Source organism: Macrobrachium nipponense, chromosome 30 (assembly GCF_015104395.2).
Source record: "Macrobrachium nipponense isolate FS-2020 chromosome 30, ASM1510439v2, whole genome shotgun sequence".
In the NCBI taxonomy this organism is placed as follows: Eukaryota; Metazoa; Arthropoda; class Malacostraca; order Decapoda; family Palaemonidae; genus Macrobrachium; species Macrobrachium nipponense.
This window is the reverse complement of record NC_087218.1, coordinates 55,819,066-56,049,449: the sequence shown is the minus strand read 5'-3', so window position 1 is coordinate 56,049,449 and position 230,384 is coordinate 55,819,066. Positions and strand designations below refer to the sequence as shown.

The 230,384-nt window shown below is 34.6% G+C and overlaps 2 protein-coding genes across 2 annotated transcripts in view; one reads left to right on the top strand and one right to left on the bottom strand.

The window, feature by feature from the left end:
* The window catches only part of LOC135202549 (small ribosomal subunit protein uS3m-like), a gene marked incomplete in the record, with an annotated part of 126,545 nt that extends 108,454 nt beyond the window's left edge, over positions 1–18,091 (top strand). Inside the window, 1 exon segment of the mRNA XM_064232029.1 lies at positions 17,834–18,091. Within this exon segment, the coding sequence (XP_064088099.1) occupies positions 17,834–18,022 (189 nt within the window).
* Positions 18,092–30,691: 12,600 nt separating this feature from the next.
* LOC135202165 (uncharacterized) lies at positions 30,692–224,078 on the bottom strand. The gene is given in 171 exon segments (XM_064231420.1): positions 30,692–31,363; positions 32,437–32,595; positions 33,223–33,436; positions 34,174–34,419; positions 35,999–36,146; positions 37,261–37,433; positions 39,550–39,732; positions 40,717–40,861; positions 41,703–41,879; positions 42,852–42,971; positions 43,514–43,660; positions 44,542–44,708; positions 45,082–45,325; positions 45,536–45,656; positions 46,894–47,050; positions 48,109–48,384; positions 48,535–48,670; positions 50,417–50,565; positions 50,850–51,016; positions 51,859–51,949; positions 53,656–53,792; positions 54,490–54,678; positions 55,442–55,637; positions 57,449–57,647; positions 57,870–65,212; positions 68,811–68,960; positions 69,536–69,685; positions 70,744–70,886; positions 71,573–71,795; positions 72,380–72,491; positions 73,635–73,769; positions 75,737–75,819; positions 76,461–76,589; positions 77,018–77,252; positions 79,090–79,270; positions 79,637–79,739; positions 80,171–80,299; positions 80,468–80,671; positions 80,835–80,987; positions 81,368–81,598; positions 82,868–83,053; positions 83,203–83,337; positions 83,446–83,671; positions 84,117–84,264; positions 84,583–84,741; positions 85,123–85,262; positions 85,264–85,329; positions 85,692–85,842; positions 86,547–86,643; positions 88,924–89,014; positions 89,322–89,432; positions 91,081–91,313; positions 92,890–93,121; positions 93,527–93,709; positions 94,624–94,832; positions 95,272–95,604; positions 97,486–97,647; positions 99,358–99,502; positions 100,234–100,401; positions 101,333–101,428; positions 101,679–101,890; positions 103,548–103,732; positions 104,574–104,793; positions 105,338–105,469; positions 107,529–107,679; positions 107,907–107,996; positions 108,442–108,563; positions 108,756–109,023; positions 111,294–111,427; positions 111,835–111,963; positions 113,251–113,488; positions 114,400–114,577; positions 117,174–117,405; positions 119,640–119,766; positions 120,209–120,322; positions 121,224–121,369; positions 121,721–121,952; positions 122,682–122,874; positions 123,084–123,177; positions 123,931–124,147; positions 124,344–124,603; positions 124,790–124,948; positions 125,200–125,316; positions 126,834–126,987; positions 127,974–128,134; positions 129,581–129,691; positions 129,886–130,066; positions 130,827–130,905; positions 131,867–132,098; positions 132,584–132,773; positions 133,432–133,580; positions 135,904–135,949; positions 136,062–136,286; positions 136,491–136,641; positions 137,433–137,551; positions 138,154–138,426; positions 139,151–139,348; positions 141,301–141,498; positions 141,818–141,994; positions 143,074–143,255; positions 144,462–144,701; positions 146,526–146,634; positions 147,155–147,298; positions 148,587–148,708; positions 149,300–149,510; positions 150,110–150,231; positions 151,249–151,383; positions 152,380–152,523; positions 153,178–153,316; positions 154,196–154,309; positions 155,835–155,923; positions 160,865–161,005; positions 162,509–162,671; positions 163,886–164,054; positions 164,902–165,103; positions 165,213–165,368; positions 165,542–165,724; positions 165,881–165,988; positions 166,685–166,829; positions 167,316–167,466; positions 167,945–168,161; positions 168,411–168,597; positions 168,774–168,997; positions 169,779–169,920; positions 171,121–171,333; positions 172,150–172,343; positions 172,608–172,722; positions 174,112–174,306; positions 175,612–175,812; positions 176,307–176,561; positions 177,878–178,040; positions 178,168–178,279; positions 178,630–178,828; positions 181,247–181,366; positions 181,546–181,691; positions 182,484–182,618; positions 183,071–183,261; positions 184,829–184,997; positions 185,883–185,961; positions 186,456–186,611; positions 187,732–187,884; positions 188,716–188,834; positions 189,175–189,318; positions 189,589–189,750; positions 190,125–190,328; positions 192,315–192,452; positions 192,678–192,795; positions 194,120–194,219; positions 195,671–195,818; positions 196,102–196,342; positions 196,954–197,106; positions 198,417–198,535; positions 198,917–199,066; positions 203,574–203,732; positions 205,347–205,550; positions 206,356–206,493; positions 206,859–206,976; positions 207,141–207,243; positions 207,517–207,661; positions 209,594–209,831; positions 210,152–210,304; positions 211,813–211,919; positions 212,310–212,459; positions 212,983–213,141; positions 213,789–213,992; positions 214,276–214,413; positions 214,739–214,856; positions 216,172–216,279; positions 216,857–217,002; positions 218,331–218,495; positions 223,888–224,078. Coding segments are annotated over 171 exon segments (34,815 nt in total). The 5' UTR covers positions 223,949–224,078; the 3' UTR covers positions 30,692–31,203.
* Positions 224,079–230,384: the final 6,306 nt, after the last annotated feature.

The following is a 230,384-nucleotide window of genomic DNA, read 5'->3' as shown; positions in this document are numbered from 1 at the left end:
CGAATATTGACCCTCAATATTCTCTTCTTGGAATCCGATAAAAGGGATTCAACTTTGAGGACAGTATGATGCTGCTGTCAAAAAGTAGCAATCTTCCTGAGAGAATCGGATATTAGAATAATGACAGTTAATTCAAGCTATATCCTTTTTCAGATCCTTATTTTGAAAAAGGTTTAGCAGCTAGCACGATTACGACAAACAAGTCAGCTTTGAAAAAGATATTTCATTTGGATTCAACATAGACTTGACGGATTCCTACTTCTCGTCTATTCCTAAGGCATGTGCTAGGCTTAGGCCTTCTGTAAGGCCTACGTCAGTTTCATGGTTCTTACGATGTTCAAAACTGGCTTCCGAAACCGATAATGACACATGCTCGTTTATAATGCTCTTAAGAAAAAAACCTATTTTTATTAAGCTTAGCTTCAGGAGCAAGAATTTCAGAACTGTCGGCTCTATCCAGGGACCGGATCATATTCAATTCCTTCCCACGGGGAAGAATCCTACTTTCTCCGGAACGTAGCTTTTTTAGCAAAAGAATGAAGATCCTTTGATGAGGTGGTGGGAACCTTTGGAAGGTACTGCCCCTTCCACAAGATGTATCCCTTTGCCCAGTTTTTAACCTTACGAGCCTTTCTGTCCAGAACCTCCTCATCTTCATCGGGTCCCCTCTTAAGAGGGAAAAAGGTGGAACTTTATCCATTAAAGGCATCAGGCAGCAAATCCTGTACTTTATTAAGCAAGCCAATCCTGGACTCTTTCCCGAAAGCACATGATGTCATGGGCAGTAGCCACCTCAATTAATTATTTCCAACATATGAACTTCGATGAGTTGAAAAAAAGTATACTGGATGGAAATCGCCGACAGTGTTTTTTCAAACGTCACTACCTTAAATCCTTGGAAGCTCTGAAATTCCCAGCAGCAGCAGCGGGGTAACATAGTTTCCCCTGACTCTAGCTAATTTGTAGTAGAAGATTCAGTCCTCCTTTTCTACCTGCCTCACCCAAAAGTTCGTCTATTCCTACCTTGTTCATTTGCATTCACCTTGTGTCTTAGCTGCTTTTATGATAGTGTAATAGGTGCCCCTTATTGTCTGGCTAGGGACACTCAAATGATTATAAACATTGATCTCATGGATGTTTCCCCTTATTTTATGCTAGGGGATACATCATATTATAAGGTTACGGGTTTTGTATATTAAGTCATATACATTCCCTTTATATATTATTATCGTTTATTTATATTAATTGCTATTATACTTTTGATACATGCTGTTACACAGATATCATTTGATACATGTAAGTCATTTTACCTGTATATATGTAAATTACCTTATGTTAACAAACATGATTAGATTTAAGGGTAATTTAAGCATATTTATAATTTTATACCCCTGTGTATATGATCTTTTAGCAATTATATTCTCTTATATATATTTTTATCTTTTATTTGAGACCTATTCTGATTTAATTTTGTTTACAATCTTGTGCTATTTCTCTGGTACGATTTTCGCGCAGCGACACGAGCTGAGCCCAGAAAAGGGATTTTGACGTAAGGAAAAAATCTATTTCTGGGCGATTGGCTCGTGTCGCCAGCGAAATCCCACCCTACCCATCCCTTCGGCCCAAGATTGTTGCTAACTTCAGGATGGCCACCAGAGGCGCAGCAGTCGGCAGCATGGGATGGAGTAGTAGTAGTACGAGCTGCTCACTCTGTGGGTCGGCTCCCCTCTTGGAGGGTTTTTGAGTGGGAGATTTCTATTGGCATTTGGCTCGTGGTAGTGGTCTCACTCGCCTAGTGTTCATACCGACACCCTCCTGGAGGTGAGCGAGTCAGTTATACTGACCTTTTCTTTATTTTATTTATTCTCTGGTATGTGTTAGTACATTTACCTAGAAATAATAGATTAAAGGATATTTCGCTGGCGACACGAGCCATCGCCCAGAAATAGATTTTTCCTTACGTCAAAATCCCTTTTTTATTAAGCTTAGCTTCAGGAGCAAGAATTTCAGAACTGTCGGCTCTATCCAGGGACCCGGATCATATTCAATTCCTTCCCACAGGGGAAGTCCTACTTTCTCCGGAACGTAGCTTTTAGCAAAGAATGAAGATCCTTTGATGAGGTGGGAACCTTGGAAGGTACTCTGCCCTTTCCACAAGATGTATCCCTTTGCCCAGTTTTAACCTTACGAGCCTTTCTGTCCAGGACCTCCTCATCTTCATCGGGTCCCCTCTTTAAGAGGGAAAAAGGTGGAACTTTATCCATTAAAGGCATCAGGCAGCAAAATCCTGCCTGTACGTTTATTAAGCAGCCAAAAAAAAAAACTTTCCCCTGACTCTTTCCCGAAAGCACATGATGTCAGGGCAGTAGCCACCTCAATTAATTTATTTCCAACATATGAACTTCGATGAGTTGAAAAAGTATACTGGATGGAAATAACGCCGACAGTGTTCAAACGTCACTACCTTAAATCCTTGGAAGCTCTGAAATTCCCAGCAGTAGCAGCGGGTAACATAGTTTCCCCTGACTCTAGCTAATTTGTAGTAGAAGATTCAGTCCTCCTTTCTACCTGCCTCACCCAAAGTTCGTCTATTCCTACCTTGTTCATTTGCATTCACCTTGTGTCTTAGCTGCTTTATGATAGTGTATAGGTGCCCTTATTGTCTGGCTAGGGACACTCACAAATGATTATAAACATTGATCTCATGGATGTTTCCCCTTATTTTTATGCTATGGGGATACATCATATTATAATGGTTACGGGTTTTGTATATTAAGTCATATACATTCCTTTATATATTATTATCGTTGTTTATTTATATAATTGCTATTATACTTTGATACATGCTGTTACACAGATATCATTTGATACATGTAAGTCATTTTACCTGTATATATGTAATTACCTTATGTTAACAACATGATTAGATTTAAGGTAATTAAGCATATTTTATAATTTTTATACCCCTGTGTATATGTATCTTTTAGCAATTATATTCTCTTTATATATATCTTTTATTTGAGACCTATTCTGATTTAATTTGTTTACAATCTTGTGCTATTTCTCTGGTACGATTTCGCGCAGCGACACGAGCTGAGCCCAGAAAGGGATTTTGACGTAAGGAAAAATCTATTTCTGGGCGATTGGCTCGTGTCGCCAGCGAAAATACCACCCTTACCCATCCCTTCGCCCAAGATTGTCTGCTAACTTCAGGATGGCCACCAGAGGCGCAGCAGTCGGCAGCATGGGATGGAGTAGTAGTAGTACGAGCTGCTCACTCTGTGGGTCGGCTCCCCTCTTGGAGGGGTTTTTGTAGTGGGAGATTTCTATTGGCATTTGGCTCGTGGTAGTGGTCTCACTCGCCTAATGTTCATACCGACACCCTCCTGGAGGGTTGAGCGAGTCAGTTATACTGACCTTTTTCTTTATTTTATTTATTCTCTGGTATGTGTTAGTACATTTACCCTAGAAATAATAGATTAAAGGATATTTCGCTGGCGACACGAGCCAATCGCCCAGAAATAGGATTTTTCCTTACGTCAAAATTCCTTTTTGTTTTTATGCTAGGGGATACATCGTATTATAATGGTTACGGGTTTTGTATATTAAGTCATATACTTTCCTTTATATATTATCATTGTTGATTAATTTGTTATCTGATTATATTAATTGCTATTATATTTTTGATACATGCCTTTACACAGATATCATTTTGAATACATGTAAGCCATTTTTACCTGATATATTGTAAATTACCTATTTTGTTAAGAAAACATTATTAGAATTAAGCGGGTAATTTTAAGCATATTCCTATTTATATCAATCACTGTGTATATGTTCTTTTTTAGCAATTATATTCACTTTATATTTATTTTATCTTTTATTTGAGACCTATTCTGTTTTATTTTATTACTTTTGTTTACAATCTTGTGCTATTTCTCTGGTAACGATTTCGTGGCAGCGACACGAGCTGAGCCCAGAAAAGGGATTTTGACGTAAGGAAAAATCTATTTCTGGGCGATTGGCTCGTGTCGCCAGCGAAATCCCACCCTACCCATCCCTTCGCCCAAGATTGTCTGCTAACTTCAGGATGGGCCACCAGAGGCGCAGCAGTCGGCAGCATGGGATGGAGTAGTAGTAGTACGAAGCTGCTCATCCTGTGGGTCGGCTCCCCTCTTGGAGGGTTTTGTAGTGGGAGATTTCTATTGGCATTTGGCTCGTGGTAGTGGTCTCACTCGCCTAGTGTTCATACCGACACCCTCCTGGAGGGTGAGCGAGTCAGTTATACTGACCTTTTTCTTTATTTTATTTATTCTCTGGTATGTGTTAGTACATTTACCCTAGAAATAATAGATTAAAGGATATTTCGCTGGCGACACGAGCCAATCGCCCAGAAATAGATTTTTCCTTACGTCAAAATCCCTTTTTTGGGGGGTCGCCCTCCTTGGCTGATGCAATGACTTCTTGGGAACCTGGAACACCAGCTACAGAGGCAGCCACCAAAGACCAGAAAGTTGCTTCCTGTATGGAGGTAGCAATGCCAGTCCCAAAAAGAAAGGAGGCTGAGGGTGACAGGCAGTCTCCCTCTAAGAAAATACAAAGCAGGATTCCCCAAATTCCTGGCAACCTTACAAAGACAAAATATCTTCAAAGAGGCCCTATTATTAAGGCCTCTAAACTCAAGTAAATTCTTAAATTTTCTTCAGTGGAATCGTCAGGGCCTGAGAGCTAAATGGGAGGAGCTCAAAATGCTAATTTTTGAGTTGTCTCCTGTTTGCATAGCTTTGCAGGAGACTATGCTCAGCAGTGATTTTATTCCTTGCCCTAAAGAATATGTTGCTTTCCATTCAGATCTAAATCAAAATAATAAAAAACGGGGTGGAGCAATGTTATATGTTTGCCATGATACTCCACACAAGCATTTTCCTGTTAATTCTTCTTTGCAAGCTGTTGCAGTGCAAGTGTTTCTGGCTCGTAAATATACAATTTGTTCTGTATATCTTCCACCAAATGTAGCTTTCCCTAGTACGTACTGATTTCTGTAATCTCATCAGACAGCTTCCTCTGCCTTTCATCATCCTAGGTGATATGAAAGGAAGAAATCCTTTATGGGGGGATTTAATTACTAATGAGAGAGGAAATTGCCTGTCATCCATTATTGAAAGTGAAAATGTTGGTGTTCTAAACACTGGAGAACCCACCCATTGCCATGTACAGACCGGTACTTTAACAGCCATCGACTTGTCAATATGTAGTGCCAATGCCATTATGGACTTCAATTGGTGAGTGATCGATGATAGGTATAGTAGTGATCACTTTCCAATTGTTGTTAGCACTGGATCAAGTCCTCCATGTTCAAGATTACCCCGTTGGAGTGTAAAAAGAGCTGACTGGGCAAATTTTGAAGAGCATAGTTCATTCGAAGCTACAGCAGAGGAATTTGAATGCATTGAGAATGCTATTGAATTGTTAATAACTACTTTATTTGCAGCTGGACTTCAGTCAATTCCAAGAAATCAGGTCTATTTATGCGCCGACCAGTATCATGTTGGTAAAAAAAATGCCATGAAACCCGTAGAACTATGAGATCTTGTTTTACTAGGTATAAAAGACGGAAATGTAACTATTATCTGGTAGAATTTCATAAGGCTAGGGCAAAGTTTAGGTTTTAAATTAAAAATGCACGAAGAAAATCTTGGATAAACTTCATTTCTTCCATAAATTGCAAAACTCCCATCACATTAGTGTGGAAGAAGATACGGAAAATAGCAGGAAAGTTTGTACCTAGCCAACCACCTGTGTTAAAAATAAATGGCATAAATGTAGGAGATCCAAAAGTAGTGTCAAGTGAGTTTGCCCTACATTTTGCTAAAATATCTAAAAAAGATAATGAGAAACCATATGCAAACAGTAGAAAACAAATGGAACAGTATTATCTTGATTTCACAACAAATAAAGAGGAGTCTTACAATATTCCATTTACTATGAGAGAATTTGAATTGGCTCTCTCAAAGTGTAAAGAATCTGCTCCTGGTCCTGATGAAATTTCATATTCTATGATCAAGCATGCTGCTCAGAATACTAAAAGATTTATCCTCAGTATAATAAACAGAATTTATAAAGAACATTACTACCCTTTATGTTGGGAACTAGCAAGTCCTTCCTTTTGTCAAGCCTGGAAAGGATAGTTCTTTCGTAGGAAATTATCGTCCAATTGCCCTAACATCTTGTTTGTGTAAACTAATGGAGAAAATGGTGAATGCTCGTTTAGTGTGGTATTTAGAGCGAGGAAACTTTTTCTCTCCGGCCCAATGTGGTTTCCGCAGTATGCGATCCACTGTTGATATCTTAGTTAGAATGGAGTCTGTAATATGTGAAGCCTTTGCCTCCAAGCACCACTTTATCACGGTTTTCTTCGACTTGGAAAAAGCGTACGATACTACGTGGCGGTATGGAATTTTGAAAGCAGTCCATGAATATGGTTTAAGGGGAGAATTAGCTATTTTTATTAAGCTATTCTTAAAAAATCATTATTTTCAAGTGCAAGTAGGAGCAGTTCTATCTGAAGTATGTAAACAAGAAGGTGTTCCTCAGGGCAGTGTGTTAAGTGTAGCACTTTTTGCTTTAGCAATTAATGACATAGTAAAGCAAATACCTGCTGATATTATGCACACACTCTTTGTGGATGACTTTTCTTTATCTTTTGCAGCTGCATGTATGTCAGTAGCAGAACGTCATCTACAAATAGTAATAAATAAGATAGTGAAATGGGCTGAAGTGCATGGTTTCAGATTTTCTTCATCAAAGACTGTAGCCATGCATTTCTGTAGAATTAGAGGGATACATGCAGACCCAGATTTATATGTAAATGGCCAGAGAATATCTTGTGTTAACGAAACAAGGTTTTTAGGAATGATCTTTGATACTCGGTTGACATGGCTTCCCCATATCCTAAATCTCAGGGCTAAGTGCAGAAAATCCTTGGATATCTTGAAAGTTTTGTCAAGTACATCTTGGGGAGCAGATAGACTCCAGTTATTGAGATTGTATAAAGCCTTGGTTTTATCAAAATTAACATATGGATGTGAAGTTTACACCTCGGCTACCCCAAGTCGCCCTAAGATTTTAGACTCCATTCACCATACTGGAATTAGGATTGCTACTTGAGCTTTTAGGACTTCCCTTATAGAGAGTATGTTAGTAGATGCTGGGGAAATGCCCCTAGCCCTACATTTACCAGGCTCTTCTGGCTCGAAGGTGGTTCAGATTCCAAAGACTTCCTGGATCCCTAGTATGCTAGTCGCTAAGAAATGGAAGATTTGATAGCTTTTATGAAAGTCATCCAAAGATGCCACGTCCATATGCCTTCAGACTGAAATCAACTCTCCAAGACTTGAACATTCCAGACAAGGCATCTGTATCTCCCCCTTGGAAATTCCCAGCAGTAGAGTTTTGTAACGTACTTTAATCAACCAAAAAAGAATGTCTCTGATAAAATATTACGTTATACCTTTTTAGATATGTCACAGCATGATCATTTTATCCCAGTTTTTACCGATGGATCCAAAACCAGTGTAGGCGCTGGTTTTGGCATAGTTTTTCCGTCCTTTGAGCGGAGTGGAAGGCTCTCAAGTAATGCATCTGTATTTACTGCAGAATTATATGGAATTATAAATACTGTCAAAGAAGTTTTAAAAAGTAGTGTTAAGAATTTTATTGTGTATTGTGACTCTAGAAGCGCTCTAGAGTCCCTGAAAGATTTTTATTCCAAACATCCAGTAGTTTTAAGTACTATTCTAGAATGGTTGTTTTTAGCTAAGCGGAGGGGTTTTAATATTGAATTTTGTTGGGTTCCAGTACATGTTGGAATATCTGGAAATGAACGTGCTGATGCAATTGCCAAAGAGGCTGTTTCTTGTATTGAGCCCAGATCATTTAGGCTGCCGTGCAGAGATTTATATACTCCAATTAGAGAGACGCATAAAAGGATTTTGACGTAGGAAAAATCTATTTCTGGGTGATTGGCTCGTGTCGCCCTATGAAAGGATCCTTAATATCATTCTTTCTAGGCAAAATTAATCTAAAATTACCAGAGAAAAACAAAATTAAGAAAATGTCAGTAAAACTGACTCGCTCACTCTATAAAAAGAAAAAGTGTCGGTATGAGAATAGGGGCGAGTGGGATCACTACCACGAGACATTCACCATTTAGACCTTCCAATCAAAATCCCCACTAGAGAGAGCTGATACTAACGGGTGATGCGGCCGCTACTACTACTACTAGGGACGCCACGGACAGCAGGGCCCCTAGCGGTCATCCTTAATCTATGAACATCTTGTCCTGCGGGGAGGGCAAACAAATACAGGGTGGGTTTCATAGGGCGACACGAGCCAATCACCCAGAAATAGATTTTTCCTACGTCAAAATCCTTTTTCTGGGCTCAGCTCGTGTCGGCCTATGAAAGAGTACCAGAGAAACAGACAAGATGGGAAAAAGGACAAATGAAAATCAGTTGTAAAAAAGAGAGATATAATATAAGTGAATCAGATATATTACAGAATACAAACTAAGTACTTAAAGCTAACTTATTCTAAACAATGACATAAAAAGAAAGCCAATAATATAAAGTACTTAAAATTAACTTATATTAAACATAGTAATATACAATAATGCAATGCAATTAAACAAAATAGATTCACTTAAATAAGGTATTTACATAATACAAAAACACATTGTGTCCTACCCTAGCATAAAAATAAGGGTAGGTACATGAAAGTACATTATAGTACATAGTGTGGATGTCCCTAGCAAAAAATAAGGGACAATCCACCAATATGATCTCAGCGGCTAAGGCTAGAGTATCCGAGTAGCATGGCGATAGGGTGAGGCATGTTGGACGAGGTAGGTAGAAAGGAGACCTGGATCTATACTATGACTACTATGCAGTATCAGGAGAAACAATGTTTCCCGCTGCTACTGCAGAAAATTTTAAAGATTCCAAGGATTTTAGGTAGTGACGTTTAAAGACTGTCGGAGATTTCCATCCAGTATACTTTTTAAGATCCTCGAAGTTCATATGTTGAAAGTAGTTAATTGAGGTGGCTACTCCCCTGATGTCATGTGCTTTTGGAAATGAATCAGGATTGGCTTGTTTAATGAAGTAAAGGATCTGTTGTCTAATTCCTTTTACTGATAAAGTACCACCTTTTTCTCTCATGAAGAGAGAACGTGAGGATCTTGAGGATGTGCGAGATAGAAAGGCTCTTAAAGTTGATACTGGGCAGAGAGAAGGATCTTGTGGAAGTGGGATGACTTTCCAAGGAGCCCACCTTGCAAGAGGATCCTCATTTTTAGCCAAAAAAACTACGATCCGGAGCAAGCAGAACTTCTCCTGAGGGGAGGAATTCCACATGACCCGCATCTCTGGATAGAGCCGACAGTTCTGAAATTCTGGCTCCTGAAGCTAGGCTTAATAAGAATAACGTCTTCCTAAGAAGCATTATGAATGTACAAGACGAGTTGTCAGTATCTGATGCTAGTTTGAGGACATCATTTAAGAACCATGAGACTGCAGTAGGCTTTGAGAAGGTCTAAGTCTAGCACAGGCTTTAGGGATAGACGTAAAGTAAGATTCAGTTAGGTCTATCTGGAAACCCAACTGGAAGATCTTCTTCAAAGCCGATTTATGAGTAGTAATAGTGCTAGCTGCTAAACCTTTTTCAAACAAGGATCTGAAAAAGGATATAGCTAAGTTAACTGTCATGGTTGTAGTGTTTGATTCTTTCAGGAAGGATGCTAATTTTTTAACAGCTGAGTCATATTGTCTAATAGTTGACTCTCTCTTATCTGATTCTAGGAAGAGGATGTTTTGTGGATCAATGTTAGCATCTTTGTTAGCCGCAAACTTCATGAAGTCCATAAAGTTAGGGTCTGAAGAATTCCTGAGGAAGCGAACAAAGTCCTCATTTGTACTGATTGTGACAGCTTGGGATTGGGAATCCGTTGAGGTCGGAGACCCAATTCCAGAAGCAGAGGATACCAGTTGCTCTTGGGCCAGTCTGGAGCAATCAGGGCTACTAGTCCCTTGAAAGTCCTCAGCTTGCTCAAGACTTTCAAGAGAAGATTCACTGGAGGAAAGACATAAATTTTTCTCCACTGATTCCAATCTAACGACAGGGCGTCCGTGGCATAAGCCAGAGGGTCCAGGTTGGGGGCCACATAGCAAGGGAGCTTGTGGTTTGCTTGTGAAGCGAAGAGATCTACTTGGAGATCTGGGACTCTCCGGCATATCCACTGGAATGACCTGTCGTCCAGGGACCATTCTGATTTCCAGAGGGACCGACCGGGACAAAGCGTCTGCTATCACATTTCTTACCCCCGCCAGGTGAGTGGCGGACAGATGCCATTTGTGTTTGTCTGCTAGTGCAAAGATGGCTATCATGACATGGTTCACATGTTTGGATTTGGACCCTCCTCTGTTGATGCAATGAACTACCACTGCACTGTCCAAAACTAGTCTTAGATTTTTCGGGGGAAGAAGTCTCTTCAGGGTAAGAAATACTGCCATTGCCTCCAAGACGTTTATGTGAAGCTGGCGGAACTGAACTGACCAAGTCCCCTGAACTTGTTGAATTGAGAATATCCCCCCCACCCGGACAGGGAGGCATCCGTGAATGGTTAACACTGGAAGGGGATATTGAAGGGGTACTAGTTTGGCCAGGTTCTTCACTTTTGTCCATGGACGGAGCTGATTGCGAAGGATCTGTGGAATTACTGACAACTTGTCTCGAGATTTGGCGTTTGCTTTCGACCGCCAAACTCGGTTTATATCTTTCAGCCTTGCTTTCAGGAGGATGTCTGTCACCGAGGCAAACTGAAGAGAACCTAGGATTCTTTCCTGGCTTCTCCTTGATGTTTGTTTGCATTTGAGAAATTGTTTCACAGACTTGGCTATTTCTTTCCGTTTGACCACTGGAATTGAATCAGATTGTGGAAGACAAATCCCATTGGATTCCTAGCCACTGAAAACGAGACTCTGGAGTAAGTCTGGATTTCGTCTTGTTTATCTGGAACCCCAGATGTTCCAGCAAAATTGAACTACCTTTTTCGTGGCTTTGAGACATTCCTCGACTGTTGGTGCCCAGATCAACCAATCGTCGAGGTATGCTGCTACCATTATCCCCCGAGTTCTCAATTGTTGAACCACCACTTCTGCTATTTTCGTGAATACCCTGGGGGCTACATTCAGACCGAAGGGCATCACTTTGAATGAGAACGTCTGATTTCCTAGTTTGAAGCCTAGGAATGGGCGGAAGTGCCTGGCTATAGGGATATGATAGTATGCGTCTGTAAGATCGATGGAGCATGTGACGGCTCCACGAGGAAGTAAGGTCCTTACCTGCGAGATGGTAAGCATTTTGAACTTGTCGCAACGAATGAAAGAGTTTAGCTTTGACAAGTCTAAGATTACCCTTCTTTTTGTTGAGCCTTTCTTTGGCACGCTGAATAAGCGACCTTGAAATTTTAGATGCTTGACTCTCGCAATAGCTCCTTTCTGAAGGAGTTCGCTCGCATAATCTGTCAATTCCTTTGAAGGTTCCTGATAAAAGGATTTGATTGGAGGGGGATCTTTGATCCAACTCCAACCCAATCCCTTGGACACTATGCTCTGTGCCCAATTGCTGAACCCCCCACCACCTGTGACGGAAGAGGAACAGCCTCCCTCCTACCTGGGGAGCCTCACTGTTGTTGGGCGGGTTGACCTCCACGCCCTCCTCTGAACTGCCTACCCCTTGTCGCTCTTCCTGTGCCACGCTGGCGAAAGTGGCCTCTCGTCGCTCTGCTACCTCTCGACTGCCTATTAAAGGAAGGGTAGCCTGACCTTCATACATAGGGTTGAAGGCCGGCGAGAGTGCGTAGGAGGTCGAGGGTTGCGACTGGGGAGACAACAGGAGGATGGGCTGGGTCTGTTTTGAGGTTGAAGGTTGTCCCTGTTGGGTAACTGGGACGGCCTGAACGAACTGCTGTTGCTGCTGAGTGTGGAAGGCTGGAACCTTTTACCAGACTTCTTTAGTTTCTTACCAGCAGCGGGGGCGGATTCTTGTTTCCTCTTAGAGAGATACCCCACCTAGCTCTAAGGCTCTGGTTGAGCCTAGCAGCCTCATGGTGCACCTCATTCACAGCGGACTCTGGGAAGAGGTCCGCCCCCCACATGCTGGAAGCCAGGAGTCTATTAGGTTCGTGCCTAATAGTGCATTCCTGCAGAACGTGCTTTCGGCAGTTCCTCCTAGCTTGGAAGAAGTCGAAAGCATCCGTCTGAACTGTTTGAAGCTGAGACTTGGCCAGAATCTTAAATAGAGGTTCTGTGCCATACGATAGAGAGCAGCCATCTCAGTGATAATTAGAGAGTTGAGGGATCTTCCAAACCTAGTTCGGGCGTCGAACTCTGCCTGGATCAAGGTATCAGGCAGCCTTGGAAGCTTTTCGCCAAACTGGTCCATTGCACAGTCCGGTTTGAGCTTACCAAGCGTGAATGTGGCAGGCAAGTTCTCCCACAATTCTCCGAAGGCTGGAAAGAGCGGAGAAGTAGAATCCGCTTCCCTCAGCTGTGGCATGGGCTCATCCTTGAGGACTGCTGAAGAGTCGCTTCCACTATTTTGGTAGCGAACGGAAGAGAAGCCTCCTCCTCCGTCGCAAAAATAGTGAAAGGACTCGTTAGAAAGCCTGGAGCTTAGTGTTGGTACACTCCCAGTCCTCAAGGCAGTGAACCCATTCCCGCTGAGCGTGCTCTCTACTATAAAGCACGTTCTCTCTGGAGATCTTGTCCTCCCTAGTGAGGGCCGCCACGGTCAGCCTAGCATATCCAATGAAAGGCTGAGTCAATCCCGGAGGATAAAACTCGAAGTCCTCAATCCTTCGAGTTCCACACTCCGGGACAGAGATATTACCGTCCTTGAATGGAGCGTAAGCGGCCACTCTTCATGGGTTATCCATGGAGAAGGCTGGTAGCGACTCATAAGGAGGTAGCTGGAGAATGCCAGCACCTGCTACTGGGGAGACTGGATGAGGAGCCTGAGCAAGCCCAGCTACTCGGTCCTCATTTTCTCTAACTCTGTTAGAGAGATCTTGGATGGACTGGCCCGACTGACTAAGGGTGCTCGACAGCTGTGCAAACATCTGTTCGAACTTGGTTCCGAGGGCGGAGACCTGCGAGCCTACCATCTCTCCTACCTGTTGCATCACCACTGCTGAGAAGGCAGTGGGATCAAAGGTGCCCGGTCCCGCTACTCCAACCGGCGTTGCCGGAGTGGATGCGGTGGAGGCCGGAGAAGGCATTGGCTCAGCAGGAGCGCGAGCCTTCTCCTTAGAAGCCTTGCTTCTAGAGCTCTTGGAGTATGAAGAGCTCGGCTTAGCCTTCACCGCGTCAGCATAGGAAGTCGAAGACTTCTTAACTGAAGAAGACGACGACGACTTTTTAGAAGTCGTCTTATGGAGGGTCTTCTGTTCTCTCTGTCCCTTCACCTTTGGGGGTACAGAGAGAGCGGGAGAGCGGGCAGGGATCTCAGATCCCGTAAAGCCTTGGAAAGAAGCAGTAGAAGGGACAGGAGAAGATCCAGGAGCGCCCAAGGAAAGACCTTGGGCGCCCGACACACCTACCTCAACCAACAAATCCTCCGCACCTACCGCCATAGGCTCAATATTTAGGTCCAAGGTTGCGACGTCTGGGACCGGCTCTTGCGTGGCCACGGCCCCGAACGACTGCTGCACCTCTTGCTGGATGGAGGCGATGAGAGGGGCTGCAGAGATAGGGTCAACGTATCCTGTTGATTTGCCGCCGGGGAAGATCTGGACGGCCAGCTTCTTATCCAAGATGTATGGCTGGCCCTTGGCGGCGTTCTTCCCGAAGCCGCCCACCCAAGCCTTCAGGGTTGCTAGGGCGACTTCCCTCACGCCGGCAGCCTGAAAGAAAAGGCGAAATGAAGCTTCTAGTGGCGGGGACGGGGTTTAACAAGCTTATGACTAAGTGTTGTTAGCAATACGATAAAGAAGTCTAAAATCGACTTACCCCCCCCACCAGCTGACTGACAAGGTCATAACAGATGGCGCAGGCTTCCGGGTGCCAGACGATCATGGTTTTGTGGGTCGTAGCACACGCGGCGTGAGTCCTGCACTCATCGTGGGCGCAGGGGTCGTACAGAGTCGCATTGCACCCTAGGACCTGACAGTTGGTAGCCTGTAAGTGGAAAGATACATAAGCATCAGGAGAACACTTACAGCCTAACAATTGCTCCGCTGCATGCCGGAGCGAGAAAGTTAGATTAAACCAGAGCCCCGCCATAATACGTGTGGTAACAAGATGGTTGGAGTTTGTCCAAGGCTACGCCGGAGATAAGAGAAAGAATCCAACCAGGTGTGGTGGTGAGAGATGAAACCACGACGGAAAACGACGGAGATGGTATACACACAGTTATATAATACTAAAATTCACCGTAAAATTAGGGTATATCCTTATATATATAACGAAATAAATATCAATCTTTTCCCCGTCTACTAGAAGAGTGCCCGGGTAAGAAGCAAGCTCTCCTCCGGTAGCGGGAAAAAGGGAAGGATATAGTAGGCAAGCAATAGACCACTAGTAGTGACCACCCCGCCTGCTGGCGGAGCCAGACGAACTATAACCAAAGGTGCCCCGGCTGCGGCGGAAGGCTCCGTTCGTTATAGTAGGGGAAAGGTGGGACTGAGCAATGGGGGGGGGTTCCCGGCGTAACGCGGCGGGAGAGAGAGAGGGGGGGGTGGCCTACTCCTCCCCGTCCCAACAACTACCCGCTCGGTGACCCGGTACCCGAAACAAGTGGTCGCCCTATACCCCAGCTGGGAAGAACCCCTGGCCTCCTCAGAGAAGGAGGGAGGAAGGCTACTGAGGTTGTCATGGCAACCAAGGGGTCCCCCAGACCCCTCCCTATACCTGGTAGGGAGGGAAGGGGAAGGGTAAGGTGCGATGGAACACGTGACCGCAAGTGGCCTAAGCCGCGATAGCAACACAACCGTGGGAGGGCCACGTGAACCAGGCTGTACCAAAACATGGGACATGCACCTAGGCTAGCCTAACACCCTAAATAGAACTAAAATTACATTGTAAAAGGTGGAAAAGACACTTTTAGTAAAAGAAAAAGAAGCCCAGGAGGAGGCAAACTGTTCCGAGGAACAGTAGACTACTCGGAGCCAGTGATAGCCGATGAAGAGCAAGAGCCGGGATGCTGGGCCAGAAACACAGAATAGCCCTAAATACCAAACTAAGAGAAATGGTAAACGGGCTAACCTAGCTAAAAAGGCGATGTAAAAAACGATGAACGTGATATAGTAAGCCCATAAGTACAAGAAGTCCCAGTATGGGAGACCGGGAGTTCTTAACATGAGGCAGCATGGCGCCGCCACGAGTCGACCGGGAAACCGTATATGACCTATTAGAAGGAAAATACTGGTCCCTGGAAGACTAAAATACGGTAAAATACTACTTATGAGACACTTAACTTAGCCGATGCGATGGCAGCACGTTCCATGATAGATAAGGAGGTAAATCCAAAGATATACAGCACAAGTGAAAAAATGCGTACAACGCGTACTGTCTAATAATTAAGGATGACCGCTAGGGGCGCTGCTGTCCGTGGCGTCCCTAGTAGTAGTAGTAGCGGCCGCATCACCCGTTAGTATCAGCTCTCTCTAGTGGGGATTTTGATTGGAAGGTCTAAATGGTGAATGTCTCGTGGTAGTGATCCCACTCGCCCCTATTCTCATACCGACACTTCTTTTATAGAGTGAGCGAGTCAGTTTTACTGACATTTTCTTAATTTTGTTTTTCTCTGGTAATTTTAGATTAATTTTGCCTAGAAAGAATGATATTAAGGATCCTTTCATAGGCCGACACGAGCTGAGCCCAGAAAAATACTTTGGCAAAATATTTGGTCAAATTTAACTACTAATGTAAAAATGAGAACAATTGCACCTGCAATCAATCCTTGGCTATACAATTTTATGCCCAGAAGGTTTGAAACGGCTCTGTGCCGCCTGCGTATTGGACATACTAGGCTGACACATTCCTACTTGATGAGTCGTGATCACGAACCATACTGTGAGGATTGCCTGGTTCCACTGACTGTTATGCACTTGCTGGTTGAGTGCCCCAGTTTGGTGGAACAGCGCAATCAATATCTATACTATGGGAAGGAGAATAATGTTTTTAAGTTGTCAAAAATTTTAGGAGCAAATGGGATTTTTAACAAGACTGGCTTGTTTGGATTTCTTTTTAACACTGGTATTTTAGATAAACTGTAATGCTTGTGTGCACCTTGCTTTTATTCTTATTGAAATGGTGTATATGTATATGTATGTGTGCTTTGTACGTATGTGTATGTATGCATGTATGTGTGTGTGTATGTATGTATGTATGTAATAATTTTTTTATTATATAATTCATTTGTATATTATTTTATAATTACCAGTATCTTTTATCATATTTTTAAAATGATTCTGTTTAATTATTATTATTAAAATTTATAGGGTCTTTTTATATATAGTTCGGCATCAATGACCTAGTTGTTGCGATGCTAGATTAATATAGTATCAATCAATCAATCAATCAATCCAATGGGTAAGTCTCCTATCTAAAGACTGAAGGTTTGTATTTGTGCAGGAACAAATTGTAAATTTTAAAGTAACTTGTATTTTTCCTAACGTACAAACCTGAAGATCTTTACATTTATGGCCCACCTTGGCCACCCGTCATCCTGGTACATGAACAAAAGGCAAAGTGGAATACAGACTGACGAGTGGGAGGTGTCCCCGCCCCTACCGTCAGTAGTTAACAGCCTTGTTTGAAAGTTAACAGGCATTCCAGCTCGCATACGCAAGCAAAATCTTATGCGAGTGCCTTCTGGTTTGTATGTTTGAAAAAATACAGATTACTTTGAAATTGTCTAGTTTATTCTGGTTGATGAGCACCATTTATCTGATAATCCTAATCCTGACCCAACCCATGAAATACCTTACAGTAGCATCTTAAGCATTAACAAAAAAGGATATATTGTGAGATATGCAGGGACAGCATATACAATACATATATAAAGTGTCTTCAAGAATAATCTTCATTTACACTGCTGATGATGGGGCTGTAGCCCTCAAAAGCTCCAGAATTTGCTATTGCTAGAAGAATGTACTTATTAACCCTTAAGAGCTAGGCTGAAGATATCATATGCAACACCCCAAACCTGGGAAACTTTGAGGTTGGCCATTATAAAAAAAAGCATATCAATGGAAAGAGGAAGCTATGCATATGCACATGGTGTAAGAAAAAAATTCTAAAAAATTCTCCCTACCTTACATGAGAGGCTGAAAATTACTATTTACAACCCTTTTTGGGGCCTCTTTAACAAGGCAATTGTAAATTTTACCAAGTTATACAGTTTTTTTCTAGTAATTAATTATAGTTTATCTTGTAAAATTATAATTACGGCACACACAATATCATAACAGATAAGAACTAAAATCAGCAACAAATTTTATGAGTGTATTATATAAACTTACTGAAATTACAGATGCTGTAACTTATTTGGATTGTACGTGTTTTTCTAATATTTCTTTGGACTTTTCTTTACAAAATTACAATTATAACTGACATACTATCATAAAAAGTAAGAAGCAAGACCAATAACAACCCCTTGGTATATTAATGAGCAAATATATGAAAAGACATCATGTGAGAGGGGCAGTCATACCCCCTTGAAGTCAAGTACACAACTGAGACATGATTTTTGGTAAATAAATTTAATTTTGCAGGTTATTATCAAAAGGCAGCACAACATGATAAGGATTGCAGGGATTATACAAAAGAAAATCATCCCACGTAAAATGTACTTCCTCGTTGGGTATTCTGAAGAGCTCTTGTCCTACTGGCTGAGATGTCCAGTGAAGCTGGAATTACAGACGGTTGAAGATAAAAAAGATGTTGTTTATAAGTATATTTAAAAAATGTTGCAAGAATTTACTCTGTATATAGTTTTATATCTAAGGAATAATAATACAAAGTAAAATTCAGGTATGGTTTTATTTAAAAATTTTCCTTTAAAAATTTCTTTGAAAGTTCTGTATCATGAGTTTGATTTATTATGAATAAATGTAAAGTAACTAACCCTCAAATCCATATTTTACATGGAGATAAAGCTTAACCCTGTGGTATTGGTTATTTTGTAGTGGCTAGGTGACTAGCCCCTCCCACTTCAGGGGAAAGCGAGGAACAACTAGCAATAGGGCTTCAATTTGTTTCTGCTGACTGATGGTTGTGCTGTAGTTGATAGCAGCAGCTTTGACTTTGGAATTTGTCTTTTCCGGCTGACTTTTCATTGTGTTTGGTGAAGTATTCTTGGATTGTCTAGCCATACAGCATAGTTAGATAGAGTTAGGTGCTATTTATTCCTTATTTTGATGATTTGCTTGATTCAGACTTTTTTCCCTGATGTTGACCCTTTTGGTCTTTTCACCTATGTCAGACTCAAGTTGTTCTAGCTTTAGGTATTGAAGCAAAGGCTGCAATACACAACTGACTAAGGAATTTTACGATTCACACACTTATTTATACAAACTGTAGGGGACAGGTTTGTTCAATAGACTTAAGATGTGGATGTATTGACTGGGACAGTAAAAAATGGAAGACTTTAAAATCACATTTAAGTAAACTGGCAAGAGATAGGCAAAGGAGGTCTTTATCTGGCAAGGAATCTCATAATGTTCTTGTTGATAGTGACCCTGTTCCCAGTACGCACTTTGACTATACCCACTCCTTTTCTAGCTCTCCCTCGCTTCTGAACCCAACACCATCGCCAGTTTCGAGTGCAAGATTGATGAAAGGTTTGAGTTGATAGTTGAAATGCTTGCACAGTTAGCCACTTCTGTGAATGTCCTTATGGACAATGAAAGTGTTTCAGAGTGCCCGATGGTGCCTAGTGATAGTGCTGTCTGTGGAGTGCCTGATAGTGCAAGTGAAGTGTTGGAGGAGATGGCTGCCTAGTCCGCCAATTTTCTTAGCAAAGGTCAATGACATACTCCCCTAAACCTGGGAGGAGTCAAACTGGTAGTCTAAGGGAGCTTGTTGGGGTCTGCCCATGGGTAGTTGGTCCCCTAGGTTGAACCAGTTGCAAATTCCCAGGTTGCACCCAAGCACCACTGGTAAGGTGTGTACAGTGGAACCTCGACATACAAAAGTCCCTACTTACGAGAAATCCAAGTCACGAAAGCAAAGACGGAGTTTTTTTTTTTGCTTTGTATACAAAAAAATTCAGGTTGCAAAAGGGTAAAGTCCGAGATTCTCCCGGACCGCCGAGAACAATTTTAAAACTTGCGCACCGCCAACTCAGTAGACTCGCTACCATCCTCCCACTCTCCCATTTGTTTCTGATGCTAGTCACCGCCGTAAGATCCTGCTCTCCTATTGGTCAGCATCTGTCACATCATGCCTCTATGTAAAGGCGTTCCTTGACCATTTTTTGCGGCAGCGGTATTGTAAACACTGGAATTCGTTCGTTCACATATATTTCGTTTGTTAACATAAATTCGTGTTAGTGATTTCGCTTTCGTTTTACTGTAAGTTACTTTATCGTGTTGTGTGTGAACTTAATTACTTACGTTATTAGCCATGGGTCCCAAGAATGTTGCTGAAGTTCACGGAAAGAAGAACGAAGATGGAGATAATCAAGAAGTGTTAATATTTTCTGCCATTTGTTAATGTGTTTCATAAAGTTTAATGTTAATGTTTTCTGCCATTTTTTAATGTGTTTCGTAATGTTAAGTGTTCATGTTTTCTGCCATTTGTCCTCCTCCTCTGACGCCACTTTCGGAGATCGCCTCACTCAAAAGGTAAGGTTCCACATTTTACTACATATGTACGTACATGTACGTGCAGTATTTCTTGTACCATGTACACTAATACGTACACTTTATTTACAGGTACATACTACAATAAAGGTTATGTTAGATATTGATTGGTCCAAGTTGTTGTATTTCATTGTTTATTGGTCAATTTAGCATTATTATAAAATTTACTGTGGTGTTTTTGTAGGGCTTGGAACAAATTAGGCAATTTACATGTATAACGTAGTTCTAGATACGGAAAAACCAGGTTACGAAGGCCGCTTTGGAATGGATTAATTTTGTACCCTGAGGCACTACTGTACTTGGAAATGCATAGTCTTTCATTGGGTTCAGATGAGCCTTCTCCCAGGTGTCAGTGGCACCTTATGGATAAATCACGTTTGCTGAAAAGACATGCAAGGGATGTGTCCCATTCTCCTCCACTACCGTGTAAGAGATTCAAGGATCTTGTGCTTAATCCTCAACTGTCATGTAGCCATTTGGACAGCTTGGAGCATTTTTCTTCTGGACTCACTTTTGTAGAGAGCCAGAGTGTGACTTCCAAGAGCCCTTCCTCTCATAAGCACTCTCCATCTTACAAAGTGACCTCACTTGAGCACCCTCCGGCGCCTGAGTCTCCTCTGGTGCCTAAGCACCCTTCAGCATCTGAAGCTGGCTTAGGTGGACTTCAAGTTTTTGTCTGAGCACCTGAGTGTGTACGTGCCCATTACCACCCATTTGCCCAGCAGTTTCAGAGCACCCATCATCTCTGGAGTGCCCGTTTATACACAGATGCTCAGTGACTCACAGATCTTCAGCAGATACAGAGCACCCAGTAGTGCCGGAATGCCCTTCCACTCGTCTATCTTCTGATGTTGACTTTTCAGGTATGCCTTCTGTAGTGGAAGCCCACTCAATTGTTAACCCAACTTCTACTTCTGTGCACCATTCTCCCTTGCTTAAGGCTGCTCCTACTTCAAGTAGACAAGCTCCCATTACTGTGGACCCTATTCAGGTCAAACTTGGCAGTATTTTAAGCCTACTCAAGAAGGCTCCATCAGCGGCCTAACCTCCAGAATTAGCTTCGTCCCCGGTTTCCTCAGATGAGGAAGATTATGTTCTTGTTCATGAAGCTCGCCCTTCAGCTCATGCATCACTACTAAAGTTTCTGCCTGTGTCTTTTCTTGGTTTCTTTTTTCCTGCTACTCCTTCATTACCTGAGTCTCCTTTTCTCATGGAGGCACAGTTGGTTGACCCTACAAATCTTCCTAAGCTAATTTTTTCTTCATCTACAAAGAAGTCCTTGAGTGAGTTCAACAGTTAGCTTTCACAGAAGAGGGAGCAGGGCAAAAACCATCCTTTGCTTTCCTCCTTCTAGACTGCCTAAGAGGAGACACCAGTTTTACTGCCAAAGGGGAGCACCCATGGAGACTTCTCCGGGCAAATTGAATCTAATAGGAGATCCACTTGTGCTTCGGCAAAAATTATGTTTATTCTACAGCGTTGGCTCACCTCCTCAAGAGTGTTCATTAAGTTTTTGAGGTGCTTAGTTTCTTTGACTGGGTGGTCGGTGCTCTAGCATGTAAGGTTAAGGACTGCCCTGTTTTCTCCAATTATAGTGCATCTGATTGGTTGGGAGTCCTCTCTTTTGCATTGACAAAGGGATCAGGGATAGCTCTTAAGATTTAGCCTCTCTTTATACAATGGGAGTCCTTAAGAAGAGGGAACTGTTATGTTCCTACACTTCTAAAGGAGTGACTCCCTCTGAGAAGTCGGCTCTTCTTTTTTTGCCACTGAATTGTCAACATTTGTTCCTGCAAGCTACAGTTTTGGGGATTTCTTCAGATCTCCAGAAGAAAGGTACTCAGGATCTTCTGTCCCAATCCTCTAGACCAGTGTTGTCCAAACATTTTTGCCTATTGTACCCTTTATTACCTTCTCCTACTGTTATGTACCTGCCCCTCGCCCACCATGGCTGACCAAACTCAGTTTTATTTAGGATAATCATGCAAATAGTAATTTAATTATGAAAAGACTGCATTATAGGAGTGTTGGTCAATAAATTCAAATTTATTACACAAATAAGAATGATGATTTAATAACAAAATGCTTGAAAATTACTTACACAACTTAATGTGAGATGTGAGGCTGATGTTCACTGATGGGATGTTTCTGTTGTGTGTGTGTGTGTGTTTGTGTGTTCCTTGTTTGTTCACGTACCCTCATGATCTATGTTGCATACCCCCAGGGGTATGCGGACCCCAGTTTGGACAACACTGCTCTAGACGACCGAAAGAGGTTTCCATTTATACTTCCAGGACAGTATCTCCCCTGCAGATGTGGCCCTTTTGTGGCAGCCAACTGAGATTTTTCTCCAGGTCTTGATCTGTTAGCAGATTTGTCATCAGATCCACCAATAAATCCTCGTCCAAATCTTCCTTACACAAGTTAGGTTGTCCCCTGAACTTCGGTAGGGGCCAGGCTCCTCCTCTTCTGGGAGAAATGGAGAGACAGACGGGCGGAACCTTAGATTGTCAATGTCCTGAGGGAGGGTTACACCATCCCCTTCAAAGAAAGGCCTCCTTTATCTAACTTTCCAATGGTATTGACTGCTTACTCCAAAGGCTCAAAGAAGTTTTTGGCCCTCTCAGAAGTGTCGTCTCTCCTAAGGAAGGGGACAATAGAAATTGTAGAGAAAGTGAACACCTCAGGTTTCTACAACTGTCTGTTTATTGTGCCTAAGGTATCAGAAGGCAGGAGGCTAGAATTCAGCACCCTGAATGTCTTCATGGTGAAGACAAAATTTAGAATGAAGACAAACCAAACCATGCTGTCATCCATATACTTGGAAGACTGGACGACATCCATAAATATACAGGACACATATTTCCACGTCCCTATACACCAGGACTCGAGGAAATTCCTAAGGTTTATCTATGGGAACAAAGTTTTCTAGTTCTGCACACTTGTGTTTCAGTCTTTCGATGGCACCACAAGTGTTACCAGAGTTCTCACCTCCTTAGCGAAATGACTCCATCTAGTGGGAGTAAGAATCTCCCTGTCTTGATGATTGGTTCCTTTGAGCCAAGTCAAAGGAAAAATTTTCGGAGGACCTTCAGAGGACCCTTTTTCTAGTACAAGAACTGGGCTTGATAAATGTGCAGAAGTCTCAGTTGAATCCTTCTCAATGAATTCTATACTTGGGGATGGTAAAAGACTCAGAGTTTTTGAGTTTCTCCATCCCCAAAAAGAGTGGAGTCTTGTCCGAGGATGATCAACAAGTTTCCCCTTCTCAGTCAGTGTTTTGCCAACAATTGGATGTGTCTCCTATGGACATTATCAATAGAACAGTTTGTTCACCTAGGGAGGCTTCATATGAGACCGCTTCGATATTTTCTAAGATCAGCTGGGACAGGAAGGTGTACCCAGAAGTCATTTGTGTTCCTCGTGACTCCCGAAATAAAGATGGATCTGCATTGGCAGAGTATAGAAAGAAGACTTTTGGAAAAGAAATTCCTCCTTCCTGTGAGCCCAACCTAAACTTATACTCAGATGCATCAAATCTAGGGTGGGAAGCACTTTTAGGAGGCAAGGAATTCTCGGGGATGTGGTCTCTGGAACAAGATAATTGGCATATAAATGTCAAAGAGCTGAAAGTGGTCCTTCTGGGACTTATGAGTTTCAGGACAGAAGTGTGCAACAAGGTAGTGACGGTCCATTCAGACAACATGACAGCCCTGACTTCCATAAAAAACCAAGGGGGAATGCACTACTCTTTCTCCCTTTACGAGGCAGCAAGAGATCATCTTTGGGCAGATCGGAATTAGATCACACTCCTGACATGCTTCATTCAAGGGAAACTCAATGTGTTGCCAGATGAATTGAGCTGGCAAAAACAAGTCTTGCCCACAGAATGGACACTAGATTCTCATGTTTGTTTGGATCTATGGAAGTTTTAGGGAACGCCAATTTTAGATGTGTTCGCCACTTCCAGAAACCACCGCCTGCCTCTCTGTTCGCCAGAGCCAGATCTGCTACCATGGGCAACAGATGCCATGATTCAGGATTGGTCAGACAAGCACCTCTATGCCCTCCCGCCTCTTGAGTTTGGTGAGGCAGGTAATGAACAAGTTTCAGACCCACCAGAATGTGTCCATAATTCTAGTAGACCGTTTTTGGCAAACAAGAGAGTGGCTTCTGGACCTTATCAAATTCCTTGCAGATTTTCCAAGACTATGTATTGCCTCAAAAGACTCTTCTCAAACAACCACATTTTTGGCAGTTTCATGAGGGGTTGTCTATTCTGGTCCTGACAGGATACTTACTATCAGGAAACTTTTCCATATGAAAGGGTTTTCAAGATCCTTGCACACTCTTGCCAAGTGCAAATGGCAGTCCTCTGATAAAGTATATCAGGCAAAGTGGTCTATCTTTCAAGCATGGTGCAGAAAGCAGTGTTATCTTCTCAAACATCTGTAGCTGAAATAGCGGATTTTCTGCTGTATCTGGAAACTGATAGTGGCCTGTTTACTACGACAATCAAGGGCTATAGGGCTATGCTAAGTTCTGTCTTTCACCGCAGGGGAGTAGATCTCTCTTCTAATATGGATTTGTCAGGTCTAATTAGATCATTTGACCATGATACAGGAGGTAGCAGTAGTACCCTGGAACCTAGATGTGGTTCTCAAGTGGTTATCTAGTCTTTGTTTTGAGCCCTTGCACTCAATATCTCTTGTTGTTTGTGGTTACTTTAGATATTGTATTTTTTTTATGTAGCAAGTATAAGTACTTTGTGATGAATTTTCCTAAGCTTTGCTATTGAGGCCAATGCCGGTAGGTGGCCAAGTAATTATGTTAGGCAGAAGTTTATAAGATTAGTTATGTAGGGAATATACTAGCTAGGAAACTCTACTAGTAGAGTGTTTGGTAGATGAAGGCAAAAGAAAAGTAGAAGAGAAAAGCAAACCAGAATGTTTGCGATACGACACTCGTAAAACACAGAAAAGGGACTGGATGAGACAAAAAAAAATCGATGATGCAAGCTGTTAGAGATAAACTTCGACTGAGAGCGATGAATAACAAGTGCGTGGAACAGACTGCCCACAGCAAGCCCTGATTTGTTAGATGTTGTCGCCGGAAGTAGTAGGCATAAAAGATTACCCAATTATGAAGAATTAGGGTGGTCTCTTGAAGAAGAAAGGGTGGAGCCAGAAATCAGAACTAGGTCCAGAGTTCAGTTGGAAGGAGAGAAAATTTCAATTAACTACTCACTTCTAGACGCATAACTTGTGTCAGTTTATACTCCGTGTACCCTGTGTCAATTAGATTTGTGTGTGATAGGAAAGTGAAATTGTGTGTTACAATAATAAAGAACTAAAACGTAGTGTTTTAACTTGCCCAGAATTCTAATGGAAACCGAACTCACATATTTTCTTTATATAACCAGCCTCCTGAGATTAAATGAGAAGTCCAGAAGAACAGAGAAGTATTCGAAATATATAACCATAAGTTCCTAAGGGTAATAGAAACTCAACTCTGTCTGATAAAGGGTACCCCCATAGAACATATAGAACAAATTAATAACAAATACAACCCAAAACTAAAAAGAGAAGGAAAGACCACAACACACTCGTCAGTTCCAGGATTATGTTTGACTATACTCTTGCTGCAAAAGGTTGAGACTCGAGGGTGATTAGCACTGCTGCCATATTTCCTTAAACTCGTTCAAACTTTTCAGGAAAGAGGTGACAGTTTGGTAGATTTGGCATAATTTTTGAGCCATTTCGTCGTGTATGGATGATTAAGGGAAGTGACTGTCACTTCCTCCATTCGTCGGTAAAAAGCAAAACATGGAGATCAAAACATTATACTACTTGGACCTTGTTGTACATTTTTCGAGTTGCTTGAAGTAAAATTTAATTAGGAGAATATATATATATTAAATAAATATATAAATATATATGTATATATATATGTATTATATAATATTTATTTTAATTAAAATTAATTATTATATATATAATATATATATTATATATTATATATATATATATCTATATATATATATATATATAATATATATATATATAATTATATATATATATATATATATGATATATATATATATATATACACAGTAGACCCCCCTATTCGCGTTCTCCAGATTCGCGGACTCACACATTCGCGGATTTCTCTCGGGAATGTTTCCCTGCATTATTCGCGGAAAATTCGCGCATTCGCAGTATTTTTCTATGATAAATATCCACAAATTCCTGGTTTTTTTGATGAATTTCATCATAAAATCCACTTTTTGTGATAAAACTATTAAAAAAACCATGTAGGAAAATTTTTAGTGGGTTTTTCTTGAGTTTTAACTAACAAAATAGGCTGTTTTTAGCATTTTTATAGGGGTTCCAAACATTCGCGGGTTCTAACTATTCCCGGGGGGGGTCTGGTACGCATCCCCCGCGAATACGGGGGACCACTGTATATATATATATATATATATATCTATAATATATATATATATATATATATATATATATATATATATATATATCTATATATATATATATATATATATATATATAATATATATATATATATATATATATATACAGTAGAGACCCGGTTCACGACTGTATTAGAACTCGACATAATCGGATTTCGCCACTAAATTTCCAATAAACTTTGTATCTGTTTTCAACCAAAAAACCAGTTTCCGACCCACGACCATATGATGTTTGTAAACAAAACTGTTTCCGCCAGCCGCCGCTAGTTGGCGTCATCCAGTGCTACCAAATGTAGCATAATTTCATGTTTTTTAGCATAATTTGACCCAGGAATTGGAGCTTAGCATAATTTCTTTCACACTCAGGGTTCTAGTACAATTTTAGAATGTAATTTCACTAAAATTTTAAATAAAATGCAGAAAATTCCTCAATTTCATACACAGCTATAGTGAATGTATCTTCAAGTGAAATTGCCTCAAAAGCAGCACTAACAAATGAGTTAATTGCTAAGTTTGAACCCAACTAAGGAATGTTAAATTTTGTGAATATAAATAAATACCCACAGTGGCATGACAAACGATCAGTAAAGTGTTAATAATGTTTTTTCTTCATGAGTAAAGAATTACTTTTTTTCCTTCTTTGCTTTATTTTTTTCAGTAGTTATCAAAATTTTAATTATGTCTGAAGTGATTTTCACACAATTTTCAAGTATTTATTCATTGTGTATGTGATCTGTTAAAGAAAAATAGTGTTTCAGTGGCATGATAATGATCAAGTAATAAGTACTATGTATGTTTTTCTTCTTGAGTAGAGACTGGTTTGTTTGTTACCTTTTTTTTTAAGTTTAAATTTTTCAGTAAATATCAGTAAATAACAAAATGCTATATTTGAAGTAATTTTCACACATTTTCAAGTATTTATTAATTGTTTATGTGACCTGTTAAAGAAAAATGGTTCTGAGTGGCATAATAATGATGCAGTAATAAGTAAAATTTGTTGTTTTTCTTCACATTTGTATGTGTGATCACGCATTTGTCAAATAGTATAATAGTGATTGCATATCAAATAGTGTACTAGTGATTGCGTATGTGATCTATTAAAGAAAAATGGTGTTTTATTACGAGTTTCCTAACATGTAAAGATCATCAAATTATTAGTTATAATATTGTCTGTTCGTCACTTTGTATCATTTCACCTAATATATAAATGTTTTAAATTTCCATTACATCGTTGTTTTAGCTCAAATGTATTAGAGAAATGAGATAATGGTAGATTAATAGCATAATTCTGGCATAAAATTGCACCATATTTGGCATAAATTCTTGCTCGGACCGACTAGCATAATTTAGCAAAACTGTTGGTAACACTGGTGACGACACTCAGCATTGTTTAAAGTCCGCAACTAATGTTTACAAAAATTCAAACATGTGTCGTGTCTTGTACACCTTGCGCGCATTTCGTTTGCTTTTTCGGTGGTATCAACTCTATACGCAGTTACCTTTTGATTCATCATGGGTCCCAACATTACTACTGGCTATCTATTAAAACCTTTTGCTATTGTTAATCTCTGAAATAATGGAAAAGTGTTTACATGGCATCTCGCGTTTTCCTTCTTCAAAATGTTTCCATCATTTCCAACTCCAAAATAAACCTGAAGTTTCGTCAATCTCTCCTCTGCATGAAAGTGATGAGTGGAAAAAAGATTTAATCAAGCACCCTTGCTTGATTTTTTTTCAAGCGTAGACATATTCTAAAACCATGCTCACACTTGAGGCGCACGTTTCAGTAGCAAATGCAATGCGTATTTAAGTGTTAGGTTTGAAGTGAAGGCAATGTTACGTACGTAGGTTACATGTGCGGTTCGGTAGCGAATGCAATCTTTAAGCTTTGTTAAGCTTGCCGGTAAAGAAGAAGTTAGTCATAGCTTATATCAGAGAAGCCACTATGCCATATTAAGTGCGTAGTAATTAAGAAATTAAGAAGAATCTTTTATGTTGTACTGTAATACGTCAATGTTTACGTGTAAGATTTGGTAGTGAAACCAGTTACATACGTAACATGTTCGGTTCGGTTGCAACGCAATCTAAGCTTTTTAAGCGTGCCGGTAAAGAAGAGTTAGCCTTAGGTTAACTCAGAATCCGCTACGGTATACATTAATTATAGAAATTAAGTAGATTCTTTTATGTTTACTGTAAAAATACGCCATTGTTTACGTGTGAGATTTGGTAGTGAAACCACTGTCACATGCGTAACGTGTGCCGTTCGGTAGCGAACGCAATCTTAATCTTTGTTAAGCTTGCTGGTAAAGAGGAGGTTAGCCTTAGCTTAATCAGAGAAGCCGCTATGGTATAGAATAATTATAGAAATTAAGACGATTCTTTTATGTCTGCTGTAAAAAGACGTCAATGTTTACGTATGAGGTCTGGCAGTGACACAGTTTACATATGCAACGCGTGCGCGGTAACGAACGCAATCTGTATGCTTCGTTTATAAGCAAAAAAAAAAAAAAAAAAAAAAGAGGTTAGCTTGATATTGAACTCAAGAGATGCTGGTACGTAATGGTATAATAATTAAAGACATTAAGAAAATTCTTTTACTTATACGTACGTATATATGTACCATGCAGTACCATAATAATTGTCAAAGTCTAATAAGCTTGAAACCAGCCCTGATATTGGACAATTTGCTGTAAAAGACGCACCTTTTTTATAAGGACATTTATGAAACAAAATCGTTAGTATCATAACATTACATTTACTGAAAGATAATTTTCAAGCGAATTTGTATACAGTATTGCAGTCGACTCCTTAAAAGATTTACCATAAATTAATATCGAATGTAAACGTTTCTAGGCTTATAGCGACGATATGGTTTGTTTACTACCATAGTCCCAATATAAACCACCAGGGCTGCGCTATGGTTTGTTTCCTTAAATGCCGACTTACTGTAGGCAAATTTTTGCAAGTTTTTGATAAATATAAATTGGGTTTAATTTTAAGTTTATTAATTTACTGTAATAATTAGACTTGCTTTTCAATGTTTTTATTATGTTAGCAACACGTTTTATGCCTACCCACTACACTATGTTCTGCTTACTATTTACCTAGGTAGCCTATGGCGCTTGGTCAACAATCAGTTGGACGGAGGCTAGTTTTCTTTTATACTGTATATTATACATTTAAAATTATAAATACACATTTAACATGATATTTATTTAACTTTTAACTTATTTAATTGTAATTTACATGTAATGTATTGTATAAAAAGGCAAGGTTAAGGTAATAACTGATGGTCAAGAACGGATTAATCCATTTTCAGTTATTTCTTATGGGAAAACTTGATTCAGTTCTCGAAATAATCGAATTTCGACGCTCCTTCTGGAACGAATTATCGTCGAGAACCGAGGCTCTACTGTATATATAATATATATATATATATATATAGATATATATATATATATAATTTATACATATGTAAACCCTAATTAAATTTTGCATTGTATGTGTGCATATATTTGTGTGTGTATATATATATATATATGTGTGTGTGTGTGTGTGTGTGTGTGTAACCATATACGTTAAACATAAGCATACATACACATACCATATATTACTTTAAAACAAATGTCCACTCTCAGGATTAACCTTAACCTCGAGGTTAATCCTGTAAATGTACCTTTTTGGATTAGAATTAAATACCTCCTTTGGCAAGATGGAAAACGTGTCATCGCCGCTAACTGTACGAAAGTCTCAACCTTTCGTAGCTAGAGTATAGTGTAGGAACAAGGAAAAATTTTAAATATATTTGTATTTTGCCCAACATACAAACCGGAGCTCTTTACATACATACTGCCCACCTTTAGCCACCCCTCATTCTGATACCTGGCCAGAAGGTAGGTGAATGTACTGTCAGGCGTAAGGGTGGGTATACACACTGACTGGCCCGTATCCAGCTGCACTGAAAGTATATCCATCATATGTAGAGATTCAGGTTTGTATGTTAGGAAAAATACAAATTACTTTAAAATTTGTTATATAAAAAGGCACTGAATAACTGAGATAGGATCCAATCCTTACCAGGATCATGGCCTAAACCTTACATTAAAATAAAGTCAAATGAAAGACCCTATATATTTTCCAAGGGAGTCTATTATATAATACTTATTACCCTGCAACTGACATTATGATGTTGCTTGGACACTGTATAGATGTTTATATTCTACGAGTATTCGAGGCATGCATATGAGTGAAGAACAAAATCTGATTATTAATTACACTAATATGGTAACATAACTTTATTGTGGTTTTACATGAAATGTTATTGTATTTTGGAACATTTAAACATGCACTAACTGTACACTATAAACTGTAAACTAAGTACATACATAAAAACATAAATGAATGCGAAGTTAGAACTACTAGTTCCATACAGTCCTATAATACACTTAAGCGTCAATGAAAAACACAGTTAAAAGGATATTTACATATAGGCTACACATATTCAGTAACCAGTTGAATATTTCTAACATTTGTCTGCAAAATGACACAATTCCTTTGAGCAATGTTAGTAGTGCTAATGTAGACCATTTGAAATGCTATACTGCAGTGACAATAATACAATCAATACAAAAGACTAAAATCAATACAAATGACAACAAAATATGAGTGTGTTTCTACGGAACAGATATTTACATAAAAATAGTGTTAAAAATGAGATGCTTATGACTATCCTTCAATTATTGCAAAGGGTACACAAAGCCCTTGAACACCATAAACAACTTCCTTCACATTGTTATATACTGGAAATGGGCTTGTCATCAAAAGCAGGATTTGCTACTCCAGTTGGCCCCAAGTCTTCTAAAGGATATGAGTCCGGTTTTGGTAAGTCTGGGCCAGCATACGGTCTAAGCATTGGGTTGTCCCAGTGGCTCTCATCTCTTGGTGGTTCAGCTCTGTTGTAGGAGGAAAGGTTAATCTCAACATTTGGTGGAAACGATAAAGGGTCAACCATACGTTTATGGTATGCTTTTTGATGAAGGCACTGCCAATAACTTTTGAGAATCAACAGAGGAATCTTTTGTCTGTTTAAGAAAATGGCAACTAATGACATTTTCCTGCAATTAGATGCTTCTCAATCAGGCGTTTTGAGAAATGTCAATTTCCTCAGGATAAGTATGGCGAGTGATAACCTGCCTGATGCAATGAGGCGTTTTGAAAGAAGAGATTTTCATCAACCTCAAAAAAACCATGGCCAAAAAAATATGGATACAATATACATGGACATAACTTACTAGAGAGACTACGGATCTATGTATGGTAAGGGCAGAACTATTGACTGAGTTACTTCTTATTCAGTTCCAACTGAGAAATGCAAAAAAAGGGAGTACTCACCAAATATGAAAGGAAGAGGAATAACAGGGAGAACTTAGGCACTATAAATGTTTACTAAGTGGGGTAAAGAAAATCTTACAATATTGGAAAAGAAGAAAAAAAAATTTCAGGCATATTGAAACAATCAAACTATATGGGCTATCAAGACAAGTTGGCAATGAAGTAAATGCCCATAATTTGGATATTGAAATTTTGCTGTATAAATTTGTTAATTTTTAAAAGTAAAATAGCAGAGTAGATAGAGCAAAGGGTTGAAGATAATTAAGAGGCACTGAATTTGACCAGTGTCAGATTTGCTCTAAAGTTCTGAGCTCAAACAAAAGTGCAATTTAATAGCAAATGTGTATAAATGACAACCTACTTATATGATAGGTACTCAAATTAAGTAGCATGTAGTATATCTTTATGCTTTTCCTAAATAATATTTGGAAAAATTCTTATCAGATTATAAATCCTAGGATGTAATCTAATAATCTGATCAACTTCAGACACTAGGGAAAAAGAGTAGAAAAAAGTGAAACTTGAGCCTGAATATTCTACAGACAGCTTCTTGTAGGTTGAAATATTGTAAAATTCAAGGAAAATTGTCAACTTTGAAACGAAATAATCTGGCTTTAGAAAGCACAATACTTACTGTCTCTTTTTTCTAAAGTATGAAACCCCTAATATAATAAGGATGATGACAGCGAGCACTGCAACAACAATGCCTGTGATGGCACCAGCGCCCAAGCCACCACCAGATGGAGGTGCTAAAGATATTTCACATCTGTTCCCTGCATAGTCTGAAGGACATCTGAAATAAATATAGTCAGGTTAAATTACTTTATACTAATGATAACTTAACATACTCCACTCTCATAGTTTGTGGCCATTTACCCATTGGTAAAATTCACTTGGGTGTTGGGAGACATAAAACATTTTACCTTCAAAATATTTTACCTCCAAATTGCTGACAAACATTGACCTACTGGAGGACACAATTCTCTCAACCCTGGTGTACCAAAACTTGGCATTTTTGTTTTAAATCAATCACATGGGTGAATTTTGAAGGACTAAAGTTTATTTATTTAATTATTTACTTTACTCAGGTCCGTTAAAAAATTATGAAGATAAATAAATTTAAGAATATAAATAAAAGAAATTTAAACACCGATGTCACTAAGGAAAATAATAACATAACTATACTTTCCTAACTAGATTTTACCACTGTCATATTGGAACTACATACAAACATTCAACGAAAATTTATGATAATTCCCAATATGAGGTTTATTAATGTTAAGAATCTAACTTTCTTAGTTTTTGAAGTGGTTAGCTCTTTTGAAATTCAATGTACTACAGTAATTTAATTTTTCTAGAGTTAGTCAAACCTGTTACCACAGTGCAGTACAAGGTAGACTATATGCTTCACTTTACTTACATGCAAGAGGGGCGATTTCCACTGGCCCCAGAAGAGCTACAAGTGCCACCATTTTGGCAGTAGTTTGTGGGACAACTGCCATCACACACTGATTCGTCTGCATCATACGCTAAGCAAAATTGGGCACCATTGCAAAGCTCTGACTTGTCCATGCATGGAGGATCCAGTTTAGTATCATTGCAGAAGTAATATCCCGGGTCACATGGAGTATGTTCTGGATATAAAGGATGGTTTTCATTGAAATCAAGAGATACGTACAGTATTACATTTTGTGTTATAAAGAAATACAAATATTATTTTCACAAAGGCAGGATTAGAGGATAATTTGACTCTCGAGAAGAATATTTTTCTAGTTTTCAGCTATTTTAAAATTACATTTTAAAATTAAAATGGAGCTAGATATTGAGAAATATCTCATAAAAATCCGTAGCTTATTATATGATTGGTGGGATGTACTATATGTATAACATTTCAACATATTTTTCCAAAAGTGTAATTATTAGGATAACATTACTTAGGGGTAACCTTTTGGAATATTATCTGAAAGTGCAATTGTAAGAATAACATTCAATACCTTACAGTTCAAATGTTAGGATTATATGTGATAACATTCTATTTTTGGATTATATGTTATAACATTCTATATCTGAAATTGCAGATGTAAGACTCAACATTCCTTAACATTCATTATCATCTTAGTGGAAACTGAAGAATAGAATTTTATAATTTTATGGAAGTGTAAATGTAAGGAAGCATTTCATAATTTCATTATCTGGAATTACAAATGTAAGGATAACATTTTATAACATTAATTAACTGAAAGTGGTAGTGTAACACTAAGTGCAGGTGTAAGGTTAACATTTCTTAACATATAAACTGAAGCAACAGACATGTTAATTTTTGTAACTTTTTTGCTACAAAAATTAACATTTTTGTAACCAAAAGGCTGACCTGGACATTCGCTTTCATCAGCATTGTTAGGACAATCTTGAACAGTATCACAGAGGAGTAGAGCTGGTATGCAAGTCAGTCCATCGCCTTTACAATCAAACTCTGTTTTCAAGCATGAAGGTTTTTCAGTAGTGGTGCTGCCAGTTCCTGGACTGGTTGTGGCGCTGCTGCCAGTTCCTGGAATGGTTGTGGTAGTGCTGGTTCCTGGGGTTGTTGGGCGTGTGTGAACAGTTGAGCAAGTGCCAGCTGATGAAATAATAATGGGCACATTAAAGTATACTGTAATGTCCATGCAAGTCATTTTCTCAAAGCAAAGGCCAATTAGATGGAAACACTAAATCCCCTTTTCTAGCCTTGATCTGAAGACAACAAGAAAAAGGCAAAGGAACATCTTATCCACATGGGAAGCTAAGTAAAAGTTAAGTATATCTTAGTTTTACCAGACCACGGAGCTGAATAACAGCTCACCTTGGGCTGGCCCGAGGGATTTGATATTTTTACGTGGCTAGGAACCAATTGGTCACCTAGCAACAGGACCTACAGCTTATTGTGGGATCCGAACCACATTATATTGAGAATTGAATTTCTATCGTCAGAAATAAATTCCTCTGATTACACATTGGCTGAGCCGAGAATCAAACGAAGGACCACCAGATTGTTAGCCGAGAGCGAAAACCACTCATCCAACGGGGAACTCACATGGGAAGCAATAGAACAACCACTTAAAGAGGGAAAATGACAAGTTATGAAAAACAGATGGGAACTAAATAAGAAATGGAATATACATGGAAATGCAGTTGGCTCTTCATACTCTCTAAACAGAAAACAGGAAATGTAGTAAAGCAATAAAAAAAAAAAACTCCTGCAAACTTCTTCAACAAGCATTTTGTGCCTTACTGACATATTCATGTATATAATAAAAGGGACTCTGAACTTTAAAAAAACAGGGGGCTAGAAACAGTCACCAAATCCATATTTATTGATTTTAAAGCAAGATGTCAAGAATCTGCCCAAGAGAAGAGGTGCTAATGCTGACCAGATATATCTATGGCTGTATCTGTTTACTTACCTGAGGTCAAAACCACTTTTGTTACTCGACAGATAAAGTGCCTCTTCTTTTACCTCTCATTTATTCAATAATTGTTTCTTTGCTATGAATAACACATTCAGTAATCAGCTTTTGTGTATTATTATTATAATATATTTATATTTACAGTATTAAGTACTCTTTATTACCCTTCACTTCTTTGTTTAAATTTTTGCATACGTATATGCATTCTTCCAAGGGAAACTTGCTGTGTAGCTTTTTTCTTCATTGGAATATGTGCTAATTTGAATTTTAACCATTCAAGTAGCTTTAGTCATCACTGCCAACACATTAGTAAGCAAGCTGAATGTGATGAGACTCGCTTCTCAAACGGACAAGAAATGACCCTGAGATAGCCACTTTTCTAGTGTGTGTGTGTGTGTGCGTTTTTTTTTTACAGGAAATAAAAGTACTTCTTACCTAAGATACTGATTCCTTTCTGAGCTAGTCTTGCTAAAAGCTATGACTTGATAACCATATATAGATATAGGTAGTTCTCTCTGAACTAAGTAAGTCTGAGTTTTTGTCAGTGTAAGCCCAACCCTGCTTAGAAAATATGACAAAACTGCAAAAATTCCTAAAAATAAATCTTCATATAATTCCATGATAATGGGTGAATGGAATATATTATAATACAGTGCTACATACTGTGGATTGTATTGTGAATGAACACAATATTACTGGGGTGTGATGGACCTTCTAGTTTAACCAAGAAAAAAAAATTATTTAATTACTTACGACAATTCTTTTCATCAGATCCATCCATGCAGTCATAGAAACAATCACATTGAAAATCAAGTGGTATGCATTCTTCAGTATAACATTTAAATTCATCTTCCTCACAGGTACTATTTGATGGTGATGGGCCAATGCCTGTTTCACATTCCTAGAAGAAAATCAGATGTTTTTAATCAATTACTATATATCAGTTTAAAATGTTTATAGTCAAGGTATCTTGCTATTTAAAATGTTTATAGTCAAGGTATCTTGCCAATATAATCCGTCTTAACCTTGCTATTTTATCTGATGTTTAATAAGAATGTTTTATTAATTAAACAATAGTTATGGTATTCTTTTTTAATTAACATCTTTAGCAGTATGTATGCTTAAACAATTATTATTCTTTTTTAAATTAATATCTTTAGTGTTCTTTCATTACAATGTAGGACTGGATACTTTGAAAGAGTTGTTTCATAAACTTTCCGATGGCAGGAAAAAATAGTGTCCTTACTGTCACGTTTGATTAATTCATCAGCATAACTAGACAAGAGCAAGTTTCGTGGCTATTTCAAGATTCAGTAATAACCAGTATTAGGGTCTGCCCCTGCCTAGGGTCACATCTTGCCAACACAGGATTAGTAGAACACAGAGCCCTAGGTTGGAACACTTTACAACAGATAGGCTAGTGGGTAATTCAAGTTAAATGGTTCATTAAAGGAACTAGTGATCTTGCAAAATTTTTCTTCTTGCATGTGATATAATTGATGTTGTTAGTCTTTTCTATTATTTTTATGGAGTGGAGAGGCTATACAGTATTAATTCTCTTAGAATTAGATCTTAGAACATGCTGGTAAGAATATATTGACCCTCTTTCAGTAATTTCTTACGGACAAGGAATTCATAAGTTAGAATAATTTCTAGCAAATAATTATTTAAACTTCAACAATGATCATGTATTATATTAATGCTGGTGATGTGCTGCTTAGTATATAGAATAATTGTCTATCTTATCATATCTCTACCAAAAAACAGAGAATTCTTCAAATCACATTAAACAGAACAGGTTGTTGAAATTTTCTTTTAGCAGTACCCAACAGTTACCTCTCAGCATGTTCCACAACAATTTCAAATTAAACATCTTTTATTTTATCCATAAAAATCTCGGTATGTATGGTGATATTTTTTTTTTTTTTAATTAGGTTCCTCACACCAAGTCATACTTTCTAATAATATTAAACAATAAACAATAAGCCCTGTACCACCAGTAAAAATTTACTTACCGGTGTTAATGAAACATCATCAAGTGCTATGTAAGTCTTGTCAGAATCCCCTGTTTCAGCTTCAAAGACAATATTAAAGTTGTTGTTTATGTCCACCTGAATGACCTCCTCTTGCCAATAAGCTGGTCCATTACCACTTCGAAGTAACACTAGCTGTCTTTCTCCAGTTATTGCTATAAAAAATGATTTGTGCTGTTTATTTTGAGAACATTAGGTTAGGTAAAAACTATTTTTTTTATCTACAGATAAATTTAACAAATTATAAACCCATTAATCATAAAATAGCCTCAAACTGTGTGGAATACAACTAGGTGCATAACATGAACCATTTCAAAGGAAACAATTCCAGTACATGTGAATTGCCAACTCCTTGATCCTTGTGGATACTCGACTAATAGACATTCTTCTGTCTGCCTTGGTACTGTCATTTGCTCCAGCCCTTACTAGCATTTCCACTATGTTTCACCATGAGCCACTGACAGAATTCCATTTTAAGTTTTGTTCACATTTCGCTTTCTGTTATGTGCTTATAATGTTTTGTGAGTTTTTCCAATGAATTACCCTTTGGCAGACAACCAATGCATTACCCTGCTATTACTGTGAGTAGCGTACTGCTCTTTAGTTTCTTTTTTCCGTGTTCCCCTACTTAACCATTAACTTCTGCCATCATAGCTGTTACGTTAATGGGGCTATTATCAATTTTTTCCGTTGTCTTTAGTTGGGTTCATTGTTTGCATTGTAATGTTTGTTAGTAAATTCTTTCCCTTTTTCCTCTTTCACAGCACAGTGATGGTTACCTTTGGTTGTCTGTTTTTACTTATTATGTGATTTTTCTTCTGTCTACTTCTGAGTGAATTTACCTGTGCTGGCAGGAATGATAAGTCCTGCAGCACCATCATGTAATTGTTAGAGAAGGGCCTCTATTTGCAGTGCCATTCTTATAGCGGCATATGTTAACTTCCACACTTCCATGTGCAGTTTACAAGAATTGGTGTAAAGAAAAATTGTATCATTCGGGGCAGTCATCATATCTAAGTGATGTTCTTTCCTCCTGTTAGTGAGCCATCCAACTGATCATAAACTATGGTTTCCTCCTCCATTCTTATTTCTTTAATTAATGTTGTCATGGGAAGAGAATAGTACTGTATTTGTGGACATCTGCAAAGATCTGAGAGTTGGCTGATAATGTGTTCTGGAATAGTTTTCTTGGAAATGCTTCACGTTTTGCACATGAATGTATTCTGCATAATCTAAGACTATTTGATGATTAAATGGGTTTATATAAACAATTTTTTTTTCGTTTTGTCGTAGCTACAGTAATTTTAAAAATCTAAACAGGCCAAAGGAGTTGAAGCCTTCTGGATTTACATTATGGTAAAACAAAAATGTATGACAATTCATTGGTATAACCCAGCCTGTGAAATACTTTATACAGTAATGAATTAGCAGTAATGGAAAAGTAGTATCTCTGCTTAATATCTTCTGACAAGCATCGGGGAACTTAACTTCACCCAGACCTGGCCCAAAGGATGGTGAAAAAGTCCTCCTAAAGGAAGCATGACACAATTCTTTTAAAAGAATGAAGCTCAAATACAGAGACAATGCAGGATGTGGAAACCAACTGAAAGTTGAAGAAACAAATTTTTCTTCAGCTCAAGTATAACTTTTCAAATGTAAATGCAACATGAAAAGTTTGACATGGGCAATAAAAATGCATTACTTAATGGGTAAAAAAAAAAATTAAAAATGAAAATGAAATATTTAGATGTAAGCTTGGCATTCTCAATTATATGTCCATTTCAAGTTTGAAGCAATCTGTACATCCAGACTATTCATAAAGGAGACAGAGGATTTCATTGTCATCAAATTAAATAACTAGTTGGGAGAATACAGATGTAGGCTGTAAACATTTCTTGGATTAAGTGGTATTGAGTAGATTATGATGAGTTCCAGAGGGGGGACAGACAGGATTTAATTGTCAACAAATTAAATAACTAGTCGGGAGAATACAAATCTAAGCTGTAAACATTTCTTGGATTAAGTGACCTTGAGTAAATTATGATTGCTCTATAAAAAGGAGCATGTTATTACACACTCATCTGATTACGAAATTATTTGATGGAAATACCAATGACCAAACTAACATCATTTCTACAAGAGTGCAGTCTGGGCTAAAAAATCTGGAGAGAAGTATCTTCCAAGGAGTTTTGTTTTCAATTGTTGTGGAATCAATAAACACAGACCAAAGAAAGGAAAAAAATTGATATTTAAAATATAACCAAAACTCACATTCCAAATATACCCTGAGGATGCCAATGTTGAGTTCACCGTTCACAGTAAAAGCATCTGTATGCATGTAATACCAAAGTCTGATAAAGCATACTCCCTTTGATGCTGGGTATTCATGCTTGATAACCAAAGCTCCAATTAATCCTGGAACTTTCTCACTGCTTGCTACATATACATACTGACCTGGAATATAAGAGTACATACAAGTCAAACATGATTACCATTTTCTTTGTTCATATTTTCTTGTAGAGAATGACTGAAAGTTTGATATTTCCTGAAGTAAAAGCATGTAGAAATTCCAGACAACTTTCATTCTAAAGGATTAGCATTATACAAGAACTAATAAGGTAACAAAAAGACTAATCTGTTTTCTAATCTTTTCATGAATGCTCCTATACTTTGGATACTTAGGTCATCATCTTTGTTTTTAAATGCAGTTCTTTCATTCATTAATCTTTGTAACCTCTTTTAAAATCTAGTGGTGGGCAGTATAAAAAGCATAAGAATGATTGCAAATTGATTAGTAAAAAATGTATTGTGGCCATAGAAAACCGATTATTAAAAAGGTTGAGAGAAGTTTTAAAAGAACACAAAAATCCAACTTGTGGATTTGTCCTACCGAGTCCATTAGTAAAGGAGCTAACGCTGCCAATCTCTACCTACAGCAAAATGACAAGGATGCACAACTTGCTGTATCACATTTAAACAAAAACAAGTGAAGATAATTGAAAAGCATCTCTCTTAAAAAGTGAGAGAACTTATGAACTGTATTGAAGTGCCACATCAATACAAATGATCATTTACTATTGTAATACAAGGTATTAATGCTTAATTTACAATGAAAATCAAGAATGAGCTTCATCAAATGTGACAAATATTTTTCAAACTATACTAAACTTTAATTTGCTGCTATTGTTTGTTTAATTTTTTAGCAAATGCCTCCTGTTTTCTTCTCAGTTGCACAAAATGTAATGCAGATTTAGCATATTTCAAATGAAAACTGACAAAGTATTAGAAATATTCAGCTCCACATTACATAAGACATTCAGTGAATAAAAAAAAAATTAAAACTGCAATAAACACAATATTGTTAAGATGATATTTACAGATATTCATTACATTCACAAGTTTCTACACACAGTACACAAAATATTACTCTGAGCATACCAACAGATCCGGGAGTGTGGTCTTGTTGGGGTCCTGTGTGAATGTCAGGAGATCTCAAACTCTGGCCCCAATCTAGATCATCATCTGTTGCTTGGGAGTAGGCACATGAGGTCAACCAAGAAGGTGAATCAAAATTACAGTTGCCCTGAGAAGTTATATAAATTTGTCATTAGTCTCTCATAAAAGAAAAATGTACAGTATTTCTTTACACCAAAAATAGGTGTTATTTTCTAACATGATGGATATGATTGTTCCCTGAAAACATTGTGGATATAAAGCATTGAGATACACCTCGAGGGATATAGATTAATATCTTAATGCATAAACTTTGTATATAGAAGTGTATTTATGTACTTACGGTAAGATGATTTGGAAGGAAGCAATAATTTTGTTTCTAATAGTGAAAGGAAAAATACCATAAAAATAATAAACCATCTTTTGTAACAAACAATAATAACTTAGTGCAAGAAAGGTATTATGATAGTCTACTCATCTCTATTTATAAAATTATCAACAATAGATGTTTATGCAAGATAAGTAAAAAGATTTAAAATGCAGTTTAAGCTTAGGATAATTTTAACATAATCACCAACAAATATATGAAGTGTTATTGTTTGTAAGTCATTTTTTTACTTTTATTCTCATATAATAGAAACCTCAACCTGTCATCCATAATTTTTAAAATACGTAATACTGTAATATAGTTTTAAAATATGTTTATTTCTTAATTACGTGTGCTACATATTTTCCATTTTGAAGAAAACATAAAATACATAATCTGGCTATGGTAACAAGTAAGTAAGCAGCATTTTCAGGTTTCCCATCACGCTATGTACCCTACCTTGTTCATTGAGCGTTGGATGTTACATACCTTAGAAGTGTCAAGTCTTTGATGTACTAGTAATGTAATTTATATGACATATATCATTTTAAAATGATCTAAAACTGAATACATAAAATTATTTATAATCTGGTACATAACTCACCACTACTGCAGGGCACTTGTATTCATCACTGTGATCAGAGCAGTCATACTTGGCATCGCAGGCATATTCCCTGGGAATGCACGGACCATTGTCACACTGAAACTCTATTTCATCTTGACATTCATCAGTTTCTGGTGCGCATGAATAGAAAGTAATATCATCTAGAGCAACATGTACCTGAGGGAGAAGAATGTTATGAATTTTCATATAAAATAAAATGTGAAGTGTGAAGATTCAGAAGTGATTCGAAATGTGTAATACTTTCCCTCGCCAACTTAGGCATTACTGAATTCTTTTTAAAAGATAAAAACAAGCAGCTAAATTTTTTGCATTATGTAGATGAAACTAATTTGGGAATTCATCCTGGTATATCAGAACAATTTAAAAAAAAAAAAGCCCACAAATAAGCTGACACCAATAGCCAAAAGCCAAATAATTCACTGAGGGATTACATATGCACTCCTAAATCGGGTACCTGATGGACAGCACTTTATATTATTGATGCAAGTTACCTAATTGTCTGAACTAATCCAAACCTGGTTTGGATTGAAAGAAAATTGAAATTCTATAATATTACTAGGGAAGAAAAGTCTAGGTTTCACATAAAAAAAAAAATTAAACACTTTTTTTTTGTGGGAGAACTTTTCATTAATTTACAATATTCTGGATAGTACTTTCCAAAAGTAAGTATACTGTACTTTATTCATGACTATCAACAATACGTAATTGTAAATGTTACTTAAAGATGTACCTCATTATCAGTAACTTTACTCATAGGTATTGTTTCACTACTGTTTTAGGTTAAGGTTGTTAACTGGAATACCATACGGAATCATTTTCTTTCCACCTCATAATTTTGTCAGCTGCACACTCCATCAGTTTTTCAATGCTGCAAAGTACCTAATGGGCTGTTGTATGAACACTCCTGGAATTGTCCTGCATCCTTTGAATTGCTTTATGCCACTTAAGAGGTTTCACCCTAAAGACTATATCACTTGAAAAAAGGGATTTTGACGAAGGAAAAATCTATTTCTGGGGAGGACTTGTGTCGCCCGGTGAATAATTATATCCTAAATATACCAGAGAACGTTGTAATTTTTACAGGCAAGTCACATTATATATTTTAAATAAGGTCAGGGTGAAACTTACAGCATCTTCCCCAAAATCTGCTTGGAAAAATAACTTGAAATCTCGTTTTCCAGTGACTTTGACAAAGACAGTTTTCCACTCCGGATTATTTGTTGAATGATCAGTAAACATGTCCTCAATCTGGTAGAGTATGATTTGGAAAAATAACAATAGAATATAAAAAATGATGGTAAGTATTTCCATATACAAATAACTCAACATATTAAGCTACATTTTAGCAAATCTTTATATAAACCATACAAGTTTCATAATTAAAACAATTCTGAATGAATGAATGGCTCAAGTATATTGCATTAATTGTTTCATATTTGAAATAAAATAAATAAAACTTAACCAGACAGTTTTCAGAAATACAGAATAGTAAATAATATGTAATATAAACTAATGGTGCATTGCACTTGAAAAATGTGAACGGATTTGACTACTGTTTACTGATAGTTTAACATAATGATGAACATTTTAATTAACATGCCAATACATAATTTAAAATTTAGTAAACTGTTATTTAGGTATGTGCAGTCTTCTGACTGACAGATAGTGACAAGATGTACAGTAAAGAAGTGTCTACAGAGATGTAAAAGATAAAAGTTAAAACCAAACTCACTCGTGTGAGTTTACAAGATAAGCCTAACCTTGATTACTGTGGCAAGCCAGTATCTTACCTGACCATACTTATCCTTCCTCTTAAGCTTCAGAGTAATAGGATTACTTCCTGTTGTGGCAAGATAATAGAAAAAGTTGATGTGACAATTTTGACCTACAGATGAGAACGTCTTGCTTTCCAGTATTGAAACTTCTGTTCCTTCACTCTGCAACACCGAATCAAAGTAAGTGGTATTTTAATATATTTTAAAAATTAACACCACATTATATGCTAAGAAAGAATTGGTTTCCAAAGAAAACAATACAGATTCTATTAAGGAAAAGCTGCACTACTGCAAAAATATAAAAGCCTCCAACTTTTGTTCCATTTTATTGCATTACTTATTATTTTCTTAGGCATCCTAAACCTTCTAAATTAAAGCATGCTTTCTGAATAACATTTATTGAAAAATAAAAGAATTTACCTGGACACCTCCATGACCTTAATAAAGAGGGCGAGGTAACAAAAGAAATAACAGAAAAATATAGACAAGTTTTCCTTAAAATTCACTGATGTAAGTTATTCAAATGTAAAATGAAAAGATTTACTGAAACCATTAGAATATTACCAGTAATCAATTAGAACTGGTAGTAAAAAAATAATACTGTGGTAGTCAAAAAAATAATACTATACTACAAGTCTGAATATTCCACTCAAATGTCACCAGGATACTCTCTTACATTATTTGCCAGCTAACCATTCAATGTAAACATATTATTTGTTCAGAATTACAAGAGTGAAAATGGAATGTCTAGAAAACCATACAAAGAAAATCCTAGCTAAATAGTTTATTGTTGAGCTGGTTTAAATAAAGCTGAAACTTAAACTAGATCAGTTAAGGGAAATAAATTTAAACTAATGAAATATTAAGTAAAACAAAAGGTTACTTGGAATTCAGGTAGTATAGTAATGTATACAAGACAAAAAATAAAAAATCATGAATTAATCACATTGCAAAAAGATTTGGACAACATAATAGCATAATTTTAATCTATTTTCACGCATCATTTCAAAGGAAATAAAAAAAATCAAATAAAAATCCCAAACCTTCTCCTTTGCTGCAACAAGGTCATGAGTCGTTGACTTATGATTGTGGTCTGCATCTGGTCCTGGTGGATCTGCTGGGAAGCCACTTCTAAGCCAGTGAACAGAACTGCTCAAGTCATCAAACCAGCCACATAAATCACCTTCTGTTTCAAAGTTGCAGCTCTTGGCTAAGGAAGGAAAGGTTAAAATAAATTGCTACAATGGATTTTAATTATTGTTTTCAAGCATTATATTAGCACACTGCCTGCGAGTCTCTTCTGTGGAAACATTATGATCAAGATCAGCACATTTAGTACACACAATAAGAAATGCAGAAAAATATCTATAAAATTATATCTAGCATAAAGGTTAATGGAGATACTACCTTGGATGCTATTTTTCCCTCAGATGACTGATATGACCATCATCCTTTTTTGTCACGACTCTGAAATCACTCCTTGAGAAAAAGTTTGCATAATTGAAAATTATTTGTCACGACTCTAAAGTTACTCCTTGAGAAACAGTTTGCATAATTAGAAATTAATTAATCGTTCAACTTACTGCAACCAATTTCATCTGTGCCATCGCCACAATCATCACGGAAGTTGCAGGCTTCTGTGGGGGTGTAACATTTTCCATTATTACAAGCCAGTTGACCTGGTGGGCAGATGGGGACTGGAGTGGAAATAACATCCTCACCTGGAAGGTGTTGGTTATCAGACAGTTCACAACCAGGGGTCATGGATAAGTCATCAATAGCCAAATATCCACCATCCTCTTGCATTATCCGACCCTCTATAACAATCTGGAAGAGGAAAATCAATATCTTAGACTTACACTATTCAAAGGGTGTAGCAATTATTTACAGTAATAGAATCTTATGGAAGAATACATAAAAGAGACATTAAAAATTTCAGATATAGTGCTAAGTTTAGTATTATAGAAGAAACTTATGAAAATAACACTAACTGCCTACTGAACCATATTACCAACAAAGCAATATCAATATTCTTACCGCATAATCATCATTGACTGTCATGTTTTGAGCATTGCATTCAATTCTGAGCCATATATCCTCAAGTAATGGATCATTGGTGTCTATCAGCTGTAGGCCATCATCGTAATAGGAGAATCGTCTGAATGAAAAATTTTATATCAACAAACAGTTTTAACCATTTAAATAATGAAAGACTTATGGCATCTGCCTTGAAGACTGCACTATTCCTGTTACCTTTTACTATGAAATGACAAATTAGAAGAGGTAGGTATAAGAGAACTTTGTCATATATGAAAGCCTTGTACAGTTGGTAATTTTACTGAAAAAGAAACAACCAAACAAGGGGAAAAGAGCCTCCAAGTGCTAAATTGAAGCAACAAACCAAAAGGTAAATAGAATTGACACTTGACCTATATAACTCTTTTGCCCAAAGGAATGCATTTTCTTCATTTCTGGTAAAAACACAAAGTATTTGGATAAAAATTAAACATTCTATGCATGAACATATGTAGTAATAAACACTCATATTTAGCATAATGATAAAGCTTTCCATATCAGTGTTTCACAACTGATGTAAAATAAGTTCTCTCAACTCTTTTCTGTCTTGTGCTCTTTCTGCCTTAACTCCCATCATGTCCAAGTCTTCATCTATCCCTTTTCTCCATAATGTACTGTGCCTTCCAAATGCCCACAAATATGGGACCAAGTAATGAGATGAGAAAATGTAACTTAAGCTCTCAAGGTATTTAAAACCACAAAGCAAAGGGTTCTGCCTAAACAACTCTTCTGGATGTAAGATGTATATGATAATATAAGATGTATATGATATTAACCACAACTAATTCAAGAGTAAACATATAAGAGTAGCCTGGACTGATACATAATATAAAAATAATATAACACAACATTACAGCTAAGATGTGACTGGGCAAGAAACACTATGGAAAGTAATGCAATTGCACTGAATTAGGAAATTCAGTTGACAAAAGCCTACAACACCAAGGCAACAGAAATATCAACATCAATGAAATTGTTATCAATTATTAAACAAAAGGCAACAAAAATATGTGATCTTGAGACTGTTGTATTTCGGTCGGGTAGGTGTCTCATCAGGTATATTTCATTATGATGAATAAGTTATCTTCTACTGCTTTCCATGTAAGCTGCTACGGACTGAGATATAGGCTGCGCAACTGTTGTAAAATTTGACCCTATGGTCTACTTATGTCATATGTTTTGGTCTCCAGAATGAACATCAAGAGCAAAATATTTCAACAGAGGAGGATGATCTCATGCCTCTGTATAATTAGATACACTCAAATTTTAAAAAAATTAAAAAGGCAAAGTACCCTGAGCTATATTGAATAAAAACAAACCTGTAAATATTGATATCTCCGGGGTTGTTCCCACGTAACTGGTACCACATTCTGAAAGAGCAGTGAGTGGTGGGCTTTCCACTGAAGACCTTTGATCGTAATTGAGCTGTTCGTATCTGATGTCCCGCAAGATCTCCACCAAAAGAAAGATAATGACCTTGAAAAAGAAAAAAAATTCATTCAATCGGACAAATAAATTTAACTTTGACTAGGAAGTCATGGCCTGACCCCAGGAAGGATGAGTTTCTAAGAAGAAAACTGAACAGCATAAGCCACCTCATCCTATACAGTATTTATACAGAAGCTCTTTTGGTAACTACATGATGTGCCATTCTGATGATCTATTTTTCCTACTTTTTCACTTCTTGGATATTATGGCTATTTAATTAACTATGTTGAGTTCCCTTTACTAGCCTTGTAGTACTTATAACTTGTTTCTCTTCTTCTAGTTTTATTTTTCTGTCTCCTTTTGTCTGTTTGCTGTGAGATCTGCATCAAGATCATAAAATTATGAATACAGTAAATCCCCCTGTATTCATGTTCTCAAGATTCATGGACTCACCTATTTTCAGGGTTCTCTATGAAACATATAATAGACATTATTAGCGGAAAATTCGCCTAGTCATGGTGCATATTTTTCACTGAAAAATGTTCATATCATTTTCATGGCTACAAGCACTTTTTGTGATAAAACTATTGAAATACTCAGGTATACTCATTTTTAGTGGGCTTTTGTGTTCGATAAAAATAAGCTTTTTTTAAGAAGGGTTTCAAGTATTCACGGATTTGAGCTATTTGGGGGAGGGGAGGTTTTGGTATACGTATCGCCCGCAAATATGGGGGTGGCTGGGTCACTGTAACATACAAGGTATTTTATTTTCATACATGAGATGGACTTTGTCTATTCACTGAGATCGTTTTAGTAATTTTTACTACTTAGCTAGTCTTAAATTCAACTTTATCCAGCCAAGAAAAGCTAACCATGTATAAATTATACTTAATTTGCATCCCATTCTCAAAAACAAAGCATATTTGTAGATCACAAATGGTGATTATCCATAAAACATTTTTGAAGACTAAGATACTTCGTTGACATTTACAGTATACAGTAAATATACCAAGTATTTATTAAATTATCTTGCAAAATAAGTTTACTTATTTACTGCTACCTGTTCCATTTTATTAGGAACCAGCTATGTAATACTAGTTTTTCACCTTCTTTAGTTCCAAGAGAATGATCCGTTAAGGGCTTCATTCCTGTCATATCTGATGAGGCCCTTGATAGAACCCAGTCACCAGAATCCACATCTGTTTCCTGGATCCATTCATCACAAGCACTTTCAAAGTTGCACCTTTGCACGAATGTTTTGCACCCATAATCACTTTCATCAGACCCATCAAAGCAGTTATTAGCATAATCACAGACTAATGGCTGAGGAATACACTTTCCACTGCTGCACTGGAATAGGTCCTCATCCCTGCATGTTTCACCTGGAAGATCAGAATGAAGTGAGAGTTGAAAGGTTGAATACATATACATTAACTAGTTGAACGCTGCAGAGCTGAAGGTCATTTATCTCCGTTTGTATAAAAGTTCATTTAGTTTCATTTATCGTCAACATGAAACAATTTCGTTCATACCATAAGGTGGTGGGATGGGAGGCTCACAGTCCATAAAGCGGATGTCATCAACTGAGAGGGCGCCTCTGTATGTGAGTCCTCTTCTAACTTCTAGAGACACTTGTTGACTATGAAGATGACCTAATGGCATTTCCACCTAGAAACAAAGTATATTTATGAAAAAATAACATTTATTTCAACAAATGTTTATGTTTGTTTATTTTGTTTGTATGGTGCTTTTACGTTGCATGGAACTAGTGGTTATTCAGCAACGGGACCAACGGCTTTACGTGACTTCCGAACCACGTCGAGAGTGAACTTCTATCACCAGAAATACACATCTCTCACTCCTCAATGGAATGGCCGAGAATCGAACCCGCGACCACCAAGGTGGGACGCTAATACCATACCAACCACGCCACTGAGGCGCTGCACAAGATTGTCTTGATTAAAAGTTATAATAGAGAGACAGAATTGCATTTCATCACCTGTTTGGGTAATTATGTTATTGTAAAGTACTTTACAAACAGAACTCTTCACATTTCTAACTCACAGTGCTTGTCCTAAGGATTTTTCTGATATAATATGAAAACAGTACTTAGGTAAATAAAAAACTGGGACACTTAAGTGGGAAGAGACCAAATGAAATGAATGAAAAGTAAAAGGAAAAACAGTTAGGGAGAAAGTGACATTTCAGTGAATATTTAACACATCTGAAATTTACTGAGCAAGGCACACTGTTAGATCTCCCAACAAATTGTAAAGCAATCTTGGTGGTGACCTCATCATTATCACCATTACCTTCAATAATGTGGCATATTTTACCTCCACAGGGTTAGATGTGAAATGAGTTCTGTCTACTATCTTTTGTCTTGTGTATTTTTCCACTAAATTCCTCTCTGATCTAGGCCTTCATCTACTATACCCAATCAACATGACTGTTTGTTCATTCCTATTTCATGCTAATACTTATCTTACTTTCTGTTCCTCATCCCTTCACATTACATATCCAAATCAATTCTTATCACTCAAATATCGGGCTAGTTTCCAGTTAGTGAACTTCACATCTCTCCTCAACTTCCTAATTTGTAATTTCATTTTCCCAATACTATGGCCATGAAAATCCTCCACTGTCCTTGTCATCCATGTCTATGTGGCATAAAGTAGTAAAGATCTCATACGGATGATTTTATTCTGTTTTCTTTTATTCTTTTAAGATACTTTTATTCACTATTAGACTAGGTTGTAAGTTTTATTCTATGTCAATTGTGCCTCCAAGGTAACAGAGACGTTTAGCCTCATTTAAATCCAGCCGTTCTACAATCAGATGACACCTTGTTTTCCTCTCATCCATACTTGCTCATTTTATATATTTCAGGCATAAAAAAATCTATCTATGCATTTAAACATAATCATCTCTTGTAATACCATAAGTTATATTCAGTATAGTTTAGCACTGCCCTCTTCTCTCATAGCATCAACATAGCCAGTTCCTTGAATATACTTTCTGCTTTGTTTCTTTTCCTGCTATTTTTACTTACTTTAAATTTTCAGTCCTCTCATCTCCGTTTAACTATTTCACATTCTTAAACTTTTCTTAAAGTTTTTCATCTAATTGTGCTATTAACAACAGGTCATCTACTCATGACATCCTTCTTTATTAGGTTAAACAGTGAAGGACTCAGTAGTAATTCTTGATAGACAACAGCATGTATCTCAGATTCATCTAAGACACCGGCCACTGTCTCCACTCTATATCTTGTATTATAGTAACACTACTAGTTTAATGGATGTTCTGGTATCGCCTGCTTTTGTAATGCCTATTCAATTGCTCATCTAGGGACTCTGTAAAATGCCTTCTCATGTTGAAAAACCAAATGTTATGCATTTAAAGAAACCTTACCACATGCCATCCTCTATCTTGGTTCCCCTCTATTTCAAACTGCTCAGTTATTTCACCAGTCAAAGAAATCAGTAGCAAATGAAGTGACCCAGGTTCTGGACCATCCATATAGTACCACATCCTTAGACGACAAGTGATGCCAGCTTCACCTGAAAGCAAGCAGTAATGAGTGACTCTATTCAAGACGATAAACATCATCTTGATTACCCTCATGAAGGACAATATACAAACCACATAGCCATTGAATATCATCACATCAATTGTCTTAATAAAACAGTCGTTGCGTAACTAAATCAACTGGGGAAATGTTAGAATTTCTCTGCTTGTGTGAAGATGACTTCTGAGAGACTGATATACAAACCAGTAAATAATTTTAAAGTAAGCCAGATACAAAGTTCAGTGCTGCTCAAATTATATACAATTAGTATTATACCTATAAACAAGGAAGTCAAGAAGCTGGTTGCTGCCTCAAACTCTCCTTCATCAGAAACAGTGAAGAGCAAATGGCCAGTTTCATCCAGAAGAGTATGATCAAATCGTGGCATGTAATCTTTCTGTAGGGTATTGTTCAGAGGGTCCTTGGGGCGCATCACTTTCCACCTGACCCACGTAAGAAAGCAATGGTAGTAATTAAAACAAAAAGTTTTCCCCAAAAAATAAATTTCACACAAATAGAAAGATATGATTTATGGAAGCTACTGAGAAATATCAACTCCTTTTACTGTCTCATTTTATTACAGTATTTTTGTAATCATCGTAAATACGTACTGACTTCTGATTGAACAATTTCTCACCTTATGTTTAACCAAGACTAACAGAGAAAAGAAACACGTGTTTAAACTACTTTATATCAATAAATGCTGTTGATAAAGGAATGGTAAATAAAAATTGGCAAAACTACAGAAATGATAAAAAAAAGTTTTAAAACTGTTGAAAATTAATTCTAGGAAATTATTCTGTTTTTAAATAATCTTATTCAATGCAACATTAACAAAGAAAAAAATAAGTTTCCCCTTATAATGTAAAGGACCCAAGTTTACTCAAGCAGGGTATTTCCTTACTCTCAGTACGCCTACTGGGAAAGGGTTGACACTAAATGAAAAGAAACGTATTAGTACTTCCTACCACACCCCACTTATATCTGCCAATAAAATATGCCTATTAAAATATGTGCTATCTTCCATTTCTTGCTATTGGTCTTACTGAAAAGTCTCTGGGAGCACTAGAATTGAACTCTTGATTATTTCTGGTTTGGAATAAGGCTAAGGCTACACTTATTAAAAATACAACAAGTAATATATCTCTTACTTCTCAAACATACTATACATATAGTATTTCATAGCAAATAAAGAGTACTGGATACCAAGTGGAATCTTCCCTCCTGCTAAATGCAGTTATCACAGGGAACTAAAGCAGGAGCTAAAAAAAGATGACCCACTTACGTGAATTTTGAAGAGGGATTCGCAAGCTGCTCATTTGAATTAATTTCCCAGTTACAAAGACCTGATCCTTCAAAGGTGCATTCAGATGTTGCTGTTTACGTGAGAATGAAATGAAAGATAAAAGAAACAAATTAGCATAATATCTGTTATCCACATATGGTTTCATTATAGGATTTTATAGTCATCCACACATGGGGTCATTATAAAAGATTTTATTGTATGTATAAAAATGACTGAATTGTTTCAGCTAGGCATAAATTCAAATGCAAATTCAAAAAAACCACTTTTATTTCAGACACCTCATGACAAAGGTGTTGGCAAAGCTTTGCACAAACTTAAAACATTTCGACTTTATAAGTGCTGTTTAAACCAAGCAACCATTGAATAAGTGACCTGCATATAGAACCTGCCAAGTACTAACCATATTTTTTGTATTCTCTACTATGTAATACCTACCAGGTAATTTGCTGAGAATTCTGGTAAAGTATAAGAACAACCAGGTTAAATGCCTATTTCATAACCTGTATAATGGACCATGAGGTCCGCTATGTATGTGAGCGTCAGACTGACCTAAACCAAGTAAGGTAATAAATGTGAGACTGTTGGTTTTGGACTGCAAATTAATTTTCAGAGGTGAGTCAAAGGGAACAACAGACAAATAATTTCATTAGTTTGTCAGCCTTTTTACTTATCGCTTAAGTTTCTACCAGAATAGCTTTTGTTGAGAAAGGTTGAATTTCATGCATTCAAGTACTGTATATAATTAGAGGCTTTGGTGATGCAATGTCATCAATATACAAGCCATAGTTAAATAAAGTAGTGTGTAGGGAGTTTGATGCACTGCAGATGAGCATTCTGTATAAAATGGCTAATGAATTGGAAGCTTACTGCACAGGAGGTTCGGCCAATATTCAGATGTTAAAGTGTGAAAAACGTAGTAACTACTGTGATATTCTATTTGTTTGGTCACCCACAGTAATAGCTGGCTTTTCAGCATAAATATGAGACGCTCTCTGGTTATCAGAGCCAATCTCCAGTTGTTGGCACCGATCCCCACTTAACAGCGGCACAAATAACTTAGGATTGGCACTGATATCACTGATCTTCGGTTATCATTACGCCGTTGGGAACGGAAACTCCACCAGTTTTATGGGGCTTGTCTACCATTGATAATTGAGTTTTTGGCACCGACATGCGCCGATCTTTTTAATTTTGTTTATGTGTGTTGATCTTGCCCTTTCCTCAAGTTATGTTACACTGTTATGTAAACTTTTAAAAGTACTTTAATCTTATATAAAAGACTATACTATATATATATATATATATATATATATATATATATATTTATATATCATACATATAAATATATAACATATACAGAATTATTATTATATTATATATATATATATAGGATTTATATTAATATTATAAACATTATATATAATATATATCGATATATGTATATATATCGATAAATAATATATATACATATATTTATATATATATATTATATAGTTTGTGTATATGTATGCATGCATGAAAAGAGAGAGAGAAATGGAGAGAAGTGTTATTTTTTCAAGATTTTCTCTAACAGGTAACCTCACAAAAAGAACTATAACTCATTCATTTTTCACATAATGGATAAATTCCAAATAGTTCTGTAAAATTGTTGGGCAACTTTAGCTTTTGAAATTTACTAGATTTCTAAATTCTAATCTTTGTGAAGAAGAGATACCTAGTCACCAACCTAATGTAAATGTAATAAAAATGAGAAAGTAGAGAAGATGATATACTTACGGCAACCTGCTTCATCGGCCATGCTTCCATCCGGACATTCAGGAATGAAATTACATTTTTGATCCAAGTACAAGCAAGTTCCATCAGGGCACATGAACTCGGTATCCGTACAGTTATCACCAGGTTTAGCTGTAGGTCTGTAAATATACATATGTTGACAACGATTTGAAAAACGTTTTTCTGCAGCTTTTTTTTTTTATAACAAATTGTTATTTTGATTTGAAGGTAGCTCTGAGTGTTAGGAGGCACAGCCTATTTTTCATCAAGTCTTCTGGAATGCTTCATCAATCATCATTTTGCTAAATAATTTGAATGATAATATTTCTAATGTGTATGTAATTAATGCTGAAGATTCCAAATATATTCTAGAAACAAGTGTTGGTAATGTTTTGATAGAAATAAAAAAAAACTGATTACCTACCATAAAATTTAAACTTTCTTCACTATAAGGCTTTTAACCCAGGTAATGATTCAGGTAACATTCAGAGAAAATATAATTCATACAACTTTGCAATACATAAATATGTTTATGTTACCAAAAACTCAATGATGAATAGATGAATAGATGAATGGTCAACAAAAGTGCTTCACAGATGAGAGAGGATCTCTGCAAAGGCAATGTCACCCGGAAGAAACTAAGAGGTCATAAAAAGGACTAAAAAACAAAACAAACATGAAGATCATACATATAAAATGGATCATTTGCTATGTCCAGAACCTTCAACAGTCAGGCGCCAGCACAGCTCAGGGACAGACATGGAGGGAACTGAAGAGAACTGAAGGAAAACATGACCACATCGATTAACACACGAAAGAACAAGTTACAGAACTTACTTGCAGTCAGGTGAAAAGACGAAATCATCAATTGCAACATCACCGGGTTCTTGTTCTTTAATTCTTCCTTCAATAATGAACTGCAAAGGTGTATGGAGAGGTAGTCTGTCTGCATTTATCATTGTTTTGAGCCAGAAATTACCCATGGACTCTACTGTCTCAGAAACTAATGTGACTTTGTCATCAACTCTGAAATAGCCAAGAAAGATGGGATTATACTAAATCACCAAAATTTGTGTCTCTTACTCATATAGTTTGTTATAATCTCCAATAGATCTGCACTCTCCATTATGGACTGCATCTGCAATTGTTATTATGTTCCTTCCCTAGATTTAATTGCAAAAAGCATAATTCAGTAATGATCGTTTTCATCTTTGCCATAAAAATAAAAGGTAAAGGCAATGTGATGGAGAGTCTATATGTCTCATCAACTACATTATAAAACATTAAAGCACCTTCATTGCAGTTTGTTTTTATAGACTTAGAGATCTGGAATTACTTTCAACTCCATTCAATCGAGAAATGAAGGAGACTAAATAAAATTTTGACTCCTAATAAAAAAACAATCATCAAATTTGAATACGATATTGACCAAGATACTACGTATAATAAGTAGGTCAAATTTTACATATAGAGATAATCATTCCCAGCTGATGCACCAGAGCATTGCTGAAAGTTCACAAATATGCTATACAAAATTATAACTTAGAAATCCAACCGTAAAAAAATTACTTGGAAAACAGTGTGTGGTAAAGAGTACAAGATGATTCTGAACTCTTGACAATTCTTGGTGTTTACTTTAACTCAAAGCTTTTTCTTTTTAGTAACATAAAAATATAATCTTTAAGAAAGAAGCTAATTTTTCCAAAAAGTTAGGCAGTACGTATTCATAAGATTTCATAAATTAGTGAAATGATAATATGAATGTCACAAGTTTCTTATAAATACTTACTTATAATAAATAGCCAAGGCAGCATCCTTCTTTTTGTACATATGAGAATAAAATGTCAAAGTACACTCTGGTCCAGCTTTGATGTAATGGCTCAGTAGCCAAGCCTTGCTGTTTATGCGTTCTGGCTCCTTGGTTTCTAGGTACATGAAATGCCCAACTTTGCTCGAAGTGGTGTGATCAAAGTTTGGTCCAGACCCTGGTGAATATGAGAGTCTACTGAGTAATCTCACCTCTGTTAATTTAACAGCATTAGAAAGAAGGTAGTATTACACATAAAGTTTCTTTTGCTCAACTTCACAATTCTCTACTGATAGTGCAAAAAAGGGTAAAGAAGGAAAGAGTTTTGTGGTTGTGGCTAAACTTAAATATCAATTGCCAAAATGATATCAAAACAAATCTAACACTATTCCCTCAAAAATAAAACAACCATATTATTTATATAAAAAACCAACCATATTATTTATATAAAAAAACAGTATGACCTCATGAGAATACCTGCAGTAGTAATGGAGAACATATGTATATCCTCTTACTCCATATTTTTCCCTGATACTGTATACTTATCATCTCCTATATGAATTATGGTTACATTTCTGGTAGTGATATTAATGTCCACTTAAAGATATAGAAGTTTTACTTAATATGAGACTAATAGTACAAATCTTTTGTTAATGACACTGCTGAGAATCTCTTATCTAACTATTTTGATAACTGAAACTGGGGTTCAAGAAATTTAGAAATAAAAATAAAAGGCTCCTCATTTATATAAAATATAAAAACGGCATGATATGTTGGTGTTAAGGTTGGAAACTTTGCATTTCAATATAATTTGAGCAGTATGAGAGAGCATTGTGGGTTGCTGCAAGATGATCAGACATCTGTTCAAACCAAAGTATTGTTTAACACATGCTAATACTCTTTCCAATCTGAATAGCCATTGGTAATAACTCTTGGGTATCGCACTGCATTCAGTGTATGTACAGACACCATTATAAACTGTACTATATAAAAAACCTAGGTACCATAACCAAATATGCTACTAAATCAATTTAAAAGTTACAAGAATGGTGACGTCAATACGTATTGTGGCAGGAAGTTTGACTGATGTGTTTTATGAAGATTTACAGCCCATAAGCATCACTGGAGCATCAAAATTTTGTACGTGTTTTAGATTACAGTATTAGTTTTGGTATATAAGATGCGTGGCTTGATTATGGTTGTGTGAATGTATAGAACATTTTGGTTCATGACTCATCATAAAATACAACAGACAGGCCTTCTGATAAGAATTCTAAATTTTATTTTGAGAGTGTATTCGACGTAATACATCTTCCTAATAAATAAATGTAATAATTTCAACTCAAGAAAAATTAGACACCGTATTCACATAGTACTTCATGAACCCATGATTTCAGCTCCAAAAACAAATAACAGAACATACATAAAATCTGATAAAAGTTTGTGGACCTAATGAATTATCATTCAAGGGTTTGTAATTTTAACAACTCTTTAATAAACTTTTTTCAGGTCTTATCCATTTCTTGTGATGAAGGATAAGACTTTTAATAGGATATTATTTACATATTAATTCCAGGCTGCCAAACCTTAGAATCAGTTGGTTTTGGAAAGTACTTCTTCATGACAAATATGTACAATACTATTCATCCAGTTTTAAAATCAGATGATTATTTCTAATACTGCAAATTTTGCCAAAATAAATAATGATGGTTTAGTTACTGTATTTGTCTGTTAAATTCTCACTAATATCTTGTGAAAAGATTAATGTTGGTAATTTGCTACTTACAAAGTAATACAGCTCACTCTAAAAGATACACAATGTACCTTGTACCACCTTTTAACTCTTATTCATAACATAGTACTTCAGCAACAGATGGCTTGCTAGTGATAGTGATACTAATCAGATAATGATCACTATACAGTAATAATAAATATCTATAAATAAACTTGAATACCTGTATATTTATCAACAAATTCTCAACAACAAACCTCTTGGTATTTCAGAGCCTGTTGAAAGTGTCCAGTCAAAATCATCATCCAAGCCATCCACACCTTGCTGGAACCATTTTGTCCAATTTTCATCTTCAAAAGTAATGAAATTATAACTTGAGCAGCTTTCAAGAGTCTCATCGTCATCTTTTCCGCAATCATCTTTTCCATCACACATCTCATCCTTCCTGATACACACCTGTTGTCAAAACAAAATCATCATTTATAGCCTTTCACAAATAATTTTACTTTACTGAATTTCTGTTCAAAATCTCAATTCCTATTTAACTCAAAATGGTGATCAAATTAGGCTTGGAAATATATTGTGCCTAATTTAATATACAAGTAAACTCCACAGTTAATAAGTGAAGTTACTTTTTAAACAAAATGTATTATACAAATAACTGCCATAAAAACTTGCCTTAGTAACGGGGCAGTGGAACTGATATGAATCGCAGTCTCCCTCAGTAGGTTCTGGATAATGGCAACTGTCGAAAAATTCTGTTTCATCTAAAGCAAATACTCCAGGGTATTCAGCAGAAGGTTCTTTATAAAGAGACAGCATGAATGGACTCTGCTGCCTTCCTATACCTACTATGCCTTTCTTCCACAAATCTTCATGTTCAATATCCGTTGAAAAGAAGTCCAGATTGGTGAAACCTGATGCATTTGTGTAAAACCGGAGGATTATGTCAGATTCCAGGTTTCCATTCACATAGTACCAGTAACTATAATGACACTCTGGAGCAGCATTCTGATAATAATGTGTGACGGAATGTCCATCCTGTCCTTCTGTACCTTCATCTCCTTCTAAGAACAGGAGCAAGAAATGTCCTGTTGGGTCATCAGTTTGATCTACATATGGTCCATGTACATCAGTTCCAAAGAAACTATCATTAGCTTTAGCAACAACCCAGTTCAGTTTATCTTCTCTGACTTCCCCCCAGCCACAGGAATCGTATTCAAAATTGCAAAATGAAGGACATATCAATTCATCTGTTCCATCATCACAATCGTAACGGAAATCACAAACATTTTCATCAGGGACACACATTCCAGAATTGCACCGATACTGTCCATCTGGACAAACATCTGGACCAAGAGTTGTAGTTGGCAAATGAATAATAGGTTGACATTCAGGGGTGAAAGAAACATCATCTACTGCAATGCCTCCTGAACCTTTGATTCCTAAAGTGCCTGCAATCAAAATCCTGAAAGGTCTTGAATATACGATTTCCTTGCTGACTTTTAGCCATGTATATTCGAAAGTTCCTTGAGTTTGGAAAATAACTTTCGGTAGTAAGTTAACTGATAGTGATGATGCCTCTTCAACATATACAGTCAGAGTAGCACTTTCATTAGATCTCATCATGTACCAGAATCTAAATGAACACTCTCCACTAGACCGCTGGAATGGAGAACTATGCATCCTCCCCACCTTTCCTCTGTCACCTATACCACTCATCAAGTACATGTAATACCCAGTTTCATTGAAATAGGTGTGATCATAATCAGGCCCAACATCCTCTGCTATGTCAATGCCCCTTTTGCGGAACCACTCTGCACTGCTACTCTCTACACTCCATTGACAAAAATCTTCCTCAAAACTGCATCTCCCAGGATAGCTCTTACAAAGGTCTTCCAGTTCATCTGTTCTGTCACCACAGTCATCATTATAATCACATATTTGATCGACATCAGCACATGCACCATTAGTACACTGTAACTGATCTGGTGTGCAGGTGTGGATTTCTGGCACTGAACAGTTTATAAACTCTATGTCATCAACCATCATTAGGCCGTCATCTATATAATTATAAGCATCAAAATGAAGATTCCAACCTGCTTCAAGCTCACCAATGCCTGCAATTTGTTCATACCAGCTATGACCTTTGTCATCAGTAACATACCAGCGAGTATCTGTGAAGCCTTTGTTGGTCGTTACAATTAAATGAAGGCTTGAACCTCCAAATTCTCCACCTTGTTTATAATAATAAAATTTAATAAGACATCCTGAACCAGTTTTTCCAAGATCAACAGTAAACATTTCAGCTGAATTTGAAAGGCTACCAGATCTAGTTTCAACAATCATCATATGTCCTTCTCGCCCAAGGACTTTTGGTTCATCACGTACCCAGTACAAACCACCTACACTACTGTCCTGCCAGCCACACATGTTGTCCTCAAAAGTGCAAGCTGCACATGTCTTTTCATCAGAATTATCTTGGCAATCACTAATAAAGTTACAGACATACTCATATGGAATGCACTCTCCATTCTCACATTCAAATCCTGGGCATGGTGTTTTTGCTGTAGTAACTACTGTCTGTGCTGTTGGTAAAGGATCAAATGACCGGATGCATCCTATATTGAATGACAAATCATCAATTGCAATAACAGATCGTTCACTTCCATCATAGTCCAAGGTTTCACCTTTAATTATGTACTGAACTTGTTTGCCAATGAAAGCATCTGGTGGGATAAAAATTTCACTTTTCTCCCAGTATGGACCAACAGCACCTGATATTGTTAGATGTTCAGTTATTGGACCTCCAATACTATCCCTTGTTAAGACTGTCAGTTTGTCAACACCTGGTCCATCTATATAATAGAAAATTCTTAACAGACACAAATCTCCAGATGACTCTTTCCAGGTAACAATGGGACTATATAAAGTAGCTACTGTAGCATTAACCTGGTAATCAGCACTGTCAATATGAATATAAGATCCTGTGACTGTATTAAGTGTGTGATCTCTATATGGTATGATATCCTCTATACTAGGTGATCCCAACTTCCAATTCATTTCATCTCCTTGAGTCCAGTCACAAAATGAGCCATCTTCAAAACTGCAGCGCCCAGCGTAATATGAACAGTTTGCTAAGACCTCTTTTTCATCTGATGAATCACCACAATCATCCACAAAATCACATAAGTCTTCTCCAGATATACATGCCTTGTTTGCACATAAAAATTCAGAGCACTGTGTTGGATCTACCATGGGAGATGGAAGGAAGCAAAATTCAAATCTGATGTCATCTATTGCTATATAACCATCAACATCTAAATCACGGTTACCAGCAAACAGAAGATGGAATTCTGGTTTTATTCTCCCTAGGTAAGTTATGCCAGGCTTCCATTCATCACCTTGATTACCTTTTGTACTAAATACATCAGTAGTTTTATCACCTGCTTTATACCTAATATTTAAAGATCCTATATTTGCAGATGAAGAAACATTACTTGTTCGGCCATACATAGTGTACCAAAATGACATACGACAGTTAGCTGCAGCATTATGGAGGGCTGGACTTTGAAGAATTGCTGCCTTTTGATCAGCATTTTGCGACCTGTCAATTGGGTATACAACCATTGAATAACCTTCAGGAGTTAGAGATGTATGATCTACTGGAGGAACATATGAGTCATTTGCCTTACCATCCAGCTCAAGCCATGCTAAAACTGCTCCCTCACTGCTTTGATTTTCCCATAGACAATTTTCATGGTCAAAGATATCCCCAAATGTACAATTGTATCCACATGATCTTTCATCTTGTGCATTGTCACAGTTCTGTATAAAATCACAAACTTGATCCTCATGTATACATTTTCCACCATCACAGGTCATTACACAGTCTGGTATAGTAGAATTATCACACTTTCCCTTCAGTATTTTAACATCATCCAGTGCAATAATACCACTATTGCCATGGTCGCTAACAGCAGTGAACATGATAGAATAATGTTTAGATTTTGCGTCAATGGTCACTTGGTCATAAACCCAGTCAACAAATATTGACTTTTTCTGAGACCATAATTTTGTTGGTGTCTCCTGATCAAGCATTTTAATACTAACTATTATAGATGGCTTATGGAAGTAAGTTTCCTTACCTTGAATGTGATACCAGAAACTTAGGCATCGTTCCAATGGCTCTAATACATTTGACTGGAGTACAGCATAACGTTCTAGTTCAAGAACATTACTGGCTATATCTGTATAAGCAAAGCTTCCAACTGGTTCACCTAAAGTGACATCTACTTCTGGAGCATAAATGTTATCTAAATCTGCTGCACTTATTAAAGACCAATCAAAATCATCATTAACAGTATTCTGCCACATGCATAAATCTGTTTCAAAATCACACTCATCAAAAGCCTCACACTCTATTACTGGATTAATATCATCAAGGCCTACTACATAATCCTGATTATCAAGATGGCTCTCAAATCCTAATGAGTAATAAGATTCTTCCCCAACTGGAAGTATATATCTATTCCAGTGAATGCCCAGTGCACTTGTGATCTCCAGTATTGGCTCTGGGTCCACCTCACCATTTCTGCGTACATAAACCTTTAATTCTGCTGGTGGATACGCGGTGTTTCCATCTAAGTGCACCCAGAATTCAACACACTTGTAATCTGGGTGGATACGATCTGTAAAGATGAGAGCTGTACCTGGACTGGAATGTCGAAGATAGTGACCACCAGTTGCCTCCAGTGAATGATCTGCTTGAGGCTTATGTTCTTCTGCTGGAGATGAAGTTGCTTCAACTAAATCCCATTTAGCATCTACCTCTAAAGACTGTTCAAAATTGCACATACCAGTCTCAAAGTCACAAAGAGTACCAACTGAGCATGGTTTCAGATCAAGAGCAATATCATCAATTGCAATATCTCCCTTTCCATTAGCATCTGGAAAAACTTCTATGACCATTTTACTCATTTCTGAATCTTTTATATAAACTTCAGCCTGTAACCATTCTTTTCCTTGGTCATGAGCTCTACGCCACAGCGTTTTTGTCTGGTTGTTGGTCTTTAGTAACTTTGCCTCTAAAGTCCCAATTTGGAAACCATGCATATGGTACCAGAAGGATAGACAATAACCATCCATACTTGGGTAAATGGTTGGGCTGAGGAGACGCGCCCTCTTTTCATGTGCTCCTGTGGTACTAACATAGAGATAATAGCCTTCTTTTGATTCTGTGGTATGATCACTCTTAGGGCCAGTTTCTGGTGATGGAGTTGGACCTTTCCATCGCATCCAATCAAAATCATCTTTTGTATCTTGAATCCAAGAACAAAGTGGATAGTCACTAATATCAAAATCACAGTCATATATGGAAGGATGATGAGTAGGTGGAGGCATGGTTGTTAATGGCGGAAGTGTTGGCTCCTGACAGTCAGTGGTGAAACTCACATCATCAATAGCTACAACAGTATATTCAGAAGTGGCTATATCCTCATCAACTTCAATGCTAATCCTAACATTGTACCTCTGCCCAGTAATTTCACCTGGAATTACTTTGATATTTTCCCACAGGTAATCTAATGTTGAGTTATGGATCTTTACCAAAGGAGTAGGTTCTTGTCCCAAATAGTCAATACTAAGAGTAGCACCGACAATGTGTTGCATAGAGTACCACACTGAAACACACTTTAGGTCAGAAGAAATACTTGCACCATACAATCTGGCACTGTCTCCTTTCTTTTTGCTTTCAAGATTCACTTTCAAGTAATGTCCACTGTCCATTTCTATTGTATGGTCAACAGAAGGACCTGAACCTTCTGAACCAGATGATCGTATCCAATCAAAAGTATCAGATCCATCGACATTAAACCATTCACAGTAATCATACTCAAAAGTACATTCATTTGCAGGTGGACAAATTCCTGGTATGAATTCCACATCATCTATGGCAGCATTGCTATGATCTCCTGATCCAGATTTAACTTTGAACTGCACAGTATACTTCTCATAATTTGGAACATTTACTTTTTCAACACTCCATGTTTCAAAGGATATCGTGGAAGTTTCCCAAAGGACTTTCCTAGATGTGGTTGTCAAGTCAATTACCTCCACTGTTAAGGATCCTAGTTCTCTGTCTCCATCCATATGATACCAAAACTTAAGGCACTGATAACCAACCGATGTGTACTCAGGTGACACAAGGAGTCCATTCATTTCTTTGCCCTGATCTGAATCAATATAAGCATAATAACCACTTCCACTGTGGGTTGTATGATCCACAAGAGGGTGCCCAGCAAGACCTTCATCTCCATAGCCTCTCTTCCAGTCAATATTGTCCTCAGAACTTTGTTGCCACTGGCAGAAATCATTTTCAAAATCACATAAATTTTCATGAAGTTTTGATCCCATCTTTACATCATCAACAGCCAACAATCCAGGACCTATGATATCCCACTCTCCTTCGAGAATAATAGTAAAATCATCTTCAAGTTCTAGTTTTTTTTCAAAGTAGAGCCATCTTTCATCCTGTGAGCCTTTAATTTCAAAGAGATGTTCTTCTTCTTCCTTGTGTACTTCCTTCAGAATAATCCTAAAGGCACCAACATTTTCACCATAGCAGTAATACCAAAGACTAAGGATATTGTCAGAGCCTAATGGCTTAGGCATTACAGTACTTATTAGCCGTGCTCTATCTTCCGTGTGGGTTTCAATAAAATCAAAATTAATGAAGATGTAGTATCCATGTCCTGTTGTGTGATCAGGAAGTCTTGGTGTGAGATCATAACTAGATAGCCACTGTTGTTGATCCATTTCATCTTGACGCCATGTACATATGTGTTCAACTTCATCATCAAAATTGCAATCTAATCCCAGTGTACGTTGATTACAGTCAAAGTAACTTATATCATCAATGGCAACACATGTTTTGGATGAAGCATAATCACTTGGTACATCAAACACTGGTGTAGCTTCCAATATAAAGTAAGATCCAGCTGTTACTGCTGGTGCTGAAGCAAGAATTTCAAACCAATATTCTTCCTGAGGTACTGGGTATGTCATATTATACAAAGAAATCTTTTTCCCATCAAATTTCCTGATATAAGACAGTGCTAAATTTGTATTTGTAGGTTGTCTGACATAGAGCCAAAAGTGTACTTCACAGTAATATGAAGACGAGTGAAGCAATGCTGGGCTCCTTAGCAATGCAGTTTTTCCATCTGTACCATCTGCTCCTACAACATATATAAAGTGGCCATGAGATAAGTCCCCTTCAGTATGATCATAAGATGGGTGATCATACATACTCATTTCTTCAGCAAGTATTCTCTCCCATTTAAAGACACCCTCACTGAAATCACTCCAAGAACACAAGCCATACTCAAAAGTACATGCGCCACAGTCATCTTCATCAGCTCCATTGGAACAATCTGCTATCCAATCACATCTTTTAAAAACTGATATACATTCATCTCTTACTTGGCAGTAGAATTCATCCTGTGAACATGGGTTATAAGGTGGTGCAGGTGTATGTCCACCAGGAAGTGTCTCATTACTGTAAATACAAGTTGTTGTGAAGGAAAGATCATCAATAGCAATATCAGAAAATGCAAGATCCCCCACGATACCTTCAATGACAAATTGGAATGGGGATGTTATTGAACCAGCTGATATGACTGCACGATCCCAAAACTGTCCTTGTTCTCCCTTTCTTGAAAAAGAAAGAATCTTTTCACCATCAAGGTCCACCCTTGTATACACATTAAGTTCTCTAATATCTCTTCCATACATATAATAATGGAATCTCAGTTGACAAGGGAATATGTCTTTTTCATTCTCTAAAACAGGACTCAAAAACCATGCCTTATACAAAGCATTTTCAGTCATATCGCTGCCAGCAGTAGGACTTGTGACATACATATAGTGACCATCAGAGAGCCTTGTGGTATGATCCACAGGTGGTCCTGTCAAGTAAGTTCGTCCTCCAATTGGTGTTTGACTTTGCTGAACATTCCAATCTGGAATAAAATAGGCTATGTAAATGTCCATTTTCATCAACTGTTATAAAATATGCAACAACAAAAATACAAATCTCCAAACAAATTCTTTTTGCAAGCAGAGTATTTAAAGAGATTAAGAAAGTACATAATATAAAGTGAAATAGTAATAAAGTTGCATACAACTTTACATCATTCTCTGGGAAATGTTAAACGAAATGTAGCCAAGCTATTTGGTGGTTTGGCAATGACTGACATCCTTTGGTTTTCTCTTAAGGGCAAGTATAAGCAAATACCATTAAAATGTCTGTCCTGATATATACTGGATTGACAGATCTGATCATGATAATAGAAGATGCTTTTTGATATTGAAAAAAAACTAGGTTATCCACCCAAAATTGTAAACACTGTAAAATCATGACTGAAAAATGTTGGGTGGTTTTCTTGTAAATACTAAAGGCATAAAGTAGGGACTTGTGGCTCCATCCCAATGCAGGTATTTTATTCTTACATTTTACATTATACACTTGATGAGATGATGGTAGTCTTATTGAATCTTAGAATGGATGGATTGTCTAATAAAAGAAACTTTAGGCTTGAACAAAAATCACTAGTTTTACAGTAACAAATTTTCTTTTCACGGATGATGAAGCTATGTAACATAATGTCACAGCCTTACAAAGACTGCTTCAATTATTATTCAAAAGTTATGCAACAGGGTGAAGTTCAGTAAAAAGGAATTTCACCTGTCAGACAAGTTGTTAAAGACGACACAGGGCTTTACGTATTTTGCTATTTTGGTTCTACACTTCTCAAACTCTAGTTTGAATAAAGAAATATACCCACAATAGTAAGGCATCATGAGGTCCTGTTTTTTTGTTGAAGATAAATGGTACAAGAAAGTTTAGTGTCTAAAATGTTTGTGAGTTATTTGACTTGCTTTTTGGTGCCGAAAGATGAGTCACTTATGCACACACACATAGTAGTAGCTCAGTCGCTTTCATTCTCAGAGATTAAGACTCACAGAGTAAATAATGTGAAATCTTCAAAAAGGAAAATTCTGATTTTATGCACACCAAGCTGAGTAGGAAAAGACTAATGGATCTGTCATTTTAAAAGAACAGATGATAATCATAATTAAAATAAAAACACATTATACTATACTATGAGTACTGTGAATAAAATTTTCTGCTGATACAAATGAGAATAAGTAAAGCTTCCTCTGTAAATCTGTTACAATTGTACTAGCAGCATATTAACTCTATTTGGTCATTATGATTTGTGCAAGTATTCATACATCTACTGCAATTCATAGCTCAAAAACTAAAATGTACACCTTTTCTTTTTATTCTGAAGGCTAATAGCTTTGGAAACAATGCCCACCCCCTATCTAGCCCTAGCCTAGTATAAAAAGATAAAGGATGAATGAACAATGATATCTTACCATGAATGAAATGATGAACTGAACTGATATAAAAAGGAAATGGAATCAGATGAAGTTTTAAAACCTACAACTAACTCTTTAACCTGAAAGTGAAAGTTCATAGCTCTGGTATGTACTTTGTTGCAGATTATAGGCTCTGTATAAAGATCTTGTTCATTAACAATATAATCCCAGTACTAAAATCTACCTAATCCAATAAAGTTAATGACACGAACATTCCAATCCTAAAATTCCTTGTGTTTTATTCTATAAAATGAGGATCAGTGTTAGAGAAACTGCTGACGTATGTGGTGACCACTGGCTGGGAAATACCTTCCTTCTCGCATCACTTTCCTCTTCTCTGTACCATTCCTCTGCACCCTGTGCATGCCTTACTTTCAAAAGCATTCAAGAACTGGAAAGTAAGGTATACCTAGGGTGCAGTGGAACGGTACGGAGAAGAGGAAAGAGATGCGAGGAGGGGGTAAGGTATGGCTATTGGAAGGGTGGCAGAGCAGTTGAATGGAAGGCTAGGAACAAGAGAAGGAGAAATGTTTAAATGCTTAAGATCTACTTTAAACCAAGAGGGAGGATGTGAGGCTGCAGTTGACAGTAAGATAAGATTTCGGTAAATTGGGTGTCATCATGGATAGAGATGGAAATATATTGTACAGGGATGAAGACATTAAGAAGAGATGGAGAGAGTATTTTGAACAACTTTTAAATACTGAAAATGAGAGAGGAGATGGGGAAGCACTGAGGGTAGAGGGACCTGTGATGGACATACTACAGAATACAGAAGTTAGAAGAGCTTTACTTAAAACGAAGAATGGTAAAGCACCAGGTCCATCAAAGTTCCAAATTGCAATGATTAAATTACTAGGTACAGAGGGGGAGAAATGGATGCAGGATTTATCAAAAGCTATGTGGGAAGAGGAAGGAATGCCAATGGACTGGCAGGAAAGTCTAATAGTATATACTATATAAAAGCAGAAGGGAGATGTCATGGATTGGGGTAATTACATGGGAATTAAACTAACAGAGCATGGATTAAAAGTTTTAGAGAGATTGTATTGATCAGGAAACAGCAGCATGGATTCATGAGAGGAAGAGGGAACAGTGGATGCCAACTTTATAGTAAGACACCTACAGGAAAAGAGGCTAAAGGGAAACCAGGAGTTGTATTGTGCAATTAAAGACTTGGAGAAAGCATACGATAGAATCCCAGGAGAAGTAATGTTTTGATGTTTGAGGGAGTGGAAAGTCCCAAAAAATGGTTAAGCTACTTGAGATGATATAGTATCAAAGAACGAGCACAAAAGTAATAACGGCAGTTGGGGAAACAGAAAACTTTGAAGTTAGTCTTGGATTACACCGGGGGTCAGCATTAAGCCCATTTTTGTTTGTGGTGGTCATGGATGTGTTAAGTGAAGAGATCAGAAATGGAAAACTGTGGGAGTTGTTGTATGCCAATGACCTGGTGATTACTGCTAAAAATGAGAAAGAAGGGTTGGAGAGTGGCAGAAGTCTTTAGAGAAGGTAGCTTAAAGATGACTGTGAATAAAACAGAGGTTCTGGTGAGCAGTAGGGAAGATAGAGGCAGGATAGAAATGCATGAAAGAAGAGGCTCGATTATAAACTAGTTGGAAAAGTTTAAATACTTAGGATCTACTTTAAGCCAAGAGGGAGGATGTGAAGCTGAAGTTGACAGTAAGATAAAAGCTGCATGGGGGAAGTGGAGAGAGGTAGTTGGAGTAGTATGTGGTGAGAAAATGCCAATCAAGCTAAAGGTCAAGATCATAGCACAGTGATAAGACCAGTGTTAATGTATGGACTGATAACATGGGCTCTAATAAGAAAAGCGGAAGTAAACCTTGAGAGAACAAAGATGAGAATGTTGAGGAGGATTATGGGAGTATCGCTGCTTGAGAGATTGGAAAATGACGAAATAAGAAGGGTAGGCTTAGTAAAGATAACAGAGGTAATAAGCATGTCATGATTGAGTGGTATGGGCATGTGTTGAGTGAAGAGAGCTTAGAAGGAACCACTCCAGTAGACCTTACCTTTTCTTTTACATATACAAAAACTAAACTTATTTCTTAACCAGAGATTACATATAAAATATGGTTGTGAAAAGATCAGAGGTAAACTGGTAAATTACTGTCTAAATGACAATTAAAATTTCCCAAAACTTACCTAAATCATCATCAACTTCTTCTTGTGTCCAGTCACAGGCATCACCATCCTCAAGAGTGCATATATTAAAACCGTCACAATTCTGCTCATCAGTCATGTCTCCACAGTCATTTGTGTTATCGCATATCACTTCAAGGCTGATGCATAATTCTGAAGGAGCACATTTTTATAAATACAGTAGTAATGCATTGGTGTAATGACCTAGGAATCCAAAATCAATTACAAAATATTAATTTATAAGAAAATAAAGATATGCCAATGGTAAAACATTAGCTTTTGATGATTATTCTCCTACATTTAGATATAGCTAAACCCCAATGATACAAAAGTCAGTGATAATGAATACTTGAAAACAGCCAAATATGGCACTGACATTAAAACGTAGCACAACATACAAAGCTTATAATTTTATTGTATATAAAAAATCTAAAAGCCGTGAGCTAATAACATTCACACTGCAGTAGTTCATTTATATTTAAAACCCATTTAAACACATTCCTTTCTTTCATTTTTTGGATAGCCAGAATTTCACATTCTTTTCAAACTTCATACCCCCTCAAGAATGTGTTTATTCATGTAATCTTGAATGGAGACAATTAAGAAATCTCTACACATAAAAAAATTACCTAAGATAAAACATACAAATCAAGCTGACTTGAAAATGACGGTACTATATTATAAGTAACAAATCAAGATATTGGCACAAAATGCTGCAAGCAACTTACTTGTGGATGTGCACTGTAGCATTCCTTCTGGGCAATCATCAGAAGAAACTGGTAATGCGCACTGTACAAATGTGATGTCATCAATAGCCAAATCAGGTGGAGAAGCAAGGTTTTGGCCTTCAATCTGCACCGAAAATTCCCCAAGCCAATCTGAAAATAACTCAAGATAGCACCTCTGGGTTTTACCTCACGTCTCAAACGTACAGTTACTCACTTCGATACAGTACGTACATCAGATGCTTGTAAAATCTAGTAATACTTCATTGAAATGTGAAAGATACTATATGTACTTAACAGTTATTTGTTTCATCACAACCATATTATGTATAGTATACTTATAATTAGCTTTTATGTGCCTGCAAAACATTCTTGGGTGCTTCAGTCCCTCTTAAACAGAGGGAAAGAAAATGGCAGTCAGCCAATAGTATATTAGTACTATGCATGTATGTGCAGTCACTTAGTTTCAAGAATAATTTATGCATATCCAAGAATATTAGGCACTCTCATGAAATCCTTGCATGTTTTACCCGAACGGATCGTGAGTTGGGGGGGTAGTTTAGTTGGTGTTTTCTTAAAGTTAGCTTTCATTTCAAAATATGTACTCAATATGCCAATATGCTGACACAGACATGAATCTTGCCTGCTGAAAAATGTAGAGGCAGCTTAAAGCAAAATATATGTTAACTAAGTAATATTTTTATTTTGTAAAAGTTAATCTGTTATAGAGTAAATTGGCACCACCCAAATACTAAAATGCAGATATATTTTGTTTATATTTGTGATGAATAACTGTAAATAACACCTTTATATGAGAAATTACACTACAGTTTAGTATAACTGACAGCAATGAAAATGTTAACCAAATCATAATCAATTTATTATAAACCTTTACAATACCAAAATATAATATGTAATACTGTACGTAATGCATTTGTCTAGTACTGAAGGTAAATCACCATTGTCTAAGAGAAATTATATGGTCACAGAATGCATCTATCAAATCTTCCACTTGATAATTAATTTGAATTTAATAACTTAAGAACATCTTCAGCAAAGTTAGAAAACTAATGCATTTGTATTGAACATCCACATCAGTCAGAATTACTTATATATATACTTTAATGTAAATAACCATGAAGCAGTAAATGAAAATATTCATAATGAAATTTGTTCTACGTAATTAAGTATACTGTATCCATAACACTCACCTAGTAGCCTGACCTCAGCATACTTCCAATCCTGATTACTCTTGCTCATAAGGTAAAACCAATGACTAACTTCCCCATTTCTCACAATGCTAATTCTAAGTCGAGTAAAAATATGTATAATAGGTGCAGAGTTTTCAATGTACCTGAAAAGTAGTGTGCAATTAGTTACAAAATATCACAGTAACAACTTCATTGAATTAAATGTACTGACCCCACTGAAATGTATATACTTTCTACATTACAGAGAATTTCTTGCCAATTGACAATGGCATTTTGTTTGGCACATATCAGACCAAAGGCTTGTTTTCAAAACTGTTACTCAAAATTCAAGATTCATCAACTCTTGCTATACCCTTTATAAGTGGCTAATGAATTCAACCCTTGCCCGATTCTCCTCAGTCCTCATCTATCTGACAAGACCGGTAAGCCATACCATTGTTCTCCCATTTCTTTCTTTAATGTATGAGAAGACCTTATTCTAAGCACAGAGATGCTGTTAATGACAATGATGAAATGGAAATGCCAGGAAAGGTCAAGTCACGTCGCATGTTTCCTTGATACCCCTAAAACATTCATTTAGTCTTATCAAGCAATCAGACACATATTTCCACTTGAGTAATAATTACAAAAACCATACCTTTACAAAAGATTAGAAGACACCTCACTTACTGGTACATACCTTTTACTTACAGTCAATCATTAACTTTTAAAAGATGTAATACAGAAATAAATAATGTATTCATTACAATGAAATTTTCAAACTAATGCTATAGATATTTGGTCTATAAAACATCTAGAAAATCACAATGACCAAAATTTATATAATTACCAGAACTGCATCACACAATCTATGTGAGCATTATGAAGGGCAGAAGTCTTCATAACGGCAAAACCTGACTCTTCACTCGGGACACTTGTCACATAAACAAAATAGCCAATTTCAGTGCCAAATGTGTGGTCAAATACAGTTTTAGAATGTGTCTCGTCGCTCACATTTCGACCTCGGGTCCATACATAATTTGTTTCATGCAGGATATTCCATCCACATAACCCTGTAATATGAAAATCATGAAAATAAAAAAAAATAAATGCAGTATTAAAACATCATGCATAAACAAAAAATATATTGCATATGACTGACTCATCCCAAGAAGTACGTAGGTATTGAATACATAACTGTTTTCTTAATTCTTTTCATAATTCATCAGTTTATTCAATGAAAAGATGACTTTAAAAAAGGGCAAAATTTTCACTACACACCCACTGTAAGCACCCAGATTAAAAAATTCATACTCCCTTGAAAACAAAATTTACCATTTGGTTTGAAGTGGCTTACAGCATTTGAATTTTGTTTAAAATAAAAAAAAAAAACTTGCAACTGATTGGGTTGGCAGGTTCATTTTTCTTTTTGTTTTTATAAAAGAACTATTATCTTGCCTTACATTCAGTATAAAGTTTCACTTCTGAATTGATGCATCTCTGCCTAACAGTCATGGAGGTCATGGCAAAAGGCAATGATTTGCAGTACCAAAATATAATGTCCATACAGTACAGAATGCTACCATACTTAGTCTAATATTTAATTATTACTATAGCCTTAGCAGAATCTGTAAAAGTGTAAAGTGCTTATTCATACCTAACTCGAAAGCACAATCTCCACAAAGCATTTCATCACCCTGATCTTGGCAGTCGAAAGAAAAATCGCAGACATTCTCAATTGGTATGACTTTGCCATCTGAACACATAAACTGAAAGCAAAAATTATGTTATAACAATATTTTCATATGCATGACAAAAGTGTGCAGTGCTTGACTTTTAATTTACTTAAACCGTTTCACATATAAGATGCATAACAATTTTAGTGCCATTACTCTTTTGTTAAGAAAATGTAGAGAAGCTCTTTTGTCTATTATCATAGCATGTCAGAGTATTGTAAGAAACTCTTTGCAATCATTTAGTTCTTTCCCAAGTCTGGTCATTGGACCCTTAACAAGAGTGAAATTTTGGGACTATTATTTTAAATGAAAGGTAAACCAACACAAATTTAAACACCACTGTACTGTAATTCAAGTTCCGAAATCTTTAAAGTTACTCTCTTTTCAGGATCACATGCCAGGTAACTTTATGCTTGGTTTTGTGTGAGTGACTTGGAAATTATTTAGCATTTTGACAACTCATTACTAAGTAACAATATGTTTAATTTTCTTTGTTAAAATATAAAAGTTCTCATAGTATCTATCTACATATATCTGGCTGTTCTAATTTGCAAGTGGGATCAACTGTATTATTATGATTAGAAAGTCTATTTCATTTTTAAAGAAAAAATTTTGAACAGATTTAAATTTCATGATCGGTAAAGCATAAATGATCAAAGATGAAGAGGAGCAGATTTTGCTTCCTAAAAATATACCAAATCAACTGAAACTGTATTTTGAAGAATGGAAAAGAGCTACAGGGTAAGAAGCAGAATGTCATAAGTTGCTGTCATTCTTATTACTGGTCAGCATTACCAAAGGAAATAGCTTCCCACATAACAATTTGAACCTTGAGTTAATACATGATGCTTCTGAAAGTATCTGAAAGTAATATCTTCTTATACATTAGCAGTCAAATAACTGCTGGGAACAATTCTCAAAATAATACTAGGCAGTGGATGCAAGCTTATGAAATAAGAAATGAAGGTAGCATTAGCACCCTAAGATCACATCAACAGCACCTTCTCAAAATAAACATTCTGGACAACACAAACAAGATACAAGAAGTGCTCATTATTATATTCCTGTACGCCTTATAAGCTGGAAAATATGGTAGATAGAGCAAAGTGTGATATTTTATTTTCAATGTGCAAAGAGTAAACTTTAGTTTAGTAGAGTTTTTCTTTATATTCTTACAGTTGATGGATCATCATGGCACTTCCCCTTTGTTGTCCAAGTGTCATCAACTGCAATGTCTCCTTTGTTTCCATTTCCTCTACGAGCTACAATTTGAATAGCAAAGTCTGTGTCACTGTGAGTTGTCACTTTACCCTGGAAAATAAAAGCAGTGTTTAACAAATGCTTTTAACATGTAAAATTAGCTTCATATTTTTCTGTTCAACTGGTTTAAGGTAATTTCTTTTGGTAAAGCTTAAGCTATACATGGCCATATATTTGTTAAATGCATTTTCTTCAATGAATAGATCTAACTGTGGTGATGTCTTTCTCATGCATTATTCTCAGGTAGATGGAAGGAAGTCAGTAGGTGCCTGTAGTAGTGATTAATAATTTTTCTTGACCAAAACATGTTACGTACTATGAATTAAGGAAATAGAATTACTACATATGATTAACTTGCCCTCGGATTTAGTGGCAACCTTAAAAAACAAGTGTAGTATTTATCATATATATAAAAAAGAATACTACTATTCCGCTGGTATAGTCACTGGTGTCGTGACATGCCGCTCAAATGTTACGAGTTTGCTCCTCCCCCAAGGCAATGGAAAAATCACTGGCTCTGTGTTATGATCAGTTACTGCCACATTGTGGGGTCTGTGGTGGGAGATTGAAACCAACGTTCTTTGGAAGTTTGAATTTCAACTCAATGGCCCCTGTGTGCTTGTTCCATGTTAATAATTTTCATCTACTGAAATAATAATAATAATAATAATAATAATAATAATAATAATAATAATAATAATAATAATAATAATAATAATAATAATAATAATAATAATAATAATAATAATACCTCCACCAAAGACTTTCAACAATGAATATATTAACTGTAATACCAATGAATATACATATCGTAATTATTGTTTTCCTGAGTACAACTACTCTTGTTGTTAAACTTTGTTACTTAAATTATATATTTTTAGAATTGGAATTTAGTAATTTTTCAATTGATAATTAAAATGTAAGTACACTGCTTGTTTGGTAGTGAATCACTAAATCTTCAGTGAATGCAACAAATACTGACTACCTAGTGAGGATCAACCATGAAGTGCATACCTTTTCAAGCGCCATTCCAATACAAACACCACAAACTTGTTTCCATCTGCCTAAATGATATTCAGTTTGGTGGAAAGATCCAGTTTGATTACCTCCTGAAGATTATACTTTTCGATATAAATGAAAATCTGGTTTTGTTTCTTTGACATTAAGTCCTCATCTCCATCAATCTTCACTTTTTACCTACATAGTATTCTCATTAAAATACACCATTCCTCCAGGTTCTATGAACTATGAATATTACTTCTTAGGACAACTGGGGTTTTTCTTAGTTTCATCTTTAGATCAGCATACGTCATCTCCTTTATTCCTGGATCTCTTTATCTTGCTGTATAACCAGTACATCTCTCTCTTTTCACCTTCTTAAGTGCTCAGTAGTTGACAGAAACTGTCTCAGTGCTTTGTTTATAACCTAAATGTTATTATTCTTCCATGCTTTCAAGCTAGTTTGTTAACATAAAAAGGTAGAAAAACCATAACTTTCTCCATGCAGTGATGTAATTGTCATAACTCAGGTTGTCAAAGGCAGGGCTACATAATAATTTTTCTTGTAAATCAGGAAAGCAGCAAACAATAAAATTAAAGCACTAAATGAACTAGCTATCAAACACCTATTTCTGAATACCTGAATAAAATAATGCTGAAATTAAAAAAAAAAAAACAAAAAAAAAAAAAAAAGGGGGGTGGGGGGGGGGCTATGGTCGAGAAGAAATGAGGAAAGATGTGATATTATAAATGATTCATAAATGGTAGATGTGTTCTCATACTTAACTGTCCTAAAACAGAACTGGATTAAATCAACACCATACCTCTAAAGAATAAAATAGGTATTTCACCCATAAGTAATTACCTGTGACTATCAATGTCATGAACAAAACAAATCCATCAGTAACATCTATTAATGAAATGGTACATAAAAATTGAACCAGAATAAAATAAACCCAACAAAACATTACTTATTACCTACTGAAGACACAGTTTGGAGAAAACAAATTATAACTTACCAATTTCCACTCATTCCCTTGATGACCGACCAGTGTGAAAATAGTCTCAAAAGTGCCATTCCCGTTGGTCTGAATACTCAGCGCTGAGAAAAAATTAAAAAGAAAATGAATGGTTCAGAAGTTATGACATATCACACATGCTATAGATTAAACCAAATAATGCAAGCACAGTTCTTGCTCCTAGAGTGGTCATGATACTCTGCCATACAAGTAATTGTTGCTACACTGGCAACAGATTTTGCCAAGGTCAAAATAACCCATTGATTGAAATATAGAATTTGTAGACATCACATGTAATTTATCAATTGTCAATATCTAAGTTACTTGTAAACAGCATTTTCTCACACCAACTGAATACTTTCTGCAAGTGCATTCACAATAGAATTAAATATTATTGATTATCAGTACACATTCCTTGCTCATCATTGCTAAATTATGCATATCACCAACAGTGTGTGGATTAGCAAGCTGTATCAAGAACCAGTTTAACAAGAAAACTGAGTTACACTTCTAGACACTCACTCAGCTTGTTCTTTAACGACAGGTGAAAATATGACTCTATTAGTACATTAAAATTTAAAAAATGAACAGCAATGCGGAAGAGTTCATAGGAAACGTAAGATTTCTGACATGTGAAATTTATACCTACATTAAATCATATTTAATGCAAAGAAGCTTTTCTGAGATCTGTAAATAAGGCAAAGAGTTTATTATCGCTACTAACCTCCAATATCTTTTCCATACATGTAATAGTAGAACTCAAAACAGTAATCTCCTGCTTTTATGTTGGCAGACTCTAGTATAGCAGTGTAGCCATTTTCCCCATCATCTGACTCCAAGTACACATAGTGGCCTGCACAAAGAAAAGAAACTCATAAATATACTGGTCACTTCTACCAGATTAGGTGCATTGGTAGGTAATACCCATGATTACTTCTTAACTCTCAATTTCTTCGCATTTTTGCATACACTTGTCACTATGGAAACTTAAATCCAGATCAAATAAAGAGATCCAAATTAGGGTTTCTTTGTTTCATCTTTACTTTGGATTCAATGCTTTGTAGAGTGAATCATATCCAAAAAAAAAATGTGAAGAAGTCTACATTTTCATGCATAGCAACTACGTTCAACTACTGCCACATACATAACTCATTAACAGTACATTTAGAGAGCTTAAAACTACAAAAATAAACATTTATTATACAACCATGCTTACTCATATTCACAAAAGTCTTATACGTCACACATTCATTATGATATATCAGAAGCCATGAAAAATACCTGAAGATGTCTGTAGAGTGTGATCATAGTTAGGACCAGTTTCATCTGTGGGTGTGTGACCTTGATTCATGACCCAATCCATTAGGTCACCATCTTTAATGTTTTTCCAGCTGCAATATCCGTCCTCAAAAGAGCAAGTTGCACCAGATGGACAAGTCTTGTCAAGCATCACAATATCATCAATAGCTATTACACTTGTAGCACCTTCACTGCCTTCAGTTGCAACCATGACAACCTGCACATTTAAGAATATCGAGAAAGTGATTATGAATTTTTTATATGAATACAGATTGTAAAACTTACAAGCATGCTACAACTAGTGAAAATAGAAATATAAATAAACTTGATTGACTAAGTACACTTCTAGTATTCTAATCTGCACATCAGATTAGAATAATGTTTATTCTACCATGATGGAACATCAAAAATTCTTACAGGGTCTTTCCTAATACATTACTTCATTAAACTAAATCAGACAAAGTCTTAAATAGCTTAGAATTTAAATTTGGTGCTCTGTCTAAACTTTGATAAAAATAACAAGAGACAATAGAAGTATTATTTTTTCAAAGGAAAAAATATCATAAATAATTTCAAAGAGATATATAATACTGACTAATCATTAATGGCTGTAGAGCTAAAACTAATTTACTTTTAATTACTATATGTTTAATGAAGAAGGTTCAATGCTTCGCCTACATATTACCATCTACCTCAGTTTTAATATACAACACACATGTATGAATAGTGGGTGAAAATTTATTCTTGGTATTTTCATACTGAACACCAATATATTAGTCTACCAATATTAAATTCCCTGAATGATCACCCTCCTTTTAAGGCCAATGAAATTGACTGACCTATCACATATGCAGCAGCCTCTCAGGGACTTTCACATTCAAGACATAGCTGCTTAAAATGCTACTTTTCTGTTTTTATCAATGGTAACTATAGGATATAAGGGAACATTCCCTTCCCTATTTCAAATACAAATGTAACTGAAAGAGAAAAGGGAATTTTCCACTCCAAAAGCTGATAAAGTCATTTCCATTACTAGAAGTTTTTGGTGGGCTTCTATTGTAATAGTAATGATGATTTAGCTAAGTATAAGTTAAGTATATCTTAGTTTAACCAGACCACTGAGCTGACGAACAGGTCTCCTAGGACTGGCCCGAGGGATTAAATATATATTTACGTGACTAGGAACCAATTGGTTACCTAGCAACGGGACCTACAGCTTGTTGTGGGATCTGAACCACATTGTATCGAGAAATGAATTTCTATCACCAGAAATAAATTCCTCTGGTTCCGCGTTGGCCGAGCTGAGAATCGAACTTCGGACCACCGAAATGGTAGCCGAGCGCGAAATGCACTCGGCCAACGTGGAACTAATTATAATTTAGACCGTTGTTGGTAAATATTGTGTGCGACCATCTTCTATAAGTTAAAATTCAACAGGGTTTCCAATGTAACCGTGAATTAGAAATTCATGCGAATTATATCAACCATTTTGCAACAGCAACCATATTCTACTAAGTTACTATGATGCCACACTGAAAGACATCTCCATCCTTCAAAAGTCTGGAATAGTCTTTCATTTCATGCAATACATACTGCTTTAAAACGAATTGAATAAACTTTCTCAACATTATCTTTGGATGATTTGTTTTCATCATTGATATTTTAAATCTGCATTTTTTACGAGTACTTTAATGTCTTTCTTTGTTTTATCACAAATATACATTATGTGTTGTTTTGGAAGATTGCCTAGAAGTTTTTGGCATTTTTTGCTTATTTCTTGAGTGAGTACTTATATCAATTAATACTTTCGCTTTTCCTGTGTTTTATTATACATTCATAATCAATTCACTGCATGGAAGACGACACCTTGTAAAGCAAAATCTCAAATGCTGATCACTTTTTCTACTGAAAAAATATAGAAAATAACTTAAAATTTACATTAAGATAGTTAAAATTTAGTGTATGTCCCGAACACAAAAAAATAACAGCTTCATGACAGGTGTTTTGTGTTCCCCCCTCTATTTTCTACGAAAGATACATTTTTCACAACTTACATGATAGTCATTTTCGAAATTAACAGATATGCGAGCAAGATGCCATTTTTCACCTTGGTTGCCCTCTATTCTCTTGTTGGGATCTACACTCTCAATGGCAACAGAAGGATCAACAATATAGACATCTAGGGCTCCTGTCCAATTTCCCACACCAAACAAATAGTAATAGAATGAGAAGCACCTGTAAAAGTTATTCAAGCTTAATTTAACTCATAATTTATAAGAGTAACAGTACATTAAATTCTAATAAAAAAAATATTAGAAGTATGTAGTACTTAAGGAATTTCAATCACCAAGCATATATATTTCAATTTTAATTGGCCATAACCTTACGATAAATATGATAGCAGACTATCCTAAACTATGTTAATCAATGGACAGGCAGCCATGCTGATAATTAATAGGTGCGGTGAGTGGTTCTCTTCAAATATATTAATCCACTTTTTATAATAAATTTTGGTTTCTCCTATGTTTTCTAAATAGGGAAGACATGATTAAGATTGTAATTAAAAAGAATTTCTTCAAAGTACTATAACATTCCACTTACATTTTGCCCGTACTGCTATGAGTTGGACTTGTCAGCTGGGCTTTGTAATCTTTATTGTCATCCTCAGCATGTTTGAAATAAGCATAATGACCATATTCCGTCCCTAAATTGAGAAGAAATTTTGTAAGGTATTTTTCCAAAACAGGAATATTCACACACAATAATTATGATTTATCAAATGAACAGGACACGAAAAAAATATTGCTTACCAAATGAAACATTCTAAAAATAGTACAAAGTAAATTGTCATTCAAAATTTAGTTTCCTATTACTTAATCATTTAAAAAATCGTAGATCTGCACTAAACACAGGTTCCAACAGCCTAATAAAACACTGGCTCAGTTACCATGAAAACGATAAGGCCAAAGAAAGTTCCAAAATCTTGCCAGGTAAACAGAAAAAAAAACCATAATTTGAGCAAGTTACTTTAGTTTACTAACAAGAACATGCCTACAAACCCACAACAATCAGATGTATTATACACTAAAATAATCTAATTTTGAGTTGGACAATTTTTAAGCTTTAAAGACTCACCAAAAGTATGATCAATGGCAGGCTGATTTTCAGGAGCAGTTTGACTACCACTGCCCCATGCCCACATCACTTTATCATTGGTAGTCGTCCATTCACAAAGATCTTTTGTCTCAAAGTCACAAAGACCACCTGGAATCGAAACACATGCTTAGTTACCAAAAGTGAATGTATTCATGATGGTTTGCTTGGTAATATATAAAATAATAAATATTCAAGCAGTATATTTACAACAATCAACTATGGAAGATGATATTGTGAGAATATTCTTAGACAGAGAAATTCCAATAGCTCTCTAACCTGGTTCTGCTTGACATGTCCCAGAGATCAATAAAAAGTCATCAATTGCTGAATGACCCACATCCTCATTACTTTCTTGTGTCTCAGATGTGATATACACATTAAAATCATAGTTGGGATTCATGTATAAGCTGACTTTCTGCCATGTTTCTCCAAGCTCATCAAAGTGCTCCCAGTCAGGCAATGTGGTTGGTTTCTCACCATCTAAAACAGTCAAGATAATTAGATACAATTTCACATCAACAATTCTGTTTTGCAATTATATAACTTCAAAATACTCAACATCTATCTACTGTACTGAAAGTTGTTTAGTTTTATAATTTACACTATTACGTAACAAGGAAAAGAGAAAGCCAATTCGTAGTACCTTTCACAATGTACAGTTTCAGGAATGGTGGAGCTGTTCCATGCATGTAATAGTAGAAAGAGAGGCAATATCCAACATCCTGCTTTGTTAATACCTCGGATATTAATCTTCCTGTTTGTCTGGAACCCACTGACTTAGATATCATGAAATGACCTGAAAAAAATTCAAACAAAAATGGCTACTGTAATTCCTTGAATTGTATTTCTATAAAAGCTGAGAATTTAATCTCTAAGATCTAAATTATGTAATAATACTAATAAGAAAAATTATAATAATAATCTAAAATTATGACTACATCTCATTTCAGATGATATTATTCCTCCAATCTTATTCTTTGCAAACTAGACATCTCTCGACTCATTATGGTCAGACAGAATATTTGGTCTGAGAGAATATCAAAGCTTCCAGTACTCTTTATTTTTTCCAAGATATATTTAATAATGTTTCATTACAGAACGCTATAAATTATGAACAATAATGCATCGTAAAATTTGAAAGTACATATACATATAGTAATTCAAACCAAAGTCTACCTGAGGACAATTTTGTGGTGTCATCAACATAAGGTCCATCTTCAGTTCCTTCTTCATGAGAGCCAGTTTCAAGCTGCCAGATGTTACCAGTGCTCCATCCACAAGCTGTGTCATCTTCAAAGTCACAGGTAAGCTTAGTATCTGGCTTAGGAGTGCCTGTTGGTACTGCAGTAGTTTCTATCTTCCAACATTCTTCAGGGTAGAGTTTGACGTCATCTATGGCAATGAAAGCTGGGAAAAAAATAAACAAAGAGCCATTATTTCTTATTAATGTCGAGCTTATGCTTCCCAAGCCCACACGAACAGGGAAGATTGCAGTTAGGAAGGACATCCATTAGTAAAAAATCTGCCATTCATTGAAGTGTCATAGAAAGCCCAAGAGTCAAGACCATGGCAGTTTGGGTACCTGATGAGGAGGGGAAATGATAAGCAAAATGTTGTACACGAGATCATAGAATTGAAAGTGGTAGGGACAGGGAGATGATGAAGGCCTGTGATAAGATGGATAACCTGCATACAAGAAGACATGAAAGATAAAGGGAATATATAAAGGGAGGAGACACAAAATAGAAACAGCTGGAAATGCTCATAAAAACAGTGATCTAAACTAGGCATTATGCTGAAAAGAAGATTAGAGTTCATGCATTGTTTTGTTTGTTTGTGTGGTTATTTAGCAACAGGACCAACGGATTTATGTGATTTCTGAACCACGTCGAGAGTGAACTTCTATCACCAGAAATACACATTTCTCTCCCCTCAGTGGAATGTCCAAGAATCGAACTCGTGGCCACCGAGGGGGCAAGCCAGCACCATACTGACAACGCCACTGAGGCACTTAAGAGTTCATGCGGTTCTTATTGTATATATCAATAAATCAACTGCTATTTTACCAATCAACAGCCAATAATTACCATATATCAGTTAAAAGCAGAAATTCCCCAAACTCTAGACTTTTAAAAAGGCTTACAAATATAATAAAACCAAATTGTATCAACTGTAAACTGGACCCTAAATTTGCAGTGTGCATTCCACGATCATTTTCCTTTTGCAACTGACCTCTAAAGTCTTTGAATTAATCATAATTGATTAAAAATAAATTTCTGAAGATAAATTTACTCGTGTGAAGACAAAAGGAAAAAGTTATAAATTCAACATTTAAGAAGATAATCCTACAGGTTTTATTAAAATACAAAACAAACATGCAAAGCAAGAAAAATATCATCCAATTTAACAGAAGCTGAACAAATACCAATCAAAATAATACAATGTAAAATCCATAAGTTAGTACCCACAAAATATCAAAAGAGTATGATGAAATCATGAAATAAAACATTCTTACAGTTTCCAAAGACTATATCCTCTAGCAACATTAAAATACAAAAGGCCCCTTAAAAAATCTGCAACAACATTCAAATCACTAGGCTTTTGTAAAATTATGCCAGAAAACTTCATTACCTCATCTTCTTGATATGTATAAGAAATAAAAGTTATATAAATTACCTCCTTCATCTAGGAATTCTGTGATCATTGAAGCTCGGATGCGCAAGTGGAATACTTTATGCATGTATTCTAATGAGTGTTGCTTGTACAGCCAGACATAATCTAGTTCATGAACAAATGATGTTCTTAATTGCGTGATGTTCCTTTCAATATCAACAGTTGCCAGTGTCAACCAGTTCTCATCAACTAAAAAGAGGAGTAAATATTCTTAATAAAAAGTAACACACAAGCACTATATTTGAATTTATATTTCAATAAAAGTTGCATTCAGCAAGTAAAAACTGCTTACTATATATACGTATTATACAGTACGTACTATAAAACAAGACACTTACGTTTACTCTGTTTAGCATTCATATACATTGTAAAGCAGTAATTCTCACTGGCTGGTGCAAAATCAAAACTGATAAGATCTGCAGAGCATTCAGTGCCATAAGCACAATTTGCCAGGTCAAATGAAACGTAGTGCCCTGTGGATGATAAGGAGTGTGATGCATGTCGATATGTAATACATAAATTATGGATATACCAATATAAAACAAAATATACTGATCTATCACTAATATTGATGTCATTACCTGTCCCTGTGCCTGTTGTATGATCAGTAAACACCCCATCACTAGACTCCTCTGCCTTTAGCCATTCCCAACTGTTTTTCTTTGCATCTGGAACATTTGTGTAACCACAAAGGCCACCTTCAAAGTCACAGGTGCCAGGTGGAGTGCATGCACCGCGTCTCACACTCAGATCATCAAAAGCAATGATTCCTGATGTGCCATTCCCACGAATTCCTTGTAAAAGCACCTGTGATATGAAGCAAAATGACCAATTACTTGCTGCCTCATTTATCAAGGTAGAATTTGGCAAAGCTGCCAATATCACCACAAAAAAAGACAAACATAAAAACTAATAATTTGAAAAATGATATTTCACCTTGATAATCTAGACATAACTTTATTGTATTTGAAATACAAATGAGAAATTTATTATTGCATTAAAAGTGAAAAGAAGCTTTTCTTTGCCATGAATATTATACTTACACTTTGTAAAGAGGCACATAAGTAGTTATTTGTATGTTACAACCCTTTGGGAACAGAATTTGGAGAGCTTTATGCAATGTTATTCCTCTTTCACAAGAATACATTCATACAGGCATATGAATTTGATAATGAATTATCAGTAAACAAATTGTAATACTATAGTGAGAGAATAAAGGTACTACAACAAAATAAAAGATATCAAAACTAACTGTAAAATTCTGGTCGTTTGAGATGGTGGTCTCGCCATATTGCCACATGTTTCTACCATTATATGAATGATGCCAAATAACATCACCCATCTCCTCAGGATCAACTTTTCCAAGCCTGACGTTCAGTTCCCCAACAGGAAGCTTGGGACTGGGGAAAAAATAAGTACATTTTAACACCCAAGAGATATCCAAGTACTATAAAAAATAAGAAGAAATATTTATTTATTCAAATATGTATAACTACTGTATTCATGACTGAACCTTTAACATCATTTTAATTTATTCTACAAAGACTATTAACTGACTCTTCAGTATCATTTTATATTCATAATGACTAACAGGTAAGTAATACAAGCACAGAATGACAATTGCATGTAGTATATATGTTAAGTTTCCTACCACTTTTAATTATGCAAATGAATACATTTTGAAAATGCACAACCATGCCAATAAACACCAAACTTACTCGTTACTAAATAGGTAAAACCAAAAGTTGAAGCAATCACCATCTGAAGCTGTCGTTGTGATGAGAGGGCTTGAATACACGCCAAACTGACCTACAGTGTCATCTCTGACAGGAAGGTATACATAGTGTCCACTGTCTGTGCCCCAAGAATGATCCACTCTACAATGGAAGAAAACAGAATATGTACATAAAAACAGTTTTTTTGGGGAAGTATTTGAAATAAGTAGTACTATGAATTAAAACTCTCTTAAAAAATCAACTATTCTCTATTCCGTAAATTACACCTTACATCACCAATCCTTTAACAATAATATATTCTGTGAAACTTATAAAAAAAAAACTCATTAATGTCTCCAGCAAAACAAAACACACTACACATTATCAAAAATCAATGTCAGATAGGGCCAAAAAGTAAAATAACATGTTAACTACTTCAAACCATGGATAACGTAAAATAAAAACTGATGTACAAATAGACAAACACAAACAATGAAAATAAAGAAATACATCAACGTATTTAGAAAAACTGGTAAAACTTACGAGGGGGTGTTTGGCACTCCATCTTTAGCAGCAGCTATGACCCAGTCTAAAGAAGATCCTGAAACCTGAGTATCCTTCCATTCACATTCTGCACTCACTTCATCAAAAGTGCACACTAGGGGTGCTGGGCATTGACCTTGCATTCAGGCTAAAATCATCCAATTTAATCCTCTGAGGTGATGTTATATTGTAAGCTGTCACCCATACCTGTAAGAAAAGGTTCTGTAACTGCCTGATGGAAAATATTACAGCATTTGGTATTCATACATAATAGAAAGTACTGCTTCAGCAAAAGTGCATTCTTTCCTTTGTTGCAAAAGATTTCAAACAGATTTTATAGAATGGTTTGAGGTTCTTTCCATAATGCAAAGAAAAATGATCAAAATAGCCTTAATATTCTTGCCAAAATTTAACAGATAACAAAATCTTTTCTTAAAAACAGGCAAGATATACATATCTACACATGATTATAATAATCTATTGCTAAGATGTTATGTTTTTCATATCAGAAAACTTTCAGGTACAAAGGAACTTTCTTCTCTTTCATATTAAATATCTAGTCACTTTACCTGGTGGTCACAGGTTGCAAAGGCATTAAGGTACTGGGTACGCCAGTCTAGAAATTCCATGCGGTCATCTGCTGTCCAGAGGGTCTCTTCCTCACCTGAGTCTCTGCATTTTAGAGTTACTGTCAGATTGGCTTTCTCCTCAATGAAATACCTGAAGATGTGGAATAAAAAAAAGAACTGATCTTCAGTGAAATTACATGTATGACCTTGAAACATTATGAAGATTACCGAAGTCTTACAGGGTTCAAACAATAATTGCTATGGGAAATCGCAGGTTAATCACAGTCTAAATGAAATGTTAATTTTTTGACAATCCTATGACATCAAATGATGTCATCTGTATAAAATAAACAAGGAACCATAAATATATTGATGTTGGATAACACTGGGATGAGATCTGGAGATTGTTGGGGAATGGTTTAACTATAGTACCTTCCATGCAAGCAAGGACTATTCAAAATTGATTACTGTTAAAACATTCCAAAATAGAACTCACCAAAATTTTTAGCTATTTTTCTTTATTCTTTTTATATATGTAAATTAGCTTTAAACATAAATAATCTACATAATTCAAAAGTAAATCTTTCATAATATTCTAAAGTGCAAAAACTCTATTTATGAAGAATAAAGAAGTTTCTGTTTTTTGCTGACTTCAACACACCACTGACTTTTTTTATATTCTTAATGACACTACAGTCAAGTACAACAATTTGGCTTCAAAATGAGATCCAAAACAGCGCTCTAACAAGAAAAAATAAATTTACAAAATTTATATCTAAGCTCATCAACACTAAACCTGAACAAGTTTTCTTGCTACAAAGTCTTTTAATGGTAGGAAATCAAGAAAAGGCTCACCGGAAAGATACACAGAAGCCAATAGAAGGGGATCTCCACCATGTTTGCAGGACTGCTGTTGCTGGTTCTTGAGAACCAGCTACCATCAAAAAGTTGTCTGGAAAGATTTTAAGAAATCAATGATATATATTCTACACTTGTTCAACTTATGGGATTGCTGTAGTGTTGTAGTAATCTCCTGATGTAGTATATATTTCCAATTTGCCAATACTAGTAATATACACGACACTTTGTATTGACAGATTTCTTAAATAAACCAAATTATTCTGCATTTACTAAGAACTAAAGGAGAAAGGGTAAAAAATAGTTGATAAACACTGTTTCAAAGCTTAAATGTTAAGCTGGGAGGAGGTGGAACCATAGCAAGGGGTAGGTACAATGGGACCCATTACAATTCCAAACGTAAGCATCTGCATATAGCTGGTTCCTCTCCATTTAAGCTTACTGTAGCTAAGTAGATAGAGTTGGCCTGCTGCTTCAGTGGTAAGAATTCAAATCCCCATGGAGGGGGAGGTTATTGTTAGCATCTATTTTTCATTTAGTTTGCTTGATTATATTTCATGTACCAAATTTGAGTATATCTGTGGCATTATTTATACAATTTAGGTTACCTGAGGTTCCACATTTGGTTTTGTTATACACTAGGTGCTACTATTTAATAATAACTTTCAAACCCTGGACTTTATAAGCTTTGAGTTTCCTTGCATGCACATTAACAAAAGCACAGTCTGTAAATATTTTTTATTGATAGTGTTTCCTATGTTATGTTAAATTCTTTCTCTGGACATGACCAAAGCTCCTAGGCACTGCAGAGGACTGTGGCCCTAAACAAAACTCTTAACCCAGCATGAGAATGGTTGCATCATATTTCAAATTTTGTACTATCTTCAATATACTCCAGTCGCAACATTTTCTTTTCCTAAGGTAGTATTTTTTTCTTTACATTCCTGTACTGCTCATAAGCTTTAAAATGAAGTTTCAGTGTAATATTGAGAATGGTCTATATGAATTTACTTGAATGTTTTTCTTAAATATTTTTGTATCTGCTTAGTTCCTTAGCTTTTATCTTAGCCCTCTTGGTACTGACCTATACTTTTACTATCAGCACAATAATCTACATTACTTTGCCACATCTGAGAGCACTCTAATTCCTTGTTAGCTTATAATGATTTGGTATGATGCTATTGCTTACTTAAGTTTTCTTCACAATTTTTCCACATCCAGCTCAGAATGTACATTCCCTTCCTAGTAGGAGCAGTTACTGACAAAAGGAATGCCTTGAGAAGACACGACATTGATTTTAACCTAAAAGCTACTCTTTTTGGATTCATTCGGTCATTACAATGTCAATTCCAGCTTTGTTTCTCATTGCTACATCTTAAAGCTACTGGGCAAATACTTTCCAAGTGTCTTATCATCTTGAAGGTACCCAGACAGATGAAATCTTTTAGGAAATAAAGTATCTAATGACACATCGGTGGACAGCCCAATAATGATTTCATAACCATTAAATCTGAACTATTTCATTCAGCTTTACTTAAGGTATTGCAAGAAAAGTGCTTTGTCCCTTTAATCAGGGGTTTATGAAAATTTCTTCCAAGTATTGCAGATAAAGTACTCTCTCACAACTGGTTTCTACATATGTATACAGCTTGCTATGTTAGCTCTACCTTACTAATTATTTCTTATTGCCCAAGATAAAAATAAAACCATCCACATTATTGTGATTCAATACTGATCTTAACAGATCAACCTTTGATTACTTCTGTGGGGTTCTACCTTATTAGCCTTCTAAGTCCAAACAAGTTAAGGATAAAACTTTTTAATCATGGCCACTGCCAAGACAGATACATTCAAATTTTGGTTAGTTGGCTGTCTATACTGCATTTTGCAGTGTGAACTCAGTTCCATCATTCTTAAAAATTTATCTTTGAAGGGCAGACACTCTTTCTTTCCAACCACTGATATAAAGGACAGTCTTGCATATTTATAAGACAGGCATGAGGATATGGATTAAGTAGGCTATTATCTATAAAGTTCTTTTATGTTCTGCATTATTAAAATAAACAGCACCAGACATTTTATCATGGATGCACTGTCAACACTAAAATGGGTTGTGTGAAATGCTTCATGTCTTCCAAAAAATTATAGCAACACATAAATCATCCTTTAGATGCACTGTTATGTGAACTGTTGTATTGTCCTTACATACAATCCATATCATTATTCTAACTTCTGTAATATCTCCCACAATAAAAAAAAGAAAAAACTATAAGTTACAGACAAGGCAAATCAAAGGAAAACAGATGCAAAGAGAAAATACAATGCTTTCACAGAGAGATACTTCTGTATTAACTAAAGGTGATTCTAAACTTACTGTATAAGTCACCAACATTCTTCCAGTCTCGATCATCATGATGATTTTCATAGAGACTACAAGGCTCATCAAAAGTACACTGAATATCCTCCTGAATTAAAAATGATATAAATTAAAAATATTAGCCTCTTATTTAATTGCTAAACAACAGCTTCTACACAGTAAAATATTCACATGTAAATGAAGAAAAGGAGACAAAAGAATTAAATATGAATTAAAAGATAAAACTAAACAAATAATGATAAAATGTATATGAATGAATAGCAATCAAGAATCATTACAAAATAAGCACCGTGGAAAGAGATTTTACAGGTAGCATTACCGTATATATGTATTTTAAACACCACTACATATATGAAATATACATGGTAAAACTAAGTACTTTAAAGAAAACTCACATCAGCATTGGGTTCTTTTTTGGAGCATCGGTTAAAAAGCACATCATCCACTGCAATGTCATACTGCTTCTCAACATGTGTGTCCGAGAACAACAGACTCTGAAGCTCAGCCTGTACCAAGGAAAGACAGCTTAATATAATTTTCATTCTTTTTCTAAATTTAAAAGTAATGATCAGATTAAAAGAAAGACTTCTAACCATTTCTATCTCAGTAAAAAGGAGACAGATTTTTTTCAGGTAGTTTAAAATAAGAATTTAAATTGTTACATGAATTTGTTCAGCCATTCTATTTGTAGAGACAGTGTGTCTACATAGAGTAATTACAAAATCATATTTTGAAGCCATACAGAATTTGAACTCAATTTTTAATCAGGAAGTTATATTCCATCAAATATTATGTCTGAATATCTCAGCAGTACTTTAGAAATTATCAGAAACATCTGTAAAGGATGTTATAATAGGTCTAAGGGAAATCTCAATTACAATGTCAAGAACACGTCAGTACTTAGTACTTATTATACTATAAACTAGAGGTAAAACTATATATATTGTGTTGACTCAAAATTATATACCGTATATCATTTGCTACATTGCATTTTTTAAAAATTCAATAAAATCATTGAAGAAATATGAAAAAGGTACACACATTCTACGTAAATCTTATCTAAACTTAGAAAATTTCAATTATAAGTCATGAAGTAAACAGCTCCCGAATTAAATGAATGACCTTGACCATGAGATTACTGTAAGACATATAGTACCTACATAACTAAAATACTGTAAACTGCAGAACATAATACATTCTCCAGAGTATCCATGTTTTTTTATGACAATAGTACATAGCTATGAAATAATACAATTATACACTGTAATCTTCTACATGAGAAACATTAATTTTTATTTGCTAAGGAATCTGTGCAAAATTTAAAATTTAAAAGAATAAAAACAAATTTATATGAATTAAAGTAAAAAGTTCAGATAATAGTTTTGTTTGTTTGAATAGTTCTAGCACCATTTTCTGCTGCAGTTCAAGAATAGATAAAGTTTTTAATTTTCTCTTATCTTTGAGATACTTTATAATTTATATTTTCAATTCATGTATAATTTAAGTTTCAAGAAACATTAGTTCATATAACATATTCATGAAATTTGATATATTTTAAGTTGTATTTAGAAGCATGTTAGTTAAGATTTCTTAAGAGGTTTTATAAAATCTGTTTACTCAAGATATTTCTAACCTGCCAGAGGTGACCAGGATTATAAAATGCAGGCATATACAAGAAACATTCTGTAATGTGGTAATGCAGGCATTACATGAATCTTCAAGAGCTGAGAGCAGCTATGTATAATGGACAAGGAGCAAGGGACAGAAAGAAAGAGTAGGCAGACAGAAAACAAGAGAAACCTGACATGTCCAGCAGTCACCTCAAGCAGAAAAAAAGAATGTAATGTTTCAGTTCAAATGAATTTCTTTTAGTATTAGCTGGAAGCACGGAGATATTCTAAGAAAAAGACCTCTACAGTATAAGTTTTACATGTTCAAACATCTGGAGTGAAAACATTGTGTTTAGAGCTGTGAATAACTTTTATTTTGTTTTTTAGCAAATGTTTTAAACACACCATTTGCAAAGCAACAGGCCACTATTACAATATAGCCTCTTTTTAAGTGTGACAGTAAATAGTATGCATATGTAGCACATTAATTAAACACTTTGTCATTCAAAAATAACAACTTTTTAGGCATAAAAGCAGCACTTACAATGACTGTTGTATCTTGATCACCAATATACACATTGGCATATCTCCATTCTTGGTTATAAGAACACTGCAAAAGCCCTTGATAGATCTCCTCATGGGTGTTGTTAGCTGTGTACAATGAAGTACTAAACAAGGGACGAGAGTCTTTACAGTAATACCAAAACTGAAGAGAACACTGCAACCCAGGAGGGCCCACTTCTGGGGAAATCATTGTTGCAACTCCCTCAGGATAATCTGAAAAAAATTATACATATATACCTTCATATACCCTCATGAACATAAAAACCATGATGAAACACAAGTGTAAGCAGTATATTAAAATTTGAAGGCCTTAGGCAGAATATGATCTGATCTGGAACACTAAAAATATCACTTGAATTTAATCAACAAAGAGCCATCTATATACAGTAGTACCTTGATTCACGAACACATTAACCCACGAACAAAATATATATATATATGTATATTATATATATATATCTATATATATATATATATATTATATATATATATATATAAATGCAGTTTGATTTTCAAACTCATTTTTGAAACATGAACATTTGAAAAATGCGGGCAATCGCTTATCCCACGTAGGTGCATTTGAGCCGCTTTGGGGCCGCCATGTTGTTATTGTGTGGTAATGTAATCACATCTCCCACACACTTCCACCCACAATTAGTCTTTTTATTTCGGTATTGAGTAGATGAGCATGAGTTCATTCGCTTCAAACTCATTCTCTTTGTGATTTTCTTTTTGCATGCAGAATTGTGACTTTTTTTCATAATGGCCCTATGAAAGTGAAGAGTGATGGTGACAAGAAAATGCAGAAGATAACCATTGACAAAAGTAAGAAATTATAGAAAATTATGAGCCTGGTATTTGTGTGACCGACCTCGCAACCAACTACAAGATGGCCAAGTGATGATTTCAATTTTGAAATACAAGCCAGCCATTAAACCGCTAATGTTGCAATCTGCGTGACTGTACTTAATATAAGATGAAATCCAAAATGCTCAAAGAGGTAGAAAAATTCCTTTTGAAGTTGATAAACAAGAAACAGATGGCAGGTGAGAGCATCAGTGAGCCAATCATCATCCATCAAGCCAGAAGTCATGTCAGTCAATGTAAGTGTTCACTTTTTAATGTTTTTCTAGTTTTAGTTTACTATTATAAATCATATCGTTAGATATATTAAGGTTTTTCACACTTTGTTTAATATTATCTGTGCAAAATAAAACATAAAATACATAACTTATAATAATTTGAAGGGGGCAAGAACAAATCAATTGCATTCTAATTAAGCCTTATGGGGAAAGTAACTTTGAGTCACGAACATATTGGAACATGAACAAAGTTTAGGAACTATGTAATTGAGCTCTTGAATCAAGGTACAGTAGAATATGACAGCTATTACTAAAAATACATGGCAAATACATAAACATGACATCAGCTTTCTCACAAAAAGATACATATAGTTTGTCATTTTTCTTTGTCTGATGATCATGTAGTTGAGTATAAGTAGTTAAGTATAAAATGTACATTTAAATACAAAACTCTTTAACAAATTTTAACTAGCAACCATGTTAAAACTATCTCCATTAAAGACACTTCTTAAAGGGCTCGTTTGCCAACAGAGAAAGCTGAACTCTGGCTTTTCATCTGTAGGCAAAAATATAATGACATAAAATCGCCACACAAATGCACTCAAGTGAATAAAAGATTATAGTATCTAACGCCTATGAAAAATACTTGAAAATAACTGAGATAACATTACTGGCATATTTCAGAAAACTTTCAAAAGATCAGTTACCTGCTAACTTAGCTGAAGCCCACATGTAGAAGCCTGGTATTTTCCCATCATTAGTGTGGTCATGTGCAGGGGCAACATCATCAGGACCATGTGCTGTACTGGCATTAATTCTTGACCATTTATATTCGCCATCACTCATGTCCTGCCATCCACCCTTGTCTTCTTCAAAGGTTGAAGACCCACAAAGTCTTTCATCTTCTCCATCTTCACAATCTTTACTAAAATCACATACCTTATAAAAAGGGAAGATGAATTTGTGAGGAAACATACCAAATTCTAGTTTTGCATCACTTCATTCTTCTAACTGAATATACAGTATAATTGAAAGCAAAAGGTACTACGAAGAAGTATATACAGAATATGTGCAAGGCTACTCAAGAGGAGGATGGACTCTTCGTCAACTCAATGGACCAATGGCCAAAACAGTATCAACAAAATCATATTGAAAGGAAACTGTAACATCCAGAGAAATTATATATAATTCCACAATAACTAAAATATTAATTTCAACATTTCCATGTAAAATTAGTAAGTATTCTGACATACTGTATTAAAAAATATCTTAGTCAACTGAAACAAAATTTAAAAAATACAAGATAAGAACCCAGCAATCTAAAAACAATTAGTGGCAACATACCAATTGGTCATCAATACAGTTGCCCTTAAGGCTACAGTAGAACTGGCCAGGAGGGCAAGGGCTTGGTTTAGGTGTAACTGTAGGTGGGAATTGAGTTGGATCTCTTATGTTACACTCAGGAGTCAGTGAAATATCATCAAGACCTACATAGCCACTTTCTTCTATATCTGCTTCTAATACCAGCTTTTGAAATAAAAAAAGGAAAAACATCAGATTGAATGTAGCAATCATCTTTTTATGGAAGAAAGATTTCAGGTACCCAAACATAAAAATTTAATAATATATGTATGTATAGTAATTTACAAATGCTAACAACTGGTACTGTAACTGACATTTTCTAGTCAAAAATTTTGGTTACAAAATTTTTTTTAATTATTCAAACTACTAATACTTACATAGTTCTCATTTGACTGGTAAGTCTTTTCGAAGCGTTGCCAATAGTACACTCTTGTTCATGTGCTTTAATTGAATCAACTACAACAGGTAACAAAGTTGAAGCTGAGAGAAGATTATGTAAAAGGTAGTTGTGCTAGCTCCCCCAACTGCATAATATAGACGGATCTGGATGAATAAATGATATATACTCAGATACAGGAAGAATCAAAGGTATTAGCTTAAGAAATCTTGTCAAATAAATCGCAAATGAATGCATCTATGCTAAGTCACTTCTTTGACATGCATATGGGATTAGATCATAATTTTTAGGGGAAATCTTGGGTTCCTATGATCAAATCTTCAGGGGATGAATTCAATGAAATGACCACTATTCATCAAACAGAGACAAAGCTACAATTTTTTTCTGCTTTCACTTGTTCCTATTTAAACTGATATTTTTAATAATGAAAACATGCAAACTCCAAACCTCGTAGAGTCAGTAAACCTGCATAAATAATTAATAATAAGAAACTGCATTAAACAAAATAAAACAACTTAAACTTTCTGCCTTAAAATATAACTGGGCAGCAACATAACTAGATCTAGAACAGAAGTTTCTAAGTACGTAATGAGTAAATTTATAGCAGCTTACATCTAAAATCCTGATAAGGTTACAAAGCCCATGATAAATATGTAAACACATAAGATATTTGGAGGTTTACCATGCAATTGTCTGAGGCACCAATAATGGGGCTGGTGAACACACTCTTCGCTTGAGCAGATGAAGCAAAAATCAGGTGGTGTCCATCTCCAGTGTTGACAGAATGGTCCCGATAAGGAGGCCTGATACTATCCCTCGATTTGGTTTTATTGAAGGTAGTTTCCCAACCACAATAATCACTTTCAAAGTCACATCTTAAATGATATTCATCTGCCAAAGAAAGTCAATCTTTTTATAAATTTCTTGCAATAAGAGTAAAATTACTTGACAAGTAGATTCTTATGTGGTCTTCAAATTGCAATTTTACAGTCAACTATAAGATATATTAATTTAATTTTTTTAGAATAACCAACATTATATGATAATAATGTTCTCAGAAAAAATATTCAAAGTATGCAAGAATAATAATTGTTCACGCTAAGATCTGCAAATCTGTGAAGGTAGACCTTTAGTAATCTTACACCACTTAGAACTGAGGCTTTATAGATTAATCAAAATTCCAAGTTACAAATATGCATTACATCTGAACAATAGTTAATAACCTCAACATGCCTCAAAAATGTCATGCAGTACATTATAAAATCATATATCAAAGTAAATAGTGTACGTATATATAATATTAATAAACCTCAACTGTCATTGTACTCACCACAGTCTTTCTCATCTGAATAGTCACCACAGTCATCTGTAAAGTCACAAACAACCCCTGTAGGAACACATACTTTGTTGTCACACCACACATAATCTGAGGGAAGATCTTCACAAGGGGCAGGCGGCTGGCAATCTATCATGTTGACTTCATCAACAGCACCAACAACTTCTTTGCTAGGATCTTCTGTAGCTTCAATAACAATCTGATAAAGGGATGTGATTCTACCAATAGGTAGCTGAAGTTGCTGCCAGTCTTCTTGGGAGTTCTGCACGTGGAAAATCTTGGTCAAGTCTGAGGAACCATGGTCAAGGTAGATGTTTATTTCAGGACCTGCAATAAAGGGGTACCTTTCTATATAAAAACTCTTCACAATACTAAATATGACATATGAAAGTCACAAAAATGTCATTGCTCTAATTTTACACAAAATTAGTGGTTTATAACATTTATGCACTTCCTCAAGTTATTCCAAAAGGAGCTGTGTATGTCTTAAAAAATTAATAGAAAAAACAAATGTAGTATTTGCGACAAACATCACTCGTACAGAACTAAACAAAACCTTTGTTACACTTAATATACTACTGTATTATTTTTCAGCATCAGAGATACAATCTTCCAAAATCTATCCAGAATTTGTCAGATCAATAAAATAATCATATATGATGTGGAAATCTTTTAATATTCATCTTAATCAATGCAAAATATGTACTATTGTGCATCATGTCGGGCTACGTAGTGCACGCAGAGGCTACACCGGCTTATGCTAACATTTGCAAATCCTTTATCTGCAATTTTGAAAGAAAACACTAAGAAATAAAATATGTAATACAAAAATATTGCACAATTGCCACAATAAACTAGCATAGAGCCATGGATACATGTGTAGCCTACATACATTGTTCCAACTTTATTTCCATTCATCAGTTATTGTAAAATTAAGCAGGCCTCGTAATTTTGCAAGTGATAATTATTTTTAGTCCAAAGGTGCACTGTCAAAATCAATTTTATTTCATGATAAAAATAATGTCTTGGTTAAGTGTGGATCCAAAAATAAATACGTACCAAAATATTTACAAAAAAATTCATGAAGAGAAATCTAGGTATTTATGAAATGGAGTATTGTTATCAAACTTTCAAGTTTTAAAAAACGAAAATAGTAAAAATAAAAACAAAGATAATATTATAAAACAGAGAAATTACACTAAAGAATGAGCTAAACATCAAGAGTCAAAGATTCATTTGCTAAACTATTTTGCAATTAATTTCCAAATTATAAATTATGAATATCTATTATATTTTTACTGTACATATTAGTTTACTCAAAAAATACACATCTAATGAAAAAATGTAGTATAAATTTTACAAAAATATTTACAAATGTGTATACATGCCACTTGTTTAATTTATCAGTGCTCAAAGAAAGTAAAACTGTAGATAAGCTCAAGTCCACGTCAATTTGTGCAGCCAATATTTTCTTGATATTGATTCAGTTCTTCATCTTTAGACCAAAGAATCACAGCCAGAGGCACTGTAATTTGTCCCTAAAACACCAGGAATTCACAGCTCAAACTAGCATCCAAATATAATGGAAACTTCTCCAAGTTTAGAAATATCCACTGATTTAAAATAATTGGTGGATTCAGACACAAGTCCTGACTTATTGTCTGATCAGCTTAACAGATTACAAAATTTGGAATAAAATGAAAACTAACAAAACAAAATGTCTTTAAACAATGGTTACATTTTTCTTTAGGAACAATACGTACTGTTGAAAATGAAAAAGTATCCTTTGTAAAATGTGATTAGTCTTTGAATAATTTATAAAATATCAAAATTAAATCAATTATCCCCATAACTGAAATACTTTTAATTGTTTTTGAATGCCTATGCATTCACTATTTATGGAGGAATAGTACCCAAACTGACCAAGAGCAAAATCTACATTGAAAGACAGCAATGAAAGTGCTTCACCCATCAGTGAAAAATGTGAATCTATTGTTTCTTCTTATGAGAATAAGCAAGGCAACTGAACAATGTTACATACTGTATTGATAAATTAACTGCATCACTTTCATTTCTATTAAAATTACTAAGAAAATCCAGTGTTCGAATCATTTTCAAATGTATTTATGAAAAATACAGTGAAGAATTATGAGTCATCTGGCTCATTCCCAACATATATCACCAGCTTACTGAAAACAGGAAAATTACCTGAACCCTCTGGAGCATATAGTTTATAATCCATATGAAGTGCACATGTTTGATGAGTGGGCTGAAGCAAGCGAGTAACAATTCTTGGGCTATTTAAAGATCTGCCGTCTTTCTCAAACACCTCCACGTGCAACTTGTGAGGATTCTCAGGTAAAAGAGCATCTATAAAACGAATGGCAGTTAAAGTAACAACAAATGATTAACAACAATTCCCATGTAATCATTAGCACAAATTAATAATAATATTACTTATAATAATATTAATAACTTGATTTACACCAACAAAATGGCATATGGAGATGACCACGTTTTTTAATACGTACTATATTCTAGTAAGCATAAACAGTATGACACTTCTTTCTTCTCAATTTAATCTAATGGTAATTTAGGTATTTACTCAACCAGAACACTATTCTTTCGTTTCTCTATTTCCTTAAATAGCTATGGATGATCCTGTGGTTAATGCTGCAACTATTCAGTCTCTAAATCTGATATCTTTTCCATAATTTCTATCCATAGAATTCAAGCCTCTAGAAAAATAATGTTTATGGGTCTGCCAAAAGCAATCCTTTGAATCTTAAGTACTACATTCTTGACAAAATTGAATTTCACCTTATTGCTTTATTTGCATTATAGTAAACACTGATTTCTATCTTTCATCTAAATGGCTTATTACCCTTCATATTGGTCATTTACTATAGGTAATACTTTTGTGCTCATTTTGTAAACCACAATAAATCTCAAAACCACCTTCCCAATAACTGATTCATTCCTCCCCAATTTATATATCCTATCTTCATTTCATAGCAATTTGGAGGCTACATAACCTGTGGAATTACTTGGGACTGGATAGGTGGTTCTGAAATTATGCGTGGTTTAGAAAATTACCTCAAAGGCAATATAATTATAATAACGGAAGAAAATGAGATTGCAGAATACCCAGCCATTTCCAATATGACCTAGATGAAAAAAATCAATGTTGACTATAAGGCAAATAAGGTACAAACCTATAATTCAGCTGTGCCACAAATGTTTTTCAAAATCAGGTGATTCTGATAGTATCTTAAATAAGGTTATGCTTGTTCAACTCAGTAGCTTCTTATTTGACAACTTATCTTAGTGGCACATAACAGTAGTATAGTTGATGTCTGGTTATCTCTTTTTGTTATGTGTAACAGGGAAATATTTTCCTTTACTTTACTCTCTTCCATATTTCCAGCTGAGAGCTTTTTCAAAAGATATTTGGTCAAACTCATGAGGAATATATTCAACTTCTCCCAAACCCTCATTCTTCCTTGTGCAACTAATCATTAATCTTCTTTCTCAGTTCATTTACACTTTGCAGAAGTTATCTAGGCAGTAAATGATGTACAATAACTGCTGCTGCCCTATGCTGTACTTGCTTTTTAAAGGTAATTTTTAGTATTCCTCTTAAGATTAATAATAATAATAATAATAATAATGAACCAAACAATAACTTTTTTCAGTTTTCTTCTGAAGATTGAATACGAAACCCAAAAAATCACTTTGTAACTTGTTTACTTCTAATTATTTACATTTAATTTTACTCCACACTCGAGTACTTTCAGGCCCTATCTGTGGCCCATTTTCAAGAGATGTTTGGGATGTCAGGCTGGGTCAAGGCCCAGCAGTCTTCTGGAACTTCTTCTCGTTGAGCTGTCATTTACGTGATGGCTGGTCTGGTTCAAGTTACAAAGTGATTTTGTGGGCATTATCATCCTTCTTTACATTCTGTCATATAAGGTCCTTTTATCTTCTTCCTAACTAAAGTGGCACCTGGGTCTTAACAGAAAATAAGATGATAAAACTAGCAAATAAAACAGTACAATATGTTACAACAGCTGCACTAACCATCATTGATTCGTAACCACCATAGCATTGCTGGGTCCTCCAAGGTATCAGAGTCTTGCCAACCACACATATCTTCAGAGAAAGTGCAAGAAGCACACAATCTCTCATCACTTAGGTCTCCACATTGTGCAATGTAATCACACACCTGAAGTACAAATAAACTCAATACTCCAACAAAACTCAAAAAACATTGATGATCAAACCAGTACCAAGAATCTAACATGAAGCATACTAATTTAAAGAATACTATAGGAGATATATTCCTAATCATATTCAAAACAGAACAGAATAAAGCATTCTAATCTCAAGTATTGGAATATTCATAGATATTTTTTTCATCATGGTTAGTTTAGAGCTGCAGTGTGTAGGAACAATATGACAATTTTACTATTTATTTGTATTTTTCATAGCTAACAAACCTGAGGTCTTAACATTAAGATAAATCGTTTGGTACCAGCTGGAAACGAGTTGAAAACAATAAAAAATTGCATATGCAAGGAATCTGTAGCATCTGGCATCCAATACATAGCTGAAGTGGAAGCGAGTTAGAGACCAGACTTAAACTTAGTGATGTATTTAGTCTTTCTTCCAACCCAGAATATGAGGGGTGGGCTAGAGGTGGGCAGTTAATGTTAAGACCTCAGGTTTGTTAGCTATAAAAAATACAAATTAATAAAAAATCTGTCATTTGTTTACACGTGGAGGTTAAGTATTATAGGAAGGCGTTTACGAGGCATTTACGTATAATACTGAAGCTTCTTCTGCAAGGAGGAAATGCTGAAAAAGATTAAGAAATGCAAAATATTGAGAAAATATTCATAATTATAAAATAATATAATTACTTTTTAAGTACATCTCATTTTCACCACATTTTACCTGATTGGAAGGAATGCTCTGACCATCACGGCAGTAGAAAAGTGTTGAATTCGTAATACATTTTCCCTCATACAACATTATGTCATCCACAGCTAACACATTCAAGTAGTTTGAAACTCCCTTCGCAGTTAAAGTCAGCCACTTCCTTGGAGAAACATCTAACTGAACCTGTCACAAGAGAGATGATAAAAGGCTCAGTTACAAGCAATAGAAATGACAAAGCGTAGTGTTTGGTGTTAATTTATAAACAAATTATGTGCGCTTATTATCATTTGCACAAAAATAAACAGTCTGTGGATAACTTAATTTAATTGCATATGTTATGTATGTTAACATATTTGCACCAAGAAATCAATAACTTCTAGCTTTTTGCTCCTACAAGGATGCATATTTTAATTTTTGCAAAACACATTTAGTACCTTTATTTACTGATAAAACTCATATTTCTGTCTTGATTTAATCGTTTTACCTTAATTTTAATTACTTGTGCATTGCTTACTTAATAAAAAATGTATACTACTTGATTTACATACAGGTAGTAAACACATATAACAATAATTTTATTTGTTTTATTTGTATTACTGCCGGTATTTCTGTTTCCATTAACTTTCTGTTATTCCTTTTATTCATTTTCTTTCCTTTCCCATTACTTTCTCTTTAATTTTGGGTACAAGTATCATCCTGAAGTAAATGCATACTGACATTTATGTGTATAATTTCATATTAGTGACTATAAAAGCTTGCTTAGCAAGTTCATTCTTCGTTTTGGTACGTTCAGTGCTATCATATTTATTTAAGAAGCTGCCTGGTAGAGTTTCTCAACAGGCCTTGGTTACTGTGAGACACTTTAGTCCCATATGTTCTTCTGTCTCAAAGTAGCAGATCTAGACCCATATGTTTAACCAGATGGGGCCAACAGATCATGGTGACAAAATCTTTCAATTTAAGGAACCTCAATGTGATGCATAGTATAGCATTAGGGACATTTCCTTAGTTACTATATTGAAGTTATGTCCCTCATAGTTTAGATAAGTCCCTAACATTTCTTGATAGTTGTGAGCATACACAAAAAAATGACTGAAAAATACCTATAACTTACATTAATATTTTGCCAGCGGTATCCAGTTGAATGATCTACACTTGCAAGTGTAAATCCTCCAAAATCAGTCATCAAACTTAGCTTCAGTGAGCCAACCTAGTAAAAAAAATGATTGCTGTTCACATACTGTACCGTACTTTATGTAACATGGTTCATTAAACAATGTAAAATGAAACTGAGCATAGAAAAACTAATAAAATACTATCATAACAACCACTGTATATCAATAAATGGATTATCAAAATGCAACAAAGCCAAGTATAATAGTATTTTATACTACTGCCATGTGATATAATATTCAAGCAATTAAAACAAAACAAACTACATTTACAATGGCCATACTTACATTTTCACCAAACATATGAACCCACATAGATAAACATGAGTCTCTGAATATGGTAAAACCTTCAGATATCATTGAGAAGCTTAAGTCTTCAGGGCTTAGGTCTTTCTTGTCATAGAAGTACAGGTAGCTTCCATATGCAGTCCCAGTGGTGTGGTCATGTGCCGGGGCATATTTTTTTCCTTCCATCTGAGATTCATCATCTCCCACTTTACCTATTTGTAAAATTGAAAAAATATTTGTTAACACATTAGGATGAAGAAATTCATATCTTGGTATGTCAAACTATACTCTGTTTTTTTCCATCTGTCCATCCGCCTGTGGTGTTTTTGTATGGTAACACTGCGTCCCGGTCTTTAGATAGTTACGGTATGTGTAAGTTTTGGGTAAATAAAAGGATATCTGGGTGCACATTTGCAACTGAAAAGTTTTTTAATAATTTACTGTATGCGAAGTACACCGTTAATATTAGAAATAGGATATTATTATTATTGTTGAATGTAGGCTGAATGTAACTATCTAAAGCCCGGGACGCAGTGTTACCATACGGAAGCACCACAGGCGGATGGACAGATGAAAAAAAAACAGAGTATAGTACAGTCATACAACAACAACTGTCTACATACAGGCAGTCCCTGTTTATCGTCAATCTGGTTTTATGGAGCTTGTCTAGCGATGACGATTCCGGTTTTACAATGCTTCTCTAGCAACGAAAACAACTGAATTTTTGGCACTGATCCCCACTTATTGGCGCTGATCCTTGGATGTCGGCGCTGATACCCGAGGTCAGACTCGATAACCGAGTCGCACCGATAACTGGGGATCAGCACTATTATCACAAATTTTCACTTGTCGGTGGTTTTTTATTATCGTTACGCCGTCGGGAACGGAACCCCCGTCGATAACTTGGGACTGCCTGTACAGTAATGCCATGTGCTCTTGTATCCGCTGATCAACTATCTGCTGATGAACTTACCCACAGTCAGCCATAGAGTTAAAAGACTTTGTTTGACTTTCATTCTTTTCCTATCTTTTCTGTCATTTCATATTGTATATTTTTTTGGTGTTTTATCATGAGTTTCATGACAAAGAATGATGAAAATGATAAAAAGGGCAAAGTTAGATATATCACTTCTAGTACAGATAATGCACATTTAGCAATACTGTACATACAAAATAATAATTTTTTTATTTACATTACCTTGAAATCTTTTCTGTCTTATTTACAGTACAATATAAGAAATATCCATAATTTTTTTATCATTCTTTATCATGTATGACCAATAATGATTATTAAAGGAAGTACTATTAGCATTTATATAGATATAAACAGGTTCTTTGTATGATTGGTATATATGTACAGTACCCAGTTGTGTAAGGTGTTTGCTAATATACATGGTTTCAACATCTACAGGGGGTCTTGGAGCATGTTACCAGCAGATGCTGGGACACAAATTCATGGTGCAAAATAACAGCAAAATTTCAATAATGACACTGTATTATAATAACTTCTAAGACTACATATCTTGGTTAACTGATAAATATAAAAATTTTTAAAGCTACAGTAATAGATCTCTCCTTACAAAGAGTAAGGTCCGTGCATTTTTATAGACTTCGCACTTGATATAAAGTTGCATCCAATTATAGAGGAGTGGGGTGGGGAGGAGTTTTGCTTAAGGTATGGTTTGTATTTGCATATACCATTTTCTTATGTCATTGCAAGAAAAATACTGGTTTCCTGAAATTTCTGAGAAATTAGACTATTTAGAAAATTTTGAAATTAAATTTAACTTGTTCCCTAGTAAAATTATCTAGCTAAAAATATATATATATATATAAAAAACTGTAGCTCTGATACAGATCCAAAATTACCAATTTTCCAAGTATCCCTCTCTTCTGCTTGCCATAAGCAAGTATGCTCCTCAAAGTCACAGGATACAGGAGGTTGACAAGGTTCATTTGCCAGAATCACATCATCAAGTCCAATGAATCCACTATCTCTCTGTATCGTCACCTTAAATACCAGTTGCCATCCTCCTTCTGCAGCTACAGGTATTCTGAATGTGAAAACATAATTTGATCAAGTATACTACTGAATTAATATAGGTAATTTGTGTACTTTTAACATATCCTTAAGGATATGAAAAACAGCTTCTATGAGGCAGTTATCTAAATCATATATACCATATGAACGGGACACTCAATTACAGATGCATATGATACTGGTGTTCATGTCAGATACCTAATGTTTATGACAAATTACAATACCAATTAGTTGTATTAAAAGGCAGGGCTTCAAAACTACTGCTGATCCTTCTTGATAGAATGAAACAAAAATCTGGTCTTGGGGTTTTCCTGACAGAACATAAAGGTTTTGCAAAAACTGAAAGTAAAAAAATCAATCTTCCTTTCCACAATAATTTAGCAGTAAATTTCACAAAAGCTCATTCACTTAGGAATATTATGTGTTTAGAAAACTGCCAAGATTCTCTTAATATATTTTTGCCTAAGGCTTTATGAAATCAATTTTTCAAAAGCCTCTCATGGCTTTTAGGTATAGCAACATTAAGTACATACTGAAATCCCATATCTGGAAAGGGACTCAATATATAAAATGGAAAAAGGGGAATAGAAACTGAGTGAAAGAACAAAACAACATAAACATCAAAGGTGAAAAATATAACAAAATCCGTAAAAATCTAGGTTAAACTAATACAAAATACACATTAAATAAAAATACTATAAAAGGGAAACGTATACAACCAGTTAAATGAAATACAGCGCATAAAATATCTACTTCATCACTAAGGTCCAACTGAGATTAACTTCACAAATTCAACATCTTTTTGTGATGGTATATGTGAGACTGTGAAAGACTTGTATAAAAACAACACTCACCTGACGTTAACCCATGACCCAATTGGGGAATTAAGGACAGTAAGGGAAACAGGCTTGTCGCTTCCTTCTTCCAACAGCAATACTTGAATAGCATCTGACTTAGCTGTTGTAAAATAAGATACTGCCACACATGCATCAGATGCATCATATATCATAGGAGAGAATATGGTACCAACTGCTCCAATTCCAGTGCCAGATGACCTCACATACATATATTTTCCTTTAAAGAAACAGAAAATATTTTCAAGAATACTATAAATATACAACACAACAATATACCAGTGGGCATGTCTTTACTTCAATTTTCATCCAAATCACAGGAAACAGTATATCTGTAAAATGTTTCTGTTAGCATGGTGTTACTTCAGTATTTAACAGTATTTATATCATTTACCTACTTAAATTCATCAAATTGGATTGGAATTAATCATGTACATGAATGTTAAGCACAACCTCTTAATGTATCACAAGAAAACAGAGGCTACTGATAATTAATTGTAATGCTTTTCTATTGCTTTCTCTTAAACATTTAGCTCCTTTACTTTAATCATGACTTGCAATACGTACATATAAAAGACCGAGGTCAAGTTGCTGAGCCTAAAAGATTCAGAATTAATATCTACTAGTAGTAAATTACAGGTTGATATAAAACACTTTATAAAAAAGAATAAAGATCATTATAAAATAACTCCAACAGAATATGATACAATTGACAACATACAAATCACTATCTTAAAAAATAGTTTAAAAAATAAGTTTAATACCATCAGATGTGCCAAAGGTGTGATCATTTGGGAGCTGACTGCTGTCTTTTGCAGAACCATGAATCCAATCAATATCATCTCCTTCATCTTGAAGGAATCCACAAATGTCATCCGATTCAAAATCACACATTGCTGGCGGTTATAAACACTGTCAGTATTTGATGTTACATGCTATCAAATAACAGGATAATATACATCAATGAACCAAGACATCAGAATATACACCAGTGAGCAAAGCGCCAAATAAGGTGGAAAAATATTCACTAGACATATTGGAAGTCTATTTTACACTAGTAAATATAATTTAAGAAATAGGCACAGCAGAAAAAGACAAGAAATGAGAAATAAAAAATATTACATTAATTAGAACAATACTGTACTAAATTTAATCAGTATGTATACCATAAGAAAGTGTTTTTACTTGTAATATATATTCGTCATTTTTGAATACATGTCCACATTCATGCTATCACCCATTACTCTTTATGGATATTGTATAATAATTAGGCAATGTAATGGGGAACAAAGTCTTTGTGGATAATAACAAAGATCTTTCGTTTTAAAGATTGTAGTCCATCAATAATTTTGATTTAATTCTCATTTCCACATCAGCTTCTTGATGAAAAACCTGACATGCCGTGATGCTTTCAGAAGGTTTAATGCAACATCAGATTTCAAGTTAACCTGGTCCCAAGTCCTTGCAAACATTCAAAGAGCCACATTTCTCCCAATTTATAATTTTTATTACTACATTATTATTAATTTTGCCAAGTGCACCATGAAATTATATGTTCCTCCTAATTTTGATGAATTTGGAGCAGTATTTGTGAATGGCTAGAGTTACGAAGGAAAGGCTGAAATGCCTTCATTGGGACATCAGTGGCCAACTACATATTTAGCAAATAAAAATCCTAGTTGTTGAACAGCTTTCATCAAGCCTGAACATTGAACAGTGGATTTAGTCGTTCAAAATTTACAGCTCTGGGTGGCTGTGGCATCATAAAATTCTTTTGTTGATATATCAAATACTTGCAACTCATAGCTTCTTCCACCTATGGAAAATCTCTCACATAAGCAACAAAATCAACAAAGTTCCTAGATATGGCTTGGTAAGTACAATAAAAGAAAAGGGACTACTGTAGACAGTGTTTCATTTAGTTCCTGTAATATTGCTTTACATGGACAGGGTCGTAGCTCAAATTCTCATGTGAACACAATTTTCCTTTTGTATCTAACTTTCTACAGGATAAATATTGAGAGGGCTATTGCAATCATTACTTGTCAAATCTCTGTCAAAACATATGGAAGACGAATGCTATGACTCCAAGACCACTGATGTGAAGAATACTCTGACGAAAAACTTCTAAACACTTAGAAGATTCCAAGTTGTAAACATCTGGTGGAGTCTCTCGGGTTCATCTTAAAAGCTCTTGTATTCTTAACCGAATAGATCAGACAGAATTAAGGATTAAATTAGTCCTTCAAGAAAGGTGTGACCAAAGTAGGAGTATATAACACATTCCCTGAGGCCGTCTAAATCAGAAACTGCATGATCAACATCTTTTACAAGGATCTCAAAAATATTTTGAAGACCAAATGTCCATGCACTTATCAGTATATCTTCATCACCAAAATCTCAATCTGTGTTCTCCATAAAGGTGTCTGCTTCAGTATTCATTTTCTAAAATACTGGAGCCTGAAAAATACCCATCAACCATTCCACAGCATCCACATGCACATGAGTGGAGAGGAAACAAATTAAGGTTTGGTAAGCATTACTATGGCTAATTAATTACTTTTAGCATTCTGTAAAGGTCTATACAGTACAATGCGTCTAATAAAATCTGGGAAATACGTATGGAAAACTATTTGCAAAATAATAATAATCACTGAAGCTAAAATAAAAAAAGGTTTCCAAGGTCATGAGACCAAGAACCTTATGGGGGACCTAATGTTAAGTCAGAAATTCCCCCGAACATGATGTTTCCTGTATAGATGACCTTGCATATGAATGCTTTTACAAGCATTTTGGAGCAAGCAGTACTCGCACTAACATTATCTTTCTTACTTGGTGTTTCCTACCAGCATAAATTAAATAAATAAGTCCTTCCACAATTATACCAGCACAGAACTTTTAACCGACAATATTTGAAAAACAAAGTTTTCCTAAAATATGAAAAACAGGTCTTACAGAATAAAGGTCTTGGAGTTGGAGTAGTTGGGAGTTCTGAACAAGGTGAGAAGAGCAGCAAAGTGTCATCAAGAGCTATGAACTGATCAGGAGTAAATTTACGAGTATCCAAATAAAGCTGGAAGTCATATTCTGCTGATGAAAACTCAACCTGTAAATTTGTGATGCATCTAGATCAGTAAACAATGTAAAAATTATAAACTTCCATCTCAATAAAAATCATACATCATATATGTTGTAGACATATATATACACAGTATTAATAAAAATAGCAAACATTAAAAAATACTGAACAGAATAAAAATGAATAAGTAGGCTAAATAAAGTAGTACATAGTTGAATTATAAAAAATTATGAACTTATGATAACAGCTCTTACATAAGTGTGGGTCCAGTCTCTTGTATGTACATCATTGTTCATATCAATCAGCTTTTCAGTATTAACTTCACCATCATCATTTAGCTGCACCTACAGAAATAAACAGGAATACATTACATTAATAGTGATGCGCAATAGTATTCGTTAAGGCTCAGTAAAATATATAATAAAAAGAAATCTTTGTTTCATATCAACAAAACTTTCACCTCTAATTATGCCTTAGAGCCTAGCTAAGATGGGCAAACCAAGCACTGAATAACCACTAAAATGAAAGGTAATTAAGGCGGTTTGATAGAACAAGAGGCATTCTAAACAGAGAAGCATCTCCTCAAACCTGTCAAAAACCTTTCATAGTCTGGAAATCTCATTAAAGATAGATATACCACATTGTTTAGTTAGTTTGTACTTCAAGTTTAATTGTACTGTATACTATAAGATTTCCAAGTCAATGATGATTACATTTTACTATACAGGCACATCATCTACATTAAAGTAACTTGAAGGAGCAAGACAAGGTCAACAGTGAATGACATACCAGGGTCACAGTGAAGGTACCAGACAAACCATTCTCTCCATACTTCATATACCAAAAGGAGAAACAGCCTTTGTCTTGTTTCGGAAATATTGCACTTGATAGCCTGACTTCCCTGCTCGCATCTATAAGGATGGAGAAGAGGTCATAAAAAAATTAACATTTTCATCTGAGGTGAAGCTAGTAAAAACTCACTTAAGAAGAAAGGAAATCTTGCCAATCTAAAAGAATGAAAAAATGGCAGTAATCTTTATATTTATCATACAAAAATAAAATGCTATGATACTCTTTTTCAGTGCTAAAAAAAATCCACTTACTACTGTTTCTTGTGAAGTCTACATAAGCATACATCCCAGTCTCAGAAGTGTGATCTAAGAGAGGACCTGACACAATACTAGGATCTTGAGTATAACCTCTGCCAACCAGCCATATATCCTCAACTAACTCATTGTTGGTCCAGCCACATAAGTTGCTGTCAAAATCACAAGATGCTGTGGTTGGAGGGCATTTGCTAGGCTTCAATTCAAAGTCATCCAGATAAATGCCTAATTTTGATGTTGGAGCATATTTCGCAATGAAGCCAAGCTGAAATTAAGAGATATTATTGATTTACAGTACTGTTCCAGAAAAGTAACTGAACTGGAAAGGATAACAATGATTTACTCAGCAAGATGAACTAATCTTTCCAACCAAATTAAAGCTGATAATCTGTACCTTACAAAAATTTGTTTTAATAACAATAAGCGTTATCACTGAATATACAAACCAGCTCGAGAAGAGCCGTTGTTAGGCTCAGAGGTCTGGATAAACTAATCCTTTATAATAATAATATTAACTGAATATACAGATGAAACAAAAAATCTAAACAACCAAATTTAAAATCAAAACAGTTTAAGAAACAAATTTTTCTTAGAATATCTAGAGAGGACAAGAAGATAAGGAGAACACTGAAAAATTCTTGTGTCAATAAACCAAGCACCACTAAACCATTGCATGCATACAAAGTTATGAAAATCTATTACCGGACCATAAGAAGCAATGCTTTTCATTTTTTTAAAATCCTTTTATTTAGTGTCAATTGTTTCTCTTCTTTTCTGAAAGGTACAATAACAACATTATAAGGCAGTTCTGGTTATCGGAGAGGGTTCTGTTCCAATGACATGATCGTAACCAAAAATCGCCAATGACCAAAAATTGCCGATTTTTGGTGCATATCAGCGTGTTGTAAGATTTAGAGACATAGTACTTATGTACAAGGTTTATATACTAAACACTCTCCTAATCAATGAACCTGAGTTTGAGTGCTAAGATCAAGGGCCCATAGCATATTTCCTAATAAGGATACCTTTAATTTAATTAAATTGGTGGAATATACTGTAGAATTGAAGGGAAACAAAGTGATGTAGTTAAATGTTAAAAATGTAATATATATATATATATATTAGTATATATATATATATATAGATATTACATATATATATATAATTTATATATATATATATATAATATAGTATATATATGTATATAAATATGTATTATATTATATACTATATATATATATATATGATATATAGTATATTATATATATATATATATATATATATACATATATATATATATATATATATATATATATATATATATATATATAGATTATATAAATATATATATATATATATATATATATATATATATATATATATATATATATATATTACATTTTTAACATTTAACTACATCACTTTGTTTCCCTTCAATTCTACAGTATATTCCTCCAATTTAATTAAATTAAAGGTATCCTTATTGGGAATATGCTATGGGCCCATGATCTTAGCACTCAAACTCAAGTTCATTGATTAGGAGAGTGTTTAGTATATAAACCTTGTATATAAGTACTATGCTCTATATATATATATATATATATATATATATATATATATATATATATATATATATATATATATATATATATATATATATATATATATATATATATATATATATATACATATATACATATGATATAGTGTATATAATTATTTTCAGGAATTCAGGAGGGGTAATGCCCCCTAAGATTATCACTTACCTACCTGTGGTAAGCAATGAAGCAAATAAACAAAAACTTTCTGTTACGGACAAACCTGAACACTGACTGAGGACTTATTGTTTGGCTTACCTTCCACTTCTCAAATATAGAGTTATTAAAAGAAAGCCTATTTATCTGCTTACATTATATTCTCTATTGAAAACGACATGAAATATAAGAATAACAAAAATTTTTCATATTAAAAAAAACTGGATTTTTTATAGTAAAAGACTGCCTCCTCAACAGAACTAAGGAGAAAACTCCCATCCATAGCTTCCCCTATAACAAAAATAATGAAAAAATCTTCCCTTCACATTCAAATAAATGCTACTTTCCTAATTCTAAATAATTCTAACAAAATTTTCTGTAGTAAGGGGTAAAAGGCAATAGTAAATATGACCAATGGCTATCAAATCCCTTGCATCAAAATATCACGTAAGAACCACACTTCATTAATTCAGTAAACCTAATGTCATTTGTTTCTGAAGATCACTAGATATGTATAGTCACAGCATGTAAATCACAGCCATTGCTCAACATTCACTGAAGATTTCAAATGTCCAATGAAACTGTTAATTGGATGCTTCAGTGCAAAAATCAAGCTAATTTATTTATTAAGCTGGTTAAAAACTGGATGTGGTAAACCCATAATCTTATGATCAGTTACAACATCATGGAAGAGGGTAACATGCAGACCTCAGCTACAGAAGTGCCAGTAGAAAATAAGGTATAGAAGATATGTAAAATGTTAAAAAATAGGTCCACATACAGAAATGGCTGAGTTGTCAGTGTTGATATCCACTTCACTATATGTCCACCCATAGCTTGGTATTCTTGGACAGCTCCAGATCGTCTGGGTGTCACTCTTATTCATCGCCACAAGGTCAAGTACATTTTCGTTACCTGTACAAAAGAATACAATGGACTTGAGGCAAATAATATATGTATTGAATTGTAACCTTATATTTTCAGAAATAATAGAATACTGTATGTGAATTCAATGTTGCATGAAATACATTAATGCTACAAAAATATGGCCACTGTGAAGGTCTATAATAATGTTCAAAAGGAATTCTCTTAAGGAATTTCGAAAGGCAAATTTTCAATAAATTAGAAGCCATATTTAAAAAGTAACCAAAATGAATACTGTACTCTGAAACCCTAAGAAAATACAAATGAAAATAAAATAAACTACAGTAACACTCAGAAACTGAGACAGTATTAAAATACCAACTATGCAATGATAGAATACTCAAGTATAAATACCAAGGAACTTTAAATCTTATTTGGAATCAGAAAATGTTTCATACCATGCATTCTAAACCAAAATGTGAAGCACTGGTCCCCTCCACCTTTTGGAATCTGTCTGCTATGGAACATCCCCACTAAGGGATCTTCATTCTGAGTTATCTCCTTTCTCTTGGCAAACATGAAATGTCCTGTAAGCCAAATAAATTATGTAAGTCACAAACATTTTACAAGTTGATTTCAGAGGAGTTATGAAATTCTAAATTCAATAACCACCTTTTTAAAGCTCCAATTTGATGGGTGGACCTTTCTTTTCCCAGGGCTCCATAGAGGGTGTCACTTACAATGTTCCTTGAATGTCACACTGAAGGTGAAACCTCTTTGCAACAACCTTTCATTCCCAGCTACGTACATTGCATTTTATTGCCTACCTCTCATCTATAGTGTTCTCTTTGGGCTCTTTTTCCTAAGCTGTCCAACTCCTTTAACTTTACTTTCTGACAAGTTTCACTTCTCAAGAACAAATCCTACAGGTGATCCCATGAAGAGCCCATGACTGTGACTCAGTGGTCGTCTTAAACTAGTCTATATTGATAAACATTAAAATTTACTAATATTTTTAAATGCTACTGCTACAAAGTCAGTAGGAGCACTGTGAAAACTGTATATAAAAATAACCAATGTTTCTCTGATAATCCACTCCTAGAGAGAAAATGACAATGGAAAACGGACTTTTTATAATACATTATACAGTACTATCACACTTCAGTCATTAACTCCCCATATTGGTAACTAAAAAAAGAAATTGATATTGGGGTACATTTCTGGATCTTATTGGAGATCAAGAAGACTGGCATTCTACTATGAAACTAATTTCTGAAATTGATAGCAACTTGAATTGGATACAATTATACAAAAACAAACCCTGACCTACAAAAACAAGGAAATATATCAACTAACTGAAACAAGTACCACATGAAGGTATAATAATCTAACAAGTACCCCATCATTAATGCTCAATCAAGCTAATATTCATTATGGAAGTTATGCAAGCAAGTAAGGTTTCCATTAGAGTACTCGGACACTATGTATTTACATGGCAGGAATGTTGAACATATTCTACTAACCAGGTAATTATTTCAATATCCTTAATCATATATTGCCCATTCATTACCAGTTATCGAGTTATTGATTTTCCAATGTGTAATCTTATCAGTTTTATCAATATTGACACCATGATAATATAAACTTGCAACCTACAGTAATAACACATTTCTCAATTTTTTGCAAATTTATCAAATAAAATACTAAATGTAATTCCTAAAAATTTATCACTCCAAGTATGTATAAGAAAACAATAATATTGACTCTGAAAACATAACACACACTGACTCTGGAATATTCATAAAACCTCTGTAGTTTAAAAACTATGAAGAAAAGTTACTCATTCATCCAAATCCTCGTCTTGCACAACATACCTGATGAAGACATAGTAGTGTGGTCGCCTGAAATGGGCTCTGGAAGAATGGTGGAATCTGCTCTAACCATCAGCCACTGAAGCTGATAAGTGTCGTTCTGCACGTTGACCCAGCCACATTGATTAACTTCAAAGTCACACTTGTCTAACAGAATTTCACAACTACCTCTTGTAGCAACAAGGTCATCTACTGCCAGAGTTCCAGCAGAATCCACAATCAAACTGTAATCTATATGAAGCTGAAAATATGAGAAGAGTTATCTAAATTTTATGAAAATAACTTTTTTCTAACTTAATGTAAGAAAATTCTCCAATATTTTGAATAATTATGCATTCTTCTGAAATGTATCACAAGACTTCAGTAATAGAAACTTAATTTCATTATGTAATAGGTGATGGTTTGTATCCCAAAAGAAACGAAAATAAGTTCATGGCAAACATACATGGTTCCTAAATTCATGATTTTCTTTCCAGCTTTTACAATAGCCTTTCTCCTTCAACAAATATACCAGTGTCTTACTTTTGACACTAAATCAAACTAGCAGTAAAGCTCATATTCCTGACACCCCAGCCATCCAATCACTACAGTTCTCTCTTAAAGCATTTAAGTGTGGTCTTTTACATCCATCACAAAGTAGTACTATGAAACACCACGAAACTTCGTCCCTTCCCTTGCTTTACAGATCCATGAGCCAACTCAATTTCTTTGGCATAGATATCTGTACGCTACCAAATTCCATAACTAGGTGGCTCTGGTGTCAACTATTTTTTATGTTTACTTGATGATCCTTGCTTAAAGTGTAAATTGTGTGTTATACACTGTAGTTGATACTAAAGTTTCTTACAGTGTCCAGTTGGCCCTAAATGTATTGCTTTCTACCTTTTGTTTTTCATCTGAACACAGATTTTATCTCATCTAGCTGTCTAACTTCTTTAATTTTATTTTGCTTTAAGTTAGCTATCATTTATGAACAAATCCTTCTGGCAACTCATAAGGGAGTGTTGCTAATTTAAGCTACTATGGTAATTATAATAAGCCCATCATAGAAAATCAGCGCACACAAGTTAACCATAAGAAACAAAGCCCATGGTAAGATGACAAGACCCCTATATGTATTAACTAGAAACAAACAGGGACATTCATGTTTACCTTCCAGTCACCAATAGTTGTTGTGTCTAAGTTTACTCGGGCGTACTTCCAAACATCTTCTACACCAACAAATCTTTCCCAAAAGTAATAAGACCCTTTGGTGACATTTCCATATTCATTTACCACATTAGTTCTGCCAACCTGCAGCCAAGGGCTTGATGTGCCAAATATATAGTACCTGTTAATTTATAAAAGAAGTGTATGAGCATTCCTTCACTTTTAGCTATAACACTTTAGAAAATATGTTATATCACAAAAACACTTAATAAATTTATATATATATCTATATATATATATAATATTATATATATATATATATATATATATGCAGGCAGTCCTCGGTTATCGGTGGGGGTTCGTTCCAACAGTGTAACACTAACTGAAAACCGACTAACTAACCAAAAATTTGACATTTTCAGTTATAGGCGCCGCTGTTAGTGATGTATCAGCACCAATACCTGATTATCAGTGCCAATAAATGGATATCAGCACATATCGGTGCTGCAAATTGCCAATTTTCATTGCTAGACAAGCGCCGTAAAACCCAATTGCCGATAACTGGGGACTGCCTGTATGTGTGTGTGTATAAATATATAGTATATATATATTAATATATATATAATATATATAGATATTAAAATATATAATATAAAATAATAATAATAATAAAAATAATAATAATAATAATAATAAGTAAAATCTGAAAGAATCTGATCTTGTTTGCCCTCCCCGGGTGACAGTAGGGGAGATGTGACACAGCCAACCACCTCCTGCAAAGGTTTGTCTGCCCTGGGTAGGGGTAGGGTAGGTTACAGAACAGGAGGGTAGGGGGACATCCACCCTCCTCCTACAATGCTGTTTGTTTGCCCTGATCAGGAGGGTAGGTGAGATAGCAGACCCAGGTTTCAGTGCATGTAGCATATGTCAACAAGTTCATTCATGATAAAACATTCAACCGTCGAAGCTTTATAAATATTGCAAATCCTATACTTCTCCCCAAAAGTAGATTAATTCTAATACTATCACAATTCAATTTCAATTTATTGCTAAGGTTGCTATTTCAGGCAACTGGATCATCTCTGGCATTACATTAGATTACGTACATTAAACCAGGCAGTATCCTAATAACCAAAGTTCTTAAACCTTGCACTCTGTAATTCCCCCAGTACTCCTTTGCTTACAGCTATACTCACTCATTCACTCTTCCTTTTTCATTTACTTTTTGTTCCACATTAACTGCTACATACAAATGCTGTGTACAGAAAACTCATCAGCAGGACATCAAACCCACCTACTCACGGTCGTCTTGGCCATTCTGAGTGTTTGAGGCCGTTCCTTTCCTAAACCTATTCTGTACTATTTATCCTTCCTTCCTTCTAACACCTCCAAGTAATGTACCATTTTCATTAACATAATGTCCCTTGTCCTCTCCATGTGACCAAACAATGTCAAAACACTCTAATCTATCCTTTTATCTGTACACTAATCTTTTTACCACTTCTGCTCATCTCCACATTTCTCATCATTTCTAAATTCCACTAAACAGAACAATTACCTCAATGGCCTCAATGTTTCCCTATCTTTAAAGCAACATGAACAACTTATTTCCTGATAAAAGAGCTAACTCAATAGTAACTTTTATATATTTCAGGCTTGATTTCCTGAAACAGCCAAATTCTTTTCCAAACATTTTATACAGCCCCTGCTAACTCCTTGTTTCACCAACAGTATTTTGTTACTAACTCTATTTCTCATCCTATTGTTCATTACATTTACTCCCGAAAACCTATATTTAATCAGTATCTTTATTGTTTAACCATATAATTATATTGTGACATTCATTGCTCAAATTTTCTTTTTTCAACTTAGCCTTGTAATCTTACTCATGCTCAGATTTACTTTCGACTCTCTCCTTTTGTAAACATGGGGAACTTTAGTGTATGGTGAAAGACATTAACTTATGAGAGGCCTTTCTTTAACCAAAACCTAAAATGGCAGCCACGGATTCTTTACAAAAAGACTAGCCTTCCTTCTCCGGACAAGACCAAACTCTTCATATCTTACATAATGGACTAAATAAGTGAAGTAACAACACAGCTTTTAACATTAGCCAACAGTAACCTCCTCCTTGGATTTGAAACACCAACTATCGAAGCATAAGCACTGAAAGAAGACTTGAGACTTACAAATTTTCTAAAAAAAGAAACCTAAGAATCAAAACTGATCACATTTGGTTACACTCCTCTTGGGCATTTTCCAATCATAATACTGTAATATGTATTCTAGAAATTATTAACATGTCAACAAAAAATATTAACATGTCAAAGTGTTGTTATAAGAAACCTATAATACTATGTTTACATTATAGAAGCAATGAATAAATTGCTGAGAAATTAGTACGCACATACCAGAAAATTCACCAATTATTATATTCTGAATACATATTATAATACAAAAAATATGTCAAATATGTAGAAAGAATCATTCCACTTTTCATGGATACATGGATACTGGGATATCATTTTAAGAAAATAAGGATGTTTACACAAAAGGGACAATAATCACTTTCCTTATTTAAATAGTAAACAAACTTGAGAGTTGGTACCACTTCTCTAATTTACCGTACTTATCATTCATAATTTCTAACGATCTTAATATGAGACACAACAATGACATGTCCAGCATCAAGAATACAGCAGCTGTCTATCAGAATGATTCTTGAAAAAAAAGAACAAATAAAAAATCCAAAGGGCCTGGATTTTAGCCATACTCACCAGAATGCAATACAGTACTTGTTTACGGGTGAAGACTCTACATCAAAGTTTGGAGTAAGGCGGCGTGAGGTCAAACTGTAAACTTCAGTCTCTCTGTTGTGAAAAGCTGTTGCATAGAGATAGTTTCCATGGCCTCGATAATCATGTACGTTATCTGTCGTTCCTATTGTCATTTCACCTAGTACTGTGTAGGTGCATTTGTTGTTGAACTTACAGCCAATATTCAGAAGAGCTGTAAAACAAAACAAAAACAATAAGACAAACCAAAGACTTAACCCTTTCAGATTTCAAGGTTATGGCAAAACTTTGTTTGTTGCAAATCACACTCATGACTACTCTGTAACGTGAACTTTTATTGTACAAAGCTAATTTTGAAGCCTACAACTGAAGTTTTATTTTTATTGTAATACAGTGTGTTAGACATGGGAACAGCATTAAGAAAAATGAAAATATTAATATAACAAAAAACTATGAATGAAACATAAGCCAAAACTGTGCTACTAATTAAGTACAGTACTTTTGTATCACTGGAATTTTAACAGCTAGGACATTACAACCATATCTCATCTTCAGATAGAATATATAAGGAAGACCTCGTGCCTCTGAGATGATAATACATAAGTATATGGCATAATTCAAGGGGAAAAATCTACATACGAAAACTACAGAATCTTGAGAGGAGAAGGAGGATCTCCAGCAGTGGTCTGGTAAGATTGCTTAATAATAAAACATTGACTTTTGAAAAAGTCAGATGCTGGGACAAGGGGATACAAAGACTTCCCTTACAACTATGACTAGAGGACCCAGCAAAAGCTGAGAAAAGTTCTTCAATAATGATGAGCTTGAAAGAAATAATTCGGACATCTCTAAATAATCCCCATAATACAACAGCCCCTCTGGAATCCTATATAACCATCACAAATACAAATAATTTTAATTACAAAGTTAAGGAGTGAAAATCATGCTACAAAGAACCCAGTTTAAAAAGCGAAAGATAAGCTTCAACGGACTTTACTTTAATAGTGAAAATGAATCTCACAAGAATATTAATAAAATATTCTGCAATATAATGTCAATACAAATATACTACTGTAATACCTGTTCCACTATTATTATTATTATTATTATTACGTATCCAGAATGAGTAACATTCATAAACAAATTTAAACATAAAGCTACATATCTCTCTCTCTCCTCTCTCTCTCTCTCTCTCTCTCTCTCTCTCTCTCTCTATATATATATATATATATATATATATATATATATATATATATATATATAATATATATATATATAGTATATAGTATATATATATATATATATATATTATATATATATATATGTATATATATAGTATATATATATATATATATATAATATATATATATATATATATATATATATATATATATAATATATATATATATATATATATATATATATATATATATATACTATATATATACATATATATACATATATATATATGTATATATATATATATATATATATATATATATATATATATATATATATATATATATATATATATATATATATATATATATATATATATATATATATATATATATAAAAGAAAAACTGAAATTCCTTTTAGCTCAACGATTTTGGCAGTGGAGGCCGAAACTATTGAGCTATAAGGAATTTCAGCTTTTCTTTTCCCCTGTGGACTACCACCTCATATATAATTATATGTAATGATACCTTAGCAGCCACAACCAACAACAATGATACTCTAAACAATAAAGAAAGGTAAGCACCCCACAACAACATATTGCTCACTACAAGGAGAATATAACACTGAAAATTTCACAGCTTCATTAGTTGCAAAATTCTGATTTCTATTCTAAAATGAGAATTATAGCAGAATATCTGTATTGTCATGATCGTTGAAAAGGGGAAGAATGTGTTTCCAATTCTGGAAAAACAGCTATTCAACAGTCGTTAACAGTCATAGAATGACACTGAAATACTACTAAGTTCTTTTTTACTCAATTTTTCAGACTGAACAGAGACTGGATATAGATTAACACTAACTGTGAGTCAAAACAAACAGAAATGAAATATCTTATGTACATAATCAGTTATAATGAGACTGACAGAATAGTATACGCGATCAATATACCCTATCAAAAAAGTGGGTCTAATACGGGTGTTTCTTTTAAAATAGAGTTTATACTTCTGCAATGTGTCTAATATAAAAAAAGTTAATTAACAGAAGGTCCACCTCTAACAAGCTAAGGGTTCAGACTGACAGCTAACACCTCAAAGTACTGTCCATGCTTACAAAGGAGTAAACTGATATTCAGAGCCTGTACATTTAATTTTATAATAAAATAAAATAAAACATCACACCTCAAATTACTAATCACCAAAATATCAACTTTCTTAGGTTTTATTATTGCATTTAGATCTTTATTGAACAAGCCACTATCTTCAACTTACTTCCCTCCACTGCATCTGCTGCCTCTGGTTTAAGGCCTCCAACACATGGCACACTGTGTTCGAAACTGAGATCATCTATAGCAATCCAGGTATTGGGGTCTGATTTCAAGAACCCTGTTATGACAACCTGTATGATGTGATACATATTTTTCTGTCAGTGTCATATATTGCAAATAATTCTCAAGGCATAAATAATTTAACAATTCAATGATTGTTTAAATATTTCAGAACTATATCAAATAACAATAAAATTTCAATCATCTGCATAAGTATTATTTCTAAAAATAACTATACTTTCAAAAAGACTGCTTCGGTAATAAAAGTCAAAATGCTTACTTGCATCACTATTCAAAATGGGAAACCTCATACAATGAGTAATGATTCTACAAATCTGTAGCTTCTGTTAGTTTTATATTCCTTTACAACTAAGGCGTACAATACGTACCCTTATGTTGTCACCACAAACACTTTGATACAACTGTTGTGATATAAATATCTATAAATTAAACCATCACAGCTTTACAAGTATTATATACATTAACAATATGTATATGAATTAAATTTTTTACCTTGAAAGAGGTACTTTGAAGAAGAACATTGACTTGTGCTGGGTGCCAAAATGTATCAAATCCCACTTCAAGCTCCCAAGCTGTGTACCAGTTAGAGCCAGAGTCCAAAGATACCTAAAGAAATGATAAAACAGTACTATTCCAGCAGCATACTTCAGTGTCTACCACATAATAAGCAAAGCTTATGAAAAATCTTCTTAAATGTTTACTGCAGTATAATACATTTATAAACCAATACCTGTCATATATATATCCATATATATTATATATATATATATATCTATATAATATATATAATATATATATGTTATTAATAATATATTATAATATAAATTAAATTAGAACAATTATTATGTCGTACTCTAAGTAAATGGGGATACAATCCACAGTGAAGTAATTCCTCTTGTAGTTTAAAATATAAATTTCTTGTATAGGATTAAAGCTTTCGACCATCAACTGTGGTCTTGTTCACTAAAGTGTGATATGTCACCTCAAGGAACTCCTTGAGGTGACATATCACACTTTAGTGAACAAGACCACAGTTGATGGTCGAAAGCTTTAATCCTATACAAGAAATTTATATTTTAAACTACAAGAGGAATTTACTTCATTGTGGATTGTATCCCCATATATATATATATATATATATATATATATATATATATATATATATATATTATATAATATATATATATATATATATATATATATATATATATATATATATATATATATATATAACCCTTATGAGGATCATATTTGAATTACAAGTGAGAAAAGAAGAGAGATATTTCAATTATTATTTTTCACTTACTTTATGTTTGAATTACTTCATTCTTACCACAATCAAGTCTAATGAAAATTTAGCACACCTAACAATTGCAAGTATTATATATAAGATTTATGATAAATCACCCAGAAATCACCCAACCCCAGATTAGGTATTACATTATCTCAATTCAAGCTACCTAGATACAGGAAACATTAATATAAGTAAAGGACATATCTCACTTACTCTAAGAAAGCCCTCAATAAATGCAGCATTGTACCAAAAACTGATACAGCCTCCGTGTGCTTCAGTGGGAGGATATCTCTGAGAAATCAAGTGAGCAAGACCTCCTCCTTCTGGCATTTGTGGTCCTGATATGATGATATAGTGACCTACAAGGGAAAGTGATTCAGTTGTTATTAATCCTATACAGGTAAACCTAAAATTTGTGAGGAGATATCTGCCAATAACAATACTATATTGGGTCTCTTTTAAATGTTCTGCACAACATGAGGATTTTACTGCGAGTTCTGCTAAATTCACTAGTATGTATAGTTATTGTTATACATGTGTCATAACTAAGCCAGAGTTAAAAATAGTCTGCAATCTTCAAAAGTATAGCAGCATTGTATGTTGAAATGCCATCATGCATCATTCAAAATATTTTAGAATTAGAGACAGGATTTTAAGAGATATGATAAATTAAAAAATAGAAGCATTGACAAAATTCCAAATTCCCTTACCTTTTGCTGTACTAAATGAATGATCAAACGGGGGTCCCTCGACCATCCCTCCATCACTTGGGCTCTGTAGGAGCCATTCAGCCTCATCAGTCTCGTCGTTTCTCCAGCTACACATGTCATGCTCAAAGTTACAATTACCAAATGAAAAGCAGGAACTTGTAGTGCTATATACATCATCTATGCCAAGGACAACATCAGCATTGTCACCAAGTAAGACTGCTTCAAAGATAATCTGAAAAGTGATGAAATATATAATACTACTGAAGGATGTAGAACAGAAAAAGAGCATATAGATACTCGGGACATCAGCCCAGCATTCAACACAATGTTTAGAGATACAATTTCTTTACTTAAGCTTTGTTGCCCAATGAAAGCAGAACAAGCAAATCATTAGTTTGGTGAGGGTAAAATGTTACTGTTGATGAAACATGAAGCCTTAAAAAAATACTGTTTTTGTACATAATACAAATCTTTTATTTTTATCAAAGTACGTAGTAACTCATTCCTATGAAGCTGACCATGTATCCTGAAGTATTCATTTGACGGCACATACTAAATATTTTTTTACTTCATGCAACAGAAAAAAGCTTCATGAGTAATTTCTATCTCATGGCATCAATTGATAATAAGATAAACATACCTTAAGGCAGTATATATTATGATCACACGAAACTTTTTAATATAATTTTTAGATTTAGAAACCAAAAATATTGAGTACAATAAGCATAAAAACAATGAATCCAAGCTACTAAAACAACAGTCAAGGGAAATCTCATTTTACTTAGTAATTCTTTTGCTTCATTAACTGTCATTTACTGATAATAAAAAGATTTTAATTTCATATAAACATTTTAATTTCACACTCAACACATGTATTACTTTACCTAACATCTTCAGTACATTCTGTACAACACAGGTGTATATGAAAAAATCTAGCACCAAAATGAAAAAACTCTGTTACCTGGTAGTCAAAAGAGAAAGGATTGTATGACTCAACATGAATCCAGTTGTCACCTTGTGCTTCTCTTTGTATAAATAAAGGTACTTTAGGTCCCGTACGAAGATCACCATTAGCATTTTCAGATTCGGCTGCGAAGGCTGTTAATTCAGCAACATCCGATAAACCACTAAAGTAATAATAAAAGTGGATGCATCTGAAAATTTAAACAGGAAATGGTTACCTACAAAGTAAATATTCAATCTGGAATTAGGTCAAACTCGCTTATATTGACGGCATTTCCTTGATTAAACAATTAATATGAAATAAAGTACGCGTTTTATGGAAACTTTAGCTTTATATATAATTCAATATATTAATATGGCATTAAACCCAAGATACGACAAGGCATTTGTGATACTTTACTGGTAAGTTTTTCCTTGAGACTCATACACAGGTGATGTTATTTGGCCTTTATCATTTTTCTTGTACTCGCTTAGTGATACCCTTGCCATATGACCTGTGTAGATTGAAAGAAAATGTTTAGGAAATAAAATGCCAAAGTTTCTTACATTGACTAAGATAGCACTATACTAATGCAAAATCAAGTCACAAAAAGGGTTGGAAAATTAAGTTACATGAAAAATCCAGATAGCAGCAAAGATTCAAGCCTGGATGATGCACCCAGGAGGGAACTAGAGCAGGAACATTCATAAAGACCTAAGGGGCATTACATAGACAGAAGCAAAGAGATCAGAATTGGAACCCATGGGCCCCACAAAACAAAGAAAAGGTACTCCTTGGTCAATTTGTTATATTTCACCTGGTATATTTCTATTTACCATAAAGTATAAATGACTCTGATTTAACAAACCAGTCCCATTTCAAGTCTTATAGGGCTCACCCAAAGAACTTGTACTTAAATGAGTCAGGCAAACTTGAAGAATCTAGACAGTTCAGTGAGAAGAGATCAAAGGCAGAAAATAATACAGATGTGTTCAAACGTTCTCAGCAAAGAACCTTTAATTCCACCTAACAGTAACCATGTGACCCAGAATAGTACACATTATTATTATCATTCAGAAGATGAAACCCATTTACGTATATGGAACAAGCCTGCAGGGGCTATTGACTTGAAATTCAAGCTTCCAAAGAATATGGTCTTCATTAGGAAGAAGTAAGACAAGGTAAATGTAAATACAGAAAGAAGAGACGCCACTTATTAAAAAATATAATAATGATAATAAAATACATTCTCTACAAATAGTACTACCTTTTGTGGTTCCAAAAGTGTGATCAGGTTGCTCAGATGTACTTGTCGTATCCCACTGTACAGTTCCCTCTACATCAAAGTTAGAACCACTCTCTTCAAAATCATGGAGTGCCCCAGGATCTTTTGGATCATGAGCGCAGACACCTTGGTGTAAACGAAGGTCATCGACTGCTACTAAGCCCTGACTACTTTCATTCCATTTGGCAATGATCATAACCTAGTAGTAATGGTAAAAAAAATATTATATTAAATGCATTTGACTGTGTTCACTCAACATATGAATATCAATAATGTTGACTTCATCAGCTCTGATGCAATCTATGGTGTATCTTTCAAAGGGATTCCTCTTACTTGCATTACAATAAGTGGAATAAGTGAGTAAGTTACAGCATCCAAATCCAAATATAACTTACATTATACTGTTTACTTTCCAATTTCAGATTTATTACAGCCTGATGCCAAGCATCACCCTGTGAGCCCATCTTCATGAAGGTTGGAGTCAAAACTTCTCCTTGAGCTTCCATTGTTGCTTGGAGTTGCGGGGGTTTTTCACCAAACATGTAGTACCAAAATCTGAAGCACTGGGCATCTTCTACAGGGCCTTGAGTTAAGGGGACTGTCATGGATGGTTCGCCATCCCACTGTGCTTCCACAAAAAGGTAATGTCCACTCTCTAAAGCAAAAAATTATTGAAATACAGTATGAAAAATATAATAATTTACTCTTATTATTTCCCCTAATATAAAGTCAAGACTTTAAAATCCACAAAATATTTTATTTATAAAGAGGAAAGTCCAATAGAAATTACCTTGTAATGTGCGCATTTGTTAAAAACTTTCAATAATAAAAAAATACTTACTGTCTCCTAATGTGTGATCAACAGCTGGACCAGGAGATACAGTATCTGGAGGTCCTTGCTGCCAAATCCATGCTGAGGTGCCATTCTCATCCGCATTTCTCCAGGTACAGTATGGCATATAGAAATCTTCAAAATCACAGTCATATTCACCAAGAGGTTCTTTTGGGGGAAAAATTTAAACCTGAACTTTAGTAAGGCTACCAATTATAAGTATGTAATCAATATCATTCATTATAAGTATGTAATCAATATAATTCATTTGGGAAGTATTTTAAACTGCTCCTCAAATGTGGATTATCTGTTAAAATGACCAGTGAAATAACAATATTCACAATAATTATCACAAGCTAGGCTAATGAAAATATGTTCAAGGCATATAACTCTTATTTATCTGGATATATGATACGTACCAGGAGTTGTAGTACTGATGGGAGAGACAGTAGTTGAAATGCCTGTGTCATTTGCAGGGACAGCAACAGAAGGCCATAAGGTACAAGGGCCCTTAAATATCACAAAATCATCCATTTCTGAAATTAAAATGTTCAAATTTCAGTATTTATCTTCTATGATATAACTTTTGAAAATAGCAGCATTAAACTTCAAATAGAAAAGGCAAGTCTTAGAAAAAATCATATAGCAGTACGAAAAGAAACATTAAAATATACTACATTGTTACAATATATGACACTTAACGATATTGCAAAGATCCCAAGAGAATTGCCAGTTTTAAATTTCTACCAATCATTCCCTTCGTAAAGTCTGTATAAAAGTTAATTTCTCAATAATAATGTAGCTTTTGACTCACAACTTACTTCTAAGAAACATCTAATGAAAGTAAACCCTCATTCATTTATAATAGTGAGAAATTCAATGCAACCTGCTTTAGGTCATTTTTCCTTCCTTTACCAGAATGTGGATGTGTTTCTGCCAGAGATTTATCTCTTTTATACAGAGTGGTTTGCGAGGGTAGATTTCCGTTTCCTAATACATATTAGATGGTCTCTTGTTTGTCAATTTTTCGTAAGTTGTATTTTAACTAAGATCCTTCCCATTCACAATTTTAATCCCTGATCGCCTTTCCCTGACGAGAGCAACAAGGTTTGCTGAGAAGCAGCATCAATATCCAGTAAATGTGCCTCACTGCCAAACTTCTCAACTTCTCAGTTCCAGAGGTTTTTTTGAATGAACACCAAATTCTTTGGAAGATTGAATTTCAAGTCAATAGTCCCTGACGGCTTGTTCCATATGAATAGGGTTCATCTTCTGAATATAATAATAGTAATAATAAAGATATAAAATTCTAATGTCTTGGTGAATATTGCTAAGGTTAAGTAGAATGTTCTATGCAAGATTTTAAGGTAGATAAGCTCGCCCCAGGCTTAAATTAATGACATAAAACTATAAAAATAATTGAGAATGCAATGAAATACTGCCCTACTTAAAATGAGCTAAACACATTACAGAGAAAAAAATACATGATTAAATTAGAAAATTTATATAGAGAACTTGTGATACAAACCAAAGTTACTGCAAAATACTGTAATAAAGAAAAAACAAAAAGTATTTGGTAGTTTTAGTTTCCCAATATTTTCACTTTTATCATATTTTCATTTCTCCAATTTTCAGCAACTATGTTTTTTACTCTTAAGTTCCTTTAGTATTTTTTAACCCTACCATATTTATTCTAAATTACTTATACATTTAATTCATTTTAGTATGACAATTTCATTCTATTTTGAATTATAGGTATTTTTTAAGTTTTATTTCTATCAATTTCAGTACGTATGTTGATGAGCCTATTCACCTCAGAACATAAAAAGCTAAATTATCTACAAAGCCTTGTCATTAAATAACCATTTATATATAATAATTTGTAAAGTATTTAAACATGGTACAAATCCAAATGTAGGCGCAGGTGCATTCGATGACATGATTCCACAAGAATTACTGTAATGAAGAGCAATGTCTTGAAATGGTGATAGTGTTAGTACTCATTTAACAATAAGCAAATTAAAGTACTAGTTTCCTTTTTTCTGATGCTTACTTAAATCCTGCTTCTGAGAGATGAACGTGATGCCCTCAACTACAATGTGGAAATGCCTATCTGTCATGCCACCAAGGGGAACACGACCCATACTCCATTCCCCAGCAGGAATAGCACTTAGTTCCCATAGTTTTATATGGTCTTCTCCAAGGGGCTGAAAAAAAATAAATTACACTGAAATAAAAAAAAATTAACATTACGCAAAATACTTTTCCCAAGGAAAATGAAACGGCAAATGTAATAATTGGTCATCAATAAAATTTACAGTACCCTATTCACACTGCAGAGCAAACTTTAAGGAGATGATGCTTGCAGCAAAAATAAACTTTGGGAATTTGTGAAAAGAAAACTTGACAGTTGTACATAATAAGACACACATTACATTTAAAGGAAATACTTAAAATTTGTTCAAGACAACACAATCCAAACACAAATTTTTAATCTGCTATGTGATACTGTACATATACTCTTGCATAACCAAATAAAATTAATTTTTCACTAGTGGAATTTTTGGGCATATGAAAAATTACCATATGTTTTAAGTCTCTTATTCAGCATGAGATATTTTGACAAATTAAAACTACTTAAAAACAGTAGAGTTCAATAAGGTAATAAAAAATACAGCGCAGTTAAATAAGTTGATAAAAAAAACAGTGCTTTTAAATATGTACTAGATATTCCCTTCAATGAAATTCAAGAAAGGAGTGGCTGTTAGAATTGCATGTTACTGTTAGCAGTTTTAGGAAAATAAATGTAATTATGCAAACTTACAATAAATCATAAATCATAACAAGAACAAAATATATATGCAAGTTCTGTTCTGATCAGTCCTGAAAGTGCTCGAGGGCATTACTACAGGACTCCGAGTAACAAAAACACAGTTGACATACCCCGATAATCAGTAAGCTTCTATGGAAAAGAATACTTTATATCAATTTAAGAGATCTTAATACACACCCTTATCTATAAAAAATTACTGGTTCCTAACTCAGCTGGTGAAAAAATTATTATAAAGGATAACTGGCAGCTCCTGCCATTCTTCAGCTCAGCTAGGCCCTTACACTGAGGGTGCCTGCATTAAAATGTCAGAATCTGATGTGTGCAGATCATATTCGACAAAAATATAAATAGAAAACTTACAACAATGTAGACATTGATGGTACCAAGATCAATTTCATCAATTGTAAACCAGAACTGGAAACAATCTGCAACTGCGTCTGCTGGATTCATAACGGGGCTCAAAAGCAAAGCAACATCGCCTGCTGATTCGTCTTTAGCCTCAAGCACTAGATATCCTGAATCTGTTAAGATATAAATAAATCAAAAGCATAATTCTATAAATAAAATGAGTGAAATAAGGGTTATATGATATTTACAGCAAATATGAAAAAATTAAACATAGAAATCCCAATAATATAAGATTGTATTCTTGGAGAAGTACAGTTCTACAATTTTCAAAATGTTTTTCATTGTTTTAATGATCCTGTATAAAACTGTACGTGGTTTACAGGTCATATGTATTTTAGTGTGAGAGTACTTGCATTAAATGTAGAACAGGGTTTCCGTACTTATAAAGTAATAGATATGAAAAATATTCAAAGCGCTGATCGTGGTTACAGTAATTTTCATGACTATTTTAACTAAACAACACAGTTATAATTCTTAAATCTAGAAATTTATACAGTTTTTTCACAACATCATTTTTTATATTCCCACCTTTGTGGTCTTTAAATGTACCCAGACATACATAGCACTTTTCCTTACAGAAATATTACTAGGAGTATGGCAAATGAACCTTCTGGAAGATTTTAGGTATCCATTAACCATCTGCCTCATTATTTTTATGCTTGCAGTGTTTTATTTACAGCAGGATTCCCAAAATTGACTCCTAGTCCTATTTCATTATTCAAATACAGAATTCACTTCTTTTCCAGCCTTTTCCATTTTCATATCTCAAGGATAAGTGTGATATTACACCTTAGCCAATAGTTATAAGCCTGTGGTTTCATTCTTGTGGATCACTGGTAGTATGTGCTGTCATTACACCTATACTTTTCTAAGAACATCATTTCTTTGAAGCTATTAGCAACAGCCCAGCAGTTTTGGTAAACTAGGTTTTTTTTTCTGTTTTGTTGTTGGCTTTCTAATTTTTGGGGGGATGGTTCTTTTGGGGATATGATGAAGTCTCTACCTTTTATTTTTTACTTTGTCCCTTAAGGATGGTGCCCATTCTATCTCATATCTTTACAGTGAATTTACAAATGTTATCAGTAATTTCTGATGTGGATGTGATAACTACTAAGTATAAAATTAGACAAATTAGTGTATGTACATCAAACTACTGTTTCTGAAACTCCTACTATATTGCTGTTCACTTATATAAATCCTACTGTCTACATGAACTATAAATGACATTATCATATAAAATCTTTGCTTTTCTTTCATCAACATAATAAGCACAGTGCTTCTCAGACAACACAAATGATTTTAATGCTATAAAATTCACTGTTTGCACTGAGTCAAACCTGTAAAATCTAATGGGTTTGCGTAAAATCCTCTTGCTCCTTATTGATTCCTTAATTTTTAAATCTTTCATGCATAAGTTAAAATTTAACATATGAAGAATTACATTTTTGCCATTAATTCAACAAAAATTCTATAGTATATATTTTAGAAGGTTATCTATATCTAAACAAGGAAACTTGTAACATAATATGGTTAATGTGGAAAAGTTGATATGTACTAACCATGCTGCCCATGATAGGTATGATCATGTCCTGCCATCAAAGCCCAGGTAGCATCAATGCCTTGCTGGTTTGTCCACCCACACATATGGCCATCATCAAAATTGCATTCAGCTGTAAATTTGAATTCTTTAACAACAAAAATACTATTTTCATTATCTCTAATTATATGACAACACCAAAAATGTTCTACTTAAAGCTCACTGTCAGTATTTTGTAAGTAATGACTTCCAAATCCAATCATATCTTACAAATGCGGCAGGTGATAAATAATGCAGCAGAGTTAATAAAGACACACATAACATTACCTAAGGCTCCGCACATTCCATCCCTCATGACAATGTCATCAATGGCTACCCCGGAACTGTTTTCTGGAGCACTGAAGATGGTCTCAAGCCTCAGTTTGAAGAATGAGTTTTTCACTGTAAATCGACCCTCTAGCCATTCATCTGCTTCAGTTACTCTCTCTGACCAGACCTCTATCCAGTCCTGCATATTAAAAAGCTCTTATAATAAAAAGCAAAGGCCAGAAATATCAAGATAGAGGTTTTAATGTGTAGGGATTACAGTTTGAAGTTCTGAACACATTACACTCTATTACGTTACTCTAATCTGTATTCCAGGTCATATCTATATTTGCTCCTTTTTTATTGCAGTAATCAGACTGATTTATGCAGCATTTTATTTCTTAAGATGGGCAGTGTTGCACAAAACAAGCTAAACATTAAAACCTCCAAGTAAATGTAATTGCAATGTATACATTATTGTCACCAAAAACTGGTATGAACGCTGAGCACTGCAAAGCTAAAAAGAGCAAATACAGGCAGATATGACCTCTTAATATAAAAAACTCAAAAGGCTGATATCTAACAAAATTATAAAGTGAAGAAACTATGAATATATATTTATTTTTTTACCCACTTACTAGTCATGAACCATATATAGACAGGTGCATTGTAGCTCTTTCAGAAATGCATTAATACTACATTTATTTACCTTAAAGATTTTAAATTGTCTTATTCTATTTCATGTTTTGTAACAGTGATAATTTAATCCTCCTCAAAATTTGGCTGTGCTCCGAGGTTAAGTCCGGTTTTTCTTAATAAGTGATGCTCAAAAGTAACAAATTCCATAAAATTATATTAGTTTGAATTATCATGGCTGTAGCAAGTCATAATTTTCAGTATGCATTATGTATACTAAATATACATTGAAGTATTTTCTAAAAAATGTAATAACTATGACTCACCTCTGTAGCTGGTGTATACATTTCATAGTAGTACAGTTTCAAAAGGGCATTGGGGTTATGGCCTGCCTTGTAGTAAAAACTGAAAAGTACAGAATATTTACATTTCATTACAATACTGCATTTATGAATAAATTACTCTGTCAAAATAATGGTGACTATCATTTAGTAATATACTAACTTATGTATAGCTTTTGTGAGTATGCATTATTTATTATTATCATTATATTACATACTATTATTATTATTATTATTATTATTATTATTATTATTATTATTATTATTATTATTATCATTATTATTACAGGCAGTTCCCTAGTTAACAGCAGGGGTTCTGTTTCCGGCCAAGGCTGCTAACCAAAAATCGTAGCTAAACGAAAATCAGCGACAACGGCACTAGTAACCTGCTAAAAGGCACTGTTGACTGGATAGAGGTGCCGTTAAGAGAAGATCGGCACTGCTGTTCACTGGAGATTGGCGCCAAAAATCCAGTTAGCAATGCTGCTAGACAAGTGCCGTAAAACTGGATAGCCGTTAACTGATGTCACCACTAACCAGGGGCTGCCTGTATTATCATTATTATTGTTATTATAATAAGGACTTATTGAAATGAATACAAAGAAAGTGCAGGCAGTCTCCTCCTTACAACGGGTTTGGCTTACGATGTTCTGAGGTTACAATGCTTTTTGCTTATATTCATCAGAAATTATTTCCAGGTTTATGACGCATGTTCCAGGGTTACGACGCCGATCTGACAGAAGTATGACTCCAAAAAGGCAAAAGAATCAGTATTTGAAGTTTTTCTATGAAAAATGCAGTAAAAATGCAGTTTACATAGTTTTTTACACCCAAAGATTAAAAGTAAGGTTTTCTTAGGATTTTTTATGATTTTCCGGCTTACAACGATTTTCAGCTTCTGACGCGTCTCAAGAACGGAACCCCCGTTGTAAGCCGGGAACTGCCTGTAATATTGTTTTGCAAAGAAACACTGTATACAGCTTTAAATCTGCAAATATTTAAAGAAAACTAATACTCTACTTTACCTGACACAAGTAGTTCCAATGGCTAGATAGATATTTGATTTTGCCAGGGCAGTGTTGTTGGTGGAACTCTTCCATGCATTTCTTGCTAAGTAAATGTGGCCTTCTGCGGACTCTGTTGTGTGATCTCCTTGGGTAAAGTCAGCCTTTTCCAAGCTCCATTTTGGATCATCTGGTTTTGGTGAACCTTCGTTTAGCCATCCACACGCATCAGTTTCAAATGTGCATGTCCTCTCTATCAAGATAAAATGGATCCAAACAAAGAATTAGGTTTTACATAATATTAAATAATAAATGAAGAGAAAAGAATCATATGTATGAAAGATAAATGAATACAAAAATTAAATAAATCTATGAATAAAGTGAAAATTAAAGAATATCCATCCTTACAATAAACCCTTGGCAAGAATTTAATAAAAATAAATGGGAATGAAGGAAGGAAAGAGGTGTTCATTACATTGTGTCAGCAGAGTAGACAGAAGAGACACTTTGATGGATGAAATAATGGGAAAGAATATTTGGTAATTGCATGGTTGAATAAGTGAAAAAAGAGCAGTTTAAGTGAAGAAGATTTTAAATAAAGGCCTGTATTTCATGAAGTGATTTTGATAAGCAAATGAGAACAGCATATGGAGTAAAAATGGAGGGAAAGGGGCCATGTTAAAAATACAGTATCATTCTTTATGGTAAATGTTATATCCATGGGTTGTCCATTTTTACCTGTGTCAGTGCAAGGTTTATCACTGAGAGTTATCCTATCCAAAGCAATATAACCTTCTGCTGTATCAGATCTTGTTCCCATTATCAGAATATAAAACAGGTCATCTGAGTACACTGTGATTCTGCCAACCTCCCATCCAGGTCCAGATGGTCCAGTACGATGCCATATGTTATCTAACTGCTGCCCATACTGTTTTGTAGGAAAGAATATATCCTGTTGTAAATAATGTAAAATTCTGAATAGTACAAATATTCAAACTAAAGAGTTTTGGAGTAATTTCACTCTTACTGTGACAAAAATAACAAAAGAACTCAATGAATATTGACAATTGCCAACAACTAAAAGGAAATAGTCTTACTTTATGTCATTCTTAACTTTAAAAGTGGAAACTATAATGGAACACAATCACTTAATGAACTAGATGCCCACTTACAAGCATAAATAATAAAATAATTTTGCCCTGAATTATACTGGAGTATACTATGAACACTTTGCATTAGTTCTTCATGTTAGACCAACGTTTTTGTTAATTTCTAAAAAAATCCCATACAATCTTTACTTTGAGTTGCATTGCACAAATTCTACAATAGTAATATCATTAGATTAAGTACTGAGATATTCACAAAAATCAGTGTGAAAAACATTTAAAGATACAAAAACCTTGCTATATAAGAGCAGCAGACAAGCCAACAGCTAGAAATTACCTTTTAGATATTACAAGATGACTAATGTTTATTGCAGTGAATCCATATCTATATTGATAAAACACTCATCACCATATTTGGTGTACTTTATCATTTACTTCTATTTTTCAAATATTCTTATTTGCATTAAATCTCCAACTTACCTCAATGAAAACATTAAGTTCATGAGGCTCTTTTATATCATAATGAAATTCAAGACAGGCACCATCAGTAGCAGACACCTCAGTAGAATTCAAAATACCTCTAGAACCATCATGAAGGCCTTCAGCTGTCAGATCAACGTAAGCATAGCCTGCCAACAAAATTTGAATAAGGTATAATTCATTCAAACATACTTCATATCATAAGGCATACCATTACCTGTGAGACTAATTTTCATTGCCTACTACTATGAGATTCAGGGCCTCTGTAACACGGTTTTTTCGCAATAACTTTTTATCTATGCATTTAATAAATATAACGCTTATTCAGAATGCATATTATATCTACACATAAATTTTGACTGTATTCTGCATTACGTAGGTTGAATAAATTTGGTACTTATAATGTAAAAGTGACCTTTTTAGAAGACGGGCCAACTTACTCAGAGAAAAGGTTTCGAACGCACTCGTTACGTAACTTATGATAGCATTTCTTCCCTCTTTCTCGATGGATGATTGGCTATACGTAACGAAGGCTAAACCTCTGGCAACAATGACATACAAATTTAAATACAAGCAAAGCAGTACACCTTTAAGAACTCTGGAAACTCTCCACTGATAATTGTCATAATGAACAAACCAACAAAATATGTTAATAAATACAAAAACACTTCGATTATTAGTCTAACTCCCAAAATAGGTTTCCTAAGAAATTACAGTCTACTTTATAGTCACTATCAGATTGACAAGATGTAGGGAATAGTTGGTAATTTTCAAAAACATAGTAGACAAGCTTGATTTGATAACTGCTATATCCAATGTCAAGCAATTTTTATTTATTGGCTATCTACCTATTTACTGAAAAAAAAAATAGCCGGTACCGTATATTGGCTTTAAACCTTCACCAATAATTATCGTCAGAATGATGACTTCATGAGGGTCCATCCACTTTGGCCTCGTTATAATTCAGGATAACACTGAAGGCTACCATGGGCACTGTTGGATTAGAAAATTTAACATCTGTCTATAAAAACAAATTTCTCGAGTAGTTGTAAGAAGTGCTAAATGATCCTCAAGGATCCCAGCAATTGGTTTAAAAGTTTAATTCATGTATATTACTGCTATACTGTTGCGGCACTACTACTACAGTAGTATTACTACGCTAACACTGATGCCCCACCCACATCTATGTATTGTTCCGCCATTCATAAAGTCTTTGGGTTTCAGAGCCGATGGAGTTTCTGACTGGTGGATGGGCGGGGCAACATTTCGTCAAAAGGTGTGTTTACCTTGCTTACGTAATGAATGTTTTTCGACTCTTGGCTCGTAATCATTGGCCATGGCGTCGGCTAGATCATTTTTACTCTATAAAAATTAAAACTAACGGGTTTAGGTTATTGATAATGCTGACAAAATTTGTGTGTGGTTGTGAAATATACATATGTCAACTTTCAGCTACATCCGATGCTTTGACAAGGAGAAAAGTCCAAAAAACCGTTTTACAGAGACCCTGAATCTCATAGTAGTTTAACTAAGTTAAGTTAAGCCGAGAGCGAAATGCACTCGGCCAACGTGGAACTACTGAATGTCATAGTATGTGACTTCGATGGTTACGTTCACCAAAAATACAATACTTCAATTTGGAAAACTTTGTTATTGTAGTAATAAAATCAAGAGCAGAACACAGGAGACCTATCAATTTTCATTTTGCATGTGCTGAATCACAAAATGATAATCTTTTCTTCCGAGACTGGAAATTACTGGTGACTCAAAATTGTAATTGCACCCAAAAATGAATTAGTTGACAAAAGCTGTGCTTGCTACCAGAGGGATACAAGACTTCCTTTGCATCAGCTTTGAAAGATCTTATGTACTGTACAGCAAAAACTGATAAAATAAATCAAGGAATGATCACTGAAAAAGCATACAACTGAAAAAAGTTTGGGCTTACAGATAACAGAATTTACTGGAAGTCCACACTGTGCTGCTAATACTTAGTCAAATTTGCTTCAAAGAATCCTTACAGACTGTGTAATTTTCGTATATTACTATGCTATTTTACTGTATAATATGTAAAGCAGCATCTGATATCCAGAGTATTCTGACAAACAAATCTTTGTATTCCTGAACAATGCCGATAAAGAGGCTATTCAAGTTATAAAAAAATCCACCGAAACACAAAAAAATCACAACAAATCTATCCTGATCAAATACATACATGACCACATTAAGTACAGTACGTTTATTAAAATTAAGTCTATGTGGCTAAAAAAATGGACATGCTTTATTTTCTAAATTCCATAAATTTTTACAAAACAAACTAAGAGAAACTGGAAATTCATATGATCCAATAAGAAAAAAAAAGCTACTGAAATAGTATAGAAAATAAACTGCATATGGTCCCAGTCTCAACATACAAGGGAAATTTCAGGATTACAAAAAAGAAAATTATTTCCGCTAGTAAGGTCATCTTACCGTCTTCTGAAGGATGAACAAGCCAGGTCATATCACTCTGAAGTCTCTGAAATGAAAAACAATGATTTAAAGGAAGAGGATCTACTTCACAGTATTAAAACTATAAAATACAATTGAATATTCATAAATACAATCATAGAGAATACCAAAAAACTGACCCCTCCAGGTGAGCTCGTCCACACGCACAAGTCTTTGTCAAATTCACAGTCATAGCGGGATGGCTGTGAGGTTGTGGGAGCAATCGTTGGTAATACTGGCATTGTGTAATTAGCTCCTTCACTAGCAAATGGAGGATGTATAGCACAACCACCAGCTGCTACTACAATGTCATCGATGGCTACATCTCCCATGAATCCATCACCCAAAATAGATTCAAATATCAACTGAAAGGTAAAAGACAGCACGTTCCTTTCAATGACAAATTTTCTGTACTGTATTAGCATTAATTTGATTTATAAACATATTAGTAAAAATTCTCTTTCTGCCATCAGCTAAAAATAACAAATTATTGCAAGCAGTAAATTATTTATCACTAATGTAGGCAGTCAATATAATATGCTGCACAAAATTGGACCAAATCTAAATACCTGGTGAGTGGAAAATGATGAAAATGGGGCAGAGGCCAATTGCCAACCTGCGTTCCAACTGAATATATCTACAATTTTCCAGATGACTGTGACTGGTTCCTTATCAACATCCATCATTAGAACAGACAAAGTTGCACCTTCCATGCCATACCTAATTTCAAAATAGAATTAATATCTAAAATGCTGTTTGTCATGAAAATTGTCTGAAGCATCCACAGTAAGTAGAAAAGTACAAGGTTATAGCCTTTCAAAATAAAATTATCTTATTGCATGTGCAATGAAGTTTTGCAACCACCCAAAATTACAGATACATATTACTTCTGATAATTCTTTTAAAAATAGATCCTGCAAACACCAGGACTTTTCAATTAAACTTTATGGTTCAAATGATGCAATACATATAGTCTTGGGTACTTTCCCTCTAAATAAACTGGGGTGTCCAAAACTCGAATAAATACTTTCTGTATGAATATGATAACCATTTACTAAAACATTCTAAGAATTAGTAGACTATTTTTAAAATGAAAACTCAGGAGAGCATATTAAGTACATTGTAATACACATGCATTTCATTCATGGTAATTACAAAATTTCATGGAAAGGGATTTTACCAGAAATTCACTTTTACAACATTACATACTTAGAAATATGTTTACCATCAAGCTGTTTACTGGCTTGGAGCTCAGTGGTGTATACTGTTCAAAATAATGAATGTAATCAATAATATCAAAATAATAATTTTTTGCGGAACAGAAATGAATCCTTACAATATCTGCGCCACATGAATAATGCAGAACATAATTGTTTTACCACAAAAGGTAAAAAAATAAGACTGCAATAGACAAATATAATTTCAAAGCAAATTTAATACCTGGAATTCTAAGATTCAAAATATATCTTGTTCCAGACTTATGCAAATATAAAAATATGTGACAAACTTACATGTGGTACCAGAACGTAAGACATCGTTCCGTATTGAGTATGCCCTCAAAGTGCTCACTCATAAGCCAAGCTCGGTCACCTTGCAGTGTGTCATCAGCTTCAATTAACATAAAACCACCCTGATGGATTTAAGAAAATATAATGCTAATTTAGAACTTTGTGACCACTGTACTGTAATCTAATGATCCATCAAATCTAAACACAAAATTTCAGCCACAGACATTTAGTTACCCACAAGTAACCTTTTTGAACTTTATTAATTTAATACAAGATAATTCCTCATACAGACCTATTTTCCTTGTAAAAAATATAACAAAAGTATGAAAATTATCATAATATTCTATCTGTAAAAATAATAATTTTAAATCAATGTACAAGAGGACAAAAAGATACAAGTCATGATTTATATTAGAAGCAGTATCCAAAGTGTTCATAATCATAATGTCAGTTATGTACCTAACACTTACTATTTTCTGATATGGGTATACAATAAAACTGACATAAAATTTCTATTACTATATCTGTTCTTTAACAGAAAGAAAGAGAGAGAGAACATGATTGAGGTTATAAGACTCACATTCATTATCAGATCATTTTCAAAATATGCTGCTTAATAAAAAAAAACTATGCTTATTCCCCTTTCACTTTTCTATATTAAATATCAATGGATGCAACATAAAGATTAACAATATATTACTGAATTTGGAACAAGACAACTCACATTATTGTCTTTTAATGTTGAATCAGCATATGGCCTCGTTGTAAGAGATACATCATCTCGTCCAGTCAACTGCCACTGAACAGTGCCCATATGTTCATTAGAATACCATGAACATTTTGAAATATCAAAAGTACAAGCTCCTGGTGAAATACATGACCCTGGGGTAAGGCGAACATCATCAACTGCTAAGGTTGAATAGATAGCTTCAGTGTTATCACCCAAGATGCCTTCAATGGCTAGACGGTACGGACTGGAATGGGGCTCTATTGGTACCTGCAAAATCAAGAAGATACTGTCCCTGTCAGTCCCAGCCATGAAGGATATCAAAGGAGATGATATAGCTAATATTTTTTGACAAATTGCAGAGTTCAGCATAAAGTATTGTATTCTGTGAGGCCCTTAACAATACATAATGATCCAAGAAGTACACATACTTGGGCATCAACTAAAATTCAGTTAACGAAAGCATTTACACATATGCAAGTCTACTTTCCATGGTCACCAAAATTATTGGTACATATATGAATTACGAGAGCATTGCAATACATATTTCAATTACAGTTGATAACCTCCTATGGAATAAGAAAATTCACGAGCCTTTTATACTATCTAGGTATCTAAATCTTTCATTTTTATTCTTACGGTGATGGCTGCCATGTATTAAATACTACTTTTCTGAACTTGATCCCTTGTCATATTCTCATTACTACTTGAAATGGTGTTAATTAACCTACTGGCAGTTGAGACAAGACATTGTACTATATATATATTAATACAATACAGCTTTTGCAACTATAGCTTCAATGAATGGAATTAATAAATACTACTTTTTCTATACAAATATCTTCACTGGATAACTCATATAGGTTAATATATGTAGTGCAAAAATTACTTTGAAATAATCACATGTATGTATCATGTAGTTGGTGCCTTTGAAATAGGCCTGCATAAACCATAAAAAATTTTACAGATAAAAGTCATAAGGAAAATTCATCACCTGAAGAGTTGCCCAATCAGATCCCTTATCTTGATCACTGTCTAGGAGTAATACACCATCATGGATTGTACTATTCCCTACGTAATAAATCCGAATGATGTTTGGAGTACCACCTTCTGAGTGAGCATGAACTTGTAATTGAAGGCACTGGGGACCTTTGACATCATACAGAGATGTATATATAATTCCCTTTGAATACTGTAAAAAAAGATAGAGTTTTAACAGCCACAATGATGGGGCATTTATTTTAGCCCTAAAGCACTTATGCATTAGTATGATGAAAATCACCAATATAACAAACAAAATAACACAAAATATTTCAACTGACTTTCTCTACTTATAATTTTCTTAACTCACACAATTAAAAAAATATAACTACATACATGAATTAGTAAAAAACAAAACAATAATTTAGTATCTAGTTTCTTTGTTTATACTAATGCCATTGCCAGACCAGAGACAATCCCTGATGACAGAAATCACCCTTAAAAACCCACCTATGTATACAGTCTTGCCAGTTCATTTAACATATATATATTGCTGTTATCAAAAGTGGAAAAAAGTTCATGAATAATGTGTCACTCATTAGGTTTACGTAGTTCCTTATGAAAATTCTGGCCTGCTCCATAACCATCACCCCGGAAATACCTACACATTCGCTATGTCAGAACTTAAACCACTTCATATGAGGACTGTTTGAGTTCTGATCTCCTGCTGCCTATCAATATTTTCCAGCAATTCAAATTTTTTTAGCATTTATTTAAGAAAAAATGTAAATTTCTACTGCTTTTCTTTTTTTAAATCTGTACAAGAGAGAGAAAGAGAGAGATCCATTTGCAAAATTTAAATAATGCAGTTGTACTGAGAATGATCCTTTTAATAAAACTGTTGTTTTAGATACTGTATGCAATTATATTGCATGCATTACTATTGTCACATTATTGTAATATAATTTATGAACATAGTGATCAGATGCCATTTGCATTCTGTTGTTTACATTCTTAAAATCATCAACTAACTGCATTTGACCAAAACCATCACATCCATTAGTTGCTAAATGAAACACGTTTCAGCGATTCATTTTTTCATAAATTATCAAAGCTAAGTTTAAAAATGCAACTTACTTTATTCATGAATGAGGTAAATTAAATGAAGTAAAGGTGTGATTTTGCCTGTATCAGCTGTTGCTTTTGCCCTTTTCAAATGTTTAGTGGCATCCACATTTTTGTTTCTTCAGCCACCGTGACAACTGTAAGTGGCATACTTTCATAATACTTTCCTTTCCATTGCATGAAGGATGAGTAAAGATTATTTTATTTTTATTCATGGAAGTCCCCATAGAAAATTAACCCATTTTTTAACAAGTCGACAAGTGTTACACAAACATTTTGCGTCAGTTACTGAGACTGACATCGACATATGGCTGTTTCTCAATTTGACTGTTTATGTCTGTCAGTGTACTTGTTATTTATGCCAGTGTCTTGCATGCAGTAGTAAGTGGTTGTTAATTATAAGAAATATTAATAAATTCTTAGACAAATCACACGGTTGCCAAGCCATATTTAATGTACGAAGATTTGCATTAACCAGATGAATTTTTGCTTCTAAGCCTATTTCTTAGTTAAAAGTTAACTCAGATATAATATGCATTATCAATGGTATCTACCAAAACTGAGACAGGTATAGAAACCCTGCCCTGTGTAATCTACTAAAAATACATCTCGTACTATACATGATGTATACTATGAACTCATGTTTTTGGATGAAATTTTAATGATTGCATGATACATGAGATCAGATGATATATGAGTGTTTTAAACAAATTACAGTTCTTTTGTGTGCTGTATATTTCTGAGTTTCACAGAATGTTTTTGTTGAAAATAAACTGTGCTTGTTCATGTATTTACGGAATAAGCTTTAGTTCTGATATCCGAAAAAATCCAAAAACTCAAATGGCGTATGGCGCTGCACTCGTAGCCATGCATGAGCTAATGGCGGCTGATTACAAAACATCTCAGATCGTGGGAGTTCCCTAACCATGGAGTGTCGGATTTAAGAGGTCAGACTGTAATACACTCACTATATTAAATACATACTGGCACAAAATTGCACAATTACTCCAATTACAAATTACTGAACCAAACACTCACTGCTTGTGCTCTAGTGTTGAGGTATATATAATAGTAATGCTCTACAGTTTCAACGGGAAGATAAGGGTCATCACCACCACTGGCATCATGCCATTCCCACTCCAAGTCATCATCAACTTCTTCCTGAGAATATCCACAGAGTCCAGTATTGAATGTGCAGTAATTATCATCTCCTCTTGGACACTGGGTATATATGACCTGAAAAATAATTTAAAGACAATACACTAATTTTCAACTAAGTTGTTTTTTCTGTTTATTACAAGTCAAATACCTTAAAATATCATCTAGTTTGGAAGAATTATCAAATACTCTGCACTGTAATCCCAAGTGCACACACATTCCATTACAAAAAGCCTTTCATATTCCTTTCTCTGCCAATTTTTAACTGAACCATTTTTGTAGAATTTTCTCTGGGGTGAATCAAGTACCTTCCCAACCTGCAAGCTACAGAACATAAAGTACTGAAAGTTTTTGGTCAATCACAGGGAAATAAAAACAAATAATCTTATGATCTTACCTTGAGATCATCCAGGGTAGCATCACCATCCTGTCCATCCACCTGAACCGCATCTACAGTAAGGATAAATTTGTTCTTCATGGTATCTCCAGGGATATCTATTTTGGCATACAGCCAACCATCTTCCTCAGGGTTGGCTTTTTCCCATAATTTTAATTTTTGTGGTCCATCAAGTTCCTGAAAAAATGTAAAATCTCTATAATTATATACCAAACTAATTTGCCAATACTCAACTATGTTTTAATAAATAAACCTGACAAATAATTAGTTAAAAATGTTCTTTCTTCCATGACGTCCCCAGGAAAGGAACAGTAAAAACATATGGCTTCGCAACCAACAAATGTCGGTTCAATCCACCTAGACTTCCGCTAACCTTAAACCAGCTCCTCAACTATATTTATGCACCTTTGTAGATGATAGTCTGTAAGCTCATCAAAATGTAAAAATTTGTAAATAAACAAAGAATTCAGTGCATCTGTCCAAGTCGCTTGAAATGTATTGTATCATCTATCTGCTAACGAAAAAAATTTGGAAAAATAGAGCAGACTGTGTAGGCTGAAGGTAGTTGAAGCAGCTATTTATTATTATTATTATTATTATAATGTGTTAATATTCATAACCCTGATAGGGCTTCTGATCTTCATAAATCGCTGCTGTTTATGTAATGAAAAACCAAACAGAAGCAAAGAGGCAATTTCTTTAGCACTCAGACATTAATCAGAGCTAACCACTTGGCAGTACATATGGCCATTACTACCAGGATGGTGGTTAAAGGTCAAAGTATAGCAAATTTTTCAAGCAATTTGTATCTTGCATAGGTATAAAAACCAAAGTTTTTTATGTGCAGTTGAAGTACTGCATCATTTGCTTAAAGTTCCAGACTAGCATTAAACTTTCGTTAATGTGTTGGATTCATGGAATCTCCATACCATCCTGAAAGTGTCCATGAAGATGTTCTTACTTCTCAGGAAGGTAGGAACAACAAGTCATCCAGCTGCCATTCTTTGCTAGGAAATTGATAGATGACCTTTAACAATATAATAATTACCTTAAATGTTGGCTTAAGGCATTTTCTAAACTGTTTGTTTACCCAACATTTTATTCTTGTTGTTAACAATATGATACACCAAGTAACATAAAAGCTCAATTTTTAACCCTGAAAAAATTTTCTTTCATACTGAAACATTATTCTGAAACCAGTACGTACTACCAATTTACAAACTACACATCAACAGTAGTAATACAATAGTACACACCTCTGCATAAGAACGCATGACTGGGGGATTGTCTCCAACGTGGTGGTAAAAGAAAGAGAGGCAGTAATCATTAAAAGGCTCCAGTGGTGGAGTTTTAACTCTGGCAAAGATATCACTCTCATAACCTGAAACTATTCCACCGTAAGGCTCTGGAAAGGTAGCAGCAATGTAGTGTCCAGAATCTGAAATAGAAATTCAGAATTAAACACAAACTCATCCACTTCTTCCATTACAGGAAAATGATAGACATATGCAATACGTACTTATTAATACAAGTCATCTTCACTGAAATCACACATATCTGGGATTGAAACCATAAAAAATTCAGATTAATTCTAAATCAAACCTCTATTTGATTAACATATAATCTATTTACTACATATACGTACACACAGAAACACTAAATGTTTTCCATTCTGAATGGAAAACAAATATATGGTAAACATTATTGCAAATTGTTTGTAAACCATTTCCAAACAGTTTCCAAACTGTTTGAAAACAGTTTACAAACTTTGTTTCCCTTTAGGGTTTAATGACTTGCACTATGCATCTTTCTCTTTGGTTAGCATCTTCTCATCACTGATGTGTAACTGTGACTAATTGATTTTTCTCTTTATTATTCATAAGTTCTTTTTTTTACATATTCTTGGTTAATTTTTCTCAAATGTTAACTGTGAATTTGGTTTTGCTCTGTTCATGTTGACAGTTGCATTGCGCTTCCTTCCTGTTATTGCAGTACTACAGGCAGTCCACGACTTAAGATAGAGGTTCCATTCTTGCACCATGTCGTAAGCCAAAAATTGGAGTAAACTGAAACTATGTCGAAAATCGTCAAAAATCTTTTAAAAGAAACCTTATGTTTTTTATTACATTTTTCATCAAGAATACCTCCAAATATTGATTATTTTGCCTTTTTGCAGTCATATTTCTTCTGTCAGATCAGTTCCATAAGTGTAGTAACCCTGGAACATGTGTTGTAAACTGGGAAATAATTCCTGATGAATATATTTGAAAAGAGTCGTAACCTCAGAACGACATTAGCCAGAACTATCATAAACCAAGGACTACCTGTTCTGTACTGTACAGTAAATATTTTTCTATTCTAACTGAGTCATTGCTGCCCTTCCCCCTCTTGTTCCAACCTTCAGGGAAGAATGTTACGTTTATCTATGCTGATAAGTCACAAGGGTTGGGTACATGTTTTACCTTGACCCCCAGCTTATGCTGGCACCCACTCACAGCTAAGTCAACCTGTGGCAGCAAGTGACATGCAAACCTTACTGTTGTGAGCTCAACACACAAATATGATGACTCTTAAATGAATAAAAATAATCACTTATGACCACAGAACACTAGGAAAACAACTGAAAGCAACAACTCACACCAACCTGAATGTAAAGTATGATCTACTATTGGATGATGGGGTGATGGAGGATTTGATGCATTATATCTCATCCATATCCCATCATTTTCCCCAACCTCTTGCTCAAAGTCACAGATGGGTCTCGTTGCATTCTCAAAGTCACATTTAATTTCTGTATGTTCATAGGGAGGAGTTGTGAGCACAGGAGTATCTGTAGTAGGTTGCCCAGTTGGAGCAGGAGCTGGGCTTGCTGATGGTGGTTCAACTGCAGTGAAATAGAATGCAGATCTCTTATAAAAATGAATCATCTCAGTTAATCAATTTATGTGCACTGTAATTAAAAAGTTTCAAAAAATAAATTCATATAGTTATGACACCTTCCAGTACAGTGTCCATCTTAATAACATCAATGACTGATAACCGATCACTTTAAGTACTTGCTGTAAGGGGGGATGAATAGCTTGATGGAAATTCGGGAAATTTTAAGGTAACAGGAAATAGACTAGCATAAGAATGGCAAGGATGAAGGCCAGAACTAGATAAGGATTCTGGTATAAAAAGCACAACTTATTTAATGCCTAACTCCCTATCAGAATAAGTACTATAAAAACGGCCACATTTATTGTTCTAGTAAGTATCCATGTAATTTAAAACAGCTATTGCAAACACTGATGTACCAATAGTATTATTATCCTTATCATTATGACATTATGAGACTGGACAAACCCACTCAAGGCTAGATAGAGAAACAGATAACTCAGGTAGTTTTATTTTTCCAGTTATTAATAACTGATATCTTCAATTTCTTCTGTAATAAATCCAGTATGTAATGACCTAAGTACTTTTATTTCAAAATCCATATCCCAATTAATACGAGATATTATTCATATCAAATGTACCTTAGGTATAAATTTTTCAATGGTAGAAAACTTCTTCAAAGCTACAAGCATGAGCTATTCTGAACTGTTAACTGTCATAAACATATGGAAAGACCTTGCCAGTTAATGTCAGTAAATCTTGTGCGTCACGCATGGTACATCTAGCAATTTACAGATAATAAAGCCCAGCTGGGAAATATCGTACAACTTAATGGGTACCATACTATATAGGTAAAGATTTGAACGTTATTATTATTATTATTATATTATTATTATTTATTATTAGTTATTATTATTATTATTTATTTTATTATTATTATTATTATTATTATTATTATTATTATTATTATTATTATTATTAAGTATAACCAGACAGCAGATTTGAAATACTTTACTCTTACTAGGATGGACTGTGAACTACACTAATTTATACACAATACAGTAGTACTTTATAATATAAAAAACATACTATAATATGAAATTCTTAAAACTGCAAAATCTTAAACAGATTTCGACATAGGATTTTCTCAAACACGGAACAAAGGAGAGCCAAGGACATAGCTAACAAATGCTTGAGAAACAGATGTGATAAAAAAAGAAGACAAAAGTGGGTCATGCATATCTAGGTATATCAGATTGCTTTTGTAGCCCAACAGCCAAAGGCTCACTGCTCTGAAAAGCTGCTACAGGCCATCACAAACAGCTCCAAAAGAGCTGAGCAAGGCCAAGTAGACTGTCTGGGATCCAGCTAATCATTCCCAGAGTAGATTTTAAGATTCATCCCAAGACACTACATATAATATTCTGTTCTGTTAAGGGTTATCTAATATCAATTTCATCAAAGTTAGCAACACTACTAGTATACTGTAACAAGTTGATTTTCAATAAAAAAAAAATTCTGCATTCTTACTCATATATATAACGTTACCATATTTGAGCAAGATAAATTATTAGCAGCAAAAATCTGAACACTCACTACACAAAAAAAGTTCATTACTAACCTAAATGTCTATTCATAAATTAATTCTACCGCTGCTTATTACGGAAAATGAAATACACACATTTTTAGCAGGTCCCTAGTTAGGTAGCTAAAAATCATCAGTGATCAAAAATAAAATTGACTTTAATTTCATTCCTAATAAGACATTTTACCAAATCATTCTCTATTGTATGTCTTTCTCACCCTCTTTGAAAAACTGCTCATTACTCACCAGCACAAGCCTCTTCGAAAAGTGCCAGGTGCCGCACAGCAATATATCCTTCGCGTCCATCCCATAAACTTGCTTGAAGCCTCAACTCAAATTCTTTTTGAGATGATCTCTATAGTAAAATTAATAATGAGATACCAAATGCAAGACATTGAGAAAGTAGCTTATACTTGAAACTTAATCATGTATTATTACCAAGAATTATATAAATTTTCCATTGATCTTTCTACTAAAAACTTAGAGTAGCAATGTACAAGAAGAATATCCCAAACAATTTGTTGCAAACCATAATACAAAATACACTAAAAATAATTCAAGATGAAATATTAAGCAAAGGATTAGCTATAACTTTTATCATTTCTCAGGTGATGCCCAGTAATTAGTACATATCTGTCACCTGGTACTATACCATCCATTGACTGACTAGCTTAATGAATTCACTCAACTTCAGAATATGACATCAAAACTTAAATGAAAAAATCTTAATAATTTACAATGAAAGAACTGTATGAAAAATTTAATAAAAAGAGTAACCATTGGCACTTCTGATGAGTAATGATATATCTACCTTAAAACAAAACATTAAGAAATGAATGTGTTGTCAACTATAACAACACAACCAGATACTGTACCTCTATTGGAACTGAGGCTTCAATCCAGATAGATGTGGTAAATTCTGCTGTCATAGGAAGCTGCCAAATTACCTCTCCCTCGCTATTCTCAGGACCTTTATCAACGTAGAGCACAGAAAGAATTCCAGAGTGCTCACTTGAAGACTAAATAGGATTAAGAAAAAAAGCTGAATAAAATTTGTATATTGGATAGACTGCAACTGAATATAAAATATTATCCATTAGTCATATATAATTTGTAATGGTAGACATACCAGTCAGTTATATTTTAGTCAGTTATATTTTCATACCATGAACCATGGTATGAAAATATAACTGACTAAAAGATTTTGTAGATTTAGGACTAAAGCTTTAAGAAGGCAGTGAGGTGTGAACAAGAGGCAGGTAGAAGTGTACTGATCTTTATTATGTTGTTGTTTGAGATTAAGCTGGCCTTGTGCCAGCACGGGCTCTTGCTCGTAGAGCAGCCCGTATGTCTTTATTACAGGTAAGGAAATTCAAATATACAGCGTGCGGGCGGAAATGTGGTATCCGACACGCGAAAGAGTAAAAGTGGGTCGGCGATAGCCGATTTGTTTCTTGCGAGACATATAACTTAGAATATAAAAGATATATACATTGGCGGAAAGCCCGCTGAACGCTCTCAAGGAGGGAAGTAAGAACAACGCAATTGTAGAATTATATACAGAGGAATTTGCGATAAGGCGTTGTCCTTACAAGGCTATTTGAAGTTAAATGCCAATAAAGAATTGGAAATGATATAATATGGTAAATCATGGAAATTCTATATGCAGATAAAATAGGAATGCAAGGGAGATGGAAAGGGCTTGACAAGTCTATCACACCACTCCAGTGAGAAAAGTATTCGACAGTGTCAGCTGAGCTCCTCTGTACACCAGAGGAGTTGGAAGACTAGATCTACTTGGATGAGAACTATGCTACAGTATGCTGAGAATATTTGTGGAATTAAAAACAATGGGAAGACACAAAGGGTAGAATTTCATAGAAAGCCTTTGCATCACATGGTGCTCGAAGAAATGATGATGATATAAAGAAAGTAAATGAAAGAAATGTTTCAAGTAGCACAGGCTGTAAATCCTAATTGTAAACTATGGGAAAAATAAAGTATTGTATCTTTTGACATACAGTATTAGCAGAGCAGAAGCTTTTACAAGTGCTGGTAGCTTTAAAGTTCAATGCTGTACAGCACTATTCTATCTCATGTGTTCTCATTAAGCAACATTATGAAATAAATTTTTGATTGACATAACAACCATTTTCTTTTTATCTATGTTTAAACAGCATTAACTCTAGCAAGGCTACAACATTAACTATGAGATTATCCGAGTCATATGACTGTAATAGAGGAAAACAATATGGAAAGACATCAGGTACACAGGGACTACATGAACCAAATTATCCATATCCTTACCGCAAAGCTGAACTTGAGACAAAACAGTGATGCAACGCTCTTTCGTACAAAAGTAGGACTTGTAATGCTGGCAAGAGAATTGCTTGGATGATGGGGCCCAGTTTCAAAGATTAAATATTTCACTGGAAGATAAAATATTAAGCTCAGTGAACCAAGGTATTGGTCAATTATAAAAAAAGCATGAAAGACAATGTAAAAGAATGTCACTAAAAATTTATAATAACGCACATCTGATCTCTAATATGAATAACTAAACAGAATGAATATATGTGCAAACAAAAAATACATAATTTCAAATATAAATCCTTTTTATAAAAAAAAACATATACTAAAAATACAGTCGACCCTTGCTATTTGTGGACTCACGATTTGCGTACTTGCCTATTTGCGGATTTTTCTATGGACCGTATACGTACTATAGCCATTATTCACGGAAAATTCGCCTATTCGCAGTATTGTTCACTGAGAAATATTTACAAATGACTATATTTTCAGATCATTGTTGTGACTAAATGCACTTTTTGTGATAAAACTATTAAAAAACTCAGGTACAAGCATTTTTAGAGGGTTTTCTTTTTTTAACTACCAAAATAGGTGTTTTTAGAGGGGGGCCGGGTTGTCTGGTACCCACTCAACAACAACCACATATTTTCTAAACCATGATACATACATTACTAACAATTAGAAAGTTTAATCAATGATGTTGAACTTACCATCCGACAATGGTCCATTGAGAATGTGACCTGGATCTTCATCAGAAACATACCAGTCAATTTCCTTATTGTCTGACATCCAAAGACACATTGTGCCATCTTCAAATTCACAGTTTAAGAATGTTTCAGGGCAGATTCCAGAAGTTAGTTTCAAGTCATCTATAGCAATTACAGCATCTGGATCAGAACTTATTTGACCTTTAAAGACAACCTGTAGGGAAAAATGAAAAATTTAATAAAAATTAAAGTAAGCAATGACAAACTCAGATCAAAACCTAAAAAGACAGTCAGTTTGGAAAGCATTGTGAAAAATTTCCAATTACAGTTGTGACAATCATAAATAAGAACTGTAATATGTTGATCTGTGCACAGATTTCATAAGCACACCAAATCAGTGTCTTATTCAATTATAGCTCAATCAAATTATGGTCTTCTCTCCCTACAGCTAAATACAGTCATAAATTTGAAGAAAAAAAGTACTTTCTATTCACATTTGAGTGCTACTCCACATTTTAAAAAGTTTTTGCAATAACCACTCATTGTTAACTTCATATGGGTAAGAGGACATTCTCTTTCCTCTTATACCCGATAAATCAGGGTAAAGGGTGGGTATGATAGGGATAAGAGACAAGGAGGAGCTATGCATCTGATATAAGACATCACAAAGTTGCTGGCTTCAACATCACTTATCACCTCTTGGTTCAGGCAAAATACTAACACCACATACTCATAAAAACTATATTAAAAATTACAACACCAAGGTACCAGCATTCAACTGACACAAACATAAAAGCCACGGCATCAACTTACACTAAAATCTTTCTCAAAAAATTTAAACAGACTAATTTGTGCTCCTTTCCACTTTGGTTCCCCTAAGGCCGAATAAACAGATGTATCACTGAGAGGTACACCATCACTTGTTTCTGCCCAAACTGTGGAGAAGGAAAAAATCACAATTAAAATGTTTAAAGAACTTAATGTTGTACAAATTCTTTCAGGACATGTTATTTCTATTTATAATAAAGTTGAGAATGATGCCACATGGAAAATTTGCATGTGCAATATTTTCTATAAGTTTCACATAGTTAGAAGGCTTATTATTAATTATTTAAATCTGAAAAGTTTTAGTAAAATTTAATCTACAACTTCAGCAAATGATAAAATAATCTTTAGAGTAATTATGAGCATATACAATAAAGTTGATTACTTTTCTCTGTAAATTTAATCACGAAATTTTTACACTGGTACAGGATGTTGGTTTGCCATTAATGTATTAATGCAAAGGCATCATCAATTTTGTGCCATCTATACAAGGTCAAAGGAACCAATGCCCAAATTAGAATAAAAATCATGAGTGAGAGCTAACTGAAGATACAAAACTCTTGGACAGCTATTTGTTTTGGCTAAAAGATAAATTCTGACATACACCTGTTTATGGTATTGAGCTAAATTTCACCATATTTCCACATTGTTACAACAAATCCAAGAAAAGTTGCTTGACTGCACAAAAGTAATGTTATTATATACCTTGATCAGACTACTACATTTAATAAGAAACTCTTACTAATTATTGGGATATAAGTATATAAAGCAACATACAATCAAAATACCACAACCATCATAAATGGCATAACAGTAGAAACAATAAATAAGGAAGTTCTAACAAACAAATCCCTTTCACAACCTGACAAGGTACATACAATTTGCATACCAACTGTATGTTACTCTTTATGATTGTGATATATGGAATTTAATGAATGGATGCAGAAATAGATATGGAACTACAACTAACATACTTTTATTATCATGCACATTATGAAACATCAAAGCTGAGTTATGTAATTAGCTAATGAAATTAATGTAATTTGGATTACAGTTACAAAATATTTAACAATAAGGAATAAGGTGCAGCTAGCATGAAATTTGCTAAGAACATGAGTTTATCTCACCTGATAGTAAGGCTGCTGACTCTGCTTTTATCTGATAATAGAACGTAAGGCACATATCTTCTTTGAAATTGACCTTCGTTAATGTAAGTTTTCGAGTGAGGGGAGATTTCTTCCCCTTCAAGGCAAACATGTGACCTACATCAGCAAGAGAAATTGATTTAAATATTCATGTTTGCTAAATCTGCTTCAAGAAAAGGATAAAAATAATTTAGTATAAAAATTATTCCTATCACAACTGTTACAACAGAAAATCCTTGTAGGTCTACGGTACTGTTCTTAAAATAAAATCTTAATGAACTGTATTTCTTGCTTTTTTGTTTACAAAAACACTGTGGATGAAAACAATTCTAAAAAATATTATTGTATTTTACAGATGAAAAATAAACACTAAAAGACTAAAAGAAAATATGGCTATATATAGTATTAGAAAATGATCTTGTCCTCTGTTGGGTGTACCACAGCTTCTTATGCTGAGGTCCAAAACTATATGAAATAGCCTGAATTTAATTTACAGCCTTTCTCAAAGGCAACTCCAAGCAAAAAATTTCAAATGACCTCACATTGCAACTTCAGTAATTAATGAATTAAACTTATAAGACCTTAAAGTACTATGTAATATTTACATTTTGAAAATATACACTTCCGGAACCATTCTGTAATCTAGGAAATAATAAAACTTATCAAGATACTTTTCACAGTTCCTTTAAGAATTACTTTTGGCTTTGAATTGTATGTTTGAAATTAAACAAGAAGAGACGTGCTTAACCATAAAATGTACTCCTTAGGTATAGAATACATTACTGAAAACTGGATAACCCTTTCTGAGGTGCAAGAAGAACTTTGCTGTTATTTGGTTAAATTATGATAACGAACAATTTATATGAAAAAAACTTCATAAACAAAAAATCTCTAATATACGTAAATATGAATACTACGTTAAATCAAATACTACAGATATGTAGTGAATGCAGTCAAATCCACAAAAATGATTTAAGGACAGTAACCTAATAAAAGCATACATATTTAGGTATCTGGAGGTGCATATCTTCATAGGGTAAATTGTACATCATTTCACATCAATAACCAAAAAATGGGAAGATATATAAAATATAATTAACATCAAATACTGACCTTCTTCAGAAAGAGTTGTGTGATCTGAAACACCATTATATCCTTTTGACAAATTCCAGCTACCATCTGAGTCATAAAGCCCACAAGTGGAACTTTGTTCAAAGGTGCAAAAACTTGTGTTTGTTCCCAAAGTTCCAATGTTTTCTGGAAATAATGCAGAAAATACAAACAACTTAGCCTATTACTCCCTTATCATACCATAGTACACATTCTCAATGAAAAGACTGAGGTGAATAATGGATGTAAGTATAAAAATCTTAAACTAAAGCTATAAGCAGACAAAGTACATTACTGTACATGGATATGTATTCCATAAAATAATGTTTTTCATAAAGGTCTGTTTAATTAATGACATCACAAAGTCTACATTAATCATGATATTTTTGCATTTACACAAAATTTTGTTAGTAACAACTGATCATGTTATATATCCTTAGACTTAAATACCTGCCTTGCAAGCCTGCATTCTTACCAGAAAGAAAACTTGTTACATCAAAGTCTACAAGATTTTACTGTTGAAGACACTTAAAGTTTGCTTTCAGGGATATTTACAATAATCAAGTCTTCATCTTCATATATGATCAAAATATTGTTCTTACAATATATTAAAGATTTTTCATATTGACAACCAAGATATTTCAGTAAGATTTAATATCATGTGCCTTAAACAAATATTTACTATAGGATACAAACCACATGTTTTATAAATAAAATGAAAGGAACTTGGATCTACTGTACTTGGAACTTGAAAAAAAAAAGTTACTTGAAAATTAAATCTTATCAACTACATTCACTTACCTGGGCAAAATGAGTCAGTGAAAGTGATATCATCTACAGCAATGTTTGACAGTGGATTATTTCCTTGGGTTCCTACTATTTCAAGCACGTAGTTTGTAGATGAACTAAGGCCAATGAATGCTTCCATCCAATTCAATGTCTAAATATACAAAAATTATATTAATATCTCTAACCATACTAGAGGAAAACAGCATACAGTATATTCAAAGTTGTGTGGTATGAAACATTTTAGAGAACTGTACTATAATCAAATTTTAGGTCCGTATAACCAAAAATTTATTTTCAGCTTATGATATTGCCTTAATCCCTACAAAACTCACATAAACAGAAAAGTGACAAATACTGTAATATTCTAAAAATTTCCTTTGCAAAAATCATCATAAACAAGAACTGCAACTTCAAGAAGTACACAAATGATAAAATAAGTAATACTCTATGAACTAGTGGTTACTGAGATCAAAGTTAAGACTCAAACACGTCAAAGCCACCATGATTACTAAAGGAATAGGTAAAGGGAGTTTCAAAATAAAATAAAAGCAGGATATACGGAATGCTTCAATTAATTATTAAACGCTATGGTACTGGAGATTTAGCATTGGCATTCTTTGGGTTGGTAGATAACACAAATAAGAGCACAGGAGTGAAAGTATTAAAACACTTGTGATTACCGCTCTGCATTCTATTTGTTTACAGTCATTGTTCCTCCTTCAATCGTAAATGGATAGATTTCAGTATTCTAAGATCATTTGTTGTAAAACAGTTTAAAATAAAATATTACATCGTGAAAACATTATCTAAAAAATCTGAAGCCACAGACATATGCAACAGAGGATTTGCATTCATAAATCCTAGATTAGAAAATTTTAACTTGAGTGCTTAATTTACTATTGATTAATTCTTGGTTATATTCAATGTTTTATCTTGAATGGAGCAAAACTATGATAATTTTACTTGACAATTTGTTTCACATTCACCTTTCCCAGTAAATTTCATGAACTTAACATATGACTTGAATTACCTGGAAGCCATGCCGAGTCCAAATGGTCGTCTCCACATCTCCAGCCTTTTGCTTAATGCTCAAGTCTTTCACACCAGATCCATCCATGTGGTACCACCACCGCATACAGGTATTCTGTAAGAAAGCAAACTTGTTCGTGAAGATTAACTATACGTAATATCATTGCCATACTTAATAATGATCATTATTTGTTCATTAGGATTAGGGTGTTCCATATAAAATTGATGAGACAATCCTTACCAAGAATTGTCTTTACACAAAGCAAAAACTTTACAGTTCATTCCAAGAACTGCATCTAAAATTGATAAGACAGTTCTTTCCAGGCATTATCTCATCAACTTTATATGAAGTCTTTACACGAAGCAAAATCTTTACAGTTCATTCCAAGAACTGCACATGATGTCTTTACACAAAACAAAAGCTTTGCAGCTTGATTATTGTACACACCATACTGCAGTCGCCAGTCTTCAATAAAGTTTTGTTGTCAAAACTTAGTGCCTATGACAACTCATTCCCAACATTTTATCTGGCCTCATTACAACTTACTGTTGAAAGTTCACTGTATATTACAGTAACTGATTTCTCATTCTCATAGTTCCAAAACTGTTTTTCCCTCACTGGCACTAAAATCTTACCACACACTATGGTGATCATACAACTGATATTGCTAAATCAAGGTCTCAAAAGCTAGGAGTTTTGGTTCCTTTGCAAATTCTGTGAACCATCAAGCATTTTGGCATAATGTTTAATATTCCTGCTCATCTATACATCCACATCCAGCCTCATCTTTAAGTCTTTAAGAGCTGGTTAGGTTTCTTTCTTACCTTGGAAGATTCCTGTCAGGACAGAAACAAATAATAACACCCAAACAAAATGCACAGAGTGAGGATGATTTTTAGCCAATCTAATGGTAAAAGATGGAGGAGGAGGCATTCAACAGAACTGTCAACAGATAACCAATTTTATCAAACATATATAAAATATATAAGAAAAAGATGGAAGATTCAACTTCTTACTACTAATCAGCTGAACATGGAACTTGCAAAGACAGAGGGAAAATTCAAAAACACCATACTGACCATCTATGTTATCAATAAATGTGAGAGATAATACAATGCAAACGGCAATAAATAAAATATTACCTTAGAAAAAACTTTAAAATAAAGGGGTTGATAGAAAATAACTATCCTAATATGATTCCTCTTGGAGTAGCTAAGTAACTAGGTACGTACTTCATCTTAATTTGCAAAAAGCCAACAAAAAGGGTTCTCCAAAGAATACTGGTGCAGCTCCTTGAAAAGGCAACTTCCTCATCATAATTAATTTGAAATTATTTTATACTGACTTACATATAACATCAACAAATTTCTCAACTTGATGCAGAAGCTTAGAATAATCATTTATAGATGCTGGCAGATGCAATAAACCTTTATTCCATTTCATATGAAATACACAAATATAAAGAAATGGAGGTAGTGGGCATCTCCAAAACACAGGATTAAAAATGTGTAAACAAGTAACTTTAAAACATGCAAAAGGTAAACACATTTTTTATTGCTTTCATTTAATCAAATTATGCATTGTTAATAAACAGTAAAATCAAAATTACTAGTAACTACTTTTCAATAAACATACATACCTCAGTTGGAAGCATTTCAGGACTTATCAGAATGGCAGTTCCATCTACAGCCTTTTGTACTGGTGTTAAACTCATGTAATAGCCATCACCTACAAAGATACAAATTAATTATATCACTAAAGCCTAAGGAATACTACAGATGTAAAGGGAAATACTAGGAGAAATTAATAATAGCTATTGCAGAAAGCACATCAAACTGTCAGAGAAAGGCAGCTAATTTCCTGAGGGAATTTCCAACTGGAATATCACTGTTATGCAAAACCATTTTAGCATGAAGAAATCTGACAGAAGAATGTATCGACTACCTTCCCCCTTCATTTGACACAATATGGAGGAGTAATGATAGTATTTTATATTTGACAACGTCTCCAAAAGTTGTGAGAGAGAGAGAGAGAGAGAGAGAGAGAGAGAGAGAGAGAGAGAGAGAGAGAGATTGGTGGAAGAATGAATTGGAGTGGTTAAATGGCGGTCGGAAGCATGTCTGTTGTGGCGCTCTGTAATATGTCAGTGGCAGTCTGTTACGAGAGTCGTAAGAAGACAGTTAGTGAATTCACAGAGTTGGTTTGGCAGCATTTGTCAGTTGGTTGTTAGTTGGTTTTGTGGTATTTGATTGATTTTGGTGTTGTAAGGTTGTTGTGCGTGTGTCTGTCTGGTTTTGGTGAAGTTGAAGAAGTTGGGAGTGCATTTTCGGTGTCTGTGAGTGGTGGTTGGGGCAGTGTTGGTCTTGGCGGGTTGTTGTGCTGGGGGAAGTCGTGTGGTTGTCGTGTTCTTTCGGGCTGTTGGTGTTCGTCTGCAGTGATTTGTCGGGTTATTGAGTTGTTGTGGGGTTGTGGGTCTCGGGTGGTTGGTTTGTGTTTGGTTGTCAGCGGTGGTTGTGTGTCGGCTAGCCTATAGCCTATATCCAGCGGACAGCACAGCCTAGCCCTGAGTATCAGAAGCCAGAGTACCTGTTTGTGTTTTTTTTGTTCTGTATGTAGGTAGGGGTCAATTGTCCTGCTGTATTTTGTAGTGTAAAGAGGAAAGTGTGATTGAGGGTGGGTTTGGTAGCCAGACAGATTAAGTTTATGTGAGGGAGATTTGCTGCTTGCTCTTAAGCTTGTGATCCCGCCACATTATTTTTTGGTGCCCGAACAGGGACTGCTGGTGTGGAAGCTGCAGGACGATTGGTCTAGGCTAGTGTGTTAAGTAAGAGGACAATTAGAAGTGGAGAATGAGAGGTTAAGGGTAGAGTGTGAGGAGCTGAAGAGCGAGTTAGAGGAAATGAGAGGAATGCTAAGGAGTACAAAAGTGGAAATGAAAGAAGAAGTGAAAGAAGCGGAAGAGAGAATGGTTGAGAAAATGGACGAAAAATTCTTAGTGATGATGAATGCAGTGCAGGAGATGATGAAAGGGTTCATGGGAGAGGGAGTAGTAGGAGGTAGGACTTCTAGGTCTTGTGATAGGCCAGAAGTGGTAAAGACAGTGCAAGAGCGAGTGGATAAAACTGCGAGTGACCAAGGTGACTTGGTTGTGATAGGTAAGGGAAAGAAGGGAAAGAGACAGGATAAGGATAAACCTGAGGACAAGAATAAGAAGGGAGCTGAGGAAAAGAAGAAGACTAGGGGAAAGAAGGCTAGTAAGGATGACGACAGGATGAGACTAGGACTGAATACATTGGGGAAAGGGCTGAGAGTGATTTGGATAGCAGTGAGTGGAAACAGGTGGGTAGAAAGAAGGGTAAGAAGAGCGTAATCAGGAGCATGGATGTTAGTATGGAAGTTGATTCGCTGTATTCGGACGAGGTTAAGAGGGATCAGAATGGAAGTAGCGAAAGTGAGAGTGAGAGTGAGCGGGAAGTACGAAAGGCTGTATATATGAGAGAGATACCTAGATGTGCGCAATACGAGGAATATGATAGTAGGGACATAGGGGATTTTTTTAAGGAATATGAGAGGTATTGTGAGGCAAAGTATGGGAATAACAAGAGAGTCTGGGTAAGAGAGTTAGGTAGCTTTTTTGACAGGATTTTTGTTGAGTATGTATGGGGTGATGAAGAGTGTGGGGAATGTGCCATATGAAAGTTTGAAAGCCAGGATTGTGGAACAGGCGAAGAGGATAAGGAGTAGTGTGAGATATAGGAGAAAACATGGTTTTGATGAGGTAAGAATGAATGTTGGTGAGTCCTTGTCGATGTATGTGTGCAGGTTGGAAACATTGGCCAGGAAAAAGTTTGGGGATGAAGGGATAAATGAATGTAAAGAGTTAGTGAGGAAGTTGTTGGCGACTGTGCCTGAGAGTGTGTATGAGTTTGTAAATCTGAAACGTAAGGAGAAAACGCAATGGGCAAATGAAAGGTTAACGTGGAAAGACATTTTGGAAATGGTTGAGGATTATGAGTTGGATAGGTGTATGAAAGAGAGTAGAAGTGTTAGTGTTAGGACTGAAGTAGCTGAGGTTATACCAGAGTTTAAGAGCTATAGGGAGGCAGTTTTGGAAGGGCCAAGGCGAATGGCAGAGCGAGTGGTTGATAGGAGCGTTAGAGCTAGTAACATATGTATGGTTAGCCATAAGAGAGATCGGAGTGCAAGCGTTGGAAGAGTAGGGTCGGTTAGTCGTGAACGAGAGCAGCAGTGTTACAGATGTGGAAAGCTAGGGCACAGGAAGAATGAATGTCGGTGGGCGTTGGGAGCCTGCTTCGGGTGTTGCCAAACTGGGGATTTGGTGAGCGAGTGTAAGAAAGATACGGATATTAAATGTTACAGGTGTGGGCAAGTAGGGCATATAGCAAGTGGATGTCGAGGTACCCGTGTGACTGAGGTTTGCGGTAATTGCGGGAAGAATGGGCATTATGCTAGGATGTATAAAGAACAGCGGGCAAAATGTGTTGAATGTGGAATGGAAGGTCATGTAGTGAGTGTGTGTAGGCAAAAGAGGATGAGTCAGGCTGGGAATTCGGGAAAGTAGGTGTTAAGGGGATTCAGTTGGGTGGGTCCTCTAGTATGCGACAGTATGTTCGGGAGAATGCAATGAGTGAGCAAATGGGTCTGGGAGATCGGCAGCTGGTGTTGGTTGAGTATGGAAGAAAGCGGAAGAAGGTAAGAAAAGGGAATGAAAGGGAGAAACATGAACTGCATGATAGAGGGGTTAGTGGTAGGGTGCAAAAGGTTGATAAAGCATGTGCTACAGATGACTTTGAGGGAATGAATGATACTTGTAGTGTATGTGGGTTTGAGTTGACAGGGACAAATAAGACTTCAGTGAGAAGGAGACTGAGTAGTGAGGAGGTAGTTGATAGGATGGATAAGTCTTTGCAGGAGTTTGACAGAAGTATGGATGAACTGAGTGGTTTGGTGGCCGAAATAGGGGAGATGTTGGAACCAGAGTTAGAAGGCATTGGTGAAGTAGTAGTGAATGGAATTTGGGAGGATGGTAATGAGGGAGATAATGGGAGTTTGAATGAAAGTGGTTTGGAAGAAGTGAATGGCGATGTAACTCAAAGGGTGTATGATGGTCCTCAAACAAGATCCAGGGGGCCTGCAACTGAGCATCCTTGGGTGTTACAAAGGCAATTTAGTGTGGATGTTGTGAGTGTAAGGAGACATTGTCAATTGTAATGGGGGAGGTAATATGGAGGAGTAATGATAGTATTTTATATTTGACAACGTCTCCAAAAGTTGTGTGTGTGTGAGAGAGAGAGAGAGAGAGAGAGAGAGATTGGTGGAAGAATGAATGGGAGGGGTTAAATGGTGGTCGGAAGCATGTCTGTTGTGGCACTCTGTAGTATGTCAGTGGAAGTCTGTTACGAGAGTCGTAAGAAGACAGTTAGTGAATTCACAGAGTTGGTTTGGCAGCATTTGTCAGTTGGTTGTTAGTTGGTTTTGTGGTATTAGATTGATTTTGGTGTTGTAAGGTTGTTGTGCGTGTGTCTGTCTGGTTTTGGTGAAGTTGAAGAAGTTGGGAGTGCATTTTCGGTGTCTGTGAGTGGTGGTTGGGGCAGTGTTGGTCTTGGTGGGTTGTTGTGCTGGGGGAAGTCGTGTGGTTGTCGTGTTCTTTCGGGCTGTTGGTGTTCGTCTGCAGTGATTTGTTGGGTTATTGAGTTGTTGTGGGGTTGTTGTGGGTCTCGGGTGGTTGGTTTGTGTTTGGTTGTCGGCAGTGGTTGTGTGTCAGCTAGCCTATAGCCTATATCCAGCGGACAGCACAGCCTAGCCCTGAGTATCAGAAGCCAGAGGTGAGTACCTGTTTGTGTTTTTTTGTTCTGTATGTAGGTATGGGTCAATTGTCCTGCTGTATTTTGTAGTGTAAAGAGGAAATTGTGATTGAGGGTGGGTTTGGTAGCCAGACAGATTAAGTTTATGTGGGGGAGATTTGCTGCTTGCTCTTAAGGTTGTGATCTCGCCACAACAATAGTTTCAAAAACATCTACATTTACAAAGCAGAATGGCTCAAATTCATCCTAAAGGTAAGTTCTATTTATGCAAGGATAAGGATACTATTTCAAACTACTACTACTGAGAAGTTTATAACATTCAAACCCAATGTAAATCAACTGGTTAATATAAATCTGTATATACAGTAAATAATTATTGCAAAAGATTTCATGTTCTGCCAAACAAAAATGTAAAGTACTGCACTGTAAAAGAATGTTTCTATGTAAATTAATGCTCAACATATGAAAATTTGCGGATATAATGCAATAATCATTTGACAGAGGAAGTAAAATTTTAGCATTAAATCTTTAATGACAGGCATGATAAAACAATAACATGAGCAACCTAATTTCTTAAGAGACAATAAATTACCAAGTAAGAATAATATAGGATGTTCCTAAATACAAAATTTTTTCAAAGCAATCTTAGTAGCATATTTGTGATAAATTGCCTTTTTATCCTACAAAAATAATTTTAATTCATCCCACAAAACTATCTTGAAAATAACTTTTAAAGGTGTGTGACATAATATACGTGTTAGAATATAACAAACTTGAAACTACATATAAGGAGTCTATAAAAGTCACTACCTATCATTATACCTGAAAATTGTATCAGACTTACCAGATGTATGATCACCAATTGGTCCTACAAAGTGAGCTTCTTTAGGGTACTGTTTGAGTGTCCACTGTAGAGACTCTCCACCAGTTATCCATTTGCAGAAGGTTTGTTCTGAGAAATCACAGTTGCTGATTGATGCAGGAGCTGTGAAGAAAAAGAGGAAAATTTTCAACCAAAAACCTTGTCTAAAACTCACTATTGCTCTAATTATTCAAATTACCATAAAGATACTTACTAATTGGGCATTATAAACTCTTTTACATTAAAACAGTCATGAAGATAAATTCATTAGTCCATCAGTGACTACAAACTTTGTCAATCACAGGAAATAAAGACGAAATTTTTCTGTAGTTATATATGTTACTACAGTACAAACAAAATTGATAAAAACGTGACAGATACTGGTCATTAAAATGTGTCAAAAATTTATTCTGCATGAATAATAGAAAATAAATTCATCCATCCCAACATTATTAACTTTTGATCAATATAAGTACAGGAACCTGAATCATAATTCAGTTCCAGATTTTATAAACACCTTGTGAAAAAATTCTGCTACTTTTAGAAATATGGAACCCTTGTTCTTTTACTAGTAGTTTATGATACAGGTATATCTGTATAATCTAAAAATCTAGACTAGTACATTTTTCACATTAGCTTGTGCTATACATATCTATTTTCACCAGTTCCATTTACAACTTTTAGATCCATTTTATTGTACTCTTGCATGACACAAAAAAGCTACAAACAGTTTTATAATATAATCTGTTATTTTTACGACAATGTTTAAAAGATTCTTCAATAGGTTACAAAACAAATTAATTTATTATATTTAACACTCCTGCTTTCATAGGTTATCCTCCTAATCCTTAATTTTTATTTCATTCTCTTAGCAATGTTGTTAATAATTACATACTATAATAAATTAAGACACCTCTTTGAGAGAATAAAAGACCCAACAAAATCCTTGTCCGAATATAAATGGTAAGAATTATAATAAATAAACAGGAAATCATTTATAAAACATAAATATAAATAAAGTGTGGAGAGAAACTTTCAAAACATGAGGCAGGAAGCTCAGTTGCACTAAAATAATTTGGGTTTGGAAGTACGAGAGGTACTATAGGTACTTAATGCCACCTTCAATGACTGAAAAATTCTCCATCGGCAGACTATGAGATTTGGATAGTGTCATGAAATCTGCCAGGACTTTGGGGACTAACAAAAATCTTGATCAACAGATACACACAAAAAAAAAGGAATTTGTAGACTACACTTATCATCCATCTACAAATACTGAATATGGCAAGAATTAAAGCAGAAATAAATGGGAAAAAAAACAAATACTGAATATGGCAAGAATTAAAGCAGAAATAAATGAAAAAACAAAGGAATAAAAATAATGGAGAGGAACATTTTATGATTTAAAATGTTTATTTAAGCAATATATAAAACTAATGGAAATGTGATTTTTTCCTTGCATACATAACTGTCCAACCCTGTGACACTTAAGATTTGTGTTGAACATTCAAATTAAACTACTTGAATTTACCTTTTATTGTATGCACTGGACTATTTTGTTTAAGAATACATTCAAATAAATCAAGCATAATGATTGATAACCCAAAAACCTTATCTTTAACTTACATGGTGGTAGTGTAGTGGTGGCTGGCTTAGGTGTACTTGATACAGGTGGCTCAAGAGTACATTCTTCTGTTTCTTCTGTAACTTCAACATCATCTACTAGAATCATTCCATCATTGTGTCCTGGGTCCCATGAACCATCAGTGCGAGTTGCCTCAAAGTGCACCTGTAGTGTTTGTTATGCAATACCTGATTTTAGTATCACTCCACAGCATCAGCTCAATTAACTGAGGATTATGCTCGTGCATAAAAATGAAGTAACAAGTCATAAGTATAGGTTATCCTAATATGTAAATGTATTTGTTACATTTAATAGAATTATTCCTTTTATTTTAAGGTTTGCAGCAGAATGACCGTATCTGTTTGCTTCTCATATTTCCATGCAGTCTTGTAAGTCACTAAAGATGAGTTTTATAAATCTGGAGATTTTTCAAAAGTTTAGGAATACTTGCATTAAGCAACTTCCACTGCTGAATTTTTAATCTTAAACAAGGTTCATTCATTTCTAACTTTTATAAATCTATAGTTTAGCAGATTTCCAGTTTCTTGTTATGTATTTGTGGAGATCATCAGTACGTTAAATTCTTAGTTGCATGAAAAAGTAATCAATATTATCATAATTATAATCTGATAATTCTTTATACATATAAGTTACTGAATGTTAAAAAAATGTAAAATACTGTTAATTATCTTTAACAATTATATGTGTCTTCAAACTAAATGTCACAAACCTTATTTTCCTACTACTACAATACCCACAAAGAACTTTAATTCAATTCTACAACTGTGCGCTGGGGAATATTTAGATTGGATGTGTCTGCTGGACATCAAACTCTTTAAAAAGGGTCTCACAAGGAAATCATAAAATATCTAATAAAAGAAATAACATTTTGGCCTAATAGTACATAAAAATTATTGCGACAGGATTTTGTCTCCGGATATTTATGATATCAAGTACTTCCATGCATGAAGCTGACCAACATTATACCATTAAAACCATTTTCATTTTCATTATCAGTTTAGTTTTGAAGTCTAGTGGATATCTACCATGTGACCTAAAATATTCAGTGATATAATTCAATATGAAGAAGTGTCTCTTTCCTATTAATCAATAACACAAGTAATGAAGAATGCACAAAGAATGTGAATGATGCACTGTTTACCAAGTTGATTATTGCAACGGAAAAAACAGAATATATTTGCAAACACATGAGTACAAATTTATATCTTATTCACTGCTGACATATTGCCTCAGAGAGAAAATAATGATCCTACACCAATTACAATACAATAAGTAAATGAAAACCCAATGAGATATTTAATTACTACATCATAAACGTATATCCTATGAATGAAAATCTAAAGGCACAAAGCATTTACCTGTAAACTGTCCACTTCTACTGGTGGAATTGGGAACTGCGCATGATACCAAACATCAAACAACTCTGGACTCTCCCACAATTTGAGTTCAAAGTGGTCACCAGGGTACTTTGGTCCAGGAGTAACCTTCATGATGAGGTTTCCTGGAGCACCATTCTTTTTCAGGTACCTTCAGAAGGAATATGTAATTATAATCTGCTAATTGTTTCCATGAAACCAAATTAATACTTCTAAATACCAACTTACTACTATGATTACTACTACTGGAATAAAATTCTCTTTAGGCAATGCCCACTTGTCTACACAGTCTTGGTTTTCAAACACTTTCATTAAGAGACAATGTGGTACACCTGCTTCAACAAAAATAATGTGCAGCAATCTAAAATAAAATAATATCTATTACTCTCAGTGACATAGTTAGTCTATCTAATAACAATAAATGTATACTACTAAGCTTTTCTTAACAGTGGGGAAAATTGAACCCTCCTCAAGTAAAATCAACATAGAGCAAAAGGAGTTTTTCTTCATTTTTCAGTTATTTCCCTTGCCAAACTTTACACTTTAACTCATAGAAACTTGCACAACATTAGCTGCTTCATACACATGCATAGAAATTCAATCAGTCATGCATCTAACTCTCCTACACATACAGCCTCGTATGCCTCCACCTTGTATTTACTCTTGTTTTTTCTGCATACTATTAAAAAAAAACCTTCCTTTTCAGTACCCCATCCATATCTAAACAGGATTTTCTAGGTCTTCTTCGCCTCAACAGTTCAGAAAATGTAATATTCTCATCCATCTATCTTTCTCTATTCTTTTCGCAAGACCAGATAATCTAAAAACATTCTGATTATGCTTGTCTTGTACCACTTCTTAACCTTTCAATTCTTCATATGATACATGGTACATTGCAAACAATTTATCTAAGAAATTTCAGTCTTTTTATTGATATTCAACATCCCCACTGCACGCAAAACAAGCTTTAAGTATCTAAGAAAAAGATGAAACCTTACCAAAATCTGACACAGTTCACTGTAGGTAATAATACTGGGGATGACAAAACTGCCTTTTTTCCAACAAGATTTTCTTGGGGTGACACGAACATAAGATATGTTTGCGTGAGTGGACCCTCCCCAAACGGTTCATTTCCAAATACCCATCTGAGTTCACTGCTATGTGTCCAACCACAAGTGTCCTCCTCAAACTCACAGTAACCTTGAGGAAAATGTAAGTGAAAAATGAGTAAGATAAAAATGTTCATAACTATGAACTATAGCTTTTCCAAAGTACTGTTCAGTAATGTTTCTTAGTGTTTCAAGCTTACCGTGAAGTGGACATGTGAAGGATTCCTTGAGTACAATATCATCTACAGCAATATAACCACTCTGGGACTCTCCACTGAAGGTTTCAAAAATAATGCGGCCCTCTGCTGTCTCAGCAATAGCTCCAGCTCCAAAGTTCCAAACATTCAAGGTGCCAACTGGAACAAAAAGTATTGTATTCACTTTTATTTCATTTTATTTTCTCTTATTTTTTCCTACTTAACATTTTTTAAGTTAACAAGAAAATTTCCCTAGAATCTGGTGTCACTAGTATCTGTACTAATACCTATTATTACAAAGCACAGAAACTGTAAATATCAATGCATAATACCTTCAGCAAAGAATATGAAATCCTCAGTTCCATTAACATACACCCTAAAGAGTGTAGAATCATCAGTCACAAACTGATACCAAAAGGTAAGACAGTTTAGTCCATTGCTGACAGTTGGACCCCAGAAGCGAAGAGGTTCTGCTGAACCAGATGCCGTGCTAAAATCTGCCACTACGAAATGACCTGCATAAAAAAAATAAATAAATAAAATAAGGTAACATTTTTTTTAAATTATCAACTGGATAAAAACTGAAATATGTGAAAATCTTACATTTTTTTAACAATCAATGAAAGCAAATGCTGCTTTTTAAGCATACAAAAGATGCAAATGCACATTACCAAAACTTGTTCGATAGGAGTGGTCACTGGGGGCATAATTATTGACAGTTTCTGCAGCTGACACCCGGTAAAATTGGTACTCTGACACAGATGAGTCTGACACATAGCCTGGAAAGCAGATAAAGATATATTAAAAAATGAACCTTAAACCAAGTAGTTTGAGGAAACTTTTCTGTATGTACTTACAATCACTATTACATACATGCATCATACTTAGCTTTTCAGTTATTTGTAAAAAAGACTTCTAAAATAAAACAAAGAAAATACAAAAGTAAAAAAGTAAAGGAAAGTAAAACATCCTCAATGATGGACAACATAAATACACAAGAGGTGCATGTTGTACTGTATATAATTTCTTGCAGTACTATTCTACAATGAGTTCATTTCAACACCCATAGTAAGGCATTTTTCAACTACTTACAGTATCACTAACATAAAATCATTATGTAAATGCAAAACTTTTTAAACAAAATAATGAACACAAAATATTACACATATTTTAAAAGTTATTTCAATATTTAAATATTTACATAGTTAACAACCAATATCATGCTGAATATTGTATTACTATAAAGTCTTCACAAATCATAGAAATATTTGCAAATATACAAAACTGAAAATATATGACTTGTGGTATGTATGTGTTCTTAGGTTTGATAATTGTTGCCTTAACCCATTATTTTGTTCTTTCTAGGTAAATAGTGTCTAGTATCTATTTATTTATCTATCTACCTATTTATCTAACTATCTATTTATGTATTACCTGCCACATTTTTCACTGAACAATCATGTTTAAATACTCACCGCCACACACAGGGTCTGCAGATGTTTTTCCATAAAACTCAAAGTCACAGCTATTGGCAGCGCTTGGGCATTTTCCACTTATAACCGAGATCTCATCAACCAGTATAATGGAGTCATGATTTTCTACAGTTGTCCACCATTCCAACTGTCAAAAGGTGATATAGATGATGCAAATAGCTTTCAAAATCAAAACAATTTCACAACATAAACTTTTCATCCTCCTTAAGTTTTTGGGTAACTTGTGCAAATCATGAAAATGACATCACACAAAAAGCCGAGTCCTAAATGAAATTTTTTTTGTATCTCATTCTCTTTTCCATTTCGTAGTTCTACTAAGGCAGTCCCCAGGGTTACTGCAGTCTCAGCTTACAGCATTCTGACTTGACGGTGCTTGGCTCTCAACACCATTAACCTGATTTTATGGCACTGTAAGCTGTTTTACAGCACCGTACCCAGGTTTATGACACTGTAACACAGTTTAATGGTGCTTACAGCACCGTAAGTGCCATTAAGAATTGTTATGATGTTCCGGTCTATGGCATTTTTCAGGTTATAGTGTGCCATCGGGAACAGAACCCCCACTGTAAGCCAGGGACTGCCTGTACTGCAAACTTATAGAGTATGTACTTACAGAATATGTAGCATCTGAATAGATCTCCACATGAGCAGTGAGCCACTCATGAATAGTGGTGTCAAATCGTTCCCAAATTTCAGAATTCTGCACCTTCTCCCCTGTCATATGAACAGCTAGCACTCCAGGTTGACTCCCAATCACCATATATCTGTGAAAACCCTGGTGTATTTGTAATTTTGGAAATGTTATACTTTTCATGTTTTATAGACTTAATTGTCTCACTGGACTTATAGTAGATCCTGTATCTAAAACACAGGTACAGTAGGAAAACTTTTACAATTTATAACTAAAACAAGCAAATTTGTATAAATCTGTTATACTGTATACTAGTTTAAGACCCCAAGAATTGGCAACAATCTTTATAGAGTAATTAAATGTAGGAAGCAATTACTAGCAAAATGATTTTCACATAAGAAAAACTTATTTTAGATAGCTGTGAGTCCTCAAGAAGTTACACTCTCATGGTCCCCAAACCTAACCTAACCTAACCTAACCCCAAAGGCTCATGAGAGTGTAACTCCTACAAGGATCACAGCGGCTAACAAAAATTAATGTTAATAAATTAAAATCAATTAGTAAAGCAGTTAATGATTCTTTACTCTAAGCAAACTGATATTGCAATTAACCTGAAAGAGAGGCACTGGAGCCCATTGTAATTAAGTTCTGGTGTGGATATTGTAGCATTCATGCCCGGCTCTCTATAAAGGGCATCAGTTAGGATGTAGGCTCCTGGTGGAAGTTCTTCTGGTTCTTCTTCATTCTGATGTTCCCAGTCAAAGTCATCTTCAGCACTTTGGATCATACCACAAATATCCTCTTCAAAGCCACAATTGAAGATTAGTTCTACAAGACAAAAAAAAGATAAAATCTTTGTAATCCCAAAAGAAGGTAACACAGATTAAAGGACTTGATAAATTACAAAACTAAAAGAGCAAGTTTTTAATTCACATACAAACAGATAGACCCACTTCTGACACAATTAGGACATAACCTTACTAAAGAATGTATTTTTCCCAATGAATATGAACTATTTTTAAAATACAGAAAAGTCTATGCTGGAATTTTTAAACAATGGAAATAAATTTAGCCAACCTCCTGGTGTCGGTGTTGTTTGGGGAAAAGGCGATGGTGTAGCATCAGAAGGTTGGAGACTGCATCCTCCTCCTACTGCAGTGAAAAGATCATCTACAGCAATCCAAACATTATCTGCTTTTGACCCTATAATGCCATTAATGACAACCCTAATGCCATCTTTGTCCAGACCAGAGGGAATTCCAACCTGTGGTGATTAATAGCATTAAACTAGACAATTAGCATTATTATGGTACCTGAGGGGTTTGCTCAAAGGATTAAATTTTATATTACAAGACAGTATATAATATTTACATAATAAATATCACAGGCTACATTTTTAAAGTGTACAAGTGACTACAATGTAAATAGGAATCAACATACTTGTCCATATGTCCACTCTTTTGTACTGCTACCGGGAAGTCTCCAAAGGACAGCCTCTGTCCCATTGTACCGAACAGATATGGTGAGACTTGCTTCCTCATCAATGTTCATGAAGAAAAAGAATGTAAAGCAGAAGCCATAAACGTCATCATCAATTGTTTCACTTATCAATGAGGCCACATTCCCTTTTTCGGCACCTGAGACATCCATGACAGCAAAGCCTCCTGTAATTTGTCATGAAAATCAACCTGTATCAGCTAAATGACAACTTTCAAGAAAAAAATGCAATCTGCCACAGCAAACCCTTCAAAGGAATAAAGACAATAAAAATACAAATGTACAAGTTGTGTCACAACTTGTGTGGTTCCTATAAAGTAGTATCTAAAATATTCATCCATTGTGGTAGAGAAAAAAAAGTGGGTTTGTGTGAATGAATGCTTGATTTTTTTTCTCCTATTATTACTGGGTTGATTAAGTCAGGCAATTCTTAAACTGTAAGGCCAATGATGAAGTTTGTTATAACACCAAAGATAATGGTGAATAAGAATCAAGTGATATAAATGGTGCATACCATATTTTAATTGTTACAGTTCAAAACGGCTAAATTTCCTCTGAAAAAATGAAAAGTCTATGGCTTAATTAGAAAGTTTTCATGGAACAGAAAACACCATGAAAAGAAAGTGAAATAGTAGGAGGATGGGGGTTGCAAATGATGCTGTGCATGGAAAGGTGAGAGGAGAGCAGGGTATGATTAAAAATAAGTACGTATGAAATGAATGAAATAAAAACTGGATCTGTATGTACTGTATAAGGAAAATTCTAATAGTATAGAGAATACCAAATGGAGAATGATAATAGTACTATAGGAGAATACCAAAGGGAGAATGACAAGTCAGGATCTAAGGATTGGAAGAAACATGTTGCAGAACTGAGCAATGGCAAGGAACAAACTGACATCCCATCAACATCAGTGAATTATAGAGTTATCTTTGCTAAATAACTGACCTTCTGTTGTATTAGTAGTGTGATCCCTATCTGGTCCAATATCATGAATCTCTAGCCCATCGGAAAGCACCCATGCGACATGCTTTGTCTTTTCTACGTCCCAAGTACACATGTGGGCTTCTTCGAAACTGCATGTGCCAGCCTGTAATCGTAAACATTTACAGTACTCTAATCTATCTTGTGGTAACAGACCAGATATGCACTGCAAAAATTCACACTGAAGGAATTGCTTTTAAACAGATATTGCCTAGTAGATGTGAGTTCAATGGAAAATTATTCTGAGCCTTCTTCCACTTTAACTTTCCCTGGCCCTAGAATTCTAACCAAACTTTTACGGTCATATCATAAATTGGTATGTTCTCCATTTGTTTATGTAATTGGTTCCTTATTACTTATGAGAATTTTTCTAAGAAATCACTTTTCTTAGAAGAGAAAAACATTAATGAGAACACAACATCTACAAAATTAATTAAAATGATAAAAATAAAAAAATTAAGTAAAAACTGATTAATACTTCTATATAACATTCAAGTAAACATTACAAATAGTAATAGCTATGTCTGTTGGTAATAAACAATTTCCACAAAATGAATAATGCAGTATAGAAGTTCACCACATTAGTAGTGATTCAACCCAGTTGGTTACTGGATCTATGCAAATTTAAACCCTCATTCTTGAAAATAATCTTTGAAAGCAGCTAGCAAATCATATAGTAACAGTATGTAACGGCACTGGCATTATATTGGTAAGGATACTACAAGTTATTATCATTATTATTAACGCTGATGCTGTTGTTGTACAAATGCTACGAGTTGTACCACTTCACCTTTCTCAGATACTTTCATAAGTGTTCCTTTCCTTCTCTCTCTCTTGGCTTAGAAATTCCTTCGATGCCTATTCTCTCCTGCTAATTTTGATCTAATTCCATTTTTCAAGAAATACACAAATCAACCAGTCCCTCTTTAAAGCAAATCTTTATCTCCCAAATTATGTTACTCATTCTTTCAATAAAAAGGGCCTAAATGAAAAAAACAGTCTTAGTTATACATCATGAAAAAAAATTTCTGGCTCCCAGTATTGCTTACATAACTGGAAAGCTAAATGTCTACATTTCAAAGATATTCAAATTAATTTAAATCACATACAATTTTGTTAACTTACATAACCATACTCAAAAGATATTTATAAAAAAAAAACTATAGTTTTACTTACTCCCTACACCATTATGGCAAGAAAATAATACATATAAATCTAGCTTCCAATTTCTTATCTGTAATTTATCATTTAAATGCAGAATAAAAAATTTATCATTTAAATGCAGAATAAAAAGATGTGTCGTTACCTGTGGGCAACCGGTAGAAGCTAAAGAATAGTCATCAATGCCAATAACAGAGTTTCCTGAACCTTCAGTGGCGTTTCCAACAAAACCTTCAATTAGGAATGAAAATGTGCCTGGAGTAATGTGAGAATATGTTCGCTGTACAAGTTCCCATTCACTTGGTCCATCTTTACCGGGGATAGTGAAGAACTCGTTCACTTCTCCAGCAAATATTGTCTGAAAATATAAATAAAGTTATGCTTCAACATGCAGGAAAAAGTCTGATTATCAGTAGTGTAAATATTTGTAGTGTATATTGTATAAATATTTTAACGGAATATATACATTGATATATCAATATATATATACATATATATATATATATATATATATATATATATATATATATATATATATATATATATATACACTGTCTACAGAATGAACAAGTAAGAATAATAATTGAAGAGCACTACACAAAATTATTTTTTTTACATGTAATTCCTTTAAATTGTTACAAGGAAGGCAGACCTACTAATAATATCTATTTTGTTTATCTCAACTTTATTTGTATATGTACCTAGAGGTAAATATTCCCTGTTATATTCTATCTTGAAATGATGAAAACAGGTTTTTCTAGCCAAAAGCTTTCTTTTTGAAAAAAAGTTGCTTCATGTTAAGAAACATCATATAACACATATTTGTATAATTTCTTAAATTTCTTATTTTTAAATGTTAATTCACAGCTTTTTTTTTGAAACAGACCTCTTTAACTGTGAGATAAGCTGATAAAATCAAATGTTCTGATTCTGACCACAAATATTTATATAATGTATACACAGACACTCCTTACTTAACAAATAAATTCCATTCCTACAACCAGGTCAATGACTGAGGTGGTCGATATTTAAGGAGTCATCCTTTAACAATGTTTCAAGCTATTTCAAAGTATAGTGTAGAGGTGGTGACTTTTTGTTTACCATCCTTACATACTGTTTGGATTTGTGTCCACCATCTTTACATAGTTTAAAGTGTACACTGTAAAACACTCACCATAACATTGATATCACCATTGTGGCTGCCACTGTATCGCACATAAATCTGAAAACAGTAATCCTTCTTCTCCATGTCAGGATGATGCTGAAACTCAATGGCAGCTTTCTGACCTGCTTGCACACCTTCCTGATTTGATGATAATTGCAGATAATGACCTGATTTTGTCTGGTAGGAGTGATCTGCATTAAATTCTGTAAAGAAAAATACATCCTCATTAGATTACTTCTGTACTATAAACTTTGCCTCCAAAACCTGTTTAATCAAAGGAAATAAAATGAAATGGAGAATACGACAAGAGTTTGCCTTTGATTACGAAATCAAAATGATGAAATTGCAAACGATATATGAAATGAAAGTGAATGCAGCCATTTCAATGGGTTTCATTAAAGGACAGGCTCCATTTGCTTCCGAGATAATGACCACTTTTATGCAAGAAGGTGATTGAATATGCATACCTCCATTGGTACCATCTACTAACTGCCAGTCAGTATCATCTTCATCAGGAAGCTGCATCCAGCCACAAAGGTCGCTGTCTTCCAAATTGCATTGGAATGATGATAAACCACTTATCTGTTACAAGGGATACAATATTCTTAAGAAAAAATATTACACAGAGTAACTTTATCATATATTATACAGGTATGTGTACTTTTAATTTAACATCTCACATGGACGACTATGTAGAGGGTAACAATGAATTTACGAGTGCTTAAATTTGGAAACAAAAGTTTGTGCATTACCGTATAATAAGATTTTCTTTAACTGTAATTAAATATGTAGTTGAATAAATTATACTGTTGATGTGTTAGACCAACCTATTGGCCAATCTGGTGTGTATATGTACACACGTGAATGTGTATGTATACATACATATAGGCACTTAAAATGCCCACCTCTCTCTCTCTCTCTCTCTCTCTCTCTCTCTCTCTCTCTCTCTCTCTTTTCCATAAATAATTTGGTATTTGTCAAATATTGTTTTTCTTATACAGAATAAGCCAGAGAGAGAGAGAGAGAGTTGCATGTATGTACTATGTCGGTATACACATGGAAAATATGGGTATGAAGTACTACGTTTCTGTATTAAGTACAATACTGTACTGCATTAAATAAATGTCAATCGATAAAAAGTACTGTACCAGAACAGGCTTAAACACTGACATTTCTTAATAAAAACACAGTCAAGTATGTACCTTTATTGAATTAAAATTCCTGATATCTTATTCTAACACTCAAATTTTTAACAGACGTCTTTTAGCTAAAGTACATTTTTTATGTATTCATAAATTTATTGCAACCCTTGGAGTTATCTATCAGAGGGAGAGGAGATAGACGGGAGTGTTATACAATCTTTTCTGCTAGACCTAAGCTGCTTTTGTTTTCTCGTGTAAATTATGGTAGAACGATTATTAAAATTAATTTTCCTTTTGTCCTAATTCCATTTTTGTCCAAGTGTTTTCTGCCATGATGTAGCTATATATTTCAACAACATTAAATGCTTATATGTAAACAAAAACTAATTTTCACAATAGTACTCCCTTCTGAAATTGGGGGAGAGCTGTGTTATACCCAGGGTCTTATAAGCCATCAAACATATTACTCAACTTGTAAACGAAGCATTTATCAGATGACAAGCCCTAGAGACTCCTTTCAGAATGAACTCCAGGGTTGGACAACCATAAAAATTTCTTGTAAAAGAAAGGCCAACTAAAATACTTAATGCCATGTGTAAGATAATCAAATGCACCTAATATCCAAAAAAGACTTTACAGCCTTCACACCCACTGAAGTTTTTATAATTAAGAATCTCACTTTTCTTAGCTGAAAAAGGAATATTTACATACACAATAGATTAGTACTTTAGTGTTATCTTAGATGAAATATCCCTTGAACTGTCCTTTCAACAACATGGTCACGAACACAAAAATGAAATGACGTTAAACTAAAAAATTAATCAAATACCTTGACATTATCACAGTTTGTCTCATAAAAATAAAGGTCATCCAGGGCGGTGAAATAATGCTGCTGCGTGTCCCCAAGGCTAGATGTGAAAAGGGCTTCAATTTCCTGAGGGTCTGCTGCGATTGTAATCTTCGCAGCTGCCCAAGCATTTCCTGAGCTTGATGTTCTCCATACCTCATTTTCATTTACCGAAAGCTGCGAACAATATAGATGTGATCATTACTGTATTTTAAATTTCTACATGGTGATAAGCAGTACTGTCATTACCTAATGTGAAGAGTTTGTTCATATTATATTGGTTTGAGCATGTGGTCCCTTGGATAAATGTTTCAAAGCAATGTTAATGTTTATTTAAAGCAAATTACCATCATAGATGACTGATACATAACTCAAAGTTCATACTACTTTGAAGAAAAAACTGGGTTGGAAATGTAATCTTTTGAATCTATATCCATAATCCATTTTGTAATTCTAAAGAAAAGTTTGTTTTTACACTACTCCAAAAGTAAATTGTGAATCTGAATTATGTTTATTAAATGAAAAATGATGCAGAAAATGCTTCCAGTATTGTATTGTTTTTCTCTTCTTTTCTAATATTGCCATTTAACATACTTGAAAAAGGCCATAGAATTACGGATGTCAAAATCAGTCAAGTAACAGATCCAGAATCAATATTTCAACATTATCTAACAGCCCCTCTAACATGTGCAATGTCTCCTATATACTTCTTTCCCACAAAATGTTCCAGATTCTTCTGGTTGAATTTTACCCAATGAATTCCTGTTTGTAATTACTATCTCCTGCCTGAATGCAGAATTTGATGCATTTTACCCAATTTAAATATACCTGTTTTGAATATCTGGAATAACATTCATTCCTAGATGATCATGTTTTGCATACATCGGGATAATAAGTTTCCTCTGCTTACAAGTAACTTGACTCATTAACAATACAGTACTATACGTATATCATCCTGTAGGATCCCTGCACCATTTCCAAAAATCAACTATCTATCAGTCAGTGGATTCTAGCTTCTATACATTATAAATAAAAGTTGAATATATAATAAATAACTTTGGACTTTAATGGTTTGTATATTGTGCAAATTGAAAGTACCAAAATATAGTCAAATTATATGCGTATTGTACATCAAAATACTTTTTTGTATAATTCAATATATCTACTACATGACTTTACAAATTATATTAATTTCACTGTACCAGAATTATGATTAAGTTACTTTTGTATGATGGTGTAACCTCTTTAAATATTTCTGTCTTCGATTAATGACAAACAAAAAATGTGATTCAGACCAATTGCTTTACATTACTCAAGTTAAAAAGGTGGGAGAAGTGAATTAAGATTAATTTCCGATATAATGAGGTCATTTTTTTCACGATTTCACAAAGCAAACAAGAGGTAAAAGAGTTATGACTCGCGCAGATTGAATCATTAACAAAATCAAAATTCAACAAGATTACAAAATACTATTGTTCTTACAGTCAGATTGACGTCGACACCCCAAGTGAAGTACCAGAAGACAAAGCAAGACTCTGCTTGTACAGTGACTTTTGGACTCTGAAGCTCAGACAATCTTATACCACTGCCACTCTCACCAGGGTTGCGGCTTGCAGTGATGTAACGGCCAGAACCATATGTGTGGTCGCCTACAGGGCCTATACCTCCAATGTCAAGGCTTCCCTAAGAGCACAAAATATTCAAAGGTAGTCATTGTTCATTCATAATAAGCATTGTTTCACAAATACTTAAACTGTCAAACCTCATGTCTGGAAAAGTTCATATTTCAATAGCGTCTTACATACAAGACATTGCCAAATGAGCCCATTATAACAGAAAAGTTAATATTCTCTTTCTTCCAAGGTTGCATGAATCACCTAGAATAAAATCAGTGGTTTGCATATTGTGAAAAAAAATATAAACTCACACTAAATCACATGGTATGAAATAAATAAGAGAGTAAAATAAACATCTTTGTCCACATTTGCTAGAAATTCTATAATTATGAAAACGCTCCGTTTATCATACTGTATATGTATAATCTTATATACATTTTGAGTTTATGTATTTATTAACAAAAGATTTTTGCAGCATGATGTTTCAGCCTCTGCCACTAATCTGTTAGGACTCTTGGATATGAAAATATTAAAACTAATCAGCACTTCATGAAAGATTACCTTGACAACATCCCACATGTTGTTTTTGTTGGTCCAGCCACAAAAAACATCTGTTTTGGCTTCATAATTGCAGAAGTGAATAAAACCTGGATATGGCGTAGGGAATGGTAATTCTGTGGGTGGTTCGGGTCGAGGCACTTCGGCATCCGGGGGTTCAAAACTACATCCCTCAGAAAGTTTTAAGAGAATTTCATCAACAGCAATCTGACCGTTTCCTTCCCCGGAAAACTCACCAACTTCTCCTTTCAACTGGATCTGTAAAGTATGAAAGGAATAAGTGAACAATTTACATAAATAAATCGACGATCATAATATACAGTACCAGAAAAAGGGTATAGGATTTGTCTATTTCACATTGAAAACAAAAAATATACAGAACTGAGAGAGAGAGAGAGAGAGAGAGAGAGAGAGAGAGAGAGAGAGAGAGAGAGAGAGAGAGAGAGAGAGAGAGAGAGATTTACGTTAATTAATATTGTATCAGTTCATTAATAGTGTTCTATATTATATTTGACTTACAAGGAATAATAACTTACAAGACATAACCCAGCCATGAACATTCTAAGTAATGCACTCTCTTTCTTGACTTGTGTTTACATAAATTCTTTCTGAAACAGTGTGAATACAGACTATTTTGAACCTTGAGTAAGTTTTAAAAGATCAACGGATCTTGAGATCACTAAACTGTCAATATTTAGAACTCTGGATAATGACAAAGCAGGAACAACAGTAATCTGGTAACATTTGAATCACATAGAACTTACCTCTCCATCTCAATCAGACATAATTATCTTCAGACTAAATATCAATAAAGATAAGGGAATAAAAATCAGCATGTCCCAATCGCTCCACTACTATGACTTGAATATATTAGAGGTATACTTAACAATTATCCTAATAAACAATGCCTGTGGCAAACGAGATTTAGGCAAGATATTACGGTACCATAACAATTGGGTATTCCATATTAGATGCTTTAACTTGTCGTCCACGGCTATCTATTTTGTTACATTTAACATGCATATTCTTATAGTTTATGTGCCTTTGTTTTGTTAAGTTGATAAATAAATTTATCTATTTCCATATAGAGTAGTATTATCATTCAAGATTTCAATACAGTACCCAGTTTTATAACTATATTTTCTTTGCTCTATTGTCTTGGCATGTATTTCCATTTCACTAATGTACATTTGACATACCTGAGTTGAGAGTGCTATCCAGCTTTTGTGCACTAAAACTTTTTCAACAAGCAGTAAGTATAATTTATTAATTTCATATGTACATAGTTACTGGAAGGTTATGTGCCTTTCACACTATCAAAACTATAGAAATTCTGTCCATACTAAAGAATTATTTCTGAAATATGCCTTTACAATTAGTAGCTTTCATAGAAAAATTAATAGAGGAGTGATTTAGATATGGTACTACTACTGTGAAATGTATGTCCATGAACCAGGCATTAAAGTGTGTGAGAAGATATTCAGTGAACACAGTGTGACAAGAATTCATGAAAATATTCTTTAAAAAAAAAAAAGTGAGTTATCTTCTGTATACAAGAATTACTTATTACTTACCAGAACCTGGAAGTCTGAAGGCTGTATTGGGAGACTAGCATATGACCAATTTGAAGAGGATTCTGATACAGAACCTTCAAGGCGCCAGCTAATGAAATGATCAGAATCAGACAAATACTGTTCCACAATTAATGATTTAATTCCTGGTCCCCATAGGTTGTACCTGGATGAAGAGGAAAAGAAAAAATACAATAATAAACAGCATGTTTTGTGATTTTTCAATTTTTTCCAAATATTCAACATTTTTTATACCATTCATAAGACATGGAAGACACAAATGTATATCATACCAGAAGGTGAAACATGCTGTTTCTTGTACTGTTAATGGCTGAGACTCCAAAACAGCATAAGACCCTGGTTGGAGTGATGTGTCAGTTCTGATGGCCATGAAACTACCATTGGCTGCAGAATTATATAAGAAATGAGTCACATGTAACTTTTATTAGAGTTTATAAGTATTCGTTCAGGCAGTCACCGGGTTACAGGGGAGGGTTCCATTCCCGGCAAGGCACTGTAAGCCAAAAAACACCTTAACCTGAATCATCATAATTATGATGGGAATAAATAGCAACAGCGCTGTAAGTCCAGGTTAAAGCAGGTTATCAGCGCCATGAGGCAAGCGCCTTAAGTCCGGAACAAGTTAACCCAAACCTGATGTAACCCGGGGACTGCCTTATTTGGATATTGATAATGTATACGTACTGAGGTTATAAACTGAAAAATCACAAAATAGTTAATAACATTGAACTTACTAGCTGAATGATCTTGTAGGTCTCCAATGCTATTGACAATTTCCCAATTCAGAGACTCATCCAGACTTTGGCTCCACAAACATATATCTTCATCAAAATTACAGGAACCTGATGAGGAACAGCTTCCCTCTCTTACTTCAACATCATCAAGTAATATGAAGCCTTCAGCTGCTTGTTCCACAACAACTTCCCAAACAACCTGTTTACAAGAGTTAAAAATATAAATAGACTTTTCCACTAACGACAAAATGAAAGAAACTACTCTACAGTATATGGATTCCAGCAAATTTGAACCATCAGTAAATCAAGCTGTAATTGGTCAGCTTACTTAGAAACACAAAACCAGAAAATCCTTTAAACCATTAACAAGAGTAAGCATTATTTTGGCTCTCAATTTCTTTTTACAGATCTTGCCCATTATCACTGGAGCAGCAGTATTCTGCTATTTGCATGTTTTCAGCTCTCTAGAATCCTTATCTTCTGGATAAATTTGCTTTAAAAGATGTCCTTTTTACTAAAAATGGCAATTATGATAAAACATTATAGGAATATATTTGGGTTGGTCTTCTCCACAGACTATACTTCAACCGAGATCTTTCGTTGCTGATTTGTGTGATGGTACACCTTGAATTAATGTGAGCTATTAATCTAACAAAGTACATAACAGCATCTTTCGGGGTGCTATAACATTACACTACCCACTACCAGAGGTCTTCTGAAGTTCAATTTACTACACAGTTGTGAGCTGTGAGCAGCTGTCCAAGCAGTTTTATGCAAGTTAATATCCTTAGTTTAAGAGACAGTGTTATTAGAAAGAGCTATACTACACTGCCTTAATTTTTCTGAGATTTCACAACAGCATGTCATGTACATATATTTTTTTATACTTTACAGTATATACCATAAATTTCTTCACTCTCCTCCTCTACAGTATTTTTAAGCTTTCATGAATAAGTATTCTATTTCATGGAGAATTACTTGAATTAATTAATACTGAACTTTCCAAAGTGGCCATGGTAAAAAATTAAGTAAATTCATGTAAACCTGATATTCATTCATACAAACTATAGTTGTATCTTTAATCTCAATTATGTATAAACTGCATTCTTCCACGTCTGCACATATTAATAGTAATTTAATTATTATACAGTTATGGAGGAGTTATGGAGTTTCATTTGACAACATCTGTGTGTGTGTGTGGAGAGAGAGAGAGAGAGAGAGAGAGAGAGAGAGAGAGAGAGAGTAATTGGTGGTTGGATGGTTAACGACTGTATTGGCTGTTGGTGAGTTCTGAGTTGTCTGTTGGTGCTTTTGATTGTTAGAGTTCTGTGTTTTGAGTTTTTTGGTGAGTCTTTGGTCAGTCTTGGGTTAGAGCCTGTGACAGTCAGTAGTGTCGGGAGTAGTTGGTTGAAGGCATTGATATTCAGCTGAGTTGTGTGTTTTTGTTTGTTATTTGGTTGTTGTTAAGTTGGTGTTTTTGCTTAGAGTTGTGCTGTTGTGATTTTTCGTGTTGTTTGTGTAGTGGTCTTTTGTTGTGTTGTTGAGTTTTTGTTGTTATATGTGAGGTTGTGGTTAAGTTCCTTGGTTGTTTGCTGTGTTGTTAGGTTGTGGTTAATTGTGTTCATTGGTTGTTTGCTGTGTTCCTTGGTTGTTGTGTTGTTGTGGTCCTTGGTTGTTGTGTTGTTGTTTGGGTTGTAGTCCTTGGTTGTTGTCTTGTTGTTGTGTTATTGGGTTGTAGGTTGTGGTTCTTGGCTGTTGTTGTTGGTATCTCTGTGACCTCGACCGGCAGACAGCACAGCATAGCCCAGAGTATCTGGAGTAGTTGGTAAGTACGTGTTTTTTTTTTTTTTTTTTTTTTTTTTTTTTTTGTAGGTATAGGTCAATTGTCCTGCATGCATTCTGTAGTGTAAAGAGGAAAGTGTGACTGAGGGTGGATTTGGCAGCTAGAGTGATTAGGTTTATGTCGGGGTGGGGGGGGGGGTTTGCCCAGCAGTTTTTAATGCTTGTGATCCCGCCACACAGTAGCCCCTCAACTTACAGATGCGTCTGGGTTCTCAGCTTCTAATAAGGTTCAAAGTCAAGTAGGCAACAAAGACCATACAGTATAGCCCATACATAGTACTTAAAGTTTTGATGATATCCTACTGCCAACAGTAATTCCATATCATTTCTAACTGAAACTAAACTGTCCTCTGCAAATAACATTCACTTTAAGAGATTTATTGAAACAAAGCATCAAATCTAATATTCTAGCTCAGTAAAATTCTTCATAATAATGTAGCTGATTAATACAGATGTCTTTCTTAATGTCTTTCTTTCTTAATGTCTTAAGAATTGTTTAACTTTCATGTTTACCTTTTAAGAGTTTTATTTTTCTTTTCTCCTACTGTATGCTTAGGTGTTTGTTCAAGGAATTTTGTCTATAACATTACAAAGTCTCAAGAATATGCTACATATCTAGACAAGAAATATTTCCACAGAAACTCTGTTTAGAGGGTCATTAGTAAAGTTCATAACAATGATACACCACTTATAAGACAACCCCTCTCTACCAATTACTCTCGGGGCAATGACTACACAAGTTAGTGACATTTAAAAGAAATCAAACATAACTTACTGTGAGATTCCTCTCTGTATCAAGCTGATTCTCTACTGACACACCTCTCCAATGTCCAAGGTAGTTTTTACCCATGACCCATAATGGATTACTCCTCTCCTCTCCTTGTTGTGAATATACCTGCATAAAAAGAGGGGAGACCTTCAGAATCTGATTCCTTACAAAAATATCAAGAGCTGGCCCGAATTTTTAAATGGTTTACTATTATTCGAAATTTGTCATGAAAAATTAAAAATATACTATACTACAGTCTCAATAATACATTATATTCAAGAGAAAGACCTCATCATGAAACTTACCGTCAAAGTCGCATCAAATGGTGACTCAGCAAAGTACCAGAATTTAACACAAAAGTGATCTATGTCCATCTTCAGTTGTGGAGTTGTAAGATGAGCAATCTTTCCATTTGCATTTGTATTTTCACTTACAAAGAAGATTTCATGACCTGGTGTTAGGTAACAAAAGAGAATAGGATTGAGGCAAGCAATTCACATCTTACAAAGAAAGGACAGTTATATGTATAAGCACATATGTACATACGCACACACACATATATGTATGTATGCATGGATATATATATATATATATATATATATATATATATATATATATATATATATATATGTATGTATATAACTGAAACTCTGTGGTCTATATATGTGCTGATAACCAGTTAATGGTGCCTCTGTTAGGTATGTATCGGTGCCATAACTCTATTATTGGTGCCGATAACTAGAAATGGGCACATTATGGCACTGAAAATCACAGATTTTATGGCGCTAGACAAGTCCCATAAAACCTCATTTGCATTTAATATTTACGTACTTCTGTAACTTTTCTCCTACATGTAGAAAATGAAATGTCTCCTCTCACAAAGGCATTTGGAATCTTTTTTTTCATCAAATATCCGTCACTCTTACCACCATAATTCTTTTCCTTCATAATCCCATTAATTCCAACCACCTTTCCAATCTTCAAACTGTCTGTTTACAATAACAATGCCTAAAAGTCATAATATAAACATTACCAAGATTTGATTACATGAAGAGGTTATCAATACATATTGCAAACCTATTTAAATTACTCAAATAAAATGCACCTTATAAAAAAATATCTGTAGATAAAACTTCTATATGAGCCCATCTTAAAATTCTACACATAAGCCAATTTTATTCTTTTACTATTAAGAAACTTTGATAACTCATATACACTCCAATCTAACAATTACCCATCTCACCTGTTTCAGATTCAGTTGTGTGATCTGGCAAATGAGATCCCCAAGCCCAAGATGCAGTGTCTTCTGGAAGAGCTGTGTGGAATCCACACTTATCTGAGTTTTCAAAGTCACAGACAATGTGATTTACTGTGACATCTGTCAAAATAAAATACAATTAAGTTAGGGAAAGATGATAATTTGGTCTGATGTGTATCATCATCATATTTCTCATCTAACCATTTACCTCCCAATCGGAAGTGCACCAGTCTTAACTTGAAAACGAATTTATTGCATTGAAATCTTACTACATTAGAATTAGTTTTCTTGAATGCACATTACTATACATGAAACCTACAATACTGTCATGTTATCCTTATGATAAGTGCAGAATTTTGATAATTTACTTACGTTTTAATCAATTTATTCATAATGTTCATTTACCTTTTCTTTTCTAATAAATGATCTATTCTTTTCATGTTTCCCTTTGCCTTCTCTTACTTCTTTCAAATGAAGACCATATTCGCAGATGCTTAATTTCAAGTCAGTGGCTTGTTCCATATGAATAGTGTTCATCTATCTAAATAATAATAATACTAAAGTAAACTTACCTTCAGAACAAGGTTTATTCATGAGCACAACACTATCAAATGCCATGACTCCTTTCCAATTACAGTCGACAATACCATAGATTCCCATCCGGAAAGTTCCATGTTGCACGAGCTCCATATCTGTGGTTTGGTACTGACTGGTGGTGCCAGCTTCTTCATTCATCAACATGCCCATCTCTACTCCGTCCTCACTGTCAAAACAAGTTAATCTTAATTTCTGTTTACAAACGAATAAATCTAAAAATTATTTACAGTAATCCAACAAATACATTTTCATCCTATCTGACATCTAGATCATTAAAGCATCAACAGAAACAAATAAAGTAGTATTTGAACCCATACACCAAAAAACTACTAAAATGAACAATTCCTTCTATTCTTAAAATTAAAAATATTAAACTGAAAAACCCTAGATGATGAACCTCATTTCTCACCATGAACCCACAATCTTGTCAACTTTAAAATGAAGAACTTTGTTTTACCATTGAATTATAGAAAATCTTCAGCAGAAATCTTCCATAACAGAAATGATTCAAGAGAATTTAGTATCAAGGGTCTCATTACAGAGGCAGATTGTGAGAACATATTTCAGGAAAACAGCATGTATTTCCTACCTTGTAATACAGTGAGATTTGGAATGAATGGTTTCATTTCAGACTTGGTTTATATATTTCAGATGGAAGACTTCTTTTTTCAAATTGGGCACTACACAGTATTTCTTATTCAGTCACATCACACCGATTCAATAAAATAATTAACCTTTGTGTGAAGGTTCTTGCTTCTGAATGATGATAAGCCTTAGTTCACAGAAGAAAAAGCATGCATCTCATTGTAGATATATTTAATTCCCTTTATTCATTGCTAAAATTATTATGGCTGGAATGTCTCAGATGCTAAGAAACAGAAATAGTATCCAGCTTTCAGTCAGACATATTCTAAGATAATTGGCTCTCAACTTATACAAAAATTTGTGTAAGAACTCCAGCACGAACAAAATGGCACAATACTCTATAAAAATATTCATATATTTCTGATTCACACGAAGAAAAATTATGCCAAACATGTCACCTTTTTTACTGCTATCATCCCATGAAATAATGTACGATATCAATGTTAAAAATAATGCCTTCATTGGTTGCTGTTTTGTAAAATGCAATTTGTTATAAAATGATATAGCAGCATTTTAGTAATATAGCAAAGCTAGCAAGGTTTCTCAGGTACATGGCAGAGCACCAGTGAACACGGTTCTTCATCTTATATATCAAAGTCTCGATTATGATCCATCGGGGGCCAAATATAACAGGAAAAAAGTGTACACTAGAGCATAGACTTTTTCAGATAACAACTCAAATGATACTGGAGCAATAAAGCATTGGTCACAAGTTGCATTCACACCATGAGCAGTAATGCTTTACAATGCATTGCATAACAACGTGCATCATACACCTTGCATTGCAAAGATGACGAAATTGAATATTTCAAAGAGAAAATAGTCTGTATACTAAATTGAGTGAATGATACCCAAGGTGCTGATTTTAAAATAATTTCAGACCAAGAGCATTCGCCTATATTAGATCATCATAAATGGTCAAATATTCCCTCTTCACTAAATAATATAGATAATATAGTTTCAAGGTGTAGAAGCTTATTGTGCTCTCTTGAAACAGAGATGTCCAACAACTTGAAGGGCTTCACCAAATTTACACACTATTCATTGATAAGGTTGATCAAATCTCTTAAGAAAGAGTATGGACTTACTTCATATAAACGACTTTTAATGAAGCAAAAACTTCATTCACTTTTTTCCAAGTAAGTGTGAAACACGATTTGGTGTTGACAGTGAATGGTGGACTAATAAACAGAGCCTCACAGTCCTTTGGAATAGCTGCCGTGTCATTGGGGTCTAAATACATATTGGAATTTATACCTGCAAAGAAAAACAGACATGCAACATAAATAAAGGTATGCTAAGCATAATTACCTTGGTTAAATAGTCATAGTACAAATACTTGTACTTTACATACTGACAGAAATAATGTGAAGAACAGTTATTTTTTCAAAGATGAGGATAAAAGAAATCCCTTTTCTTGTGTAATGAATCTTGGTACAAATTTTGTTAGAAATACACACTCAAAATCCTTTAGCTTTACAAGGATAATTGTCATCATTACCTAAGTTAAGATGATGTAAGCAGTCCTCAGAGCTCTTTTGGGTTTTAAATGTATTTCTAGTAAAAGCTGTATCAAGACTTAATACTAAGGAATGGTTCTCACTTTATCACCAATAATAATAATAATAATAATAATAATAATAATAATAATAATAATAATAACAATACTGGAGTAATGATAAGATGTGTTGATGTCAGTTTTAGTAATTATAAATCAATAATAATAAGATGATGATCATCATCATCATAATTATCATGTAAATTGGATGGATGCAAGGTAAATGACAGAAAGAAACATAGCTATGGGCTGGATGTATTAAAAACATTTTATGTACGTACTACCATTACTGTACCATGCAAACCATAGTGAAAAAAATCAATCCTGTGAGCCTCTTCTAGAATTTTAAATACCATAAAAGGAACCACCATTTCAAAGCACCTTTTTAGTCAATCTTCTTAAGTAAATACGTACAGTAATTGAACCATGAAATGTCTTTTGTGGACCTCAATAGGTAACATGCTCCAATATACTACACTTTAAATAGAAATACGCTACTTCAGAAATCCTTCTTAAATGGGAAAGATCATAAATACAGTAAGTAAATATTTTTTAAAGTAATAACTATAATATAGTTCACTTACTATCATATTTCCATTTCATAGTTTTAGTATCCTTGTTTTCCCACCCACATTGGCCTGCAGTGAAGTCACAGGTAATACTCTGGGAAGATAAATACACCACAGTTATAATAAATTTGGCAGCATGCCCAGCAACAAGATGCAAGACAACAAAACAACATACAATACATACATACATACATACATACATACATACATACATACATACATACATACATACATGTATATGTTTTTAAATATTGAAAGGCAAATAGAAAAATTTAGCTGAAACCTGAGAACATTGTAGTTCCTACAAGAAGTACAGTATAGACACAATTTTTAAGTATACTGTACTGTACATTATTACCCTTCCATTCCCCCCTTAGAAAAAATATAAAGTGCCTGGTGCAAATTTTTTTTTTTTTTAATTATGATCATACAGAAAGAATATAACTCAAAGGAGTTAAAATCAATCATTTCATTTCACACAAAATGAAGAATCACATGACCACAAACTAAGTTTCTGTATCTTGTAGAATTCATTAATCATAATGAACAAAGAGGGGAGATTCCTTTATCACAGCAATAAAGGCCTACCTCAACTGATGCTGTGGTAGATACAGATGGCACTGTGGATGTTGCAGGTGATGGGCTGGGCATGGTGGGGCAGTCATGAGATTCAAACTTTGTAAAGTTAAAGTCATCTATGGCAATTCTGCTGTAATCTGAGCCTTTGGCACCTCCTATGAAAATCTGTAGTGATCAAAGATCATTGACTAGTTAACTAATTCACAGCTTCCAGCTCATTATTGCAGAAAGCAATGCATAATTGAGTTCACATACAAATACTAAAGCTAAAAATTTGAAGAGGCTATTTTCAGTCATTACATCACTCCCTGGACGGATGAGAAGTTTTTCTGTCTAAATATTACTCTATTCAATAAAAACATTAATGACAGTTTATGTATAACAAATAAACAATTCAAATATCAAGCCAGTGAAACTGTACAAAAGTAAGGGGGAGTATGAGTAACTCTACAGTAATTTAAACGTCAGTACAATTATAGTCATTATTGCAGTTATATCACAAGAGAATTAACTGCCTAAATTACATAACGTACTTGTACGGTTAAAACAGAGAAGAAATACAAATAATACAAAATATTTACTCTCTAACAACTACATTTCCCATTATGTTAACAGCATATTAACATTACAATAAAGATTAAAAAATTTGTACAAACAGTTAATCCTACAAAAGTAGGGTAACATTGGATATGCTAACATATTCTACGTAGTTGAACTTCAAAATTCTTTTACAAGAATACTGCAGTAGTAATTACTATATTTCAAGACCTTAGATAAAAATATACTGATAGATGCAATATTCTTCCACTTTAACACAGTGATACAAAAATCATTGCTGCAATTTGAAAAGACACAAGACCAGAGTATTTATGTGATGCAGTATAAAAAATACTATAGCTACCTATGCTTGAGGACAAGCTATTAATACCTTTTTGTGTAGTGGAAGAAAATTACTTGAATATGGGTTCACAGATAATGCATAATGAACTACAAAACATCTTGAGATTTACTTCTATATAACAAGTATTAAGATATATTGATTTTACACTGATTACTAATACATATTTGCCTTTAAAGAAAAGAAAACAGCAGGGTATAGGCTGAAAAATATAAATAAAACCCAAAATGTCCTGAATCCTGTACATAGATGAAACTCTAATGTCTTCTTATGTATAACAACCCTCGATTTAAACTTATAGGGAAATGCTACAAATGATAAAGCAACTTGAAAACTGCATTTATCACAATTACATTTTTTGAATATGTATAATCTAAAGTAACTCACCTGGTATGGAATATCAATAAGCAGTTTTTTTGCATCAACATGGATCTGGCCTTCATACCACTCTTTGGAATCTCGTCCAGTTTGTTTCCAAATTTCATGAATAGTGAATTCCTGAGATTGGATTTCTATTCTTAAAGAATCTTCCTCCGTGCCCTAAAGGAGAATAAAAAAAATGTCACCTGAGCAAACACCAGGTATTTGTAGAACTTGAAAAAGATGCATCAATATCAAAAGAAAAGTAAACATAGTTCACAGTTCTCTTTTCTTTTGTCAGTGGTCCCCTTAATAATTTCAAAGCCAGTAAAATATAAAAGGCAAGCATATTTCCCTTTAATAACTTCAAAGCCTGTAAAATATAAAAGGCAAGCATATTTCACTCGCTACACAGCATAAGTATTATATAATGTAGCGTGCAAAAATAGAGAAAACAAGGGAAGTGGATTAGATAACTCAGATGGCTTACAAATGGGGTTTGGTCTTAGAAAAATTAATTTGAAACATTTTTTTTTTTTCAGATGAACCTACAATCTTATAAACCAAGAAAAGTTGGGAAACCCTTACAACACAGGATTGGCATATAAGAATCAAAAGTATTGGAATGGAGGAATATAAAATTTAGGGCAAAGTCCAAGTGTTGGGGAACTATGAGGTAATTCAGCACAGAAAGGGAAATTGCAAGTAAAAGGGTATCAAATTGCACTATGAAACTTCATATTGTTAGGAGACGTTGGAGAGCAAAATGGAAGAAGGAAACTATGATTGGAGGTACAGTAAAAAGGGTGAAAATGGCTGCCGCTATTGGTTACAAGGACACTTCAAAGAACCTCAAGTAATGCCAACAGTGCACTGTGTGAGGTGCACTGATGGCACCATACCCCTACAGGGACAATCAAAAGTAGTGACTGATAATTGATGAAATCCTGCAATAGAAAAACTCTCCTAATAGTATACCGGTAAATTTGAGTTTTCAAACTTCTTTCCTACCTCAATATAATACCAGAAGTGGAAGCAGAGATTACTATGCTGCTCGGGAATGAATACCTGACTCTCAAGGAGAGCCTGCCCAGCTGCACCAAAAGATGTATCTACATACAAAACCATTCCTGAAATATTCAAAGGTATCTATAGTTTTCCTTCAATACTGAGTTACCCTAATGGCTTTATATTACCACAAATACGTATGCCAAAAATTTAAACATATTTTAGTTACCAGGTAAATGCCAAAATGTGTAGTATTGCACATAAAACTAAAAATATTCACTCTAAATGTCAGGCTTTATTTATATAAATCATTAACTGTCTTCAGTAAATAGTAAACATTAAGTACACTACCACTAAATATGGCTTAACAAAATTATTATGCAAATATATCTCAGCAAAACAGGTTTTTCTCAACAAAAACAAAATTTAAACAGGTGAAACAATTTACACATTAATTTTTACCATTTGGATCGCCATTGTGGTCCACATCCGGGGCTCCCAAGTCAATACCTCCCCCTGACCCTCGAATAAACTCAGTGTCATCTGTTCGGTTCTCTCCCTCAACATTTTGCCATCCACACATTGAAATTTCAAAGTCACAAGTACCTACAATGGAAGTCCAATTAATAACAACATCCTTAAGTCATGTTTTAACCATGAAATATATCAAGGAATCAAGGCTTAATTCCAAATTAATAAGCGATAATTTGAAACAGCAGTCTGCAAAATAGTAAACAATAAACTTTTTCATTAAAGTTTTATGAAGTAGTATATCTTATCAGAAGTAAAATATTGTAAATCTTATCAAATGTTGAACTTAATTGATAGGACTTAATTTATAGGAATAAAGTTGTGTAGTATTTATTAACAACATACCAATAGACGGACAAGGAACCAAGTCAATTGATACATCATCTACTGCAATGAAACCATAACTGTCTCTTTCGGCCTGTAAAGCTTCCCACATGACACGGAAGACTTGGGTTTTGCCTTTTGGAATAGGGACTGATGCATCAAGCCATGTGTCAATGTAGCTCACTGGAAAAAACAAAAACAAATATGTACTCACAGAGACTGTTGAGTCACATAAAAGATCTTTTCTATAGTAACTAACAAAATGATAAAGTCAACAACATTCCTGAAAAGATGGCACAAAACTGAATATGTACTCACACAAAACAAAAAAAAGTGCAACAAATTTCCTAAGTAATTTTAAATATACTCACTCAAAGCTTCTAAATGATATTGTTAGGATAATATTGCAGGTTTTTTTAAATTAAAAGACTGGTAATGAAACAAACACAAACTTAATTACCCAAAACACAATTTTTCATACTCATTTACATAAAAATTTAGATTACACATTAAAATAGATTAATACATACTGTATTTAACCTTGTCCAGTACTTTACCTTTTTCCCTCCAAACATGGGGCCCATAAAAACCAGATGAATTAACATAGACTGATAAACTGTCCTGGTTGGAGATGCCATTATGAACGTACCAAAATCTGACACATTGATCAACACCTTCTATATATGGTACTTCAGGAGTTACCAGTTTGCCTACAGTTCCGCCGTGATCCAATGGTATGAGAGCAGCTTCCATGTAGTGACCTGAAATGCAGCAATTTTAAATATTTCACCAATCTCAAACTCTCCAACTGTAGTAGGACACCAAGTCAGAGGTCATTTCAAAATTCATTACTGATTTACTCAAACCACTTACAGTACATATACACTTGCAACTACACAAAAACAATTGTTTTTAACCAAACTGCTTTAATCTGGAACCTAACCTAGGCAACATTTGTACAAATGCAAAGAAAAAAAAACGAAATGTAAAGTAAATAAGTATATTCTCTCTGAAAAACAAAATCATAGTAATCACTTCAGTTGAGTTATATTCTCTTCATCTCCCTTTTACCCTTTAGCCAGGGTCCTGTCAGATTAAAGAGTTAAAACAAAGATTAAGGTAATAATTATTTAATCATCTGGTTTACTGGGCTTCCCTAGTTAACCACCTGATGTTCTAAGCTGTTCTTTTAGCAGGGAAATACAGCCACTTTCCTTTTATTTTAGTTTTCAGATTAACATATAAGTGCTTTATATGCTCCTGCCTTTATATTTAACCCGGGTCTCTGCCCTCGCTCAAGCTGCTACACACCCTGGTGAATTACAGTACCTAGGTACCTGATTTCTCAGTCTACGTATTTTTCTCAAGAAATTACACATCATCTATCAATTAAACTACACAGTATCATATATCAAATACCTGCTGACCACCCATCCATGAAAACATCCTTCAGTTTATGTCTATACAAATTATATTTTAACTATAGTATGGTAGATCTTAGCTAACAATCAGTGATCTGTAGTGCATCTCCTTTAATCACAATCTATGCAAATGATCCATCCATAGAACCCCCACAATTTTGATTAAGAGAAAATATGAAGATGAAAGTCTACAGTAATAAGTAAGAAGACTTAAATATGAAAAATATGTAAAGTAAAGATACTTAGGTAATAAGTTAAAATAGTTTGCGAAAGAGCACTTGCTACAAACAGTAAAATAGTTTGTTTATATCTAGTATCACTCTATGTTTATCAGTGTCTATTTACTGAAAATGTTTATAGAAAACCCAAAATGTGCAGGAAAATAGTACAAATAATAATTTTCTAATCTTAAATGAAATTATACTCAGAAACATTCATAGCTATCTTAATGGGAGAAAAGCATGTCAAAATGGTGTTCACTACATCCAGTACTACTAGCATACAACCTACTAACATCCTAGATATCACACGTGAGTGATAACAAAACTGAAATGGGCAGGACAAAGGCTGTGTATTTACATGCTACAAAGTATACTTATCAATATGAATGCTATTAGTATATATCATGGAATCAAATGAATAAAAAAAAATGTATCAACAGGCAGAATGTGGGAGAATGGATCTGAATGAAATTTTCTTAATACTGACTTAAAACTTAATATAACAACAAAGTGCAGTAAATACCTAATGTATTACGTACATACATGATTGTTTACTGTGTGAAAAAGATAAATAAATAGAATACTATCATATTTCAAAACAATATGGTATGTATTTTTGTACCAGAAGTGCTCTTGTCACTATCCTCAGTGTTTAATTATACATGGAAAAGAGTATAAAAGACGAGCAAACCAAAAACACATAAGCATCAATGAATTATAATATAGGTGTTAAACGTCTTTTATGTGAAAATGTAAAGATATATTGAAATTTTCATGATTTTACTCAGAGTACAGGAAAAAGAGAAGTGAAGACAGTACATATTTAAAAGGCAAAGGAAATACTATCCTGTACCTGTACTATGTGTTGAGAGGAAGAAAATGAATAATACAGTAACAGTCAAACAACATTACACGTATAAGTAATTGAGGTATTCTTGCAAATGCAAATCCTCAGCACTGAAGCTGAGTGTGACAGATATAAGTAGTAATGAGCAAAATAGTTACATTATGCATTTTTAACCAATCACTAAAAAAAATTTAAAGAAAGTCTTCATCGCTAAGCCTGGACCTGTACATTTTCAGCAATGGTAAAAAAAACACTTACCATAGCCTGTATTATATGTGTGATCAACAGAAGCATGGGGGACACTAAAATTGTCTGCATAAGGATACAGCCGCTGCCAATTACCAATCCCAGGTACAGTGCTGTAACCACATATTCCTGAATCCTCAAAGTCACACACTGTTTAGGGAAGAAATGTAAATATGAAATACTGCGTTTTATTTATCCCATTAAGGCTTTTTACAATGTAAATTCTTGCAAAGTTAAATTTTTTTATTTAGAATATGAATGACATGAGATATAATTACAATATACTTCAAGATGCAAACATGCTGTGGTCTGTATTGTACACATGTTTGGTTCTCTGTCAATTAAAAGTTCCTGATTCATGAAACCAATACTTACTACTGTCACCAGGATCTACTGTTGGAAGAACGGTGCTGCAATCAGATGACAGAACTGTTATTTCATCAATAGCCACATCACCTTCTGGATTCTTGCCACGAATTCCAGAGAAAATAATCTGTAAGAAAAAACGCTTTTATTACTGTATTGTTATTAAACATTTCTATTACTGTAATGTTATTAAACATTTCTATTACTGTAATGTTATTAAACATTTCTAATACTATAAGAAAATAAGTGAATTTCAATGAACGCAAATAATATTAAGGCATGTAACGAAAGGAAAAGTAGTTACATCATTCAATATATTTACAAATCTTTCCAATAACCTTTCAGTTGGGCTTCCTAGTTGCATCTATTAACGTATAACTGTTCTATCTTGGCCTATTCCAGGGGGCAATCCTTAATATCATCCAAAAATGTATTACACAAGGCCTTGCTGTAATGTACAGTTACTTATTTATGCCAACTATCAAGAACTAATGAAATCTTTAGGACGATTTACTCTTTTAGGCACCAAAATAAAGTAAACCTTTACTTTAAAATGACACCATAATGAGTATTAGGTTCAACAGTATCTTCAGAGTGAACAAAATGAAATACTACTTATCACAGCTTTGATTATGATAAGTAATGTTAAATCCAAACCTTTTGCTTTAGCCCTAACATTGCTTAATATTGTATTCAATGATTTTGTTAAATAAATTGCGTATTGACAAAATGACTGACAATGACCATGGTATTGGATATAATATACTAGGCTTTTAATATCATGAAAATAAATTCAAGAGGACCTACAGAATGCAAAATATAAGTACAAGTTCAATGTAAGTCTGAGGTAAGTACAATACTATACTGTAATTACATTATAGTAAGAAAACATGAGGTCAGTTACAGAAAACTCTCATAGTACAAAAATGATCCAGTGTAACCAGACAATTGCTTCATAAAACTGTGACCAAATATAGCATAAATGCTAAAGAAACTTAAAATACTAAACAGAAATATAATTTTAACATTTTTAAAAAAATGTAAGAACATTTTTTTTAACAGATAGTACTATATATGTGCAATAAAAAGCACTCTGAGAAATAATGCTATACATACACCTACACCTAAACTCCAACCAAAAGTATGACAACTATAAATTAATAAAGTGTCTCCCTGAAACCTAAGTAAGAGTAATTCTACTTCCAACAAAATCAAACAACAAAAGGATACAGTAATATAAACAGAGAACAAAATCTGAATTGAGGCATTAACATTTTCAAGGCAACCCTAAATCACTGCCTGTGAACAATCAGTAAAATTGCAAGGAATGTTATTGAGCCTCTCACTCTGAGGGGAAGGTTGGTTTTTCAGTTACAAGCAAGAGAGTGAAGATACAATATGATTTGACTACTGCCAGTCAATCACATAAAAGAATCTTATTTCATATTTACTTCAGTTTTTCCTTTAAAAGGAATGTCAACAGCAGCTAAGAGCCAATCTGGACCCTCTGAATAACCTCTTGTCCATAATGGCTCAGTAGATTCCTCAGTTCTGCAAAATACAGATTTATTTTAAAAGAGACATGAAATGATATCAAACAGGGGCTATCATTCGCTGCCATTTCATTCAAACATACAACATAAACAAATGCAGCCTAGTTTGCATATTTCTTGAAAAGCATTAGAGATAAGTGACTTCTTAACTGACAAAATTAATTATACTCATGAATATATAGGTAATTAAATGTGGGGAAAGCAGAAAGAAATAAGAACTATTACATTTCTAAACACAAGGAATAGAACTGACTGAGGACTTGGTAGTGGCTAGAACTTGATTGGATAGATCATAATTACTACATAAAAATTACAAAGCCACAGAACATTCTATGATAATTTGGCACATCTTAGAAATGGGGTTATGTTGTTCACTGAAGAAGAAAAAACATGAATAAAGAAATATTTATTATACACAACCTGACGATACCAGCACATGTCTTGATGAAAGTTCAACAAGAAAAATGCCAAAGCAGGGCCAGAAAAGGGTGTTACATAGTCAACTTCTTTTCATATAGTTTTCGTGTATTAATAAATGTATTAGCTAGCCAAATGCAATTACAATATCAATGATGATCATCTCTCTCAATGTATACTATGCCCTTCTGTAGCCTTTGGTTTCAGTTCCCCCAGTAAAGTATGGCCTGAGATGCACTTTCTTCTCAAAGAGTAATTATTTTTTCAGTATTGTGTACTTCCTATAATTTTTTTTATGATAAATGATTTTCTTACATATTTGCTTGTTCCATGTTATTTTATTGGTCTTTTCTCTCTCTGATATGAATTTTTATTTACAGCTGTGCAATCTGTTCTGTGGAAACTAGTTAATTAAGTAAAACTATTTTTACTTAATCTGTGGGTACACATTTGAATAATATTTACATGAGGGGTAACTACATGCCATTAACTCCTCTAAAGAGTTAAACCTTTAAATCACTCCTTTTTCTCAGACACAATGTCCAAATTTCTTTTGCAACCTTCTACACTGTCAGACTTTGAGCAGCTTTCTCTTCCATACGTTAGCTGATCGCCTAATGAAATTAATACAAAATTTCATGCAAAATGTCTAGTTGATACTCTCTCCAAGAAATAAATAATGAGCATCAACTAGTAATCATTTGTTAAAGTCAAGTCACTTTTCAACTGGGATGATGGTTAAAATACAGCCTACAAAATTATATTTCAAATTTGAAACTGAAATGTGGAATAGGAGCCAAAAAACATTCTTCAAGCAACTACGTACATACTATATTATATCTAGTTTACCAAAAAAGTTAACTGAAAAAGTTCATATGTCACACTTTTGAGAAAGTGGTAGATCAGTAAGGTAAATTTCAAAAGATCAGATTATCCAGGTTTCACTATACATACTTAACAAGAGAAACAATTTACACATGGAGCTGCTATAAGTTTCTTACATTAAAAACAATTTCTTTGACAAAAACTTACGCTACAAGCACTGTCAGTTCTCCACAGTTCCCACCAAGTAATAGATACCAAAAAGTGAGACAATATTTTCCTTGCCCCTCTAGGACTGGAATCTTGGCTTTGCCCTTAACTTCGCTTCCCATCATTGACAGGCATTGCGATCCAATCCCTAATAAAAAATAGGTCATTACATAATGCATTAAAACCAAGATCTTCACGAGAAGTTATATTACAAAACCTACTTTATACTATATACTATATACTATATACTGTATACTATATACTATATACTATATACTATATTCTATATACTATATAAACAAATGGGTCTACATAAGACATTCTTTTGCATATTTCATTGGCAAAACTAGCCATAAGATTTAGTAATTAGCAATGATCTGTAAAATTTATACGTACTATTAAACATAATTTTGTAGAGAAAAAACACATACCTTCTGGTGTTGGATGATCATCCAAAACTTTCACCCACATTTCAGATACTTCCATCCCACATGTTTCATCATCTAAGGAACAGTGCCAGATCTCTCCCACAGGTGTTGTTGGTACAAGTGTTGTTTGGGGTGTGGGTGTTGAAGGAACAGGCATTCTAGGACATTCTTTATTTTTCTCAAAGTCAAAATCATCTAACGCTATTTTTGAACTGTTGTTGTTTTTGATCCCTTTAATATAAAGCTGCAATCAAAGAAGATAGTAAATTGCTTAATGTATCTTTCCAATATAAGATGAATATACTTGAGAAAAAAAATTACTGCCATGCAATACTAACAAGAATGGTATCTTCTTAGCAAAATTAGCAAAATGAATGGTAAATATGTCAAACTTAATAAGTTCATGACACTAGAGGGCAAAAATAATGAGTCTCTTATTAGTGTAATCAACTTTTCAGCGTCGGTACATTACTGTATACTAAACAATTCCTGTAAGTGGCTGATATGATTTTCAAAAGTCATAGAACTAAACAATCACATTTTATCTACAAAATATCAGCACTTCATCTACTTTAACGACTAACTTTTAACTAATGTTATGTCAAATATGGCGCAGTTTACACTAATTTCACTTTTCTATTCTCTTTTCTTTCATTTCAGGGGCTGACTAGATATGTACCTTAGGTCATCACTACAAAATGGTTTATAGTATCTCTCCTCAAGAGAATTCCTTGCCCTCTTGCCAAGACTAATGAATAAGAAAATTTAACCTAAGAAGCTGATGGACTCAAAACATCATTAGATATCAGTAAGTTTAAGCAAGAGCATCATGAACCATAACACCATAGCACTTACCTGGTAAGCAACTGATTCAAATATAAAGGCCTTTGCTTGAACATGGATCTGTCCCTGTGCCCAGTTACCGTTGGTTGGAGCTATTTCCTCCCAAAGAATGGTTTCTTTGCCACTGGCAACGACAGAGCTAATACTAAGCCCTCCAATGTTACCCTAAATATTGAGGGAGATAAGGCAAAACAATATAATTTTGTGCTAAAGTATATATATAATTTACTGCAAGTATTTTACATTTATTTAGGAAAATTATGCAAACATAACAAACTTATGACTATGAAAAAATTATTAACAAAGGCCCTCCAATTTGTGTAGGTAAATAATCTGTGTACTGATGTGACAAGAAAACCACATCATATATGTTAATTTTCAAATACAAAAATAAAACAATATGTCCCCTATTACACTAAAGTAACCTAAACATCAAAGTCACAGAACCTATGACTATATCTCACACATTTAGGTTTATAAAATAACTGCTTCCCTACTTCTCTCTAGAATTCTGTCTCATTTGACATAAAGCCCCAAAACTGAGAGTAATAAATAACATACAATAATTTACTAATGGTACTTTAAAATAAACTAAAGACAAACAGTATCTTTAAATATACAAAAAACATGAATTTTCCCAAATTATAATTCATGAAATAATACTGACTTTTCAAGCAATCCAGTTTTTGTTTACTAAATTGAAGCTGCTTTGTTTTTTAAAACAAAGTAGTATTCTTTGGATCTGCAACTTGACAGAATGAAGACATATAAGACTCTTTTATTGTGTATTAAATCTTGATATATTGTACTGTAGTACTGTTAGCAATAAATTAAAATAATTAACAAAGTGATCTGTTTCTGCCTGAACACACACCCAGAGATCATTTTTACATTTCATATGAGCAACCCTTTCTTTACTGGGAGTCCCTTACTCTCAACTGGAGCCATTCAGTAGCTTCAGCTCTTTGAAACTCAGCACTAACATTCAACATATGAGTAAGGGCTTCTACCCACAGATCAAATCTTCAATTGTAAAAAGAAATAAAAATCTCCCCTATAAAATAACTATCAAGCCCAATCACCATACAGTAAGTGATATTCAATATTAAAATACAGGGACTGCAGCTGTTTTGGTACGTATGAACACTACAAATTTATCACGAAGGATGTTTATGTATGAACATGAGAAATTTATCTTGATCTCTTTCTTGAGTTACCTCTTTCACACTGAGCCACATATCAACATATCATCCCAAATAGTGTTTCCCACCACTATTCTCAAGATAGTGCCACCCACAACACCCTCAGTACTGTCTAGAGTGTACTTCATAAAGTATAAAGTAAACAGTACCCCTTAACATGTTAGTGTTTCACCATATAGTGTTAGAAACATACTATACTATATGTACATATCAACAATTATGCATGGACATTCATGAAAACAGAAATGTAAGTAAATTATTAAAAGTACATACCTGTATATAATACCAAAATGAAAAGCAGAAATCATTATGCTGTTCAGGGACAAGTAACTGGCTCTCTAATGTTGCAGTGCCAAAAGAGCCTTGTGATGCATCAACATACAGGAATTTCGCTACAAAAATAGAAAATAAATTTCTTTCATCAATAAAAATGTTCCTGTAAATCTTCCTTTTTTTACAATTAAAAAGCTTTCAAAATTTATGCATTTTCTGCATAATAATACCTAAAAGGAGAGGCTAGACTGAGAGGTTGGATGCTAATATAATCAAAGACACAGTAATATAATACATCCTGGTGAAATGACATGGGACCTCCATGGATGCCAGAACAAGAGTAATGGGGTTATTGAAGTCTCATCAAAAGGAGATGATGAGACGATGTTATAAAGGAGGAGAAAAAGGAGGAAATCTTGCAGTACTACTATACAAAAATATTATGCAAAAATATTAAGAAAATTACCAACAATCTTCAACTTTGTCTTGTAACCACTAACCTTCAGTACTGTTAGCATGGTCAGAGCTTGGAGCTTCTGTATCAAGGCTGTCACTGCCCTTTCCTTGGAGCCAATCTATATCGTCAGTAACATTTTCAGTTGTAAAAAGATTCTGCCATCCACAAGTGCCATATTCAAAATTGCAGGTACCTTTACAGAATAATAATAATAATAATAATAATAATAATAATAATAAGAATAACTAAATAACAATGACTACTAAGTATAGAGGACTGCATCAGCATCGTGAATAGAGCACTGGGGCAATATCTGAAAACCAGTGAAGACGAGTGGCTAAAGAGTGCATGGGAAGAAGGACTGATAAAAGTAGACGAAGACCCAGAAATATACAGACAGGAGAATGACAGACAGAACAGAGGACTGGCACAACAAACCAATGCACGGACAATACATGAGGCAGACTAAAGAACTAGCCAGTGATGACACATGGCAATGGCTACAGAGGGGAGAGCTAAAGAAGGAAACTGAAGGAATGATAACAGCGGCACAAGATCAGGCCCTAAGAACCAGATATGTTCAAAGAACGATAGACGGAAATAACATCTCTCCCATATGTAGGAAGTGCAATACGAAAAATGAAACCATAAACCACATAGCAAGCGAATGCCCGGCACTTGCACAGAACCAGTACAAAAAGAGGCATGATTCAGTGGCAAAAGCCCTCCACGGGAGCCTGTGCAAGAAACATCAGCTACCTTGCAGTAATAAGTGGTACGAGCACCAACCTGAGGGAGTGATAGAAAACGATCACGCAAAGATCCTCTGGGACTATGGTATCAGAACGGATAGGGTGATACGTGCAAACAGACCAGACGTGACGTTGATTGACAAAGTCAAGAAGAAAGTATCACTCATTGATGTCGCAATACCATGGGACACCAGAGTTGAAGAGAAAGAAAGGGAAAAAATGGATAAGTATCAAGATCTGAAAATAGAAATAAGAAGGATATGGGATATGCCAGTGGAAATCGTACCCATAATCATAGGAGCACTAGGCACGATCCCAAGATCCCTGAAAAGGAATCTAGAAAAACTAGAGGCTGAAGTAGCTCCAGGACTCATGCAGAAGAGTGTGATACTAGAAACGGCACACATAGTAAGAAAAGTGATGGACTCCTAAGGAGGCAGGATGCAACCCGGAACCCCACACTATAAATACCACCCAGTCGAATTGGAGGACTGTGATAGAGCAAAAATAATAATAATAATAATAATAATGACTACTAAGTATAGAGGACTGCATCAGCATCGAGAATAGAGCACTGGGGCAATATCTGAAAACCAGTGAAGACGAGTGGCTCAAGAGTGCATGGGAAGAAGGACTGATAAAAGTAGACGAAGACCCACAAATATACAGAGACAGGAGAATGATAAACAGAACAGAGGACTGGCACAACAAACCAATGCACGGACAATACATGAGACAGACTAAAGAACTAGCCAGCGATGACACATGGCAAAGCCTACAGAGGGGAGAGCTCAAGAAGAAAACTGAAGGAATGATAACAGCGGCACAAGATCAGGCCCTAAGAACCAGATATGTTCTAAGAACGATAGATGGAATAACATCTCTCCCATATGGAGGAAGTGCAATACAAAAAATGAAACCATAAACCACACAGCAAGCGAATGTCCGGCACTTGCACAGAACCAGTACAAAAAGAGGCATGATTCAGTGGCAAAAGCCCTCCACTGGAGCCTGTGCAAGAAGCATCAGCTACCTTGCAGTAATAAGTGGTACGAGCACCAACCTGAAGGAGTGATAGAAAACGATCAGGCAAAGATCCTCTGGGACTATGGTATCAGAACAGATAGGGTGATACATGCAAATAGACCAAACGTGACGTTGATTGACAAAATCAAGAAGAAAGTATCACTCATTGATGTCGCAATACCATGGGACACCAGAGTTGAAGAGAAAGAAAGGGAAAAAATGGATAAGTATCAAGACCTGATAGAATGAAGGATATGGGATAGCCTAGAAATAAGAAGGATATGGGATAGCCTGTGGAAATTATACCCATAATCATTGGAATACTAGGCCCGATCCCAAGATCCCTGAAAAGGAATCTAGAAAAACTAGAGGCTGAAGTAGCTCCAGGACTCATGCAGAAGAGTGTGATCCTAGAAACGGCGCACATAGTAAGAAAAGTGATGGACTCCTAAGGAGGCAGGATGCAACCCGGAACCCCACACTATAAATACCACCCAGTCGAATTGGAGGACTGTGATAAATAAAATAAAATAAAAATAATAATAATAACAAAATAAAAAAGAAAGCATCACTCATTAATGTCTCAATACCATGGGACAACAGAGTATGTAGATGAGAAAGAAAGAGAAAAAATTGATAAGTATCAAGACCTGAAAAGAGAAATGAGAAGGATATGGGATATGGCAGTAGAAATTGTGCCCATAATCACAGGAACACAAAGTACAATCCCACAATCCCTGAAAAAGAACCTGGAAAAAATAGATGCCAAAGTAGCTCCAGGACTCACGCAGAAGTGTGTGCTAGTACTAGAAACATCACACACAATGAGAAAAGTGATGGACTCCTAAGGAGGCAAGATGCAACCCGGAACCCACACCATAAAAACCACCCAGTCGAATAGGATGACTGTGACAGGCCAAAAAAAATAGTAATAATACATTGCATAATATATTACAAGCTATTTTAGTCATAGCCCTCTCCAGTTAGAAGTACACCATCCATGGTGTACTGCTTACAGTGTGACATAAGGGATACAAAGTGCCATTAGCACCACAGATGGTGCTAATGGCACTTTGCAATATCACTTCAGTGCCAAAAGCATTTATTTCTACCTTCTCTTTCTATTTATTTATCTCATCTCTTTTTTTTAAGCTCTAAACAAAGACCCTAAGATGTTTCAAACTTATTAGTACCCTAGATACATATTGCTCAATAAGGGTAGTAATATGAAGCAATGTTGTGAGAAATCCAGAATCTGTATCACTAATTTGCATGAGATGGTGCTACATCGTTATGGACTGGATAGTACCAACTAAATATTTGTTGCCAAAGGATACAGTTAAAAGTGCTTTCTCAACAGACCTAACCCCATAAAACTAGACCCAGTTATAATTACAGCTTGACTATACAGTGAAACATGAATGGTGCTTTTAACTTTTAACAACTGATGAGCAAGGAAAATAATGTTTTGGCAAAATGAACGCAACATTTATAAGGCCAAAGCCATCTCATGATGTAGTTTTCATGAGATAGTATTTCTAGAAATTACACATATGGTCCTTATGGCTGAAGCTTCTACTGACTCTTCCTGGCATACAACCATATGCATACATAGCGCCTAATCAACTGGTTCAGAGACTTGTACTCAGATGCTACCTCTAAAGACCCCGTTAAAGTACAGGAGGGGGTATGTTTCTCTTCTATATACAACTAACGCAGTGATATGGGAAAAATGTTGGTGACACTTTTCTAACAACTAGACTGAGTAGATGCATAAAGTCTAGATTACACAAAAGTGGCTTCATTTCTCAACAGCTATGAAAGAACACTAGATAAATAGTTTGGTTACTGGAATGTAAGTTATTCCTTACATCATATAACTCAAGCAAAGGGTGAATTAAGTTAAAACATCTGAATGATGGCAAAACAAGAGCAGCACCGCTCCTTCACTACTGTGGAGCATAATTCAGAGAGTGCACTGGAGAGAGTCAACAAAACATCTGCATACACAAAAATTAATCGATAACTATATAAACTTCATCAAGGAAAGGTGCCGATGGAAAATTGAATGATACTGGACAATGAAGTTGATGCTCCTGCTCCTGCATCATAATATGGTCAGTGCATCAATGACACATGTAACATCGTGAGACTCACCATAAGGGTAGCCTCTGAAATTCTCAATCCAACGATGAATCTAATCTTAACTAACACTTTACCATTCCAGGCAGCATGGCACTGGTAAAACAAGAGGTTGGTACCTTGCATAGACATTTTAAAGTTTCTAGTTTTTAAAGTCCTTAACAGCATGTAAACTAGTGAACATAAATTGGATTGGTTTTGGATATGAAAAATACAATCTTATAATAAATCAAGTTTTGCAAATAAAGTATTTAACATTAAAAATTCCACAATTATTGGTTAATAAATTATTCCAGTGAAGCCGAAATTCACTGACAGAGTCACACAACACAGTTACTGAGACTTGACTACAAAATTACTTCGGTATACTCAGTCCTCTACAACTAACAATAATTTATCATATGATTTTCTTGTGAGGTCATCACAGAAACCAACATCAAAATAGCCGTGATATAACAAGTCTAGTATAAGCTTTACTGAGAAGTTGCAATTTACCAACCATGACAATAGTACAGGTACTAAACACAGCAAGTCAAGAAACTCTTTAAGTAAATAAGACGATTTCTTTATCAAATTAATTTCTATATCATCATTGGAAAGAAATTTGTCTCACCCAAGCACTCAATAATATTACATTACATATTATCATCCAGTAATCTCTGCACATATTCACAAAAAAACTCATATTCATAAAAAAGCTAGTTTTTTATAAATTAAGTCAATACATATAGAACTTTGCTAACTCTGAAATGCAGAGCTGTAAATACCATAAAACCTTACCTATCTTTGGGCACTCTTGAAGGAGGAGAGTGACATCATCAATAACAATAACTCCATCAGAATCTTTCTTCTTCTGGTTGGCTTCCCAAATGACTTGGAAGTGATATTTGCCAGTTGGGATGGGTATGTCAGCAATCATCCAAGAATAGCCATGATTGGCTGAAAATAAAAATAGACATTTAGTTCCTTATTCAAATTCTATGTTGTTCCAAGAAATGACAAATTTTTAAAGTAGTTTGTGTTTTTCCTAACATATAAACCTGAGGCCTTTACATATTGAATTTATTTTCAATGTTTTTAACTAATAAACAGGGTGGTTATTGATAGTTTGCTACCAACGGTAGGGGTGGAAGCCAAGCCATCTAGTTGGTATGCATTTACTTTTTCTTTTGACCAAGGTCTGAGACAGGCGTGTCTCTTCTGCTGCCTGTTGTTCAACTTGGCATAAACCACCATGATTTACTGCATAATTTTCAGTAGTAAGATTTAAATCAAAATTATATGCTATTTATTTCTTTCAAAGAGGAAATCAGTTACAGAAAAATAATGTTCACTGCCAAAGGTAATATATGTAAATGAAAACTAATTAAAACATAAAAAAAACAATATTCTGAAAGAGAGAGTAACACATCTGACACAGAGAGTAACTGGACAAAACAAAGGGTTCAAGTTTATAAAATATCCTCTAAGATGTTAAAGTGTCTAATATATTGCAAGACTGACTTTTAATTCCTCAGAAAATTAGTTTTTAACTTCTTTTCCCTTGAAGATGGGAAAATTAAGAAACAAAAAAGTTGAAATTAGTTTTATGAATTCATGAATCAATGCCCCAGAGTGTATTCAACTCATTTTCTGTTAGATCTACCAGCAAAATTTTATTTTACTTTATAATTTAATGAACTTTGTTGAATTAAAGTTCATTAGGTCTTACTCCTCCCTACATATGCACACACACACACGCACACACACACACCAAAAAGTGGTAGAATTAAACCTTTACAAAAGTCTAAACAGCAAATGAAGTATTTTTATCTACAAAATGTCTTAATTTCTCAACCAAAAAATCAATAATAATGATAAGACAAATTCTAAGCAGCACAGGAAACTTCTCAAAAGTAAATAAAATAAAAATCCATTCACCAAAAAAAAGCATTTTTACCTACAGAAACATCTTTTACATTGATTGGATAAAAGGTCCCCATACTGAAAAATTCTCAACTGCAGAAGTGTTTCTATATCCAGAAATAAGTTTTAGGCCCCATGAAAAATGTATATTATTAAAAGGTGTCAAAGACATCCCAAGAGTCAAGATTGAGATGGTTTAGGCACCTAATGAGACCTCATGGCAATGAAAGAGCTAGGGAAATGAAGGCGAGGAAGAACTCTGAGAATTAGGAGAGACTGCATTCAAGAAGACATAAGAAGCAAAGAAATAGACAAAGGAAGACACAAACTAGAAACATCAGGAAAAAGTTAATCAAAATCAACAGCCTTGACTAGCGACTAAGCTCACGGAAGAAGATGACTGAAAATGGCTCTAAACAACTTTTGAAGCATCTCTACATCCAAAGACACATACCCTATATCCTTAGAAAAGGAATTTATAAGAATACAAATCTAAACAATATACATCCAACCCTGAAATTACTTGACCCCATTAACGAAACGAAGGACTCTTTTCATAGTCTGGCATAATTATCATTCTTAAAGAGATTAAAAATGTGTACAATCAAGTATTCTGAAGAATAAATACTGAAGTACACATGTACTTACTGTTTTCTCTCCATACTGCTTGTGGAAACAAATCTAAACCATGTTTAACATAAACAGTCAGGGAGTCCTTGGTAGTTTCACCATTATGCATATACCAAAAAGTGAGGCACTGAGGATTTTCGCGTTCCAATTGGTATTCTGGGGTTTTCAGCCTTCCCACCACACCATCAACACTATTCACCAGCGGAGCAGCCATGTAGTGGCCTATTTAAGGTAAAAGAGCGACAGATCAAATTAAAACTGACAAAAAATTCTTATGGTTATCAAGTAACACTGGCTATTACAATACTTAAGATTCTCTGCTTGTTGATGTACTCTATGTTTAAATTAAAACAAGTACAGCACAAAGAACATACTTGCAATATCATTAATACAGTATCTCTACATGAAAATTTGAAAAGTACAGAGAGATGATTGAAAATCAGATACACTTGCCAAGAATGTTTTAAATATATTACTTATCTACTCCCTAGTTATTTTATAAATATCAAAGATACATTATCAAATTATTTCAAAACATAATCGTCTTTGCAATATCATAAAATTTTCTGGTTTTGAATCGAAACTTGAACCTGGCTCTTGATATTTACTACACTTAATCTTATGTGTTAGCTGTTTAAATGCCCATAAACTATGTGCCCATATAAATGATCTACCAATTCTTTCATCATCATTCTTATCTTAAAAACATCCAGATGTTCTCCTTACAGGGTTTCATGTGAGATATTTTCTCTTCTAAGCTTTCATAAACCTACAGATAGGAAATAATCTGCACGACCAAATACTATTATTCTTATAGAAAATCCTAAATATTTATAAAAAAATTAAAGACTTGACAAGGATGGAGATTGAATTCTACCTCGTGCTAAAGAGAACTCTGACTGTGTACAAAGCCTCAATCCACAAAACTTGTATTTGTACCCAACACTATTTCACTTTGTCAATAAAAACACTGTCATTACACCTCTCATGGAAAGTACTCTGATAACTACAAATGAATTGGGCTCACCATATCCAGTGTTGCAGGTGTGATCTCTCTTTGGATGAGGGAAGCTATAGCTGTCCTTATTGGGGTACATCCAGATCCAACTTCCTTCTACAGATTCTATCTCAAAGCCACAAAATGAGTCTTCAAAGTCACACATTACTGAAAAGAAAAAGCATACTTAAAGAAGACTGTTCTCTCAGTCACTCGGCTTCTTTAAACAGATTCCTACAGACTGCTGCACATTTCAAATTGGTAGCTATACATCGGAATATTTGATTGTCCCAACAGTACATGAAGTGTGATTCAAGCAGCTCTTATTATCCTTAAATTGTTAAGTAATCTGCTGTATCTCATGATGCATGCTTTGTATTCCGTGTGTTTTTAAGATTTTACACTTAAAACATAGCAGTTCTCTGGTATTTTAGCAATATTTTACCTTAGAAATAGCGCTAAAGGAACGTATTTCACGGAGCGACACGGCTGAGCCCAGAAATTTATTTGCTAATAATCAAACAATAACTTACATTCTTCACTAGGAGTGTCAGTAGGCTGAAGTACATCGCATGATGCACCATGTATCAAGATTTCATCAATAGCAATAATGCCATTTTTGTTGGCGCCAACAACTCCTTCAATGACCAACTGAAAAAGGAGAACAAAGGTATACATTAATACCATGCCGCAGTACCCTACGGATCACTCAAAATTTGTGTTCAAAGAGAATTTCTGTAAACACCTGAGTTAAGATTTATTTTATGAAGTAGTTTAACCAGACCACTCTAATATAACCTGCTGACTTGACTTACTGAAGCAGCTGACCTAGAGTCGATGTCAGCATGAGCTGCTATCCACTCATCACCTTGTGGATGTCCTTGAGTCCACACTATTCTTTCTAGATCTCCTTCATGCCTACAACAAACAAAATCTCCGATTACTGCATCAGTATCAAGAAGTAATGAAATTACACAATATGACTTTTTTCTTCATTCTAATATATATCGACATACTGTATGTGCAATGGAAAAATTCAGAGCTGTGATGAATGCATTTTTAAGTGTCACAGTTTGGAGACAACTTGACAATTAACTGTCATTACTTGAGCTCTGATGTTATCAAATATTAGAAAAATATATTTTCAACGACAAAATTCCTACAAATTGAAGTAAATAACCACATTCTGACCTGGATATAATCGACAGTTCACCAGCATTTGCACCACTGAAGAAATAATAAAAAGTGAGGCAAAAAGCAGATGCTGGTGACGCCTCAAACGTTTGAGTTTGCAAAGCTGCAGTTCCCTCGCCAGAGAGAGTTAGGTACCAATTATCTGCAAATAGCAAGAACTATGACCATACAGCAAAAGAAAAAAAGACTTTCCCTGTAAAACTACTGTCCTACTGTTCTAGAGATACGTATGAAAGTTTCAAAGTAGTACAATGAACTTAAATATTTCATGACATACACTCCAGTTACATGTAAGCCTACAATATCAAATTGATAGTTAATATGCCTTAAAAGTGAATATTGGCAAAACACAGCTTAACTGTGCTTATATATAGTCCTCCTTACATAAAGTTTCATTTTCAAATGAATCATTCAAGGAAAAACCATGAATGAAAACTCTTAAAATATCAGTGTTTTTTTTTTTATATTATAAGTGAAATTTAAACTTCCGTCTTGGTATAAAGACTGTAGACGGGTATTCCAAAAAAGATCGGGAAAAGATAAATGTAGTCTGATGAACCACACAAAAATATAGCAGTGCCCCCCTTAATTTGAAAAACGTTCCTACTTAAGGGGGGACTAGCGACTTTGTTACAAGAAAAAAAATTGAGAATTAAACATTAAAATTGTTCATTTTAGGTATGATGTCACATAGTTACAATGTCATAACATTATAGCATTTACTATTTTTGTTGTAAAAGCCACAATATTTGATCAATATAAATTAATTTTTTGAGTAGTTCAAGTGTCTAAATGCTTCATCATAAAAATTTTTCCCTAACTATCTAAATGCTACATAGTCTGGCAATGTTATTATGCAAGCCTCAATGACATCATAAAACACTATTATTACTACAGTACCTTTAGTATATAATTTTCTTTTTATATATGGCAATATCTGAAAGGAACCATTCAATTACCTAGGTAATATCAACAGAAAACCAGTGTTTCACTAAAATAGTGCACATATTGGATTATAGATAATTTGATTGCGTGAAAATAACTTTTGAGATATTGGCCCATAAAGTTTAAAGGAATTCAATAGGGCTGAGTATGAAGCAAATCGAGGAGCAAAATGCAAAGCAATGTCCTCTCCCTTTCTCTTTCTGAGAGTAACTGAAGTCTCATTTACTGAGTAATTTCCACAGGATAAAATAAGCATTATGATTGTACAAACGGGGATGGTTTTTCGCTACACAGGCGGCTGCGCCTTTACACCCTCAGCTTTTATTTTAAATTTCGAATTTTTCACCCAACAGTAGCTAGTCCCCCCCATAAGATATACAGGTGCCTCATGCAGGCAATACTAAAGGTTGTTGTAATGCCTCTTCTGCCCCAAGTTGCTCGTATTTTTGTACCTTTGCTTTTCATGTGTCACTTCTGATCTCTTCTCACTTAACTATCCAACTTCTCTAACTGGCTTGTTCCAATTTTTGCTAACAAAGTAAGTGTTAGCCCCATGACTCAGTGGATGCGGTTCAGGCTTTTTACAAAGATACTTTGATGAAAGGAAATCTCATGAGAAAAATAATCCAATCCTTTTAATGATTAGACAAAATAAAATGAATCAAAGGATCAGAGTGAATAGATAAAAAGGATATGAATGCAAAGCAAAAAAAAAAAAAATTTAAAGAAAATTCTGCTACACATGGGTATTTATTCTATGCAAAATATAAAATAAAGGAAATACATCGCAACAAAGTTCAAAAGCCAAAAATAAACAGGCACTGATAGGCTCCATCCACAGTTTCATAAATAAAAGTGTCACACGTATCAAACAATCGACAGATAGTGAACTTATTTCTAACTATTTAAATTTGGAAGTTTCCATTAGAATATGAACATAACCAAAACAAGATTACAAAGCAATCACCATTATTCTGGAACAATGAATCTAGTATTTTATTCTCCTACTAGGAACTTAATTTTATTAGCAAGTTGTACAAAGTGAAAGCATCACACAAATGCCTTGAGATTTCTTAAATGTGTTATGCAAAACCCATCCAGCAACAGACATACCATAAATGTCCCTCACCTTGAGCTCCTAAGACCTGATCTAAAGAGTTGTTGCGTATCCATTCGCCTTCATAACCTGGAACCTGAGTCATGCCACATACATCATCCTTAAAGTTGCAACCCCAAATATCAGGGATTGATGTGGGTGTTGGTGGCTGTGGAACTGGCAGTCTTGTGCAATTATCAACTGTCTGGAAGTTGAAGTCATCCATTGCAATCTTGGAGCTATTTGAATTCCTTGTCCCCTTGATGTAAAGCTGAAAAAAGAATTTTAGTGTGAATTATCCTGATACATAATTTTAAAGATGAACTTACACTGCCTGATATACAATATAAATGAAAGATCTTGATAAGCTTAGTCTCCTTTCTCTAAATTTAGATAATTTGAACATATGCTGGTAAAAAAACTATTGGAAATCTTTTAACAAAAAAAATCTTGTAAAAAACTAAAGTAAAGTGAATTACCAAAGAGAGATAGAATTTAAACTATCATTGAAGGTCAAGTTTTAGTATCATTGCCATTATACGGAAATATAAGAAAACTTATAAATTAATACTACTATAAAGAAGAACACACCTGATAAGTAACATCTTTAGACAAAAAACTCTTGGCAGTTACTTTAATCTGTCCCAGAACCCAATTCCCTTTGGTTGATGCAGTTTCTTCCCAAAGCTCTGTTTCTCGCCCACTCTCTACCCTAGAGCTTATGGACAGGCCTCCAATGTCCCCCTGCAAAGAAAATAGTTACTTACACCAAATATAATACACTATCCATTATTAACCATGAAATTAATTGAAAGTTCCAAATTTAAGCTTTTACCAGCCTTTATCTATGAGCAGTTATCACTTCATTCTTATTCCGCACAAATACACTGTACAAACCTCCTGGTATGCAACACACTAATTACCAATTCTACTATATACAGTTTAATGACAATAATTAGCTTTATACTGTATAAACCTCATATCACAAGGATAAAGATTTTCTTGAAGGGTTGTTGGCGATAACTATAGAGCACAAAATATCAAAAACAAATAAAATACTAATGCATTATCACTATGTAAATGGCAGAATAAACCTGAAAGGCCGTACAATTCCCAAGAAAACTTTTTTAGAATAAAGTACCCACATGGTAAAAGGGCAAAAAGACTCAAAGAAAAGAGGACAACAACAAAGATGAAAATAAAGATAAATCAACAAACATACTTTACAGGCTAATATCAGCAAACAAACAGCAAGCTAGAAATAAGCCAGCAACTGAGGAAATGGCTAATAGTTTTTCAAAGAACCTTCGCAACTGCTTTTAGAAAGACAATAACAGTATCAAGAAGAAAACCACTCATCCTACATGGCAGTTTGGCATTGTGGCACCTCAGCTGAATAAAATATTGATATTTCATTCAGCATTCTAAATTCTAAAGGCACCACTACACCGTACTATGGGTAACTTCAGAATACAACTCCTGGAAGTTAGCTAGAAGAAAATCTCCCAGCAATGGTCTAAATCACAATTGCCATTATAGAGCAAAGGAAACTATACTGTACCATGAGAATAACCTGTCTGATATATAAAAGAAACCCTTGATTTACAAGAGATAATAAAAATTCCAGCGATAGTAAAAAATGTAATGGAGAAAGTAACATAAACACCATCATCTTAACAGGTATAGGAAACCTTGCAAACAATACCTAGCTTTTCGATAGCACTAAATGAAATGCTTTTTTAAGTGATATGGGAAAATAACAGTGAATTAACACTAAATACTGGTCCAATCAGAACCACTACTTAATATGCAACCTATAAAGACTGAATCTTGGAACTGGACCCAGGAATACATAAGATTAATTTTAGTTTTGTTTGAGTAACAAACAAAAAAGGATATGGAAAGTGTAATTGACACTGAAATATACATTATGTGACTAGTTTATTTTCTGCCAACTAAAATATTGTATGGGATTTCACAGGATATAAAAATCAAGTAAATAGATAAATGATGCATTTCAATATCAGCAGCAAAGAGAAGTACAGAAAACTAAAATATTCCTGTCTTATAAAACAACCAAAAAGTTGCTAACTAAAGTTTCATGCTATAGCAATATAAAGTGGAGTGTATAAATCTACTCCAGTACAGTGATATAACATGCAATACAGAGTAAAATCTCTTCTGCGGTTTCATATGAGCTAGAAAATTTTTTTTTACAGGTACTATTTCATGGGTAAAAATGAGAGACTTACGTCCATTAAAAACCAGAAAGCGAAGCAGAATTCATTGTGCTGTTCAGGAACAAGTAGCTGGCTCTCTAGACTGGCTGTACCAATCCCATCACTGTATAAAAACTTTCCTGAAACAAAAATTTAGATATAAAGTATATTCAAATTTATGTTCAACATACGAAGTACTGTAAGCACTAGGCAATATAACCTCTAACTTTCTATTTTTAACAAAATCGATATGGAAAGGTACTACTATATATTCAAAATCACTTTCAATTCCTAACCTCATTACAAGGATGTGAAAATCAACACCAGGCACAATAAATATGGTATGTAATATTGCCAAAATGGCAAAAATTAAATATATAGTTACAAAACTTAAAAAAGAAGATAAACTGACTTAAAATTACCATCTCCTTTAAAGGAATAACCATGCAAACATCCATCTTATTTATTCATGTTATCAATGACTTACTTTCTAAAATCAACAATAAAACATCTTTCTTTCCTCAACAAACCTTCACTACTTCCAGTATGATCACTGTCAGGAGCATCCATTCCGAGACCATCGTTACCTTTTCCCTGTAACCAGTTGGTGTCATCGGTGTTATTTTCAGTGTTCCACAAGTTCTGCCACCCACAAGTTCCCCATTGAAAGGTACAAGTTCCTGGAAAAATCATTTGTATACTGAAAATACAATACAGCATAATAATAAAATGTATAGATTATGCTACTTTACTTCATTACAACCAATTTTCATTTCTGTGGGAGTTAAGATGATTTAGTCCAGTCTCATCAAAACATCTTAAAATTTCAGTGCTAAGCTTAGCATTTCCATCTGCGCTAAAATCAAATTATATGCCTTAAGAGTCTTTCTAAACCTGACTATTCAAGATACACCCACAATATTTTCCTTCTGTATAGAAGTTGTCATTGCCATGTAATGAATAAAACATGGAACTCTCTCAAAAAGTTTAGTTTTTGATACATAATCACAAAAATTTAATGCAATACCCTATTTAGTACAGATTTAATCAACCATGAGCAACTACAAAAAATTTTCTATAAAATTTGCTCTTGCTTGCAAGATATCAGATCTTTCACTGCTATGTGATTCTTAAAACTTTTGTTTTAAGGATCACAAAGACAAGCTTAAAAAAGTTAACATTAATTATTTCAGTTCACTGTACCTATCTTAGGACACATTCCCTTGACTAGCTTGATATCATCTAAAGCCATGAAGCCTTTCTTGTCATATTGCTGCTGCTTTGCTTCCCATACAACTTCAAAGTGGGTCTTGCCTGTTGGTATGGGGATATTGGCCCACATCCAAGTGTAGCCATGATTACCTAAAAGGAAATGGAAGATTTTAATGTCATCTGTCACAATAAGATACAACAGCTTTAGTGATCTGGTTGGATTATGAGTTTAAAAGGTGTAAAAGGTGTTTGCATTTCAAACACTTGATATATGTATGGAAAACCCTTATCACCTTACAAATACAGCCTCCTTTTGTGATATGCAAAAACAATCGTAAATTTAATAATAATAATAATAATAATAATAATAATAATAATAATAATAATAATAATAATAATAATAATAATAATAATAATAATAATAATAATAATAATAATAATAAAAGCATTTACAGTATTCCAATAATAGCACATAATATTCTACAATGATAACATAGTATACGGTAATTACAGAACTAATACGAGCATAATGATCATAACTTTGTTATTTCAATTTGACACACTTCATATTTGCAAATGTCAACCAAGAATCTTCAAGAGCACTTTCAATTCTATGGTACATATCTGCAAGGCCAAAAAACAGCAGTAATTTTTTCTTTTACAATCACATACACAATACCAGATAATTAACTTAAAACACAAATTCTCAGTAAATAAAGGTGGACAAATGTTACAACTGATAAGAAACCTAAAACTATTTCATCTGCCTCACAACAAGCATCAAAGGTTTTATTTACCATTTTCTTTCCAAGCTGCTGAAGGGAAAATCTCTAAACCATGTCGCACATAAACTGTCAAAGTGTCCTTTGTAGTCTGGCCGTTATGCATATACCAAAATGAAAGACACTGAGGCTCCTCTCTTTCCATTGAGAACTCAGGTGTGACCACTTTACCTACGACTCCATCTTTCCCATCAGATAATGGAACAATCAAATAATGACCTGTTGGAAATACAGTACATTTAATTTAGATTACACATTTTACAGAAACAATATGCTCCAATGCATCTTGATTACAGTTTGTGTAATGGAAAACAGTGCCATCATACTGTCATTTCAGTGCAAAGAAATCAGAAAAAAATCAATGTTACAAATGTTATAACAATAATTGCCACTTCATTGCAAATGTATCTACAGTGTAGAAGATGGAGAAACTTTAATAAAAATGGAGATAAAGGTCTTTCCTATACTGCCTATATTTCTAAGACCACCACATCTCCCTTACCATAACCAGTGTTGTAAGTGTGATCTTTGCTAGGATGGGGGAAAGTCATGTTGTCAATCTTTGGAGACATCCAAAGCCAATTCCCTTGCCCAGCCTCGAACTTGAAACCACATAGAGAGTCCTCAAAATCACACATTGCTGATAAAAAAAAACATATACTTAAAAGATGGAAAAAATCAATGAAGAATATTAATATTCTAAGTACTAGTTTGTAACTGCTGTTTAATAATATTCCAGTGACAAAGTAAGATAGTAATGTCAGCGCAATCATATCTCAGGGAACACCAGAATGAGACCTTTAAGTCAAATCTAGAAAACATTGGATACCATTATATTTTAGTTATTAATACCATTAATTAGATCCAATGCGAAATTGTACTGTAGCTTATAGGGACGTGTAGTATCTGCTGAAACAGTTTCCATTGCATTTACTTTCAAAATACTATACCGCAATATAACTTACTCTCTTCTCCTGGAGTGTCAGTAGGTTTAAGAGCATCACAAGGTTCATAATGGAACTGAATTTCATCCACTGCCATTGTTCCATCTGTGTGTGGACCAGTTTCACCTTCGATGATTACCTAATCAAAGAAACCAATGTTTTATCCATAATTCTGAGGCAAGAATAAAATGCAAAATGCACATCCTTTCTATAAGTATTTTCAATTTTACAGCCAAACAAAAAATATATATAAATAAATAAATAAATAAATATATATATATATATATATATATATATATATATATATATACTAATAAAAGGAGCCCATAAAAACACCAAAATATAGAGAAAAAGTACTATATTTCAGAGACTGCTGTCTCCCTCTTCAGGTAGATGAATGAGAAAAGTTTACAGAAAAGGGGGTATTTTAACCAAATATATATGGATATAAATATTAATATATATATAGGATCTATATATTATATATATATATATATATATATATATCTATATATATCTATAATAATATATTATATATCTATATATATATATATATATAGATATATATATATATAATTATATATAAAAAAAAAAAAAAAAATATAATATATATTAATATATCTATATATATCATAGTATAATTAAGATATATCATATATATAGATATATATAAGATAGTATATATATATATATATATATATATATATATATATATCTAAGATATACTTATATAATATATATGATATAATATATAGATATATATATCTATGATATATACATAGATATTATACATATATATATCTAATAGATAATATATAGATATATATATATATATATATATATATATATATATATGTATATATGATATATATAGATATATAGATAGATAGATAGTATATATATATATATATATATATATATATATATATATATATATATACATACTGTACATATGGGTGCAGTATAAATAAAGGAAAATGCACGAAGGAGTGGTTGCTAGGCTTTTCGACACCCGGTCCTAGTCTACTAGTGTGTCTAAAGGCCTGGCAACCACTCCGTTGTTTCACTTTTCCTTGGTGGCATTTGCCCTTATCTGTACATTCATCACGTTCCATATCGTCGTGATTCAGTTATACACATATACAGTATATACAATCATCATCATCCCTGCCAATGATATGTGACACAGAGGGGTCTTTATGCAATTCCACCAATCGCACCTTGCCTGTGCTTTATCTTCCATAAACATTCACTCGTCTCCAGCCACCCCTCTCATAGTTCTCATGATACATACAACAAGCAAATATAGTATAACTTTGCAATTTAGTCATAAGTATTACGCTAGAGCCTGCTCAATGGAATCTGAATGAGCAAAAGTAGAAGAAAACAATTATTTCAACATACAGTACAAAAATTCTATGAGACTGCGTGAATCACATATGAAAAATACTTACGGAGACAGTGTCTTCAAAGTCTATGTCAGTGTGTGCTGCTATCCACTCATCGCCCTGAGGGTTCCCTTGTGTCCAGAGTGCCGTACCTTTCTCTGCAGACCCAACCCTGTTAGAAAATAATGATCTCATTAACATGTTTACATAATAAAACAATACAATATGACAGGCAAATGAAATGCTAGGTCTACAAATGTCTAGTAACCCAAAGAAGTCAAATGAATTTACGTACATCACTATAATCGGTTTTTTTCCATCTGTCCATCCGCCTGTGGTGTTTGCGTATGGTAACACTGCGTCCCGGGCTTTAGATAGTTACATTCAGCTTACATTCAACAATAATAACAATATCCTATTTCGAATATTAACGGTGTAATTCGCATACAGTAAATTATTAAAACACTTTTCAGTTGCAAATGTACACCCAGATATCCTTTTAATTACCTAAACCTTACACATAGCGTAACTATTTAAAGCCCGGGACGCAGTGTTACCATAAAAAAACACCACAGGCAGATGGACAGATGGAAAAAAACAGAGTATAGTTTTAGCATAAACAATATAATTCTACCAAACAAATAATTTGTTAGGCAAAAATTACAGATGCCCCACCTAATTTAGCAGAATAAAGGGACTGATAATTTCACGTTTTACCTTTTCAAAGTAACAAAAGTCCGTTTTACTTACTTGACAGAACGGAAAGGCTTCCCGGGTTGGGCCCATTCAGGTAGTAATAAAAAGTAAGGCACCTCGTCGGAGCGGCCTCTGATGCAGCTAGAGGAGGAGACTCAAGCCCAGCTATGCCTTGCCCAGTCATGATGATGTAATAATGATCTGTTTTAAAAACAAATGAACATCAGAGGTCAGAAACTGAACTGAATGGCCGAGCACTGTGCTGAAATGGACATTGAGAGTAGAATGTTTGAAAGGTGTAACAGGAGGAAATCTCACAGTTGCACTATGAATCAATGGTTAGAAGAGGGTGGATAGTAAGATGGAAGAAAGAGAATACGAATGGAGGTAAAGTAAAAGGAATGAAAGGGGGTTGCAGCTATAGGGGCCAAAGGCACGCTGCAAAGAACCTGAAGTAATGCCTACATCATACGCATGAGGTGCACTGATGACACTAACCCCCCTTAGTGGTCAGAGAGAACCAGAAGGTTTAGGAACATCTTAAGCTCCGTCCACGCGGTCGAACTTTGCCCGACAGACTTTGTCCGAAGTGACGTCAGAAGCGGAGGTTCTGACTTTTCTCGATTCTGACGTCACATCGAACAAAGTCTGTCGGGCAAAGTTCGACCGTGTGGACGGGGCTTTAGAGTAACATTTGTTACACCGCAGCTACCTGATTTCAGCTAGATTTCCAATAAAATGTAATTTTTCCTATCAGTGTGGGCTTAGTAGGTCATGAAAAGATTGACATTCAACTCTGAAATTCAAAGTAATGTTATCTTGCCCACTTCCCAAATTCAATCTTTATTCAGATTCATTTCTGAAACTCGGTCAGATTTTATGCTTATTTCATTCCCGAGTCTCGGTTAATTAAGAACATTTCCTTTACTGCACTAAAGAAACAATTAATATTACTTGTATCCATTCACTTCTGAAAATTACACTCCGTTGTATCCGTTTCTGCTTTCCCAACTAATTTGATCTGTATCACATACTTCCGCAGTATTCAGTCATATTCTGTGTACATCATCGTATTACCCGGGTACCATCTTATCCAATAGGTTTTCATTTTAGGTTTTAGAATGCTTTCCCTACATTCAATCACTTCTACTCGTTTCTTCCTGAGTCTGAAATCGTTTCCATCCCCACTTACTCTAATCATATTTCTTTCTGAACCTTAAATCCTGATTATTCCCATTCACCTCGAAACAAGATAGCTCATTCGCCCTAGTTTTGTCTTATAATTTTCATCACTGTCATTTACTTAAATCTTTATCATTCTCATTCACCTGTAAACATGGTAACTCATGTACCCTAGTTTAGTAACATTAAAAATCACTTGTGATTTTTACCATTGTCATTCAATTCTGAACTTTATATACTTTCTATTCTATCCATTCAGGAACTTCAATTCTACTCGCGTCTACAACCTGAGCCCAACCGTTTTCACTCCTATTTTGCACTCGTCATAACCATGACAATTTCCTCACCATTCACTTCCGGCACTTGGGGCAAGGCGTTTTCCCGTTTCCAGGTGGCATCAGGGCCATAGAGTCTCGTCATGTTGCAGAGGTCGTCCTTGAAACTGCAACCCCAGGTCTCCAGAAGCTCGCTCCATTCTTCATCCTTGTGGTCCAGTGCTTGGCTGGAAGTGACTGGAAGGAAGGAAGAAATCTTATAGTAACTTATTCTGTTTTTCCTCTGAAGTAACTCAGGAATTAATACACCACTATAATTAGGGAAATATATCACTGTTGAAAAGAGTAAATAGTAATTGCTTATGAGTTTGTTTGTTTGTTTGTATAGTTTTTTTGCATGGAACCAGTGGTTATTCAGCAACGGGACCAACAGCTTTACGTGACTTTACGTCGAGAGTGAACTTCTGTCACCAGAAATACACACATCTCTCACACCTCAGCGTGAATGCCCGAGAATCAAACTCGCGGAGTGGCACATGTATTATTAAATGTTTGAAATAAATCGAGATGGATGATAATACGCATATCAGACTAAATATACGAGTACATAAGTATCATAATTAAGGCAAAATTAAAAAAAAAAATTAACAGACATTACGATAAATTACAGTCGTCTTGGTTACACTGATATTCAGTCTTTGGACCTACCCATTCATTTATGGTATCATGATCTACAAACCAATCGTTTTCATCTTTATCATGATGACTACTCTTCTCAATATTGCATTAAAAGTCATTTGATTCGGTCAAAAATCCCACATGACTTGAATTAGGGTAAATTACTTCACGTGCTATTTCCGTTTCCATGTCACGTTTTTATGAACTGGGCAATCTGTCGACATATATAAACACACACACACATAATAAAAAAAGCAGCTGTTTCTGGCTGGGAGAGGCTGACATCCAAATCTTAACCTTTTCACTCGTATAATTATTTCTTTTCTTTATACTTTTAGTTCTCATTATAGTGGAATTATTTGCAATCACTTTAAAGTGTTCTGTATATTTCTCTCGTAATTCAAGACATAATACTGACAACCACTATGGCTCTCATCTTTCAATCAATATATTAAAGATGGTAGTAGGGTAATATCATGGAAAGGAATAGAATATAGGATTTAGGCCAAAATCCAAAGTCTGGGATCTATGAGGTCGTTCAGCGCCGAAACGGGAATTGACAGTAAAAAGTTTGAAAGGCGTAACAGGAAGAAAACCTCACAGTTGCACTATGAATAAATTGTTAAGAGAGTGTGGAAAGCAACAAGAAAGAGACAGAATGTGAATGGAGGTACAGTAAAATGAATGAAAAGGGTTGCAGTTAGGGACCGAAGGAATGCTGCAAAGAACCTTAAGTAGTGCCTATAGTGCACCGCGTGTGGCGGACTAACGGCAATACCGCGTATTACCGCCCACGGGGAGCGGTCTCAGTATCAACATTCACTTTGATTTCTTGAACAAGTTGGAAAGGAAAGTCCTTAGAGTTTCTCTTACAATTGTTTTTTTTTTTTTTTTTTTGTTTTTTTTTTTTTTTTTTTTTTTAATTCCTTATCCGATTCATGATATGCTCTATGATAATACCCCGAGGTGAATCTTCGGTTATTCATGCACACATTAGACATTCCAATTTGGCTGAGAAAACATTATCAGCCTCATATGACATTAGGCGTTAACTTTTCCTAATATGGTTACATGTGGGTGTTCTAGGATGCTACTCGTGACAATTCGTTTTAGAAACGATGGAGGCGTGTGCGGTATGTTAATGAGAGAGAGAGAGAGAGAGAGAGAGAGAGAGCAGCGAGAGAGAGAGAGAGAGAGAGAGAGAGAGAGAGAGAGAGAGAGCCTGCTTTTCACTACCACTTTTTTTGTATTTGTGCAATTCCTAGAATATATAGTAAATCTTAGTTTACCCAGACCACTGAGCTGATTAACAGCTTCCCTAGGGCTGGCCCGAAGAATTAGATATTTTTACTTTGGCTAGGAACCAATTGGTCACCTAGCAATGGGACCTACAGTTTATTGTGGGATCCGAACCACACTATATCGAGAAATGAATTTCTATCACCAGAAATAAATTCCTCTGAATCCGCGTTGGCAGAGCAGGGAATCGAACTTCGGAAAACCGGATTGGTAGCCGAGCGTGGAACTCCTAGAATAGATCTTATATATATATATATATATATACCTATATATATGTAATATATATATAATCTCTCTATTATATATATACCATATATATATATATGTATCTTATATATATATATATCTAGATATATATATATAAATATATTATATATATATCATATAAATTAATATATATATATATATATATAATATATATATATATATATATTATATATATATATATATATATATATATAATATATATATATATTCGAGCCCAATTCCCCACTTCGCGTCTTCCTTGTGCTTTCACTTAAACAAATCTTCATCCATTCTCATCCTTGCGTCATTCTACCACAGTCACGTACTATTCGTCCAATTTTGGTGCAAAGGACACGTCCAAGACATCAAATTTATAATACTCTTCCAGAAAATCTACTCTCAAATCGGTAAAATCTATCATGAGTTTCGCTACCATATCATAATTCAGGACCGTATATTTTGTTTTTGTTTTATTTGTATGGTGTTTTTACGTTGCATGGAACCAGTGGTTATTCAGCAACGGGACCAACGGCTTTACGTGACTTCCGAACCACGTCGAGAGTGAACTTCTATCACCAGAAATACACATCTCTCACTCCTCAATGGAATGGCCGAGAATCGAACTCGCGACCACCGAGGTAGGACGCCAACACCATACTAACTACGCCACTGAGGCGCCATACTGATCATAATGGACTACAGTTTAACCTTTTCACTTTTCCTATGCGATTTCAGTTTGGTTAATTTTCAAATCTCATCCAAGCGTTCCATTGTTTAGTCTGATTATCATTTGTTTGTAAAACATTACGCGGAAATTTGTTTCCCTCGATGGAGTCTCATTCTTAACAAACTAAACCTATAGGTTTGGAGACACTGCACTGCTTACACGGGTGTTGGACTGCTCTTCTTTATAAGAAGGGTTCCCAAAATTTGTTTCGTCAGCGCGAAGCCTCTTTGTGAATCCCAAAATTTTTTTTTTAGCCAAGATAACTTCCTTCCAATAATTCCATGAAAAACTAGTAGATGGGGATCTAGTTATTTTGAAAAAATATTTTACCAAAAATCAAAATAGCCTCCTTGGCGGGGATTATAAACTGGTAGATTAAATGAACAGAGAAGTAAGAAAAAGAAGGAAAACTATAACAATCAGAGGCAATGGTAAATACCAATGTGAAAGGAAACATAAGTTGTACGGCCATACAAACGAGTTGTTAGATGATAAGCCAGAAATCGAAGAGTTGAGTTGAATATAGAATTTAGGCCAAAGGCTAAGCACTGGGACCTGTGAGGTCATTCAGCGCTGAAATGGAAATTGACAGTAAAAGGTTTGAAAGGCGTAACAGGAAGAAAACCTCAATGCAGTTGTACTGTGAATCAGGTGTTAGAAGGCGTTTGTTTGTATGGTGTTTTTACGTTGCATGGAACCGGTGATTATTCAGCAACGGGACCAACGGACTTCCGAACCACTTCGAGAGTGAACTTCTATCACCAGAAATACACATCTCTAACCCCTCAATGGAATGCCCGAGAATTGAACTGGCGGCCATCGAGGTGGTACGCCAATACCATATCGACCACGCCTCTGAGGCGCTTGTTAGGATAGGGGGGAAAGTAAGACGAAGAAAGAGAATATGAAAGGAGGTACAGCAGAAGGAAAGAAAGTGGTTGCAAAGAACCTTGGGTAATCCTTAGATGAGGTCCACTGACGGCACTGTTCCCTTACGGGAGGAAATCGAAAAGTACTATTATCATTACTTCATGGAGCATTACAGCTCATGGACTACACGTAACTCATGTAATCCAATACCCTTCTCCCGCACTTCGGCCAAACATCTCAAGAAAATTCTCATCAGTGACAGACATGCAAATACATCACGACTAATAGACATCGAATGTACATAAGAGCCTGATAGATTCTTCCCTATCTTTTTCTAATTAACTTGACAAGAAAGCAAAAGAAAAATAGCTCAGAAATCCCTTCCTTCTTCTAACCGATTCACTTCCACTGCATATTAAATACACCTGGTCACGTTTTTTTCTATTCTATTCACCTGTCTTCGAACGAGCAAAATCATTGAAGACCATTTTAATTAATTCCATTTTTTTCTGTTGGGTTTTATTTATTTTTTCTTTTTTATCAGACAATACCCGACCTCTTGATTTAAATATATCGGGTAAAGTTCAACGCTTACTAAGGTAAACAGTTCACGATATTATTCAACGTTCCCTCCTACTCCTCCTCCTCCTCTCTTTCTCTCTTCGTGGACCCGAGTTAATCTTCCTTATCTAAATTCATGCAAACACTCAAAATCAACTCTTGTTTACTCGTCCACTCACCTTTACACTCAATCAATTACTCATTGGTGTCGTCAACTCCCCTCTCCTCCTCATGTCTGCCAATTCCCTCCCTCATGTCAAGTTAATATCTCGTATTCACCGGGCATCTCCTCTCTCTCTCTCTCTCTCTCTCTCTCTCTCTCTCTCTCTCTCTTTTATAGGCATCAGAAGCCTAATAAGAAAAATAAGAGCTAAAGTTCTGGTAATACGATACCAGTCAAATATGAAAATAAAACAATGTCTTGGAGCCCTGTAACAGGGCCATAAAAAGCTTTGGATCCCTCAGTTAATGACTTAATTAAATGAGAGAATTTGTGGTAAGAATCGGTAGAATAAGAATCTCCAGGGTGAGACAACATACGAATAAATGGAGAGTAAGAGACGTACTATACGTCACGACATAGCAACCACTGAATATATATATATATATTATACATATATATATAATATATAATATAATCTATATATATTATTATATATAATATATATATATAGTATATATATATATATAGATATATATATATATATTAAATATATATAATAGATATATATATATATATTCGTGTGTGTAAATATGGAATCATGTCATCAAACCCCTTTTTGATGCGGGACATAAGTCTGAATGGTCATAAATAACAAATTTAATAAATAAAATAAGCCTTCAGGAGCGGTAAAACTCTGTCTAGAACCTCCCCAAAAGTTACACTTCTATCTCTCCTTGTCTTCGGTAAAATGTTAGTCCAAATCCAGGCTTAACTTCTTCACAATCCAGAAAATATGCACGCGAATAAACATACAAACCCAATGGATAAAACAAAGTATTCGTGATGGAAGTAATATTTAACACCATATGGTCATGGATAAGAATCGCACTATTAAAAAAAACGAATAAAAAAAGTTAAGGAATCCTTTAAATTGATATCAATACTTATCCCTTTACCGCCCACGAAAACCTGTAAGGTCTTAAAACTGTTTGACTTCTTAAGAAGAAGAAGAAGAAGAAGAAGAAGAAGAGGAAGAAGAAGAAGGAGAAGAAAGGCAGCTACCCCAACCTGCCAAAATAACTTACCTAGAAAAGCCACCAAGAGGCTTCGGAGCAACAAAAACAAAGTTCCTCTCCCCGCCGCCATGACGACGAAGGTTTCGAGAAACGAAACCCGAAATTAAAGTCTTCCACAACAGAACTCGAATCTCGGTAACAAATATATCTGTTCCCTACTTTACAAAAATAACGAGTAACGTCACTGTCACCAGCAGGACTAGAAATGACATCGATCAGAACGCCCTTCTGTACGAGAGCTATTGTTTGTGTTTTAATTGCTTGAGATATCAATTAACAGCTAAACCACAACAATAGACAAATGACTGATAGATAACGCATCCGGGCCAGGGAGGAGAGATAAGGAAAACACTACAAAAAAAGAATAAAATCTCAAATTGCTCAGTCACTATCTGGAGATTAAATAACAAGAGTTACTGATTGCAGAAACCACGGATAGAATGTTGCAACCATGAATTGCACAATTAATACTCTTGAATAATACGGGACAATCTATGCAAGAATACATGTGTATACGTATCATATAAAGTCCACGAGAGTATGTTTAAATTATACGTGTAAAGGCGCATGCCGTGCATTAAAGAGCAGAGTATATACGTAGATAACGCTAAAGCTATTAACGAAAAAAGCAACCCTGTCTTCATTACCGCAAAACATACAAAAGAAAAATCAAATTTAACAGAATTAACTCATGTTCAAATACCCGAGGGGTTTGAAAATTTTATCAATCCATCATTTTGATGTAAGCCAGTCTATATATTATATATATATATATATATATATATATATATATATATATATATATTAGATATATAGAGAATAATATATATATATATATATAGATATATATATATAGATATGTATACATATAGATATATATAGATATATCTATATATATATATAATATATATATATATCATATATATATATAGATATATCTATATATATCTATATATATATATATAATAAAAATATATAGATATAACTATATATATATATATATATATATATATTATATATATATATTTATATGTATATATATATATATATTATATATATATATATATATATATATATATCTTCTTCTTCCCAGCTTTAACTAATTTTTATATGGGGTCGCGTTGTGAATGAGTCGTCTCCATCGATTTCTGTCCTGTGCATCGTTCTCGATAATACTTTTCCATAGCATATCTTCCCCTACACAATCACGCCAACTCTTTCTTGGTCTTCCCTTCTTCCTTCTACCCCGCACTTCCATTTCCATTGTATGTCTTCCACCATGATGTTCCTCTCTTTGTAACAGGTGTCCATACCAACGAAGCCTTCCCTCCTGTATTTACTTTGATATTCAAACTACCTTTGTCGATCCTCTTATGTACTAATTTCAATTATATAATATAGTATATAGATATATAGGTATATATATATATATATATATATATATATATATATATATATATATACATATATATAAAGGAGAGAGAGAGAGAGAGAGAGAGGAGAGAGAGAGCGAGAGAGAGAGAGAGAGAGAGAGAGAGAACATCACAAGTTCACAACTGAAAATCTCCAATGAGTTACACCTTTTATTACATGTAGCCTACTCTTCCACCTCCAACTTTTCAATGAAAACACCGATAGCGAGGCAACTGGGTGCAATTACACAATTGAGGTCTGAAGGAGAAGTTGCAAAAATACCTTGGGGAAATCTAAGACAACAGAAGAGCAAAGTGGAAATTCACACTGAAAAGAACGAAATCGCTCTCAGTCACAGCACAATATAGGACGTGGCTATCTGACAAGTGTCACAGTCCCACAAGAAAGGAAGTAATGTGTTCTTCGGTGTAATTTACGAGTCCAAAGACAGTACTATTAAATAAAGAAACAAAAACCAACTTAGACTTCCCCTATCAGGAGAACGGCCACAGAGCCACGGATTCAATTATGTTCCATAGGAAACGGGATATTAAACCAGTTAAATATGACAGTAAGTAAAAATGGGAGAATAAATTTCTAAATTGTTGCCAATTTCTTTTATTTCGCTTCAGTAAATCTAGGATTAAAAACTGTATGAATACTGTGTCTAGATTCAATTAATATCTTAGCTATATGTGGGTTATGTGTTGTTGGTATATGGGTCATTTATGTATAAATGTAATTTCCTACCAAGATTGAATGAAAGAATGCAGGTTAATGAGTTTTAACTGTTACGTTGGTTTTTCATATGGCAATCGTGATTCATGTTGACAATAAGCAAGGTTGTAAATGGACGTAGTCAGAGTCAGTGTTTGTAGTTCATAGCTCAGAACATGGGCAAGGTATTTAGTACAATAATGGCCCATTCATATCTTGGTGACCTATATTATATTATTCTTTCGCCTTCTTTCATTTTTGTCTCATAGTTAGAAATTAGTTCATAATTTCAGACGTCGCATACTGTATTTTTCACTTGTGGTACTATTGCAGTACTTTTATTGCTTTCTTTAGGGAGTAAATCATCTTTTAATTTCTTCAGGTGCCTTTTATGCTAGAGGTGAAGCCTTCACCGAATGCAACAACCCTTGGTAAAGTGGAAGATTTATTTTTCTGAAGTAGTTTTGAAGTAGGTAAATCCTACTTTGGGAAATCAAAATGAAATGGGACTTCTTATTACAGATGTGTGAATATTCATATAGAACATGCCTCTGGTACAGGTGGCCATGTTATTCTTGTGTTCTTTGCGGAGATATTTATGGTAACAGAAAGGTGTTAAATAGGGATATGGGTCTAGTTTAGGGTGTAATAAGTTAGGATGTATAGCTCAGAACTGCTTTTGTCACAAATTATGTTGGATCACAGGGCAGTTCAGTGTGGGTGTAGTTATGCTTAAAAATTGCTATGCTTTACATCGAGTTTTAACCAACTCTTGTTATTCAGTAGAAAATGTAAGTATGTAGCCATTATTGTTCATGTTGGGTCTTTCTGCAGTTAGTTTTGTGTTTTCAGATTTGGGCATGCTTGTGGATATTGATCCTGAAGTTGACTTGATCACTGTATTTTTTTTTTTCTTTTTAGGATAGAATGTACGTTTGTTCCTATGAGGATACAAACCCTCATCTTCAAATGGATAGCCTTTTACAAATTGGGGTCATTGAAACTTGGAAACAAGCTTTTCATATTTTGGTAGTCTAGCTGGGTTGTGGGTAATTATTCATTCACATTTTTGCACATCTGTGGATTTCCTTCACTAAGTTTTGTGAAGACTGACTTCTTACATTATCCACCATGGTTGTTATTAAAGCATTCGTGTGTAGTGTTTCTGTACTAGGGTGGTTGTCAATTGCAGCTTATCTTTTGCCATTGCTTATTGGTTTGTGTAGAATGGTGATGTCTGATCATTCTTTTTTTTTCCTTCATAATGATCAGCATAGATGCCTTGGATGTGATAGGGTGAGAGTTTTGTGTCTACATATTTGCCATGGACCCTCATTCTTTGTGTCCCTTGTGCAGTGACCATGGTTTGCTCAGTGCTAGATTGACCTTTGCACAGCTTGACTTATGGGAGTAGTGGGGTCAACCAGGTAGTGAAATTGCGATCACCATCACCGTCGATTCTTAATTTTGTTGAGGTCTTAGCCTGGATGGCCATCCAAATTGCCAGATTAGAAACAGTCAGGTTTCATAGAGCCCATACGAGCCTAGTTTATGAGTGCAACGGTCCTCGGTAAGTATCCAGGGTGACTTGAACATATATTTAATATTTAGTAACTAAAAATTTCTTGTTTGCGTGTTGAAACAGAAGCGGTTGTTGATTCGTACTTTTTTTTTTACTTAATTACGGCTATACCTGAAGTTGGTAGTATTTAAAAGTCTGCTGGTAATGATAGAGTCATTGTTTTGTAGGAAAATATTTTTTATTTATTTAGGGAAATATTTACGTATATGCCAGTTCTGGCTTTTCTTTTAAGAATTACAGGATCGCTGCCCATGAAAAGATAAATCATTCGCTGAAATCTCTCTGTCTCTTTTTAAGAAAAACAAACCATGTTTATTCTTTAATAAAGTAAATTGTGCCCGCTCACCTTTCACATAGTAATATATTTGCAGTCGTTAATGTACACATAAATGTTAATCATATATTCATTTCATAGTGACATATTTTATTTGCAGTTGTTACTTTACAAATAGCTCTTAATTATATATCCTGTTCTGCCTACGTTGACCTAAGGCGATGTGGCCACAATGTAACCTATCTATACTCTGTTTTTTTTTTCATCTGTCCATCCGCCTGTGGTGTTTTTGTATGGTAACACTGCGTCCCGGGCTTTAGATAGTTACATTCAGCTTACATTCAACGATTATAATAATATCCTATTTCGAATATTAACGGTGTAATTCGCATACAGTAAATTATTAAAACACTTTTTCAATTGCAAATGTACACCCACCCGATATCCTTTTTATTTACCTAAAACTTACACATAGCGTAACAATCTAAAGCCCGGGACGCAGTGTTACCATACAAAAACACCACAGGCGGATGGACAGATGAAAAAAAACAGAGTATAGACGGAGAGGCCGGTCTCTCGCTCCTATTATACCGAAGAAGACGCAACCGAAACCTAGACTCATTCCAACTGACAGCAGTGTTGCCGGGGAAGAAGTGACACTGTTTCGCTCCCTGGGAACATTTTTTCTCTCGCGTGTTTCCCTCAGACTCGCAACGGCGAATGTTTATTGTGTCAACAGTCGCCTTGCTTCTCTCTCTCTCCTCTCTCTCTCTCTCTCTCTCTCTCGCTTCTTTTTTTTTTCTCTCGTTTGACTTTTGAGTCCTGTAGGGCTTTACCCGTCTGTCCGCCTGTCACTTGTTTCTGTCTTCTGTTCCGCTTCTTGCCCACTGCCGTCTCTGTCCGACCCGCCATTCTTGTTTAGAGTTTCTCCGCTTCCCAAATCCTGTCTATCACTCTCGAATGCCGAGCATCGAAGTGTTCGCGAGATGTGTTTTATTTAATATAATATAAAAATAATAATGTTCATAGGCACATACAATTGTTTTGAATATAAACTAAGGAGTTAATTTAGTGCATATATGAATGCACATTCAAGGAAAAGAGTACAATATGATTTGTAATAATGATAATGTTCAAAGGTAAATAAATACAGTTGTTTTAAATATACACCAAGGAATTAATTTGTGAATATATAAATGCACATACAAGGAAAACAGAACAATATGATTTGTAATAATGATAATATTGTTCAAAGGTATATGCAATTGTTTTAAATATACACCATGGAATTAATTTTGTGAATACATAAATGCACATACAAGGAAAATAATACATTATGATTTTTAAAGGAAAAATAACCTTGTCACTGTTTGTCTTATGAGAGTAATATATACTATGTTCATGACCAAACATTATCAGCTACTGGGTTGAAATTGATGAAATTGAAAACTAAAAACTAAAGATTGGGAGTCTTTGAAATTTTTGATTAATTGCCTTCTATTCTTCGTTCTCATCTCTATCTCCTTCTTCTCTCTCTCTCCTCTCTCATGCTCTTCTCTCTCTCTCCTCTCTTGAAGTAATAATTTAAGAAAAATACCCTGCATAAGTAGCACGAGTCTTCAAATGGAGAAACAAATCCTCAGTTATGTAAAAGTATACATGTATTTAAATTGAAAACTTTAAGTTTTAAATTTGAATATGCGTACATTTACATAACTGTGGTTTTTTTTTTCCAATGTACATAATATTTCACCCAAGGAACAAGTATTTATAAAATGAATTATTATAATCGCAGTAATTCCGAATTCAACGAAACTATATTGGGATCCTACAAGGTGAGTCGTCTGAGCCTGTTTTTTTTTTTTTTTTAAGAACTTCCTCCGGCCCTTGTCTTCGATGTCTCGTCGAGTTGTTTCGTATAGACTTCGAGTGCTCGTAGGAGGCCCTTCAGCAGACATTGCTAGTGGGGTGGTGATTATCAGTGTACGGAGGGACCTCGAGAGAATGTCAAGTGACGGACTCCAACTTTGTATGGAGCAGGGGGCGATTTTATTCTCTCTCTCTCTCTCTCTCTCTCTCTCTCTCTCTCTCTCTCTCGTGGTTGTCGGATTAGAAAAAATACTTAGAGGTCGTGTACATGTTGTGAATGGATAGAAAGGATCGTCGTCGTTTTCTCTTGGATCACCGATGATGCTCTCTCTCTCTCTCTCTCTCTCTCTCTCACAGAGAAAATTTATATATTGAGTGGATCTATGTTCTAAAAAGTCCCCACCGCCCCCACCATCCAGCAAGAGGAATAGTGAAACTGCTAGCTCTCTCTCTCTCTCTCTCTCTCTCTCTCTCTCTCTCTCTCTATCTTCTTCCCAGCTGGATCTATAATATAGTATGTATATATATATATATATATATATATATATATATATATATATATATATATATATATATATAGAGAGAGAGAGAGAGAGAGAGAGAGAGAGAGAGAGAGAGAGAGAGAGAATCCTGTTGGCAGATGTGTATGAA